The 241,216-nt window shown below is 41.1% G+C and overlaps 1 protein-coding gene across 1 annotated transcript; it reads right to left on the bottom strand.

The window, feature by feature from the left end:
- Positions 1-28,932: 28,932 nt before the first annotated feature.
- On the bottom strand, positions 28,933-181,923 carry LOC132823209 (short transient receptor potential channel 7-like). Its single transcript, XM_060836814.1, has 12 exons — positions 181,840-181,923; positions 141,063-141,840; positions 78,375-78,557; positions 72,672-72,836; positions 71,268-71,484; positions 57,194-57,427; positions 54,854-55,118; positions 45,889-46,084; positions 42,526-42,741; positions 42,121-42,204; positions 31,975-32,050; positions 28,933-29,107 (listed from the first exon to the last, which is right to left on the bottom strand). The coding sequence occupies exons 2-12, from the start codon at positions 141,813-141,815 to the stop codon at positions 28,971-28,973; spliced, it is 2,526 nt and encodes an 841-aa protein (XP_060692797.1). The 5' UTR covers positions 141,816-141,840; positions 181,840-181,923; the 3' UTR covers positions 28,933-28,970.
- Positions 181,924-241,216: the final 59,293 nt, after the last annotated feature.

Genomic DNA, 241,216 nt, shown 5'->3' with positions numbered 1-241,216 from the left:
CCAACTTGCATTATGAAGAAGCAGTACTTATTTACTTTGCCTGTATCATTCATTATTAGCCATTTTTTCAATGAAAGATACTAAAGGGGACTGATTTCCAAACTATTGCTTCATTGTAAATCTGTATACTATATTAAAGTATAGGGTTCAGGTGGATGTATTGTAGGCTCTCATTCCTACCTTAGCTGGTCTGATGGGTTTAACCTGGATATTAATAACTCAAGACAATCCCAACATTAGGGTATAGTCAGTTATTCTTTGTTGAAGCAAGTTACGCTACAAAACACTGCAATAAGAGTAATACATCACAATTTATCTGTACAGTGCTTGCAATCTCAAATTATCCAGTTTACGTGGATCAAAACAAATGATCAACCCACTCTGTTCCAACCTCCAAAAGACTACTATTCCCGAGCTAGCTAGCTATCACTCTGAAGCATGTTGTCTTTAACTCCCTTCCATGGATGCAGCTGTGTGATCAATCCAGTCTTAAGTAATTGATTGATCACTGGTAAACATTGCAAGTGTGACTCATCTGCCGTGGTCAGTTGATTGTCCGTTCATTTAGGATGTCTGCATGTTTTCTTTGGAAGAGTCTTTTCATTTTAACATGGGCTCAGGTCAGCATGCTCCTGGTGACTCATGTTAGTTATTTTCTTACAGCTTTTGTGTCGTTCAATCAACTGTATGATATTTACTGAGTGTGACCCTGTGGTCAACCAGACTTTGTTTTGCTGCCGAGTGGTCATTTATTATACCTGATGTCTTGTGCCTGTTTTTAACAGGAGTTAAGCCAGCCACACTGTGTCACCATTTCAGTACATCTCCAACTGAGTTATAATACTAAATTGCTGCAGAAACTTATCAGAAGAAGGGTCATTGGACCCAAAATGGTACCCAGATCTGTCCACAGATGCTTCCAGATCTGAGTTTCTCCAGCAATTTCTGTTTTCCTTCATGATTAGGTCACTATCCAAACAATTGCGCCTTCAATACAGCAGATTTCATATCCGTTTTCTATATTTGGCTGACCCAGCAAATTTAGAGTTGGTCACTAATGATGTAAGGTGGTATTGGAGAGAGAAGATGAACAAGCGGTTACGATGAGGTGGGTGTAGGATTGCAAATGGCCGAGTATTAAGCTAGTGAAGTCAAGGTAATTTGAATATGTTGAAGGTTTGTTAGGTTCAGATATGGTGGGAATGATCAGTTCTGTCTCAGGTACTGGTTGGGATAGGGAGAAGAGATTTTTGGAGCTGAAGGGTATTAATGAAAGAAAGTGGCTTATCAAAAATCCTGCCAGTCAAATAGCATGACAGCATTGAGACATTGGAGGGATTGAGAGTGCCAATGGAGTAATAGTGCCCAGTGGTGTCTGCATAGTTGAATGATGATACCAAGAGATTGTACGTGGACAAAGGAAAAAATTGATTCTTCCTTGGGTGAGAGTCTCCAAGATAAATGGGGAAAGTGGGTTAGGACGGAAAGATAAGTTATAGCATGGAATCCTCAGGTTACCAGATGACTAGTTAATAAACTGTGTAGGCAAATAATTAGTTTAAGATGTCAATGCATTTAGATCTGATAATCCTGTTCAGAATGTGCAAGTTACTGCCACAAACACTACAAGCTCAGAAATGCTCATTCTGTCCAATTTTGTTGATGGATTTAAGGCAAATTTAGATAAGTATACTAAAGGAGAAAAGAATGAAGGTTTGTGAAATGGTTTGATGTGTAAAACTAGGAGGATGAACCAGTCGAATGTAAAAATCAGCACAGACTGGTTGGGGCTAATGGCCTGTTACTGTGCAATATATTCTATGTCATCCTATTTAATATGGTATTGAGACTGGCTCTAATGCAACGAGGGGTACGTCGGCTTCCAAGAGATCAATTGTGTTAGGGGATTCTATAGTCAGAGGTACAGACAGACAGTTCTGTGGCCAGCAGAGAAAAAGCAGAATGGTGTGTTGTTTCCCTGGTGCCAGGATCAAGGATGTCTCAGAGAGGGTGCAGAATGTTCTCACGGGGGAGAGGGGCCAGTAAGAGGTCATTGTCCACATTGGAACCAACGACATTGGAAGGGAAAAGGTTGAGACTCTGAAGGGAGATTACAGAGAGTTAGGCAGAAATTTAAAAAGGAGGTCCTCAGGGGTAGTAATATCTGGATTACTCCCAGTGCTACGAGCTAGTGAGGGCAGGACAGAGCAGATGAATGCATGGCTGAGGAGCTGGTATATGGGAGAAGGATTCACATTTTTGGATCATCGGATTCTCTTTTGGGGTAGAAGTGACCTGTACAAGAAGGATGGATTGCACCTAAATTGGAAGGGGACTAATATACTGGCAGGGAAATTTGCTAGAACTGCTTGGGAAGATTTAAACTAGTAAGGTGGAGGGTGGGACCCAGGGAGATAGTGAGGAAAGAGATCAGTCTGAGACTGGTACAGTTGAGAACAGAAGTGAATCAAACAGGGCAGGCAAGGACAAGGTAGGACTAACAAATTTACTTCAATGCAAGGGACCTAACAGGGAAAGTAGATTAACTCGGGGCATGGTTAGGAACATGGGACATCATAGCAATTACAGAAACATGGCTCAGGGATGGGCAGGACTGGCAGCTTAATGTTCCAGGATACAAATGCTACAGGAAGGATAGAAAAGGAGGCGAGAGAGAAGGGGGAGTGGCATTTTTGATAAGGGATGGCATTGCAGCTGTGCTGAGGGAGGATATTCCCGGAAATATAACCAGGGAAGTTATTTAGGTGGAACTGAGAAATAAAAAAGGAATGATCACCTTATTGGGATTGTATTATAGACCCCCTTATAGTCAGAGGGAAATTGAGAAACAAACTTGTAAGGAGATCTCAGCTATCTGTAAGAATAATAGGGTGGTTATGGTTTTAACTTTCCAAGCATAGACTGGGACTGTTAAGGGCTTAGATGGAGAGGAATTTGTTAAGTGCATACAAGACAATTTTCTGATTCAGTATGTGGATGTACCTATTAAACAAGGTGCAAAACTTGACCTACTCTTGGGAAATAAGGCAGGGCAGGTGACTGAGTTGTCAGTGGGGGAGCACTTTGGGGCAGTGACCATAATTCTATTTGTTTTAAAATCGTGATGGAAAAGGATAGACCAGATCTAAAAGTTGAAGCTCTAAATTGGAGAAAGGCCAATTTTGCCGGTATTAGGCAAGAACTTTCAAAAGCTGATTGGAGGCAGATGTTTGCAGGTAAAGGGACAGCTGGAAAATGGGAAACCTTCAGAAATGAGATAACAAGAATCCAGAGAAAGTATATTCCTGTCAGGATGAAAGGGAAGGCTGGTAGGTATAGGGAATGTTGGATGACTAAAGAAATTGAGGGTTTGGTTAACAAAAAGAAAGAAGCATATGTCAGGTTCAGACAGGATAGACCGAGTGAATGCTTAGAAGAGTTTAAAGAAAGTAGGAGTATACTTAAGAGGGAAATCAGGAGGGCAAAACGGGGACATGAGATAGCTTTGGCAAATAGAATTAAGGAGAATCCAAAGGGTTTTTACAAATATATTAAGGACAAAAGGGTAACTAGGGAGAGAATAGGGCCCCTCAAAGATCAGCAAGGTGGCCTTTGTGTGGACCCACAGAAAATGGGAGAGATACTAAATGAATATTTTGCATCAGTATTTACTGTGGAAAAGGATATGGAAAGTATAGACTGTAGGGAAATAGATGGTGACAGGTGTACCAGAGAACTCTGTGGGAAGCTAGAGAAGTGATTGCTGGGCCTCTTGCTGAGATATTTGTATCATCGATAGTTACAGGTGAAGTGCCGGAAGACTGGAGGTTGGCAAACGCGGTGCCACTCCACTGTTTAAGAAGGGCAGTAAAGACAAGCCAGGGAACTATAGACCAGTGAGCCTGACCTCGGTGGTGAACAAGTTGTTGGAGGGAATCCTGAGGGACAGGATGTACATGTATTTGGAAAGGCAAGGACTGATTAGGGATAGTCAACATGGCTTTGTGCGTGGGAAATCATGTCTCACAAACTTGATTGAGTTTTTTGAAGAAGTAACAAAGAAGATTGATGAGGGCAGAGCGGTAAATGTGATCTATATGGACTTCAGTGAGGCATTCGACCAGGTTCCCCATGGGATACTGATTAGCAAGGTTAGATCCCATGGAATGAAGGGAGAACTATCTATTTGGATACAGAACTGGCTCAAAGGTAGAAGACAAAGGGTGGTGATGGAGGGTTGTTTTTCAGACTGGATGCCTGTGACCAGTGGAGTGCCACAAGGATCGGTGCTGGGTCCTCTACTTTTTGTCATTTACATAAATGATTTGGATGTGAGGATAAGAGGTACAGTTAGTCAGTTTGCAGATGACACCAAAATTGGAGGTGTGGTGGACAGCAAAGAGGGTTACCTCATTACAACAGGATCTGGACCAGATGGGCCAATGGGTTGAGAAGTGGCAGATGGAGTTTAATTCAGATAAATGCGAGGGGCTGTATTTTGGGAAAGCAAATCTCAGCAGGATTTATACACTTAGTGGTAAGGTCCTAGGGAGTGTTGCTGAACAAAGAGACCTTGGAGTGTGGGTTCATAGCTCCTTGAAAGTGGAGTTGCAGGTAAATAGGATAGTGAAGGCGGCATTTGGTATGCTTTCCTTTATTGGTCAGAGTATTGAGTACAGGAGTTGGGAGGTCATGTTGCGGCTATACAGGACATTGGTTAGGCCACTGTTGGAATATTGCGTGCAATTCTGGTCTCCTTCCTGTCGGAAAGATGTTGTGAAACTTGAAAGGGTTCAGAAATTATTTACAAGGATGTTGCTGGGGTTGGAGGATCTGTGCTACAGGGAGAGGTTGAACAGGCTGGGGCTGTTTTTCCTGGAGCGTCGGAGGTCGAGGGGTGACCTTTATAGAGGTTTGCAAAATTATGAGGGGCATGGATAGGATAAATAGACAAAGTCTTTTCCCTGGGGTCAGGGAGTCCAGAACTAGAGGGCATAGGTTTAGAGTGAGAGGGGAAAGATATAAAAGAGACCTAAAGGGCAACCTTTTCGCAGAGGGTGGTATGTGTATGAAATGAGCTGCCAGAGGATGTGGTGGAGGCTGGTACAATTGCAACATTTAAGAGGCATTTGAATGGGTATATGAATAGTAAGCGTTTGGAGGGATATGAGCCGTGTGCTGGCAGTGGGACTAGATTGGGTTGGGATATCTGGTCAGTGTGGACAGGTTGGACCGAAGGGTCTGTTTCCATGCTGTATATCTCTATGACTCTGTCATGTAGGAAGTACTTTTTCAAAGCCATATGCTCCCTTATTTCTATGTTTTAAAAAGAAGAAAGATAATTATGGTAGAGATGGGGGAAAGAAGCCTTTTAATATTAAGCATCATTGAGATCCACAGGATAGAAAAAAGCCCTTTGGCCCATTGTGTCTACGCTGGTCAAAAGCAACCACCTGACTATGCTAAAATGACATTTTCCAGCTCTTGGCCCATAGCCTTTTATGCCTTCGCATTGCAAGTTTACATCTAAATACTTAACTGTTATGAGGGTTTCTGCCTGTTTCTCTCCCCCACCCCGCCACCTTTACTGAGTTCCACCTTCCCACTACTTTCTGGTTGAAAAAGCTCTTGCTCCCTCTCAACTTCCTGCCTCTTACGTATTCACTGATCTCTCTATCAAGAGGAAAAGTTCCTCCTTGTCTGTCCTATTTATGCCCGTCTTAATTTTATATATCTCAACCATGTCCCACCAAGCTCTCCAGATTGAGGAAAAACAACCCTAGGCTGTCCGTTCTGTCTTCATAACTGGAGTTGCCCAGCCTAGACAACATCCTTAAAGATCTCATCTGTAATCTCTCCAGTGCAATCACATTCCTCCAATAATCATTGTAACCAATATTACAGTGTACAATTCTAATATAACCCCCCTGCTACAGAATTCTTATGTTTCAACTCATATAGGCTCGTGCATTAGCTGCCTTAACCACTTTATCCACCTGACCTGATATCTTAAAGGACCGATTTACATACACATGGAGGTCCCATTAATTCACCATTCATCCTGTCTCCCCTGCCCAAGTGCATTACCTTGTGTTTACTTGGATTGAATTCCATTCATTACTGATCAGCCCACCTGTATCCTCTCTGGTCTAAGGATATCTTCACAATTTATCACCCACCAATGTTTACCCCTTCCTGTGGTTAGTTTACACAGTAGAAAATATCAACTTACGTCTGGCAAATTAATATTGTGGTTACTGCAGTATAAATAGAAGTGTATAAAGAATTTCAGATCTCTACCAGTAGTCTACAAAACTAGTTTGATTTCCACACACCTATTATAGCAATTAACTTTGCTCAGTTTCTTTATTGTTCTAGTTGAGGGGGAATGAGTTATACAAGTTTATATAAACAAGTCAACAATTTTTACTTCGAAGTTATCAATTTCTCTTCATGATATCCTGAAAATTTGTGTATATTAACTGTACCTATTTAGCATTTCAAAGTGATATGAATTATGAGACTTCTATTACTTCACTGAGCCACAGAAAAGGATTTGGGTGCAGACAATTAAAGCGGTAAGTATTAAAGGAAAAGAGCCATATGGACTCTGGCATGAATTAACATCTTATGTTTCTGAAAGTATAGTCCAGAATTGGAAAAAAAGTCACTCAAAGTAAACACCTAGATGTAGTTTATGAAAAATTCTTTCATTCCCAAAATGAAAACATTTGATCAGCCCTTCACTGAGTGGTTGTTGCAGGTTCTGGGATTTAGATCTTTAATTTTAGAACAGAAAAGAGGGGGAGGTGTGGCATTGTTTGTCAAGGACAGTATTATGGGGGCAGAAAGAGAATGTTTGAGGACTTGTCTACTGAGATAGTATTGGCTGAGGGTAGAAATCGGAAAGGAGAGGTCACCCTGTTGTGAGTTTTCTATAGGCCTCCAAATACTTCCAGACATATAGAGGAAAGGATAGCAAAGATGATTATGGAAAGGAGCGAGAGTAACACGGTAGTTGTTATGGGGGACTTCAGCTTTCCAAATATTGACAGGCAATACTGTCGTTCAAGTATTTAAGATGGATCAGTTTTTGTCCAATGTGTGCACCAAATAGACAGGCCAACAAGGGGCGACATTGGATTTGGTACTGGGTAATGAACCGAGCCAGGTGTTAGATTTGGAGGTGGGTGCACACTTTGGTGATAGTGACCACAATTCAGTTATGTTTACTTTAGAGATGGAAAGGGATAGGTACATATCACAGGGCAAGAGTAATCGCTGGAGGAAAGGCATTTATGATACAATCAGGCAGGATTTAGGATGCATAAGATGGGTATGGAAACTGCAGGCATGGGCACAATTGAAATGTGGAGCCTGTTCAAGGAATAGCTACTGCGTGTCCTTGATAAGCATGTACCTGTCAGGCAGAAAGATAGTGGTTGGGCGAGGGAGCCGTGGTTTAGTAAAAAGTTGAATCTTTTGTCAAAATGAAGAAGGCTTATGTTAGGATGATACGTGAAGACTCAGTTAAGGTGCTTGAGAGTTACAACATAACAAGGAAAGTCCTAAAGAGAGAGCTTAGAAAAACCAGGGGGCGGGGTGGGAAACATAAGAAGTCATTGGCATATAGGCTCAAGGAAAACCCTCTAGCTTTCTCTCGGTATATCAGGAATAAATAATGACTAGAGAAAGATTAAGGCCAATCAAGGACAGTAGTGGAAAGTTTGTGTGTGGAATCTGAGGAGATAGGAAAAGCGCTAAATAAATATTTTTCGTCAGTATTCACACTGGAAAAATACAATGCTGTCGAGGACAATACTGAGATACATGCTACTAGACTAGACAGGATTGAGGTTCACAAGGAGTTAGCAATTCTAGAAAGCATAAAAATAGATAAGTCCCCTAGGCTGAAAATTGGATTTATTCTAAGATTTTCTGGGAAGCCAGGGAGAAGACTGCAGAGCCTTTGGCTTTGATCTTTGTCGTCATTGTCTACAGAAACAGTGCCAGAAGACAGGAGGATAGCAAATGTCCCCTTGTTCAAGAAGGGGGAGTAGAGACAACCTTGGTAGTTACATACCAGTGAGCCTTACATTGATTGTGGGTGAAGTGTTGGAAAATATTACAAGAGATAGGATTTATAATCATCTGGAAAGAAATAATTTGATTAGGGATAGTCAACATGGTTTTATGAAGCGTAGGTCATGCATCACAAACCTGATTGAGTTATTTGAGAAGATGACCAAACAGGTAGATGAGGGTAAAGTGGTTGGTGTGGTATATATAGATTTCAGTAAGGCATGTGATAGGGTTCCCCACAATTATCTTTTGCACAAAATATGGAGGCATGGGATTGAGGGTGATTTAGCAGTTTGGACCAGAAATTAACGAGCTGAAAGAAGACAGGGTGGTGGTTGATGGGAAATGTTCATCCTGGAGTTCAGTTACTTGTGATGTACCGCAAGGATCTGTTTTGAGTCCACTGGTATTTGTCATTTTTATAAATGACCTGGATGAGGGCATAAAAGGGAAAGTAAATTTGCGGATGAAACTAAGGTTGGTGGATTTCTGGATAGTGCTAAAGAATGTTACAGATTACAGAGGGGCATAGATAAGCTGCACAGCTGAGGTGGCAAATTGAGTTTAATTTGGAAAAATGTGAGGTGATCCATTTTGCAAGGAACAACAGAAATGCAGAATACTTGGCTAATGTTAAGACTCTTAGTAGTGTAAATGAGCAGAGAGATCTTGGTGTCCATGTACATAGAACCCTAAAAGTTGCCACTCAGGTTGATAGGATTGTGAAGGTGACATCAACACACATCTTGTTTGCAAACCTCCTTCCCGTCTTTATACATCCATCTCTTCAATTCCCCTGACACTGTATTCATTATATAAGGAAAGAAAAATAATGCTTATCCACTTCCTCTTTAGACTGCTTTCTAATCATAGCGAGGAATGTGAAGAAGGCATCCGGTGTATTAACTTGTATTGGTAGGGGGATTGAGTTTCAGAGCCATGAGGTCATGCTGCAGCTATACTTGTGCGGCCACACTTGGAATATTGCGTCCAGTTCTGGTCACCGCATTATAGGAAGCTTTGGAAAGGGTTCAGAGGAAATTTACTCGGATGTTTCCTGGTATGGGAGGAAGGTCTTATGAAAAAAGGCTGAGGGACTTGAGGCTGTTTTTGTTAAAGAGACCGTTGAGATGTGGCTTAATTGAGACATATAAGATGGTTAGATAGGGTGGAGTGAGAGCCTTATTCCTCGGCTGGTGATGACTCGCATGAGGGGACATAGCTTTAAATTGAGAGGTGATAGATATACGACAGATTTCGGAGGTAGTTTCTTTACTCAGAGTAGTAGGGACGAAGAATGCACTGCCTGCAACAGTATTAGACTCGTCAACTTTCAGAGCATTTAAATGGTCATTGAATAAACATATAGATGAAATTGGAATAGTGCAGGTTAGATGGGCTTCAGATTGGTTCCACAGGTCAGCGCAACCTCGAGGGCTGAAGGGCCTGTACTGCGCTGTAATGTTCTATGTTTCTACTATGTTCAGGGGCATTCCGATCTTCAATCAGGATTCTAGACACCAGTTATTCATGATCTCAATCAAAGTTTCAAACTATATGAAAATATGACACTAAAACTCAACAAGCTTAAAAAATAAAACTTTTACCCTTTTGGATCAATGTATTAACTCCAAAAATTCCCATCCCCAAAATGACTGATATGTGCCGTTCAGAGTTTAAGGGGCAAGATGTGAATCTTAGGTTTAACTCTTAGAACCTCCTTTCTCTCACTGGCCTTATACACAAATTCTTTGTAAACTGGAATTGTACCCAAGGACTGGAGGGTGGTGAATATTACATGCCTGTTCCAACACAAAAGAGAAACGAGAACAAGCTGCTAACATTTGCTGTCTCACATTGAAAATTGTATAAACACATGCATTAGTTTATCATGTTATCTATGACAACTAGCAGTAACATGGATTAATGATCTTGCTAATCTATGTTCTTTCAGGAAATGTTTGAGTATAAAAGTGAATAAAACGAGCTCTATGATTAGAAAGCAGTCTAAAGAGGAAGTGGACAGTATTATTTTTCTTTCCTTATACAATGAATACGGTCTCAGAGGAGTTGAAGAGGTGGATGGTATAAAGGTGGGAAGGAGATTTGCAAACAAGATGTGTGTTGATGTCACATTAAAGCAAGAAATGAAGAGAACTTGAAAAAAAATCATTGTTGATTCTAAAAGAAAGTGACAGATTCTAGCATAAAGTCAACTGAAAGCAATGTACACTGTGGATACAGTAAAGATGTTACAATATGCAACAACAGAGTAAATGGAAGCAATTTAGCGTATTTTAATCAATTCAACTATGTGGAACTAACCAATGGAGAATATCAAAAGTACTGAAATTTAAAACAGGACTATACAACCCAAAAGTGTTTTTACATAAATACTCAACTTTCTAACATGTCAGCTTGAGTCTTGAAGCACAAATCCACATACTAAACTATAACATCAAGAAATAAATTCTTGATGTGAAACTTGGAGTATTAGGAAACAGGGAAGAAAAATCAACTGTTTCAAAATATGCTGCTTAAACGTTTTTAAAAGTAGGCTGGGTAAAAAGAAACTAATAAAGAAAAAAATGAATGAGGCCGGAATAAAGAAAGAACCCTTGAACAATATCAATGGAAGAAAGAAATGTCATTCTCCCGACATGGAATCCATGCAGAAGAGTGAGATAACCTAAACACCACCAGTACGATTAATGAAGGATAAGTAAGGGGCCAACAGTGAAGAAAGCAACTGAACACTAAACATTGGCTTTACAAGCAATACGGATGTTAAGGTTACCACTGTTGCTGTGAATGTTTGGAAACCCCTAGTCTCTGATGTCACAGAGCGTAGCATTTATAGGATGATAACGGCAAATAGAGGGCTTTTCATTTTGAAAAAAATGACTGTCGAACAAGAACAGTTTTGCATGAATGATAATGCAGATATCATCATTATGTCATTTTTGAGGTTCAGTGTTAAAGGGTTGTGAGCATTGTACGTTTAAGTATCTGAACCTTTTCTAGAAGGAGTCACTAGAAGGTCATTGCAACATCTTCAAAGAAGACCATTTAGGAAGTCACCGTTTGTTTTAAGGCTTTGTTCTGGAATTTTTTTTTGAAATTCAGTTGTGGGTGGGCGAGGTGGGAGTGCAACTTGCTGACCAAGGAGCTATGTTATTCATCCTTTGCCTATCTGAGAAAATCATTTTTGACTGTCCGGTGTTGTAATTGAAACCGTGATCCGTGTGTTCCCCTGAAAACCTGATGAGGAATTATTCTCCATGATTCCCTGCAACCTCTTTTTGAACAAACCACATTTGAAAATCCCAATGAAAACCTCTCACATTTAGTATCCATGAGTGTGCAATGAAAGTCGTTGGTGAGAATATTTCATTTCTTACCCTTTTTCCCTTCAACAGCTGACCAAAGTTTTCCACCCTCCCACCCCAGAAGTTAAATTCTGCAGAGAAACTATTTTTTTGTCTGCAGTGGGTGTGTAAGTAAGGGAAAATGGCAGTGGGGAGGGAAGGGAGTTGATTTCAAAGGGAAAATATTCAGAAAGATAGGGAAGAAATAAAATAGGGTAGTTTTTTGTATATGCAGAGCGTTGCAGAACTGGAGAAAGAGACTTTCAGACTTAAAGGACTCAATCAATTTGGCTAATGCTAAGGAACAAGAAAAGTGTAATTACATTGTTCAGTGTAATCAATAGATCACTAGCTAGTAGGAAGGATATTGAGGAAAAAAATCAGCCAGATGTAAACATTGTATACTGCTATGATGGGGGGACTTTCATTGTATATTGACTAGGACAATGGTAATGTAAGGAGCAGCAATGAGCAAGTGTGTCCAGTAACATTTTCTACAGCAGTATTAAACCTAGAACAACAAAAGACACTGCTAGATCTGGTTGTTAGGAATGAAGTGGGTCAAGTAAATTAAATGACAGTAAGTAACCATTAGGGGACCAGTTATAATAATGTCATAAGATTTAGAATGGCAGTAGGAAATTGTTTGCCAAACAAGAGGAGAAGAATCAACTGGCGGAGAGTAAACATCAGTGGATCAAGACCAGAGATGGACTGGATTGACTGGAACGAAAGGTTGACTGGAAAAGTAGTAGCAGGCCAATGAGCTATCTTCAAAAAGGCAATGGCTTGGGCACAGTTAGGTTTAAAATCCCTCAAAGAGAAAGCTTGGACAATCCCATCCAATGCTCCCTAGATGACAAAGGAAATGCAAAATTAAGAAAAAATATGCTGATGGCAGTATTTTAAAATTCTTTTGTGGGACATTGTCATTGGCTATCCAGCATTATTGCCCTATCCTAGTCGCTCTTGAGAAGGTGGTGGTGAGTTGTTGCCTTGAACTGCTGCAGTTCATGTGCTATAGGGAGATTCAGAATACATTAGGGAGGGGATTGCACGATTTTGACCCAATGACAATGAAGGAACAGCAATACATTTCCAAGTCAGGTTGGTGAGTGATTTGGAGGGGAATTTGCAGATGGTGGTGTTCCCATTTATCTGCTGCTCTTGACCTTCTAGATGGAAATGGTTATATGTTTAGAAGATGCTGGCTAAGGATCTTTGGTGGATTTTTGTAGTGCATCTTATAGGTAATACACACTGCTGCTACTGAGCATCAGTGGTGGATGGAATGGATGCGGTGCCAACCAAATGGCTACTTTGTCCTGGATGGTGTCAAGCTTCTTGAGTGTTGTTGGAGCTGCATTCATCCAGCCAAGTGGAGAGTATTCCATCACACTCCTGACTTGTGCTTTGTAAATGGTGGCCCAAGGTTTGGGGAAGTCAGGAGGTGAGATACATGCTGCAGTTTGCCTAGTCTCTGGCCTGCTTTTGTATTTATTTGATGAGTCCAGTTGAATTTCTGGTCAATAGTAACCCCAAAGCATCTAGATAGTGGGGGATTCAGTGATGGTATTGCCATGGAATGTCAAGGAGTGGTGGTTAGATTGTCTCTTATTGGAGATAGTCTTTGCTTGGAATTTGTTTGGTGCAAATAGTACTTGCCATTTGTTAGCCCAAGCCAGACCATATTGAATGTGGATTGTTTCAGTATCTGAGGATTTATGAATGGTGCTGAAATATACAAATATGAAGATAGGAACAGGAGTAGGCCGTTTGATTCCTCCGCCTTCTCCACCATTGAATATGATCATGGTTTATCATTGAGCTCAATACCCTAATCCTGTCCTCCTCCCATATCCCTTGATCCCTTCAGCCAGAAGAGCTATATCTGCCTCTTTCTTGAAAACATAATGTTTTGGCCTCAACCGCTTTCTATGGTTGTGTACTCCACAGGCTCACCACTCTCTGGTTGAAGAAATCTCTTCTCATCTCAATGCTAAAAGGTTTAACCCTTATCCTTAATCATGATCCCTTGTTCTGCACTCACTTACCAGTAGAAACATCCATCCCTCGTCTAACTTGTCTAGTCCTGTTAAGTTTTTATAGATTTCTTGAAATCCCCCCTCATTCTTCTGAACTCCAGTGAATACCATCCTAACCAACTTAATTTCTCCTCAGGTGTCAGTCCTGCCTTCCCAGAATCAATTTGATAAACATTCACTGCTCTTTCTATAGCAAGAATATCCTTCCTCAGATAAGGAAACCAAACCTGCACTCAAAATTCTACATGTGGCCTCACCTACATAATTTCCACTTTGTCAGCATGAATGCCATTATCTTCCTCTGATACTTCACAATCATTCTGTGCTGTACCAACCTTGCACCAAGTCTCATAGTCTACCTTTTTCACTATTGTCTGCAACATTTTCCCTCACACTGTCACCCACCCCAATCCACAATAACACTAACCTTGACTGCCTTCTGTGCAGCCGAGTCACTCTTTCAGGACACCTTCCCACCTACATCAAAGCTTACAGCTAGCATTTCCATTTTAATTGCCAATTAATAGCTGCCCCACCCTCATTTTTGGAGGAAAACAATCCACAATCAGACAGAAAGACTGAAGATGGATTGTAGGCTGCTCTACATTTAGCTCTTCACCCATTATGTGGAGTCCCTCCTCATTTTGACCGCCCTAAGTGGCTGACTGACCATGATCAAGTAACTGAACAGGTATCAGGAGCTGCCCTTGAATTATTGTGCCAGGATCCCCTGAGCGAAGCTTACGTCTCTTGATGTGGCCGGTAACCACAACAAGTTTGCTGGCTTTGTGTGTGCGCTAAACAGCAAGGCACGGCAGAAATAATGTACGCCTGCTACTGCTAATTGAGTGAAAGCAAGGCAAGACAAGGCAGGGACACTGAGCATCCAGTAAACTCAGAGTGAATGCTATGGCAGTGTGAGAAGAGCCCAGCGATGCAGATTGATCCACTCCACGAGCTGGGTTTATGTCCCTGAGCGCTCAGTATCCTTGAATCACATTGATAGTTACCAGTGCAGCCTGAGATGCAGTATTAACTTACAGAAGCATGGTTGGAGATGTGCCATTAGGTTTCTGAGAGGCAGACACACATCGGATCCTAATGTCCCTGGATATTGGGTGCATGTAACTAGTGCTCTTGGGGCAAGCTCCAAGATGTTGGTGTAAAGGGTCTTTTGGAATGATCAATAGACTGCAGTCATCAGATACTCGCTCTGACTTGCACATTGGGAATTCTCCACATCCAGCTTGCTCAACTTGTTTTGGTAAGCCAAGAAGCTGCCATTAAGAAGGCATTTGACAAGCTATAAATAGCCTTAATTAGTAACTCCCTGCTGCTTACTGAGAAGACCACCTTACCGTAGTCACATTTACCAGTATTTAACTGATATCCCTCTAAACCCTTCCTATTCATATTCCCATCCAGATGTCTTTTAAATGCTGAATTGTACCAGCCTCCACCACTTCCTCTGTCAGCTCATTCCATACATGCATCAGCCTCTGTGTCAAAGTGTTGCCCCTTAGGTCCTTTTTATATCTTTCCCCTCTCACCCTAAACCCATGCCCTCTAGTTCTGGACTCCCTTCCACAGTGAAAAGATGTTGTCCTATCCATGCCCCTCATGATTTTATAAACCTCTCTAAGGTCACTCCTCAGCCTCCGATGCTGCAGGGGAAACAGCACCAGCTGGTTCAGCCTCTCCCGAGAGCTCAAATCCTCCAACCCTGGCAACATCCTTGTAAATCTTTTCTGAACCCTTTCAAGTTTCACAATATCGTTCCGATAGGAAGGAGACCAGAATTGCAAACAATATTCCAAAAGTTGCCTAACCAATGTCTGTACAGTTGCAACATGACTTCCCAACTCCTATACTCAATGCTTTGATCAAGAAAGAAGAACATACCAAATGCCACCTTCACTATCCTATCTACCTGCAACCCTACTTTCAAGGAACTATGAACCTGTACTCCAAGGTCTCTTTGTTCAGCAAAATTCTCCAGGACCTTACCATTAAGTGTATAAGTCCTGCGCTGATTTGCTTTCCGAAAATGCAGCACGTCGCATTTAGCTAAATTAAACTCCATCTGCCATGCCTCAGCCCATTGACCCATCTGATCTAGATCCTGTTGTTCTATGAGGTAACCTTCTTCGCTGTCCACTACACCTCCAATTTTGGTGTCATCAGCAAACTTAATAAATATGCCTCCTATGTTCACATCCAAATCATTTATATAAATGTCGAAAAGTATTGGGCCCAGCACCAATCCTTGTGGCACACCACTGGTCTCAGGCCTCCAGTCTAAAAAGCAACACTCCACCACCATCATCTGTCTTCTCCCATCAAGCCGGTTCTGTATCCAAATAGCTAGTTCTCCCTGTATTGCATGGTATCTAACCTTGCTAACCCAGTCTCCCATGGGGAACCTTGTCGAACGGTTTACTGAAGCCCATATAGATCATGTCCACCGTTCTGCCCTTATCAATCCTTTTTGTTACATAAAAAACTCAGTCAAGTTCGTGAGACATGATTTCTCACACTCAAAGCCTTGCTGACTATCCCTAATCAGTCCTTGCCTTTCCAAATATATGTAAATCCTGTCCCTCAGGATTCCCTCCAACAACTTGCCCACCACTGATGTGAGGCCCACTAGTCTATTGTTCCCTGACTTTTCCTTATCACCTCTCTTAAATAGTGGCACCACATTAGTCAACCTCCAGTCTTCCAGCACTTCACCTGTGACTGTTGATACAAATACCTCAGCAAGGGCCCCAACAATCACTTCTTTAGCTTACCACAGGGTTCTGGGTACACCTGATCAGCTCCTGGGGATTTATCCACTTTTATATGGTTCAAGCCATCCAGAACCACCACCTCTGTAATATGGACATTTTTCAAAATGTCACCATTTATTTCCTCAAGTTCTATATCTTCCCTGTCCTTCTCCACAATAAACACTGATGCAAAATTCTCATTTAGTATCTCCCCATCTCTTGTGGCTCCACATATAAGCTGCCTTGCTGATCATTGTATTACTAAAAGCCTTTTGAATTCTCCTTAATTCTATTTGCCAAAGCTATCTCATGTCCCCTTTTTGCCCTCCTGATTTCCCTCTTAAATATACTCCTCCTGCCTTAATACTCTTCTAAGGATTCACTCAGTCTCCCCTGTCTATATCTGACATATGCTTCCTTCTTTTTCTTAACCAACACCTCTCTGTCTCTGTTCTCCAGCATTCCCTACACCTACTAGCCTTTCCTTCTGCCCTAACAGGAATATACAGTCTCTCGATTCTTATTGTTTCATTTTTTAAAAATATATTTTTATTTAAAAAAGAGATTTTTAAAAATATTACAACAAATACAAAACAATATAATACAAAGAAAGAACACAAACAAGTACAAAAAAACCCACCTGCCCTCATGTACAAATGTATAAATATATAGAAAAATATATAATAAATAAGCCAACTAACTATTTAACTAAATAAATAATAACCAACAACAAGCTAATAGATGGTACTAAACTCAGCCAAACAAGACAATCATCCGTTCGCATTTCCTCCTCCTTGAATATTAGACTCGTAAAACACAATCATTATGGCTATATAAAAGCCCTTATTAGTGTGGCTGATAAATCTGTGTCAAGGTATTTCAAAAAGGGCTGTCATGCCTTATAAAAATTCTTAATTTTGTGGTGTAACATACTTGTGAGAATACCCAAGGGGATATGCTCCATATCAATCTTTCACTAACCCAGCAGGTTTGGAGGGTTTTCGGATACCCAACCTAGCAAGATATTTTTTCTGGTACAGAAAATAAGGATATTGCAAAGAATTTTCTTATGCGCATCTGCAGGGAACGCACTGGGCAGGCTCAGAAGAAGAGACATCTGGTCCTTCTTCACCCTTGCACTCAAAATCCTCTCCATTACACCCGCCACAGCACTCCAGTATGTTTGAAGCCTACCATAAAACCAAAGGCAGTGACTTTGCACGTGGGACGTGTTAAAGATACCCCTGGTTTAAATTTTGACAAACTGTCCAGAGCCAAGTCGACCTTGTGGAGAATCTTCAACTGTAAAGCATAGGACCTATTGCAAATTGAAATCTTGCTTGCGTTTTCCCAAATATCTTCCCATGCCCCTGAGGAATCTTCAACATCGAGCGCTCTCTCTCCCACACCCTGCAGAGTTGATCGAATTCATCTGAGGGGCACCCCCGATATAAAGTGCTGGCAGAAAGTGTACTCTTAGCATTGACCACCCTCCTCTCTTTGTTGGATTTGTAGGGATTAATCAAAAGTAGTCTTTTTTGATTAAAATCCCTAATTTGAAAAAAATGAAAGAGGTCCCTGTTAGATAGCTCATATCTCCGTGCTAACTGATCGAAGGACATTATTTTGTCTTCCTCAAATAAATCCTCCATGTAAGACACACTCTTAGATTCAGGATTCAAATGTTGGTCAGCTATCATCCCCGATTGAAAACACGGCATAACAACTATTGGTGTAAAAGAAGTTGTTTTGCCAATATTGCCTTCTTTCTTCGAATTGCCCTCCATGTTTTAGCAATATTGATAACTATTGCGTTATGCTGAAAATGTGTTGCTGGAAAAGCGCAGCAGGTCAGGCAGCATCCAAGAAACAGGAAATTTGACGTTTCGGGCATAAGCCCTTCATCAGGAATGAGGAAAGTGTGTCCAGCAGGCTAAGATAAAAGGTAGGGAGGAGGGACTTGGGGGAGGGGCGATGGAGATGTGATAGGTGGAAGGAGGTCAAGGTGAGGGTGATAGGCCGGAGTGGGGTGGGGGCGGAGAGGTCAGGAAGAAGATTGCAGGTTAGGAGGGCGGTGCTGAGTTCGAGGGAATCGACTGAGACAAGGTGGGGAGAGGGGAAATGAGGAAACTGGAGAAATCTGAGTTCATCCCTTGTGGTTGGAGGGTTCCCAGGCGGAAGATGAGGTGCTCTTCCTCCAATCGTTGTGTTGTTATGTTCTGGCGATGGAGGAGTCCAAGGACCTGCATGTCCTTGGTGGAGTGGGAGGGGGAGTTAAAGTGTTGAGCCAGGAGGTGGTTGGGTTGGTTGGTCCGGGTGTCCTAAAGGTGTTCTCTGAAACGTTCCGCAAGTAGGCGGCCTGTCTCCCCAATATACAGGAGGCCACATCGGGTGCAGCGGATGCAATAGATGATGTGTGTGGAGGTGCAGGTGAATTTGTGGCCGATATGGAAGAATCCCTTGGGGCCTTGGAGAGAAGTAAAGGTGGAGAGAAGTAAGGGAGGAGGTGTGGGGAGGAGAGAAGTAAGGGGACTATTGCGTTATAGCAATATTCTCTAACTGTCCTCATTTCATCCAGAAACAACAAGCTATTAAGGGGGGAACCTTGCCTGGGAGACTTCGATATCTAACCATATTGAAAGAGGGTCCCCAATCACTCACAGGATAAAAGCAAGCTTAGTGGGTAGCTTTTAATGTCCAGAAGGTCCACTTCACCCAATCTGTGAAGCAATTAGTTTAGCTAATTTAATGAGGGGCCATTATGCTGCCAGGTAAAGGAGCTGAACCAACTGTTCTGTCTCCTGAATGCTTATTGAAAATCAGGAGGAGCATTCCTATTGGGTATAACAAATGGGGCAGGATATTCATCTTGGTAAGCGCTATCCAACCCAACCACGAGACTAAAAGCATGTCCCATCTTTGAATGTCTCGTTTGCTTTTGTCAAATAATTGAACAAAATTGTCTTTGAACAGCCGATTCAGATCTAGAGTAACGAATGTGCCCAAATACACAAAGCAAGATTCGCCCTCAAGACCTAGCACTCACAGACCTAACCTCTGATTTTTCAAGATTAATCTTGTTCTCTAAAAAAGCATCAAACACACAGATGCATTGTATCAGGCAAGGCACCGAAACTGCTGGATTTGACAAAAAAATTAAGACATTGTCCGCATACGATGAAATCTTATGAAATTTTCACCCCACTTCTGGAGCTGATATATTGGGATCCCATGAATGGCTTCCACTAATGGTTCAATTACTAACATGAAAAGCAATGGCAAAAGGGGAAGGTCTTGCCAGCTGCCCCTATAAATGTTAAAATTGCTGGATCACATCCCGTTGGTGATGACCACAGCGAGAGGGTCAGTGTAGAGAACCTTTACCCATCTTATAAAGACTTAGTGCAAGCCAAACTGCTCCAGAGTATAGAAAAGGTACGGCCACTCAACTCGCTCAACTGCCTTCTCTGCATCTAGAGAAATCACCAATCTTTGTATTGACTGTTGTTGACATGTTTGAATTACATTAAGCAGCCTCCTAATATAATTGGAGGATCTGCGGCCCTTTATGAAGCCTCTGGTCCTCTTTAACAATAGAAGGTTACACAGTCTCCAGGCTTAACGCAAGAGTCTTTGAGAGGATTTTAAAGTCCACATTTAAGAGTGAAACGGGTCTTCTGAAGCACAGTCCTCCGAGCCCTTCCCTTTTTTAAGGATAAGTGAAATATTGGCCCGTCTCAGAGATGGTGGGAGACAATCATGGCTGTATGGGTCATTAAACATTTTGAGCATCGGCCTTATGTTTATAAACTCCTTATAAAATTTGCTGGGAATTCCGTCCAGACTGGGTGCCTTTTCACTCTGAAGTTGCCTCATAGCTTCCTGCACTCCTGGCTCTGATAAGGGGCTGTTGAGAAAGGACTGTTATTCAGGGGGCACGCCCGGGAGCTCCAGATCCTCAAAGAATTTCCATTATAGCTCCTCCCTCCTCAAAACCCTCAGATTGGTATAAATTAGAGTAAAATTGCTGGAATGCCACATTAATCATTTTGGAATCACAGGTTAGGTTCCCAGACTCTTCCCTAATCACCATAACGGCTTGAGGGGCACTCCTTTTCCTGGTGAGATATGCTAAGTATTTGCCTGGCCTGTCACCACACTCCTATAACCTTTGCTTTGCAAAAGTAATCTCCACGTTGGTCTGTGTGAACATGCATGGAATTCAATGCAGACCGCAGCGCTGTAATCCTCTGTAGCTTGACCAACGAGGGCCTGTCAAAGTAAGCCTTCTCGACTGCCTTCAACCGTGCTTTGAGGAGATGTTGCTACTCACCCTTCCTACTTGCAGAGTAGGAAAAACTAACCCCCTGGCATAGGCTTTGACAGTTTCCCAAAGGACAGACGGGCTACTAACCGAGCCTGAGTTAATGTCTAGGAATGCCCAAAATTTCCTAGAGAAATATTCCACAAGCTTATTTTCCCTGAGGATAAAGCGATCCATTCACCAGTACCTTGAACCCACTGCAACATCCTTAATCTTAACCAACAGGTACACTGGAGTGTGATCAGAGATGGTAATATTACCAATCATACAAGATACCATCAAGTCCAGGGTTGCCACAGGGGTCAGAAAAAATCAATCCTAGTTTGACATCTGTGTGCATTGGAAAAAAAACTACCCAGCCCAAACTGCCTGTAAGAAGGCATCTAGGCATCCCAGGCAAAAGTGAGGACTGCAGATGCTGGAAATCAGAGTCTAGTTTAGATGTGTCCTAATGAAGGGCTTTTGCCCGAAACATCGATTTTCCTGCTCCACGGATGCTGCCTGACCTGCTGTGCTTTTTCAGCACCACTCTAATCTAGAATCTTGCCATCCCAACCATTTTCCCTCCTCTTAGCTAGAGCCATAATGCAAATACAAACAGAAAAGAAAGTAAACACACCATGGAATAGCAGTATGAATAAAGATTTTATTTAAAGAAAAAAGGGGTAAATACCACACCCATCCTTTGGTATAACTTAACTTAGAAATTAAAAGTGCACATCTCAACCGCCGCCAAACATAGTTTAAATCATGCTGTACATCTCTATGACTCAAGTTCCAACTGGACTTCCTTTTTTTTAAAAAAAAAACGAAGACATATCCAAACAACACTGCTATTTGTAGATACTAAATTGTTCAGATTAGGTTAATTTGTCCATAAAATCTCTTGCCTTCTCTGACCTGTCAAAGAGACGTATGGATCCATCGAAGGTGATTTGAGGCACTGCCAAATACCTCAGAGTACTGGATCCCAAGCTCCCTCAGTCTTCTCTTGACACCATCATAGGATTCAGTTTTCTGGATCACCGCCACTGAGAAATCCTGGAAGAATATGATCTTAGAGCCCTCATAAATTAGGGCCTTCAGATCCTTCACCTGGATTCTGGAAGGTTCCACAATTCCCTCCTTATCTCTATAATGGTGAAACTGCATCAGGAAAGGACGAGGATGTTGACCCAGACCTGATCTCCATGCTGTGACCTGGTGAGCCCTCTCAATCTTCAAGTCTCTCATGTCAGCCTCCAAGTTAAGGAATTTCAGCAACCAGTCCTCAATAAATTCCGCCGGCCGCTCACCTTCCTTACCCTCAGGCAGACCAATGATCCGAATATTTTTCTTCTGCCCCTGTTCTCAAGATCATCCACTTGGTCACACAAACTACGGACCTGCATCTCCAGGGCTTGGATCCTATCTTTGGAGCTCCCACCACTGTGACTCTGTGTTCAACCTCATCCGTCCTCTTTTTCAGGTCTCCCAGCTGCTGCTTATGCTTCTGCAGTATGTTAGAGATTGGGACCAGCTTCTCACCTATCTGCTTACCCAACATCTTGTGAGATTTCGCGAGCTCGTTCATTAGGGCCTAGGAGGTAATCGAGTGCAAGGATCTTGCAAGCTGGGTGGCGGCCTGGCCTCGGACGCTCATCCTCCCTTCTTCGGCATCCCTGGACGGCAAAAAATGCAGGTAAGTTAATTTTTTCACATTTTCCAGGGACTCCGCGATCTTTCCAGAGTCCTAGGATATCACAATGGTCCAGCTTAGCCAGTTAGAGGTTCGTCCCGCTTGTGCTGTGGTGCAGAGCTCTGCAACATGATCCTCCTAGATTGCTGCCATCTTGAATCCCCCATTATTTCATTTTTGAATGTATAAAAGATGCAGTGAGTTGCTCCCAACATTGAGATCGGCATCACCAGACGTCTCACTGGATCATGCCCTATTTCTTGCCATAATCCACTTTGTTCAGGCCTCAGTGAGATTCTGCTATTGCTTTATTCTGCAAGTGATCTGGAATGCATTACATAAATGTGTAATGGAAGCAGATCTACTGGTCATATTCAAAAGAAAGTTGCATAAATATCTGAAGAAAATAGTTGCAGGCCATTTAATAGTGACGTGCAAAACTAAGCCTATTTTTTAAAATAAGATTTTAATCTCTCAGATTATTAATTAATGTTTTATTAAATAATGCTTCATTTCAGTAGAACTGTTCAATCAACTGTTGTTTATCAAGTTAATGAATTAAGCTGCCTTTTATTAAAACTCCACCAAGCAATATTCACAAGGGATTTCTTACAAAGTGCCTGTTGAGTTAAAATGTTTAGTAAAATTACTTGTTTTAATTCCTTTCAGTTTATGGATGACTTCCATCTCATTTACATCAAATTGTTTAATTTTGCTTAGTTTCTTTTGGGAAAAAGAATGATTGTCAAGTGATAAGTGGCTTAGATGCCAACTGGGATATAATTGTAAGGACAGACTGACGGGCAGAGGGGGTGGGGTGGCCATATTGGTAAGGGATGATATTCAGTCCCTTGCGCGAGGGGAACTAGAATCAGGGAATGTAGAGTCAGTATGGATAGAGCTGAGAAATTCTAAGGGTAAAAAGACCCTCTTGGGAGTTATCTACAGGCCCCCAAACAGTAGTCTGGATGTCGGATGTACGTTGAATCAGGAGCTGATATTGGCCTGTCGCAAAGATGTTACTACAGTTGTTATGGAGGATTTCAACATGCAGGTAGACTGGGAGAATCAGGATGGTATTGGACCTCAAGAAAGAGAGTCTGTGGAGTGCTTCCGAGATGGATTCTTAGAACAGCTGATGCTGGAGCCTACCAGGGAGAATGCAATTCTGGATCTGGTATTGTGCAACGAACCAGAATTGGTCAGGGACCTCAATGTGAAGGAGCCATTGGGAAGTAGTGACCATAATACAATAAGCTTCAATCTGCAATTTGAGAGGGAGAGGGTACAATCGGAAGTGACAATATTTCTGTTGAATAAAGGGAACTGTGGAGCTATGAGGGAGGAGCTGGCCAAAGTTCAATGGTGCAATACCTTAGCAGGGATAACAGTGGAGGAACAATGGCAGATATTTCTGTGCATAATGCAGAAGTTGCAGGATCAGTTCATTCCAAAAAGGAAGAAAGATTCTCGGAGGAGGCATGGGCGGCCATGGCTGACGAGGGAAGTTAAGAAACATATAAAGTTAAAAGAGAAAAAGTATAATATAGCAAAGATAAGTGGGAAAACAGAGGACTGGGAAGCTTTCAAAGAACAACAGAGGATTACTAAGAAGGAAATATGCAGAGAAAAAATGAGGTATGAAGGTACACTGGCCAAAAATATAAAGGAGGATAGTAAAAGTTTTTTTAGGTATGTGAAAGGCAAAAAAATGGTTCAGACTAAAATTGGGCCCTTGAAGACAGAAACAGGGGAACATATTATGGGGAACAAAGAAATGGCAGAAGAATTGAATTGGTACTTCAGATCTGTGTTCACTGGGGAAGATACAAGCAATCTCCCTGAGGTAACAGTGGCTGAAGGACCTGAACTTAAGGGAATTTATAATTGCCAGGAATTGGTGTTGGAGAGACTGTTAGGTTTGAAGGTTGATAAGTCCCTGGGGCCTGATGGTCTACATCCCAGGGTACTGAAGGAGGTGGCTTGAGAAATCGTGGGTGCGTTGGTGATTATTTTCCAGAGTTCGATACATTCAGGATCAGTTCCTGTGGATTGGAGGGTGACTAATGTTGTACCACTTTTTAAGAAAGGTGGGAGAGAGAAAGCAGGAAATTATAGACTAGTTAGTCTGACCTCAGTGGTGGGGAAGATCTTGGAGTCTATTATAAAGAATGAAATTATGACACATGTGGATAGTAGTAACAGGATAGATCAGAGTCAGCATGGATTTATGATGGGGAAATCATGCTTGACTTAATCTTCTGGAATTTTTTGAGGATGTAACTCTGAAGATGGACGAGGGAGATCCAGTGGATGTAGTGTACCTGGACTTTCAGAAAGCTTTTGGTAAAGTCCCACATAGGAGGTTTGTGAGCAAAGTTAGAGCGCATGGTATTGGGGGCGAAGTACTAACTTGGATTGAAAGTTGGTTGGCTGACAGGAAACAAAGAGTAGCGATAAACGGCTCCATTTCAGAATGGCAGGCAGTGACCAGTAGGGTACCGCAGGGATCAGTGCTGGGACTGCAGCTTTTTACAACATATATTAATGATATAGAAGATGGTATTAGTAATAACATTAGCAAATTTGCTGATGATACTAAGCTGGGTGAAATGTGATGAGGATGTTAGGAGATTACAGGGTGACCTGGACAGGTTAGGAGAGTGGTCAGATGCATGGCAGATGCCGTTTAATGTGGATAAATGTATGGTTATCCACTTTGGTGGCAAGAACAGGAAGGCAGATTATTACCTAAATGGAATTAGATTTGGTAAAGGGGCAGTACAGAGAGATCTGGGTGTTCTTGTACACCAGTCAATGAAGGTAAGCATGCAAGTACAGCAGGTAGTGAAGAAGGCTAATAGCATGCTGGCCTTCATAACAAGAGGGATTGAGTATAGAAGCAAAGAGGTTTTTCTGCAGCTGTACAGGGCCCTGGTGAGACCACACCTGGAGTATTGTGTGCAGTTTTGGTCTCCAGAGATGAGGAGAAACGTCTTCACCCAGAGAGTGGTGGCTGTGTGGAATGCTCTGCCCCAGAGGGCAGTGGAGGCCCAGTCTCTGGATTCATTTAAGAAAGAGTTGGATAGAGCTCTCAAGGATAGTGGAATCAAGGGTTATGGAGATAAGGCAGGAACAGAATACAGATTAAGGATGGTCAGCCATGATCATGTTGAATAGTGGTGCAGGCCCGAAGTGCAGAATGGCCTACTCCTGCACCTATTGTCTATTGTGAATGACACCTGGGATTTTTACAGTGGATAATGCCTGGCACAATTCTTTCCATCTGTGAATGAACAGAGAGAAAGGGAATCAGACTGAAGATTCTCAATGAAGGAACTTGGAATGAGGGTTCTTGCACAAATGCTTCAGGTGTATATTGGGGTGTAGACTAGAGAATATTTTGAAATGTAATGGGATAAGTCTTTCACAATGAAGGATATAAAGTGTTCTGGCGATCGGAGGATCTGCAAGTTACATGTAAGAGATCCAGCACAGGTAATAAAGACTGAATAGCCTCCCACTGCGGTGTTATTTCTGTCATTTTTGAAAATCTTGCCTTTGCCAAATCCAATCCTAGAGTGTTGTATGTTCATGTTGGTACTGAGCTGATTATAGGATAATGTGAGCAGCATCTGAAACACTGAGCACGCAGCCTTTTCTCCAAACTTGCGTTTTGCTTCAGAACTTAGGGAATGGGAGCTGGAGCCATATTTTGAGTCCATTCTGTCAGTCAACATTCATTCATGGCTGATCAACTTGAATTCCATCATTCCACTTAACTTCACTTGATTACCTTAGTGCACAAAAATCTATTGATGACTGCTTTGAAAATACTTGATGACTGAAGATCCACAGTTCTCTGGGCAGAGATATCCAAGGATTCACAACCCAGAAATGTTTCCCTGCCACAGTCCTAAAAGGCTGATCTGTGCCTCTGAGAATGAGTTCAGGTCAACATGGGCCGTATGATTTTAATGAGTGAAATCCAAGTACAGAACTTAATTAGGTTCCCAGTTCAGATTTGTCACCTCAGTCAGCCTGAGTCCAAGCCACAGTCTAAAGATATCAGATGGGAGTTGCAGCCAAATGGAAAGTGAGATTGCCTGATTAGTTAGCTTGCACCTTGAGCAATCCAGGCGGCTTCTAGCTGTAGTCACAGAGTAAACATCAATGGATTATAGGATTACCACTAATTACAGCTGAGATGTCAGGTATGACAACCATAATTACCATTTACATGCAGTCTGTCAGTGACTTATTATTTAAATGTTAATAATATATTGAATATAACCAGCATTACTTCATGATTAATTTTTGTGTGTTATTATTAAGTATTGATGAAATCAGAGGTTGTGTTTCCTCCCCGCACCAATTCGGTTTTTACTTTGAGAATCCCTGCCCCACCTTTGGCTTGCCTTCTTTTTTCACCTTAGTTTTTCACTATCTACTTGCTGCTGAACTCCTTGTTCTTGGAACTCACTGCACAGCCACCACTGGGGAAAACAAAACACAGATATTTAAGTGAGGAATGTTCTGCAAGGTGTCGTCAACTATCTGTTTTTCTTGTCGTTCAGACATTTATTTGAATCACCATGTAGGAATTATGAATATCCTAACTTATAGAGATAGATGTGGGCTCTTATTCCAATACATGATGCGCATTAAACACTGGGACCTCAACAAGTCGCACTGCCTCCAGTGCAATTTTCAATGTATACTTCAGTATTTCCTCTCACATTCTTTAGTTACACCATAAGCCAGAGGTTTTTGAATGACCATCAAAATACTATGTTAAATTGAAGTGAAAATAAATAGTTTACCAATTATTAGATTCTCATCTTTGCTTTCAAATCCCTTCATGACCTCATTCTTCCCTGTCTAAACTCCTCCAGTTCCGCAACTCAGTGAGATATCTCCACTCTGCAAACTCTGGACACATGAGTACCCTCAAACGTATTTGCTTCACCACTGATGGCTATGTCTCCAGGTGCCAAGACCCTTTCCAACTTAAACTCTGTTAAACTTAAACTCTATTTCCCTCTTCTCACCTTTACAACTTAACATCTTTGACCAAACCTTTGATCATCTGCTCTAATATATGATTAAGTGTCAAATTTTCAGTGCCAATGTATTGCCTTGGGACATTTTATTATATTAATGGTCATACGTCCCATTCCAGGGACTTGAGTTCAGAATCCAGGTTTGCACTGCAGAGCAGTATTGAGAGAGTGCTGCGTTGCTAGAGGTGCCATATTTCAGATTAGAGGGGGGAGGTGTGGGCGCAAGTTTTGCATTTCTTGCAGCTGCAGGGGAAGGTGCCGGGAGTGGAAGTTGGGTTGGTGGGGGTGTGGACCTGACGAGGGAGTTACGGAGGGAATGGTCTTTCTGGAACACTGATAGGGGAGGGGAAGGAAATATATCCTTGTTGTATTGGCTATAAAATGGTTTGGGATGGCCTGAAGCTGTGAAAGATGTTATATAAGTACAAGTCATTTTTAATAAAATGCAGATTTTTTTTGAAGCATCGTAAATATTGACATGTTCAATGACAGTGGTAAAATCACGCCAAAGGCTACTTTTATTTAAGTTAAAAATAATACAGTGTACAAGAGACTTTCAACATTAACCAGTTAACTATTGGTGTACTCAACATATTTTTCAAACTGTGCTGGCTAATTGATACAACTTTTGTATTTATGACTACTATTGAAACAGCTACAAAGTCGATTTCTTAAATAACTGCTGAGACCTCAATGCTTTTCTGTTTAAAATAACTTGAAATTGCTTTTTCTTGACAGCGACACTCTTATCGAATTTATGAATTATTTTAAGAATGTTGATCTGCATCAGATGAACAAAAGGAAGCCCTGTGCGACTGTGAAGCGATTCAATATGAAGCCATAAGTTATGTAAATCACTGTTTAAACAGAGGGAACAATGGGTACATTTTCAGTCCAGTTGGCACCTTTTACAAAATCAACAATAATAACAATGGCTGGGCTTGAGACTAAGTGAAGCTGGGATCATCATCCGTGTTCTAATGTTTACCTTGCTGATGAACATTTGTTCAAAGTCTTAATAAGCTATTATTCATGTCATAATTGACAGATAAAAATGATTAAAATTTTCTATTTTAAAAATCAGAACTTTTGAATTATTTTCAGCATTACAAAATGGGACTGGTGGAAATCAGAAGTTTTGATGACATTTATTGACTTATTTCACATTTTCAGTTAACTCTAGCATGGTAAGTGTTCGTTCATTAGACTTTAAAATAAAATACTATGGATCAGGCTTTGTTGCCAAGTCTCATGTTTTACTGTAAAGGGGACATTCTTGAGCATGACACTAGCAGCTTTTGTTTTGGCAAGGCATACAAATTGTGGGTGTTGATGGCTAATTTATAATCTATTGAATGCAGATCTTAGTTGCATGTATCAGTGATGCGTATTCTATCCTCTTCAGTCTTCACATTTTCTTACCACTGTTGTTAAATTTCAGTCCATTTTTATTCATTCCCTCATTGGCTTATCTTTCAGTATCATCCCATTATGCACAGTGAAATAAACTGCCCGTGTAAAATCCCATTGTACAAAGTAATTCACTGCCTGTCTTATTTCAAACAATTTTTTGCCAAGCATCTAATCTCTTTAAAGTTTACTGAGGTGGTTTGTATTGTTTTATGTCCTATTTTTTCATTTATTTTTTAAAATTTTTGCCAAGTTTGTCACTGAGTTGCTGAATGAGTTCTGCCAACTCCCCTGTTGCTTGTGACTTTTCTTCCAGAAGTTCATAACGAAGACTGGAAATGTCCTGTTTGATTTCCTTAAGTTCCCCTGAAATACCAACAGAAATGTTAGTAAGTGAGGTTTTGGAAAATTCAATTATATCAAAAAAATGCACATACATAGAAATGCATCTCCTTTCAAAATAAGACAATACATTAAATTTGGTTGAAGTGAAATTTCTGTTTCTTTAATGTCGTTTAGGACTAAAAGATGTCATTTTATGGCTGTGTTTGAATCACATTGCAATTGGGCAAAGTTCCCCGTCGGCAGCTCCCAATATGATTGGTTGACTTTGAGATATTTGATTTATATCAAAAACTTCACTCCATTACAAAACTTTAAAACTAGCTCTAGAAGAAACGAGAAGAAATATTTTACATTTGAAGACTTTCAGGTTCTAAGGGATCGTTCTTTGTTGTGTTGACTCTTGTGTCTGTTGCCTATGTCTGCGCAGATGTCAAATGGAGTTTCACAGGCATTTTAATGCTCAACCTATGCATCACGATACGTATATCTATTTAATGTGGGGGTTGGGACCCCACGTTGGGTAGAGAGCTAAAAGTTTATGAACCCTGAGGCATCAGAGTTGTGGAACCCTGGCTGATTAAGAACAGCCACGTTCTTCCAGTAACAGACTCCCAATTTTACTGCTCTCACAACCCCGCCCCCCCATGTGAACCCACCTCGCTCCTGTTGAGAAGCCCAGCAATTTTCAAATCTCAAATGGTGTCAAAATAGACAAAAGTTTGGGAAGCCCCTATCATGTAGAAATTATCCCTTTTGTTCTTTTATTTGGTCATTGGATGTGGGCAACTGTGGCTAGGTCACCCCTCTATCCCTATATCGCCCGTAAAAAGTGGTGGTGAGCAGCATTCTTGAACTGATGCTGTCTTTGGGGTGTAGGAACATATTCATGTGAAGAAAAGATTCTCAGGATATTGACCCAGCGAATGAGAAAGAACAGCAATATATTTCCAAGTCAGGAAAAGAACTTGCAGGTGGTGCTGTTCCCATGCATCTGCTGCCCTTGTCCTTCTAGGTGGTGGAAGTCCCTGTATTGGAAAGTGCTGTCAAAGGATCCTTAGTGAGTTACCGCAGTGCATCTTGTAGATGTACACAGTGCTGCTATTGTGTGTTGGTGGTAAAGGGAGTGAATATTGAATGTTTTGGACACAGTGCCTCTCAAATGGGCTGCTTTGCCCTAGATGGTGTCAAACTTTTTAAAGTGTTAAGTAAAGCTGTATTCATGCAGGCAAATGGAAAGTGATATTAATAGCGAGGGCTGGGGGGTTCAATGATTGTATTGGCATGGATTATTCAGTGGCATTAGTTACATTACATCTTATTGGAAATGGCCATTGCCTAGCACTTGTGTGGAGGGAATGTTATGTGACATTTATCAGTCCAAGCTTGGACACTGTCCATGCCTTGCTGCTTGTAGAGGTGGACTGCTTCAGTATCTGAGGAATTGTGAATTGTGCAATTGTCAGCGAACATCTCTACTTTAATCTTATTATGGAGGGATGGTCATTCATGACATAGATAGGATGATTGGGCCTAGGACACTATGCTGAAAAGCTCTTGCAGAGATGTCCTAGAGCTGGTCTCCATAAACCAGAACTCTCTTCCAATGTGGTAGGTTTGAGTCCAACTAGCACAATGTTCTCCCCCGATTCCTAGAAACACCAGGTTTGCTTGGGTTTCTTGCTGCCATACTCAGTTGAATACTGCCTTGAAGTGAAGGGGTGTCACTCTCATTTCACTATTGGAGTTCAGCTCATTTGTCTATTCACCAAGGCTGTAATGAGGTCAGGAGCTAGATAACAAAACTGAGTGTCAGTGACTAGGTTATGTCTTTGCAAATTTCACTTGGTAGCACTGTTGACAATCCCTTCTATCACTTTTCTGATGATCAAGTACAGACAGATGGTTGGTGATTGACCAGGTTGGATTTGTCCTGCTTTTGTGTGCAAGACACTACTGGCAAAATTTCCACATCATTGGGGAGATGCCTGTGTTAAACTTGCATTGGAATAAGTTGATATGAGTGTGGCTAGTTCTAAAGGGCTTGGGTACAGTTGTCAGGGCTCATAGTCTTTGCAATAACCACTGTCTTCAGTCATTTCTTTATGTTATGTGTAGTGAGTCAAATTGGTTGAAGACTGGTATCTGTGGATGTAGTTGCTTCGGCCTTGTTTTTTGAATGTAAGTGCTGGCTCACCCATCATTGAGGTTGGAGATGTTTGTGTACCCTCCACTTCCTACTAGTAGCTTAATTGTCCAACCCACTGCAGAGCTTAGATCTGATCTATGGCTCAGAGTGGTGCTGGAAAAGCACAGCAGGTCAGGCAGCATCTGAGGAGCAGGAAAATCGACGATTCGGGCAAAAGCCCTTCATCAGGAATAGATCTGATCTGTTAGTTGTAGCTTGACTAACCCTGTCTATTGCATGCTGCTTCTACTCCTAAGTGTGCAAGGTGTCCCATGTTGTAGCTTCATCAGGTTGACAGGTTATTTTTAGGCATGTCTGCTTCTGTCCCTGGCATGCTGCCCTGCACTCTTCATTGATCGAGAGTTGATCTCCCAGCTTGATTATAATGGTCAAGTAAAGGATATTCAGAGACAACATAACAATATGAGGGAGGACATCCTAAATATAAAGAAGGGACTTGGCCTTCACAAGGATTGAGTGATGGTTACTTCTACTGAGTGTGCCCTGGAAAAATGTATTTACATCAGGTCGATTGGTGAGCATGGGGTCAAATAAATTATTCCCTCTTGTTGGTTCCCTCAAATGCACAAGTGTATATATCTACCATAAACTGGCCCAATTTGTTTGATGTTGTTTCAGAAAATGGAAGGCTAAAGCAAGCACCCAGACTATGAAGCATTTTTGTGCATATGGAACTACTTGCCTTCATTGACTTCATCATTTCCTCTGTCTACCTGTGCTTTGAGCACATATCGCTTTATTAATCGTTTCATAATCCTCTGCAAAATATCAAAAAATATTCTTAATGTACATGAGGCAACAGTGCTAGTTCCAACTTCCTAAGAATGTACATCTACAGACCTGTCAATGTTTGGCATGTTAACACTCTTATCAAGGTATGGTTGACAAATACTCGATTATAATTTCTGACAGACTCTGATCTGTATTCTTTATCTACAATGCACAGATGCTTGCCCTAACACTCCTGGAATATCTCAGCTGAGATAATTTATCAATATCTTCATGAAACATTAAAGTCCTTCATAAAGTAAAGATTAAGAAAATCTTGAAAGAATGATGCAGTGGAATAGAACACCTTTTGATTTTGCAATCAAACTGAATCTAGCCAACTTGAAGGATTAAAATGCTGTCCAACAACAAAATCTAAGGGGATCATATCCTAAATGAGAATCAAAATACTGCAGATGCTGGAAATCTGAAATAAAAACACAAAACGCATGAAAAACTCAGCAAACCTGGCAGCATCTGTGGAGAGAAACAGAGTTAGCATTTCAGGTCATGATCTTGATCAGTACTAATGAAGGTTACAACCTGAATTGATAACTGTATTTCATTCTGCAAATGCAACCAGACTTGCTCAGTATAGTTCCAGCATTTTATAACTTTATGCCAAATGAGATATCTCCTGGACTTTGGCATGCAACACAAAACTGACCATTATATAATCACGATTGACCATTTCACAGGGTCGAGTAACAGTGGAAGAAATGGAGAGCTTCCTTTGTGCATAAAGGGATGCTATCTTGAATTTGAGCAGAGTTGATAGAAGCTTCCTTTGTTGCATCTGACTTGAAAGTGTTTTTTGCTTGCATGGACAAAATTGATAAAAGCTTTACATTATCCAGTTTTGATGCCTCAATGAGCATAAATGTTCAAAATAATTTTTTAACAATCATGAAGACTAATTGAAGTGCTCAGACCTCATTATGAGCAAGAGACAGGGCTGTCTATCCAATAGTTGATGCTATGAGAGCACTCTATCATATTATTCGTCATTATTGGTGGAATCTTACAGGGGACTGAGCAACGTAGGCTCTGGCACAGTTTGAGACAAAATTGGATGAAAAGTCCAGAGACCCCCATCTCAATGTTGGGAGCAACTCACTCCATCTTTTATGTTTTTGAAGAACTGTACAGTGAGTTTCTTGCTAGACAGAGTGAGTTGACAGTTAAGGTGGATTATGTCTTATTAAATGACATGTTGATGGCACAACTCACCTCATTAATATTCAGTTTCTATCTTACTAAATTCACCAAAATAGCTGGACATCAAGAAAACTTGTAATGGAAACTAGAACGGGTACCTGGTGGACTTGCCTTGAGGCTTGCTCGAAAGGACTCCATGCTGCACATGACTAAACAGCAGCTCAGGGCATATTCCACAGACATCAGCCATATGTACCCTTTATCCACGGCAGGTGCCAACCCCTATGTCACCTCATCAATACACTGGCAGTCCGCTGAGGAAGCACAAACCTACATTGCAGGATGCACCAACAACTAACTGAAAAGTTGTAGCAGGGAGATTTTACATACAGAGAGAGACACTGGGCTTACAGATTAGACCAGGCTGAATCTCAGGGCTGCTCACATGCTCTCTGAGCACCCTCTCACTTCGCACCTATCTTTGATTTGATTTATTATTGTCACATGTACTGAGATACAGTGAAAAGTACTGCTTTGTGTGCTATCCAGACAAAATTAAAAATTGCACAACACCAGGTTATAGTCCAACAGGTTTAATTGAAAGCACTAGCTTTTGGAGCGCTGCTCCTTCATCAGGTGATGAAGCACCTGATGAAGGGCTAGTGCTTCCAATTAAACCTGTTGGACCATAACCTGGCGTTGTGTGATTTTTAACTTTGTACACCCCAGTCCAAAACCAGCATCTCCAAATCATATCCAGACAAATCATACTTTATGTAAGTACATCAGGGTAATAGAACAGCATGCAGAATATAACGTTACAGTTACATCTGCTTGCCACAGCGCCGCAGTCTTGCATTGCCTTACTGTGCCTATTAACATTTCAGCAGGTTATTAGGACAGCAGTATTGAGGCGCTGTTCAGCACAGACACACAGGGTGCTTTTGATACTGGTCTACAGGGATCTTGATGTAAGGCACACTGAGATGTCAATCTAATACCTAGCACTGTATGTGGCAAACACTGAACATTGTTGAATCAAACACCATTGTTGGTAAGGGCTAGTTCTCTGTCTGGTGAGGGGGGGGGGGGGTACATTAGACGGGGGAGCCTCAGTGCCATCAGTCAGAGGACAGTCTGTGGCTTGGTCACGTTCAGGGGATCTGTCCCAGTACATGGGTGTAGGCAGCAGTCAGTCTTGTGGGGTTACCAAAAGCAGTCATGAAAATGGTATCTTGTCAGTCAGGAAGCTCAGGTATCTGACCAGTCATGACTCGGGGCTGCTTATCAAAGTCAATCAGTCAGAGGAATGGGGTGAATACAGTCCTGGGGTTCCATCGGGTGATTGTTCAGAACCGTGCAGTAGACATATGGGGACAAAGGTGAATTACAACCAAAAGGTGTGGGGAGTCAATGCTGTGGGGGGAAAAGCAGAGGCATTTGCAGAGGTGAGAAACAAGGACAGTGATGAGGGGAAACTCAAAGTGAATGGTGGACAATGTAGAAAAGCATCTGAAGGCATGGTAGGCTCCAGGAAGCAGATGGGTGGCAGTGACCCTTTTGTAGAGGAGCAGAATGGGCATCATTAAGGTGTAATGCTCAGGGTCAGGGGGCAAGGAGCACAGTTTTAGGTGAAGATCAATCGATGAGTCTCTGCATTGGGAGGTGGGTAGGAATGGGCTACTGTGGTAGTGTGAGGTAAAATAGGACTTAGTGGGGAGGCTGAGCTATCTGCTGTCGAGAGTGTGATGCTGGAAAAGCACAGCAGGTCAGGCAGCATCCAAGGAGCAGGAGAGTCGGCGTTTTGGGCAAAAACCCGCTATCAGGTGGGGCCTGATACTGACTGTGCCTACCTCAAGCTGTGATCCCTGCCATCACTTTCTGTTCTGTAGATGCTAAGTACTGTGACAAAATGACTGCACCATGACCAAGGCATGTGGAGTCAGGGTCACTTTAAGTGTAAAAGAGTGGGATTCAAGTCTGCTGGACAAAAGGACATTAGAGGGGGTCGATTCAGAACAGAAATGCGGAGACATTTCTTCAGCCAGAGAGTGGTGGGCCTGTGGAATTCATTGCTGCAGAGTGCAGTGGAGGCCGGGACGCTAAATGTCTTCAAGGCAGAGATCGATAGATTCTTGTTGTCTCGAGGAATTAAGGGCTACGGGGAGAATGCGGGTAAGTGGAGTTGAAATGCCCATCAGCCGTGATTGAATGGCGGAGTGGACTCGATGGGCCGAATGGCCTTACTTCCACTCCTATGTCTTATGGTCGTATGGTCTTATGGAAGCAGCAAATACGCAAAGCAGCCATTTTAATTTGTAATCATTTCATCACCCATTTGTTATGCAGAAAGATTGAAGGTCAGATGCTGGTCAAAGGTGATTTGCAAATGCAACTGATGCTTGCAAATTGAACTTGAACATTCGAATGATTTGAGAAGTTAACAGCAATGTTGCGACAAAAGGCTGAGGCAAACTATCAGCCATGCAACTTCCCAGGGTCCTGTGTGAGCCACATAGTCTCACTTCCCCATCTGTCATGTGAGTGTAATGACAATCTGTACTGAATCAGTGAGAAGTTGAGTGTTTAATGTGAGTTCAGGATGAGTAGGGTGTCGGAGAACTGCAGGCATTCCCTTTCTCGATGACATTGTGCAGTCACTCAGCCAACACGGTACCTTCACCATGTTGCTGTGGATACTGAGTCAAAATGTGGGTGGATGATGGGACAGATCCCTCGTTACCAGCATGTTTGGGGAGCAGTGTGCTCAGCTCTCATTTTCCGGGTTTGCTGCTGAAAACTGCTCTGACATCTCTATTGCTCCTTCTGTGCCCATTGACAGTCATTCCCACTAGAGTCCTGCACCCTGCTGTGTGTGGCATGTTGCTCACTGTAGCTGGCTAAGAAGGTGAAGGAGGACCAGGGCCACCAGCAAGCCTTGGAGAAACAAAAGTCAGCACTGGAAATGAAGAGCACCCATGTCTGAGAGATGTTGTTGGTGCAGAACCCCTCAGGATGCATGGGTTGTGCAGGAGACACAGAGCTTTCCAGCCCTGAATCCTTTTCCTGGAGATGAGCAAGGTGCAATTATTAAAGCAGGCTCTGTATGTCTCAGGACACTCTCATGGAACTGTGCTAGATGCTGAAACAGGAACTAAGGGCTCCAAGAATGGGAGGCCCTGTGCTTGAGAAGGTGACAGACACTCTGAACTTTTAAGCTCCTCCCAGGCAGTGTTGGTAACTTGTGTGGGATCTCAGTTGTGCATCCATAATCCATCAGGACAGTCACTGCTGCCATCTTTGCAAGGATCACTTTGCTTCCCTATGGTGAGGCCAATGCTACAGCATGGACAATCGGATTTAGGAACATGACTGGGTTACCCTAGGTGCAGCCAGGCGAACTACACCATGTGGTACTGAGAAAGCATTACCACAGCTCTGCAGATTTCACCAGCAGGAAGAGATTCCATTCCAATAATGTTCAGGTGATCTGAGATCACTGTTACCACTTTTTGCAGGGGTTGCCCACAATCCTGGCAGCAGCCATGGCTGCTATATCCTGGAGCAATCTCTTTTCACTATTGTGTTTGAGGATCCAAATGCCTGACAAGTCTAGTTCCTAGGGAAAAGGGCTATTCACTGTGACTATGACTGATGACACCATTACACAATCCTCTGAGAACTCTGACAGATGCACAGTGCAGAACACAAAGTTGCCCATATCTCAACCAGGACCATGGTGGAGCAGACGATGTGGCTTCTGAAGGTGTGCTTTCACTGTTTGGACTGGTCTGGGGGATCTGTCCAACGCAGTCCAGACAGAGTGTGCTGCATCAACATGGTGTAATGTGCTCTTCAGTAAGGTGGTGTTCTGGATGCAGAGGAGCTGGGGGGACCAGACCTTGTCTCCTTGTCTTCCAAGGAGGAGGATAAGGACATTGGATAGGAGGAAGCTGTCCTTGTCCCTGACAGAGCTCAGCTGAATCAGGCATTACAAACCAGCGAGAACCACTTTGACACCCATTTCTCCTCAATGAGAGCTGGTGCAGCAGACCATTGTGGGTCGTAAAAGATTTATTGGTCATGATGCACAGATCTGATATGCATTGTTGGGCTGAACTTCAACATCAATTGGTTGTGTTTGCATTCAATTTGCTGCCAGCTTGACATCAATTGTGGGAAACTGATGACAACCATAATAAGGGATAAGATAAAAATACATCAGAGAAAAATAGTTCATACTGGACAGTCAATATAGTGCGATCAAAGGCAGGTCTTGTCTAAAAAATTTAGGGTAGTGCTGTGGATGTTGTATATTTGTACTTTCAGAATGCATTTGATGTGATGTCACATGACAGTTGGTTAGAAAATTCGAAATGTTTGGAATTGATGGGTCTTGGCAGATTGGATTAGAAGTTGACTAAACAATAAGAAACAGGGGGTAGGTATAGATGGGCACTTCTCAAATTGGAGATGAATTGAAAGAGGTGTTCCCCAGGGATCAGTGTTGGGACTCTTGCTTTTTCTGATTTATTTATAGACACATACAAGGCTTGCGTAAAGATTTGTAGCTCAGGTGCTGGCTGCCCTATTAATGGACATGTTCGCCGAGCTGGGAAGTTGATTTGCAGACATTTTGCTCCCTGTCTTGGTGACATCTTCAGTGTTTTGGAGCCTCCTATGAAGCGCTGCAGTGCTGTGTCTTCTGGAATTTATTTGGTTCCATTCCTGCTGCTTCCGGTTACCGGTTCTGGTTGTTTGTTGTAGTGGCTGGTATATTGGGTCTAGGTTTATGTGTTTGTTGATGGAGTCTGTGGATGGTGCCATGCTTCTAGAAATTCTCTGGCTGTCTTCTGTTTAGCTTGTTCTATGATCATTGTGTTGTCCCAGTCAAATATGTGGTCCTTGTCATCTGTGTGTATGGCGAAAGTGGGTACTGCAGATGCTGGAGATTAGATTCAAGGTTAGAATGGTGCTGGAAAAGCACAGCATGTCAGGCAGCATCCGAGGAGCAGGAAAATCAATGTTTGAAATGAAGGGCTTCTGTCTGAAACGTTGATTTTCTTGCTCCTCAGATGGTGCCTGATCATCAGTGTGTATGGCTACTCGGGACACATGGTGTTTAGTGGCTTATTGGTTTCTTGGATGTGGATTGCTCGTTGTGTGCCTGTTTGTCATAGTGTTTTGTGCAGTCTTTGCATGGAATCTTGTAAATTATTTTAGTCTTGCACATGATGGGTCTTTTGTTATGGTGAGTTCTTGTCTGAGCATGGCTGTCGGTTTATGGTTTGTCATGAATCTGAGTGGTCGGAGAAATCTGGCTGTTAGTTCTGAGACATTTTTATGTAACGTAACATGGTGAGTGTGTTGGGTCATGGCATGTCCTCATCACGTTGTTTGTCTGCTAGGCATCTGCGGATGAAATTGTGAGAATATCTCTTCTTGATGAAGACTCTGTAGAGGTATTCTTCTTCTCTTTATAGGTCGGGACTGCTGCAGTATGTTGTAGCTCTTTTGAACAGGGTCCTAATGCAGCTATACTTGCGTGAGTTTGGGTGGTTGCTGTTGTAGTTTCGGATCTGGTCCGTGTGTGGTTTTCTCTGTACACTTTTGTAATGCATTTACCATTCTGTGTTCTTTCCACCATCACATCCAGGAATGGGAGTTGGTTGTTGGTTTCCTCCTCTCTTGTAAATTTGATCCCTGTGAACACTGTGTTGGTAATCCAATGTGTGTTCTTGATCTCTGTTCTCCTAATAATTAGGAATTCCTGTGATGATTGTATGGAGTATTTGGATCCCCTGATAAGACGTTTCAGTTTTTGTTGGAGTTCTTCTGCCAGTTTATGTGATGGAGTTCCTGGAAATGCAACAATGAGTCTAAGCGGGGTGTCAAGTTTGTGTACCTTAGGTAATCCATGAAATCTTGGGGTGTTGTTTCCTTCTGGTTTTTATCCTTTACAGGTCAATCCTGGTTATCGGTCTCCGAATTCCGAGACAACATCAAGAACATAAACATAGACAAGGACAAAACAATGGTTCCATTCAGTGTAACGGCACTGTTCACTTCAATTGACATAACTTTCGTCAACCTCCTGGACAAACAGAAAAGACGACATGACGGGAACCTACCAACAAGGACTGCATACTCAAACTACTAGACCTGTACTTGATGACGCACTTTACATTCAAAAACCAAATATATGAACAGATCGCTCTGGGCTCACTCCCATCTCTGGGCTCATAGCAGAAGCAGTGATGCAAAGACTGAAACAAACAGCCCTTCCACAAATCCGATCTAAACTCTGGATCAGATATATGGACAATACTTTTGTAATAATTAAGGGAACAGAGATTGAGAACATACACCGAATGACCAACACAATGCTCACAGAGATCGAATTTATGAGGGAGGAGGAAACCAACAACCAACTCCTGGATGTGATGGTTAAAAGAACACAAAACAGTGAATGCACTACAAAAGTGTAAAGAAAAGCCACACACACAGACTAGTTCCTTAATTACAACAGCAATCACCCAAATACACATACAAGTATAGCTGCATTAGGATCCTGTTCAAAAGAGCTACAACACACTGCAGCAGTCTCGACCTGCAAAGAGAAAAAGAACACTTTTACAGAGTCTTCACCAAGAATGGATATTCCCGTAACTTCATGCACAAATGCCTGGTAGATAAACAATGTGAATAGGACATGCCATGGCCCGACACACTAGCCATGATACCTTACATAACAGCCAGACTTCACTACCCACTGGGATCCATGACAGCCCATAACCCGACAGCCACACTCAGACAACAACTCACCAGGACAAAACACCAACACCCATCATGTGCAAGACTAACATAATTTACAAGATTCCATACAAAGACTGCATGAAACACTATATAGGACAAACAGGCAGATAAGTAGCAATCTGCATCCACGAACACCAACTAGCCACTAAACGCCATGATCAACTGCCCCTCACAATGCACACAGGTGATGAAGACCACAAATTTGACTGGGATAACACAACAATTATTGGACAAACTAAACAGAGGATAATCACAGAATTTCTGGAAGCATGGCACTCATCCATGGACTCCATCAACAAACACGTAGACCTAGACCCAATATATCAGCCACTATAATGAACCGGAAGCAGCAGGAACGGAACCAAATAAATTCCATAAGACACAGCGCAGCAGCGCTTCACAGGAAGCTCCAAAGCACCAAGGATGTCATTTAGGTAGGGGACAAAATATCTGCAAATCAACTTCCCCCAGCTCGGCGAACATACCCATATATATATATTTATTTAAAGCTTATTTATGGGATGTGGACATCGCAGGCTAAGCCAACCCTTATTTCCTCTCTCTAATTGCTCAGAGGGCCAGTAAGAATCAACCGCATTACTGTGGGTCTGGAATCACATGTAGGCCAGGTAAGGATGGCAGTTTCACTCCTTAAAGGACATTAATGGACCAGATGGATTTTTTCAACAATCAAACAATGGATTCATGGTCATTGTTCAACTCTTGATTTCAAAGTTTACATTGAATTCAAATTCCATCATCTGCCAAGGCAGGATTTGAAGCCAGAAAATGACCTGTGTTTCTGGATTAACAGTTCAGTGATAATACCACTAGGCCATCCCCTTATATACATAATTGGGAGATGGTTGTTAATTATCCCCTTATATATATGATTTGGAGATGGTTGTTAAGGATAAAACCTTTAAATTTGCAGATGATTCTAAGCTAGGGAGAATAGTGAATTGTGAGGATGATGCAGAATGACTTCAGAGGGTCATTGACAAGTTGACCCAAATTAGATTAGATTCCCTACGGTGTAGAAGCAAGCCCTTTGGCTCAACAAGTCCACACCGACCCTCCGAAGAGTAACCCAGCCAGACCCATTTCCTTCTGACTAATGCACCTAACACTATGGGCAATTTAGAATGGCCAATTCACCTGACCTGTGCATCTTTGGACAGTGGGAGGAAACCGGAGTACCCAGAGGAAACCCATGCAGAGAATGTGCAAACTCCACACAGACAGTCATACAAGGCTGGAATCAAACCTGAGACCCTGGTGCTGTGAGGCAGCAGTGCTAGCCCCTGCAAACACCTGGTGCAGGGAAATGTGATGTCATACATTTTGATAGAAGAAACACTGAGAGACAATAGTACAACTTTGAGAGGAATATAGGAGCAGAAAGACCTTGGAGTTCAAGAACATAATTCGCTGAAGGTGGCCAGGCAAGTTCAAACAGTTGCTAAGAAGGCTTACAGGATCCTTGGGTTTATAAATAGGGGCATAGAATATAAAAGCAAGTAAACGATGCTCCACCTGTACAAATCACTGGTCAGAACATATTTGGAGTATTGTGTTGAATTCTGGATAATTTTATTTAAGGAAGAATGTTAAAGCCCTTGAGAGTGTTCAAAGGAAATTTACTAGAGGACATTCTTCAACACTACCAATAACAAATTAACCAGTCATGCATCTAATTACAGTTTGTGGAATTCTATTTTGCAGCTGCATTTGCCAATACAACCACCATTACTTCACTTCAAAGTTACTGAGTGTATCATAAGCGCTTTGAGACTCTGTGGTGTAAGAACGCATTAAACACATGCAAGCAATATTTCTTTTAAAAATGGATGTACTGGTTATGGCAAATCCAAGCAAGACCATCATGATTTATCATTCAATTTATGCACAAAACACAAGAGATTGTGTTTTCAATGTTTTTAATTAGTTCAAAATATTTAGTTTGTATTGTTGTATTTTATACAATGAAATGTGAAATGCAATCTAATATCTCCCTCTGGAGGAAATTATGCACAATGTTACACTGTTGGGTAAATCTACAGTACAACCTGTGTAGGTGACTAACCTGATATCTCGTCGGATTGCTAATAGGCTTTTTCAGACCACAACCTTCTGAACCTCTAGGATTAGATTTATAATGGTGACCTGGCTGGAATGGAATTGAATGTAGATTTATTTTGTAATTATAATACTTTGCTTACAACCAAAGTGTCTATATTTCAAAGAAAAAGAAACAATTAGTTGGTTGTTAAAAACTTTCAGATCCTTAGTTGCATGATAAAGACCACAAAACTATGAATTCTGTGCAATTAGTTTAAAATAGAAAACTGGAAGTAGGTTTGGGATTAACATATTTGGCAATTTGTAAAAATAGCAATAATTTCAATTTGTGAAAAGGAGACTATTTGGAAAGCAAACATTTTCCATTATTTACAAATATTTTCAAATACATAAGATTTGCAAACATTACCTTTGAATTCAGCATGCCCATTTCAAGGTCACCTTCAGATTTTTGCACCTTGGATTTACACAGATTTATAAGGCAGGTTTTTATTTTTGATATTAAGTAGCAAATGGATTTTGGGCTTGGTACAAGGTTGAATGGGGCAGGCAAGGTTCTTCCTTCATCAAAGTAAGACAGCCAAAGCTTAGCTCGAGCAAATTTCCACTCAACATCTGCATCCTCCTGCATGTAAAGAAATGGCAGGTCGATGAGTATTCCATAGCTAAATTGTAGATGAGATGATGAATTGCCTGTATTATTTCTCAACTTTGCTACAAATATGTACATTACACCTCTAGTTTTGACGAATAAATAGTGCAGAATATAATGATCAGCTGTGTAAGTTCATCTTGCTTTTCACACTTTATTTCAAGCCATAGTGCCAGGCTACATTGCTTCGATGTACCACATATAACTCAATGTATAATTCTATCTCAACATGATCATACTTGCAGAAAGCTAAGCTAAAACAATATTTTATCAAGGGAACCATTGAATATGAAGCTAATTTAAAAAAATTGTAGGTGTTTGACTAATTATACAAGATGTTGTAAGGATTCTCTGTATGGAAACAAGTTGTTATATGAAAAACTTGAGTTTTCTTCAGTGGTGTAAGCTAACTCACTCATCTCTTAGCTGAGATATTGACTAAATCATTGTGCACTTAAATGTTTTGACTGTAGTTTGATTGGTTTTCCCATTCAACAAGTGAGGATTTTCAAGTATATTAACCAGCTAATGCTTATCATGAAAATTTATGATAAGACATCTTGAAAAATTTGATTCATGATAATTAACCAAATGATTTGCAATTTTGTTTTTATTTAGAAATAGAGCCCATGTCTTCTCTTAGTATGTTCTGCCTTGTGCCTTAAAATGTGAAAAGTAAATCGAATTATACAGAATTTAATAATTATTAAATTATTGAAACGATACTGACCTCAGTCTATTTCTATATATTAATAATTATCTCCTGCAATCAGCAGATACAATAGTACAAGCTGCTGAACTGAATTGCATCAACTAATTAGTAGGAGAAAAAAATGGTGAACATTTTGAAGTGGTTACACAGTGGAAAGTGTAGGTTGAACATAGGAGCCAAGTAGTGTTGCCGAAGCAAACGCTGCATTGTATATAGAAAGCTTTATTTATAAAGTATCATCGTGGACCCTAATTACAAAAACAGTTTAATGAAAACATGACTATATGAGGACAGGAAAGACAACTTTACAATCTGATTGGCCTAACTTGTGAATGAAAACTCTATTTTCTCACTATATGGCTATATTCAGTAACATTATTTTCAAAAACATACATTCCATTTGTAAAAGATACAAATATGAATTAATTTGTGGTTCAGAGTAATGTAAGTTGAAGGCTTTATCTCAACTAAAATTCTGATGCATTATATCAAGAATATCAAAGTCAGAATTACACAGACAAAGTGATAAATGTTGTGGGCTCAATACCGGGAAACACAGCTTTATAACAAAGAAGTCAGGAGCTTACAGAAAGTAAGGAAGAGCGAACTATTTTCTAGAAATTATACAAATGTCAGTTTTAGAGAGAGGGAGGGGCTGCAGTGTTAAGACAGAGGGGGAGGAGCTGCAGTGCTGGGACTGGAGGGGACGAGCTGCAGAACTGGAATTGGGGGAGAGGGGCTGCAGTGTTGGGACTGGAGGGGAGGAGCTGCAGAATTGGGATTGGGGGAGAGGGGCTGCAGTGCTGGGACAGGTAAGGGGCTGCAGCGCTGGGACTGAAGTGGGTGGGGCTGCAGTGCTGGGTCGGGAGGGAGAGGGACTGCAGTGCTTGGACAGGGGAAGGGCTGCAGTGCTGGGACTGGGGGGAGGGGCTGCAGTGCTGGGACTGGGGAGGAGGGGCTGGAGTGCTGGGTCTGGGGAGCGGCTGTAGTGCTGGGACTGGGGAGGGGCTGCAGTGCTGGGATTGGGGAGGGGCAGCAGTGCTGGGACGGGGAGGAGGGGCAGCAGTGCTGGGACTGGGGAGGGGCTGCAGTGCTGGGACTGGGGAGGAGGGGCAGCAGTGCTAGGAGTGGGAGGAGGGGCAACAGTGCTGGGACTGGGGAGGGGCTGCAGTGCTGGGACTGAGGAGGAGGGGCTGCAGTGCTGGGACGGGGAGGAGGGGCAGCAGTGCTGGGACTGGGGAGGGACTGCAGTGCTGGGACTGGGGAGGAGGGGCAGCAGTGCTGGGAGTGGGGAGGAGGGGCAGCAGTGCTGGGACGGGGAGGAGGGGCAGCAGTGCTGGGACTGGGGAGGAGGGGCAGCAGTGCTGGGACTGGGGAGGGACTGCAGTGCTGGGACTGGGGAGGAGGGGCAGCAGTGCTGGGACTGGGGAGGGACTGCAGTGCTGGGACTGGGGAGGAGGGGCAGCAGTGCTGGGACTGGGGAGGAGGGGCAGCAGTGCTGGGACTGGGGAGGAGGGGCAGCAGTGCTGGGACTGGGGAGGGACTGCAGTGCTGGGACTGGGGAGGAGGGGCAGCAGTGCTGGGACTGGGGAGGAGGGGCAGCAGTGCTGGGACGGGGAGGAGGGGCAGCAGTGCTGGGAGTGGGGAGGAGGGGCAGCAGTGCTGGGACGGGGAGGAGGGGCAGCAGTGCTGGGACTGGGGAGGGACTGCAGTGCTGGGACTGGGGAGGAGGGGCAGCAGTGCTGGGACGGGGAGGAGGGGCAGCAGTGCTGGGACGGGGAGGAGGGGCAGCAGTGCTGGGACGGGGGAGGAGGGGCAGCAGTGCTGGGAGTGGGGAGGAGGGGCAGCAGTGCTGGGACGGGGAGGAGGGGCAGCAGTGCTGGGACGGGGAGGAGGGGCAGTAATGCTAGCATTGAGAGTCAATTGTGTGAAAGAGGTGATGGGCAAGATATTCATAGGTCAGCATTTTACTAATTAAAGTATAAATACTAAGGGCAGCACCCGTACCTGTACCTTTACTGTTACTCCCCGATATAATTCTCTTCACCACAGGCAGGTGAACAAAGTTGGGATGTTTTAATCTGGTTAAACCACATGCTTAACTCAATGACTAACTTGGGTAGGAGGATTTTCCAAAAAGTCTATTGATGGAATCTGTGTTTAGATACTCATCTGGCATGCTGTGTGTGCCATCATTATTTTGTAAAGCACAAGCATAATGCTTATAATAATTTAATGCTTCTGTTGCAGTTTATGTAACCGTTACAGGCTGGGGACCTGTGCATGTGCTGAATTGTGCACTTGGTACTGATTTAAAGTGCATGGATACTGATACTTGAATTAAGTTTTTAAAAATATTCTCCAACTTTGAAACATTATTTTCTAAAGATATATCTCTAAAACCATACCTCGATTTCTTGGTAGGAGCTGTTGATCATGGCAATTAGCATATTTAGCAGCACCACCACCATCGTAACATTGTACACTCCATACAGGATGTACCCTATGTTCTCAATGAACTTGTGATCGTACTTGAGAACAACAGATATCACTTCTGACAAGCCAAATATCGACCAGAATAAGGTTTTGAAACTCTCTTCAACGCTAAAAGAATGGAAGAGATTACTGAACAAATTATGCAATATAGATTTAGATAATTTCAAAGATTGTGTATCGGTTTCATGAAAATGTATCTTCTGCATTTAAGTGCATGGTTGACTGCCTTTTTTTAACAGAAGGACTTGACCCGACAATTTGAAAAGAAAGTATAACCTGTGCTTTTTTGCTGGACATCAAAGTAGTCATTTTGGTGGGTGAGTTATACAATCATGCTAACAAATGGCAATGTGTGACAATGTACAATATTGAAGTAGAGCAGTTAGCAACATCGCTTGAGCATTGCATAGACATTTGAATTAATTTTAAATTTCTGCTTTATTTGAATGTAGATATTTCAGTTCAGTGTACGTACAATCATATCCCCACCTCAGGCTACTGGACCTGACCCTGCTAAAGGTATTAAGGTTGCAGGAGTTCCTTTACTCTTACTACTGGAAGCCCATATCAATCAAAGGCTCATCAAAACGCTGAAGGAGACCGAGAATCCCAGAGCAGTTAATGGACCCTAATTCTCAAGTGGACTATATAGCTTGCATTTCATGAAACTAAGGAGACTCAGGGAAAACCCCAAAATGACAGGAAGGATGTGGATCTGGATTTCCAGACCCTATTTCTGACAGATCCTCTTTTCTTTGGGGAGGGTGAGACTAGAGGAGTGAGTAGTGGGTGGCGGCAGTTGGGGAGAGGGGGCGGCAATGGTAGTGGGTGGGGGCTGTCGGGAGGGAGGCATCCACATGATGAGAAACCCAAACTCAGCAGGGTCATTTGAGCTTTGTCCTGATCAGACTGTATTTTCACAAGAGAAAGGGTTTTATCTTACAGCATTGGAGTTATGATTCTTTAAGAAATTATAAATATTCTTGAAGGGTGAATAAGGTCTGTAGAACCGTCAAATCAGTTGAATGGTCAGTCCTGTACAAATTGGAAAGATAATTCCCTGACTTTAGTCTGTTAAAGTTAAAGAAATCAACATTCAATAACTGTTTGTTATTGCTGTAATTATGGCATTATTAATAATTAGCAGCCATTACCATAGTGACAGGATGGTGTTATAAATTAAGTTTGACTCACAGCTGAAAGAGATTATGAAATGATAAAGGTTTGCATTAGATTACTTACAGTGTGGAAACAGGCCCTTCGGCCCAACAAGTCCACACCGACCCTCCAAATAGCAACCCACCCAGACCAATTCCCCTACATTTACTCCTTCTCCGAACAGTATGGGCAATTTAGCATGGCCAATTCACCTAACCTGCACATTTTTGGAATGTGGGAGGATGCCGGAGCACCTGGAGGAAACCCAGACAGACGAGGGGAGAATGTGCAAACTCCACACAGACAGTTGCCTTGTGGGGTTATGAAAATAAGGGATTGAGCACTTGAGATTTAAATATTTGAATGAGCTTTCATGAATGTGGTTGTTTTATTCAGTGGACTCAGTCACAAATACTTAGAACTGTACCGTAATTTTATTGCATCAAAGCATGGCTTTAGAGGTCTGTCCATATTGAATGTTAAGTGAATTAGCATGAAGTGTGTAGAGGAAACAAATTCCTTGCATGAATTGACACTAACTTGCCATGAACCATAAGGGGCACTTTCCCAAGAGGGCACGGCGAGCAAGGAAGTTTCCAAATCCCGTTACCAGACTTGGGAGCAAAATTCCATGCCAGTGTATATTGTTTGGCCAGAATGCCTGCTTTTCCTCAACTTCTGACTCTGTTGGGGAAACAAGACTTCCACAGGATTTCCATGTCCTGTGTATTTGATCGGAGAGAGGCGTGAACCTTAAAAGGACATTCAGAAACACAGACAGAAAATTGAGATCCAGCTTTTGCCTAATTTGTGGCAAATTATTTATATCCTTGCTGTAGTTCTGGAAGTGCTTTGGATTTTCAGAACTTTTGTGTTCCATATCCACTCTGACTGACGGCCTGAACTATCTCAATCTAACAGTTAATCCTTGTGTCATATGCTAAATTTCAGAAAGAAACAAATTGGCTTGAGATTTTTTGTTTAGCTATGATCCATTAGTTGTTGTACTTGTTTCCAATCCCTAGTCTGCAGTTTCAATTCATTCTTCACTAGCTATTCCCAAAATTTCTCTTCATAGTTACTTTTTTTTTGCAAAGGAAGGCATCTACTAACCAGCAACTGTGAAAGATATAGGCAGTTTGAATTCTGCAATATTAATATGAATAATGGATGCAGTTCTGATATTTATAATAAACACTACTGAAAAACAATTTCCTTTTAATGGTTGAAAATTCAGACTTCTAAAAAAATTCTTTTTATCAAATGATGTACATCATAGCACTTTCCTATTTTGGAATTATATTACACACGGCAATGAATTTAGTTCCCTATTTGGATTAACACAGAAATGTTAGCATGCCTTAAAGACATGGGCCCTTGAAGACAGAAACAGGGGAATATATTATGGGGAACAAAGAAATGGCAGAAGAATTGAATTGGTACTTCAGATCTGTGTTCACTGGGGAAGACACAAGCAGTCTCCCTGAGGTAACAGTGGCTGAAGGACCTGAACTTAAGGGAATTTATATTTGCCAGGAATTGGTATTGGAGAGACTGTTAGGTCTGAAGGTTGATAAGTCCCTGGGGCCTGATGGTCTACATCCCAGGGTACTGAAAGAGGTGGCTCGAGAAATCGTGGATGCGTTGGTGATTATTTTCCAGAGTTCAATAGATTCGCGATTAGTTCCTGTGGATTGGAGGGTGGCTAATGTTGTACCACTTTTTAAGAAAGGTGGGAGGGAGAAAGCAGGAAATTATAGACCAGTTAGTCTGACCTCAGTGGTGGGAAAGATGCTGGAGTCTATTATAAAGGATGAAATTACGACACATGTGGATAGTGTTAACAGGATAGGTCAGAGTCAACATAGATTTATGAAGGGGAAATCATGCTTGACTAATCTTCTGGAATTTTTTGAGGCTGTAACTCTGAAGATGGACGAGGGAGATCCAGTAGATGTAGTGTACCTGGACTTTCAGAAAGCTTTAAGTCCCACATAGGAGGTTAGTGAGCAAACTTAGGGCGCATGGTATTGGGGGCGAAGTACTAACTTGGATTGAAAGTTGGTTGGCTGACAGGAAACAAAGAATAGTGATAAATGGCTCCATTTCAGAATGGCAGGCAGTGACCAGTGGGCTACCGCAGGGATCAGTACTGGGACCGCAGCTTTTTACAATATATGTTAATGATATAGAAGATGGTATTAGTAATAACATTAGCAAATTTGCTGATGATACTAAGCTGGGTGGCAGGGTGAAATATGATGAGGATGTTAGGAGATTACAGGGTGACCTGGGCAAGTTAGGTGAGTGGTCAGATGCATGGCAGATGCAGTTTAATGTGGATAAATGTATAGTTATCCACTTTGGTGGCAAGAACAGGAAGGCAGATTACTACCTAAATGGAATCAATTTAGGTAAAGGGGCAGTACAGAGAGATCTGGGTGTTCTTGTACACTAGTCAATGAAGGTAAGCATGCAGGTACAGCAGGTAGTGAAGAAGGCTAATAGCATGCTGGCCTTCATAACAAGAGGGATTGAGTATAGAAGCAAAGAGGTCCTTCTGCAGCTGTACAGGGCCCTGGTGAGACCACACCTGGAGTATTGTGTGCAGTTCTGGTCTCCAAATTTGAGGAAAGACATTCTGGCTATTGAGGGAGTGCAGCGTAGGTTCACGAGGTCAATTCCTGGAATGGCGGGATTACCTTACACTGAAAGACTGGAGCGACTGGGCTTGTATACCCTTGAGTTTAGAAGTCTGAGAGGGGATCTGATTGAGACATATAAGATTATTAAAGGATTGAACACTTTGGAGGCAGGAAACATGTTTCTGCTGATGGGTGAGTGCCAAACCAGAGGACACAGCTTAAAAATGCGGGATAGACCATTTAGGACAGAGATGAGGAAAAACTTCTTCACCCAGAGAGTGGTGGCTGTGTGGAATGCTCTGCCCCAGAGGGCAGTTGAGGCCCAGTCCTGGGTTCATGTAAGAAAGAGTTGGATAGAGCTCTCAAGGATAGTGGAATCAAAGGTTATGGAGATAAGGCAGGAACAGGATACTGATTAAGGATGGTCAGCCATGACCATATTGAATGGTGGTGCAGGCTCGAAGGGCAGAATGGCCTAATCCTGCACCTATTGTCTATTGTCTAAGCCAATGGCCTACCTTAGCTTGTTACAAAAGCTTAGCTACTCAGGAGAAGTAGAAATGCTATTTATTTGTATTTTTGTTCAAACAAACATTTTCTTTATTTTTAATAATGTCATATTTACAGGGTTATTCAGTAATCCATTACATCTTAATTTTTAATAATCTGACATGGCATAGAATATTTCTAAATGTACACTTGGAATCTTATGAAAATGCAATTGTCATTTGGAAATATTTCAAAGAAGAATGAAACTGCAATTTCAGATCTTGGACACCAAGGGTGAAATTTTCCCATCTCTGGTGTAGTGCAAGCATTGATGAGAGAGGTGTGAAAAAATGGTGAGAATGGACAAACGTTGAGAATTTGTTTCAAAGATAGTGCCTGCATTAGAGAAAATTAAGAATTAGTTGCTTAAGATGGATAAAAGCTTGTGCAAATTATGAATGTGTTAGCATTAGTGGTAATGGGAGTCGGAATTATTGGGCTAGGTTGGTTTCCCTTTGAGGTCTCTCCACTCCCCCCAGTTGTGTTCATCCACAGCCAGCTCCACAATTTTCCCCGTAAGGGAGTGAGAAGCTTTTGTCCACCATCCATTTGTTAGTGTTGGACGTTTTGGCATTTGTGATGATCTGGATGTAGGTTTGCTCGCTGAACTGGAAGGTTCTTTTTCAGACGTTTTGTCACCATACAAGATGAAACGCTGGTGGCATGGCCCGGTTTCTATTTATGTGTTTAGGTTTCCTTGGGTAGGTGATGTCATTTCCTGTAGTACGTCATTTACTGCGGCGATATTATTTACTGTTATTTTTCTCTGGGTGCTGGTAAATGTGATTCAAGTCAATGTGTTTGTTGATAGAGTTCTGGTTGGAATCCCATGCTTCGAGGAATTCTCGTTCATGTCTCTGTTTGGCTTGTCCTAGGATGGATGTGTTGTCCCATTTAAAGTGGTGTCCTTCCTCATCTGTATGTAAGGATACTAGTGAGACTGGGTTATGTCTTTTTGTGGCTAGTTGATATTCATGTAGCCTGGTGGCTAGTTTTCTGCCTGTTTGTCCACAAACAGTGTTTGTTACAGTCTTTGCAAGATATTTTGTAAATGATATTAGTTTTGTTTGTTGTCTGTATAGGGTCTTTCAAGTTCATTAGCTGCTGTTTTAGTGTCATGGTGGGTTTGTGGGCTACTATGATGCCAAGAGATCTGAGTCATCTGGCAGTCACTTTGGAGATGTCTTTGAGGTAGGGGACAGTGGCTAGGGTTTATGAATGTGTTTTGTCTGCTTGTTGGGGCTTGTTGCTGAGAAATCGGCAGACTGTGTTCATTAGGTACCTATTCTTTTTGAATACACCTTATAGTGATATTCCTCTGCTCTGCGTAGTTCCTCTGTGCTGCAGTGTGTGGTGGCTCATAGAAATAATGTTCTAATGCAGCTTCCTTTGTGGGTGTTGGAATGATTGCTTCTGTAGTTCAGTATTTGGTCAGTGTGTAGTGTTAGGAAAACTACACATACTGACCAAATACTGAAGCAATCATCCAAACACCCACAAGGGAAGCTGCATTAGAACATTATTTTAATGAGCCACCACACACTGCAGCACAGAGGAACTACGCAGAGCAGAGGAAAGTCACGTATCCAGTATATTCAAAAAGAGCAGGGACCCAATGAACACAGTCCCCTGATTTCTCAGCAATAAACCTCAACAAGCAGACAAAACACGTCCAGAATCCCTAGCCACTCTCCCCTACATCAAAGGCATCTCGGAAGTGACTGCCAGATGACTCAGACCTCTTGGCATCTGGGTAGGCCACAAACCCACCAACACACTAAAACAGCAGCTAATGAACTTGAAAGACCATATACAGAGAACAAACAAAATAATGTCATTTACAAAATATCTTGCAAGAACTGTAACAAACACTACATTGGACAAACAGGCAGAAAACTAGTCACCAGGATACATGAACATCAACTAGCCACAAAAAGGCATGACTGACTCTCACTAGTATCCTTACATACAGATCAGGAAGGACACCACTTCGACTGGGACAACACAAGCCAAACAGAGACTGCCATGAGAATTCCTGGAAGCATGGGATTCCAACCGGAACTATATCAATAAACACACTGACTTGGATCACATTTACCAGCACCCAGAGAAAAAGAACAGTAAATGACATCACCACAGGAAATGACATCACCTACCCAAGGAAACCTAAACACATAAATAGAAAGCAGGCCATGTCACCAGCGCTTCATCCGGAGGCTCACTGTTACCTAATATGGTGACGAAATGTCTGAAAACAAACTTCCAGCTCAGCGAGCAAACTTACATCCGGAGCCTCAACCTAAGCTCTAAATCTTCTCAAAATTCACTAACTGGTGATGATTCATGTGCAGACGAGGTGGTGGTGTGTCTCCAGTGAGTGAATGGAAGCACAGAGGACAGAAAGAGTTAGTGGGAGAATGAAGTGGGTGAGAGTTGTTGAGTGGACATTATGCATCCAATAATGCAAGCTGCAGTCCATGAGTCTTGGTGAAAGGTGTTTGCAGGAGCAGAGTCTGAGTGAGTGTTGGCTTGCTTCTAGCATGTTTAGCAAAGAGACAGTTGTGGCATTATTTCTTTGTGGAGTGCAGAAGATCGCTGACCTTCTCCTACTTCATGCAGATCAGAGCATTGACCCAGCAATTGGTATCTGGGTTGGTCTGGTCTGATGATATGGTCTGCTGTGGCAGCCAGCAGCAGGAGGAGTGTCCTCCTCTCCACCATACATCCACCATACCTCCATATCCCTGGCTGCGAAGCAAGAGCTAGCTTGCCTTTCCTCTGGCTGAAGGTGAGAATGGTTAAGCAACACAGTGTGAGGGGCAGCTGTGTCTGAAGTAGTGTGCAGCTCAGCTTTAAATATGATGTCAGAGGCAGGAAAGCTGAAAGATTGTGAAAGTGGTAAGCACTTCCAGTTCTCTGGCTGCACAGTTCCCTAAGGAAGGTGCTCATGAGCCTGGCTGCATAACTAATAAGACGAAAAGTGGAAAAAAAAATTCTGCGAATCATGGTGGACTGAGAATCTCACTCAACAAAACATTTGAACTGAAAATGGGAAAGTTCCACCCTATGTGTTGAAAAAAAAGACATTAATTTATGTACTTTCAATGAGAAAATCAAAGATTATTAAAATTTTGTAAATTATATTTTAGATGTCAATCATTTTACATTGACAGTGAGCATCAACTTAAGAGTTAGCTAGAACAACTTTAAATTAAAAGCAATTTTTCACAGAATGATAGTTGTGTGCAATGGATTCCCAGTATAAAGATCTGAATGAATGTTAAGTTCTAAATGTGACTGACTGAGGATTAAAATGTTGGTTGCAGAGGGAGATGGTTAAGTTTTTGTGAAGAAAGTTAATTCTTGTGTTGACCATGATATCCCCTCAGCTGCTAGAACTATGGAAAAGACCAAATAAAAAAGGAAACAAGATGAATGAGATCTAATGATTGTACAAAGTTAGATCAGCATTCTAGAGTTGTGATTCTAGAAAAACTGTGCACAATGTTTTCTTGGAGGATGTCAGAATAAGCTGTTAAAAGCCTTAAGAAGCTGAATTCTTGTTCAATATTTTCCTATTTCTAATTGATATTGTAATAATTAGATTTTTTTTCGCAGGTACATGATTAATAATATGCCCAGCAAAATTTTGAAACATTTTCTCTTCAATGTAATGTTGATGTTTACTAATGTCAGTGGGAGAAAGAGGGATGTGATCTTCCCTATCTTCACACTGAACAAGAGTTATCAGCTGAGGAAGGGTCACTTGACCCAAAATGTTAACTCTGTTTTCTCTCCACAGATGCTGCCAGACCTGCTGAGCTTTGCCAGCAATTTCTATTTTTGTTTCTGATTTACAGCATGAGCAGTTCTTTCAGCTTTTATTTGAGTTATGATCTGTTTGAAACTTTGATTGTTGGTTTTTTTTGTTATGCTTGCTAGTGTGTACAAAATGGGTGGCACGGTGGCACAGTGGTTAGCACTGCTGCCTCACAGCGCCATAGACCCGGGTTCAATTCCCGCCTCATGCAACTGACTGTGTGGAGTTTGCACGTTCTCCCCGTGTCTGCGTGGGTTTCTTCCGGGTGCTCCGGTTTCCTCCCACAGTCACAAAGCTGTGCAGGTCACGTGAATTGGCCATGCTAAATTGCCCGTAGTGTTAGGTAAGGGGTAAATGTAGGGGTATGGGTGGGTTGCGCTTCGGCGGGTCAGTGTGGACTTGTTGGGCCGAAGGGCCTGTTTCCACACTGTAAGTAATCTAATCTAAAAAAAGAAATGGTTATTTATGCAATAAATCATACATACATATGTGGTTTAATGAATACCAGTACAGTATACAATGAACAACATGCTTGAATATTTAAAAAAGACTAGTGGGATTTCATCGTCATTTTATTTGTGGAACAAATTTTGCATTGGAAATTGCTTAAAAAGTTTATGCCAGTGTTTATCAAATCATTGCATAAAATTTACTCTTCTTATATAAAAAAATAATAACTATATTATGATTTATGCATTTACTTACGTTGTAAAGGCTGGATTATACTTTGCTCCAAGATAGTAGGAATAAAGGTTGAACATTCCAATCATGAATGCAACAAACACCATAATGAATATGACCATGAACTTGAAAATATCTTTCACCGTCCTTCCAAGGGAAATCTGCAGTGGACCAAAGCTTTCATTTGCTGGTAGAATGTAAGCAATTCGGGAGAAACTTAACACAATAGCAATAGCATAAAGTCCTTCTGATATAATTTGTGGATCAGATGGAAGCCACTTGTTCCTAGCTGGGAGAAAGTGAGGGAGAAAACACATATCTTCTGAGAAATAAACCTTGAGCTGATCAAGAAATAAAAATGTAGATAAAACAAAAATATGCCACTGTACATAATACTTCCCATTTCCATTTTTCTTACTTTTTTCATGGGATGTGGGGGCAAGGTCAGCATTTTGTTCCACATCCATAATTGCCCTTAAATTGAGTGACTTGCTAGGCCATTTCAGTGGGCAATTAAAAGTCAACCACACTGAGATAGGTCTGGAGCTAATGCAGATCAGAATGGCAAATCCCCTTTCCTAATGGACATTAGTGAACTAGATTGTTTAATGATAATTGTCATGGTCATCTTTACAAAGACTAGATTCATTCAATCCACAAGCTGATCTGGTAGGATTTACATCAGTGTCCCCAGAGCATGGATGTGATTTGATTACTATTTTAGTGACATTCCTTCCGGGCCAATACTAATGTGGAAATCTCCCAATACTAATGTGGAAATGGTTAATATCAATATAAACATGTTTCTGAATACATTTATTTTTATATTAAACCAGTATTGTTTTTCTCTATACTTGTTTATGAAAGAAACCTTCTTAATTTATAAAATATTGATAATGATAATTAATTGAGTTAGAGATAGTCTTTTATTTGTTGAGCTATGTTGTGTACTGCCACTACACTTCACGAAGTTGTGTTTTTGTCTTACTTCAAACACACTAATAAATTTAGTAATTAAATTTTATGAACATAATGGCTGAGCTGCTAAGTGTGTGACTTTGTGGTGAAATGGGCCTTTCCTGTGATTCTCAAATTTTCCAACAGTCTGTGTCCAAGCTGACTGAAAATAATCAGGAAATCGTCTAACAAAGCAGAAGAAGAAAATCTAACAGATTAGTATCTCAGATTGTCTGATCAAGCAACAATAAGTTTTGCAGAATGCACACACTTTTCTCAATTATTATTGTGATTTTCATCACTCTGTTGTGGCATTTTCACTATGAATCATAAGTAGTAAGACATGGCCATTAATTGAAAAGACACAGTTCTTTTCCATTTTACTTTTCCTCTCATTTTCAAATGCAAGGAGCTCGATTCCTTTCTCGTCAAATTTTACAGAATTCGTATTGTTAGATTGGAAAAATGATTTAAACACATTTGAAGCTGCATTCAAAATGTAAATATACTTTATTAATAGCCACTAGATAAGAATGAGGTAATATCTTACAGGTTAGTAAAACAAAGACTGAAACTAGCATTTGAGTTAAGAGGTTAATGCTTGCAATGTGTAAGTGTATAAGTCAATGCTTATAAAAGTGCATAAAATTTGATCCAGTTCTGTTCTTCATCCAACTGGCTTTCCAGATTATAATACTAAGGTTAGCTTTTACTAGTTTGAATCTGTGCACCTTTGTTGTTTGCAAGTAATTTTCCTGGTATACAATTTCTATACTATTTACTTCATAAACCTGGAATTTCAAATGCCTGCAAGATTGGGAACCAGTGCGGATGCTATTTCAAAATCATACTTTATGAGTAATCTGTAAATTCCGATGTCCTTGGGCTATTTTGAAATATTGAAAGGGCTTGTGGGACCAGGAAACTTTCTTGCTTTCAAAAAACAGTCAATGAAGTTCCTTGAAGAGTTTGTTTTAGAGGCTGTCTGTAAAAAATGTAATTTTTAATCTTTACTTAATTGACTCTGAACATTCTGGTGCATTGTAGGAGATCCATTTGCTCTTCTTTGAATTATTTTTAATGAATCTGTTCGGACATTTTATGACAAATCTTCGTAGCAGCTGAAACTTGAATCTGGGCTTTAATGTTACCAAATGGGACCTTGTTAATGAATCTTTGATAGATGCTACCACAAGGTGGCATCCTACACACATGTATGTTCTCTGGAGTCAGATAGAATTTACTTTAAAAATTAATGTGGAGCAAATTAAAATGGAGTTATAGGGAGCATTTTCTTAATCTCATTTTGCTTTCTCAGGGGAATCAAAAATTTTGAAGTAGAGCATTTTACAACACTCCATGCTAATAGAGAACAGCAAGTAAAAATAAACCAGAAATTCAACTTACCGTAAGTGAAGTATTCAACCTCTGGAGGAAGTGATGCCTTGGAGAGATCACTGGCCTTTACATACATATCTACATACTGTTGTGCTTCAGAAGCCTTTAGAAATGCCATAAATCTTGCAGTGAATGAGGCAACAAAGATAGACAACATCCCAAAATCTAGAATGTTCCACAGATGCATGACATATTCTTTGGGGCCTTCTTCCCACAATTCTTTGCATTCTGTCCATATCATACCTGAGAAACAATAAATTACTTTTTATTAAGAGAACTTAGCATAAATTGAGTACCATAGATTACAAAGTATAAGTTGACATGGCATATGGGGAAGGTGATGGCTTGGTGGTATTATCACTGGACTGTTAATTCGGAGACCTGGGTTTGAATCCTGCCACTTTGAACTTAATAACAAATTCAATAGGAATTAAGAGTCTAATGATGACCACAAATCTGTTATCAATTGTCAGGAAAAACCCATCTGGTTCATTAATATCCCTTAGGGAAGCAATAGGAAACTACCATCCTTACCTGGTCTGGCCTACATGTGACTGCAGACTCAGAGCAATATGATTGATTCTTAACTGCCCTCTAGGCAATTAGGGATAGATAATAAATACTGCCTAGCCAGTGATGCCCTTATCCATGAATGATTAAAGACAAAAAAGGCAACCCTGTTCTTCCAGTCCTAAAAATCATATCTTTACATTTAGCATATAAATGATCCAATTTTTAGTTATAATATGTTAAGGTAATTTAACATTTCAAGTTTTCATGCCATAAGTATATATTTTATTGACTAACACATTGCATCCAAATACAATCAGACAACCTGAGGTGTCTTGCGATACTACAAAGCACAGCACATGTGACCAATGTTGAAACAGCATTAGACTTCCGATAAAACTAATGAAGGATGATGCTGGTTCCAAGCTAAAAGTCAAAACATTTGCTCACTCATCAAAATACAACTGTGAATAAAAAGTCCACCGAGGAGCGTGAAAGTGTTTTTGATTGTGGTAAAGATCCATCCGGTTCACTAACATCCTTTAAAGAAGGAAGTCTGCCATCCTATCCTGGTCTGGCCTAATGTGGTTGACTCCTAATTTCCTTTGAAATTGTCTGGTAAGATTATTTGGTGTATCGCATTGCTACAAATTCTCAAAGAAATGAAACAGGATGGAGCACTTGCATTGACTTCGGCACTGGAAATGAGAAAGGCAAACTCAGTCCTGTAAGGTCCTCTTCATAATGTCTGTGGAGTAATGCCAAGATTGGAAGAGGTGAGCATTTACAACAATCTTTAGCTAGAAGTGCAGAGCAGATGATCCACCTTGGCTGCCTCATGAGGTCACAAGCAACGCAGAAAACAGTCTTTAGCCAATTTGATTCATTCCATGTCAACACAAGAAATTACTGGAGTTACTGCAAAGGCAATGGGCCCTGCAAATATTCCAGCAATAGTTCTGAAGATTCATGCTCCAGAACTCGCCATGATCTGAGCAAATGTCCTCCCAGTATAGCTACAACATTGGCATCTACCCAACAATGTGGAAAATAACCCAGGAATGTCTTGTACACAAAAAGCAGGAACTGGACTAGCTATACAAATACTGTGGTTACAGGACCAGGATTCTGCAGCAAGTAACTTGCCTCCTATAAAGCCTGGTCATCATTATCAAGGCCTAAGTGAGGAGAATGATGGAATACTCCCTACTTCCCTGGATGAATGCAATTCCAACAACTCTCAAAAAGCTTGACACCATCCAGGCAAAGCAATCTGCTTGATTGGTACTGTATTCACAAACATTCACTTCCTCCAATTAGGATGTACAGTTTCAGCAGGGTATACTATCTACAAGATGCACTACAGAAATTTGTCAAACATCCTTAGAAGGCATCTTCCAAAGCTTGACCTCTATCAGCCACATGGACAGGGTTGGCAGATGCTTAGGAGTGCAATTATTTGAAAGTTCCCCGCCAAGCTGCTTACCAAACTGGCTGGGAAATATATTGCTGTTTCTTCACTGTCACTGGGTCAAAATCCTGGAACTCCATTTGTAACAGCATTGCAGGTGTGCCTACACCCCTGAGTGCAACATTTTAAGAAGCACACCATCATCTTCTCCAGGACAATTAGGTATGGGCAACAAGTGCTAGCACAGACAACAGTGCCCACATCTAATAGATGAAACAAAGAAACAAATTTGCTTTTGTGAAAGAAAACAATTGTCTGTGCAAGTGTGAGAATGGAAGGAGAAGGAATCTGTCATGAAGAAATGCTAAACACCAAATACAATGTGACAACAGGGATGAATTGCTGGTTTGATTTCAGAATGGTCAGAATGCTTGCAATGTCACTGGAAATTAGATTAGGTTAGATTCCCTACAGTATGGAAACAGGCCCTTCGGTCCAACAAGTCCACATCGACCCTCTAAAAGGTAACCCACCCAGACCTATTCCCTTACCCTATTATTTTATGTTTACCCCTGACCAATGCACCTAACCTACACATCCCTGAACACTATGGGCAATTTAGCACGGCCAATTCACCTAACCTACATATTTTGTGACTGGGGGGGGGGGGGGAACTGGAACACTGGAAGAAACCCACGCAGACACAGGGAGAATATGCAAACTCCACACAGACAGTCACCTGAGGCCGGAATTGAACCCAGGTGCCTGGAGCTATGAGGCAGCAGTGCTAACCACTGAGCACCCAATAAACTCAAATTCCACCATCTATTGTGGCAGGATTCAAGCCCCAGTTTTCAGAATATTAGCTGAGTTTCTGGATTAATAGTCCAGTTATAATACCACTAGGTCATCACCTCTCCCTTGGATGCATATGCAATGCATATTTACACACATAAATGGACCAAATTTAAATCCTGCATCCAGCAAAGATTTCAGAGGAACAAGTTGTTGGTGTAGTCATGTTGCTGAAGACTGAGTTCAAACAGAAGCCATAAGCATCAATTTTCAGTGATTCATTATCAGACAAAAACATATTATGATATTAGCAACATAGAGGAAACACTCAAGAACTTTGTTGTGGCCAGGAACCGAACTCTGAAGTGGACCAAGACATGACTTGTGGTGGCACCATGATGCATGGGCACTGGAACAAAATGAAAGGGTCCAATAATTTCCAGTGTAAAATCATGCCAAAAATCACATACCCTGCAAGAATTTAGTGCACATCCGTGACAATGTTTTCATGGTTGAGGAGTGAAGTTGTGGAATTATTATGTGTAGTATAGGCATTCCAATGGCCAATGTTTACATGGATGTTTGCATGAAGTTGTGGAATTATCATGTGTGATATCGGCATTCTGATGGTCAATGCAAAAAGAACATATTACTTCTGTGGAACATGTTCTGATCTCACATAACCATTGGGACCTAGAAGCACTGGTAAAGAAATAACTCCCACATTGCAGTTATACTAAGGGTCGAAAATCCATGGGTGGGATGTGTGCCTCAACAAGCCATTCAAGAAAATACTTGTGTTACATGGAATAGCTGGATGTTTAACAGAGAGAAAAAAAATCACCATGACTGGATACTGCCCTACTTTTGTTCTGTGTGGTTTTGTTATCAGACTGCGGTCATCAAATTGCTAAAAAATAATGTTGATTATCCAACACAATGAATGGAAGGAAAGGTGATTTATTATGAAGGGATGATTATGAAACCAAAAGTGTAATGTCTGATCCAAAATGGGATATTTATGATGATGCCATATTCAATCATGTCTCAGAATGAATTCAATGAACTCTTGACTAGAATGCTGAAGACAATGAATTTGTTGGGTTTTAAAATGTTTTAATTCTGGTTAAAGGTAACTTTGTAGGAGTAATTCATTTGACACACCAAGTCATCTTAATTTAGTATGAATTACTGTATTTTTCCACACATGTAAATAGTGAGCACCAAATCAGCGATTCACATTTTATATGTACTTTATAAGTTGAATTCCATTTTTGGAAGGATTTTGAGTCTGTAAACATTGTCTTCTACATCAGACTGTAACTAAATCCAAATTAATCATTTAAGTATTGTTATTGAAAATTAGAATTATAGTTTTTCTTGCTTGCATTAAATTTGCAGATCAATGTTCTGCATCTCAAGAACGCCCAGAAAGTGCCAACCCAAAAATGGGTTGGGCCTTTTTTTCTCACACCTACTGGCTGCTGTTTAACACTCCTGTCAGTCTAGAACACACATAAATGAACAATGTAACACCATAACTCCTATTTTACAGGTTCACAGTAAGAGTGTTTATTTTCATCTTCTACAGTTTAACCAGCAACTATGAACCATTCTCAAATTTTAAATTAAAGTAAACATTTCTAAAGGAGAAAGAGAGGACAAGAGAACATGTTGTTAACCCTTCCCTCCCCTCCACCTGGTGACTGCTGCTAGCCTTAATCCTGCCTCTGAGCTTACCCTTTGGCTACTAGAAAGGCAAAAGGCCATACATTTTTAATGTATGGGCAGCCCATACAAAGAAAGTTCTGACAGATCATACACAAAAAAGCTAATTAGCCTGAGATCTTAGGCCTGGATTTTGTAGCAGTTGGAAGGTGGAAGAGCATGAAAAATGGCAGAGAGGGACTCAATTATGGATTTCCCACCCCCATTCATGTTTTCCCAGTTTTGGTCAAACATTCAATGTGAGACCATATTGCAATTACATCAGTTGAAATAAACTGATGATCTTGCTAGACATTTAGATTACCTCCCCACCCCACTCCCAATGACCTCATGATGACTGAGCTCCAAGAATGGACATGCTCATCACCTTGACATGAAAACAAGGTAAATGTGTTGCTGGTCAAAGCACAGCAGGCCAGGCAGCATCTCAGGAATAGAGAATTCGACGTTTCGAGCATAAGCCCTTCATCAGGAATAAGAGAGAGAGCCAAGCAGGCTAAGATAAAAGGTAGGGAGGAGGGACTAGGGGGAGGGGCGATGGAGGTGGGATAGGTGGAAGGAGGTCAAGGTGAGGGTGATAGGCCGGAGTGGGGTGGGGGCGGAGAGGTCAGGAAGAGGATTGCAGGTTAGGAGGGCGGTGCTGAGTTGAGGGAACCGACTGAGACAAGGTGGGGGGAGGGGAAATGAGGAAGCTGGAGAAATCTGAATTCATACCTTGTGGTTGGAGGGTTCTCAGGCGGAAGATGAGGCGCTCCTCCTCCAGCCGTCGTGTAGTTGTGTTCTGCCGGTGGAGGAGTCCAAGGACCTGCATGTCCTCGGTGGAGTGGGAGGGGGAGTTAAAGTGTTGAGCCACGGGGTGATTGGGTTGGTTGGTTCGGGCGGCCCGGAGGTGTTCTCTGAAGCGTTCCGCAAGTTAGCGGCCTGTCTCACCAATATAGAGGAGGCCACATCGGGTGCAGCGGATGCAATAGATGATGTGTGTGGAGGTACAGGTGAACTTGTGGCGGATATGGAAGGATCCCTTGGGGCCTTGGAGGGAAGTGAGTGTGGAGGTGTGGGCGCAAGTTTTACATTTCCTGCGGTTGCAGGGGAAGGTGCCGGGGGTGGAGGTTGGGTTGGTGGGGGGTGTGGATCTGACAAGGGAGTCACGAAGGGAGTGGTCCTTGTGGAACGCTGATAGGGGAGGGGAGGGAAATATATCCTTGGTGGTGGGGTCCGTTTGGAGGTGGCGGAAATGGCAGGAAAGAAGCCATTCCGCAGGCCGCTTACTTGCGGAACGCTTCAGAGAACACCTCCGGGCCGCCCGAACCAACCAACCCAATCACCCCGTGGCTCAACACTTTAACTCCCCCTCCCACTCCACCGAGGACATGCAGGTCCTTGGACTCCTCCACCGGCAGAACACAACTACACGACGGCTGGAGGAGGAGCGCCTCATCTTCCGCCTGGGAACCCTCCAACCACAAGGTATGAATTCAGATTTCTCCAGCTTCCTCATTTCCCCTCCCCCCACCTTGTCTCAGTCGGTTCCCTCAACTCAGCACCGCCCTCCTAACCTGCAATCCTCTTCCTGACCTCTCCGCCCCCACCCCACTCCGGCCTATCACCCTCACCTTGACCTCCTTCCACCTATCCCACCTCCATCGCCCCTCCCCCTAGTCCCTCCTCCCTACCTTTTATCTTAGCCTGCTTGGCTCTCTCTCTTATTCTTGATGAAGGGCTTATGCTCGAAACGTCGAATTCTCTATTCCTGAGATGCTGCCTGGCCTGCTGTGCTTTGACCAGCAACACATTTGCAGCTGTGATCTCCAGCATCTGCAGACCTCATTTTTTACATGAAAACAAGGTAGTTTGGCCTATCTGGAACAGAGACAAGATTGTAAAGTCATGACGTTTTCTGATAAATGCCTCATTGACTGAACTCTGACCCTTAATCTCAAACTGGCCATGATCTCTAATTGGGGATAGAATGTAGAATTTAATCCTTGCCTCCATGTTAGTTGGATAAATTAACTTTTTGGGTGTAGTGGAATTTATCTTTTCCCTAGGATGGGGGAATTCCAAGACTGGGGGCACATTTTTAAGGTGAGAGGAGAAACATTTAAAAAAAGGGACAATTCTTTCACACAGTGATTCACATGTGGAATGAACTTCCTGAGGTAGTCGTAGAAGAGGATACAACTAAAATGTTTAAAAAACATTTAGATAAAGACATGAATAGGAAAGGTTTGGAGGGATATGGGCCAGGAGTGGGCAGGTGGGGTTACTATAGTTTGGGATTATGTTCGGCATGGATTTAATTTTAAAATCGTGATGGAAAAGGAGAGACCAGATCTAAAAGTTGAAGTTATAAATTTGAGGAAGGCTAATTTTGATGGTATTAGGCAAGAACTTTCAAAAGCTGTTTGGGGACAGATGTTTGCTGGTAAAGGGATGGCTAGAAAATGGGAAGCCTTCTAAAAAAATGAGATAATGAGAGTCCAGAGATGGTATATTCTTTTTTGGGCAAAAGGAAAGGCTGGTAGGTGTAGGGAATGCTGGATGACTGTAGAAATTGAGGTTTTAGTCAAGAAAAAGAAGGAAACATATGTCAGCTACAGACAGGAGAGAGTGAGTGAATCCTGAGAAGAGTATAAAGGCAATAGGAATATACTTAAGTGGGAAATCTGGAGAGCAAAAAGGGGACATGAGATAGCTTTGGCAAATAGGGTTAAGGAGATCCATTAAGGACAAAAAGGTAATTAGGGAGCGAATAGGCCCCGAAAGATCAGCAAGGAGAAAGTGAGGACTGCAGACCTGGAGATCAGAGCTGAAAAATGTGTTGCTGGAAAAGCGCAGCAGGTCAGGCAGCATCCAAGGAGCAGGAGAATCGACGTTTCGGGCATAAGCCTTCCTGAAGAAGGGCTTATGCCCGAAACATCGATTCGCCTGCTCCTTGGATGCTACCTGGCCTGCTGCGCTTTTCCAGCAACACATTTTTCAGCTCTGAAAGATCAGCAAGGCAGTCTATGTGTGGAGCTGTAGGTGATGGGGGAGATACTAAGCGAGTACAAAGTATTTTGCATCAGTGTTCACTGTGGAGAAAGACATGGAAGATATAGAATGTGGGGAATTGATTTCCAAATTACAGAGGAGGAGGTGCTGGATGTCTTGAAACACATAAAAGTGGATAAATCCCCTGGACCTGATCAGGAGTATTCAAACTCTAGGGGAAGCTAGGGAAGTGATTCTTGGGCCCCTTGCTGAGATATTTGTATCATTGAAGGTCACAGGTGAGGTGTTGTAAGACTGTAGGTTGGCAAACATGGTGCCACTATTTAAGAAAGCTGGCGATGAAATCCAGGGAAGAATAGACCGGTGAGCCTGACATTGGTCATTGGGTAAGTGACTGGAGGGAATCCTGAGGGACAGGATTTACAGGTATTTGGAAAGCCAAGGACTGATTAGAGATAGTCAGAATGGCTTTGTGCTTGGGAAATCATGTCTCACGAACTGGATTGAGTGTTTTGGAGAAGTAACAAATAGGATTGATGAATTGGAGATGCCGGTGTTGGACTGGGGTGTACACAGTTAAAAATCACACAATGATGAAGGCAGAGTGGTGGACATGAACTATATGAACTTTGGTAAGGCATTCGACAAGGTTCCTCATGGGAGACTGGTTAGCAAGGTTAGACCTCAAGGAATGCAGGGAGAACTAGCCATTTGGATACAGAACTGACTTGAAGGTAGAAGACAGAGGTTGGTGATGGGGAATGGTTGCTTTTCAGACTGAGGCCTGTAACCAGTGGTGTGTCACAAGGATTGGTGCTGGATCCGCTACTTTTCGTCATTTATATGAATGATGTGGACGTGAACATAGGAGGTATAATTTTCTTAGAATCCTTACAGTGTTGAAACAGTCCCTTTGGCCTAACAAGTCCACACCAACCCTCTGACGAGTAACCCATTGAGACCCATTCCCTTACCCTATATTTACCCCTGACTAATGCACCTACATATCCCTGAACACTATTGACAATTTAGCATGGCCAATTCACCTAACCTGCACATCTTTGGATTGTGGGAGGAAACCAGAGCACCCAGAGAAAACCCACGGAGACATTGGGAGTGTGTGCAAACTCCACGCAGACAGTCCACGCAGGCTGAATTCAAACCTGGGTCCCTGGTACTGTGAAGCAGCAGGGCTAACCACTGAACCAACGAGCTGCCACCTTAGTTTTCTGTATTGTAGCTATTTAATTTTTTTTCTCGTTTAAATAACAGTTCCTCTATTTGTCCTGTGAACATGCATTATCTCCCATATTATTTTAATTAGTTTGCCATCTTAGCCTGCCTATATCCTTCAGCAGACTCAGTGAACCTCACCAACTGCCTTTGTATTATTTTTGTATCATCTGCAAACCTGGTTATAGTAGATACACTCCCCTTTCCCAATCCAGTAATATATTGTAAATACATTTTAAAAACTTCTTTGTGGGATATGGATGTTGCTGGCTGGCTAGCATTTATTGCCTGTACCGAGTTGCCCTTGAAAAGGTGGTGGTGAGCTGCAATCCACTGGTGTGGGTTGACTCTCAATGCCCTTAGGGAGGGAATTCCAGGATTTGACCCAGCGACAGTGCAGGAATGGTGATGTATTTCCACGTCCGATGGCAAGTGGCTTGGAGAAGAACTTGAAGGTGCTGGTGTTCCCATATATCTGTTACCCCTATCCTTCTAGATAGAAGTGGGTGTGGGTTCGGAAGGTGCTGTCTGAGGAACTTTGGTGAATTTCTGCATTGCATCTTGCAAATGGTACATACTACTGCTGAGTGTCAGTGTTTGCCCCAGGATGGACCACTATGGCATTCCACTAGTTACAGGTTGCCATCCTGAAATTGCCTACCTTATCTCAACACTGTCTTCCATCAGTTATCCAGTCTTCTATCCAAGAAATATACCATCTCCCAACACCATATTATATATTCTAAATGCCCTGGCATTATTTCATTCACAACAGAGTAACATTTTCACCAAGAACAGACATTGAATAACAGACCTATAACTTTTTTTTGTCACCTTTCTTTTGAAATATCCTATAGATAATTACGCTTCCCAATTTATTTTGGTACCTAATGCAAATTCCTAATGCTGAAGAAAAGTTTAAAGTTGACATTTTAGACACTGACAGGTAGTTTCCCTGATTGGAGCATCTAAAATATGGAGACACACAGTCATAGGATAAAGAGCCAATCATTTAGAACTAAGAAGAGGAAAAATCTCTTCACTCAAGAGGTTTGAGACACTTTGGAATAATCTACTCAGAAGGTAGTATGTGCTGTTTGCATATTCTGAAAATTGAAACTGATTGATTTAGGTCTCCTGATTTTACAATCGGTAGGAAAGTGTAAGCTTGTAGATGACACTAAAATTGGACGTGTAGTGGACAGCGAAGAGGGTTACCTCAGAGTACAATGGGATCTTGATCAGATGGGCTAATGAAGTGAGGAGTGGCAGATGGAGCTTAATTTAGGTAAATGTGAGGTGCTGCATTTGGAAAAGAAAATCAAAGCAAGAATTACATATTTAATGGTACAGTCCTGGGGAGTGTTGCTGAACAAAAAGACGTTGGAGTGCAGGTTTATAGTTCCTGGAAAATAGAGCTGCAGGTAGATAGGATAGTGAAGAAAGCGTTTGCTATGGTCTCCTTATTGGTCAGAGCATTGAGTACAGGAGTTGCGAAGTCATGTTGCGGCTGTACAGGACATTGGTTAGGCCATTTTTGGAATATTGCATGCAATTCTGTTCTCCTTCCTACTGGAAGAATGTGAAACTTGAAAGGGTTCAGAAAAGATTTACAAGGATGTTGCCAGGGTTGGAGGATTTGAGCTATAGGGAGAGGCTGAATAGACTGGGGCTGTTTTCCCTGGAGCATCAGAGGTTGAGAGGTGACCTTATAGAGGTTTATAAAATCATGAGGGGTATGGATAGGATAAATAAACAAGGTTTTTCCCTAGGGTGGGGGAGTGCAGAACTGGAGGGCATAGGTTTAGGGTGAGAGGGGAAAGATATAAAAGGAACATACAGGGCAGCATTTCATGCAGAGGTTTGTGTGTGTATGGAATGACCTGCCAGAGGAAGTGATGGAAGCTGGTACAATTACAGCATTTAAAAGGCATCTGAATGGGTATATGAATAGGAAGGGTTTAGAGGGATATGGGCCAAATGCTTGCAAGTGGAACTAGATTGGTTTAAGATATCTGGTCGGCATGGACAGGTTGGACCAAAGGGTCTGTTTCCATGCTGTACATCTCTATGACTCTATGACTGGTTAGACTGAAGAATCCATTTCTGTGCTGTGTGACTTTTTGACTCTATGACTTTGAATATGATAAGGTTACATGTTTGAGACCTGGCTATCATTCTTTAATAAATGATATGAGTAATCCTATGCACATTACTTCATAATGCATTTAACATTCGTAGTTCGTAGCATATTACAATATATTGCACATATGCCAGTAATTCCTTCATTGAAATATGTAAGGGTTAATATATTTTATATTGGAAATGTAGATACAGAACATTATTCAATAGAATATCGGGACATAGGTATGCAAAGATAGGATTTAGGTGCAAGTCTAGGCCATTCAGCCTTTTGGGGCTGCTCAACTATTTAATAAGATCATAACTGATGTGGTTGGGGTAACTGTGGCATAATGGGATTCCTGTAAAGAACGTAAGATGTAAAACCAGACATAGACCATTCAGCAGATCATGTCTGCTCTGCCATTCAGTGTGCTCATGGCTCAGCTGATGATCCTTAACTCACTTTCCTGCCTTTTCTTCGTAACTCTTGATTCCGTTACTAATTACAAATCTATCTCAGTTTTGAATAAACTTAATAACCCAGCCTCTACAGCCCTTTCAGTATTCCCTTAAGTTTAACATGTGGTTTAATTGGCAGTTAGGAAGGCAAATGCAGTCTTAGCATTCATTGTAAATAGACTAGAATACAAGAGGAGAGATGTACTGCTGAGGCTGCATATGATTCTGGAGAGACTGCATTTGGAATACTGTGAGCAGTTTTGGGCCCCATATCTAAGCAAGGATGTACTAGAATGGGAACGGTTCCAGAGGAGATTTACAAGAATGATCCCAGGATGATGGGCTTGTCATATGAAAAAGACTTAGGTTCATACTCAAGAAGGTTAGAAAGATGGGGTTTGGTGGGGTGGGGGGAGGTGGGAGGGATACGTTTACTAGATCTGATTGAAACTTACAGAATACTGAGCGTCTTGGACAGAATGGGCATGGAGAAGACGTTTCCACTAGTGGGAGAGACTAGGGTCCACGGGCACAGTCTCAGAGTGAAGGAATTACCCTTGAGAACTGAGATGAGGAGGAATTGCTTCAGCCAAAGGGTTGTGAATTTGTGGAACTCATTGCTTCAAATCATTCAATGTATTTGCAACTGAGATAGGTAGGTTCTTGATTAGTAAGGTGTTCAACTGTTATGAGGAGAATGTGGTTAAGAGAAAGATCAACCATGATTGAATGGCAGAGCAGACCTGATGGGCCCAATGGCCTAATTCTGCTCCTACATCAGTTTTGGATTGTGTGCCTTTGACAGAGAACCTCACCCACTGACTTGGAAAATCATTGATGTGGCTGCTAGCTTCCTTACCTTGTCTCTCCATTTAAATTAACATGATATAGCAATGTTTAAAAATAAATTATTAACACATATTATATGTTTCTATTAACATCACACTGAATGGACCATCCATATGAATATTCTAGTCTGACCATTTGATGCATTGAAAGAAGGTCAATATTTGCTTACAATAAGCCTGAAGTGAACAAGATATAATACGGTGACCTTAATGGTGAAGGATAATTTAAACAATTCAACTTTATGTTACTGGAGTTTACAACCTCCTTGGTAGCACCAAAGATTATGAGGGCTAAGTACAAACAAGCAGTTCTCCTGTTATTAAAAAGATCAGTTTCCGAGTTTAATCAATGCAATTTGGCACTGCAATGATAGAAGATGGCAATGGATAAAGGGTTAAACTATTAACCCTGACCATCTGTTATAAAGTATTGTGTTCACAGCACAGATTGTAATTTAATCAAGGGACCAAAATGATGCTGGACTGCATTTGTTAAAGTCTGAACCATCTCGTATGAATGTCACTTAAATAGCAAAATCAAATTACAGCTCTTAACCTGCATCCAGGCATTTGTCAATTTCTATAATTCAACAAAATGCATTCACCATGACCTTAATTTTGTTGCCATTTTACACTGGCTGCCCTTAGTGTCGTCATCATGACTTGATACCAGGCAGCATTCAACAAGATTTTTCTGGCTAATATTGAATTTTAATATTTTTGCTTCAAGTAGGGGAGTAGAGACAACCTGGAAATTATGGACCTGTGATCCTTACTTCAGTTGTGGGTAAAATAATGGAAAGGGTTATAAGAGGTAAGATTTATAGTCATTTAGAGATGAATAAGTTGATTAGGGACAGTCATGGTTTTGTGACCTGGATGAAGACATAAAAGGATGGGTTAGTAAATTTGCAGATGACACTAAGGTCAGTAGAGTTGTGGATAGTGACAAAGGATATTGTAGGTTACAGAGAGACATAGATAAGCTGCAGAGCTGGTCTGAGAGGTAGCAAGTGGAGTTTAATGCAGAAAAGTGTGAGGTGATTCACTTTGGAAGGAGTAATAGGAATGCAGAGTACTGGGCTAATGTTATGATTCTTGGTAGTGTAGATGAGCTGAGAGATCTCGACGTCCAGGTACACAGATCCTTGAAAGTTGCCACCCAGGTTGATAGGGTTGTTCAGAAAGCATACAGTGTGTTAGCTTTTATTGATAGGGGGATTACGTTTTGGAACAATGAGATCATGCTGCAGCTGTACAAAACTCTGGTGCGACCACATTTGAAGTATTGTGTACAGTTCTAGTCACTGCATTATAGGAATGATGAGGGAGCTTTGGAAAGGATTCAGAGGAGAGTTACTAAGATATTGCCTGGTATGGAGAGAAGATCTTACAAGGAAAGCCTGAGGGACTTGAGGCTGTTTTCATTAAAGCGAAGAAGGTTGAGAGGTGACTTAATTGAGACATATAAGATAATCAGAGGGTTAGATAGGTTGGCCAGTGAGATCCTTTTTCCTCGGATGATGATGGCTAGCATGAGGGGACATAGCTTTAAACCGAGGGGTGAGAGATAAAAGACAGATGTCAGAGGTAGGTTCTTTACTCAGAGAGTAGTAGGTGTCGTGGAACACACTGCCTGCAACAGTAGTAGACTTACCAACTTTAAGGACATTTAAATGGTCATTGAATAGGCATATGGACGAGAATGGAATAGTGTAGGTTAGATGGGCTTCAGATTGGTTCCACAGGTCAGCGTAGGAGCCTGTACTGCGCTGTAATGTTCTATGTTCTATGCTTGATATTTTATGCTGTTTTAAACAATATACATCTTAAGCAGTTTTACTACAATATGAGTATGATTGAATGAATGAAGGCACCTGTCCCCTGTACAGTGTATAATCAAGAAACAATTGTAAATGCCATCTTGAAATGTTTTAAACAATGCAGTTTGTATCTTTCATAAATAAGTACAAGTCCTTACCTAGTATCCATTTCATTATTAATAATTCTGTCCACGTAAACTTTGTTGTTTTCAGTCTGAAGATCTGTCTTGGATGATCTGTAGTCGTTTCATTGGGCAGAGTCTTTACACCTTCAAATCTGTCTGATGCATTTAACACCAGTAGTCCTAGAAAGATGGTGAATGAAACTGCATGTGCTACAAACTTCATAAATGGGCTTCTCAAAATTTGTCCCAGCTGGAAAAAAAGAAGCATCAAGAATATAAGATTGTAAGCAACAGAAACCAGAATTCTTCAAAATAACCTGTTTATGTGTCTGTGATTTTGGTAACAGCTGGTATTCAAACTACCTTTCCTCCTCTTCTGACTTTTTCTCAGGTTAAATGGGGTCACTCTAATGCTGGTTGATCAACTTTATATGAACTATTACTTTGTTTAGTTGTTGCTTTTATAGTCTGATGCCCTGTCTGCCATCAAACATTACCATTTATTTGGGCATGGGACTGGCACCAATACACACTAATAATACAGTAAGACACAGGTCTGACAAAACTCAAAATCTTGACACCATGTAGGACAAAGCAGCCCACTTAATTGGAACACACGCATAAACATCCTTCCACCACCAATGTTCATTGTGTACTATCTCCAAGATGCACTGCAGAAACTCATCAAACATCCTTAGCACCTTCCAAACCCATGACCACTTCCATCTGGAAGGACAAGGGCAGGAGGTAGATGGAGACACCAACACCTGTAATTTCCCGTCCAAGTCACTCACCAAACTGACTTTGAAATATATCACCATTCCCTCACTGTCTCTGGATCAAAATCCTGGAATTCCCTCCTTGAGGGCATTGTAGATCAACCTACACCACATGGACTGTAGTGGTTCAAGAAGGCAGCTCACCACCAAAGGCAATTTGGGACGAGCAATAAGTGCTGGTCAGCCAACAACGCCCACATCCCACAAATGAATTTTAAAAAAGCAAAATACTGTGAATATTGAAGACCTAAAATAAAAGCAAATACTGGAAAAATTCAGTAGATCTGGCAGCATCTGTGGAGAGAGACATAGAGTTAACATTTCAAGTCTAGGAATCCATTACCTTAGTTTCCTGGACCCAGGAAATCCAGCAAAGTGACATTAAATTTCAGTTAGTGAAGAGGCACAACGTTTGATGATAATATTTTAAAGCCAAGCTTGGAGCATTAGAGCCAGCAATCCCAGGATTCTAACTTTTAATTAATATTCTGCACCGGACCAAAACCTGCCAATTTGTTTAGAATAAAATTTCCTTGTTGTATGTAACTAACTGGACACACTTTTCAAAAAGAAAGAAGCCCGATTTAAAAATCTACACAGGTATTGCTTACACAACTCACTTTGACAGGTCTTAAACACAGGAAAGAAAAAGTTGTACCTTGCTGTATGGAGCAAACCAGTATCCAATCGCAAGAAATGGAAGGCCAAGGGTGACACCAAACACAGCCAAACACTTCACAGCAATTGACCGCTGGCGTAAGCCTGAGAGATTTTCATACCAAATGGTAAGCAATTGCTGTTGGCAGTTAGGATGAGCAACAAACTGGTAGGAATGAAAGAAATATTTCACAGTCAGCTTCATATTTTCAAACAATTCAGTGGGGAAACAGCATTTCATAGAAAATACTTTGAATACAATCAGTAAATACATTTCAGAAAGCGATCTCGAAGCTGCTTCCGTTCAGTTAAGGTGTAATGGAAGCCCCAGTTTTGTGCATGAAAAAGGGTTCAGAGTCCAGTTCAACTCAAGTTACAATAGTTTCTGGAGTTTTAGAATAATTCAGTGTGGTTTAATAAGATTCATGTAAATCATGTAGTCATGTTACTAATCACATGACACTGACATTAGTGTGAGAGAGGACAACTTCTAGAATGAGCAAGTGAAGAGAGCAGTGTTTGAAACAACACTAGAAAGCTGTATTTGTAAACTACTCTACACAGATGTAAATAAAGAAATGTTGCAGCACATAGGGAGTAAAAGAGATATGTAGCGAGCAGACGCAGGAAATATATGCAGACACCCAAAACCTGAGACATTCGGTCAGGTATCTCGAAGTATAGATAACATAAAGACTTAATACACAAGGTAAAGAATAGTGGCCACTAGGGAAAAAAACTTCCAGAGCCAGGATTTGAAGTTAAGACAGTCCAAGGTTTCCAAGAGAAAATGAGAGGTTTAATGGCATGCCAAAACCTTGGAATATTTTGAGACATAAAGCTGGAAAAAGGAGAAAAACTCTAAAGATGGAAAAAGCCCCTTGGAAGGCTTTGATTACAGGCCTACAGACTGCGAAGACTCTGAAGGGCAGGAGTAAGAATGACAAAAGGTTTCAAAGTGCAGCCACAAATTACCAATACTCTGGAGAGGAAAAGCACAAAATCAGAATACTTTGACACTAAGAAGGAGGGATCCAAGTACTCATCAAGGTTAGTCAGTTGTACTAGTCCATTGGGATGGCAGTTGAAAGGGACTTTCCATATTGATAACTTGGAAAGCCTAAATGGAGGTCAGAATTGGAGTTCTGGAAGTGGCATTTTCAAAGCAATAGGTTAGCTTCAGAATTACATGTGATGGAGCAGCACCAATAAGTCAGCATGTTTTTATATTTTGTAGGTCCAATAGCTAATGATCTTCTGATAAGACAAAATGTGGAAGAAAGCACCATGAATTGTGATGCATTGCTTAAAGCATTTAATGTGCACTTTTGCACCAAAAGCTGGCCCCTTATTGTTTGTGATTTTCATAAATGATGCAAATGAGAATATGGAGAGATGATAACTAAGTTTTGGATGACACAAGGATTGGGCGAATGATTGATAGTGTGGAGGGAGGTATTAGGTTACAGGAAGATATAAATAGATTGGTTAGATGGGCAGATCAGTGGCTGATGGACTTTAACATTGATAAGTGTTTGGTTATGTGCTTTGGAAGAAGAAACAAGATAATGGAAGTCTCAATGAATGGCAGTACACAAGGAAACTCAAACGATCAGAGGGAATTTGGGATGCTTGTTCATGGATCTCTGAAGGTGACAGGATAGGAAAATATGGGAGTTAGGAAGGCATATGGGTTGTTTGCCTTTATCAGTTGTGGCATAGACTATAAGAGCAGGGAGGTCACATTGGAGCTGCACAGAAGTTTGGTTAGGTCTCAGCTGGAGTACAATGCACAGATCTCATCACCACATAATGGGAAGGATATGATTGCAAAGGAGATTGCGGTGAAAACATTAAATATTTTCAAGAAGGATTTAGGTATGGTTTGAGGGTTAAAGGGATTAAAAGGTATGGGGAGAAGGGAAAAACAGGATACTGAGGTGGATGATCATCTATGATCTCATTGAATGGCACAGCAGACCTGAAGACCTGAAGGGCCTACTCCTGCTCCTATTTTTAATGTCTTTATCTTTACTGGTAACTTAAAGGTCCCATGCCTTGTAGCAGCTATTGAGAGACGGTAAGTGCATGAGGGGGTAGTGTGACAGTTGGGCAGGATACAAAGGTGCCAGGTCAGTGAGGGGTAGGATTCAAATGTGTGGGTGTATAGGCTGGAACATATTGGATGGCACAATGTAAGAACATATAAATTAGGAGCAGAAATCGACCATTTGGTCTCTTGATCCTGCTCCTCCATTTAATACTATCATGGCTGAGCTGTTTGTGTTTTGAACTTCATATTCTCAAGTATTTGCGATAAGCCTTGATTACCTTAGGATAGGTCAGGAATGGACTGACCTTGGACTGGTGTGGTTTAATGGCTCTAACTTTTCCTGTCTAACCCTTAATAAGTTGGAACCTTCTGAAGCCTGTGGATTTAACTCAGAGCACCTTTCAGAGCATTCAGATGCCAGATAAAGGGGGCTTTAATGTGTTCACATGCTGGGGAATGCCATATCATCATGCTTCTAATATCACTAACATAAAAGCATTCCATCAAATGTAAGTCATCTGTGATCATCATACCACATCTTAGAAATCTGTGTCAGGTATCCTGGGAGCTGCCATGATTCCTATGTCCATGAGATCTCTCATTCTTTCATTTGTTTCAAGGGTTGGGTACCTTACAAGGATGGCTCTCCATTGTAATTGTGGTTGATGATTCGTCATGCAATCTCCTGACTGAGGCTGAGCTTAGATACAGTGCAGCTCATTCTTCTATTAGGGCCATGGTGAAGCAGATATTAGGCCTCCTGAAGAAGAGATGCTTGGATGAGATTGTGGGATGGGGCCTTGCATTACACTCCTGCCAGAGTCTGCTGCCAAATCCTCGCATTCTATGCTCTGTACAACTGGAGCATGCAGAGAGTATGTATAAACACTGAAGGCACGGGAGAGGGACAACTGTTGTCTGAGGAGAAAGATGAGGTCATTGAGCAGGAGGAGTATCACTTTCAGCATAATAGCACACTGCAGCATCAGGCACAGCAAGCCAGACAGGAATTAATTGACATGCAACAGCAGTATGTGTAAGCCGGGTGCAGGTATCATTCAGTGTCTGTAAATTTGTTGGTGCTTGATGGGCAAGTAGTCCCTCTCTGTTCCCGGAGAGAAATGTAGCATCTGTTTGTTTACTCCTGCCTTCTTCCCTGTTGGTGAATAAAAGTCAATGTTTTGAACTGTAGGAAGGCTTTCCAGGGTATGATGGTCCCACATTGAATAAAGAGAATATGTTGGGCACTGGAGAAAGACTACCACGCCCTTAGATAGGCTTCTAAGATTGGATGACACAAAGCATGTGTAGCCTGTTTCTTAAATAGCAACATATTTACGACAATTCATTGTATTTACAATGAGGTGTCAACTGTGCCACCTATATGTCTTGAGAACCATTTATTTTTGGTTCTGCTCTGACTAAGGACATGGTGAAGGGTAAAATTTCACCTGGTCCATGGCTGGATTTTAAATATGATACCAGGCATCAAGAAACCCAGGAGGTCCTGGCAATAAGTGAGTACTTTCACCTTTGGTGAAAGGGAAGAAAGTACATGTGCAACACTGGAAAGGCACAGTGCACAGGTAATGAGTGAGAAATCTTGCTGGGCTCACAGAGAGAATCCCTCCATGAAACTCATCAAACTTGTTGCTTGGCTGATTGCTGGTAAAATTCAGTCAATTGCTTTAAATGTACAGTTATTTGGTAAGAGTTTAATAAAAGTCTTAACGCTTTATAATTTAGTAAGAAGTGATTTATTTAAAAAAGCAGTTGTATCGATGAATGGAAAGAGACTGTTGTGCTAATGCAGAAGAAATAATAAATGACAGCTGCTAACATTTAATTGCAATAATTAATAAGCCAGCAAATTTTTAAAAATCCATGATATTGAAATTTCTCTATGTTTTTGAGAGGTGACGTGCAGATTAAATGGAAGTAATTGGTTAAGTTGGATGAGAAAGTGACAAAAAGAAATTAAAAATGTTCAACTTAACAATAGATTATTTACATATCATGTCTTCCTTGCGTCTTAATGCTTTTCTCATATTAAAATCTATTAAACATTGCAGTAATTTAGCTGAGATGGAGAATGGAGCAGTGCAGTGGATTAAACCTTTATCCCACCATTGTTTGTGCATTTATGCCCCTTCAAAGTGTAACACAATGATATTCCATTTGTCTGAAACTTTTATCTGAATGACAGATTTCCGTCCAAACTCAATTTCTATGCAGTTGATAGTCTGAAAAATATTCCCTAGTTTTGAAACATTTTATATATTTTGTGATATTTTAAAAACATCCACATTAACTATTCAGGTACTGAGTTGTGAACATAATTTGCAACCTGGCATGTTTTGTTCTCCGTCCCAATTAACTTATCCTCTTTAATAACCTGATTTACATGCCACATTGAGTGAAAAGGTAGCTAACCTACTTGTTTTCAAGTTTCCTCTGTTGCCTTGCACTGTCACTGAGGAAATGACAGTTACTTATGTCTGTATGCTTCTGTGTTCCTTCTAGAGATGTTAGCCAGTTTTCCCATTGGCCAAGGTGTGAGCAGAAACTCACTATTGGATAAAACATCAAAGCAATCTTGTTTTTCACCACTTAATGGGTGCTGGAGGGCTGAGGAGTGGCAGATAGAGTTTAATTTGGATAAATGTGAGGTATCTCATTTGAACCTATTCAATTAATGGTGTGGCCATGGGTAGTCTAGTCAAACAGATCAGGCGTTCTGGAACACAGTTTTTTGAAAGTTGCATCACAGATAGACAAGAAGGCATGGTTAAGACGGCATTTAGTGCACTTGCCTTCATTGCTCAGATCACTGAGTATAGGAGTTAGGATGTCACGTTGAGTGTGTACAGATGTTGGTGAGGCTAATTTTGGAGTATTGTGTACAGTTCTGGTCGCCTTCTTATACAAAGGATATAATTAAATTAAGATAATTCAGAAAAGATTTACCAAGGTTTTACCTGAACTGGATGGTTTGAATTATAAGGTGAGGCTGGATAGGCTGGGACTTTTTTTACTAGAGCGTAGGAAGTTGAGGGCTAACCTTATGGAGGTTTATAAAATCATGAGGGGCATAGATAAGGTGAATAGTAAAGGTGTTTTCCCTAGGGTAAGGGGTTTAAAAATTAGAGGGCATATTTTTAATGTGAAAGGAGAAAGATTTAAAAGGGACCTGAGAGGCAACATTTTCACAGAGCATGGTTCGTATGTGGAATGAACTGCCAGAGGAAGTGGTAAATGCAGGTACAGTAGCAACATTTAAAAGACATTTGGACAGATACATGAATAGGAAAGGTTTAGAGGAATATGGGCCAAATGAAGGCAAATGGGACTAATTTAGTTTGGGAAACTTGATTGGCCTGGACAAGTTGGACTGAAAGGCCAGTATGACTCTATGATTGCATCAGCAGACTGATCAGCTGCACTATAGAGACTTAATTTCACAAAAGAAAACAGTGTACAGTCAATTTGAACAATCTTTATCAGAGTCAAAATGTCAGTGTGTTATACTTAAGAAAATTTGTAATACAAACAAATACCACAAGGTTATATCAATTATGTTTCCAGAGCAGCTTGCAAATATACAGAGATAATTAAAATCCACCAGCATTATAAATTCATTAACATATTTACCTTTTTGACTTCGTACTTAATGGCAAGTTTCACTCTGCTCAGAGATGGCCTATGATGATCACCCTGAGGCTCAGAATCCACATCTCCATTAAGAATGGCTTCCACTTCCTCTGTATCTCGGCACAGGTCAAGCACACCAACAGCAAAATCCTTGCATTGCATAGATAATTTCCTATAATCATTCTAAACAGAAGAAAATGACAGATGCTGAGAATTACTGCAGTCATTCACCCATCTCATCAAAATGCTAGACAGGGAATCAGCTGACAGAAATATAACCATGAAATTGGTAACAGTTTACACAGTCACTCTAGGACGTTTTCATGCAGTTGTAAAAGTGAATAAATCAAATGCATTCTGTAAGTGTTAGATAATCAGATGTTAAGGTTAATCAGAGTTTAATAGTTTAGTTAGGGAACCATGCAGCATGTGGTCAATGAGAACTTAATTGTTATTAGGTTTATAAATTTATTTTCATTCATGTTTAAAGGGTGATCTTAGACATGAGTAAAAAGTGAGGTCTGCAAATGCTGGAGATCAGAGCTGAAAATGTGTTGCTGGTTAAAGCGCAGCAGCTCAGGTAGCATCCAAGGAACAGGAAATTCGATGTTTCGGGCATAAGCCCTTCATCAGGAAACTTATGCCCGAAACATCAAATTTCCTGTTCCTTGGATGCTGCCTGACCTGCTGCGCTTTAACCAGCAACACATTTTCAGGTCTTAGGCATGAGCCAAATGCCAGTTGTATTAATTAAAATTTCTATGCCTGCCCTTGCCTCGGGGAAGGCAATACTGACCTAAGCAATTAGACTAGTCAAACAAAAATACATTGAACTGTGTTAAATGATGATTCAGTTTTCATCATCAAAGATAATTTCTTGTGAAAGAAAGTCTAAATCAGATTCATGCCATTCATGATCCTGGCATGGTCTAAAATACTTTTCAATCAATTTAATACTTTAGAGGTGTAGTTCCTTGTTGTAGTTTAGGAATCACAGCAGTTACTTTGTGCACACTAATAATTCAGAAACAGCAATTGGATAACAATTTTTACTGTTTTAAAAATGTTGTTTCATGAATAAATATTGACCACCAGGAGTAACTCATCTGCTATTCTGTATTGCTGCAAATGTGTTGCTGGTCAAAGCACAGCAGGTTAGGCAGCATCTCAGGAATAGAGAATTCGACGTTTCGAGCATAAGCCCTTCATCAGGAATAAGAGAGAGAGAGCCAAGCCGGCTGAGATAAAAGGTAGGGAGGAGGGACTAGGGGGAGGGGCGATGGAGGTGGGATAGGTGGAAGGAGGTCAAGGTGAGGGTGATAGGCCGGAGTGGGGTGGGGGCGGAGAGGTCAGGAAGAGGATTGCAGGTTAGGCGGGCGGTGCTGAGTTGAGGGAACCGACTGAGACAAGGTGGGGGGAGGGGAAATGAGGAAGCTGGAGAAATCTGAATTCATACCTTGTGGTTGGAGGGTTCCCAGGCGGAAGATGAGGCGCTCCTCCTCCAGCCGTCGTGTAGTTGTGTTCTGCCGGTGGAGGAGTCCAAGGACCTGCATGTCCTCGGTGGAGTGGGAGGGGGAGTTAAAGTGTTGAGCCACGGGGTGATTGGGTTGGTTGGTTCGGGCGGCCCAGAGGTGTTCTCTGAAGCGTTCCGCAAGTAAGCGGCCTGTCTCACCAATATAGAGGAGGCCACATCGGGTGCAGCGGATGCAATAGATGATGTGTGTGGAGGTACAGGTGAACTTGTGGCGGATATGGAAGGATCCCTTGGGGCCTTGGAGGGAAGTGAGTGTGGAGGTGTGGGCGCAAGTTTTACATTTCCTGCGGTTGCAGGGGAAGGTGCCGGGGGTGGAGGTTGGGTTGGTGGGGGGTGTGGATCTGACAAGGGAGTCACGAAGGGAGTGGTCCTTGCGGAACGCTGATAGGGGAGGGGAGGGAAATATATCCTTGGTGGTGGGGTCCGTTTGGAGGTGGCGGAAATGGCGGCGGATAATACGTTGTATGCGCAGGTTGGTGGGGTGGTAGGTGAGAACCAGTGGGGTTCTGTCTTGGTGGCGGTTGGAGGAACGGGGCTCAAGGGCGGAGGAGCGGGAAGTGGAGGAGATGCGGTGGAGGGCATCGTCGATCACGTCTGGGGGGAATCTGCGGTCCTTGAAGAAGGAGGCCATCTGGGTTGTGCGGTGTTGGAATTGGTCCTCCTGGGAGCAGATGCGGCGGAGACGAAGGAATTGGGAATATGGGATGGCGTTTTTACAGGGGGCAGGGTGGGAGGAGGTGTAGTCCAGGTAGCTGTGGGAGTCAGTCGGTTTATAATAGATGTCTGTGTTGAGTCGGTCGCCCGAGATAGAAATGGAAAGGTCTAGGAAGGGGAGGGAGGAGTCTGAGACAGTCCAGGTGAATTTCAGGTCGGGATGGAAGGTGTTAGTAAAGTTGATGAACTGTTCAACCTCCTCGTGGGAGCACGAGGCAGCGCCGATACAGTCATCGATGTAGCGGAGGAAAAGGTGGGGGGTGGTGCCAGTGTAGTTGCGGAAGATGGACTGTTGCCAGTGTAGTTGCGGAAGATGGACTGTTGCCAGTGGTTCTCACCTACCACCCCACCACCCCACTGGTTCTCACCTACCACCCCACCACCCCACTGGTTCTCACCTACCACCCCACCCAGAACCCCACTGGTTCTCACCTACCACCCCACCAACCTGCGCATACAACGTATTATCCGCCGCCATTTCTGCCACCTCCAAACGGACCCCACCACCAAGGATATATTTCCCTCCCCTCCCCTATCAGCGTTCCGCAAGGACCACTCCCTTCGTGACTCCCTTGTCAGATCCACACCCCCCACCAACCCAACCTCCACCCCCGGCACCTTCCCCTGCAACCGCAGGAAATGTAAAACTTGCGCCCACACCTCCACACTCACTTCCCTCCAAGGCCCCAAGGGATCCTTCCATATCCGCCACAAGTTCACCTGTACCTCCACACACATCATCTATTGCATCCGCTGCACCCGATGTGGCCTCCTCTATATTGGTGAGACAGGCCGCTTACTTGCGGAACGCTTCAGAGAACACCTCTGGGCCGCCCGAACCAACCAACCCAATCACCCCGTGGCTCAACACTTTAACTCCCCCTCCCACTCCACCGAGGACATGCAGGTCCTTGGACTCCTCCACCGGCAGAACACAACTACACGACGGCTGGAGGAGGAGCGCCTCATCTTCCGCCTGGGAACCCTCCAACCACAAGGTATGAATTCAGATTTCTCCAGCTTCCTCATTTCCCCTCCCCCCACCTTGTCTCAGTCGGTTCCCTCAACTCAGCACCGCCCTCCTAACCTGCAATCCTCTTCCTGACCTCTCCGCCCCCACCCCACTCCGGCCTATCACCCTCACCTTGACCTCCTTCCACCTATCCCACCTCCATCGCCCCTCCCCCTAGTCCCTCCTCCCTACCTTTTATCTCAGCCGGCTTGGCTCTCTCTCTCTTATTCCTGATGAAGGGCTTATGCTCGAAACGTCGAATTCTCTATTCCTGAGATGCTGCCTAACCTGCTGTGCTTTGACCAGCAACACATTTGCAGCTGTGATCTCCAGCATCTGCAGACCTCATTTTTTACTCTGCTATTCTGTATTGCCAAGGGATCTTGTCATGTCCACCTGAGAGAAGAGTTTAGTCTTCAGTTAAAGGTCTTATCTGAAGGTATCCTTCAGCTATTTTTCTTCCTAATGTTTACCATACTTATATGATAATTTCATGTACTCCATGTATGGGAAATCCCAAGTGTCTCTGAACATTAACATTTACAAGCTTTATGTTTTGTTTGCTTTTATGTTCTAACTACCAAATTGAATAACCTCACACTTATCCACATTATCTTCCAATTGCTGTTTACTTGCAAGACAGTATTCTCTCTCTCTAATGGACAAAGTGTTCAAATTCATTAACCAGCATTAAGAATCAGAAATTAATGTGTCATCTGGACTCTGTGCTGTGATTCTTACATTGATTCAAAGATCAGTCTTTGAAATCACTGAATAAATATTGACTTCTTCAATGAAATATTCTTCTTTTCAGCTATTTAACAATGTCCACCTGTTTAACAATGGTGAATGCTCTACTGTATTAGAGTGTTGGAGAGTTTGTTTATATCATTGCAAAATGGTATCTCATTCGGGACATTTGTTTAATGTTCAGGTCCAGCAGGTTGATTTAGCTCATTGGAGGTTGTTTATATATCTGTGAATTTACACTGTGAGATTGATGTATAGGGCATTTAATAGGATTAAAGTGTTTAAAGAGATTCTTAAATGGGTGAGAATTTATATAGCTGTCTAAGAAGTGAAAATAAATTAGTTTATTTCAATACAAGTTTGACCATGTATTCATATGAGCATATAAGATAAGCTTTTTTTTCAAATATTATTTAGGTGGAAGTTATTGTTCATTTGTTCCGCATTTCAAATACTTCCCAATGTTACGATAATATTCATGAGTTCTATCCAGTCGATATTGAAGATATGAGGATACATAGGGTTGTGGAGATACATAAAAGATATGGAGGGACCATGAAATCCCTAGGGAAAATAGTAAGGGAATGGGGCCACAAAGGAAATATGGGGATTCGTTAAGAGGAGAATACCATTTGTGTGTTCTTTCAGTACTTTGAAAATTACATCACGAAATGGCCTGGCTCACTATTTCATAGGAAAATAGGAACAGGAGTAGGTCATTTAGCCCCTTGAGCCTGTTCTAACATTCAATGAGATTATGGCTGAAATATGGACTAACTGCATATACCTGCCTTTAGCCCAGATCCCTGACGCTTTTGCTTAACAAAAAAGTACCTGCTTTAAATTTAAAATTAACAACCGACTTAGCATCCACTGCCATTTGTGGGAGGAGTTCCAGCTCTCTACCACCCTTTGTATGTGGAAATCCTTCCCAATATCTCTCCTGAATGGTATGTCCTGATATTTAGACTGTGCCCTCTAGTCCTAGAATCCACAACCAGTCGAAATAGTTTACCACTACTCTGTCTTTTCCCGTTGATATCTTGAAGACTTTGATCAGATCACCCCATACCTTCTAAACTCAAGAGAAAACATGCTTAGATTTACAATCTCTCCTTCCTGAGTCTATCAGAAAATCTGGCCTCAGGAATCCTGATCTTGCAGAATAACCATTTGTTTAGTAATTTACAATCCAAATACATTATTTCCAGTGGTTCCCTTTTTGTCTACCCACTAAATACATCCTGTCAACCATAATTTGTCAAATGTGATTTTGCTTTTCTAGAATCATGTTGACGTTCTCTGATCATACGGTTTTTTCAGTACTTTGTTAAGATTTCCTTTTCTGAGAGAGTCAAGTTGTAAATATAAAAAGAACATAATACCATTAATAGCCAATTTAATATTATTAAATTCCTCAAATGCAACAGAAAAAAATGAATTACCTGTAGTAAATATACTGGACGTAAAACATAAAGGTTACAAAGCGAAGCTGTGACTTTATTTAAGATTGTAGCACACTGAATAGCGCAGGGGAACTCTCAATTAATCTGCTTCCATCAATTTTTGTAAGGCTTTAGATTTGGTTCTTCTGAATAAGTCTGTATTTTTTTGTTTGTTCTTCTGATTTGCAGATATCCCTAATTATATTTGTGAGCAGTTAAGTGTCCAACACATTGCTGTTTTAGGGAGTCACGAGTCACCAGACCACGTAAGAATGGCAGATTTGGTTCCTTGGATAAGAAGGTAAGGTTTTACAACAATTGTTGATAGATCAGCAATGATGACCATGAAACTGTCTTTTAATGCTGGAGTTGTTTAATGAAGTTTTAAAAATTAAATAATTAACAGTCTGTGGGGGCGTGGGGGGTGGGGTGGGGGTGGGAGGCACAGCAGCAACCTTTGGGAAATGGAGAGGTCACTGCTTGGTCCACAGTGCAAATAGAAATGGCAGCCGACCTCCCCAAGTGCCACATTAATCAGAGAGCTAGCACTGTTTTGGCAACACCAGAGCGCAGTGATATCTGAGTTCCCTGCAAAGTAAACAAGAGTGCACCATTTTGAGGGATGCTCACAGGGAAAGTAAAAATGTTCCTGTTGTATTGGTGGAACTATGTAAGCCCTGGTGATCGGAGAGAAAGTCTCTCCAGCAGCAGGTCAGGATAATAGGGCAGGTTATTACGTCTGGGTTCCACTTCTTTTGTACATGGAACATTGGACATTTGTGATCCCACCTTTGCTCCTGCCTCCTTGAATCTGGTGGCCTCCCTGTTTGGTGAGAGGACATTCTAGTGACAGCCAAAAGCCTGGAAAAGTGATTCCAAATCAAGGTGTAAATTGGCCACTACCTTTTGCTGATGAGCAATTGAGCAACTAGTGGAATCCAGAAATCCTCCCATTGCCTCCCCACAAGGTTTACCATCCCTCCTCAGTCTCACTGACCCAACTACCTTTAATGATGCCATCTATGTTCTGTAATGTCCTGGCCTACATTTCCACATGACCCCCTTTGGATGCAAGTTAGAACAGGAAGGGAAATAGGTAATCAAAGAGTTTAATTATTGGTGTCTGACCCTGATGACTGGCTGCAATGTTGGAAGAGAGTCAAAATCACCTTGAACTCATCAAGGCTAGTGAATGTATCTTCAAGTGATATTACCAATCCAGCACATCACCGACCTCTCACACTGCATCATTCACCCATTAACATGTGACTTACATTTAAATATCCCACAGTAGTCACATTCAGAAAAAAATAAGATACCACATTTGTAAAATTCAACTTTCAGTGGCAAAAAAGATTGTTGGGCAGTATTTAAGACTTAGCACACTGTTAAAAATGCGCTTACCCCTGAAAATCCTGGTGCTATTCCTCTGGTGTGGCAAATGGGTAACTAATGAGTATGTGCCACAAATTCACACCTTTTGAAGGATTTCAATTCTGTGCCTATTGGTGAGGTACAGGTAAAGTATGACTTGTGGAGGAGTACTGCATATTGTACAACAACATTGGCGTTTCTGTATTTAACTGCACAAATCCAGACTCCTGAAGTTGCTGTCCAGTTTATTCTCTATTATGAGAGCAACATAATAGACTGACATTTACTCTTAATTCAAAAGCTGTTGTGTTTTATCATTTTAACATATAAGGCTGTCCACTCTTTGGGTGGATGACAATCTACATCATCTTCCCAGATGCTGACCAACTTAGGGTATGGTGAGAAATTGGAGCAAATGGTGTCAGAGACCGAGCAAAGCCTTTCTGAATGTTGTGACCAATAAATCACATGTTCCAACTAAGGTCTGGATGTTGAGATAAAAGTTACTTGTGAGTGGCAAGAGTCATATTAATGGGTATTATTGCACGTTATCACACTTGTTATTGCTTGATCTTGCCTTGTTAATATGCACTTTCCTATTCTCCCATCTGCCACATAGAAACTGAACACTGAGAATTTCTGTCATGAGAGTCAGAGCGAATGCCTGGTGACTCTAGCTCGCTGCTCCTCAAGAATCTCCACCTTGGATACCTGGCACCGATATCTTGGGGCATGTTCCAAGGCAGCAGCTACATGTACTCCATATTAATTGATGAAGGCAGCTGACAAGTGCCAGTGTCCCGTCTCATCATGGCACATCTCTGACCCACATACAATACCTTTCTGCACCTCAGTGTTGCTCCTTGGTGTGCAATAACATCTTTTATTGGAATGCTGCTGCTAGGACACGCAGACAGGGCCACAACCCAAGGATTGGACCCATGCTGCGTCTCAGGGCTGCTCCAGTCACCAATCTGGAATGCGGAGGCTACAAGGAGGTTGAACAGGGGAAATTTGGTTGGTGGTTGGTCATTAATGGAAGGTCATTGGATGCTGTGAGACGGGCTGTGGTAATCAGGCAGTCACCTCCACTGTAGTCCCAACAAAGGGGACAGCACCATGGTGGACATGACCAAACTGTAGTGAGCTCAGAGTGTAATGATGAGAGCTGGAGTCACAATTCAAGATGGTGGATGGGAATATGTGGGAGTTTACTGAAGATGGCAGCCCAGAGATTGCGAGGTACAGAGGGATCTGGAGCTTCTGATGACCAGGCTGAGTCTAATGTTCAGGGAGGTCAGTGTGATCTGATCTGCTTTCCGTGATTTGCTGATTGCTAAATGTGACTTGCGGAGTGATATTGGCTGTGACCATAGCCGGAGTGGGTGGATTCGTTGTCTGTTTGCTGTAACAAAAAAAAAAGCAGGTTCCACTTCTGAGCAATGGGAGGCCCATTAAACAGCCGATTCCATCAATCTTACACTTGCAGGATGTGATCATGTATAATCATGTTACTGTGTTTGTGAAATACACACAGTGAGCAACCATGTGGGATACAAATGGCTAGTCACAGACTATGTTAATCACACCACTGGCTCTTGCAAATTGCGGATAGACATCTCTGTGATGCAGATGTCAACGGAGGCAACTTTAAAAGAGACTGCAATGGACCACAACATACATACAATTGATGTGGTAGGGTACACAAGGGCACTGAACTCATTCCCTCTCAAACTGAGCTCTTACATGCAAAGAAACCTTTCATTGGGAAGAGAAGGGCTCAGCTCTCATGTAGCACTTACACCCATCTACCGTCTCTTTGTCACGTGACGTGATGCATAATCATCAAAGAATAAGCTCCAGTGTCAAGGTGCCAAGGTGACTCATTTCATGGCCTTCCTTGTCTGAATGCTCCACATCCCAAAGATAATGTCAAGGAGGACTGTGTAAAGTCATTGTTTGTAAGTGATGTTAATGCTGACTGCTCACATTGATAAGGACCTGTGTGCTTTTTCTGCTTCCCACACAGTGTCATTACAAGTGTGATTGATGGATCCAGCCACAGCAGGAGTTATCATCACTTTTGCTGTGATGAAACAAAGATGCAGAGAAATGGAAGAGGAACAGATGTGCCACCAAGCCAAGGACCAGAAGCAATATCCAATAGATGCTGAACAGCCTCCAAATGAATGCATCACAGCTGACGAAGTACAAGATGTACATGAGAGCCACAGTGTTTCACCCTTATTGTCATGTCCTCTAAATGAGTGAGGCACAATGCCAGCACAGACTGTGATACTGTCACTGATTGAGATCTGCAAACTGAAGGAGTGTGCTGCAATACTAACTCAGTGACCATCAAGATGACAGATGCATTGAACTTTTATGAGACTGACTCCTTCCAATGAGCCACTGGGGACCCAATCATTCACATACAACTTCATCAAGGCTGTGACTGATGCTATTTGCACCAGATCACACCACTCTATTTCTTAGTGGCAATGTCAGCGCTGTAACCTGGCATTAGGCTTTGGCAACGTAGCTGACTTATCCCACTTGTAGGACACAATAGACTGAACACACATTGCATTGACAGGACAATATCATAACATGGATGAAGCTTATCAATAGAATCAGGTTCTGTTCCATTAATGTGCAAGTGATCTGTGATCATTGGTACCGCTTCTTACAAGTTTGTGTACTTATGGCTACCGTGAGTAGGAGATTAGGGCTAGCATCAGCCACAAGGGGCACCCCAGGGACCTGGTGGGGAGTTGATGAGGTTTGGGATGATAGCATGAGAAAAATCATGAGACCTCTTAGAAAGGAACCCACCATGAAACTGTATAAAAATGACACTGTCAAAATATGATAACATTCAGCCCTATGTTACCAAGTAAGTGTGTATAGCCTGATGTCAGCCAGACCATTATATTGCGTGGTATTCTTCCTGCTGATATGATTAAATGCTTCAATTTATGCAAATAATAGCAAATTTCAATGGGATGAGTTTTCATTTTAGTTTTCCAGAAGCAGAGCTTTATGCATTAGAATTGTAGGAACTCTCAGTTAATTCAAGGCACAATTTTTTGTCCATCACAACTAAAAAAAAATTACTCTAGTTTTGTTGTTGAGTTTGAGAGACTCATTGTCTCCTTACACTGAAACTTGTTGAAAGGACAAACATCTTTAGGCTTGTTAAATATCTACAAACTCCCAGATTAAGGGGGCCACATTCTTTTCCCCTCACTCCCCACCACCTAATTCTTTTTATGATACGTCAACAGCCCATTTCCAAATTTGGAAATTTGGCATTTCTGGTGAACAAATCTCATGACCCATGCAGCCATTCAATTTCCAGGTGTTATTCTCTAATAGGGAAAAAAATCAGACATTCAAAAATTGATCTTCTACACAGTTCACTAGAGAACAAATGTGACCTTTTTGCAGCAGAAATTTACACACAGTAGACTTGAAACATGGACTGTAAATAGCATTTAACTAAATAATACCTCTGAAATATTTTAATATATAATTCCCAGACTGAAAATATTAAATATTGTATAATGACAGTATAACATTAAAATATTCAAGAATTTGATTCAGTATTTTGCTTTAGGGTCTAGGCTTTCTAATGACAAGTATCAAATAAGCTTGGGATACTGGTCTAATTATGTTCATACTGATTGTTTCCCTTTCTTTAGAAAGAAAGTTCTCCATTTGATAAACTGCATACAACAAGCAAACCTATTCTTCAGGAGCTACAAGTGCAAGTTTCCTGAAGGCATTGAGTAGGGTGGTATTTAATGTTCCATATGTGCAACCTTGGGGAAAATGCATAACATGAAATTAGATTTCTATTTTTAATGATCAGGTTATCATTGAGTTGTATTAAAGGTAGAAAGGTAGAAACTAGTATTTGTGACAATATTATAAAATGCTTTATTAAAAAAAACTCAGAAAGTCCTAACAAGTATATTATGTCAACATTAGTAAAGTTCAGTTCTACCACATTGTAGTTTTTTGAGTCATAGAAATTTATGGGACAGCCTTCAGTTCTGTTCTGCAGTCCTCACCTTTGCTCAGTTCTGTTCAGTGCAGCCAAGAAAGAGCTATCCAGCATTATCAGGCTCTTCCAATTCTTTACAACACTTTAGGTGTATACCTCCAAAAAAATTCCATTATGATGAATATTTCTGCTTCCCTCAATCCCTCTTATTTTCATTTTTAATAGTTTCTTTAAGTTAATGCTCCAGAGACCTCTCTGCTAGGAAAATAGATCCTCCACATTTAGGCTCTGTTACTCTATACATCATAATTAAATCTTCCCACCACCTCTTCTGCTCCATTAGCCCTGACTGGTCCAACCTTTTCCTGAAACTGGAGGTTTCCATTCATGCAAACAGGTTACTGTAGTGCTTGTAACAAGGTCAGCCAGATGGACTGCATAGAATATGAGTTCCCTGACTGGGGTTGTTAATCTGGTCCCATGAGGGAGCCCTGGCTGACAGATACAAACAGAATTGTCAGAGGTTCAGTTCACTCTGACAGGTGGCTTGGAAAAAGCCAGATCAGTGTCAAGGACTGTCCATGTGTAAATATAGGGTGATTTCGTAATTAGATACTGGCCTCTGTGGAGTTATTTCAGTTAAAGTCCTTGTAAATATTGTCTATGCAACATCTTGTCTGATCACATCCTTCATATGGTGACAGGACTATTCCAATTGTGGCCTATTATTTTATACAGTTCTGGCATAGTCTTCCTGGTCTTATATTCAATGCCTTGTCTAATTACAGAATGACTTTTATATGCCTCTTTTGGGGTGGGTGAATCTGTTTTTCAATGTCCTTCTGCAATTCGACAATGTCAGTATCCTGTCATTGATTGATTGTACTTTTGCCTTGTTTCCTTCACCCTAAATACATGGTCACACTTCTTTTGATGAATTTTCACTTGAACCTTTCTGCCCACCTAAACGGTCCATTGATAAGTCCCTACAGTTTACAGCTTTCTTCCTCACTATCAACCACTCAGCTAATTTTTGTATCCATTGTAAATGTTTCAAATCATGGCCTGTACATTCAAGTCTGAGTCATTAAGTCTACACCATGAAAAGAATGAACATTATAATGAACCTTACAAATCCTGCTGGTCACTGCCTTCCAGTCACAAGAACATTAAAAGGTTGACTATTACTTTTTGCTTTCTGCCAGTGAGATGATTTTGAATCTAAGTTGCCACTCTCCCTTTGATCTCATGGGTTTTTACTTTTCTGACCAGTCTGCCATGTGAGAGCTAATGAGAGTCCTTATTATGATCAATGCAAACTCCCTTAACCACGATGAGTTTTCTTGTTACCTACTCAAATATCTTAAATCAAATTAATCAAATATGATTTTCCCGTAAAATCCATGTCTTTAATAAATCTGCACCTTTCTAAATAATATTGGGTGGCACAGTGGCTTAGTGCTTAGCACTGCTGCCTCAGCAGTGCCAGGGACCTGGGTTTGATTCTAACCTCAGGCAACTGTCTGTGTGGAGTTTACACATTTTCCCCATTTTGCGTGAGTTTCCTCTGGGTGCTGCAGTTTCCTTCCACAGTCCAAAATTGTGCAGGTTAGGAGGATTATATGGTTGCAGGTCCAGGTGGGATGCTCTTTGGAGAATTAGTGTGGACTCATTGGCCAAATGGCCTGCTTCCACATTGTAGGGATTCTATCCATGGGATGTACCCTCAAGGCACATCTCCAGTCCACATACAGGATGTTTTTGCAGTTCAATGCTGCACCTCAGGATAAGAACATAAGAACTAGGAGCAGGAGTAGGCCATCTGGCCTCTTGGGCCTGTTCTGCCATTAAAGAAGATCATGGCTGATCTTTTCATGGACTCAGTTCCACTTACCCACCCACTCACCATAACCTTTAATTCCTTCAAGGTTGTATAGACTGACAATCATCTTTGTAATGCTTCAGCAAGGACACTGGAAGTTTAGGGACAAGCACCCAGCTCATGAATAAGGCTGCGTCACTAGGATCTTCACTAATTGTTGTACTGCTCACTCACTCTGAGCCAACCTGATGCTTGCAGAATCTCTGCCTTGTTTTTGTCTTGCCTTTTTGCATATAGCTCCTCAACCAGAAATGCCTGGCTTATACTACTACTACTCTTTTGCTATGCCACCTGGCATTTGTTAGTTAAGGCAGTCTCTAATACCAATCCGACTGCTCTAGGTGGTCATAGTCAAGACCCTCTGCTCACAAGAGGTGAAGAACTGAATGGCAGGCAGTACAAAACCCGCCTTGATGCCTTCTGCCCTACTGAGGGCTGGTTCACACCTGGAATGAGACAGAGAGGTAGGTGTTACAGCAGTTGAAAATGGATGGCACATTTATTACTGCTGAAGCAGATTGGGAGATTTTTCAAGCAAGTGAGTAGGCAGAGGGCATGCAGGGCTAATGGTGTTGAATTTGGGGTTGGTGAGGGTGTGTGGGGAAGATTCTTAAAGTGCTGGGCATTATCCTAAACCAGTGGTAACCTCAGCATGATCTGGTGTTTTGGCCTCAACTTCTGGTCCTGGGTCCTTCCCATCCAGCAGCAGCTCCTAGACCATGCCCACAAAGTGGGGTGCCCATTTTCCTCAATTTACCACATTCTGGGCTAATGTCAGGACCATGCAGGGCAGCTCCAGACTGACAGTGCCTGGCAGACTTTTAAATATGGCACCAATGCTAGGGATCACTCTGCCAATATTGAGCCAACTTGCACACTGCCAAAATACTGTCAGGTTAAGTCCTCTAAAATAAGGGATGTAATTCTAAAGCTGGAGCAGGAGCAGAGAGAACTGGCTGTATGTATTCATATCTTATCGTAGAAAGCAGGACAGGTTGAATGGGTGGTTAATGAAATATACAATGTCCTGGAATATTAACAGGGGCTTTGAGTACAAGAACAAGGAGGTTATGTTAATTTTTTATAATACTTTAATTTGGCCTCAAATGGAGCATTACGCCCAGTTCTGGGTGTACATTGAAAAAAAAAGATGTGAAGGCACTGGAGAGACTGTGCAGTGTTTAGAGGGATATGGACCAAATGCTGGCAAATTGTTCTAGGTCAGATTGGGATATCTGGTTGGCACGGACAATTTGGACCAAAAGGTCTGTTTCCATGCTGTATGACTTTATGACTCTAAGACATTAGCTTGCATAATTGCAAAGGTGAGGAACTCCACATATGTAGATAGATTGGAAAAGTTGGGACTTTATCTCAGAGATGAGATGTTTGGATGAAAATTTGTTGAACGTATTCAAAATCATGACTGATGTAGATGGGATAGATAAAGGTGAAAATGGGGAATAGATTTTAGGAAATTGGCAAAAGAAGCAATGGAGACATGAGGAGAAGCTTTTTCGAGCAGCAAGAGGTTTATATCTGGAATGTGCTGTCTGAGAATGTACTGGAAGCAGATGCAATTGAATCATTCAAATGTGAGTTGGATTATTATCTAAAAAGGAGGAATGTGCAAGATTATGAAGAGAAGACTGTGGAAATGCACTGGATGCAAAACTCAGTCAGAGAGCTGAGGGTGTAAATGTGGTTTAATAATTCTCTGATTTTGTAGTTTGAAGCTGTTCTGGGCACAGGCATAGCCACTCCCTGATTTCAGAGGTAAGGTGCTATAGAAATGGAGAATTAAAAAGGTGGAGCTTTGTCAAGTCAGAAAATTAGATGTTTTTCAATATCAATGATATGAATATAATTAAACTGATTTCCCAAATTGCTATAATAGGATACTTTTCATAGTTAATTACTCCCCTTATGTTTTCACTGACATTCAAACAGATCAATTTTAAAAAGCACAGCTTGCAAACAATAGAAAGCTCTTATTCTCTGAAATGAAAATTACGTTTATAATATATATATAATGCAGATTCAATTTATTTTTCCATTATGTAGTAAATTGATGACTTTTCAATACATTACTGATGATCGATTTTTCATAACTTAAATCTTGTCAATGTAATTATAACATAACATTATAATAATTGACAATTTTTTGAAAGATGTGTGTGTCAAAAGTTGAGTGTCACAAATAATTTTTTTTTGCGGAATGGCACATTTCCATTTTAATCAAGACTGAACATGATGAATGATTCCAAAGCATACCTAAATTAGATTGTGATGCTTTACTGAGGTTTCCTTTCACTATTAAAAGAAAAATACTATAATTTTGAAAGTAAGGTAAAAATTAAGTGAGATGTTAGAAGAGTAGAAGCATTTATGCTAAATATCATAAAAATTAAAACCAATTCTATTTACAACTCCATCTCTATACAAATAAATACTGATAATAAATTAGTAGTGACATTTTTATAAAAGTGTAAAAATGACTGCATAGATCTCTAAATTTATCTATTAATCTTTATAAATACAAACATTTTATGACTTAATTAGAGTAAATTACACTTGTAAACACCTACTTTACATCTAATTATTTACAAATTGCATGCTCATATAAAATTGCATATGTATGGGGGCATTTAGGTTATCCCTTAAAATGAACTATGGAAGTTAGTTTAGTTGTGATCAGTAAGTTATTGCACTAGCTGAAGGCTTGCATGGATAAATTAAAGTTTTTTTTATCAGTATCCCCACTTTCCCTTCATCTAAGTTATGTAGTACAACTTCTAATAAAGAACAAACAAACAAAATGTACAGCCCAGGAACAGGCCCTTCGGCCCTCCAAGCCTGAGCCAATCCAATCCACTGTGTAAACCTATCACCTAATTCCTAAGCATCTGTATCCCTCTGCTCCCTACCTACTCATGCATCTGTCCAGATGCACCTTAAATGAATCTACCATGCTTGCCTCTACTACCTCTGCTAGCAACATATTCCAGGCACCTACCACCCTCTGTGTAAAGTACTTGCCATGTATATCCCCCTTAAACATTTCACCTCTCACCTTGAATGTGCGACCTCTTATTATTGAATCCCTCACCCTGGGAAAAAAAGTCTATCTCTATCTACATTTCATAGACCTCAATCAGGACCCCCTCAATCTCCTTTTTTCTAATGAAAACAATCCTAACCTACTTAACCTCTCTTCATTGTTAGCCCCTTCCATACCAGGCAACATCCTCGTAAACCTTCTCTGCACCCTCACCAAAGCATTCGCATCTTTTTGGTAATATGGCGACCAAAACTGTACACAGTATTCTAAATGCAGCCGAACCAAAGTCTTGTACAATTTTAACATGACTTGCCAGCTCTTATATTCAATACCCCATCCAATGAAGGCAAGCATACCATATGCCTTTTTGACCACTCTATCCACCTGTGCAGCCAACTTCAGTGTACAATGGACCTGAACTCCCAGATCTCTCTGCTCATCAACTTTTCCCAAGGTTCTTCTGTTTACAGTATAGCTCGCTCTAGAATTAGATTTCCCATATAAAATTAAATGCTGGTGGTACATACACATTTATAATTTGTACCTTTTTTATGTTGTTTGCAGTTTATTTGCAATGGTTATCAGCATTAGCTTTATATGGGCCTGTGGTAATGCTCACTTGTTTTTTGGAAGTCTCATTCCATATGGAACACCACGCCATATGATGTGCTACAGGTTGAAAATGTTAATTTTTCCATCATTTGTCTATTATACTGATAAGTATCTCACATTGGTTAGAGGGGGAATCTATCACGATAGCTGTGCCTTTGTGACATTAAAAGCATTTGCTTTAAAATACACTGAACAGCCTTTATTTGTTTATCCAGATCTTAGTGAATGGGATTGCATTTTTTCATATCTACATGTTTTGGGATTGTGGTGTTGGAGATGTGGGCAGAACCTATGTACTTTTTCTCTTCAACCTGTGACAGTCATGTGTGAGATCTTTCCACATGATAGATCGGCAATTGCATAGTCCAAGGCTATTTCCCTGCTCTTGATTTTAGGTATGGTCACATTCTTCAGCCATAACAGCTTGCTCCTTGTTGGCTGTCACCTCCAAGAAAATGACTGTATCCTATTGTGTTGTCTCCAAGGTGGAACAATTATCTGTGGAGATATGAGGGAAAAAAGAACCATTGAATTCATGGTCATTGTGCATAAACTGAAGGCATTATCACACTGACCTTACAAATTATTTGAACATCAATTATTAATAGTGAATATATAAAAAAGCAAGTGATTATGGACCAAAATTTCTGTTTTTTAAGATGTTGCACATAGTTTATTGCAATGCATTTGTTCAGTGTGTCATATCAAATACGTTGTATAGAAGTAACAGATCATGGTTTCATAAAATAAGTAATATTTAGCATTCAGCAGAATAAGGATTCTGAAGACATATCAGAGAATTATCTGTTATTTTGTATCTCTTATTTTCTTGTGTTTTATGGATGCCTTTCTGTCATTTGTATGTTTTCTATATGATTTTTACCTTGCAATAGATTGTAAGTCAATAAAGCATTGATAGTTATTTGAATTGTTTTCCAAAACTATTTCACACATCTTTATTTACAAATAGCAGAAATAAATACGTGAGGGTTTGTGAAAGTTCTTATAAAAGTGTCAATTAAAATAGAATGGTGCTGCAGTACTTTGAATAGTGCCCTGGTTTCTTTCCTTTAACCCAAACTTCAGTTGACTGTCCTCAATATAATGTGCAGATTTAGATCTAACATTAACCTTTATTTGCAATGAATTGCCAGAATAATCCCATGTTTTATATTTTGATCTAATAAATTATTGCTGCAATTAGAAAAAGATAATTTCTATAATTTGTGCTCCTATTTCCACTGTTTAACTGTTATGTAAAAGGATAGAAAAGAATGTTTGATTGTAAGCCAAAAGACTAGATAAATATTCATTTGATCCTCAGATTGTGCTAACCTGGCTGATTGGGATGTAGGATCTGGGTATGAATAGGTGACCAAAAATTAGCTGTTATCCTCCTCTGGAGCACTATCCATTGGTAGAAAGTGCACAACTGTGTCAGGGTGGAAACATTGGGCTTGGTTTAATGCATTCTATGGCTGAACATTCTGAAGAAATTGCCTGAGTTCAAATGTGAGTCACCTAAAAGAGGTGCTGCTCATCTAGCACTTTGGAGCTGTACCACAACCTCATTCAACTCATTTGGGATAGAATGGAAGAAATCTGGGAAGGGCCGAAGAGCAAAAAAGAAAACATTTTTTTTCTCAATCAAGTGGTTAGTTTTCAGTAGGTGAAAGGATAAATTTCAAAAACATTTACAGATCATTGAAGGCCAACACTTGCTGTTGGCAAATGTCCTACTCTCTCCAGCTGGAATATTTGGAAAAGAAGATTTTCAAGTAATGCTTAGAAAATTGACATCTGGTATTCTCCAAGATATTTTCTGAGAATTAAACACTGGTGGCAGGACTGGTTTGTCCAATCAGTACCATATTCGACATTTCTACCCAAGTTATTGCTATGGAATGTGAGAACCAACAAGGAAACTCCAGCTACTGATCTTGCCTATAATCATCAATCTTTGTGTAAATCTTTGTTATAATTCTTAATTTTATTAATACCCTTTCAGCTATTACTTAATTTTCTTTTGCTGTTTTCTCTGACTTAAAACATAGAATGCTCTCAGCTCTTTGTTCTCTTACTGCCCTGAAATAATTTGCAAGGTTTCAAGAATACAGAACCAATTATTTCTGTCAGTCCTGTTGTGTCCTACAATCTGCATCTTTTTAAACCTAAAACTTGTGTTCACATAACCACTATTTCTTAATTTCTAGAATAAAAGTTTTGGTCACCAGTCAGGAATCTAGACATTAAAAATATATTTCTAATAATTAGAAATAATAACTACAAATGAACTATTTAGAATAAATAACTTATTTTCTACCTGGATGGCAAAAGCCAAAAGAAAATATGGAACATAGGCAAAAGAAAAAAAATTGTTTTTGACTGCAGCATTTAAAAGCTAGATTTTTTGAATAGTGTTATATTATTTTTGATGTAAAAAGAACAGAAATTTATTTGTAGCTCCTGTAACTTAGAAGAAAATTGTGTTTCCAAAGTTGCCTGAAGTGTTTTATTAACTACCAATTGGCTGGTCAAGAATTGTATCAAAAATTTCATCTAGATATATCTCAAAAAGAGAAAAATTGAAATTGGAAAACAAAGTGTTTCTTAATCATCCACCTTGTAAAAAAATGACTTTGCTTGTATTCCCATTATATTATGAAACCATTTAGATTACTTCACTTACAACGTCTCACTGTCATGAGGAAAGGCACAACATACATTGCAATAATATGGAATCCAAATCTTTCAAAGGACAGGGTAATATTTTTGGTCTATTATCAGTTGCTTTGTCATGTTTGACTATTGATGTTCAGTATTTTGCAAAGCTTTGTTGTCATGAAGTCCTTCAGTTTATGTATGAGCAAACATGAATTAAACACAATCCAGTTTTCCTTATGTCTCCACAGATGGATCTTTCATATCTTTCCCAATAAATGAATCAAAATGAAACAATCATGATCCCAGAAGAAAAAAAAATCTCTGGGGAGCAGATGAAGTAAAAGGTGTGTATTTGAAGTCAATGTTGGATTCTTGAGCACAAAGTCAACTATATGGAATTTTCCATCGGGAGACACCAAAGCTTAGAGGAAACTACAAGCCAAAGATTTCAGGTATACTTCTCAAAACATAATCAGAAGGTAAACAGGATGAACATAACATAAGTAGATGCTAGAAGAGGTAATTTGGCCCTTCACCTTTCAACATGATTATTACTAAACACTTACATCAACTCCACCTTCCTGCATTAAACATAATCATTGATTCCTTTGGTACCCAAGAAACTATTTACCTCCATTTTTAAAATAGGCAACACTATATAGTACGCAGGTGCAAAAAGTAATCAGGACAGTTAATAGAATTTTATGTTTTATTGCAAGGGGAATAAAGTCATTGATGCATACAGCATAGAAACAGGCCCTTTAGCCCACCATGTCTATGCTGATCAACAAACACTAAACCATAATAGTCCTCCTTGCCTGAACTTGATGAAAAGCCTGCTATACCCTTACATTTTAAATACTCTTCCAGATGCTTCTTAAATGATATGAAAATATCTGTCTCCACCACCCTCTCAGGCAACTTGTTCCACCCTTTGTGGTAGAAATTCTCAGATCTCTAAACAACTCACTCCACATCTTAAACGTATGCCTTCTGTTCACCATAGTGGGATTTGAAGCAATAGCCAGACAGCATCAATCTGAGCCTCTGCATTAGTAGTTCAGTAACCTTACCACTACACCACCACAACCCAATGAACTGAATGCAAGAATAGTGAGGAAACATTTCAATGAATCAGGGCATTAGTGAGCTCACGTCTGGTGTAATGACTACAGTACTGGTTACCGTAATTACAGGATGATGTTAATGCATTGAAAATTGTTCAGCAAAGGTTTACTAGACTCGTACCTGAAATGAGGGAATTGCTTTATGTTGACAGGATAGATAGGCTAAGTTTGTATCATCTAGAATTTCGAAGAATCAGCGGTGACTTAATTGAAATGTGTAAAATCTTGAGGGGACTTGACTAGGTGGATGTTGAAAGGATGTTTTCTCTTGTGGGAGAATCTAGAACTAGGGGTCATAGTTTAAAAATAAGGGGTCTCACATTGAAGATAGAGATGTGAAAACATTTTTTTCTCTCAGAGGTTTATGAGGTTTAGGAATCCCCCTGTCCAAATGGCAGTGGATGCAGAATCTTTAAATATTTTAAAGGTAGATTATTACTGAAAAACAAAAACCTGTGGATGCTGGAAATCAGAAACAAAAACAGAAATTGTTAAAAAAAAAACTCAGCAGGTCTGGCAAAAGGATAGTCACTGGACCTGAAACATTAACTCTGTTTTCTCTTCACAGATACTGCTAGACCTGCTGAGTTTCCCCAGCATTTTCTGTTTTGGTTGTTGTAGATATGTTATTGATTACCAAGGAGAGGAAAGATCATTGGAGATATGCAGGAATAAAGAGCTGAGGTTAAAATCATATCATCAGCGATCTTATTGAATAGCAGAGACAGCTTGAAAGGCAGGGTAGCCTACAGTTGTTCTTTGTTTGTATGCACTGAGCATCCATAGCTCTCTGGAATAGATTGCTCCAAAAATACATAATCCTTTGGATAAGGGAATTTCTCTTTATCTCAGTCTTAAATGGTTGATCCCATATTCTAAGATTGTCATACAATGTCTGATTTTTCACAACCACTGAATGTCATAGGCAATGGCAAGTCAGTTGGAAAAATTATGACTAGATGGGCAGAATTAGATTCACCGTGTTGAGAAAAAGAACTCTAATTTTCTACCCAAGATTTAAATGATGAGATGAGAACTTTGCGTTTGAGCAGTAGAGGCCTATTTGCATTAATCCCTTATTAGTACTTATTGTCACTTCATTTCTCTACAGTCATTGTGGAGAGAAACTAAACGGTAACAATTCTAGACATGAAAGTTTGAGCAGGTACCAGGCAGCTCCAGCTTGCCTCTTGTTCCTCCAGGCCTCTGCCTTGGCCAGCAATTCCTAACATTTCAGGCTACAAACCATGGACAGTGAAAGCATGCACCCAACTTCATGGAGGTTGGCAATGGACAAGCAGCAACCTCCCTACATCATCATGGGACACGTCTGCCTCACTTTTCTTATGGACTAGGCCAGACCACTTAAAACATTCTTAAGCAGGCAACCATATACCATAACTTTGTAATTTGTTTTCATAATGTACAGTGAAAATTGCCCAGAGTAAGTTAGCTAGGTTGACTACTAGATTTTAAAACAGACAAAAATTTTCACATAATTACACAATAAAACACAAAGAACAGAATAAGGAACCCGTACAGAACTCAACCTATCCAACTAGACTTAATTATGCTGTTCCAAATATACACAACCATCCCAAAAAGCAAACTCCCTTTATAAACCAGTATAAATGGAACACATGCTTACAGGTTGAAGTTTAAGGGCAGAAAGAGAGAGAGTTTCCACACAGCTTCTGGTTGAACTTCCAACCAGTTCAAGACTGAACTAAAATTGCTCAGCTCAGCTAGTGAGATGACCACTCCTCTTTCATTATACAGGTCACTTCTAAAAGATGACCACTTTGGCCTGAAATCTCATTTGTTTACATATAAACAAAAGGCCTCGAAAAAAGTTTTTCATCTCTGTACCAAACCAGACTGATTGAACCCTGGCCCGGTTTATTGCCATTCTGAAAAAAATCAAGGACAGAGTCTCCTTGAGCCAAGGAACCGCTTTTAGAAAAAAACGTGAGTAGCTTTGTGACACTTTAATGTAGCACTTCAGAGCTCACTGCCACCTTTCATTGTCATGTTGATGCCATACTGCTTTGTGCACCCAACTCATGCGCTGGAGCAAGCTGTCCTAAGGCATGTAGCTTGCTCTTATAGCACTCACTCATTTGCATCTACTTGGATGCTGCCAGCAGCTCTGCCTTGCCTTTTTGTGCTCTGCTGTCTCGTTCAGAACTTACATTACAGGCTCATGGTACTTCTGTCTTACTTTGCCCTTTAGTGCAGATGAAAAGTCAGGCTTATCATAGTTGCCAGTAGTGATCAGATTAAGGGTAAATGTGTTAGTCTACCTCATTGTGCTATATCAATGTCACACCAACACCATGTACCAGCAGCTTACATGGCACACACACTGAATGGACTTCAGCCAAACGGCCATATCTCAAAGTCTAAGGGGAGTAATTCTTTGTAAAGTTAAAGGTTTCAGTCATGGGGTACTGGGCTGTAAGTTTAGTCCATTGTCTGAAGTTAGTCCAAGGGTTTGGACAAAGGTATTCAAGCTGCAAATATTTATTTTAGTTACCGAAGTCATAATCACCTTGCATGGTTCCACAGCCTGCAGCAGCTGCTCACTTCACATCGAAAAAATGTCCATGACATTATCCTGGTTGCAGTGCTACTTTTCTTCAGTACTGTGGGGATGGAGTGGGGGATTGTTACATGTTATCTCCTGCTGTGCATGCACTGCCTGATATAAGTCTGATATAAGTCAATGATATGTAAGGTCCGTGTAGAAGCACCCAGTTGTCTTCCCTGTTGGAGCACCCCATTTCTCAGTGTTCTGAGGTCACTGTTCAAATGCTATTTGTATTTACTGTGACAGTTGAATGATCACATGACTGATGAGCTGCTTTGTTTCTGATATTGTCCACATAGACTCATTAGAATCGTCCCCAATAAATCCAGACACAGAAGCTGTGGTTATCCCTTTGGCCATCACAATAAATGCTGCTACATGAATGGACAAGCAACACATACACTTGGAAGCCAGGAATTGCATCAACCTCCAAAGGAAGTGGTGTAGTCTCCTAATAGAGTCATAGTGTCATAGAGATGTACAGCACGGAAACAGACCCTTCAGTCCAACCTGTCCATGCTGACTAGATATTCCATCCCAATCTAGTCCCACCTGCCAGCACCCGACACATATCCCTCCAAACCCTTCCTATTCATATACCCATCCAAATGCCTTTTGAATGTTGCAATTGTACCAGCCTGTACCACTTCCCCTGGCAGCTCATTCCATACACGTACCATCCTCTGCGTGAAAAAGTTGCCCCTTAGGTTTCTTTTATATCTTTCCCCTCTCACCCTAAACACATGCCCTCTAGTTCTGGACTCCCCCACCCCAGGGAAAAGACTTTGCCTATTTATCCTATCCATGCCCCTCATAATTTTGTAAACTTCTATTAGGTAACCGCTCAGCCTCTGATGCTCCAGGGAAAACAGCCCCAGCCTCTTCCTATAGCTCAAATCCTCCAACCCTGGCAATATCCTTGTAAATCTCTTCTGAACCCTTTCAAGTTTCACAACATCTTTCTGATAGGAAGGCAACCAGAATTGCATGCAATATTCCAAAAGTGGCCTAACCGATATCCTGTACAGCTGCAACATGACCTCCCAACTCCTGAACTCAATACTCTGACCAATAAAGGAAAACATACCAAATGCCTTCTCCACTATCCTATCTACCTGCGACTCCACTTCCAAGGAGGTATGAACCTGCACTCCAAGGTCTCTTGGTTCAGCAACACTCCCTCGGACCTTACCATTTAGTGTAGAACTTCTACTAAGATTTGCTTTCCCAAAATGCAGGACCTCACATTATCTGAATTAAACTCCATCTGCCACTTCTCAGCCTATTGGCCCATCTGATCAAGATCCTGTTGTAATCTGAAGTTACCTTCTTCACTGTCCACTACACCTTCAATTTTGGTGTCATCTGCAAATTTACTAACTATATCTCTCATGCTCACATCCAAATCATTTATATAAATGACAAAAAGTAGAGAACCCAGCACCGATCCTTGTGGCACTCCACTGGTCACAGACCTCCAGTCTGAAAGACAACCCTCCACCACCACCCTCTGTTTTCTACCTTTGAGCTAATTCTATATCCAAATAGTTCTCCCTGTATTCCATGAGATCTAACCTTGCGAACCAGTCTCCCATGGGGAATCTTGTCGAACGCCTTACTAAAGTCCATATAGATCACATCTACTGCTCTGCCCTCATCAATCTTCTTTGTTACTTCTTCAAAAAATTCAATCAAGTTCGTGAGACATGATTTCCCATGCACAAAGCTATGTTGACAATTCCTAATCAGTCCTTGTCTTTCCAAATACATGTACATTCTGTCCATCAGGAATTCCTCCAACAACTTGCTCACCACTGAGGTCAGGCTCACTGGTCTATAGTTCCCTGGCTTGTCGTTACCACCCTTCTTAAACAGTGGTACCACGTTTGCCAAACTCCAGCCTTCCAACACCTCACCTGTGACTATCGATGATACAAATACCTCAGCAAGGGGCCTAGCAATCACTTCCTTAGCTTCCCACAGAGTTCTAGGGTACACTTCAGTAAGGTGTTTGACAAGGTTCCCCATGGGAGACTGATTAGCAAGGCTAGATTTCACGGAACCCAGGGAGAACTATTTGGATATAGAACTGGCTCAAAGGTAGAAAACAGAGGGTGGTGGTGGAGGGTTGTCTTTCAGACTGGAGGCCTGTGACCAGTGGAGTACCACAAACATCGGTGCTGGGCCCTCTACTTTTTGTCATTTACATAAATGATTTGGATGTGAGCATGGGAGGTACAGTTAGTAAGTTTGCAGATGACACCAAAATTGGAGGTGTAGTGGACAGCAAAGAGGGTTACCTCAGATTACAACAGGATCTGGACCAGATGGGCCAATGGGCTGAGAAGTGGCAGATGGAGTTTAATTCAAATAAATGCGAGGTGCTGCATTTTGGGAAAGCAAATCTTAGAAGGACTTATATACTTAATGGTAAGGTCCTAGGGAGTGTTGCTGAACAAAGAGACTTTGGAGTGCAGGTTCATAGCTCCTTGAAAGTGGAGTCACAGGCAGATAGGATAGTGAAGAAGACGTTTGATATACTTTCCTTTATTGGTCAGAGTATTGAGTACAGGAGTTGGAAGGTCATGTTGCGGCTGTACAGGACATTGGTTAAGCCACTGTTGGAATATTGCAATTCTGGTCTCCTTTCTATCGGAAAGATGTTGTGAAACTTGAAAGGGTTCAGAAGAGATTTACAATGATTTGCCAGGGTTGGAGGATCTGAGCTACAGGGAGAGGTTGAACGGGCTGGGGCTGTTTTCCCTGGAGCGTCGGAGGCTGAGGGGTGACCTTATAGAAGTTTACAAAACTATGAGGGGCATGGATAGGATAAATAGACAAAGTATTTTCCCTGGGGTCGGGCAGTCCAGAACTAGAGGGCATAGGTTTAGGGTGAGAAGGGAAAGATATAAAAGAGACCTAAGGGGCAACATTTTCATGCAGAGGGTGGTACGTGTATGGATTGAGCTGCCAGAGGATGTGGTGCAGGGTGGTACAATTGCAACAGTTAAGAGGCATTTGGATGGGTATATGAATAGGAAGGGTTTGGAGGGATATGGGCCGGGTGCTGGCAGATGGGACTAGATTGGGTTGGGATATCTGGTCGGCATGGACGGGTTGGACCAAAGGGTCTGTTTCCATGCTGTACATCTATATGACTCTATGACCGATCAGGTCCTGGGGATTTATTCACTTTTATACATTTCAAGACATCCAACACTTCCTGCTCTGTAATATGGATATTTTTCAAGATGTCACCATCTATTTCCCTACATTCTGTATCTTCCACGTCCTTTTCCACAGTAAACACTGATGCAAAATACTCGTTTCGTATCTCCTGCGGCTCCACACAAAGGCCACCTTGCTGATCTTTGAGAGGCCCTATTCTCTCCCTAGTTACCCTTTTGGTCTTAATGTATTTATAAAAACCCTTTGGAATCTTCTTAACTGTATTTGCCAAAGCTATCTCATGTCCCCTTTTTGCCTCCCTGATTTTCATCTCAAGTATATTCCTACTGCCTTTATACTCTTCTAAGGATTCACTCGATCTATCTTGTCTATACTTGACATATGCTTCCTTCTTTTTCTTAACCAAACCCTCAATTTTTTTAGTCATCCAGCATTCCCTATACCTACCAGCCTTTTCTTTCACCCTGACAGGAATGTACTGTCTAGGGACTCTTATTATCTCATTTCTGAAGTGTTCCCATTTTCCAGCCGTCCTTTTACCTGGGAACATCTGCCCCCAATCAGCTTTTGAATGTTCTTGCCTAATACTGTCAAAATTAGCTTTCCGCCAATTTAGAACTTCAACTTTTACATCTGGTCTATCCTTTTCTATCACTACTTTACAACTAATAGAATTATGGTCGCTGGCCCTAAAGTGCTCCCCCACTGACACCTCAGTCAACTGCCCTGCCTTATTTCCCAAGAGTAGGTCATGGTTTGCACCTTCTCTAATAGTTACATCTACATACTGAATCAGAAAATTTTCCTGTACACACTTAACAAATTCCTCTCCATCTAAAAACTTAACACTATGGCAGTCCCAGTCTACGTTTGGAAAGTTAAAATCCTCTACCATAACCACCCTATGACTAGTAGGATAACTACTTGGGCCTTAGCTCATTTTCATCAATATTAATGACTTAAGGACCCAGGGTGATAGTAAGGAAAGAGATCAATCTGAGACTGGTACAGTTGAGAAAATAAGTGAGTCAAACAGTAAGGGCAGGCAGGGACAAAGCAGAGAACAACATAGGACTGAAACCTCCTTTCAAATTTGTTTCTCAATTTCCTTCTGACTATTAGGGGGTCTAGTATACAATCCCAATAAGGTGATCATCCCTTTCTTATTTCTCAGTTCAACCCAAATATCTTCCCTGGATGTATTTCTGGGAATATCCTCCCTAATTAGAGCTGTAATGCTATCCCTTATCCCCAATCCCCTTCCTGTCTTGCCTGCCTTTCTGTCCTTCCTGTTGCAATTGTATCTTGGAATTTTGAGCTGCCAGTCCTGTCCATCGCTGAGCCACTTTTCAGTAATTGCTGTGATATCCCAGTCCCATGTTCCTAACCATGCCCTGAGTTCATCTGTCTTCCCTGTTCGGCCTCTTGCATTGAAATAAATGTAATTTAATTTATCAGTCCTACCTTGTTCTCTACTTTGTCCTTGCCTACCCTGACTGTTTGATTTGCTCCTTTTCTCAACTGTACCAGTCTCAGATTGATCTTTTTCCTTACTATCATCCTGGGTCCTTATGTCATTACTGCTGAAAATGTGTTGCTGGAATTGATGAAAATGAGCTGAGGCCCAAGTAGTTATCCTACTAGTTATAGGTTTCTGAATGAAAGTTGTTCCTCTTATTCCTGCTCTGTTTTCTGACCAGTGGATAATCCTGAATCTGCACTAAGATATTACCTCATGAATCCTAATTTTGTGCAATAACCTTTTGTGATGCAGCTAACTGAATGCCAAATACATGAATGAAAATCCAAAGACATTATACTCACTGACTTCCCCCTTACCCATCCTACTTGTTATATGCTCAAAAGTATTCTGTCAAAGGGGAACGCTATCTTCATATGCCAGACCTCAGACTCATTCAAATTTGAACTGAAAAATGCATAAAAAAACCTGGATATTTTGGTTTTTTTCCAATATTACTCTCTGATTCTCTTAGCAGTACTGCTCAGTTGTTTACATGGCACACATATCAATCTTGAGCATTTTCCTGTAGAGTCAGATGAAAGTAATTTGGTGGGGAACGTGCAGGCCCCATTGATCCTATTGTGGAAGGAAATTAAGATTTTTTTTTAAGCTCCTTAGGTTGTAAAGTCTGAATTCCACTATAAATCAATATAAACAGTTTACTGAAGGGCAATCATGTTGTATTGTTAGTTTTTTATTTCATAGAACTAATGTTGGATAGCTATAGATGCTCTTCACATTTTTAATTTTGAAGTCATTTTTAAAAAAAGTAAACTTCTCTTCCTGGTTTAGAATGAAGGTTTTATATTAATTAGTTTTTCTGCAGTATTCTTGTGCTGTATGGTGTATTTTCTTTATATTTCCGATAAAAATATTTCAGGTGTTGCAAATTTTCATAGCGCTTGACTAATGAATGCTTTCTACAACATTTCTGCCATATTTAAAGTAGTGGATCTCCTACATATTAATTGAAATGATAATGTAATATATAATCTAGCTTATATCAGAATTAGACTTAATGATTTTTCATAGTTACAAATATCCTGTAACTATATATTGTTTCTAAAAATGTAATGATTTTATTGTTTTGATAATATCTAGGCAATTCAAAACCTATATAAAATTCAAAAAACTGTATGGAGTAAATATTTGATTCATCATTTTGAGTATTTGTGTCATTGAAACAATTGGAGGTGACATTATAAAAGCATATAAAATCATGACGGGTATAGGCAGGGTTAATGGTAGATGTCTTTTCCCTCGGATGTTGGTGTTTCAAGGCTAGGGGGCACAGTTTTAAGGTGAGAGGGGAGAGATCTAAAAGGGCAAATTTTTACACAGAGGGTAGTTTGAGTGTGGAATGAATTTCCAGAGGAAGTGGTGGGTGTGGGCACATTTACAACATTTAAAAGACATTTGGATAAGTAAATCTTTAGGCAATGTATGAACCAGGAGCAGGCAGATGAGACTCGTTTAGTTTGCTAATATGTTTGGCGTGCACTCATTAGACTGAAGGACTCTATGGCTCTATGATTCAATGAAGGTAAGAATCAATATTACAAGCACAGATCTACTGTATGTCCATTCTGTGTTGCGTGATAGTCTATAGGCAGTATTAATGTGCTATACTTCTTATAGGCAGTATTAATGTGCTATATTATTGCACGTTGGCTTACATTGATCCAAACTTATTTGTAACGATAATGCATCCTTGCAGAGTAAACTGCATCCTTGATATGTATTTCTTTAAATCCTCTGAAGACTGAGAGACAAATTCTTCATAATATGTTGCGAGGTGTAAGTTAATGACTGTTTTATTTTGACAGTAAACTTTAACATACATACAGAATAAAAATTGAATTCAATCTATAAAAAATTAATACAATGTTTGCCTATATATGTAGGCCAACTTATTTAATGTAAATGAAAGGATTTATAACTGCTTGCCTGCATATTAAACTTGTTTCATCCAGGAAGCATTCACAGCTTTCTTTTTAACATCTTGACTGTTTTTGCAACATTCCCTACACTGTTTATATCTCTACTTTAGATCCATTGCTAGACTGTCAAAAAAGGAATAATCATTTTTCAATGCAATAGGTGAGACATGCTTTTAGAATGCCAGGACAGGCGATCAAGTGGAATGATTACTTGTTATAATCTATGGGGAAACAATGTGTAAGTTTTCACTGGCATTTATGTGCAAATCAGCAACCTGTTTTCAAAAAATAAAAAACTTGCCTGAATATTATTTGTTTTAAAAAGTAACATCAAAATGTATTTCCTTCCAAAAGCTTCTGTTGGAAAATGGTCAAAAGACCATGAACATAACAGTTCCTTTCGTCTGCAGAGGTATCAAAAATGCATGTCACAATGTCTTCAATTGACTTATGAGTTATAAAAGATCAATGATTTGATTAAAATGTCACATTAAGATACATGCTTCTGATTTTAGCACAGGCCAGTGAAACAGCAAATATTCAGCAGAACCACTTGTAGTTAGATGGTATCCCCATTTGTTGAGTAGCCTAAGATCCTAATTCGACTATGAGCTGAAAGTTTAGAGTTTAGTTATGCCAGTTGAAGTCTAGGAATATTGCAATGAAACAATTCTGTACATTTAGTGTAGAGCAGGTATTGCTTTGAGTATCTCGCTCTTATTCTCTCGGATTTTAAATAGCTAGTTTATAAGTAAAGTTTTGACCCTCATGGCTAAAAGTCATTTTGGCATTAGAGAGTAATAAAGAATTTTAATTAGCTCTTTGACATTGTCTTGAATTCTAAGCTGGATTGCCAGGCTGTTAAGGTCTGAGAACATATGGATTTTATCCCTTTTGTTTAAATATGGAGAAATGTTCCATAATACTACACAATAATTCTAGAATCAGGTCACAACTGGAAACATTTATCATATCTGTGTGGAAAATCTGAGGATCACTGTTGCTCAGAGTAAATAAAGATGAAAGAAAGACTTGCATTTGTACAGCACATTTCACTGGACATTCTAAACTGCTTTATGCCAATGAAGTGTAATTATACTGTCATAATGGGTGACTTGAAAGAAAGACTGAGGATAAATACAATAGAGGAAGACTAGAGACTATTCCTGTAGCAGAACATTGAGTTAGCATTCCAGAAAATGTAATTCTGCATCATTCCAATCTTTTGGGGTATTTAATTTACATATACAGTTTTTGCAGGAAACTCTGATTTTGTATCTGTAGAGGAAAAATAAATCACTGATGACAAAATTGCATCCCGCATACTTGCAAAAATGGATTGCACAGTGATATATACAGTTAATTCCACATGTGACAAATCGCTTCTATTTGTGACAGTATCACTAAAGAGTGGCATCTTTAGTGTTCTAACTCTATATTCTCTATATATGCACCATTTGTACAATATGGGAGATTGATAGTTGTCACAGCTATTATTGAGCTTGGTTAAATATTTGATTGTATTTCATTGGTTATGGAATTTGTTTTATCTGTAATGTTGTTATTCTTTTAAATTATCTAAAGTTGCAGCTAAAAACAGTCATCGGTTTAGGGGTATGCACTTTTATGAAGTACTATTTTTCTGTAGATGTAATGATAACTTAAAGAACTCTTGGGGAACTGAAATGTCTGCAAATTCACAAATGCCATCTACATGGGACCTTGACTAGTAATCCTGTGGAAGAATAAGACAATTCCAAGACCCGGTGGACAAAAATGCTACTCGCAGCAACTAGATTTTGCAAAAAAAGCAACACATTGTGTAATTACATCTAGCTAGAGTGACATTTAACTAGTGAATATTTTTGAAATGGAGAACTGTTAGAATTCTGGACAAGTTACTGTTTTAGCCACATTCATTCCATTGTTTTAACTTGAGTTAAAATGCATTCATGTTAATAGGTTAAAAGTTGCCTCTGTGTGCTGGCTACAAGCTTGTTATGTGAAAAATATGAAAGGCATCCCACAGTCCTGAAAGAGATTGTTAAGAAGATTGTAGAGGCATTGGTGGTGAGCTTTCAGGAATCACTGGAGTCAGGGAGGGTCCCAGACGAATGGGAAATGACTAATATAACCCCCTTGCTTAAGAAGGGAGGGAACAGAAGAAGGCAACCATAGGCCAGTTCGCCTGACCTTAGTCATTAATAATATTTTAGAGTCCATTATTAGATTGTGGGAGATCCAAGATGGCAGCGATCTAATTGGTCTGTCCTGCTGAGCTCTGCACCATAACCCAGATAAAGTGGTGCATTTACCCTCCCCTTTTTAGCTATTGTGGCAAAAATCAGCAGTCTTAGGTCCCCAGAATTGTTGTGCATTTGTTTTGTTGACCAGGAAAGATGACTAAGGGAAAAAAAAGCGTGGATTGCAACAAGCAGAGCACTCCCCTGCAGCAACGGACATGCCCTCAGTCACAGCGTCGGCCTCTGCGAACGTCCCTGTGGATTTACCTGCACAGCAGAGCCTAATCTAGGAGTTCATGAAACTCCGAGAGAAGATTGAATCAGTGATAGAGGAGACCCGGACCAGGCTGGAACTGATCGCAGCCATGCTGCAAAAACATGAGAAGAGATCCAGTGTCTCGGGCATTGCGTGGAGACTTGGCTGACTGGCAGAAGGCAAAGAATGGGATAAAGGGATCTTTTTCAGGATGATAGCCGGTGACTAGTGGAGTTCTGCAAGGGTCCATCTTGGATCCCCAACTATTCACATTATCTATTAATGATCTGATGAAGGAGCTAAGGACACTGTTGTTAAGTTTGCAGATGACACAAAGGTAGGTGGCAGTACTGAGGAAGCTGGGAGGATGCAGAAGGACTTGGACAGGCAAGGAGAGTGGGAAAAGAGGTGGCAAATGGAATACAGTGCAGGAAAGTGTGAGGTTATGCACTTTGGTTGGAAAAGTAGAGTCTATTTTTTAAATGGGCAAAAGCTTTGGAAATCTGAAGCACAACGTTAATTGGGAGTTCTAGTTCAGGATTTTCTTAAGGTTAACAAGTAGGTTCAGTTGGCAGTAAGGAAGCCAAATGCAAGTTAAGGCAAATGAATATTAACATTAATTTAGGAGGGCGAGAATGCAAGAGCAGAGATTATATTGCTGAGGATGTATAAAGCTCTGGTCAGACCGCATTTAGAATATGTGAGTAGTTTTGGGCCCCACATTTAAGGAAGGATGTGCTGGCATTGGCAGGGATGCAGAAGAGGTTTACAAGAATGATGCCAGGAATGATGAACTTGTCATATAATGAGCAGTTGAGGACTCTGGGTGTGTACCTGATGAAATTTAGAAGGATGAGTGGGGATCTGATTAAAACTTACAGAATACAGATAGGGTGTACATGGAGAAGATGTTTTCACTAGTAGGCAAGACTAGGACCCGAGGACAGACTCAGAGTGAAGGGATGACTCTTTACAATTGTGATGAGGAGGAATTTCTCTAGCCAGAGGGTGGTGAATCGTTGCTGCAGAGGGCTGTGGGCAAGTCATTGAGTGTACTTAAGACAAAAATAAATGGTTGTGGTTCTGTTCGCCGAGCTGGAAGTTTTTGCTGCAAACATTTCGTTCCCTGGCTAGGGAACATCATCAGTGTTATTGGAGCCTCCTGTGAAGCGCTGCTTTGATGTTTCTTCCGGTATTTATAGTGGTTTGTTCTTGCCGCTTCCGGGTGTCAGTTTCAGCTGTAGTGGTTTGTATGTGGGGTCCAGGTTGATGTGTCTGTTGATGGATGTTCTTGCCGCTTCCGGGTGTCAGTTTCAGCTGTAGTGGTTTGTATATTGGGTCCAGGTCCATGTGTCTGTTAATGGAGTTTGTGGATGAATGCCATGCCTCTAGGAATTCCCTGGCTGTTCTCTGTCTGGCTTGTCCTATGATGGTAGTGTTTTCCCAGTCAAATTCATGTTCCTGGTTGTCTGAGTGTATGGCTACTAGGGATAGCTGGTCGTGTCGTTTTGTGGCTAGCTGATGTTCATGGATGCGGATTGTTAGCTGTCTTCCTGTTTGTCCTATATAGTGTTTTGTGCAGTCCTTGCATGGTATTTTATAAACTACATTAGTTTGGCTCGTGCTGGCTATTGGGTCCTTTGTTCTAGTGAGTTGTTGTCTGAGTGTGGAAGTTGGCTTGTGTGCTGTTATGAGTCCTAAGGGTCGCAGTAGTCTGGCTGTCAGTTCTGAGATGCTCCTGACGTATGGTAGTGTGGCTAGTCCTTTTGGTTGTGGCATGTCCTCGTTCTGTGGTCTATCTCTTAGGCATCTGTTGATAAAGTTGCGTGGTATCCGTTTATGGCGAATACCTTGTATAGGTGTTCCTCTTCCTCTTTTCGCAGTTCTGGTGTACTGCAGTGTGTTGTGGCTCTTTTGAATAGTGTCCTGATGCAGCTTCGTTTGTGTGTGTTGGGGTGGTTACTTTCATAGTTTAGGACTTGGTCTGTGTGTGTTGGTTTCCTGTGTACCCTTGTGGTGAATTCTCCGTTGGGTGTTCTCTCTACTAACACGTCTAGGAATGGGAGTTGGCTATCCTTTTCCTCTTCTCTCGTGAATCGTATTCCTGTGAGTGTGGCGTTGATGATTCGGTGTGTTTTTTCTATTTCTGTGTTTTTGATGATTACAAAGGTGTCATCTACGTATCTGATCCAGAGTTTGGGTTGGATTTGTGGTAGGGCTGTATGTTCTAACCTTTGCATAACTGCCTCTGCTATGAGTCCCGAGATTGGTGATCCCATGGGTGTTCCGTTGATTTGTTCGTATATCTGATTGTTGAATGTAAAGTGTGTGGTGAGGCACAAGTCTAGTAGTTTAAGTATGCCGTCCTTGTTGATAGGTTCGGCCTCCTGTGTTCTGTTATGTATGTCCAGTAGGTTGGCTATTGTTTCTCTGGCTAGGGTTTTGTCAATTGATGTGAACAGTGCCGTCACGTCGAATGATACCATGGTTTCTTCTTTGTCTATGTGTGTGTTCCTGATGATGTCCAAGAATTCCTGTGTTGATTGTATGGAGTGTTTGGATCCGCTGACTAGGTGTTTCAGTTTTTGTTGTAGTTCTTTGGCCAGTTTGTATGCTGGTGTCCCTGGTAGTGATACTATGGGTCTGAGTGGGATGTCTGGTTTGTGTACTTTGGGTAGTCCATAGAATCTGGGGGTGTTGTTGCTTTCAGGTTTCATTCTTTGCTGGTCCGCTTTGGTTATCTGTCCGGACAGATAACCAAAGCGGACCAGCAAAGAATGAAACCTGAAAGTAACAACACCCCCAGATTCTACGGACTACCCAAAGTACACAAACCAGACATCCCACTCAGACCCATAGTATCACTACCAGGGACACCAGCATACAAACTGGCCAAAGAACTACAACAAAAACTGAAACACCTAGTCAGCGGATCCAAACACTCCATACAATCAACACAGGAATTCTTGGACATCATCAGGAACACACACATAGACAAAGAAGAAACCATGGTATCATTCGACGTGACGGCACTGTTCACATCAATTGACAAAACCCTAGCCAGAGAAACAATAGCCAACCTACTGGACATACATAACAGAACACAGGAGGCCGAACCTATCAACAAGGACGGCATACTTAAACTACTAGACTTGTGCCTCACCACACACTTTACATTCAACAATCAGATATACGAACAAATCAACGGAACACCCATGGGATCACCAATCTCGGGACTCATAGCAGAGGCAGTTATGCAAAGGTTAGAACATACAGCCCTACCACAAATCCAACCCAAACTCTGGATCAGATACGTAGATGACACCTTTGTAATCATCAAAAACACAGAAATAGAAAAGACACACCGAATCATCAACGCCACACTCACAGGAATACGATTCACGAGAGAAGAGGAAAAGGATAGCCAACTCCCATTCCTAGACGTGTTAGTAGAGAGAACACCCAACGGAGAATTCACCACAAGGGTACACAGGAAACCAACACACACAGACCAAGTCCTAAACTATGAAAGTAACCACCCCAACACACACAAACGAAGCTGCATCAGGACACTATTCAAAAGAGCCACAACACACTGTAGTACACCAGAACTGCGAAAAGAGGAAGAGGAACACCTATACAAGGTATTCGCCAAAAACGGATACCCACGCAACTTTATCACCAGATGCCTAAGAGATAGACCACGGAACGAGGATATGCCACAACCAAAAGGACTAGCCACACTACCGTACGTCAGGAGCGTCTCAGAACTGACAGCCAGACTACTGCGACCCTTAGGACTCATAACAGCACACAAGCCAACTTGCACACTCAGACAACAACTCACTAGAACAAAGGACCCAATAACCAGCACGAGCCAAACTAATGTAGTTTATAAAATACCATGCAAGGACTGCACAAAACACTATATAGGACAAACAGGAAGACAGCTAACAATCCGCATCCATGAACATCAGCTAGCCACAAAACGACACGACCAGCTATCCCTAGTAGCCATACACTCAGACAACCAGGAACATGAATTTGACTGGGAAAACACTACCATCATAGGACAAGCCAGACAGAGAACAGCCAGGGAATTCCTAGAGGCATGGCATTCATCCACAAACTCCATTAACAGACACATGGACCTGGACCCAATATACAAACCACTACAGCTGAAACTGACACCCGGAAGCGGCAAGAACATCCATCAACAGACACATCAACCTGGACCCCACATACAAACCACTACAGCTGAAACTGACACCCGGAAGCGGCAAGAACAAACCACTATAAATACCGGAAGAAACATCAAAGCAGCGCTTCACAGGAGGCTCCAATAGCACTGATGATGTTCCCTAGCCAGGGAACGAAACGTTTGCAGCAAAAACTTCCAGCTCGGCGAACAGAACCACAACAACGGACACCGGAGCTACAAATCTTCAACCAGACTTTAAAAATAAATGGGTTCTTGATGAGTAAGGGGATAAAGAATTAGGGGAGAAGGTGGGAGAATGACATTGAGAAACATATCCGCCATTTTTGAATGATGGAGCAGATTCAATGGGCTGAATAGCCTCATTCTGCTTTGATTTGTTGTGGTCTTATAACGCAGTTGTATTCCAGGTCAGCGCAGGACAAATCTTCTCAGCTACTCCTAATTGACAGCGCTCTGTGGTAAAGATCCTTTGAGGTAAATGGAAAATATCGCATGGGACAATAGAGCTGTATTTTTGTTTGGGTTTATCACTGATACATTGTTGAAGTATAGTGAAGTAGGTAATTTGTCACTTCAGGGTTAGTATGGTGATTATGGTGGATCTTTGATCTAACTTCATGGTGCTCATTTATGCCCAGAAGCCATAATAATCCTAGGTTCACATAACATCATCAACCTGAGATCGACAATTTGAGGTGATTTTCCTCTCCAACAGTGTTTTTATTTACCTGATGCTGCGTACTTATGATTTCTCTCATACTATAAGAAAATATCTGGGCTACATATAAGCTCCGAAGTTACCCTAAGAAACCTGCTTCTTATAGCATATTATTAGTGATGGCACCGGGGATTTTTATACTTTCAGGTCACTAGCTGCGATGCACTGATGATATCATGAACATGTCTTTTAAAGGTATACTGATGTTCTTACCATGAGATATAACTATAAAATCAAATTACCGTTAAGTGCAATTGCAGAAGTGAGTTAGAACCTACTATCACCCTTTGCATGTAACAATATTTCCAAACTATGTACTTGGTTCTAATCTTTAGGCAATGCCCCGGTCATAAATGCTCTAACCAGAGGAAATAGTTTCTCACTATTTTGCCTATTAGGTTATTTCAATATCTTTTAAAAAATGGTCATCCCTCCCCTTATGTAATCTTTGAGATTCCAGTGTTGCCAATTCTCGTTTAAATAAGCTTTTCTTGTAAGTTACCCTTGGAGTACACGTATCTTTTTGGTAACTCTATGCTGCACTCCCTTGAAGGTATTGTACCCAGTCATTTTGGAAAAGCAAATCTTAGCAGGACTTAACCACTTAATATTAAAATTGTGGGAAGTGTTGCTGAACAAAGAGACCTTGGAGTGCAGGTACATAGTTCCTTGAAAGTGGAGTCTCAGGTCAGTAGGATGGTGAAGAAGGCATTTAGTATGCTTGCTTTTATTGGTCAGAGCTTTGAGTATAGGAATTGGGAGGTCATGTTCCAGCTGTACAGGACATTGGTGAGGCCATTTTTGGAATGCTGCATGAAATTCTGGTCTCCCTGCTATAGGATGTTGTGAAACTTGTAAGGGTTCAGAAAAGATTTACAAGGATGTTGCGAGAGTTGGAGGTTTGAGCTGTAGGGAGAGGCTGAATAGGTTGAGGCTATTTTCCCAGACCGTTGGAAGCTGAGGGGTGACCTTATAGAGTTGTATAAAATCATAAAGGGTATGGTTAGGGTAAATAGACAAGGTATTTTCACGGGTGGGTGAGTCCAAAACTAGAGGGCATAGGTTTAAGGTGAGAGGGGAAAGATTTAAAAGGGACATAAGGGGCAACTTTTACACACGGGGAGTGGTGTATGTATGGAATGAGCTGCTGAAGGAAGTGGTTGAGGCTGGTACAATTACAAGATTTAAAAGGCATCTGGATGGGTACATGAATAGGAAGGGTTTAGATGCAAATAGGCCAAATGTTGGCAAATGGAACTAGATTTACTTAGAATATCTGGTTGACATGGACAAGTTGGACTGATGGGTCGGTTTCCGTACATCACTGTGACTATAAATGAATAGAATCCTCCTGGTGTGATTTAGAGCTTACATTCTAATCACCAAGCCAAAGCCCAGCATTCTTTTTGATTATTTTTGTTTCTTTCAATGATCCATTTTAAATGGCTCCTACAATCTTTTGGACCTCAATTGTTTTTAGTTTCTCACCATATTTGTGGCTTATGTCCTTTTATGGATCTTGGGGATGGATGAGCCCTTTAAGAAACAATTTTCTCTAATATTTGATTTCTGGTTTCAAAAAAGACACAGCAGGCTTCAAGTAAATGATTGTTTGATCAAATTACCTGGGAAATGAACAACATAGAAAAAAGAAGTCAATAACTGGAGCAGTCGATTGTTTGAGCAGATTGGCTTAGTTTTAGAATAAGTGGACTATTGAAAAGGGAACATTTTTCTCAGGTATAAGATTGTACACAGAATTACTTCTTCAGAGTTTTCTGTCATGTGATCTCTTATTTTACTACTGATGCAGGCTGACTACTTACTTATTTCAGAGTTAACCATTTGTTCTACTCATTCCACGTTTCTGACTCTGTACGTCTATTATGATATCCTCTCTCTTCCCTAAAATCTCTATTGCTTTCTGTGGCTTATGAAACACAAACAAAATAGAACAGAATACAGAATAACTGTATTACCTGTCTGAAAAGCCAACAGATTACCCCAACTTAATGATGCTGTTCCAAATAATTGCAACAATCCCCATAAACACCCCTTGGCACAAAAGGTAAAATCAAACACAAGGTCTTACAGGAGCAATGTCAGAGAGAGGGAGGATTGCACGGAGCATGGACCTGCTTCTTTGGATGCAGCAGTTTCACAATGACACTTTGTTAAAACCAAGCCAAATCAGAGAAAAGCTGAACTGGGAGAACTGGCCACTTCCCTTTCATTGTACAAGTTTTTTGTTTAAAATTGAAAGCCTTATACCTGCGGCGGTATCTGTCAGCTATAATCAAATTAGCCCTAAAACCCAATTAAGCCAGACCTTTTAGAATCGCAGCTTTTGCGACCTCTCTGATAAAAAAAAAAGCCAAGGACAGCATCACCTTATTAAAGGAGCAGTATCATCACGTCTCACACTGTCCAGGAGGAACATTCTGTTGTATATCTGCTAAGTATGGTGGACTTTCACTTCAAATGTCTGATCATATGATGTTATGATGACATCATTGGCCATTTTGGATGAGAAACAGCTTAGTCTAACCTTGCTGCTTTGAGAGTGAACACCTTAATAAAGCTCCTGCCATTGTTTGATGCTTCAGTCTCCTTGTTCTTCTTAAACATAACATTCCACCTAACTGAGCTGCCTTGCCATGACTTACTCAAACTTACTTTTTCTCTGCTTACTTCCTCTAGTGTAAATGATATTCATATAAGTGCCAGGGGTCTTAACTGGTGTCTTATACTTTAATACATATTTAACTATAATTACATGCTTAATGTTTAATTATATACTTTAATAGAAACAAACAGCAATATCTACTTTAAAACTGACTGCAGAACTACTCATCTGGTTTTACTTACTCAGGCTGCTGCTTTTGATAAATTTATGTTTTCCCTTTCCCATGTGTCACTCTAGAATATTTTCAAAACTCACTCCTTTCCTGCATGATCATCAGCAGCAAACAGGTGATCATTGGACATACCATTCCAAAAATAATCAACTTTTGTTAACTTAACTGCATTGGGTATTCCACATTTTTTGACAGCAAACTTCATTCTGAATTCATCCCAGGTCTCTACAATCCATTCACATTGTTGTCGATATTGTAACCCTTATATTGCCTCCCTTGGTTTATACCTTCTCCCTAATAAACTAATCATTCCACTTTTTGTAGATTTCCTACAGTGTAGAAACAGGCCATTTAGCCCATCAAGCCTAGACTGACTCTCCAAACAGCATCCCGCTCAGACGCACCACCCTACTCTATCCCTGTATTTCCCATTTAGCCTGCACATCCCTGGGTACTAGTCCTGGCAATTTAGCATGGCCAATCCACCTAACTTGCACATTTTTCGACTGTGGCAGGGAACCAGAGTACGCACAGGCAACCTATGCAGACACAGGAGAATGCGCAAACTCCACACTGGCAGTCATCTGAAGCTGCAATCGAACGCAGCTCCCCGGCGCTGTGAAGCAGCAATGCTAACCACTGAGCTACTGTGTCTTCTATCTTGAAGAGCATTTTGTAGAGAACTATCCACTGGCTGAACAAGGCTACAGATTACCAGGAGTCTATGCGGTATCACATTTTAACAATCTAACTTCATAGCAACCTTAGCAATGAAGTGTGATCTGAACATGTCCAGATGAAAGAACTTTCTTCTTTCTGTAATCCTTCTGGTCAGCAATTCCAAACTTCCTTCCTTCATATTGCTAAGCCAACTCCAACCTTCCATTCGTTACTGTGAACTTGAGTAACTACTTTAGGGAATTACAGTTTTTGTATACTTTTTATCTAGAATAACAGCATTTGCTTGAGGTCTATCCCATCAGACATACTCTTTTCATGGATGGTTGGTTTCACAATCGATGTTTTCTCTCCAACTTTGCTCACCATTTGACTGGCTAGTAATGTGTTTGTGGATTTCCATATCAGAAACCACAGAACATATAACACAAGAGGTTGGGTTATTCCAGAGTCAGATATCTGGATGTTTATTAACAACTAACTATGTAAACTAACATTACATTGCACGTATAGTGTTATTTGCATGCTCAGATTCCTATTACATATCTATTCGACTGAATGACTGACAGATTAGACAGCTGAGAGATGAATGTACAGCAGGATTGAAACCCCTTACAAGAGAAAGTCTCATGTTATAATGCCACCTAGCTGTCTTAAAAGTACAGTGCCTCATTGAAACCTGTGTAATTATACCACAGTTGGCATTTAAAAATTCATGGGCATCTCATCTGTGTTCCCAATTCAGCCGATCCATATCCATTCATTTGTTGATTTTGTTTGATTATGAACTGCTGAAATGCAATAACCCTGCCATCAAGTTCTGCTGGGAGACGCTGAAATCTTGAATATTCTGTCACACAACAAAACTGTTTCTCTTTTTAAACCTTGTACACCATCCAGTGTTGGCATGGTAGTTTGTAATGTCCATTTTTCTTTCTTGTTTCAGAAAAATTGAAGAAAGTATAAATCCATTCTGGTGAATTTTATTGATGTATTTATCAGTGTCATTTTTAAAGTTTGGTCATATGTTTGGCATTCCTCTGGCCATGTTTATTCTGGGGCACTTTCCTAAGCATGTAGAAAACTTCTTTCAATCTCATTTTTTACATCTTTGAATTCTCGACTTGTTGCAGAGTTGTTGGTATTTTCTGTAATCTCAGCAGCTTCAAGTTTGATCTGTCCTTTAATGCTGCTATACCCTCAAGAAAAGCTTATTGTAATTTTAGAGAACTTAGAACAGAGCCAAAAGAGACCATTTGGCCCATCAAGTCTGTACCAACCCTCTGAAGAGCATCACACCCAGACGTAGCCTCCTCACCCTATGCAATAACCCTGCACTTACTATATCTAACCTACCTAGGCTGCACACTCTAGGACACAATGGGGCAATTTAGCATGGTCAATCAAGAAACATTGTGAAAAATACTACAAATATTTACAACACAGATACTAGAACTGCACTGATATAACTGTCAAATAAGACTGAATAAGCTAGAGCTCTTATCTCTAGAAAAGATTGAAAAATGACCTGATCAAGTTTTTAAAAGTTTGGATGTGATTTGTAATTTGCCTTAGAGAAACTGTTTCCACATGTGTGGGAGTCCAAAAGAAATAATCAAAAATCAGTTAGTCACTGATAAATCCAAAAAAAAACTAAGCTAATTTTTTTATTCAGAGTATGGTGTGGTTGGGGGTTAGCAAACATGATCACAAGGAATGATTGAAGTGATTTGATAGGCATTTGAGAATGGAAGGGATAGATGACTCTGTGATTGGGTGATATGAAGTAGCTGTTCAGGAGATTCCCATGGAACATAAACATTGACATAGATGGCCTTCAGCTGTCTGTGCTGAGGTGCTTCTCTTTATATTTGTTTGCAGTATGTGAATGTGCTGGCTAGGCCAGCATTTTCTGCTGATCTTTAATTGTCTTTGTAAATGTGGTGTAAAGAAATCTTCTTAAGCTGCTACAGTCCGATTAGCATTCAGACCACCCACAGAACTATGAGGGATGTAGTTCCAGGAATTTTGACCCAGTAACAGTGAAGGAACAATAATGATAGTTCCAAGTCCAGATGATGCATAGCTTGGTGGGGAACTTATAGATGGTTGCGTTTCCATAAATTTGCAACCCCTGCCCTTCTAGCTGGTAACAGTCAGATATTACAAGGTTTCAGGTGTTACAGATCACTCCAAAGCTCTGAATTGCTTTGGCAACACACACATTTTATATACATGGTGTAATCTGAAATTATGGATAGTGATGACTTCAGCTTTCCATCATATAAACGGCCAAGAATAGCTCTCACTCTTAATCCCCACTATCAGACATGTTGTAAAGGGATTTGCAGTTTAATATTCAAGCTGTTTGGTTGCATAACGATGCACCTTCCTTGACCAACAATTCCTGGGGCAGGACTTGAACCCAAAGCTTGTGACTCAGTAGGGATGCTACCCACTGCATCAGAATACCTCCTTATCTGTGCTATATCATTTTATATAACTATATTATCTTATGCTGATGACATCAAAAGTGGAACACAATTTTCAGGTTTTTTTTTTCTTCCATGATATTTTTGCATACACTGACTTGGTTGGATCTTCAGCATATTGCTCCAGAAAACTATCTTGAATAATTTCTAATAATTCTACCTGCACAGCATTGATGCTCATTAGCTTCAGCCAGTCTAAATGTAGAATGAAGTCACCTGTGATAACTGAATTCCCCTTTTATTTCCTGAGTTATAGCATGACTTACCTTACCACTCGTGATTTGATAGAATGGTGGTCTCTGAACCACTCCTACCAACATTTTGCTGTTTCTTCGCCTTGCCAAAACTAATTCTACATCATGTTCTTCTGATCAGAGATTCTCTCTCACTAATATACTGACTCTGTCTCTTACTATCAGCACTACCCTACCTCCTTTTCCTTTTTGCAATTCCATCCTACATTTCATGTATCTTTTTAAATTTCAGTTCCCAGTCTTCATGATCCTACAGTCACATATCATGAATTTTGAGGGTCCTGCAACATCTGTCAGGTTTTTCCCTTCCCTCCCTGCCTTCCTGGACTTAATCTGCTGTATGACCACTTTGTTAAACATGCTATCTACATAGTGCTTAATTTTGTGGACACATTACAATGAATCCAGCTGCCATTTAATTTTCAAATCAAGGAGATCAAGTTTATGCAACTAGAGACATTTCTTGAAAATGCGTCACAAGAAGGGTTCACAATTTGCCACAGGGTGGACATTCCTTGCAGCCAAATTGTCCTGCCATGTTTTAGGGCTAACTTCAGACTCTTCACTTAAAATGGGGGTGATAAAACAGAAAGTAAAATTACTTATCAATCAGCTCCAATGACCACTGTCTATCTGACTGACTGTCTTGGCCTCCTTTCCTTGCCCACTTTCTACATTCTACTGTTTGCCTGTCTCAGAATTGTCCTCTAGATGCTGCTAATTGCCTGCCTCAGATCCCTGTCTTTCCCTCTCCTGTAGGTGCTACAGATTCTTCATGCAGCTCTTCCATGTGGTACCGCCTATTTCGAGGTCCTTTTCCACACCTGCTCCTCTAAGGAATGCTGACTGACTATCTTGGGAGTCAAGAGTGTGGTGCTGGAAAAGCACAGCAGGTCAGGCAGCATCCAAGGAGAAGGAGAATCGATGTTTTGGGCAAAAGCCCTTCATCAAGAATGAGGCTGACAGCCTTGGGATTGGAAAGATAAATGGGAGAGGGGTGGGGCTGGGGGGTAAGGTAGCTGAGAGTGCAACAGGTGCGTAAAGTGGGGGATAAAGGTAATAGATCGGAGCGGAGGGTGGTGCAGATAGGTGGAAAAGAAGATGGACAGATGGGACAGGTCATGAGGAAGGTGCGGAGCTGGAGGATTGGAACTGGGGTAAGGTGGGGGGAGGGGAAATGAGGAAACTGGTGAAATCCACATTGATGCCATGGGGTTGGAGGGTCCCGAGGCGGAAGATTAGGCGTTCTTCCTCAGGGTAAGGGCTATCTAGGGATCCTTGGCTTTATCTGCTCCCCCTTGGAAATGGTTGCAAAACATCATGATGAACACTAATGTCTGTAGTACTGCAATATCAATCTGAGGAATAAGAGTTTGCCACACAGTCCATTGAGACTGTTCCACTATTCAGTTAGATTATAGCTGCTCATTTGCCACAATGTGGCTTTTCCACATTCATCACATCAAGAAATATGGAGATAAATACTCATCAGAATTTGCAGATGTTTCACAGAAACACTCATCAGATATAATTATTGCAGATGAACATGGGAGCATCTGTGGAAAACCAAGCTCTCTGCACAGCAAGACTGTGCTAGAAGGTTCCTTTTTTAACTATATGGATGATATCTCTGAAAATAAATCACCTTGTTAATAGGGGTGTCTGGAATTTTTGATTACTTTTCTTAAAACTAACTTTAGAGTCATAGAGTCATAGAGATGTACAGCATGGAAACAGACCCTTCGGTCCAACTTGTCCATGCCAACCAGATATCCCAACCCAATCTAGTTCCACCTGCCAGCATCTGGCACATATCCCTACAAACCCGTCCTATTCATATACCCATCCAAATGCCTTTTAAATGTTGCAATTGTACTAGTGTCCACCACTTCCCCTGGCAGCTCATTCCACACATGAACACCTTCTGTGTGAAAATGTTGCCCCCTTAGGTCTCTTTTATATCTTTCCCCTCTTATCCTAAACACATGCCCTCTAGTTCTGGACTCGCCCACCCCAGGGAAGAGCGTTTGTCTATTTACCCTATCCATGCCCCTCATGATTTTATAAACCTCTATAACGTCGCCCCTCAGCCTCTGACACTCCAGGGGGAAAACAACTCCAGCCTATTCAACCCCTCCCTACAGCTCAAATCCTCCAACCCTGGCAACATCCTTGTAAATCATTTTTGAACCTTTTCAAGTTTCACAACATCTTTCCGATAGGAAGACCAGAATTGCACACAATATTCCAACAGTGGCCTAACCGATGTCCTGTACAGCCGCAACATGATCTCCTAACTCCTATACTCAATAATCTGACCAATAAAAGAAAGCATACCAAACACCTTCTTCACTATCCTAGCCACCTGCGACTCCACTTTCAAGGAGCTATGAACCTGCACTCAAAGGTCTCTTTTTTCAGCAATACTCCCTATGACCTTCCCATTAAGTGTATAAGTCCTGCTAAGATTTGCTTTCCTAAAATGCAGCATCTCACATTTATCTAAATTAAACTTCATCTGCCACTTCTCAGCCCATTGGCCCATCTGATCAAGATCCTGTTGTTATTAGAGGTAACCTTTTTTGCTGTCCACTACACCTTCAATTTTGGTGTCATCTGCAAACTTACTAACTATACCTCTTATGCTCACGTCCAAATCACATATAAATGATGAAAAGTAGTGGACCCAGCACTGATCTTTGTGGCACTCCACTGGTCACAGGCCTCCTTGTTAAGCATTATTACATAGTTTTCTGCTCTGTTCATAACTGTTGGTAAAATTCAAATTGTTTTTTAAATGGTCACATTTAAATACAAATCCAGAACTCTGATTGTTTGTTTCTGTTTTCCACTGGAAAAGTAGATTAGAAAAACTTAATTGAACAACACATTAAAAAGATATCTGGTTTGACTGGCTGAGCTATTACAAAATCCAGTGTATTAATCACACTTTCATAGTCTAATTTTGTTTCTGGCATGTGTTCTAGTCACTTGGTCATATTTACAAGTACATCAATTTAGCTGTGGCAGTTTTATGGTGTGCATGATGATGTCCTGTATTTTGATAATTTACTGATCTTTGTGTGCGCTTAAGGGTTTAACAGTCCACAGTACAAGGCAAAGTTAGGGCTTAAAATGATCTGAAGCTCATTCCTGCTATTATGTCACAAGGTATTTTCACAATATTTTGTGTTTTGAATAAAGTAAGAAGATATTATTTTAAATTTGAAGGAACATCTACTCAAAATTATAGGAACAAACCATTTGTCATTAGAGTAACTGCTTTTTAAAGCAGACAGCAATATACCAGTGAGCTTTTATAGTGTGTAATCTCAAATCCTAGTTTGGATATTGAATTAAAGATTAAAATGTCCTCATGTTGCGGCACATGATGAGCTTTCAGAAAATAACATTTGGGCCTTTGGAATTCCGAGCACCAGACAGCCTGGAGTCTGAAGCAAACTAGAAACAAAGATAAAATCACACAACACCAGGTTATAGTCCACCAGGTTTATTTGGAAGCATTAGCTTTCAGAGCACTGCTCCTTGATTAGCTGCTTGTTCTGGAGGAGAACCACCTGATGAAGAAGCACGCTCTGAAAGCTAGTGCTTCCAAATAAACCTGGTGGACTATAACCTGTGTTGTGCGATTTTTAACTTTGTCTTCCACCCAGTCCACATCATAGAAACAAAGAACTGCAGATTCTGGAAGTCAGAACCAAAAAGCAGATATTGTTGGAAAACTTCAGCAGGTCTGGCAGCACATGTGGAGTGAAAGCAGAGTTAAGGTTTCAATTTCAGTGACCCTTCTTAAGAACTCTGAAGAACTCTTGTTTATGGATGGATCATCAACAAAAGAACAATGAACATTAATGTGAAATTCCTGATTTCACAACATAGAGTATAAAATGCTTTTACAGGGAAAATAGATATGCACCTGTGTTGGAAGGAAAAAGAAGGACACATTGGTGAATGAAGTTGGATAAGGCTTATGTAGAACAAAAAAAAGTCATCAACTATTTGGGTTGAATGATTTGTTTCAGTACTGTACACCTGATGTAAAATGCAATATCATATATTGTTAATTTTTAAATTGATTTTGTGTTAAGCAACACAGACTAAAAATTTTACGAACTCAATCCGTGCTGTGACCTCAGTAGACTCAGAAAGGAGAGCTCGCTCCCTACTTCAACAGTTAGTTGGGCATATTGGTTGCCGGAGTCGAAATGTGTGATGCTGGAAAAACACAGCCTGTTAGGCAGCAGCCGAGGAGCAGGAGAGTTGACATTTTGAGCATAAGCTCTTATGAGTTCTTATATCAAAACAGCAACTCTCCTGCTCCTCAGATGCTGCCTGACTGGTCGAGCTTTTCTATCGCCACACTTTTCGACTCTGATCTCCAGCATCTGCAGGCCTCACTTTCTCCGTATTGGTGGGCGGGGCGGCCCTGTTTCATTCCAGTAACCACAAGGGAGGCCAATCCACCAGACGCAGTCAGTCAGCCTACACTGAGGTGCCAGTCTGGGTTAGTGCAGTTACGCAGATGAAATACAAAGCACAGCACTTCGGCTCCAGGACTTGCTGCTCCCCTAGCAAACTCTTCCAATACCATTGGACTGAAGGGTCTGTTTCCATGCAGTCTAACTCTATTGAACTGACAATTTGGAAAATTGCTCACATCTGTACTGTACGCAAAAAGCAGGACAAACCCACCCCAGTCAATTACCACTTATCAGTCCACTTTCCGTCATCGTAAAGTGATGAAAGGTGTCATCATAGTGTAATCAATCAACACCTGCTTAGCGATAACCTGCTCAGTGATGCCTAGTTTGGGTTTTGGCATGGTCACTCAACTTCTGACCTTGTTACAGCCTTGGTTCAAGCATGGACAAAAGAACTGAATTTCAGATGTGAGGTGAGAGTATTGGGCCTTTATATCAAGGCCACATTTGACCAAATGTAGCATCAAGGAACCCTAGCAAAACTGGAATCAATGGGTATCGGGCACGGACGTGTCACTGGTTGGAGTCATAGCTGGCATATAGGAATATGATTGTGGTTGTTGGGTATCAATTATCTCAGCTTCCAGGACAATGATGGTACAACGTTCAGTGCCTTTCTCGACATCTCAAGTACTGAAGCAGTCCATGTTCATATGCAATAAGATCTGGACAACATCCAGGCTTGGGCTAACAAATGGCAACTAACAAATGCTAGGCAATGACCATCTTCAACAAGAATTAATCTAACCATTGCTCCTTTACATTCAATCATTGCCATCACTGAATACCCTACCACCAACATCCTGGCAGAGACCAGTGATCAGGAACTCAAATAGTCCCATCATGTAAACACAGTGGTTACAGAGGCTAGGAATACTGCGGCAAGTAACTCACCTCCTGACTTTCCAAAACCTGTCCACCATCTACAATTCACAATTCAGAGTGTAATGGAATATTTTCCACTTACCTGGATGGGTACAGCTCTAATAATGTTCAAGGAGCTTGACACCATTCATGACAAAGCAGCCTGCTTGATTAGCACCATATCCACAAGCAGCCATTCCCTCGACCACCACCATTCAGCAGCAGCAGTGTATACTATCTACAAAATGCACTGCAGAAATTCATCAAGGATCCTTAGGCAGCACTTTTCAATCTCTCAACCACTTCTATCTAGAAGGACAAAGGCAGCAGATACATTACAGAACTAAGTGAGTTTTTTCTGACAATTGACAATGAATTCACAGTCATCATTAGACTCTTAATTCTCATTTTATTGTCAAACCGAATTCAAATTCCACCTTCTGCCATGGCAGGATTCACACCTGGGTCCCCAGAACATGACCTGATCTCTGGATTAACAGTCCAGTGACAATACCATTAGGCCATCACTTCTCCCATAGAGGTGAGGAATATTGCTGTGAGTAACACACTTCCTGACTTCCCAAAGCTTGGCCACCATCTACACAGCTCAAGTCAGGAGTATATGGGATACTCGACACTACCAGGATGGGTGCAGATCCAACAACAATCAAAAAGCTTGACACCATCCATGACAAAGCAGTCCACTTTATCAGCACCACATCCACAAATATTCAGTCACTTCACAAGCAACCATCTTTGACAGTAATGTATACTACCAACATTATTTTGGACTTAGTGCTATGTAATGAGCCAGACTTTATCAAAGACCTTAAAGCCAGAGAACATTTAGGAAGCAATGATCATAATATGGTAAAGTTCATTCTGCTGTTTGAAAGAGAGAAGGCAAAATCAGATGCAATGATGTTACAGTTAAATAAAGGTATTTACAGGGGCATGAGAGAGGAACTGATGACAATCGACTGGAAGCAGAGCCTAGTGGGGAAGACAGTAGGGCAACAACGGCAGGAGTTTCTGGGTATAATCAAGGACACAGTACAGAGGTTCATTCCAAAGAAAAGAAAGATTACCTGGGAGGGGATTGGACAACCATGGCTGACAAAGTTAAAAATCACACAATACCAGGTTATAGTCCAACAGGTTTAATTGGAAGCACACTAGCTTTCGGAGCGCTTCTCCTTCATCAGGTGATTGTTCTCTGAAAGCTGGTGTGCTTCCAATTAAACTTGTTGGACTATAACCTGGTGTTGTGTGATTTTTAACTTTGTACACCCCAGTCCAACACCGGCACCTCCAAATCATGGCTGACAAAGGAAGTCAAGAAATGTATCATAGAAAAAGAGCCTATTAAGTGGCCAAGAGCACTGGGAAATCAGAAGATTGGGAAGACTACAAAAACAAACAGAGGATAACAATGAGAGAAATAAGGGAGGAGAAGATCAAATATGAAGCTAGCCTGTAATATTAGAAATTATAGTAAAAGTTACTTTCAACACATAAGAAATAAGCGAGAGGCAAAAATAGAGATTGGACCACTCCAAATTGATGCAGGAAGGCTAGTGATGAGAGATAAGGAAATAGCTGTGGAGATAAGAAAATACTTTGTGTCAATCTTCACAATGGAATGCATGAGTAATATCTCAACAATTAAGGAGAGTCAAGGGGCAGAGTTGGGTATGGTGGCCATTACAAAGGAGAAAGTATTCGATAAGCTAAAAGGTCTAAAAATTGATAAATCTCCTGGCCCTGATAGGCTACATCCTAGAGTTCTGACGGGGATGGCTGAAGAAATAGCGGACGCGTTAGTTGTAATTTTTCAAAAATCACTGGAGTCAGGGAAAGTTCCAGATGATTGGAAAATCGCTGTTGTAAACCCCCTTGTTCAAGAAAGGATCAAGACAAAAGATGGGAAATTATAGGTCGATTAGTCTAACCACAGTTATAGATAAAATTCTAGAATTCATCATTAAGGATGAGATTTCTAAATTCTCAGAAGTGCAGGGTTGGATTAGAACAAGTCAGTAAGGGGAGGTCATGCCTGACAAACCTGTCATAATTCTTTGAAGAGGTAACAAGTAGGTTAGACCAGAGAAACCCAGTGGATGTTATCTACTTCGACTTCCAAAATGCCTTTGATAAGGTGCCTCATGGGAGGCTGCTGAGTAAGATGAGGGCCCACGGTGTTTGAGATGAGCTACTGACATAGATTGAGGATTGGCTGTCCGACAGAAGGCAGAGAGTTGTGATAAACGGTTCTTTTTTGGAACGGCAGCTAGTAACAAGTGGTGTCCTGCAGGGTTCAGTGTTGGGGCCGCAGCTGTTCACTTTATATATTAATGATCTGGAAGAAGTGACTGGGGGCATTCTGGTGAGGTTCGCCAATGATACGAAGTTAGGTGGACAGGCAGTTCTGAGGAGGTGGGGAGGCTACAGAAAGATTTAGACAGTTTAGGACAGTGGTCCAAGAAATGGCTGATGAAATTCAGTGTGAGCAAATGCGAGGTCTTGCACTTTGGAAAAAGAACACAGGCATGGACTATTTTCTAAACGGTGAGAAAATTCATAAAGCTAAAGTACAAAGGGCTCTCGGAGTGCTAGTACAGGATTCTCTAAGGTTGACTTGTAGGTTGAGTCCATGATTAAGAAAGCAAATGAAATGTTGTCATTTATCTTAAGAGGGATGGAATGTAAAAGCAGTGATCTGCTACTGAGACTTTATAGAGCTCTGGCTAGGCCTCATTTAGATTACTGTGTCCAGTTTTGGTCCCCACACCTCAGGAAGGACAAACTGGCATTGAAGCATTACAAGTGAAGATTCACATGGATGATTCCTGGAACGGTAGGCCATGATGAATGGCTGAGGATCCTGGGATTGTATTCATTAGAGTTTAGAAGGGGAGGGGAGATTGAGGGGAGGTCTAATAGAAACTTACAAGATAATTCATGGCTTAGAAAGGGTGGATGCTGGAAAATTGTTTCTGTCAGGCAGGGATACTAGAACCAGTGGGCACAGCCTTAGAATTAGAGGGGGTCAATTTAGAATGGAAATGAGGAGACATTTCTTCAGCCAGAGAGTGGTGGGCCTGTGGAATTCATTGCCACGGAGCGCAGTGGAGGCGGGGACGTTAAATGTCTTCAAGGCAGAGATTAATAAATTCTTAATTTTGCAAGGAATTAAGGGATACGGGGAGAGTATGGGTAAGTGATGTTGAAAAGCCCATCAGCTATGATTGAATGGCGGAGTGGACCCAATGGGCCGAATGGCCTTACTTCCACCTCTATTTCTTATGGGTCTTATGGTTTTACAATGCATAACAGAAATTTGCTAAAGACTCTTAGCACTTTCTAAACCCATGATCATTTCATATAGAAGGACAAGGGCAGCAGATATTTGGGAACACAACTATCTGTAGTTCCCCTCCAAGCCACTCACCATACTGACTTTGAAATATATTGTTGATCCTTCACTATTGCTGGGCAAAAATTATGGAACTCCATCCCTAAAGGTCAATATATACTGCAGCGGTTCAAGAAGGCAACTCTCCACCACCTTCTCAAGGGCAATTAGGGATAGGCAATGAATGTTGACCAGCCAAAGATGTCCACATCCCATAAGTGAAAAAAAGACTGAGGAAGAAGGTGAATGCTTTGCTGTGCTCTGCAAGGGTAAGTGTTGATATCTTCTCTCTGCTATCTCCTTTGTCCTACCTCACACTTTTAGGGCCACCACTCACTCAAACTCTCCCACTGCACACAGCTCTCACCAAGGCACAAGGACTACCACTCTAACTTACATCATGCAAACAGCTCTCATCCATTCTATCTTCAAAAAACTATTAACTCTTCCTGCCTTCTGTGCTTCCCACCAACTCTCCAATTCATGATGTGGAAGAGTTGGTGTTGGACTGGGGTGAACAAAGTTAGAAATCACGCAAGAGCAGGTTATAGTCTGCCAGATTTAGTTAGAAGGAGCAGCACTCTGAAAGCTAGTGCTTCCAAATAAACCTGTTGGTCTATAACCTGGTGTTGTGTGATTTCTAACTTTCTCCTGTTCACGTCTCATCATGAATGGTTCTCTCATACACTTCCATTCTCGACAATCCATTCCTTTGACTCATTGCAGGAAAATATTGGCCCAGGATCCTGCTGACAGGGTCAAGACTGGCAGGGCTGAGAATGTCATAAACAAGGCTCTTCATGCCATATGAGGAGAAAATTCTCTGACTGGTTGAAGAAGAGCATAGTCACTCATCGGAGGACAGGCCACTGAACTGCTCTTATATTAACACAAATGTTAATTTATTCTCACACAAAACCATGTTATAGTCCAACAGGTTTAATTGGAAGCACACTAGCTTTCGGAGCAACGCTCCTTCATCAGGTGATGAAGGAGCTCCTTCTATCATCTGATGAAAGAGTGTCGCTCCGAAAGCTAGTGCTTCCAATTAAACCTGTTAGACTATAACCTGGTGTTGTGTGATTTTTAACTTTGTACACCCCAGTCCAACTCCGGCATCTCCAAATCATAATTTATTCTCAACATGCAAAAGCTTTTATCCCTGTTAGACAACTAATTCATGATCTACTCTTACTGGGCAGGCACCCAGTGAACATGTGCCCCCAAAGATGGCAGCATCAGATACCCTCACTCTAAACAGGAAGCCAATGAATGAGGATACGTCAGCAAGACTTTAATCTTGGTAGGAGCATTTTCTAGAATAGAGTCAGAAGCCCAATCTGGTGAGGCCATCATAGACATATTTCCATAGCAGATCAAGAGGAAACATCCCAAAAGGCTGTCAGTGATCAGGTTCCTATTCAGCTCCAGGCAGAAAACAAATCCACGGTCTTAGTCATGAATGACTTGGTCAAAATACAGAGATGCAAAGGTATAGGTTTACCAAAGGCAGTTGATAAACTGGATCAAAGGATGGCGATGTCCCCTAAAATTTTCAGTATTGTACTCACCATTGCATATATGCATCTGGCTACCTCTGTGAACAGGTTGGTTGGCACCATCGAGAATCAGGTCCAAGACACTCAATGGCTCACAGGCTAGCTGCAGAAATCAGGACTGTCTTAAACATAGTGGGAGGAGCAGGAGGAAGAAGAAAATCTGCTGAGGGCATATAGAGGGCATGCGAGATGCGTAATTGCAAATAATCTTACACTTTTGCAAGCTATCTTGACCTGCACTCCTAAAATATCTGATCTTGTGTCTTTGTTGCTGTCAGACCTGGTTAAATCACACCTGTGACACATTAACAGCTTCCAGATATTGCATGGATGAAACTAGGTATAATGGCCAAGTGTTGTTCACCTCTCACAAAAGAACTGCCTCCTTGACTGCAGCTAGCTCAGGGGACATGATGAATTCTTGAACTGTTGATGATTGTTGATGATTGCAGCCAAGGTATTACACTGAGGTTAAATGCAATTTGCAGGGATTGTGCTAAGGTCTGGTCTGCACATATTATTCCATAATAATACCCAAGATGAGAGTACAGCATCTCTGAGAGTACAGCATCTCTGGAGGGAAAGTTTCATTCTATTAAACATGTCTTCAAAGGAATGTATAGCTATTCAAGGCTGGGAGGTGTATAATGGGCAATTCATGTGTACCCCTTTCCTCATAGTGCATTGTCCGCTGAGAAAAGCTGACCAAAGCACTGTCTCACGCAGGTTCAATGCTATCCTATCCAATTCAATGCAGGATATTCAAATATTTCAAACCTTGCAGTCTATACACACTCTGAAACATTGAAGGCTAACAAACATTGTAAGGGTCAAAAGAACATGTCACAGCATTTGTCTCAATCTGTTGCCAATCAAGAAAGACATCATGATAACACAGTGACGTGATATGCGGACTGAAACCTTAAGAGCTACTTTGCTTTACTGAACCCATGTTGTTGGTGTTACTCTATGGCGCAAACCAGCCAACTGGCCAATTGAGCTAACCAACCTCCCATATCAATTTACTGTCTTACTGATTGCTTTTTACTTCTTTATACCTGATGGTCAGTAGGACATGTAAAGCAACATAGAACATAGAACATTTCAGCACAGTATGGGCCCTTTGGCCCTCGATGTTGCGCCGACCTGTAAAACCAATCTGAAGCCTATCCACCATACACTATTCCATTTTCATCTATACGTTTATCCAATGACCATTTAAATGCCCTTAAAGTTGGCAAGTCTACTACTGCTGAAGCCAGTTGGTTTCACACCCCATACTACTCTCTGAATAAAGAACTTACCTCTGACATCAGTCCTATACCTCTCACTTCTCAATTTAAAGCTATGTCCCCCCATGCTAGCCATCACCAGCTGAGGAAAAAGGCTCTCAACCACCCTATCTAACCCTCTGATGATCTTGTATGTCTCAATTAAGTCATCTCTCAACCATCTTCTCTCTAACAAAAACAGCTTCAAGTCCCTTGTCTTTCCTCATAAGACCTTCCTTCCATACCAGGCAACATCCTAGTAAATCTTCTCTGAACTCTTTTGAAAGTTTCCACATCCTTCGTATAATGCAGTGACCAGACTGTACGCAATATTCCAAGTATTGCTGAACCTTGTGGCTCCGAAACTCAATCCTTCTACCAATAAAAGGTAAAACACTGTATGCCTTCTTAACAACCCTATCAACCTGCGTGGCAACTTTCAGAGATCTACGTACATGGACGCCGAGCTCTCTCTCTCTCTCTCTCATCTACACTACCAAGAATCTTACCATTAGCCCAGTACTCTTTATTCCTGTTGCTCCTTCCAAAGTGAATCACCTTACACTATTCTGCATTAAACTCCATTTGCCACCTCTCAGCCCAGCTCTGAAACTTATCTATGTCCCTCAGTAACCTGAAATATCTTGCCGCATGACTCATAATTCCACCAACCTTAGTGTCATCCGCAAATTTATTAACCCATCCTTCTCCAACCTCATCTAGGTCATTTATAAAAATGGCAAACAGCAGTGGCTCCAAAACAGATCCTCGTAACTGAACTCCAGGATGAACATTTTCCATCAACCACCACCCTCTGACTACTTCCAGCTAGCCAACTTCTGATCTGCTAATCCCATGCCTCTGTATTTTGTGCAATAGCCTACTGTGGGGAACCTTACCAAACATCTTGCTGAAATCCATATACACCACATCAACCACTTTACCCTCATCTGAGTTGAGAGTGTGGTGCTGGAAAAGCATAGCACTCAGGCAGCATCTGAGGTGCAGGAGAATCGACATTTCAGGCATAAGCCCTTCATCAGGAATCCTCACTTTTTTCTACTTTACCCTCAGCAACCTGTTTGGTCGCCATCTCAAAGAACTTAGTAAGGTTTGCAAGGCACAACCTACCCTTCACAAAACCGTGTTGACTATCCCTAATCAATTTATTCCTCTCTGGATGATTATTCTATCTCTTATAAACTTTTCCAACACTTTATCCACAACAGAAGTAAGGCACACTGCTCTATAATTACCAGGGTTGTCTCTACTCCCCTTCTTTAACAAGGGGAAAGTGAGGACTGCAGATGCTGGAGATCAGAGCTGAAGAATGTGTTGCTGGAAAAGCGCAGCAGGTCAGGCAGCATCAAAGGAACAGGAGAGTCAACGTTCGAGCATAAGCCCTTCTTCAGGAATGAGGAGGATATGCCAAGCAGGCAAAGATAAAAGGCAGGGAGGAGGGACTTGGGGGAGGGGCATTGGGAATACGATAGATGGAAGAAGGTTAAGGTGAGGGTGATAGGCCGGAGAGGGGGTAGCGGTGGACAGGTCGGGAAGAAGAGTTCCGCCACCTCCAAACAGGCCCCACCACCAAGGATATATTTCCCTCCCCACCCCTATCAGCGTTCCGGAAAGACCACTCCCTCCACGACTCCCTCGTCAGATCCACACCTCCCACCAACCCAACCTCCACTCCCGGCACCTTCCCCTGCAACCGCAAGAAATGCAAAACTTGCGCTCACACCTCCCCCCTCATTTCCCTCCAAGGCCCCAAGGGATCCTTCCATATCCATCAGAAATTCACCTGCACCTCCACACACATCATTTACTGCATCCGCTGCACTCGATGTGGCTTCCTATATATTTGGGAGACAGGCCGCCTACTTGTGGAACGTTTCAGAGAACACGTCTGGGACACCCGCACCAACCAACCCCACCGCCCCGTGGCTGAACACTTTAACTCCCCCTCCCACTCTGCCAAGGACATGGAGGTCCTTGGCCTCCTCCATCGCCAGACCATGGCAACATGACGCCTGGAAGAAGAGCGCCTCATGTTCCGCCTAGGAACCCTCCAACCACAAGGGATGAATGCAGATTTCTCCAGCTTTCTCATTCCCCCTCCCCCCACCTTTTCTCTGTCCTAACCCTCAGACTCAGCACCACCTTCTTGACCTGCAATCTTCTTCCCGACCTCTGCATCCCCACCCCCTCTCTGGCCTATCACCCTCACCTTAACCTCCTTCCACATATCGTATTCCCAACGCCCCTCCTCCAAGTCCCTCCTCCCTACCTTTTATCTTAGCCTGCTTGGCACACCCTCCTCATTCCTGAAGAAGGGCTTATGCCAGAAACGTCGATTCTCCTGTTCCTTTGATGCTGCCTGACCTGCTGCGCTTTTCCAGCAACACCTTTTTAACAAGGGGACAACATTTGCTATCCTACAGTCTTCTGGCACTATTCCTGTAGACAATGAAGACATAAAGATCAAAGCCAAAGGCTCTGCAATCTCCTCCCTGGCTTCCCACAGAATCCTAGGAAAATCTCATCGAGCCCAGCGGAAATATCTATTTTCACACTTTCCTGAATTGCTAACACCTCCTCCTTGTGAACCTCAATTCTGTCTAGGCTAGTAATCTGTATCTCAGTATTGTCCTCGACAATATTGTCTTTTTCCAATGTGAATATTGATGAAACATATTCATTTAGCACTTCCCCTACCTCATCAGACTCCACACACAACTTCCCACTACTACTGTTGATTGGCCCTAATCTTTCTCTCGTTATTATTTTACTTCTGATATACTGAGAGAAAATTAGAGGGTTTTCCCTGATCCTATCTGCCAACAACTTCTCATGTCCCCTCCTGGTTTTTCTTAGCTGTGTCTTTAGGTCTTTCCTGACTAAATTGTAACTCTCATGCGCCCTAACTGAGCCTTCACGTCGCATTCTAACATAAGCCTTCTCCTTCCTCTTGATAAGAGGTTCAACTTGTTTCGTAAACTGACCACTTCCTCCCTGCCTGACAGGTACATACTTATCAAGAACATGCAGTAGCTGTTCCTTGAATAGGCACCACATTTCAATTGTACCCATCCCCTGCAGTTTCCTTCCCCATCCTAAATTTTGCCTAATTGCATCATAATTGCCTTTCCCCAAGTAATAACTCTTGCCCTGCATTATATACCTATCCCTTGCTATTACTAAAGTAAACATAACCAAATTGTGGTCACTTTCACCAAAGTGCTCACCTACCTCCAAATCTAACACCCGGCCAGGTTCATTACCCAGCACCAAATCCAATGTTGCCTCACCCCTTGTTGTCTTATCTACATACTGCATCAGGAAATCACCCTGCACACATTGGACAAAAGCTAACCCATCTAAAGTACTCAAACTATAGTATTTACAGTCAATATTTGGAAAGTTAATGTCCCCAAAACAACTACCCTCTTATTCTCGCTCCTATCTAGAATTATCATTCTATCATATCCTCTACATCTCTGGAACCACTCAGAGGCCTATAGAAAACTCCCAACAGGGTGACCTCTCCTTTCCTGTTTCTAACCTCAGCCCATACTACTTCAGTAGACGAGTCCTCAAACGTCCTTTCTGCCACTGTAATACCGTCCTTGACTAAAAATGCCCCTCTTTCATCATCTTCTCTGTTCTTGCTGAAACATCTAAATCTTGGAATCTGCAATAACCATTCCTGTCCCTGCTCTATCCATGTCTCAGAAATGGCCACAACATCAAAGTCCCAGGTACCAACCCATGCTGCAAGTTCACTCATCTTACTCTGGATGCTCCTGGTGTTGAAGCAGACACAATTCAAACAACCTTCCTGCTTGCGGACCTTGGAACCATATTTCTGACCTCACTACTCTCAACCTCCAGGACACTGGAACTACAATTTAGGTATCCATCCCCCTGCTGAATTAGTTTAAACCCTCCCGAATACCATTAGCAAACTTCCCCCCCCAGGATATTGGTACCCCTCTGGTTCAGGTGTAGACCATCCTGTTTGTAGAGGTCCCATCTACCCTAGAATGAGCCCCAATTATCTAGGTATCCAAAACCCTCCCTCCTGCACCATCCCTGTCGCTAAATGTTAAACTCCTCTCACTCTGTATTCCTTGCCTTGCTAGCAGATGGCATGGACAACAAACCAGCGATAACAAATCCGTTTGTTCTAGCACTAAGCTTCCACCCTAGCTCCCTGAATTTCTGCCTTAAATCCCCATCCCTTTTCCTACCTATGTCATTAGTACCTATGTGAACCACAACTTAGGACTGCTCCCCCTCAACGATCCCGAAAACATAATCCGAGACATTATGAACCCTAGCAATTGGGAGGCAACACACCAACTATTAGTCTGTCTTGTTTCCACAGAACCTTCTATCTGTCCCCCTAACTATGGAGTTCCCAATGACTAATGCTCTGCTCATCTCCCCCCCACCCCTTCTGAACAACATGCCAGAGAACCTGTACTCCATGCCTTATCCTTGGTGACTCGTCGTCCCCAACAGTATCCAAAATGGTATACATGTTATTGAGGGGAACGGCCACAGGCGTTTCCTGCACTGCCTGCCGGTTCCCTTTCTGTCCCCTGACAGTAACCCATCTGCCTTTTTCTTGTACTTGAGATGTGACTACCTTCCTGTAACTCCTCTCAATAATCCCCTCTGCCTCCCGAATGATCCAAAGTTCATCCAGCTCCGGCTCCAGCTCCAGTTCCATAACATGGTTTTCGAGGAGCAATAATGTTTAGATACTTGAAAGTGGAATCACTTAAAGATATCAAATGTACAATCATAATGATGACAAGACATTTATTTAGCAACAGTAATGGCACGGTGGCGCAGTGTTTAGCACTGCTGCCTCACAGCGCCAGAGACCCGGGTTCAATTCCTGCCTCAGGCGACTGTCTGTGTGGAGTTTGCACATTCTCCCTGTGTCTGCGTGGGTTTCCTCCAGGTGCTCCGGTTTCCTCCCATAGTCCAACAACGTGCAGGTTAGGTGAATTGGCCATTCTAAATTGCCCGTAGTGTTAGGTGAAAGGGTAAATATAGGGGAATGGGTCTGGGTGAGTTGCACTCTGGCAGGACGGTGTGGACTTGTTGGGCTGAAGGGCCTGTTTCCACACTGTACGTAATCTAATCTAATCTAACAGCCAGGGACTGAGAAAATAATAATAAGGTCATGTTTGTTCTGCTCCAAGCACAGGTTGTTTTCCATATTATCAATAGTATATTAAACAATTAAACAAAGTCCAAACCCAGCTCATTTATCCTGGAAGCATATTACAAATAGTTTCACTCTGGCTCCTCATGCTGAATGAGACATTCTTCTGTCATGCTTTGTGGAATGGACCTTCCTTGTCAATGGACTGATCCTTATCTACACCCTCATCCTCAAAGGATCACATTCAATTCCCCCCTTTCTTTGCATCTGAGACCATCCCCACCCCATCTCAGGCAGCTCCAGAGAAAAGAGCACCGCATGCTACAGTGATATGGCACATTCTTTCCGGGTTATATTGAAAGACTACACTGGAGAGGTCCATGCATCTAAACCATTCCATTGTGGCCCTGGAGAAACAGTGAGCAGTGTTATATATTTGTTCTGTGTCAGTCTGAGAAATTTGTAATCATGTTTTCAGACATGTTTGAAAGGGGTTACCCATGTCTCTCATTCTTGTATGGTTTAAGAACTACAGAAAGATGCTGGAACCAATGTGTTGTCTCATATGTAAACATTATGGCAGTTCCCAGGAATTCCAGCTCAATCTTCCAAAAAGCGGCATCAGTTGTCACATATAATTTGAGTTTTGAAGGAATGTAAAGCCTTTGATATTGAGAAACTCTAAAAGTTGATTATAGAGGACATTCAAAGCAAGCTGAGTGCATCTATCACACCATGAACCTTGATGTACTTATGGATTAAGGATGGCGGGAAGAGCCAACAGGTACCTAATTGCTTCTTGAAATGAGTCACCAACATAAAAAAAACAGAGTGATTATGACCTTGACAGCCCTTGGGTAGGCATTGATATGCTGTCATTCTGAGCATAAGTCCGGTTCCAGCAGATGACAAATTGTTGGTAATGATCCAGGCCATCATTAGTCAGCACCTGTATTCTTTCTAACAGTTCTAGAAAAGACAGCAAGGCCACAGATGTATTCTCCTCTGCCCCTGTTGGAGATCCATACCTCCTTCTTTAGACTGTACAGCAGCTACTTGTCACGAACGTTAGAAATAAATTGTAGAAATCATGTGACAGGTCAGAAAACATCCAGATGCTACCAATCAGTTTTAAGAAGGACTAGCAACCAACAACTAACCTGCCCTTTGGAGATTAACCTTTTGCACAGCACTCTTAAAACATGACTTGCTAATTGTTACCATCGCATGTTGCTGAGCAAGTTTATCACGTGATGAATTGGGCACTGAGGCAGCCCAGCTATGTATAAGGATCTTACTCTACTGATTTTTTAAGAAGTATTTAAATGAGTGCTTTTAATTATTTTGACATGTTCCCTGGATCCCTATCCAACATGATGAATGGCACATGTGTGATATTAAACACTTTCCAGGCCTCCACTTGCAGAGAAAATTGTAAAAGAACATTTATGAATAAAATATTCCCAACAGATGACACCAGAAAAAAAAACTGATTGCTGTTCTACACTATAGTAAAGAACATTCATTCTTGCCAAATCCTATAACATCAGCCAAAATACAACATAATAATACAAATGACATAACCAGTGGATCAAAATATTTAACACAGCAGACAATTTACTAATAGCCAGTTGTAGATAAGTATTAAAGGAGGGGATACAGAGTATTTCTAAGTGCTATTGAGCTATTAGTACTAAAAGCTAACTTTGAAACCACCATAAGAATGTTACAATTTATACCTAGGACTAACCCAGCAATCACTAGCTAGGTGTGAGAGAACAAACTTCAGAGTGACATCAATATTGGATTTTGGAGAGCTGGGTGGATTTGTCTCTGACTGTCCCAATTCCAAATCTTGGGACAGTAGCATGTTTTGCTCAGGCAGCTGTGTCATTTTTGCAGCTTGGAGCAGGAGGATAGATGGATGGAGCATTGCTACAACATCTCGCCACAATGGCAGTAGGGTCATTGTGCAAAATGAAGATAATAAATTTTAACAAGGTTCTAAATTTAAACTTGCTGCTTTCTGAGAACTCAACTTTGTTAGTTGGACAATTTTCATTGTCAGGATCTAATTCGTACAAGCACATAAACCTACTTCATGTAGGCATACATTTGTGGTAGATGAATGGTCAACCATCCCAATAGGTGGCACCATTCTGGCAGTTATGACTTTGTAATTGAAATCTACAAGAAATGTGGGATTTTTAAAACGTCTTCATTTGTGGTGGAATTTTAAGATGCTAAAAAAAAGAGGGACAGAAACATGTTGTGTTTGGGTCATGGTCTGAATTATTTTCCATCTCAAACAATTAACTTCACCAGTGAATTCTTTGGGATATAGATTTTCAAACTGAGGGTGTATTGCAAATCAAATGTTTTAACACATTCGTTTCCTAAATTAATAGCAAAGCCTATAACTTTCAAGACAGTAAAACAAAAAAAAGCTTATTTATCAATAAATTATAATAAACAATTTTACTTTATGTTATGGAGTTCAACTTATAAAGTATTCACTTTTGAAATGTAATAACAACAAATCTGCGTAGAATACCTTGTTTTAGAGTTTAAACCTTTCGTCCTGGTTATACACCACAGAATATATTACACCAAAGCAGGTTCAAGGTCATATTAGCAATAAATGGAAATTTATATCTAATAAACACATTCCAATGAGCACATTTAATCTTTATATTTGGCAGCAAGATCAGAGATGCAAAGGAGGTTTAAAAGAGGTAAAATGGTTTACCTTAAATTCTGTCTCAATATTGGCTAATTGTGCTAGTTCATTACTGAGTTCCAAAGCCGTAAGGACTGGGTCTTCACTTGATAAAGACAAATGAGCAGCACTTGCTAATCCCTTGTATGCATTCATCCTCGACCTGGAATGACTAAAAGAATCTCGTTTTTGTTTCTCAGCACACTCACTGCATTTGCAAAAATAGTCATGGGGTTTCTCAATCCGTGCACCCTTCAGAAGGAGTATGTGTACAATCTCATATTCCTGGCAATGAGAAGCAAGAATGACTGGAGTAATGTCTTGGGAGAAACGTGTACCGTCCTCATCATAGGCGTAAAAATCATCGTCCCGAAGTTCTTGCTCAAGAGGGCTGATGGCCAAACGATGTCCATGCGCAAAGGCTGAATGATTTAAAATTGCTTCCACTATCCTCACATAACCTTTGCTGATTGCCAGCAGTAGTCCATCACCAATCCGTGCAAGAGTCTCTTTTTTTAAAAGGAGCTCTGTCACTTCCAGATGTTCATTTCCCACTGCAAGTTGTAAAGCGTTCTGCCCCATGTAGTCAACGCAATTGAAGTTCAAGGTCTTTGACTCCTCTAACATCTTGCGCACCACTGGTATATTTCCATATTCCGCTGCATCCAGAAAACGTTCCTCTTCAGGTGTCAAATTTTTGCCCCTCTCATTGAACATGTAGGCTGGACCTCTGATGGCCTGCCTCCTTCCCTTCTCACGAAGGGTGGTGTGCCTCCTGTGCATGGTTTGAATGTTGCTGTTATCCGAACTACAAAAGAAAATAGAAGAATACACAGGTATTGCATTTGCTAATTGCAAAGTAAGTAGATACATTGACAGTTATTGATGTTTCTAAAAAAAATTAAGAAAAGCTAGCAATTAAAAAAAAACAGAAATACTATAATTGACCGGCTGTCGAACTGCTTCACATCAGAAAAGTAGTTTAGGTTGAATATTGATGCAAATCCTGTGGTATAATTCATGAGTCTTCGCAGCCAGTTTCCAAATGTAGCTTTGTGTTTCAGATCCTGCACTGCACTGAACAGCTATCCCATGTGAACACAAGTATTAAATGCTATTTTGAATATTTTAAATTTAAATCCTCTGGTTTTGCCCTAATAAAAAACTTACTTGAATTTCATAAAATGTACTTAGGTGTTTAAAATATTTCCTTGACATTTCCCTAACTTTTTCTCTAACACTGGTCAGACCCAGGAGATTTAGGCTATTATGAATGTAATGAGCATAAACCTAACAGATGATAATTCTGAATGATAGGTTTGGTCAGAGCATTGGTATCATTACCCTGATTGTTTTGCTCTCATTGAACTTCCTTCATCATGTATTCTGCATCATTCACGTACACAGCACCTTGCAACCCTTAGATGTCTATCATCTAAGATGACAAGGGCAGCAGAAGCATGGAAACACCACCACCTGCAAGTTCCCATGCAAACCACACACCCACAGACCCACACACCATTCTTATTCAGAAGTATGTTGCTATTTCTTCTATGACACTGGGACAAAGTCCTAGGGCTCCCTCCCATAACACTATGGCTGCACCCACACCATGTAAACTGATGGCAGCTCACTACTTTCTTCAGGGCAGTTATGAATTGACAATAAATGTTGCCCTGACCAGCGATGAATAAATTAAAAATTAAATAACCTACTGCTTTCATTCAAATGACACAGCTTACTTTAGCCATTAAGTACTGACACTTGCCCATTTGCCTTTCTTTCTCTCCCTCTGCCTGGGCTATCCTGGGTCCTGAGCGCCACCAAATGAAAATACGGAGGACTAATTTCTAAATGCTACCCTGTCTCTTGCTCTGAGACATACAAATACTGTCACAAAAATCTGGATGCTTGGTAGTTGACTGTGTTTGCAGATGCCAGTTTTGGGAGAATCTCTGAGCACAACTGAGCAGGTGCAGAGGAATTAGAAGCAGATTCTAAGGAACTAGCTTTCTGTTGGACAACTTTACATCTTACTGTAGGGAGGGACAAACGAAAACTTGCTACACCAACCCAATAAGGAAAAATTTACAAGAGGTATAAACTGACAACTGTTTGATGCATTGGACTGGCTGCCAGGACGCTTCTGTATAATGTTGTCCTATTTGGAGGAACTGACCTCTCATCTGTGTGTTGTTCTTGTACAATACAATCCAGCAAAATATGGACTATGCTGTTTCTTCTATGCAGACAGCAGAGGGCAGGGGTGGTGCCTCTCAATTACATTTACTGCGGATACTCAGTGTGTTCAGTAAATGCTCAGATTATGAGATCCATTATTTCATGCAGATTGCAAAGTGGTGAGTTTGCATCCAACAGGTTGTTTTATCTGGTGTGGAAACATGTATGTTATCTCTTGTAATGTAAGAAATTGGATCTGGATATTGTGGTATTGAAGAATCCAGAGACATTTATCACAACTAACTACAATGTACACACATTACGTTCCACAGGCACATAAATGTGTGGGCTTAAACTTAAGCTATTAGTTTACTGTAGTGGGAGGATTAAAAATTACACCTTCAAATCAGATCGTTGAGGGTTAATTGTTAAAGGTTAATTGCACATCTCAATGAGCAAATGAAGTAAAGTGGAAAAGTACATGGGAAAGCAGCTTGTTTTGACTGAGGAATAACTATATGATACTCCACTGTTGTGAGAATTGTCCCACTTGACCGTCACATGGAGCCACGTGGAGTTTTTTTTATATAATGGAATGTCCAGGAAAATGCTGCAAGTACCACAGAATGATGATGTGGCATGTCATCTCAGATTCAAAAAAACATTAATATCAGGGACTTTGCCCTATTCAATGGATTTTACCTTGGACTGGGATTGCAAATAGTGTCAGGAACTCTGAGTTCTCCGGACCAGCCATTGTAAGCTGGGTGCCCAAAGGGCAGAAGACAATGAGACCCATTACTGAACGTGTCTATAGTAATTTAGGCAAACAGCTCCACTCATTAGTTTACATATGTTTTGAATATATCTAAAGTAGATTACTGGTTAATGTATATATGCACTGCTATGTATACATACATATTTATCTATTGCTTTGCATATATTTCTGTTTAATATATACTTACCGCTCAATATTTTGATTTACCACGTAATACATTCATCACCACTTAATATATCCATACCCACCAGTAAACTTTTGTTACTTTGAATCACTTTATTCAGAGATTATTTTGTAACATCGAATCTATTCTCGAACTATAAACTTTACACCAGGGAACAAATTTCCAGTAGAGTGTCATAATTCAGGTGATTTGAGGTAAGATGGAGTATGGGACTTCTTATTTTTAAGTCTAATGCAATGATAGGCAGGACTTATACACTTAATGGTAAGGTCCTTGGGAGTGTTGCTGAACAAAGAGACCTTGGAATGCAGGTTCATAGCTCCTTGAAAGTAGAGTCATAGCTAGATAGGACAGTGAAGGCAGCGTTTGGTCAGAGTATTGAGTACAGGAATTGGGAGGTTATGTTGTGGCTGTACAGGACATTGGTTAGGCCACTGTTTGAATATTGCATGCAATTCTGGTCTCCTTCCTATTAGAATGATGTAGTGAAACTTGAAAAAGTTCAGAAAAGATCTACAAGGATATTGCCAGGGTTGGAGGATTTGAGCTATAGGGAAAGGTTGAACAGACTGGGGCTGTTTTCCCTGGATCATCAGAGGCTGAGGGTAATCTTATAGAGGTTTACAAAATCATGACGGGCATGCACAGGATAAACAGACGAAGTCTTTTCCATCTGTGGGAGTCCAGAACTACAGAGAATAGGTTTAGGGTGATAGGGGAAAGATATAAAAGAGATCTGAAAGGCAACTTTTTCACTCAGAGAGTGGTACGTGAATGGAATGAGGTCACAGAGGAAGTGGTGGAGGCTGGTACAATTGCAACATTTAAAGGCATTTGGATGGGTATATGAATAGGAAGGGTTAGGAGGGATATAGGTCAAGTGCTGGCAGATGGGACTAGATTGGGATGGGATATCTGGTTGGCATAGACGGGTTGGACTGAAGGGTCTGTTTCCGTGCTGTACATCTCTATGAATCTATGATAGAATGGCATCATGAGCATGTCTCTTAAAGACATACTGACTGAGACAAAGGACGACATTAAGCTTGACAGAGAAGATGGACAAGAGTTTCCAAGCTATCAAACACTCAACAACTCTCATGCACTCACCATTCATGCTTTGAAATATATCATTGTTCCCTCAATGCTGTTGGGTCAAAATCCTGGAAGACCCTCCTTAACAACATTGTAGGTCTATCTACGAAACACAGATTGCAATGATTCGAGAATGGAGGTCACCACCACGTTCTTAACGACAAGTAGGACTCGGCAGTAAAAGTTGGCCAGCCAGCAACACCCACATTCCCTTGAGCGAATGAAAAGAATATACTGCTATTTTGTTATCATGCATAACAATGTGAGAACCAAGATGCAATAGCACATTTTTGTCTTTTCTGAGGATGACAGAAGATCAGATTCTCCAGCAATGCTTTGAATGATGCCAGAAAGCCATCAATGCCACATTACTCTGACAATCAGCTATTGGTCTATTTTTGATTTCACTCCACATTATGTCCATTTTAAACACCCTCATTAGACACCCATCCGTCTACTGCTTCCAAATTATAGCAAACCTTTTATAATAAATATTAAGGTGCCATCAGTTCTTTTTCCCCCAAATCACTTGCTTCTGAGACCAGTGTAACTTCGGCGTCAGTTTGAATGTAGGTAACATATTTAGACTCATACGTAATAACTTACTGATAATCCTATGCAGTGACTGTCTCAGAACAATAAACAAACCAATTATAAGTTTAAAACAGATTATTTCTTTCAGTTGAAAAAAACATATATCATCATAAAAGTGCTCTTGTGGCATGGTGGTAGTGTCCCCTACCTCTGAGCCCGGAGGTCCAGGTACAAGTCCCATCCTGCTCAGGAGCTATGCAATTAACATTTCTGATATGGTGGATTAGAAAGTATCCATACCTATATGAACCTTTAAAGAAAGGTAGGCACTGCAGGGGGTGGAATGCCTTATTTTCCTCTCCAACTCCATTTTGATTCAATCCCCGTCCACTCTCCCAATCTTTTATTCACCTTTGGTCTTATTACACTGATGAGGTTTGCAGGTAAATTGGGAATCAATTGGAACATGGGTGATTTAGTTGTGGAGGATAAAGGAAAGAAAAATGGCACAGGTGATTTGGTGATGGGTAAAAAATATGTCAAGTGAAAGCACTTCTGGATTAAAACAAAAGAAAAATAAACCCAGCAACTGAATACCATTAAGTGTGAACTTTGGCTATTTCATCGAATATTGCCAATGTTATCTGGATCAAACTTTTTATCCAGCATTTTTTATTTTTTTTATTGAGTTGGTCCATCTACTATAAATGCTCTCATCCTGTTCTCAGCATATGTAATTCTCAAAATAAAGCATAAGACATACTTAGTTTCCAACATGCATTCTTAAGAAACAACATACACCTACATAAAATTTCTTTTCTAATTCAAGGTCTTTTTTAACTACAGGGGTGTAGAACAGGAGAGTTAATGGTAAGAAATCCATTGGCCAATAATAACCTCAAAGAATTTAAGTATGATAATCAAACCATTATGCAAATGTTGTTAATTCAGTGAAAAGTACCTTAGGATGAATATTGATTGAATTCTAGTAATATAAATCACAGGTCTCAAGAGCCATTTAACTATGAACTACATAAAAAGAAATCATAATGAGACCAATCCCATAAGATAACTATAGGTTTTAGATTTATTGTATTAAACTGTTGTCCCATTTGAACTCAATTATAAAATGTTATTTTGAATATTTTAAGGTTTAAATGATTCCCCAATTTCCTCCTCATAAAACATATTTGGAATTTATAACCAGTGAATAGAGCACATGTTCTCATTTGGATGCTATCCCTGTCAATGGCTGAGAAAAATGAAGGAGCCAACAATGTAACTTGACTTTGCTGGCCTCACTTCACACCCTTTGGTTATGGAGTTATGAATACAATTAGTGTGAAAAAATAGAAATCAGCAGAATATATAAAACAACATGAAAATTAGACTATTGTGAAGAAAACTAATTGACAGAAAATCATAATGACAAATCTCAAGAATGGGTTAGAGTGAGACAGTGTAAGTAATTTTGAGTTACACTGAGTTCTAAGAAAATTAAAATCATCAGGAACCCTATGAGAATTATTAATGGTTTCAAAGATAACTACATATTTAATGTGAAACCATTATCATCTCATTAAGTAATCTTGGATTGAAATCCCATCTTCAACAAATCTTTTTGCTTCTCCTAAACTGCAACCTTAATTGTACAAAATGATATGTGTCTACCTGTTTTGGAGTGGCAGAATTTCTTTGAGGGGGTAGAATTAAAATTGAAATTATAATGAAGACAAAATTTGTAATACAAAATACAAGTTTAACTGATTGTCATTGGGTGAGTTCTTAGCTTCACCAGAGAGCCATACACAGTCATCAGTGTAAATCAAAATTACTCATTCTGTAATATTCTAACTTGTAGTTGAGGACTGTATCAACATTTACTTGATATTATTATTTTCTTCATGACAATCCAACTGACATATTTTATACTTGCACATCTGTATTTATTTCATTACTGACTGAAGTCATAGAGTCATTCAGTATGGAAACTGACCCTTCGGTCCAACCAGTCCATGCCAAACATAATCCCAAATTAAACTAGTCCCACCTGCCTGCTCCTGGCCCATATCCCTCCAAACCTTTTCTATTCATGTATTTATCCAAATGACTTTTAAATGTTCTAATTATACCTACATCCACCACTTCCTCAGGAAGTTAATTCCACATGCAAACATTTGCCCCTCCTGTCTTTTTTAAATCTCTCTCCTCTCACCTTAAAAATGTGCTCCCTAATCTTGAAATCTCCCATTCTAGGGAAAAGACAATTGCCACTAACTCTATCTATACCACTCGTTAATTTATAAACTTCTATAAGGTCGCTTCTTAACCTCCTACGCTCCAGTGAAAAATGTCCAAGCTTATCCAACCATTCTTTATAACTTAAACCTTCCAGGTTCCGAACTAACTCGGGACGATAATAAGTAGTAGTGCTAGCACAGTTGTAAAGTTACTGGATGAGTAGTCCAGATTATTGTTCAGGGGACATGGATTTGATTATTGTTCAGGGGACATGAATTTGAATCCCACTGTGTAAATAATGAAATTTAAATTTAATGAACATTTGAAATTAAAAGCTAGTCTAATGGTGTCCGTGTAACCACTGTCAAATGTTGTAAAGTCCAATCTGGCATTAAATAACCTTTAATGAAAGAAATTGGCCACCTTTGTCTGATCTTGTCTACATGTAGCTCCAAATCCATTGCAATTTGGTTTGTGCTTAACTACTATGGGATTTATTCATATCCCATAAGAAAAATAACTATACCTTTGTCAAATTGGCAGAATAAGAATGAATATATTTAAGTCAAGCAGGTTTAAAAGCTTGATGTAAAACTTAGATGCTATTCCACAAACCTTTTAAGTTTAATGTTTTAAATCATAATCTCTGCCTTCATATGTCCAAGTGTTATTGGTGATTACATGCCCATATACTTCTCCTCTAGGAGCAATTTTTAATTCCTTTGGTTATTGTATTACCAAAACCATTTGTCTTTCTCTGTCATTACTTTTCATTTAATCTCTCCTGTATTCCAAGCTGTAACAGACCTTCCTTTTGCACCTTTTGCCTCCCCACCAATTTCTTTGCCCCATAAATACTTACAACCTTTTCGATCTCCAACATTTTAAGTGCTGATGAAAGGTCATTGACCTGAAGTGTTGCCTCTGTTTCTCTAACCACAGTCACTGTCTGACTAGTTGACTATTTTCAGCATTCATAGAATCATACAGAGTTCAAGCACTGAAGTCAATCATTGGCCCACTAAATTCATGATGGCTGTAAGAGTTTATAGTCACCAACAAGAAAAGTAATTGTTAAGATCGAACTTTATTGTTGGATAATAACATCTCACTGTGAAGTTCACAAATCTTTGACATTATTGAACAATCTTCTTAGCTTGATAATAAAGTGGAAAAAGCTTAGGAAGATAGCACTTCACATGGAGATACTGAGATAAGGAAATTCTGGGAATCTGTGTCAAGTTGTTAAACAGCAAAAGGATAAGATCTGGAAACTTTGTGTAGTGATTGGAACCAGGCTGACCTCATTGACTACAAGGTCATTGATTGGGGTTGTTAACCTGGGCAGTCAGGAAAGTGCTGACTGACCAACATAACCAAGAATGGTTTCGTCCGTACCCAGGTGTTCTTAGAGAAGGAGCACTCAGTGTCTACCAACATCCTCGAGGTTTTCAGGGAGAAGTGGGCACCGCAGGGAGTGGAGTGTTTTATTCCCCCCGCCCCCCCAACTCTATTTTGATTTAATCCTTGCCTTCCCCTTCACCTTTTTGATCACACAGCATTGTCCTTTGATGTGAAGGGCACTGCTTGTAACTGGCCACTCAGGTGTTTCCTGCCTTCCTGGTGGTGGAAAATGATTAAAGATTTACACACCTGTTGTCTTTCATTTGTCTCACACCTACACACACATGACATTGGTGTTGGGGAAAAAGGGGAAAAAAAACAAAATATAACCAAGAGATGGTTACATCTATGCCTGAGTGTTCTTAGAGAAGGAGCACGTGGTGTCTACCAACTCCCTCGAGGTTTTCAGGGCAAGGTAGACACCACATGGTGTGGAGTGTTTTATTTCCCCTCAAAACTCTATTTTGGTTAAATCCCTGCCCTTCCCTTCACTGTTTGATCTCGCAGCAATGCCCTCTGTCACAGGCCACCCTGTGTTAGGCAGTAGTGTGGGGAATTGGGAAAAAATAAAAAATATATAAAGAGACGCCGTAGAGGGGGTCGTTATGGCTGATTGCCTGCCCCTCTTCTGGGGTGTAAATAAAGGGTAAGTTGGTGATGGGATACTGGTCTAAACAAAAGAGAAAAACATATAGCCAAGACGTCTGGGCATGGGTGTCCCTGGAGAAGGAGCATGTGATGTCTACCAACACCCACAAAGTTTTTAGGGTGAGGTAGGTACCGCAGGGTGTGGAGTATTATATTTCCCCCTCTGGTTCTAGTTTGATTTAGTCCCTGCCCTCTTCTCACCTTTATTTTGATCATGCAGCTTTGGCCTTTGATGAGAAAGGCACTGCTTATCACTGGCAACTCAGGTGTTTCCTTTCTTTCTGGTGGTGGAATATGAATAAAGATTTATGCACTCGTTCTTCACTGTGTCCTACAACTGCACACTCACGACATGGGTGCTGCGGAATTAATAAGCACGACTGCTGTTTGGCAGTAGTGTGGGGGTTTAATGGGAGAAAAAAATGCCAAGGTATGAGAATCTCCTCAGTTCAGGGGACTAACTCTAGCTGGCTGGTCACAGCCATGTATTGTGTACAATAAATAAAGGGTGACTTGGTTACGGGATACCAGCCTCTGTGCAGTTATTTCAATGGCACTGAGGGAAAACAGGATGTGCCTGAAGAACACTTGTTTTCTCCAGTCATCTTTGAGTTGGGGTAAATATTTCTGGCAGAATGCCTTTATTTGGAAAACGTGACTCATTTGATCCTGCTGTTGAAGACTGGGTCCAGTATGTGGAAAGAATGCGATACTTATTTGTGAACAAGTGACATTGGAACAGATGAAAAGCAACAAATAATCCTTCTGGCTGCTTGCGGATCTGCAGCATTTTTGGTTATAAGAGGCTTAACTTTCCCAGAGCCACCAGACACTAAAACCTTCCAAACGTTGACAGAGTTGTTTAAGGAATATTATGACTCAAACCTTCTCCAAGTCTGAGATGCTATTGATTTCATTCAGCTGTGAGAGAAGCGATAGAATCCATATCAGGATTTTTGACGAGATCGATACAACTGGAAGAGGCATGTGATTTTGTGTTAACTCTGAATGAGATGTTGAGAAACTGTTTGGTATGTAACCATGTAGAAACACCTACTAGCTGAAGCACAAATGGTCTTCAAATAGTCACTGCAACAGTCATTGTCATTAGAATATGTGGCAAGTGGAGCATGGGAGCTACCGGACATCCCAATGGAAGTGGACACCCTCACCTCTCTAACTGAGCTTGGGGAACACTGCATGTGTGTAGGCAATGGCAGAACCTCACATAAGGTATATCCTGAGCAGAGGGACCCTAGGCCAACTCCCAGCAGAACTCCACAACAAAGCTGAGCCTCCGCCAAGAGGTTAAAAATTTCTTCAGGATCTGGGCTACCAAGCCTTTGTAGTTGCAGACTCAAGGCAGCAAAGGAGTCCTACAGGACCTGACTTAAGTAAGAAAACTCAGAGGCCAGGAAAGTGTACACCCTGGAAAGTCCCCTTGCATGTGGATTGGATCAATTAAGTTGATTAGTGGCATCCAAATCAGAACCAATTAAAATAAATGTTTGGTTAAATGGTCACTCAATTCCTATGGAGTTTGATACTGGCACAGCTATCTCAGTGGTTGCAGAATTGGTCTTTAACAAGATTCATGCAGGACTCCAACCTTTAAGCTTGCACACAACCTCAGCCAGATTGAGAACGTACACTGGGGAACCATTGCAGATTAAAGGTATGACTTCAGGTCTCTCATGAAAAGCAACTGGTGCAGTTAACTGTAGTAAAAGGCATAGGCCTAAGCCTAATGGGGTGGAATTGTGGAGGAAGATTCACCTGGATTGGCTCAACATTCTTTGATTACAAAATGGCTGCCAGAGTGAAGTCCAAGTGAAATACCCAAGAGTACCATGATCTTGGCACTATCAAAATGGCCACCGCCACTTTTCATGTTGAACAGGAAGCAATTCTGTGATTTTGCAGGTCCTGCCCAGTGCCATTTGCCTTGAGGGCAAAAGTAGAGATGGAAATTATGAGGCTGGAAAACAAAGGAATCATCAAACCATTTCAGTTTGCAGAATGAGCAGCACTGATTGTACTGATTATGAAACCTGACAACTTGAGTCACCTTTGTGGGGATTTTAAACAAATGGTAAACTGCTTCTCACGGCTAGATAAATACCTAATCCCTCGCGTAGAGGCTTTATACAAAAAGTCGGCCGGTGGAGGGGGGCTTTCCTTTATAAAGCTGGATTTGAGCCACATCTACCTGCAATTGCAATTAGATGAGGAGTCCCAGAAGTACGCTACAATTAGTACGCATAAGGGTTTATACCAATATAGAAGACTGCATTTGGGGAATCATCAGCCTGCGCCCTTTTCCAGTGGACCATGGAGAACATTCTACAACTTGATGAAAGGTTCTGCCCGAAATGTCGACTCCCTACTGTTCTGATGCTGGTTGACCTACTCACTCGTAACAGGGAAGACCAATAAAGAGCACTTGCAGAACTTGGACATTACGCTTCAATGTTTTTCCCTTATGGGTGGATGCTTTGGAAGGCACCCACGAGAGACCTTCTCGGGTCACAGAGTCGACCAAACCAGGTTACATCCAATGGAAGAGAAAACGAGAGTGATCAAAGGGGCCCCAGCTCCCACATTTGTACCAGAGCTTTAGCCTTTCCTTGAGTTAGTGAGTTATTACAGAAAAATCATACAAAACCTAGCCTCCATCTTGGCACTCTTACACCTGCTTTTGAAAAAGGGTCAGACTTGGAAATGGTCATGTAGCCAAGAAGTATCCTTTAGGGAAGTGAAAAAGTCGCTATCATCATCTAAAGTGTTGGCCTACTACGAACTGAAGTGAGAGGTAGTGTCGACATGCGAAGCCTCCCTTCATGGTATCAGGGTAATGTTGGCTCACCAGTGGCCCAACATTGAGGAACACCCAATAGCGTATGCTTCCTGGACTTTGGCTGATGCTGAATGCAAACATACCCAGGTAGAGAAGGAAGGTTTGGCGGTCATCTTTGGTGAGAGGAAGTTCCACCAGTACCTTTATGGACAGGAATTTGGCATAGTAACAGATCACAAAGCCCTGCGAGGGCTATTGAAGGAAGACAAGATGGTACTGCCCATAGCTTCTGGTAGAATTCAGTAGTGGACCCTTATTCTCAGTCCATAAAGGTAGAATACTATCCAAGAAGCCAAGTGGCTAATGTGGATGCCTTGAACCACCTCCCACTGATAGATACTCCATGGGTGGTGCATCCCTTGGAAGAGTCCATTTAGGTTTTGAACTTTCAGTCACTGCTGGCAATATCCAACTGAGGACATAAAGATCCCATCCGAGCAAACTGAAACAGTTGGTGGTAATGGGGGAAACAGAAGGGTCATCGCAACTCGAATTGAAACCTTTCTGGACCCAGCAAGATCAGATCACTGTCGAGGATGGCATATTACAATGGGAGCAAGGGCAATTGTCCCAAGTAAAGTTCACCACCAGATACTGGCTGAATTACACCAGGGTCTTTCAGGTCTTTCCAGGATGAAGATGCTAGCAAGAAGCTATGTCTGGTGGCTAGAGTTGCATGCTAACAAAGCTGCATTGATGGGACAGTGATCAGAATGTCAACAAGGACAAAAATGTGCCACCAGCCACATCCCCACATTCATAGGAATGGCTGGATAAATCCTGGACTCGGTCACACATTGACAATGCGGGTCCTTTCTTGAGCTCAATGTTCCTGCTCATTCAAAGTGGTTGAATGTGCATAAAGTTCATGTGGCAAACTCCGGGTTGACAATTGAAAAGCTGCGAGCATCGTTCCTGATACATCATTTACCAGCGGGGTTTTGGAATATTTCCTAAAGTCCAATGGCGTTCAGCACATACCATTCATTGTCCAGTGGTCTAGCGGAAAGAACAGTCCAAATGTTGAAGGCAGGCTTAAAGATGCAGCCCACAGCGTCAATTGATACCAAACTGTCTCGATTCCTGTTCAATTATAGGACCATGCCACATACAACAAGAGGGACAGCTCCTGCAAAAGACTCCACACCTGGTTAAACCTGATATCCTCAGACCTGGGTGGGGTGGCGGGTTGGGTGAAATGGCACAGCAATGCCGATGCTGGCCACATGCTACCTCTAAGTAAGAGAGACAATTTAATTTGGGTACGAAGTTTGGCGCTGGAACCATGGAAGTGAGCGAACATAAGTTTGACACATAGAGTTTAATGTGGGAAAATGTGAGATCATGTTCTTTGGCAGAAAGAAGAGAGAAGCTGAATACTATTTAAATGGAGAAAGACTGCAGAAAGTTGTAGCACAGAGGGATTTGAAAATCCTTGTGCATGAATTACAAAGTTAGCATCAAGTTCAGTGAGTAATAGGGCAGGCAAATGGAGTGTCAGACTTTACTTCAAAGTAAATGGAGTATAAAAACATGTTTCACTAAAACTATACAATGCACTAGTTAGATGGAATCTGGAATGGTATGAACAGTTTTGGTCGCCTTAATTAAATAAACATATATTGGCATTAGAAGCAGGCCAGAAAATGTCCAATACGTTGATCCTGGTTATGGAAAGATTGTCTTCTAAGAAAAGGTTGAGTAGGTTGGGCATGGACCCTATGGAGTTTAAAAGAATGAGAGGTGACCTTATTGAAGCATACAAGATTCTTAGGGGTACTTGACAAGGTAATGGGGAGAAATTGTTGCCCCTTGTTGGAGAATCTAGGATCAGAGGGCATGATCTCAGTGTGGGGTTGCCCAGATAGAACAGCAATGAGGACGCATTTCTTCTGAGGCTAATTATCTGTGGATTTTTTTTATCGCAGAGAGCTGTCATGACTGAAACATCAAGTATGTTCAAGGCTGAGGTGGACAGATTCTTAATCAGTTAAAGGCAGTTAAGAGTTGTGGAGAAAAGACAGGAAAGTGGAATTGAGGATTATCAGATCAGCCATGATCTCCTTGAATGATGGAGCAGACTTAATGGGCCAAATGGCCTTCTCCTGCATTATGGTCTTGCGATCGAGGGAAAGATCATCCAGAGATAAGAACAAAGGAAGACATGTAACAAGAAAGAGAGGGAGAGGGTCTTGAAGACCAAAAGAAAAGTCTATGGGAGAAACCATTTTATGTCCTCTGCAGTCCATATCTTGATCCAGAACTATATTCTGCATTAAATTGTAAATCACCAACTGGGATTTATTGATGTAATTTATCCAAGAACTGAATAAACGTGTTCTGAATTTTTCTCAATAGAGTTACAATTCACCATTGATCACAATGAAACTTTACTGTCAAGTCTCTTCCTCCATTAAAGAGGGGCAAAGACCCCTTACATGGGTTTCTGTAAGAGCAACTCTGTATCCCTACTTCACTGATCTTTACCCAAAGCACTGAAAATTATTTCCCTTCAAATATTTATCTAACTCCCCTTTCAAAAGATACAATTTTCTATGATTATTTCAATTTTCCAGTATGTTGTACAAAAATGTTTAATCTGTTCTTATACCATATTTTAAATATTATATATTTTAAACCTGCACTTGGAAAATATTTGACCCAGATTTTGTGCTTGAGTTTATCTCCAATATTCATCTGCAACAGAGAGCAACTTCTGTCATTCATATTCACAGTTAAATGCAGAATCTGCAACTTAAGGATGTGCTGCTGGGGCTACATCTTCAGTAATTTTTGCTAAGGTGGTTGTGGGGACTGCTTTGGAAAGGCCAACTGCCCTCAAGCAGTGAATAGCCATCACAACTCATTAAAAGCTGAATGAGTCAAGTTAGATAGGGAACCAGCCCTTCAGACAGGTCAAGAAGACAATTCCCACCCCTTGTTCTCCTCTCGTCTACCCCAACTAGTGCCAGGAGCATCCACAGACCACCAGTAGAGATATACAGGTTCTAAAAGCCACAGTCTAGTTTTGATTTTAAAAAGTTGGAGATTGGATGTCACTATCTTGAGGCAGCTTCTCTCTGACATGCTTTTCATCATAGTCTACTGGTCCTTTTGAGTTGCTAGGCCTCTGATTGGCTCTCCAGCTCTGAGAGCTCACTCATCACCCATATTTGGACATGGAGCTCTCTCTAAGCCAATTGAGTGGGAGTCCTGCTGTAAATCAAATGATTATCTTGTTTCTCTCCCAACAACATCTGGGGAAAATTTCGCACTCAGATGCAGTCTCAACCTCTGTTTGATGGAAGGTAAATCCTATACTTGAAGTGTCTGCAGATGTTAATCAATTTGCAATCGCTGCACTGAAAAGAACCTGCACTTTTATGTTGTGATTCTGGTGTTAATGCCCCAACAAAGGTTATGACTAGCTAAAGAAAGGTAGCTGGATTTTCAGTAGTGTACTTAGTTCTTAAATACTCTTCAACAACCTCCCTGATCCTGAAGATATAATTGTAGAGCATGAAGTATCTCCATTATGATGAAATGGCTTACATATGATAGCTCAGCTTCTATCTTAATTCTTGTGTTTCATGATGACTATTGTTTTAAAATATTAATAAAATACTAAGTACTCTTATCTCCCTGATAAGCTGTCTGTGGAAATCCTTCATTGTGATTAAATGTATGGCATCATTGTTCCTTGGTGCCTGGACACTCCATTGGTGGCCAGATTCAAGTTAATGTAAGGAGAGGTGAAATTCATGCCACAGTAATTGCTAAATCTTGGAGGACAGTTTTATTTAAGATCACTGTGAGTGCTGTGACTTCAGTGCTGACCTTCCATGCTAGCACTTGACATGTTAAATTTTCCCTGTAACTGTGATGATTTTTGCCATGGTTGCACTTTTGACAATGCCCCATTTTTGCTGTCACAGTTTATTGATTTGATTGAAATAAACAATAGTAAATTGAAACTGAAATGCGAGTTAAAAGTGAAAAAAAGTGGTTAGTAAACTGCAGACAGGAAACAATAAAGATATACGAATACAACCAATCATGAATGGCTAATTAGGATGAATTAATAATAAGCAAGGGGCTCAAAATATTTCTTTCATCTCAGGAACTAAACTATCCTCTGCAATAAGAGTTTAAATAAATTAAAGATATGAAAGTTCAGTTTAAAATTAATTGTTTTAAATTTAATAACTTTGAGGAATTTTTAATTCAGGGCCTGCTTTTGAATACAAAACTTTTGACTGCACATGGCATGTACAGTGTGGAAGCAGGCCATTCAGCCCATCAGGTCTACACTGACCCTCCAAAGAGCACCCCACCCAGACCCATCCCTTTTCCTATAACCTTTGTTAGCTTGTAATGGTACATAGCTAACCTCATGAGGGGCAGTCTATGCATGGGGGTGCTTCAAGTAAAATCTCTTAATGGCATTGTGCTTGCAGAATTTCAGGTGCAGTATCTGTTCCTAACAGTTTATGTACAGTGATTTATACCCATATTTCTGTTGTACAGTATTGCACTCCATTACAGAACATATTTTCTCTTAATGATGTGTTTAGCAGCCTCTACATTTGTAGCAATTGTAGGCTCAGCTAAGCATACTGATCGCCAAGAAGATGTGGTTATGCTTGGAATCGGAGCCACCTACCATGACCAGCTGTAGCTCCAGGTTACAGGTATGTGTTGCCACAACAATTTGGACCCTTTGAGAAGAGTGTGGGAGGGGTGGGGTGGGGTAGGTTGGTGGGGAATTGTGGATTGGTATCAACACCCCAGGGTTCAATTCCTTGGCTAGGTTGTTTCAAGACCTACCTCTTTACTGTACCTATGATAGAGGTTGTGGGACTGTTAGTCAGATCTTCCTGAGAAGTGGAAGGAACAAAAATGAAGGCTCTGATAGCTCCTTTTAGGAAACATTTGCAAGTCCTGTGCATTCTGCTGCAAGTGAAGGTTTGCTTCTCCGTTTTCTGTCTTCTTCCTTATTTTCTCTCTGGTGTCCTTGGTCTTGTTCTCAGATACATGGCAAGATTTTACCATGTTCTCCTCTTTAGACAATCGCAAAGATGTAGTTGCAGGTATCCCTTCAGGAATGGAATTCAGGAAGATCATATCCTTTGCAGTTTGGCTGTGTCCTTGAGGAAGGGCTCCGTTTTGAGATAGTAGAGTTGCATTGGTTATGTTGAGTGAGATGATTTCTTTATGACAGGTAAGAGAAGGACTTCTGTTATGGACTTGGCCTAACCTAGTGACTGCTTTTTCATGTCGAATTGGAAATCCTCACATTATGAATTAATGCCTCTCTCTCCAATCCCCATTTGAATAATTTCTGTTCCGACCTTCTCTGTGGCACCAAAACTGCTCTCTCCAAGGTCACCTTTAACATCCTCTGTAATTGTGACCAAGGTGCATTAGCCTGATCATCTGTCCATAGCCTTCATCACAGCTGATGAAGCCATTATTCTCCATCACGTCTCCTCCATTATTGAGTTCTGTAGACATTTCCATTGCTCCACTCATACACAACCAGAGGCCAATACATCATCAAAACTGGCTTTCATTTCCTGGTCATACCCGAAATCACCAAAGATTTATCCTAAGCTTCCTCCTTTTCCCTATCTACATGCCATACCTCAGTGACACTACATGCAGATGAGAAATGAAATTTTAAATGGGTCAAAAGGGGGTGGGCTATGGCTAGAAATGTGACAGAATTGTGTGAGAAGATCAGTGTGGCCTATCTTGAACTCAGGAACAACTCGCTGTACATTTTAATTAGATTTCAAGAGTCAGGGTGAGATTCTCATTTGGCAGCGGAAAGTTACCTATTAAGAGATTATGCGTGTTAACGAGCTTAATAATTTCAGATCACACCTCATAATTATTTAGTTTCCTATCTTACTGCCTGCTGTGAGCAAACTAGATGCTGAAAATTCTCAACAAGGAAGTCAGAGTGGATATGTGATGACGTCAGCTCACTGCTAGCTGCAAAGAGCTTTCAAATTGATCAGCATCAAACTGCAACTCATGGACATGCACCTCATTGCCTATGGACATTGGCATCCAACATATGACGCCTCTAAGCAATGTCATGGTATTTCTGATCAACCTGCAGTACATGTCTTTACTTCAATGCTGCACCTTGGTCTGCATTGGTAATTATCATTGTCATACTACAGCAAGGACACTGTGCACTCAGAGACACCCAGCTCATGAAAAGAGCCAGGCTGCACCTCTGGCTTGTTCACTTGCTATCACTGTGTTCACTCACTCTGAGCCTTCCTGGATGTCCACAACATCCTGCATTGCATTGCCTTGCCTTGCATTTTTGTGCCTTGCTCCTCAGCCAGAGATAATGGGCTCACAGTATAAGGCTGTGTTGTCTTGCATTTAGAACATAGAACATAGAACAGTACAGCACAGAACAGGCCCTTCAGCCCACGATGTTGTGCTGACCATTGATCCTCATGTATGCACCTTCAAATTTCTGTGACCATATGCATGTCCAGCAGTTTCTTAAATGTTCCCAATGACCTTGCTTCCACAACTGCTGCTGGCAACGCATTCCTTGCTCTCACAACTCTCTGTGTAAAGAACCCGTCTCTGACATCCCCGCTGTACTTTCCTCCAACTAACTTAAAACTATGACCCCTCGTGTTAGTCATTTCTGCCCTGGGAAATAGTCTCTGGCTATCTATTCTATCTATGCCTCTCATTATCTTGTATACCTCAATTAGGTCCCATCTCCTCTTTTTCTCCAATGAAAAAAGTCCGAGCTCAGTCAACCTCTCTTCATAAGATAAGCCCTCCAGTCCAGGCAGCATCCTGGTCAACCTGCTCTGAACTCTCTCCAAATCATCCACATCTTTCCTGTAATAGGGCGACCAGAACTGGACGCAGTATTCCAAATGCGGTCTAACCAAAGTTTATAGAGCTGCAACAAGATCTCACGACTCTTAAACTCAATCCCCCTGTTAATGAAAGCCAAAACACCATATGCTTTCTTAACAACCCTGTCCACTTGGGTGGCCATTTTAAGGGATCTATGTACCTGCACACCAAGATCCCTCTATTCCTCCACACTGCCAAGAATCCTATCCTTAATCCTGTACTCACCTTTCAAATTTGACCTTCCAATATGCATCACCTTGCATTTATCCAGGTTGAACTCCATCTGCCACCTCTCAGCACATCTCTGCATCCTGTCAATGTCTCGCTGCAGCCTACAACAGCCCGTTATACTGTCAACAACACCTCCAACCTTTGTGTCATCTGCAAACTTGCTGACCCATCCTTCAATCCCCTCCTCCAAGTCATTAATAAAAATTACAAACAATAGAGGCCCAAGGACAGAGCCCTGTGGAACACCACTCACCACTGACTTCCAGACAGAATATTTTCCTTCTACTACCACTCGCTGACTTCTGTTGGCCAGCCAATTCTGTATCCAGACAGCTAAGTTCCCCTGTATCCCATTTCTCCTGACCTTCTGAATGTGCCTACCATGGGGAACCTTATCAAATGCCTTGCTGAAGTCCATATACACCACATCCACAGCTTGACCCTCATCAACTTTTCTAGTCACATCCTCAAAGAAGTCGATAAGATTCGTGAGGCATGACCTGCCCCTCACAAAGCCGTGTTGACTGCATTTAATCAAGCCATGCTCTTCCAGATGGCCATAAATCCTATCCCTCAGAATCCTTTCTAACACCTTGCAGACGACAGACGTTAGACTTACTGGTCTGTAATTGCCGGGGATTTCCCTATTTCCTTTCTTGAAGAGAGGAATTACATTTGCCTCTCTCCAATCCTCAGGTACGACTCCAGTGGAGAGCGAGGATGCAAAGATCTTCGCAAGTGGTGAAGCAATCGCATTTCTCGCTTCCCAAAGCAGCCGAGGACAAATCTGGTCCGGGCCTGGTGACTTGTCAATCTTAATGTTTGACAAAATATTCAGCACATCAGCTTCCTCTATCTCTATCCATTCCAGCATGCACACCTGCTCTTCAAAGGTTTAATTCACTACAAAGCTCATTTCTTTCGTAAAGACAGATGCAAAAAACTCATTTAGGGCTTCCCCTACCTCCTCAGACTCTATACACAAGTTCCCTATGCTATCCCTGATCGGCCCTACTCTTTCTTTGACCATTCTCTTATTCTTCACATAAGTGTAAAATGCCTTTGTGTTCTCCCTAATCTGTTCTGCCAAGCCTTTCTCCTGGCTCTCCTCAGACCATTTTTGAGCTCTTTCCTCGCCTGCCTGCAATCCTCTAGAGCTGAGCTTGACCCTAGTTTCCTCCACCTTATGTAAGCTACCTTCTTCCTTTTGACGAGAAGCTCCATCGCTGTAGACACAAATCCAAGAAGTTTGTCATAATTGTCAGCAGTCCATTGTCAAGTGTAGGGAAAGAGCCTTTGGTCAGGGGTTATTGGCACAGTAAGTAAAGAACAGCCTCTGATACTAGTTTAGGGGGTTGGATAGAGTCAGTCAGCCCCTGGGGCTGGTCAAAATCAGTTCTACCCAATTGTAGGTTGTTTTCTTCCTGGAATGAAAGAGAGGCAAGTATTAAGAGAGATGAATGCATGTGGCACAGCAGGTTTGGCATCGCTCAGTGAATAGGAAGCAAAGGGGACTCATGGGATTGGGGTTTGAGGGGTGATAGTAAAGTAAGAGAAGATCTATAACACTGCTCCTTCTCTATGTTGCAGCCAGTATGAGTGTGGTAGAGAATGAGCTTTGGTCAGAGATGGGTACGGTAACAGAGATACCATGAGTGTGAAGTATTGGAGAGAAGATAGTTGAACTTACCCTGAGGCATGGAGAAGGTCATTGACCTTCCTTATACAGTGCTGTGCATTCCTTCAGATGACAGAGAGTGCATTAACCTGCATAGCAACTTCTGACTAAACTGACATGATCTGTTGTTGCGGCCTCCACTGCTGGTCCTGGGGGAACAAGATCAATCACCCTGTCCAGCAGTTCTTCCAGGTCCCTGCCTGTAAAGAGAGGTGCCAATTCCTCTGCTTGTGCCATGTCCGGGCCATATGACAGGATCTGGCAGGGCAGGTCCAGACTGATGCTGGTCTTAGTGTCCAACAGTCTTTTAAAATGGCGTTGGCACCTGGATGCTGGTCCATTCTAGGATATTTCAATGGCGGGTAAATTGTTTGAGGCATGGTAGGTTCTAGAACGGGTCTAAAATTGGGAAAAAGAATAACTCTTTGAGAAGAATGTATGCCTAAACAGGGAAGTTAACCAGAGTATCATCATTGAAAGAAACACAATATAAATCTACAAAGATTAGGCTCAATCAGCAGATTGATCAGATCCGAGAAACAGCAAAAAATGACTTTCAAAAATTAGGGTATGTAGAGTACCAGTAGTCTCCACTATCCAAAAGTACAGTGTTCCCAGGAAATCTTCCGTAAGCTGAAACTGGCGTAAATCAAAGGTGCATGATTTCTCTGGGAAAAAGTATCGGTGTTTCTCGTAAAAGTGAAAATCCTCCTCGGATTTGTGAAAACAGGTACTAACGTAGGTCTTTCATAAAAGTAAAATTGTGTAAAGCAGACATTCGAAAGGTGGAGGATACCTGTAGTTAGAAATTGTTTGTTTGTAACATATAAATGTATTGTATGAGTTTTGGTAAGTACTTAATTGGGAAAAAAAATCTAAAATTAGTTTTGGTCCTCCAGAGAGTGACTCAAGCATTTAATAATGGAAAATAAAGAATTAATGTTCAACCAGTATTTTGTGGCTGTCGTCACTGTAGGAGGTTTGGCACACTTTCCAAAGATACTTGAATCTCAAGAGGTGAATGGGAAGGAGGAATATAAGACGATCACCATCACTAAGGAAAAGGTGCTGGGAAAACTATTAGACTGAGAAACTGACAGTCCCAGAACGAGATAGCCTGCATCTTAGGTTCTTAAAAGAAAGGGCTTTTGGATAGTACAGTCACTGTTTATAAACTTTCAAAATATGTTAGATTCCAAAAACAACCTTGGCTTAAAAAATAGCTAAGGCAATACCTTATTCAGGAAAGGAGAGAAACAGAAAGCAAGAAACTATTGGCTTGTTAGTCTAAGATCTGTCATATGGACATTGCTAGAATCATTACCAAGCAGGTTATGTTAGATTATTTAGAAAAGCATAGTGTGATCAGGCAGAGCCAACTTGGTTTTGTCGAAGGGAAAGCAGCTTAACTAATCAATTTTTGAGTAACTAACAAGAAGGTGGATAAAGCGGAGCATGTACATGTGTTATATTTGGATTTCCAAAATATATTTGATAAAATGCCACTCAAGGCTATTACATAGGAGCATGTGATATGGGGGTAACAGAAGGGTAACATATTATCATTGGTAAAGGATTTGTTAGTTAACAAGAAACAGAGGATAGGCAGATAAATTGATTTTTTTTGTGTAGTGAATTGTAATGAGTGAAGGGTTAAAGGGATCAGAGCTGGACTTTCACCTATTTGTAATATGTATTAATTCTTTGAATGAAGTGACTAAATGTATGGTAGCCAGATTTGCCAATGACACTTCGGAAATAAATTGTTAAGAGCGGATAGAGAGTCTGGAAGAGGTTATATACAGGTTAAGTTTGACATCAAAACATTGATAGTTCGAGTTGAATATGAAAAGAATGTGAACTTGTTCACTTTGACTGGAAAAACAGAGACGCAGTATACTAAAATGGAAAGAGGTTGTAGAACTCAACGTTACAGACAGATTTCATAGAGTCATAGACATGTACAGCATGGAAACAGACCCTTCAGTCCAACTCGAACATGCCGACCAGATATCCCAACCCAAACTAGTCCCACTTGCCAGCACCCGGCCCATATCCCTCCAAGTCCTTCCTATTCACATACCCATCCAAATCCTCTTAAATGTTGCAATTGTACCAGCCTCCATCACATCCTCTGGCAGCTCATTCCATATACGTACCACCCTCTGCGTAAAAAAGTTGCCTCTTAGGTCTCTTTTATATCTTTCCCCTCTCACCCTAAACCTATGCCCTCTAGTTCTGGACTCCCCAACCCCAGGGAAAAGACTTTGTCTATTTATCCTATCCATGCCCCTCATAACTTTGTAAACCTCTATAAGGTCACCCCTCAGCCTCCGACGCTCCAGGGAAAACAGCCCCAGCCTGTTCAGCCTCTCCCTACAGCTCAGATCCTCCAACTCTGGCAACATCCTTGTAAATCTTTTCTGAACCCTTTCAAGTTTCACAATATCTTTCTCATATGAAGTAGACCAGAATTGCATGCAATATTCCAACAGTGGCCTAACCAATGTCCTTTACAGCTGCAACATGACCTCCCAACTCCTGTACTCAATACTCTGACCAATAAAGGAAAGCTTTTCAAACACCTTCTTCACTATCCTATCTACCTGCGACTCCACTTTCAAGGAGCTATGAAAGTGCACTCCAAGGTCTCTTTGTTCAGCAACACTCCCTAGGACCTTACCATTAAGTATATAAGTCCTGCTAATATTTGCTTTCCCAAAATGCAGCACCTCGCATTTATCTGAATTAAACTCCATCTGCCACTTCTCAGTCCATTGGCCCATCTGGTCCAGATCCTGTTGTAATCTGAGGTAACCCTCTTCGCTGTCCACTACACCTCTAATTTTGGTGTCATCTGCAAACGTACTAACTGTACCTCTTATGCTCGCATCCAAATCATATATGTAAATGATGAAAAGTAGAGGACCCAGCACCGATCCTTGTGGCACTCCACCGGTCACAGGCTTCCTGTCTGAAAAACAACCCTTCACCACCACCCTCTGTCTTCTACCTTTCAGCCAGATCTGTATCCAAATGGCTAGTTCTCCCTGTATTCCGTGAGATCTAATCTTGCTAATCAGTCTCCCATGGGGAACCTTGTTGAATGCCTTACTGAAGTCCATATAGATCACATCTACTGCTCTGCCCTCATCAATCCTCTTTGTTACTTCTTCAAAGAACTCATGATGTCCTGGTAAATGAATTAAGAAACATTAATGTGCAGGAACAGCAAGTGATTATAAAGGTAAATGGAATGTTGACATTTATTGGAAGTGGAATGGAATGTGGATTGACTCTGTAGAAATTTGAACGTTAGTTCCATTGATTTCTGTAGATCCATCTCCCTTTTCCTCATCAGGGGTGGCAGAACCTTCAAGCTGATTTATTCTACTCTGTATAAATCATACTCCAAAACTTACACTCTCTTTTCAGCCATTATAGAATTATAGAGCTGTTTATTCGGTTCCTTCTCCCAGAGTTTCCTTTCTTGGTTCAGTGCCCATTTCCTTGTATATTTGTAATTTGTGAAGGACCTCATGATACGTCTATATGCTAAAAGCCCTTGAAATGCATGTTATTGTTGTATGGATGATACCAATTGCATCAGATGATGGACAGGATCAATAGTTATTTTCAGGCAGACAAATTTCCTTTCAAGTTCATGGTATCTCTGTTTTAAAATGTGATCTGAATCTCTGTCAGACTTTGCAGATAATGAACAAAGGCCATGTCATGTAGAGGATTGTTTTGGATAGGTTGCAAGAAATAACTCCACAGAAGCTGGGATCCTTTCACCAAGACACCCTTTACTTACACATGGACAGCCCTTGACACTAATCCAGCTCCCTCAGAGCCAGCTCTCAGAGTGAACAGGATGTCTGACACTCCTGTTCTTATCTGTCAGCCAGGGCTCACTGATTCGACCTCAAACAGCCTCAAACAGGTATCTCATTCTAAGAGGCTCAGTTGGCTAACCTTGTTACAATCACTACATTGTATAGCAGGTTAATTCCAGACTTGAATTCCAAGCAGCTGCAACACTAATAGTGATGCCTGAGACTGGGTAGATTGAGTGTTCCATCACATGTAAAGAGCTAGAGCTAATGGAGGCATTCTTCAGGTTATTGACTGCATACGGTGACACATGGAAACATTTGTCAATATCTCAGAACTCCTGTGCCAGGATTGAGTGGTCATATTTGAATTAGAAGAGGCAAATGAGTATATTCATCTTATCTGTCCTGTTGAGCAAAATGCTTCACTTGATATTGGGACAGTAGGTATGGTGGTAGGGATTATTGGTGAACTATTTTCTGCAGAGTTCAGAATTTTTAGCCCTAGTTTTGGAGCATGCTGTTAATCAGCAAAGGGGTTTGACTTGCCAATACATGTGAGATATTCATGAGGGACCTGCTCTCTTAATAAACTGCAGCTAATCAAACTGATATTGTTGGGAGGGTGAGATATTGGAGACTGAGATGGCAGTCTTTATGTAGATTTATAGAGAATGCTGTTGGTGTGCAGTAATATTTTGTGTTTTTGTTCTTCAGGTTAAACTTTGAGGTCATTCTATTACTTGCTGTCAGGGCCACATTGGCAACTACAATGATGAAATCTGATGGAGACATGTGGAGAGAGAATATGGGGAGCTGATGCCTCTGATATATGTGGTGCAGTTGAGATTGGAATTCTTGAATATTTTAGCAAAGACTATTCCCTGGAGTACTGAGAATGAATTCCTACACCAACCCAATTCTCCTTTGTCCTTTGGTGAGTTGTTAATGTTAATGTTAATGTTGTAGCTATTCCAAAACCAGCACATACAACCTGGTGAGACAAATATACACTCTGCTCACTAGATTTTGGTCAATTTATTATAGTGTTGCAGAGTTGTGCAGCACAGCAACAGAACCTTTGGTCCAACTCACCCATGCCAACCAGATATCCTAAACTAATCTAGTACTACTTGCCAGAATTTGACCCATGTCCCTCTAAACCCTTCCTATTTAGGTACCCATTCAAACGCCCTTTAAATGTTGTAATTGTACCTGCAACTACCACTTCTGGCAGCTTGTTCCATATACTCACTACCCTCTGCATGAAAAGGTTGCCCTTCAGGTCACTTTTAAACTTTCAACCTCATCGTAAACCTATGCCCTCTAGCTTCCTACTCCCCTATCCTGGGGAAAATACTTTGGCTATTCACCCTATCTACGCGTCTCATGATTTATTAACCTTTATAAGGTCACCCCTCAGCCTCCGATGCACCAGGGGAGATAGCCCCAGTCTAATCAGCAGTAAAATCGACGTTTCGGGCAAAAGCCCATCATCAGGAATACAGGTAGAGAGCCTGAAGAGTGGAGGAATAAGTGAGAGGAGAGTGGGGGTGGGGAGAAAGTAGCATAGAGTACAATAGGTGAGTGGGGAGGGGATGAAGGTGAAAGGTCGGGGGGGAGGGTGGAGTGGATAGGTGGAAAAGAAGATAGGCAGGTAGGACAGGTCATGGGGACAGTGCTGCGCTGGATGTTTGAAACTGGGATGAGGTGGGGGAAGGGGAAATGAGGAAACTGTTGAAGTCCACATTGATGCCCTGGCGTTGAAGTGTTCCGAGGCAGAAGATGAGGTGTTCTTCCTCCAGGCGTCGGATGGTGAGGGAGTGGCGGTGATGGAGGCCCAGGACCTCCATGTCCTTGGCAGAGTGGGAGGGGGAGTTGAAATGTTGGACCACAGGGCGGTCTGGTTGATTGGTGCGGGTGTCTCGGAGATGTTCCCTAAAGCGCTCTGCTAGGAGGCGTCCAGTCTCCCCAGTGTAGAGGAAACCTGCACATCCACCAATGCCATTTATTGTATCCGTTGCTCCCGATGCGGTCTCCTCTACATTGGGGAGACTGGATGCCTCCTAGCAGAGCGCTTTAGGGAACATCTGCGGGACACCCGCACCAATCAACCACACCGCCATGTGGCCCAACATTTCAACTCCCCCTCCCACTCTGCTGAGAACTTGGAGGTCCTGGGCCTCCTTCACCATCGTTCCCTCGCCACCATACGCCTGGAGGAAGAACGCCTCATCTTCCACCTCGGAACACTTCAACCCCAGGGCATCAATGTAGACTTCAACAGTTTTCTCATTTCCTTTTCCCCCAACTCATCCCAGCTCCAAACTTCCAGCGCAGCACTGTCCCCACGACCTGTCCTACCTGCCTATCTTATTTTCCACCTATCCACTCCACCCTCTTCTGTTCTATGCTTGCTGTCACCAGCTGCATGTTCATTCTTCACCCATGTAACAAACCACATATTTTCTATGTTTGTCTAAACTGATACAGTAGTTGAATTGCTATTGTTGAAATAAGTGAATTTTCCGAGTTATAAAATCAAGTCCTATATAAATCGTTGAATTGTGCAATACGATGTTGCCTTTTGGAAGCAATAGGAGGGACAGTTCGAGAATAAGTGGCACTAAACATTTTTTCAAGTTAAGCGAATTCTGCCTGACAACAGCCCTCTGGTTGGTTGAGCTGCATACAGTTGAAATCTGCACCTCTGTTTCTCTGTCTTACTCTATGTGGGGAAAGGACAGAAAACTCAAGTAAGCTTAAAAGAAAGTACTCCTACAAGAAAGGACCGAAACTCGCTTGTTCAATCATTGAATCAAAGAACAACCATCATTCTACAGACAGCAGTGCAGCATTATTATAGAAATCAAAATGACAGTCAAGAAAAAAACTTTCTACATTATGGTCTTTGGCTCCTTAGAACTTGGATTACCCAGTCTATACTATTTTTTTCCACAGATATTATATGCATTAAATTTGTTTTTTGTCTGCTTCAATCACAATTGAGTGTATATGTTTGTTTGGGGCTTTGAAGGGGTATAGTTTAATTTTTATAATAAATTAATAAAAATAAATTAGAAATCCTTAATTTTCACTGTTCCTATTAGTTGAGTGGGTTGCCATAACTAGTTATTTTTTACTGTTCCGGAAAGATCTGATGTGAATTGGCCCTGAATATCAGTCAGTCAGGCACATTGATGAGTTTGATGATCTCATTGGGATTTCTACATTTATATTTTATGTGATGGCTTGTGAAGCAGTGGGGCATGATTTTTAACACACTTTTCCCAGTTTAGTTGTGACATGCCAACTGTTTGCCCCTTGTGCTTTTAGGCTGTCTTAAAGTAGTAAGCTGTTTTGCTTATATGAGGATTAGATTAGATTACTTTAGATTAGATTACTTACAGTGTGGAAACAGGCCCTTCGGCCCAACAAGTCCACACCGACCCGCTGAAGCGCAACCCACCCATACCCCTACATTTACCCCTTACCTAACACGACGGGCAATTTAGCATGGCCAATTCACCTGACCCGCACATCTTTGGACTGTGGGAGGAAACCGGAGCACCCGGAAGAAACCCACGCAGACACGGGGAGAATGTGCAAACTCCACACAGTCAGTCGCCTGAGTTGGGAATTGAACCCCGGTCTCAGGCGCTGTGAGGCAGCAGTGCTAACCACTGTGCCACCGTGCCGCCCATGATACTATTGGACATGTATTCTTTATATCGGGCTTCAAGCTTTTTAAAAAATTTATTCATGGGATGTGGGCAACACTGGCAGGATTGGCATTTATTACCTGAACTTAGTTGCCCTTGAGAAGCTGGTGGTAAGCTGCCTTCTGAACTGTGACAATTTATGCTCTGTATACAGATCCACAATGCTGTTAGGAAGGGAGTTCCAGGGTTTTGACCCAGTGACAGTGAAAGAACAGTGATATATTTCCAAGTCAGGATGGTGAGTGACTTAGAGAGAAAATCACAGGTGGTGGTATTCCCAAATTTCTGCTGCCCTTGTCCTTTATATGGAAGTGGTCATGTGTTTAGAAGGTGCTGAGAATCTTTGGAAAATTTCTGTTGTGCATCTTGTTGATTATATACATTGCTGCTGTAGATGGTTGCTGGTGAAATGACTGAATGTTTGTGGATGTGGTACCTATAAAGTGGACTGCTTTGTCCATTATCAAGCTTCTTCAGTGTGGCCAGTGTCCCACTATACTCCTCTTTTGTGTCGTCTAGTTGGTGGCCAGGCTTTGGGGATTCAGGAAGTGTTACTCGCAGTGATATTCCTAGCCTCTATGGGAGAAGTGATGGCCTAATGGCATTACCACTGGACTGTTAATCCAGAGACCCAGGTAATGTTCTGGGGACCTGGGCAGATGGTGGAATTTGAATTCACTTTAAAAAAAAACTAGAATTAACTGATGACCATGAATCCATTGTTGATTGTCAGGAAAAAAAAACACTTAGTTCACTAATGTCTTTGAAGGAAGGAAACTGCAATCCTTGCCTAGTCTGGCCTTGATGTGACTCCAGACCCACAGTAATGTGGTTGACTCTTAGCTCTCTATGGACACTTAGGAATGGGCATTAAATGCTGGTCCAGCCAGGGACGCCCTCATGCCATGAATGAATAAAACAAAATGAACTGCTCTTGTAGTCACTGTATTCATGTTTCAGGTCAATAGTCATCCAAAATGTATCCTGTTGAGGTACATACTGCTGCCAGGGTATGTTGGTGGTGGAAATGGTGAATCTTGAAGGTGTAGATGGGGCACCAATTGTGCAGGCTGGAGAGAGTTAAGTTTCTTGTGTGTTATAGAATCCTTACACTGTGGAAGCAAACCATTAGGCCCATTGAGTCCAAACCACCCGTGTGAAGAGCAACCTACCCAGAACCCCCCCACCCCCCATCTATTCCTGTAACCCTGCATTTCCCAAGGCCAATCCACCTAACCTGCACACCTTTAGACTGTGGGAGGAAGCACCTTCAGGAAACCCACAAAGACATGGGGAGAATATGCAAACTCTACACAGCCAGTTGTCCAAGAAAGGGATTGAATCTGCGTTCCTGGTGCTGTGGGGCAGCACTGCTAACCTCTGAGCCACCGTGCCACCCTTGTTGTTGGAGCTGCACTCACCCAGGCAGTAAAGTATATTTCAGCATACTCCTGACTGTTAAAGAACAGATATTAAGGAGATAGAAGAGAGAAATCAAAGGAACTGAAAGCTGTCCTCTGCAGGAGAATACTGGGTCAGTTAGAATATGGATCCTGGTGTTGTTATCATCAGAGGATCCTTGAATTGAGGTGAATCTTACTTAGAGTTGTGGGTTTTTGTTGTAGGTGCTCAATTCTTGACCCACAGATCTTTGGGTGCATGTGGAAGCACGTACCATAATGTGTGCCTCGATGGTTAAAAAGTGTCTCTATTGTCAAGTCCTGCTTTAGCAGTCAAGTAATTAGTTTTACAGGAGCAGACTTTGAAGTTTTTCTCAAAGTGTAGTAGCATTGACATTAATCATTGGGAATTGCATCACGCTTTGTGTTATGCAGTTTTAATCATAAGGCAGAACAGTGGCACAAAAGGAAGGTAAGATTTAATCCATTTTCCTGCACTGTAGATTAAATGTCCGAAAATGTTATATCACTTATTTGTCACATCCTCCTGAGGTCCTGGATTCTGAGTGCACTGAGTTCAGGTTGAAAGGACTCCTGAAGCTGGCTTTCTAGGCCAGGTCCAAATGGGACTACTTGGTTGGAAAGTCTATTATCTTCTTTTCGTTATTGGGAGAGCTCAGTTTGCTATATCCCTTCAGCCTGAACATTCAGCTAAGTGAAATCAAGCGGGGGGCATCTTTCCCAGATCTTCACTCCATTCACATGGATGATAAAGCCTGAAAGAATGGAGTTCTGCTGAGATTTTCTGAAACATCAAACAGAAACTATTCCTCTGATAGCTTGGCTGCTCTAGATCACCCACTTTCCCGAATTGTTCATAGAAGCCGGAGACTATTGTTACACACAGATATTAGCTTAGGCTACAGATAAAGCATTCCAGAACAATCCATAATGAAAATTGAGCATAGTTTTACAAATGACTTCAACATTTAAATATATCACTTACACAATATTTGCTCATTACTGGATGATCTCCATTTTCAGAATCTTAGGTCATTAGCATAATAAAGATAAATGGAATCAGAACTGAGTGACGATAAAATCTTGATGGCATGAGATTTTCTCATTTCATAACATTACAGCTGATTAATAATAAATGTTACAGCTATTCTAAATGATTTTTCAGCTGCTATAGTTTTGGACCAGTGAGGTTTGCTGCAGTAATAATGAATAATTGTCATAACAGAATAGCTTTTTATAGTTGAACATCTTAATTGTTTTTGTTAATGTCTTGTCTTGAAACTGATTAAGCTGCAACATCAAGGCTTAGCTCACCATAAAATGCAATTTTCCAGCAGAAATTGATGCTGTATATTGACTCTGAGTGTTCCAAGTGCACTTCTGCTAAAATTATGCTGAAATTAGTATTATTTTTGGCACCGATCTAGCTGACAGGAATTAATGAAGAATAACTTGGCAGCTCATTTGCTTAGATGCTGTTAAACGTTGATATAAAACTAGCAAAAATTGTTAGGAAATGGACTGTTGTCTTTGCTCCATGAAACTTAAATCTTTATGACACAAGGAACCTCCCATTGGGAAAGTACTGCCAACTAGGGTTAGTCAACTAAATGTGTTGAGTTCACTTTGATCTAATATAGTTTGGGTGCACAAAGACTGAATTTGACGAAGAATAGAACAAAGATTGCTAAGAATTTATTTTTATTCAATGATGACTTGTGAGCATTTTTGGCAAGCTGAGCATTTGTTGGCCTTAAGAGAAAAAAAAATCATGAAGATAATCACAATTATGGATGGCATGGTGGCACAGTGGTTAACACTGCTGCCTCACAGTGCCAGAGACCTGGGTTCAATTCCCACGTCAGGCGACTGTCAGTGTGGAGTTTGCACATTCTCTGTGTGGGTTTCCTCCAGGTGCTCCGGTTTTCTCCCACAGTCCAAAAATGTTCAGGTTAGGCGAATGGGCCATGCTAAATTGCCCGTACTGTTAGGTGTAGGGGAAGGGGTTTGGGTGGGTTGCACTTCGGTGGGTCGGTGTGGATCTGTTGGGCTGAAGGGCCTGTTTCCATACTGTAAGTAATCTAATCTAAACTCCAGAAATACCACATACACCGCTATTTTGTGCTTCAGGGTGTGCTGTTGCTAAATATTTGGGCATAGGTCAACATCAGTACATTATTTATATAAATTTAGGAAATTTGTATGTGCTAGGCTTTTGTATAGGAACGCCAATGTAAATAAAGAGCTCTTGTTGATCATTCTCTGTAGTAGTACAAATGGTAAAAGAAACGTGTGTATTGCAATGCCTTAAAAATAAAAATCAAATAAATCAGTAACTTGTAAGTTTCCGCAAGAAAAGATGACATTATTTCACTTCTACACTGACGTTATAACAAAAGATTTTAGGGAATCCTGGGTCATGGCTTTGTTAAGATGAAATATCAAAGTCGATGTACATTCTAACAATGCTCTTATATGAATATTCAATTGATTTGTTTGAAAACATTCCCCCATGATTTCTGGAGGCGTAGAAATATTTTCAAACAAATATGCTAATGCAACTTCTAAATTAGTGGAGAAAAAAATTCCGAACTGCTTCAGGGACTCTGTTCACTCGTGCTTTCTTTACAGTCAGTAAGGTATTTGACATACAGGGAAATCCATTATCATGCTTGAGTCTCAAAGTTAAACGACTGAAAAAACCCACGTTGGATGATTTTCTGCTTTCACAGTGCATTGCTTGCTCTGGTGCAAACACATCTGCCAATAAGTGATCACTTATAAATATCAATATCAAATATATCACACATACATTTCAGATTTGCATAGACTCAGACTGCATTACCCAATTTACAGAGAAAGGCTTTCTTAGAGGAAGTCAATTGCTGCAAAGAAATTAAGGAAACATGGGGGAAAAGGTACAATAAAGCAAACACGTCATAAAATTTATTTAAAATTCTACTTGATTGTATTATGGCTTGGGCAAGTTTCATTTATCTTGCCTTCGGGGAAAATCTCAGTTTCTTAAACACAGATAATTTGGGTGGAGGTTCACTAGAGTTAAGGCCTATGTGACTTTCATTAATATGCAAGCCATTGCTAAACTTTGCCCTAATATAATTACACAAGTTGCAGCACAGATCTCTTGTAAACTTTCAATTGCTTTTTCAGCTAGGACCAAATCCTGATGTTGGATTGAAGGGATAAATAATCATATCCCTCACGATAGGTTTGCCTTTTCAGAGAACTGAAGACTGATTGGCCAATCATCAATAGCATCCTGGAATACAGTAAATGTAACTTAAACACATGTAAAATGTCCGATTTATCTCATGAAAACTGATCTAATTTTAATTCCCTTTCTCATCTTGGAGCAAATCTGATTATGAAGAGCTTCCATGTATGGCAAACACAACAGTAGTTGCTGATTGATGGTTAGAAAATGGCAAACATTCATCCAAACCCTCACTCAAAAACAAAATAGGAAGCAAGACAATTCACCATAAAAATATGAATGGTCCCCTACCTGCTTACTAAGCACAGAATGCTAACAGAAAATATCCTAATCGAATCAAAATTCCACCAGTTTCATGTATAGAATTGGAACAGCAATTACTTTCTTCTTGGAAACCCAATTCACAGATGAACCAAATCAATAAAAAAAACTTATTTATGTAGCACTTTTCACAACCATTAAACATCTCAAAAGTATTTCTCAAATTACTATTGAGGCACCACAGAAGTACTCTTTAGAAATACCCTGTTAGAATTCTTTGAAGAGGTAACAAGTAAGTTAGACCAGGGAAACCCAGTGGATGTGATCAAAAGGGCTTTGATAAGGTACCTCACGGGAGGCTGATGACTAAGGAGAGGGCCCATGTTGTTTGAGGTGAGCTACTGGCATGGATTGAGGATTGGTTGCCTGACAGAAGGCAGAGAGTTGGGATAAAAGATTTTTTTCAGAATTGCAGCTGGTGAAAAGTAGTGTCTTGCAGGTTTCAGTGTTGGGGCCACAGCTGTTCACTTTATATATAAATGATTTGGATGAAGAGACTGAGGATATTCTGGTGAGGTTCGCTGATGATACAAAGTTAAGTGGATAGGCAGGTAGTTCTGAGGTGGTGGGGAGGCTACCGAAAGATTTAGACAGTTTAGGAGAATGGTTCAAAAAATTGCTGATGTAGTTCAATGTGAGCAAATGTGAGGTCTTGCACTTTGGAAAGAAGAACACAGGCATGGACTATTTTATAATCAGTGAGAAAATTCATAAAGCCAAAGTACAAAGGGAGCTGGGAGTGCTAGTGCAAGTTGAGTCCGTGGTTAAGAAAGCAAATATAATGTTGTTATTTATTTCAAGAAGTTTGGAATGTAAAAGCAGTGAGGTGCTACTAAGACTTTATAAAGCTCTGGTTAGGCCCCATTTAGAATACTGTGTCCAGTTTTGGCCCCACACTCAGGACATACTGGCACCCGAGCGTGTCCAGCGGAGATTCACACGGATGATCCCTGGAATGGTAGGCCTGACTTATGATGAACGGCTGAGGATCCTGAGATTGTATTTGTTAGAGTTCAGAAGATTGAGGGGAGATCTAATAGAAAATTACAAGATAATGCATGGCTTAGAAAGGGTGGACACTGGGAAATTATTTCCATCAGGCAGAGATACTAGGACTCATGGGCACAGCCTTAGAATTATAGGGGGTCGAGTTAAGACGGACATGAGGAGACAATTCTTCAGCCAGAGATTGGTGGGCCTATGGAATTCACTGCCACGGGGCACAGTGGAGGCTGGAACGTTAAGGCACAGATTGAGAAATTCTTAATCTCACAAGGAATTAAGGGATATGGGGAGAGTATGAGTAAGTGGCATTGAAAAGCCCATCAGCCATGATTGAATGGCGGAGTGGACTCGATGGGCTGAATGGCCTTACTTCCACTCCTATTTCTTATGGTCTTATTCTTGAAATTTAGTCACTATTTGAAATGTAAGAACTATAACTTTTTGTATCAATCTCCTACAGCAGTAATTTGATTTTTTTTTGTCAAGTTCATTGAGGGATATTAAATATGGGCTCACACACCAGGGATAATTTCTCTGCACTTTTGTGAAATAGTGTCAAAGGATACTTTGACAGATGAGACTTAGGTTTAATGACTCATCAAAAGGGCAACACCTATAACTCTCTCAGATGCAGTGACATATCAGCCTTCAATTTTTGCAAACATATGTAACTTCTGATCAATGGTACATAGTTGTGTGTTTTGTATAACTGGCCTTCAGAAAATTCCCTTTAGAAACTGTGGTCTAACTTCTGCAAGATGGACATTTGCCTTTAGCATTGAAAAATAGCTTTGATAGACAAGTTGAAAAAGTATCAGTCAACTTAATATTTCAGCTATTTCTAACATCCAACCATAATACTAAATACCTGTCTTGCTCAATTACTGAATCCAGGTTGCATATAAAGGGTTTTAGTTAATTGTGCCATGTGAGGCTAGGTCCTTCTTGAGAGCATGAGTGGTGCTGCGTTCATTGTCATATTTTTACTGAAGGTATTCCCAATTAATACAGTATAAAAACATAACACACATTCTGCCTTCACTTTGTCCTAACCTGGTTTCAAAGTCCATTTTGGGAATGCCATCTGGGTTTGTTCGCTGAACTGTGCCATCTGTCTCACATTGTACCCCTTTAACACCTAGTTATATGATCCACGTACTAGATGTGAGCACTTTTCCAAAGCTGATGGGTTAATGGGTGATAATCTGGTGATTGCTTCCTGTCTGGACTTGCATTCTGATTTATGAGAAAATGAGGACTGCGGATGCTGGACAGCAGGGTTGAAGATTGTGGTGTTGAAAACTTGACAGGATGCCAACTTGTGGATCGTTTCAGAGAACATCTCTGGGACAGCTGCACTAACTAACCCCATTGTCCTGTGGCTGAACACTAATACCCCCTCCGACTTTGCTAAGGACATGTAGGTCCTGGGCCTCCTCCATTGCCAAACCCTAATCACCCAACACCTGCAGGAAGAATGCTTCCACCTTGGGACCCTCTAACCACATGGGATCAATGTGGATTTCAATGGTTTCCTGACTTCACCTCCCCCAACTTATCCCAGTCCCAACTTTCCAATTTGGCACCGCCCTCTCCAACAGTCCTACCTGTCAATCTTTTCTCCCACCTATCTGCTCTACCTACCTCTCTGTCCTCTCACTTTCACCATCACCTTCATCTACCTATCGCATTCCCAGCTACCTTCCCTCCCAGACCCATCCCCCTCCCTTTTATCTTCCAGCATCCTTGGCCCACAAGCCACATTCCTGATGAAGAGCTTATGTCCGAAACATTGATCCTCCTGCTCCTCGAATGCTGCCTGACTGGCTGTGCTTTTCCAGTACCACACTCTTTGCATTCTGATTTAACTTTACATTGATCTGATTGGACAAAAGTTGGTTTTATTTCTTTGATTTCCCAATGAGTTTATCTTCCTATTATGCCCCTGGTGGATTTAGCAGTACTGAATGCTGGGAAGTGAGTTCCTTTTCTTTTGGAAATGAGTTATTTTCTAATCTATTCCATTTTCTCAGGACTATCACTATCATCCAATGGAGGTTCAGCTTCTGTCATACTCCCCTCTTTTACTCAGCTAATTAGATCCCTGTCCTGTCTTCTTCTCTCATCTTTCTTGGCACTTTCTCACCTTCTTTTAAGACTACTGGCCTAATGTTGGCCCTCTTAATTCCTTAATTCTGGTCTGATCTTCTCTGATACTGCTGGTGTATTTTCAGCCCTGTTTAATTCAAGTGACCAACTCTCATGCATTCTACTGCCTTGTGGAGGGTTTCCAAACTTCTTTCAGTTCTTGACATTTTTTACAACTTGTTCTGGCTTTCTCCAGCTCTCCAGTCTCTAAACTGTCCTTTTCTGTTTATGGGTTGGGTTGGGCAGGTATATGTTGGTGTCAACTGAGTCATTGCCTAATAAAATCTCTATCCTTTTTCACAAGTATCAAGTGTCAATAATTTCTTCTTGATCTGTCTAATTGTATAACTACTGTTGAGGGCGAGGGTGGGGGTGGAAGATCTATAAACTACTACTTTTATTGACCTGATTTACTGACCCTTGTTATTCCCCCACACATACTGATCCTACTTTCTGATTTTCTGATCCAAGACCCTTTCTTACTAATGCCTTCAAATGTTTTCTTCATCTATCTGTCCTCCTTTTCCATTCTACCTGTCCTTCCAAAATGTTATGCATCCAGGAATTTTTATTTTTCAACCTCGTTCACCTTGTAAACAGCTGTACTATGCTGTTTTGATCAAAACAGTTCCTTCCTATTTGTGCCACTTATTCATCATCTTATTGTGGATGCTGTATGCATTTAGATTGAGTGACTCATTTTTCCTATTATTTCCTGCTGTTTGATGCATCATTACCATTAAGTACTCTGTCCCTCCCTGCCACATTCTAGTCAATATTACCTAGTTGGTCCCAGAGCAGTTCAGATGAAGAATGTCCTATTATTATAACCTTCTTTCCCTAATACTCGAACTTCCTGATTTTATTTATGCTGTGCTTTTTGTAGTTTTGCCTTATACTTTAACTCTAATCTGCTCATACATGTTTAGCAGAATCATTTTTTTCTTAGTCCCAGCTATGTTGATGTGGATTAAATCATTTCCGTCTCACTCCAAATTCCTCTCCACTTCTGAATAGATCTCTTTAACCCTGACACTGGGTAGGCAGCACAATGTTTTGGCTGCAGAGAACAGCATCTAGCCCCTTAACTATCCTCCTCTGTTAAAACAATATTCCCTTATACTCCATAGTCCCCATCATTTAAATGGTTCCTTGCAACGAGGTGATGTGGTCAGTTTTCTCATGCACCCTGCAGTTCCTGTTCTCTTCCACAGGAGCTGCAAGTACCTCAAAGCAGCTGGACTATTGCAGATACTGTGACTCCTCCCTTCCTGCTATCTGGATCCTCATAAATTACAATCACACCCTCCTGTCTCCAACTGGGAACAAAATCTGAAGTACATAATCCAAGAAATGTAACAAAGTGTACAGGAAATTTTCCTCCCCCTCCAAAGCACTGCAATGTCTTAAGCTCTGACTCCAGCTTATTAATTCAGGACCCAGAGCTCTCTGAGTTTCAGGCACACACTTGATAGATGGAAACGATGGTTTACACTGGTATTTACCAGCTCCCCCCAATATGAGGACTCAACTCCTGGTCTCAGCATGGACATGACTCCAAGCACTCCCAGCCCCAAGGTAAAGCCCTGTATAGTCTGGATTGGGAGGATTCATTTCTCTGTTTTTCTAATTAATTGCTGGACATTTTATTTCTTTATTCTTATAACTTTTCCTCCTCAGAATTTGTATTTAAGAATCGGTACCTAGGGACCTTGGTTCCTCAGATGGTGCAAGTGAGGACTGCAGATGCTGGAGATCAGAGTGGAGAATGTGTTGCTGGAAAGGCACAGCAGGTCAGGCAGCATCCGAGGAGCGGAAGAGTCGATGTTTCAGACAAAAACCCTTCTGACGCAGTAAATGGTGACTTGTAAACTTTTCACTGTACTCATGTGACAATAAAGCTGATAGGTTTTTTTGTGTTGTGCAACAACACATTCCTTGCCCTGCCACCTTTACTGTGTTACATTTAACAACTTAGATTTCAAGATTGGAAATATTGTTCGAACAGTTGAGCAGCTTAACTAATTCTCTGACACACTTTTACTCCCCAGTTTAAACTGTTACCCAACTTTAGAAAGAGACTCTTAAAACTCACCAGCCAGTCCCTTTTTGCTCACCTTTGGGACACCCACCAGGAAGTGACATTAGATTACTTACAGTGTGGAAATAGGCCCTTCGGCCCAACAAGTCCACACCTACCCACCAAAGCGCAACCCACCCATACCCCTACATTTACCCCTTACCTAACTCTATGGGCAATTTAGCATGGCCAATTCACCTGACCCGCACATCTTTGGACTGTGGGAGGAAACCGGAGGGAACCCACGCAGACACGGGGAGAACGTGCAAACTCCACACAGTCAGTCGCCTGAGGCGGGAATTGAACCCGGGTCTCAGGCGCTGTGAGGCAGCAGTGCTAACCACTGTGCTACCGTGCCGCCCACATGTTGCAGCCTTTCACTATTAAAATGTGCACCAGTCCATTGGAGAAACGACGCCTATTTATGTCTAAAAGATCCTTCATCCTTTAACCCCAGTAACTGGAAGAATGTCTTACTTACTGACTGGAGATTACAGTTTGGAGATCAGAGGAGGGAATCTATGTCGCTTGCCACAATCCAAGTGCACCCGGCAACATCTGATCACAGAATGATAGCTAACACGATAAATATTAAATATAATTACAAATGATTCAAATTAGTTTTGGTTCAGCAAGCGCTAGCCAGCTGACGGATGAAGGCTGCGAGTACATAAAGGAGCCAGTGAGAGAAGGAAAAAAAAGGAAAGTAAACATTTGTCACAGAGTCTAATTGAATTCCAACTTCAGCTTGTTCTAGTTCGGGGGCTTTTCATTTCTCTTCAAACGTTGAAATAATTGCCGAGCTGTTGCTGTGGATTTTCTGTGATAGGTGAACGAGAGAAATGGGAACCTCGGGGCAGAACAGTGTTCTCTGTGGTCAGCTTTCGCATGGAGACGTATGGAAAGCTGATCAGATCGGTGCCCGGCTTACCCCCGCACTCCATCTCCTTTTCAGGGGAAGTCACAAAGACAACAAGTGTTATAAATGGAACTGTCAGAGCTGGCGACAGGGGGTTCATTTCGAGTGCGCTGGAAGCTTGAAATTACACATATTTGCTTTCAATCCACGACTATTCCCCGAAGCAACAGTTCCATCATACTGTTGATAATGTTACCCTGTTCAGGCGTATCGTTTAATTAATTTCAAATAAGTGTTCTCACACGCTCCGTATGATACGGCTGTCTTTGCTGTTTCATCTATTGGGATACAGTCTCTACACAGGTCTTGACTTTGATCTAGGCAACTCAGGAGATCTATCTACAGGAACATTTTCTCTCAGACTTGAGAGAACCTTACGTACTCCATCCTTCACACAGCCCAGAAGTGTTATTACCTGCTAGGGTACTTTTTAAAAATGTTCAATCACAAGATGAGGTGTCGCTGGCTCGGCCAGCGTTATTGGCCATTCAACATTGCCTAGGGGCAACCATTGTTGTCGGTTTGGAATCACATATAGGCCAGGTCAGGTCAGGAGTTCCTTCCCTAAAAGGTACTAATGAACCTTGTCAAAGCTTTTTCCTGACCGACTTCCCTTAAATGTAGGTTCATGCATGAATCCCACTATCCTCACTATTTTACAGCAACCGTGATTTGTTCATTATTGTGCGGCCGTGCAAATACTTTCCAAATGCTCAACCTTTTGTATTATACTGGAGGAGACACTGACATTTTATAATTATTTCAATTATCCCAAGCTGCGCGCTCACAGACAGGCTCTCGAACACCGCGAGTCTTTCGTGGGCTGGGATACAGACGGATCGGAAAAAGGAATCTCAAGGTGATGTTACAACCAAATGACAAGACTTGTTACCAGCAGGGGGCAACTGCTTTTCTTTTGTCCGAGTGACTGGGACCTACAGACTCACCTCAGAAAAACCCAGTTGTTACACTTCTGATTAAAATGATAGTCAAGCAATATCCCTGTCAGGGTAAGACATTACCTACGACTGTGGGTGGAATGAGCGCAGGACACAGATTGCTGTACCCTCAGCCGCAGGAACAGATTGGCGATATCAGGCAATTTATTCATACACTGTACTGGGTTAAAATGAAACGGTGTCCTTGGTGCTTATTTGAGGCAGCCCGTATCAAACAAGTTTCCCTGTTTTACCTAGTTTTACCAATTCCCTTATAGAAACAAAAAGCCTCATATGAAAGGTTAGTAGCTCTGCCTGAATTAATGCTGCATGCCTCAATTCGCGGCTTGCAGATGTACCAAAGCAGCATGCAACCGTTAGAACAAACTTTCATGACCGTACACACCCGGTTTGCACAGCCAGTATTCTTAACGCGGACAGTACTTACATCCCCTGCTGTCCCAGACAGTCGCCGTCAGCGCCGTGTTGGTCTAGATCCTGGGACTTGCTGTCTGTGTGCACAGGCGTGTGATGCTCATCGCCGGCTGGCAGACACGCTCCGGACAGGTTGAGGCGGCTCCTCGGGACCACATTGTTCCTTGCGAGCTTTTCTGACATCAGCAGCGCCCGCTGGTTCGTCGCTGCTCATGTCCTGGGCTTGAATTTGCAGCAACTGGCCTGAAGCTGGCTCGGCTCTCTCATTGACGGCGAAAGGTCCCCCTCCTGATTCAAGCCTCGCCTGTCATCTTCAACAAGTTACCAGGAGGGTCCAGGCGAGCTCGTTTACGTCACCAAATGTAACCACTGACACACTCGGAGTTTCTGCTCGCTAACATAAAAGGGAAAACTCAATGGATACAAGTCGAAACCACCAAGGGGACAGAGGAGGGGCTCTGCCCCTCTAGCAGGTGGCTTGAGTCACTAAAAATAGCACTGATTGTCTCTTAAGTCAAACACAACAAGCAAGACGTGAAAGAAGTAACTTGATCGCATTTCTGTGTTAGTTGCAATCATTTTAAGTGGAATCTCACTTTCGCGCCAAAACAATGGGTTTTTGGTCAAACCATTTCGTGGGCACACGCCATTTTGCTTTTATTTTCAATGTTGGAGTGGGCTCCAGGCCGACTGACAGTTAATTCGCCATCTGAGCTCACTCTGTGCCGTGATACAGCAGAAAGTTTCAGTTTGGCGATGGGATTCTTACAGTTCAGGTCAAATGTGGATGAAAGAGAAAACATCTGTCCTTGACTTAAAGGGGCGATGTCAGATTTCTACCCGGTCCAAGGTAAAATGGGATAAAGCACTAACTAAAGGCAAGTGGAAACTATAAACTTGCATTATTAAACATACGTACGGACATGTGCACAAGGCAAATCACTAGTGAACATGTATAACATCCAAACACTGATGGCCGATTGGTGGAAATGGGTGTTTATCGAGTAGATTAAATTCACGTTGAGGGACAGGCAGGAGACACTCGGGGCAACAGTGACCATTCGCGCGACTTATTTGATGATCACTAGTTTTTACAGGGAGGGAGGCAGCAAACAGTTGGACGCGGATCTCTACAAGCTCTGATATTAAGTGCGGGAATAAATTGCATGCGTTCCGACTACGTCCATAGGGCATGCCAGTTCCTTTCCTGCACTTGCAATACATTTCAGATGTGATACACTTTGATATTTTTGCGGACCAAAGGTGCTAAATGTATTAAAACAATTTCTTTGATTTGCCTTGAGTCGGCCCCTGTTTAACCCCGTTATTAATCCATGAAGACAGGCTGCATCTTTCTGTGTGAAACACTCGAGGAGGACTTGACATTAGAAATGAAAAGCAAGTATTTGTATCACAACGGCGGCAATGTGCCAATGTCTGATGAATAAATCCTGATAATCTTTTATGTCGCTTTAATAACTGGTGGGCAGCAAAAGAACTGTAAAGACTGCATACATGGTTTTCATGTTATGAATTTGTCACAAACTGGTCTCAATGTTCATATTTACACTCACTTCTGCTGTAAACATTACCGATTGGTGTTGAGGGACAGGTCAAGTTGAATATCAGAAGGACCCATACCTGTTCCTACATAAAATGTATTGCGACCTATTTCAACTTCACCGTTTTACTATAGTCCTAATTCCTTTTCTTCTCACACTCTGACAACTAACTGTTCATTCACAGAACGTGGAGGTCTAACAGGCTTCTTGTCTCTGCTATTGCACATTAAGGGAAGGGAAGAATGAAATTATAGGTTGATAAGTGGGTGAAACGGCCTCCCTATTTTAAGTGTATCTGCGTAACATTGTGTTAAATTGTATTTAGAATATCGTTATCACTGCGTTCATGACCTGAAAGTGGAAGTTAAGCTTGTGATTTTATTAAATCTATGAGCTATTTCTAGCTGTTTGAACTGAGAGCTGTAAAGCAAAAGAGCCCTTGTCACAAACTGTTGCATGTATTACGCAAATGAAAACTTCTTTAAAAATGTGTTGAGTACTTTACATATATCATAATTATAGTTGAATAGTTGCAGTACATTGTATATATTTGGACAGCCAGCTTATTCATGCTCTCAATCACGAGTTCTCTCTCTCAACACAATTTATTCTTACAATGTGTTAGTTTGTGCACGGCTGCAGTCATCCTGTAGCTAAGGGTCTCATTGTGGTTTCTACAGAATGAGCCAATGATGCAGCTAACAGGTTGGAGTTTGTCTGTGAAATTCGAATTGCTGCAGATCGCACTGAGATTGGTGATGAAGCCCCTCTGAACTAGCGGGTGACCAGAGCTTTGTATTTGCTACTTATTCGACCTGAGAGCAAGGGCAGAATGCGGATTTTCTCAACACATTTAAACCTAAGTTTATAAATAGCTGAAAAGGGCACGTCGATCACCCGAATAATTCTTAATCGTGGGTTTTACACCAACGTGGACTCGTAGAGATAGAAGTACAAAATCAAACTAGCGTGAGACAATCTCTTACTGGGGTTCTTAACGTGTTTTATAGCTTTCTTGGTCTGGATCACTGGGCTCCTGACTCATAGTATCACTTGAAAACAGATGCACACAGACACTTGATTCAGCAAGTGCAAAGCAGGTGGATATTTCAGGTGAAAATGCAAAGGTAAAGTTGCTCCAGTCTTACAAGCTCAGAGGGCTGCTCTTTATGACAGAGGGAAGACTGGTGGTGGTTTAACCTGAACGTCCCAGTGTCTCAAGTGAGGAGAGAGCTTGAGAAGGAGAATCCTTCCGGGTAACCTCAGTTGGTGGAGAAATTGAACCCACGTTGATGGCATTATTGCTGCATTGCAAGCCAGCTATCCAGCCAATTTGGAAACTTTTCCACAGATTTATCACCCTCTGGCTGAAGAAATTCCTCCTCATCTTTAGAAGTGAGATGCGGAGGAATTTCTTCAGCTGGAGAGTGATGAAGTCATTGCTGCAGAAGGTTGTAGAGGCCAAGTCATTCATGTAGGTAAAAGCAATGACTGAGGATGCTGGAAACCAGATTCTGGATCAGTGGTGCTGGAAGAGCACAGCAGTTCAGGCAGCATCCAACGAGCAGCGAAATTGACGTTTCGGGCAAAAGCCCTTCATCAGGAAGGACCGTTCACCATTCCCTCCGTGACTACCTGGTCAGGTTCACGCCCCCCTACGACCCACCCTCCAATCCTGGCACTTTCCCCTGCCACTGCAGAAACCTGTGCCCACACCTCCTCCCTCACCTCTATCCAAGGCCCTAAAGGTGCCTTCCACATCCATTCAAAGTTTTACCTGCACATCCACCAATATCATTTATTGTGTCCGTTGCTCCCGATGCAATCCCCTCTACATTGGGGAGACTGGACGCCCCCTAGCAGAGCGCTTGAAGGAACATCTTCGGGACACCCGCACCAATCAACCACACCGCCCCATGGCCCAACATTTCAACTCCCCCTCCCACTCTGCCGAGGACATGGAGGTCCTGGGCCTCCTTCACCGCCGCTCCCTCACCACATGACGCCTGGAGGAAGAACGCCTCATCTTCCACCTCGGAACACTTCAACCCCAGGGCATCAATGTGGACTTCAACAGTTTCCTCATTTCCCCTTCCCCCACCTCATCCTAGTTTCAAACTTCCAGCTCAGCACTGTCACCATGACTTGTCCGGACCTGTCTGACCTGTCTAGCTCCTTTTCCACCTATCCACTCCACCCTCTTCTCCCTGACCTATCACCTTCATCTCCTCCCCCACTCACCCATTGTACTCTATGCTACTCTCTCCCCACCCCCAACCTCCCCAAGCTTATCTCTCCATGCTTCAGTCTCTCTGCCTTTATTCCTGATGAAGGGCTTTTGCCCGAAACATCGATTTCGCTGCTCGTTGGATGCTGCCTGAACTGCTGTGCTCTTCCAGCACACTGATCCAGAACCAAGTCATTCATGTGTTTATGGCAGATTCTTGATTCATAAGGGGATCAAGGGTTATAGGGGGAAGGCAGGAGAATGGGGTTGAGAAATATATCTGCCATGTTCGAATGGCAGAGCTGATACAATGGGCTGAATGGCATCATTTTGTTCCTATTTCTTGTTTTACGGACTATTTTCTCCAGCAATACCTAAGTCAGTTCTGGAGAATTTCAGCTATTATAAATGTGTATTGTCACAAAGCACACACAGGAAGCAAGCATAAAGAAAGCAGCTCACAATCAAGTGCAACTGGAGATGGTATTTTGAGAATTTGTTAAGTGAAGGAATTGGGAGCAGAGAAGGAGGCCTGCTCTAACCTTTTATATAAAAAAATGAGTGGCACAGGGGTAGTAGCAAGACCTGAGCGCTGCAATCTGTTTGCATTAGACAGGTGAGCAGGTAGGTGAGTGGTTGGTGAATTTTAAGGCTTTTCCTCTCTATGTAAATTGTGACAGTAATTAAACCAGTTTTGGGAAGATATAAGTATTGCATCAGATTTAGAAGTTAATTCATTAAATAACTTCATACAACTAATCATTAAGATAATCATTAATTAATATTTCCAAACCAAATTTCTTAAATAAAACAGAGGAAAATGGCATGTGATATATATAGCAGCTGTAGTTTGTCAGTACTAGTGGACACCTTTGTGATGAGCAGGAACCATATCTGCAGGTCATCTGCACATCTGTAGAACTGATGAGTTGGAGTCTGACATTCAGACATTACAGTACATTACAGAAGGTGAAGATCACCTAGACTACCTCATCAAATACTTTCGGCTTAGTTCTTCTAATTTGGTCCGTGGCCAGGGACAGTTGCATTTGATTGTAACTGAGGCATTTTTTGGGGATTCAAAAGTTAGCAGTTGAATAGACGTGGATCATATCATTGTCAACAGGGTTTCAGCTACTTGAAGCTTATGATGACAAGAGCAGGAACTGCTGGGAAGTTAAACAAATTGATCACGGCACTGTGTGTAGGGGGCCACTCAAATATGAGAGTCATATTATGTAGCTGTAATAGGGGACACTTTTGCTAGGGAGTTAGACACTATTCTCTGAAGCCAAGAATATGAGTCCTGAAGGCTGTGTTGTATTGTGGGTGCTTGTGTGAAGAACCTGCAGGGGAAACTCTATTAGGAGGTAAAGTTCTAATGGTTCATCAATGGGTTAGATAGAACTGAGGAAGCAATCCAGCTCAGGGAGTGTTAGCAGTTAGAGGCTAAATTAGAAAATATATCCACAAAGGTAATAAACTTTAGATTACTATCTGAACAATAAAAACTTTGGCATAGGATAAATACGATCAGAGGATTGAACATATGGCTCAAAGATTGGTTTGGCAGAAATGGGTTTTAATCCATGGGGCACTGGCACCAGTACTGTTGAAATAGGGGGCCGTACTGATATGATGGGCTTCACCTGAACTATTCTGAAAACAGTTTCCTGGTGAATCGTATAACTAGAGTTGTAATAATTGATTTAAACTCAATAGTTGGGAGGAGGGGTTGCAAGGGAGGGTATGGGTTCAAATGAGTGGATAATTTGAACATTCAAAGAGAAAGAACAAGGCATTAGTGCAGGGTAGCAATACGGGTAATACCAACCAGTGTGTGACTGGAAGAAACAAAGCTAACAAATATAAGATTGCAATCGCAAATAAGGATAGAGTGGTCAAAAAAATGGTCAAAAGAAAGAATTAAGGCTACTTTATCTAATTGCTTGCAGCATTTGCAACAGGTGGATAAATGGATAGCATAAATAAAAATAAATAAATATGATAGAATAGTCTTTACAGTAAAATGGTTTCAGAGTGAACAAGTCAGGTATGTAAAAATTGAAAGGCATTTGACATTTTGGAAAAAATAGGAAGAAAAGTAAAGAAGATGGGGTAGCTCGTTTGCTAAAGAATAAAATTAGTACAATACAGAGGAAAGAACTAGGTTTTGAAGATGAAGATGTGAGATGAGCTTGTGTGATAATCTGAAAAAGAAACAAGGCAATAAAGTCATTGTTTGAAGTAGATTTTAGGCCCCTAACACTAACTGCGCATTAGGACAGAATTTACATCAAGAAAAATGGCATTTACAATAAAAGTTCTGTGGTAATTACTGTATATTTTTATCTTCACATTAATTTGACAGATGGAATTGGGTCACAATAGGGTTGACTGATCCAAGTTGGGAGGTGAAGTGCCCAAAGTTCATCATCTCACCAAAGAGAGGGTCCTTGCCTTCGCAGTAGATCACTATGACTGTTCATGTGGTAGTGATGAAACTCCATGCCCCGACAACCAAGTAAGAATCATTGGCAGTTGCTGTGTTGATTTCCCATTATTGTCACTGTAAATATACTCTTGACACACCTAAACTTCTACCCTTACTTGCAGCTCACTTTCTCTTTTGTCTTCTGCAGGCACCAGTGGATTCTACACAGTCTCCACCCTCAGGAGGGTGATCCCACAAGTCTGCTCCTTGTCCACTTCTGAGGAAGAAACCACAAATCCTTCAGAAGAAGGCTGCCTCCTCCACCATCCACTAGCTCAGAAACTGACGCCTCAATGGGGACTTTAGCTAAATTAGAGTTGGGTACACACTGGTGAGCACATTACTGCCACATCACTAAGAAATACCCAGATCACTGGCACTCAGAGGACTGCCAGTGACCATGCATTCACTCAGTCCAGGCAGGAGAAGATCCAATGGGGTGTCAGTCATTGAGGGCTTCATACAAATGAACAAGCAGGCACAGGAGTGATAGGCAGTACCTTTGTACCCTACTGGCTCAGACATGTGAATCTCTGGCTGTATCAGTGGACACACTGGCAGCTGAGCAATGTCCAGTGCACTTGGTGTCTGCAGGATGTATGCACAGATCTGCACTCCATCACTCTAGACATTGGTACTCAGCTCCAAATTCATTTCCCTACTTCACCCACCATGCCCCAGGCATAAGAGGCCACCATACCAGACATAGTCGTGCACTATCCAAGCCAGTGTAGTGCTGACCACACTACCCTATCCATTCCCATGTTCTGTTGTCTCCCTGTCTTATATGTTGTGTTATCCGATTCACAATTCTTGACCACTGTGCATCCCAGCGTGCTACATCCATTACCCATAATTGAGTTCCCCAGCTTCCCTACCACATCTGTGGCTCCTGATGACCACCCTCCTTTCCCTTGGCTTTTAGTGGATAGACACCAGGACTGACTGTGGCCCACCTCTTGACTAATTTGGATGGACAGTCCTGGCAGATCTCAGTGTTGCTCACTAACTGACTTACCATGACTCACTGGATAATTACACTTGGACGTACAAGGTTGAGTGTGACCTATTCTGAGGATGGACCTCCTGACCCTGACTGCCTCAAGAAACCATTTTCAAGACTGTGGAGTGAGATTGGACACTGCCCTTGACTAATTGTGCTGCGGTCCCCTGATTGAAGGCTGTCTCCCTTGACTTAAATTAAGGGAGTATTTAGCACATATTCCTCCAAATCTTCCTATTCATGTAACCATCCAGATGCCTTTCAAATGATGTAATTATACCGGCCTCCACCACTTTCTCTGGCAGTGCATTCCATACACGCACTACCCTCTGCGTAATAAAGTTGCTCCTTAGGTCCCTTTTAAATCTTTCTCCTCTCACCTTAAACCTATGCCCTCTAATTTTAAACACCACCACACTGGGGAAATGATGAGGGGCATGGATAGACTATTCACCCTTTCTATGCCCCTCATCATTTATAAGCCTTTATAAGGTCACCCCTCAGCCTCTGACACTCCAGGGAAAATTGCCCCAGACTCAATTATAGAATCCCTGCAGTGTGGAAACAGGCCCTTCGTCCCAAAGAGTCCCCATCAATCCTCTGGAGAGTATCCTGCCCAAACTTATTCCCCTACCCTATGACTCTACATTTACCCCTAGCTAACACATCCCCAAATACTATGAACAATTTAGCTTGGCCAGATCACCTAACCTGCACATCTTTAGATCATGGGAGCAAACTGGAGTACCTGGAGGAAACCCACGCAAACATGGGGAGAATGTACAAACTCCACTGGAATCGAACCTGGGTCCCTGGTGCTGTGAGGCAGCAGTGTTAACCACTGAGCCACCATACCACCCCACTATTCAGCTTCTCCCGCTAGCTCACAATCTCCAAACCTGGCAACATACTTTCAAATCTTTTCTGAACCCTTTCAAGTTTAACAACACCCTTCCTACAGCAAAGAGACCAGAATTGAATGCAGCATTCCAAAAGTGGCCTAACCAATGCAACATGACCTCCCAACTTCTATTCTCAATGCACTGACCATTAAAGGCAAGCATACCCAATGCCTTCCTCACAATCCTGTCTACCTGTGACTCCACTTTCAAGGAACTATGAACTTGCACTCTAAGGTCTCTTTGTGCAGCAACACTCTCCAGGACCTTACCATTAAGTGTATAAGTCCTGTCTTGATTTGCCCTATCAAACAGTAGTGCCTCACATTTACCTAGATTAAACTCCATCTGCAAATCCTTGGTCCATCAACCCATCTAATCAAGATCCCATTGTACTTTGAGATAACCTTCTCCATTACACAACCAATTTGGTGTAATCTGCAAAGTTACTAACTATACCTTCTATATTCACATTCAAAACATTTATAGAAATGACAAAAAGCAGTGGACCCAGCACTAATCCCTGCATCGCACCACTGGTCACAAGCCTCCAGTCCGAAAACCACCCCTCCTCCATCATGTTCTGTGTCCTACCTTCTAGCTAATTTTGTATCCAAATGGCTAGTTCTCCCTGTACTCCATGTGATCTAACCTGGTTAACCAGTCTACCATGTGGAACTTTGTCGAACACCTTACTGAAAAAAGTCTATACAGACAATGTCCACTGCTCTGCCTTCATTAATTCTCTTCGTCATTTCTGTAAAAGATTCAGTCAAGTTTGTGAGACATAATTTGCCACACACAAAGCCAAGTTGACTATCCCTACAATCATTACCTTTCCAAATACATGTCAATCCTGTCCCTCATAACCGCCTCTAATAACTTGCGCACCATTGATGTCAGGCACACTGGTCTGTAGTTTGCTGACTTTTCCTTACCACTCATCTTAAATAATTGTGGTTTGTTGAGCAAACTGCTGGCACATGGTGTAGATGTGAGATTAATGTACCAAAGTACCATAGCATAGCATACCTAGTCATTTGATTGACAAACATGACAAGCTGCCTAGGTTTATGTCCTAGGCACAAACAACAAGGCACTACAAGCAATATTGTGAACCTGTAAGCTCTGGCTGAGGGAGCTGAGCCCATAAAAGGCAAACAAGGCAAAAATGCTGTGGTCACCCAAGTACTTGTAAAGTGAGTGAGCACCAGGACAGTAAATGATGAAGGGCTTATGCTCGAAACGTCGAATTCTCTATTCCTGAGATGCTGCCTGGCCTGCTGTGCTTTGACCAGCAACACATTTGCAGTTATGAGATTCACCCTGGTTGAATGCACGATCTGAGTATATCTACAGTACATCCTGGTAGCTGTATCAAAAGATGCCCTGCAAAGTAAAGTGCAGAATAGTATTGTAATGTCAGTGGATTGGAGTTGTGCCATGAGGAAGATACTGGTACATGCCTACCAAAATCTATGGATGGATGTTGGGGGAGGGGAGCTGCTGCTGCTCATGAACTGTCCCCTGTGATGTGGATTGCTGTATAGGGTGGAGGTCCGGAGGAGTAATCAGTGAGTGGAGTTACCAGGTGCCCACTCTGACTTTTGTTTTGGCAAGTATTGCCGTCTAGTTTCTAACAGGTGGGTGAATTGGAAACTGCAAATCAATGAGGTAAGATTAGGTAATCATGGTGAGTGGCTTTTCACCACTCACTATTGAGACTCTCATCTTGCCTTTCAAAACTTGGTTGGCAAATCGGACTTTTTTTTTCTCAATGTCAAGAATCTTATTTCTGCCAATCTCATCCTATTTATCCAATTGACTTGTCAATATCCACATCATTCAGGGACTTGGAAGATTTCACCCTAGATGTCTACACTGCTTGTAGTTAATGGCAGTTCAGAAAGGCTTTTTTTTTATTTGGGAGTTCAAACTAAATTAGTTAACAGCATTCAGTGAATGCTGAAAGACTTTAAAACCTATTAGCTCAGAGTAGACTACATTGCCATGGGGATTTATGGAGCTTACGAATGTTTTCTAATTTCAGTTAATCTGGAAATGTGTTTGATGGGAGAACTCAGTAGCAGTTTGGCACTTGGAAAGTGCTGTCAATAGGTTCCAGGCAGTGGGACTCTCGGGAAGCTGATGATAGCTCAGTGCAGTTGAGATTGGGAGTGAAGGAAATCTGCAAAAAATTACTTTTTGGAGAAGTCAAGAAATATTGAAGTTTGGGGAAAGCCCAAGGGTAGAGACAGCTTAGTGAAGCTCGAATTGTGGCTGTGAGTAGATATTGGATGCAAACTCAGGAATTCAGTGGGGAATTCATGGGGAACAAATTGAATTACCAGAATGTAAACAGTCATTGAGGCAGTCTGTGCTAGAGGGCATTTGAAAACACTTCAAGGTTAGACATTTGAGAGTGAAGAATTGGAGCCTCTTGCAAAAGATGCAAATTTAATAGATTTGGTGAGATGATGTCAGGAGTATGTGGGGAATTGCTGAGAAATCCTTGGGGTCTATCTTGACTGCATTTGCTACTCGATATTCTGTATGCTTTGTTTGACCATAGTTGTCTGTGACCCATATTTAGATTAATTCTGGATGTTGGAGTATAAGTTGTATATTTATGTTGCAGATTGTTTAAATTATTCAGACTTTGTTTAGTGAACTTTGTTTTGTTTGTTCAAGATCATTGAATCACGTAGTAAGTAGTTGGGTTCTCCAACTTTGTCTACTATCAACAAAACAGGTTGATGGTCCATAACCAGGCCACAACATAAATTTGGTGCCTCATCAGGGATCATAACAAAGGGTACGCAGACCCAAGTGCTGAAGCTCAATTTGCTGATGACACAAAGATAGGTAGGAAAGCAAGTTGTAAAGAGGGCACAAGGAATCTGCAAAGGGATATAATTAGTCTAAGAGAATGAGCAAAAGATTTGGCAGAAGGATTATCATGTAGGAAAATGTGAGATTGCCTCTTTGGCAGGAAGAATAGAAAAGCAGAATATTATTAAATGGAGAGATACTACAGACATGCTATAGTGCAGACTGTCATTTTACATGCCTCACAAAAAGTTAGCATCTAGATGTAGCAAGTATTTTGGAAGTAAATGAAGTGTTGGCTTTAATTACAATGGGAATTAAGTATAAAAATAAGGAAGACTTGCTATAACTATACAGGGCTGTGTTTAGACTGCACTTACACGTACAGCTTTGGTCACTTTACTTAGGGAGAGTATACATTGGAATCAGTTCAGAGAATATTCATTAGGTTGGTTGCTGGGATGAGGGTTTGTTTATGAAGCAAGTTTGAGTAGTTGGTATACTCATTCAAGTTTAGAAGAGTGAGTTAAATTTAGAGATTTTCACGCAATTTGTGATGTATAAGGCAAACAACACATAACCTTTTACCTGTTTCCATAGCTAGCTTTTCCTGGAACAGGTTCTTAACTTGTCACCAGAGGCTGTAGTTTGATGGGCACCACTCCACACCAAGAATGACTGACCAGAAGGCTCTTCTCCTTTAACCCCTCCCCCTCCATAATTGCAATGGAAGGTCTACAAATCAATAACTAACCTGTATGGCACATTATAAATGCACCTTCCATGGCTATTGAGTCCTGAGGTGGGATTCTAATGTGGGGCTCCTAACTTAGATACAGGGAAGTGACTAAGCGTACTTCAAGGTTGACCTTTGGAGGAATGAGTGTGATTTAATCTGAGAAGATTCTGAGAAGTTTTGACAGGTAGATACTACAAGAATGCATATCCTCTTATGAGGGAATCCAGAACCAGAGTTCACAAGTTCAAAATAAAGGGTCACCCCTTTAAAAGGGAGATACCAATGATTTTATTCTGTTACAGGATCACTAATGTTTGGAATTTTCTTCCCCAATGAGCAATGGAGACTGGTACATTGAATGTATTCAAGGCTCATTTAAAAAGATTTGCAACCACCCAGGGAGTCAAGAGATATAGGAGTAGGAGTGAATGTAGAGTGAAGGCCACAATCAAATCAGCCATGATCACATTGCAAAGTGCCTTATAAACCACCCCTGCTCCTATTTCTAATATTCCAATGTTCTTATGTACCCTATAGGCAATATACCTGTATACTAAAATTGTTTTGTCACATTGCCACTTCACATCACCAGCAGAAATATTTTTCTCTTTTACCAACATTTATATTGATATATATTTGTTGGTAATTAACTGATTATATATTTATTGACTAGAAATTGTTATAGCAGAATTTCTGGTCCTTTAATTTAGCGTCAATATTATTTGCAATGTGGAAGAGTTTCAATGTTTTGGCCTCATTTCAGGATTCACATAACAGACTTTCTCAATTTATGACAATGCATGAGAACTGTTTTGGGATTGCTACTTTATAATCCAAATACTTCTTATCTTCTGCTGATGCCTTTATATTTATTGTGTCAGTTTCATTATGGTTCTGAGCCTTGAGTTCACCTAAGTGAAACTTTGGAGATTTGGTTCAATTTCTCTCCTGATGACTTAATCAATGAAGGAACTGCCTTGTTTGATTGTATCAAATCAAGAGTGCTGCATGTGGATTTTTCCGTCGGTCTATGTTGAGTAAATTGTTTTCAGTGTGGTAAGACAACATTGAATGGCAATTCACTTGCAGATAACAGTCATGTAGAGAATATAAGCAGCCAGGATTCTTTCTTGCTATTAAAGGACATATTGGAACTGTACATATCTGGTCATCAGTTGAGGATAAGGGTTGTGTCAACTGTAATCCATTCACCTCAAGAATTCAACAACCAGCCAGTATTCTCTTTGCTTAACAACATAGGTTATATACAGTGAGCTGCTTCCAACCAGAGCACAATAAAACCACTTGGTTCATCAACAGAAGAGGGAAAAGAATTGGATCAACTGATCATTAACAATAATATTTTGGCTTGATATTAGATTTCTGTGCATGTGTACCTGAAAATCTGTCACTATGCATAATATTAAGGCTGTGTTTGCTTTGGACTAGACTGTGCATTTATAATATGCAGTTACTTTGTTACATATAAACACTTAACCTTTGGACAATTCTTGTGATTTTGGTCTAGATGAAACATTTAAACAAAGTTACATTGAATAGCAAATTTACTCAACACAGACCGAGGGAAAAATCCACATGCAGCACTCTTGATTTGATACAATCACACAAGGCAGTTCCTTCATTGATTAAGTCATCAGGAGAGAAATTGAACCTAATCTCCAAAGTTTCACTTAGGTGAACTGAGGGCTCAGAACCGTAACACAACTGACACAATAAATATAAAGGCATGTGAATATATCTTTCATTTTATATTAATACAAAAATGTGTTTTTAAATTACTGACACTGTTAAATACCAGGGTTAAAAGTATGTAATTTAAAAAGCTTGCCATTCTGCCCTTGTTGCAATGTCAATTTAAATAAGTAACACACGATAATGAGGTGCCAAAACATGGGCTATCAGCTTGTAATTTATGCCATGTTTTGATTACCACTAGTGGATATCATTCTTTGAAACCACTGCAGTGAGTTTGGTGATACCAGGGCTATTACATTGGACTTCTAGAGAAACATTTGGATATATTGATATTACGTGTATTGGATGTTGGTTAGCTCAGTTGGCTGGGCAGCTTGTTTACAATGCAGAGTAACACAAACAGCATGAATTCAATTCTGCACCAGCTGTGGTTACCATGATGCACCCTCCATCTCAACCTCTCCCCTCACTTGAGGTGCGGTGACCATCAGGTTTAACCATATCTAGTCATCTCTGTCTAATGAGAGAGCAACACTATGGTGATTTTACCATTATGTGCTAAACAAAAAGGTAAAATAATTTTTATTTCTCCATGCATCTTGTATTTTATTCTGTTCATTTGTCACTTCAATGTATGTGTAATAGTAGAAAGTGTATTGAAGGATTAATTTTTTGAAATTTTTTTAATCTTGAGCAAGTTGTTTTCACTTAAGCACAACTATTTAGCATAGTTTTACAGTCCTTATTATTCAGTCTGTACTTCACTTTCGCTGCCCACCATGAGGTTGCTTTCCTGTTAATGCTGCATGAAAGATCATCATGATTCATTCTTTAGACATTCATATACCTGAGTTGACCAACATGGCTGTGCCGTTATGCTTGGTATCCTTTTTTAAGAACTTGGTGTCTTGTCATCTGATATTCATGAGTTCTTTCAGGCAGCTATATTGAAAATGATTCAGTTTCTTGATATGATATGCACATGTTGTCCAAGTTACACAGGCAGACAGCTGAGTTGTCCAATAAGCAACCCTGTATGTTTTGGTATTCAGGTTGATGCTTTTCTTATTCCAGAGGTACCAACAGAGTTTGCCAACAGCAAATCTTGCCATGGTAACTTTGCAGGATTCTTCTGTACTGACCTCTTTAGCTAGCGCTACTCAGGTGAGTTATGAGAGATGTGAAATTTCACATCTGCAATTGCAAAGTGGTTTGTAATTCTTTGCTTAATCATCCGTGGCACGATCGACAAGGGCAGTCACTAGCAAATAAGATTCTAAGAGCAAAATCTTTTAGCATGTTCTACAGTTAAAAATTGCTTATCTCTCCCAGGTACAAATTTACCATTGATTTTGAAAATATGGAAAGCTGAGGGAAGCAACAGTAAACAAAAGCAGAACAGAAAACTTTGAACATAAAGTGCATTTGTAGCTGGTTATTATAAGCTGGTTCTCTTTGATATAGAGATTAGATTTAATATGATCAAACTGTTAGTTGTATTATTGGCATAGTGAAGTGACATTGATAGGAGACCAGGGAGTCTTCATTAAATTAGTAATTCATTGGTGCCTGTTGCAATTATAATTTGTGGTCTGTGCAAATACAGGAATTGAGGTGGGATTGACATCAGAAGAGTTGCTAAATGTGAATCACAATGACATGAACTGCAGTCCATTCAGTCATTTGGATGCCTATTTTACCAGACTCATAAATTAGTTTAAGTTCTGTCCTGGGAAGTGGGTATTATTGCCAGTACTTATTGCCCATCCCTAATTTCCTTTGAGAAAGTGGAGAACCATTACCTTGAATCTCTGTTGTCCATCTGGTGTACACACCATTGTACTGTTAGGAATTTCCAGGATTTTGGCCCAGTGACAGCAGATGAAAAGTGATACAGTTTAAAGTCAGGATGGTTTGTGACTTAGCAAGGAAAATTGTGGTGTTGCCATGGATCTAACACCTGTCTTTCTAGGTGGTAGAGTTTGCAGGTTTGCAATGTGCTGTCAAAAGAAATTTTCTGCAGTTTATCTTGGGCATGGTACTCACTGATGTCACTGTGGGGAAGTGAGTAAATTTTTAATGTGGTGAATGTGTTGCCAAGCAAATGGTGCTTTGTTCAGTGTGGCATTGATCTTTTAGGACAGTAGTAATGTTCATGTTAAGGGAGCCAAAGTGTAATTATAATGAATAAAAATGAATACCCTGGAGGTCTGAGTATCCCAGTGCCTATCAGCCTTTCAGAAAGGTGTTAAGAAAAGCAATGTGGGGCTATAGCAAAAATAAGCAGATACTAGAAATCTGAAAATAGAAATTGAAAATGCTGGAATTATTCATCTGACCAGTCAGCATCTTTGGAGAAAGAATAGAGTTAATTTTCCAGGCTGACTACCTTTTATCATCGGAAAAAAGTTAGATATGTAACAGGTTTTAAGCAAATATAAAGGCAGTGAAATGAGTAAGTGGAGGAAAGAATGAAAGGGAAGGTCTTTAATTGGGATGGCAGGAGAGATTTATAAAACAGATGATGATGCCAGTCAAAATACTGTGGTAATAGGACAAATAGTGATGCAAAAACTGGGTTTAGAGGATGAGTAAACACAATTAGTGAAATCACCACAGCAGTTGTTAACTGGGAAAAAAAATGGAAGAGTGGTTATGATATGAAATGGTTGAATTCAATGACCTAAATTTTGCTGTACCAATAATGGCAAGTTTTTTAGTGATGTGTTGTTATTACAGGGTAAAGTTGACTCCAGCATTTGGTATCTGCACATGCTCAGTTAAATATTGAACTGCATAGATGCTGTCAGTGGCATGCTATTCCTGCACATGCTGCACTATTTAAGTCTTTGCTGTTGCAGAAATGTTGGAGAAATCAGTCATGGCATGACCTTCAGTTAAATAATCATTTCCCAGCTCTGAATATAGATTAAAAAGTGGAAAAAGCAGGAGTAATTACATTTTATCACAGTATATTCAATGAAAATAACCAATTAATCTTCCCATTTTTGTTTTTTTTTACAAGTATGGAGTCTCATTCATTCAGAAACTCAATACAGAGATATATTAAACCTTTTTAAAATGTTTTATCCAATATAGTTTCCATCATTCCAACCTAATTCCACAATCTTGGTTTCATTTCCTCAAATGAATTTAAATGTAAAATAGTAGTTTGCTAATACTGAAATTGCACTGCTGAAAAAAAGACATTTCGTTGAAGCATTTCACGCACTCATCAGGACAAAAATCACAAGAATACCAATGGAAAAGGAATACAACATTAAAGCTATATGAGAGGGCAGTGATGATTAGTTGGCTTCGTTGGTCATTTTCCCTTTATGAAGCATTATCAAAATTCATCAGTCAGTTTGTCAAGGGTAACAAGGGCTGAGAAATAAGTGTTGGCCCTGACACTAAAGTCCATATACACTGATTGAAGGAACCGGTTTTGCTGTTCACATAAAACTTGTCTTATACCCAATTATCTTAAGCTGCTTCAATAGCCTCCGGTCCATTATACAGTCAGAAATGCGGATGTTCACTAATGATTGCAGAATGCTATGCATCATTTAAACTCCTCAGATACTGAAACAACCCATGAACAAATGCAACAAAAACACAAGTCGTCAGGTTTGGACTGACAAGTGGCAAGAAACATTTACAACACAAGTGCCAGACAATGACCATCTTCAACAAGAGCAGATAATTATCCCTTAACACTCAATGGCATTACCATCACTGAATCACCTATTGTCAACATCTGAGGTTTACCATTCATCAGAAACTAAAAAGATTCAATACAGTGGCTACAAGAACAGGTCAGAGGCTTGGAATCCTTCAGCAAATAACACCTCTTGACTCCAAAGCCTGACCACCATCAACAATACACACCAGGAGTATAATGAAATACTCCCACTTGCCTAAATGTGTGCATCTCCAACACCACTTGCTTGACACCATCCAGGGCAGAGTAGCTTGCTTAACTGGCACCTCATATCTTCACTCCCTTCACCACTGATGCACAATGGCAGCAGTGTGTACTATCTAAAAGGTACATTGCAAAAACTCACCAAGGCTCCTGAGACAGCAACTTATAAAAAAAACATCTACACCCATCTAGTAGGACAAGGGCAACAAGGTTCATGGATAGACCATCACCTATCACCTGAAATATATTGCCATTCCTTCACTGTCAGTGGGTCAAAATTTTGATACTTTCTCCCTGACTTCCTCCCTATGAATCTACCTACACCAAACGAACTTCAGAAAGAAGGCATCTCACCACCAACATCTCAAGGGAAACTGAAGTTCAGCAATAATGATGGTGCTGCCAGTGAAACCCACATTCTCTGAATGCATGGTGTTTAATTACGTGACCTTCCAATGCCATAGGAATGGTTGATTCATTATTAAATTGCTGTAGCCTCAGGAAAGATGGGTGTCAGTTGGTTCATTAAAATTCAGATGTCAATGACTGTGAATCCCAGCTGATCTTCTTCCCCCCCTTCGACTTAAATTGAGGACATATCCCTGTTGCCTGGACACTGAAGAGGTGGTTCTCTTATGAAGTAATAGACCGTCAGTACCTGTCGTGACAGGCTAAACTGAATCCAAAATTTGTGAGAAGATTCGTAGCTCGGGTGCTCATTGTTGTGGTTCTGTTCGCCGAGCTGGGAATTTGTGTTGCAGATGTTTCGTCCCCTGTCTAGGTGACATCCTCAGTGCTTGGGAGCCTCCTGTGAAGCACTTCTGTGATCTTTCCTCCGGCATTTGTAGTGGTTTGAATCTGCCACTTCCGGTTGTCAGTTCCAGCTGTCCGTTGCAGTGGCCGGTATATTGGGTCCAGGTTGATGTGCTTATTGATTGAATCTGTGGATAAGTGCCATGCCTGTAGGAATTCCCTGGCTGTTCTCTGTTTGGCTTGTCCTATAATAGTAGTATTGTCCCAGTCGAATTCATGTTGCTTGTCATCTGCATGTGTGGCTACTAAGGATAGCTGTTTGTGTCGTTTCGTGGCTAGTTGGTGTTCATGATCACGACACGACATGACGCGACCAGCTATCCTTAGCAGCCACACACACACAGATGACAAGCAACATGATTCGATTGGGACAACACTACTATTAGAGGACAAGCCAAACAGAGAACAGTCAGGGAATTCCTAGAGGCATGGCATTCATCCACAGATTCAATCAATAAGCACATGGAAGGCCACTGCAATGGACAGCTGGAACTGACAACCGGAAGTGGCAGATTCAAACCACTACAAATGGAGGAAACATCACAGAAGCGTTTCACAGGAGGCTCCCAAGCACTGAGGATGTCACCTAGACAGGGGACTAAACGTCTGCAACACAAATTCCCAGCTGGGCGAACAGAACCACAACAACTAAATCCAAAACATTATGCCAGACTTCCCTAGGAATGGCAATCTCACAGAGATGTAGAGCCATATTTCCATTCTGACAATTTGTTTGGCAGTTTGGAATTGTCAGATGAAGGCAAATCCCACCCTCCTTTCACAGTGGTTAGCTGACATATTCTAACGTTTTAAATGCCCAGACAGATGAACGCATGATTTTCACAGAGATTGGAATAAAGGAATTGGCCAGCGGAATCTTCTTTTTTCCAGGAGTCTGCTATGCTCAGGTTTCTGCAGGACCTCCATATGCAACTCCCACCGGCACTGGAAATACCAACTGTTTGGTCAGCAGAAAACCCGGCCTAATTTTTTGAAACGTTGTAACTAGTTTGATGAACACACACTATTCAAAATCCAACTGGATTATAAAACATTGAAACCAACTTAAGAAAATCAGTAAGTTGCTCATAACATTTCACTTCTGTTCAATGGTTAACGACCTTAAATTCTGCATTTTGAAAGATTCCTCTATTTTTGTGAACACACCACATAACGTGCTTTGCCCCGCTGTCTTTAATCTTAAAAGTCTAACACCCCATAATATTTTACTATAGATGGCTGCAGTTTCTCCAGCACCTTCTGTTTTTATTTCAGATTCCCAGCATCGGGAGTACTTTGTTTTAATTGACGATTAAACATTACATTTCATTACATTACATTTCTAGAATCGCTGTAGGAGTTATCCACGTATGAACCAGCTACGCTTTTATAGATTAACATGTCTGATTGATTATCATGTTAGTCAGCTAGCAAGCTGCAGAAGTCTAATAAAAGCTAGTATGAAAAAGTCGAGAGTGTTTAAACACCCTCGGGCACATGAACTGCAGAATTCAATCTTCTCAAATTTTATTGATCACATTGTATACTGTATACCGGCTGACGCAAGTCAGTTGTCCTAACTGGTAATTACACCGGATCGAGAATAAACACATTTCCTTGACCGCCTTACACAGTATTAAGCAGATGGTTCATTTTACCGCTGTGTTGTGGTTAGTACAAATCAGAAAGGAAACTTGACTAAATCACGTTTAAAACCGACCGTCGTCCTGTGTGTATATAAAGTGCTGTCAACATGATGTGATTTCACCGCATTGAACAATATCATGACACATTTTAATTATTAATTGTATTCTGTCTAATTACTAATGTTGGTATAATTCAGCCAGATCAAAATATGAATAAGCTACACCGTGCTTTTGAAAGGGGTTTTGTTGTTTCAGGTTGGGTTCGACCTCTTCTAACCGTATTTTAATGTTCCCCACCCCTCTGAGTGGGTTTGTGTTTGGAAGTTATACGGAACCATACCAATTACTGCTCTTCATTTAAACCTCAAAATGTTTACTTACCATCGAGACACCTTCAACCATTCAAGAGTTGTACTTCTTTTACACTGACCTCTAACAAGAAACGGTACTAAATATTAATCTAATTAACTATTGAACGTGGGGTGGGAGATTTGCAATTACTTCCAGAATACTTAAAACGTCATTAGTTTGTGTTCTGTAACATTGCAACTGTTGAATTTTGATTGAAATTAGAAGAGAACTTTTGTTTGTAAAAGTCTGACACTGCACAATAATTTGGTAACTTTATCATATTGATTGTATATTCTACTTGGTTGATTTCCAAAGTGAAGTCACCCTGAATGTACTGATTCCCCACTGAACAGTATTGGAAAACAATCCTGTTAAAACCACTTATGGTTGTAGGTATCTGGTGCATGGAGTGGACTGCTCATGAACATTAGTCTTTCATAGAGATATACAGCATGGAAACAGGTCCTTCAGTCCAACCAGTCCATGCTGACCATAATCTCAAACTAATCTAGTCCCATTGATTGTTGGTATACTTTGAAATTAAGAAGAGGTGCTGGTAGAAAAGATGGATGTTTTCGGGGGAGATTTTGGCTCAGATGGATGTGCAGATGCATGGGAAGCCTGGGTGGAGAGCTGGGATATATAAGTTGTAGGTTGTTAGATGGGTGGGTAAGCTGTTGAAGAGACATTGAGATGACCGCAAAAATTTTGAACGGAATGCACTGAATGATGGGGGTGGGCGGTAGTTAAGAGAAAGAAATACAGGGATAGCAGGTAAACAAAACATACTACTGAACAGAATACATACAGTGTGATAATTTTGAGGTCATGTAGGATGGTGCTTGGGAAGTTAGTAAGAAGAGCATTACTGAACCTGAATCTGAATATAGCAAAATGATCTGAACAAATTTCAAAAACATTTTATTGTGTAACATATTTTGCATTTGAACCTTCCAGTTTACATTACTTGGCATTTTGGTGGATCAATTTTGTCAGTTTATTTCACCAGATTGCACAATCCAGTTTGCTTATTTTATAAGGAAATCAGCTCCAATTCCATAAACTTTCCTCATAGCATAGTTTTTGGTGGCAAGACATAACTTTGCTCACCTGTATATGCTCCCAACATCATACTTGTTATGAGTAGCTGACCAGAGAACAACTGTCCAAAATGATGTTCTTGAATGAAAGATAATCGGCCAGGAATTTGATTTTGCAAGGACAGCCTGATCGATTTGACAAGTTTTCTTTTAGTCATAGAGTCATAGAGATGTACAGCATGGAAACAGACCCTTCAGTCCAATTCGCCCATGCCTGCCAGATATCCCAAACTAATCTAATCCTATTTGCCAAATGTGGCCCATATCCCTCTAAACTCTTCTTTTTCATATACCCATCCAGATTTCTTAAAATGTCCACCACTTTCTCTGGCAGCACATTCCATGGATGCACCACTCTCTGCGTGAAAACATTGCCCCTTTGGTTCCTTTTAAATTTCCTCCTCTCACCCTAAACCTATGCCCTCTATTTTTGCACTCCCCCCACTCCCCCCAGCCAGGGGAAAAGACCTTGTATATTTTCCCTATCCATACCTTTATAAAGCTCTATGAAGTCACCCCTCAGCCTCTGATGCTACAGGGAAAACAACCCCAGCATATAGAGAGGCCTGCCTATAGCTCAAACCCTCTAGCTCTGACAACATCATTGTAAATCTTTTCTGAACCCTTTCACATTTCACAACATCCTTCTGATAGGAGGGAGACCAAAATTTCACACAATATTCCAAAAGTGGCCTTACCAAAGTCCTGGACAGCTGCAACAAGATCTCCCAACTCCTATTTTATTTGATTGTTTATAGCTCTGTTAAATTAATCAAGTAAATGATTTTAATTTTCTCTTATTTCAGCCAAATGCTCATAAGTGCATCCTGTCTCATCTTTAGATTCCGTTTCTGATCAGCACAAAGCTGATTGGTCTAATTGTAACATTTGATATACAGTGCGTTTTGGTACCTCAATTGTTAATTATTGTATAATTATCGTTACTAGCTAAAGATCTAAATCTTTTTAACTGGGGTTGCATTTTCCTCATGATGTAACTTGTCTCATATTGGATATAATTTGCAAATTTGGGGAATGAACTTCCTTTCATCAATTTTACTCAAAAAGTTAACATATCTATTTGTTTGCTAAAAGGAAAGTTTTATCCCTTGAATTCTGAATCATGTGCATTAAAAGCATCAATGGGTACCAAGACCAATTTTTTTGACTTTCTGCTTAAACTCTTGCCAGTCTAAAATATTCTCATTGCTTACTCCCCTTCTTTACTGTTTAAATCAATTTTCTATCCAGTGCTTTATGTTGTTATTTTTAATATGACAGCTCATCTTAACAAGTTATCATTGATGTGTAAGAAAAAATGGAACAACAGAATGAATTTCATTCATAACAATAGCTTCAGCTAAGAAAACAGCAAGTGCAGGAGAACAGACAGAGCAACATAAATTGGAGGTCAGTAGGAAGGAATAATGGCATCGGCAGGAAGATAATGAGAAGGAGAAAGAACACCACTTTGCTCTGAGGAATGCTCATCAGCAGCAAGTTGAGTAAAGGAGGTCACTGAATGCAAAGTTCACTGTTTAATTAAATCTGAACTGAATCCAAACTTTAAATGAGGGACAATAATAGTTTTATCAGAACATTTCAGTTTTGTTACCAGTTTTCCAAATGGGGCAAAATGAATAGATGAGGAAATCCTTGACTTTAGCAAGTAAAAACAAGGTTGTTGCATTTCCTCATTTCAATTCTGTCCATTGTTATGGACCAGTCCGGAGCCCCTCAAAACATTTCAAGAAAGTGGCCCAAACCTTAACTTTGCTTGTTGTTTTAAGCAGGTGTAAAGTGGATATTCCAGGAGTGGTGCAGCTGGTAAAACCACTTAGTTTTAAACAAACTGAATTTATTTACAAGATTGCTGAATGAATCACAAACAAAAGAGAACAGAATATAGCATAACTTAACATATTCAAAAACTCAACAGATTATCCCAACTTAATGATGCTGTTCCAAATGCTTGCAACAATCCTTATAAACACTCCATGGCAGAAAAGGCAAAGTCAAACACAGGGTCTTACAGGAGAGATGTCAGAGGGAGAGAGAAGGATCAGCCTAGACCTGCTTCTTTGGGTCCAGCAGTTTTTTCAACTGCCTAACTGCTTTCAGTGAATAGCCAGACCAAACAATACTAGAGAAGAACTGACCACCCCCTTTTCATTGTGTAAGTATTTTATTTTACTTGAAAGCCTTTTTTTCTGAGGCAGTATCTGTTAGCTATAATTAAATGTCATCCAAGCCTAGACTTTTTAGAACCTGTGTTTTTATGACGCCCCGAAAAACAAAACCAAGGACAACATAACCTTGTTAAATGAACATCATCATCACACCATACACTAAAATATATTTAAAATGTGCATTTTGTTTCTATTCTTTCATGGGGCATGGGTATTGTTAGCTGGGCCAGTATTTATTGCCTGTCCGTCATTGCCCTTGAGGAGATGGTGATGAGCAATGTTCATAAATGGCTGTGATCCATGTGCTGTAGGTGTGATTGAAGATCTGAAGCACAAGTGTCTATGCAACAAATGAGAGATCTCTTTGGTAGTTCTGTGAAATAATTATTAAACTTGAGGATATATTGAATGCAGCTGATAGATTAAACTGTAAAATACAAATGTCTTTGTGTTTTAATCTAGAGGCCTGAAATCTGGAATTATTTCTAGATGATTTAGAAATCTGACTACATCCTGGAGAGTTTGAAATTCCAAACAGTTTGGTTCATGCACTGATCAGTTTATGATCCTGGAGCACAGACTATTATAGTGCTCACAGCCCCTCTGCGAAATAGCCTAAAGAGCCTTGGACTCGGGCAAAAAGATAAATTGGAGATCTGAAGACAATCAAATTGGCATGTTGTTTGTGGTGGACAAGAAAGCAAACTGCTGCTGACTTCTTAGAAAAACTGAAAAGCAAGTTGGGAGAACATAAGATATGAGAAGGCCAGTTGCATCATGACCACTGATATGAAAAACTTAATTCCTTTCCTGTACCCAGGCACAATGATTGGAATACATGCAATGATTGAGAAATTAGTTAGACGTCATTATTGTTTACCCTGATGCATTACACTGATATGTCATATGTCTTTTATCAAGAACAAAGGTAAAAAAAAATTAACTTCCACTGCCTGCATACTCTCTGATGTATCCCATTCCTGTATTATTCCTATGCTTGCAAAGTTTTATTCGGCTTTAAAGGCACCTCTACATGAATCTCAAAATCCTTCAACCTTTCACATCACAAGGAATCTAAATCCCTATCCATTCTTTTCTTTTATCAGTGGAGCCTCATTCAGCTTCATATTCCAACCTTATAGCGTTCTTTGCTATTTTCACTCTCAGTGAAGTACATTCGAATTTAAACTCTTCAGCCTTTATACTCAGTGCTCTCACTAAACCCCTCGTTATTGATGCCCACACAAAGCGTTCACAAGCTCTATCTCCATTACTTTGCCACAAATCTTTTTTCACCACTGCTTAGTATATGATTATTTCACATCTATACACAGTGAGGCATTTCATTGTGTTAACTTTGTTAACTAAATGAAAATTGTTCTTTTGTTTAAAATTATTCTTCTCTAACCATTGCTTTAAGCTTTGACATGCAATATATGTCTACAGCCAAGAAATAAGACAAAGATGTGGGAGAATTAGTTCCTCAGCCTCTTCAATTAACAACCCATAACCAACAAGTAGGAAATCTGAGACAAATGACAATTTAATTTTATTTATTTGTTTATGACAAGGGCCTGTCCTCTTCTCATATTTTATGCTGAAGATATAATTGAAATCAGTGATCACCAAGATTTAGAGATGTTGTACTTAGGTGGTTTACTTAAATTAAACGGATTAAAACCAAGCTGAGAATTCTACTTAGAGTGGTCTGCTAATTATTTCTTTCATGACATGAGGGTGTTGCTGGCTGTCTCAGCATTTATTTTCCATCCCAAATTCCCCTTGGGAAGATGATAGTTGGCCACCTTCTTGAATCACTACAGTTCGAGATTTAACAATGACGTGATGGGATTTCTAGGATTTTGACCCAGTGACTGTGAAAGAATGGCAATATGGTTCCAGGTTAGGATAGTATGTGGTTTCAAGCAGAACTTGTATGTGGTAATGTTCCCATGCATCTGCTGCTCTTGTTTCCTTGAGTTGGTAGAGGTCTTGGGTTTGGAAACTGCCGTCTAAGGAACCTGTCTGAGTTGCTGCAGTACATCTTGTAGATGCAGCTGATATGTACACAATTCTTTTTAATTAGACCAAACATGGAAGATGTGTTTACATAATGTCAAGGATAATTTTGCAATCATAGAATCGTATAGGACAAAATTCAGTTGGCCTATCATGTCTGTCCCAATTCTTTGAAAGAGTAAAACATTGATACCCACTTCCTGATCTTTTCCCATAGCCCTGCAACTTTCTTCCCTTCACTGTTTATCCAATTGTCTTTAGAAAATTCAGTTGAATCTGCTTTCATACCTATTCATATAGTGTATACCATTTTAAATGATTTACTGTTTAAAAACGTCTAATTTTGCCTCTGCAATGTTTGGTAATTACCTTAAACCGTGCCCTCTAGTTATTAACACTTGTGCCTTTCATATTTCTCCTACTTATTCTATCAACCCAGTTCATGATTTTGAGTGCCTGTATTAAGCTTTCTCTTGACCTTCTCTGCTCTAAGGAGAACTATCCTAGATTCTCTAAGCTCTCCAGTTAATTGGAAATCTCAGGTTTGCTACAAACAGGTATACCCTCTTAGTGATAAGCTGGCTTATTAATTTCTTTCTAGCATTGAGTTTCTGCCAAAAGATGATTCTTGTAGTCAAGGTGAAACATCTGATTTTATTTATAGGTCCACTGGTGAATTATTGAAAAGGGAGCAAGTTAAGAGTGATCTTGGAAAAAAGAAAAAAAATTGTTTTTATACAGTACTTCTCAAATCTTTTGCATTGCTGTCCTTATATTTAAATGCCAGCTTGTTCCAATTCAAATGCTGCCATTTGAATGACGCTGCACAACTGTGTTGTGGGAAAAATTACCCCAGAGAAGGCCGATTAAGGTAAGTTGACACCATGATTTGCTGACCGTGATGTAGAGGTCCCAATGGATGGGATACTAGGGAAGAGGAACATCTTCTTTCTTCAGAACCAGTATAAAAAGAGGCTATGTAACCAGACCCTGCCAGCCTAGTCTGAAGTTGCCACTTCTGTCAGTGCTGTTCCTATAGTCAGGAGCATTTGGGAAAGCTCACCAGCACCAGGTGTACCATGCTGATTCCAGGATGTGTATGTCTGGCTATCTCCATAAAGAGGTTAACGGCTGCCTTGGAGACCCAAGTCTTGCAGAATGCTCATTAGCAGACCTGCATGTCACTCCTGTAGCCGTTGGTCCTCAGCACCAACAGCAAGGTGATGGGGGTGTGAGGGACCTTGAGCTCCTTCCAGATACCCCTTCCTCACAGGGAGATAGGTCAATCAGTAGCTGGAGGAGGAACCACATACAGGTCCCTCAGAAGTCTCCTCTCCGAGCACACCAGAGGTAACAGTCCCTGCACCACCAGCCTGCTGCAGTCCACAGTCCTGTTGGAGTTCAATCCAAGAAGTGTGAGCTTGCATTTGACTAGTACCCTCATGTCCTGTCTGAATTTTCCTCCAGGGTCAGGTGCAGTGTTCACAAACAAGATGAGTTGGAAGAGCTCATTGACACCATCTTTGCTGTGAGTGACTTCATTCTAACCACACCTACAGGAATAAAACTAGAGAGGGTAGCCATCTTTACTGTCAAAACAATGTTCTTAGCCTGTCTGAATGATAGCTATCCTTTCTATTGCTCCCATACCAGGATGAAACGTAGTGATGATGAATGAGAGAGCATCAGATATTGTGAAGACCGCTATTGGATGTAAGTTAATTTTTATGAAACTATAAACAAAATTTAATAGCCCAACCAGTAATCTGTATTTGCACATGAGATTACACAAGGAATGCTGGCCCTTTGCATTGCCAAAACAGTTGCAGTGGATAAAAAATGACTTTACACAACTCAATTCCATTGAAAGTAGTTCAGAAAGATGTCTTGTCTGGGTTGCTCTGTTGCATTGTAGGAGACTGAAGAAGCTGTAATTTCTGAGTTTTCCTACTGTATATTGTTTAGTCCTCATGGATCTTCATTGCCCATCTCATAACTTTGTTGCATCCTCCAGTTTTCCAGAGCATAGCATCCAAGAATTACGTGGCACCCATTGACTGTACTATACTGCAATCCATAAATGTGACCTGCAAAGTAACCCGGTGTGGAGGAAAAGTTTAATGGCTCTTGTTGATGAAGATGCAGATAAATTAGGCATTATGATATGATGCTTTGAGCACCACGTTTAAACAGCAGATAGTGCCATTTCCCCTGTCCCATCTGCACAATCTTCTGAATGATTGTCAGTGTCCTACATTTTCATTGCATCACAGGGCTACCTTTAAGTGGAAACTCATCCACTGGAGATTGATGCTGGTCGTAGGCTTGCAGCAGCTTGTGTTCCTCATCCATTCATGTGGTCGTTATTAGTGTAATCACCACAGAAATGAGAGCAGCCCTATAGTATCATTTACTACACAGGGATAGCAAACCAAATCCAAATCAGCATTACCATCACTGGATTTGCAACATTCAATTACTCTCAAAATTGCGCAATTGTTCCTAACCATACCTTACAAATAACAATTCTTGGACGCCATGTTTACAATTTAAACAAGATTAGCAATTTATTGTTAAGAATTTGAAAGGGTACAGAAAAGATTTACAAGGCTGTTGCCAGGGTTGGAGGATTTGAATTATACGGCGAGGCTGAACAGGCTGGGGCTATTTTCCCTGGAATGTCGGAGGCTGAGGGGTGACCTTGCAGTAAGGTTTATAAAATCATGAAGGCCATGGATAGGATAAATAGACAAAGTCTTTTCCCAAGGGTCAGGGGGTCCAAAACTAGAGGATAGGTTTAAGGTGAGAGGGGAAAGATATAAAAGGGACGTAAGGGGCAACTTTTTCATGCAGAGGGTGGTGCGTGTATAGAATGAACTACCAGAGAAAGTGGTGGAGCTGGTCCAGTTGCAACATTTAAAAGGCATCTGGATGGGTATGTGAATATGAAGGGTTCAGAGGGAAATGGGCCGGGTGCTAGAAATGGGACTAGGTTGGGTTGGGATATCTGGTCGACATGAATGAGTTGGACTGAAGTATCTGTTTCCATGCTGTACATCGCTATGACTCTAATGTGACTGTTCAGCAGTCATAACATCCATAACTTCTTCAAGGGTTTGCAGGCCTGAGAGAGTGTGACTCTGAGCTGTAACAGGGCTGACTGCAGGGAGTGTAGGTCACAGTGCATTGCTGAAAGCTGTAGGTGGTGGTGCCCATTTGAGTTTTTAGTTGCTCTGTGTATGCACCTTGTGGTGTGGTGAAGTTCCATTTCAACACCTGCATGCAAACAAAAGCAAAGTTTGCAGCAATGCAAGCTTTTATTATCCATATATCCAAGAGAAATTTTACAAGTCATGGAAGAGAAAATAAAGGGCTTATACCCAAAATGTCGACTCTCCTGCTCCTCAGATGCTGTCTGACCGGCTGTGCTTTTCCAGCACCACACCTTTCGACAACATCCACAGCTACACTAACACAACTAACAAACATTGGAATATGGAGATTTCTGACAATGTGATACTTCAACATGGACTTTTCACACTGCTGACCTGATTTAGATCTATGCTGCTCAAGCCTTTTGGTCAACATGCAGTAGGAGATTGTAAGCAGAGTAACGTTAGTAAGAACCTCTCTGGCCACCCCAACATCCACTGAGTTTCTCTAGTTATTTCGGCTTTTGTTCAAGAAACCACTTCATGTGTTTCCTGTAAGGTGCTTCATAAAATGGCACAAGTGACATCCTTTGGCTGTGGTTGAAGTTAAATAGGCATGGCAAGGCATAAAAAGGCAAGGCATGGATGGTGTGAACATGCAGGTAGGTGAAAAATGAGTGAGTGGTCAAAAAGCAATTCAGCAACCCAGAGCGGCAGCCTGATCCAATGCTTGAGTTGGGTGTCCGTGTGCACACAAGATGCAGCAGCCTTCTCAGTAGTACATGCTGGTGCATCCTGCAGTGCAGGTCTGTGCCCCATGAATGGCCTGCCAGTAGATTTGAAGAGATGCCATGATGTTCATGATGTGTTGGCAGATTCCAGAAACCAATATCGATTGCCAAAGTGTGTATGTGACTGAGATGATATCCAGTATCTAACATGAATGCTCATTGGAGCACGGGGTGAGATGAATCTGTTAGGTACGTGCTCTGGGTTCGATTTTTGTGAAGCCTAGCTTATTTTGGAATTTTACTGAAGTGAGCTGTAGGAACAATGTGTTTCTCAAAAAATAATGACTGCTAATTGGCATTTCGCCACTGCCTAGTGAGAATCTCACTATGTCACGTGTGAAAAGCATAAAGGATGGAATGAGATGATTTTGTCATTGAGATTGGCCTCACTGCATTTGTCACCCTATTCTGTCACACATCTGGTCTTTGCCCACCTTGCTCAGACCCCTGCAAGATTGTGTCCTATATCACTGAATTTATTGAGCTGTTTAATTCCAGAATGTATCACAATCTGACCAGAGCAGAAAAGGTAAATAATGTCAAAACCCAATTCAGAACTTGGCAATTCAAACATGGATGTAGAAGATGTAAACACACCAGTATTCATTCTAGTTTATGGTTCCTCTTTGTAGTTTTTTATAGTGTTGTATATCTGTTCTGTGTGGTAAAATGTCAGCTGTGAACAAGATTAAGGAATGAGCTTCCTGAAACATTGTAATGGTTTTCCAAATTTAGTTACTTTAAAAATAATTAACTTTGTATGAACATTTTTAAAACAAGGCGAGAAGGTATTAATAGGCTCTTTCTTTTCAACTTCCCCAGTTTGCAGCAACAAAGATTTATATTGTTTTTATCATGTTGGCCATATCTCTATCAAATTAAAATGCAATTAATTAATTTCTACTTTAAGACTATAAGGAGCCAAACACAAAGTTTTCAAATGGAAGAGCAATTTTAGTATTTCCTACTCCTGAGAAAAAAAATGATGCAATGACAAGCATATACACACACAGACACAATGTTGAAAAGGGACCACGTCCAATGCAAAAGTGAAGATAAAAGGAAGGTCGAGTTTAAAGTGTCTTTGAGGTACAAGGATTTAACCTGAGACCATGGCTGTGTATTGATCCATGAATCATCAGAAGTAGCCATAATTTTAGTTATTGTTTTGAGTTCTCTATGCTTTAATGTGTCATTTTGATCAGTATTGTTACCAGGTGCTTTCTTGTTTGAAGGGGAAGATAGAGAGTTTTCCTAATTGATTGTACTTCCAGAGTCCATGAGGTTCCAATCCCAGTTTGCGAAAATTCTCACAAAGGTATAATTCAGTATATGAGGTGAGGGCATTTTAATGCCTGACAGATTTGGCTGGTATCAGTGCTTTTTGAGAAAATATTAATTTGTGTTCTAACTAGTTTAATTTATTCCAGATTAGTAATCCAGTTGGTCAGGTGCTTGCAGTGGCTATTTGAAGTCAACGTTTTTGTCTTTTTAAAAAAAATTCAGTCCATGACAGTCCTAAATATTAAAATCAGATCATGGAAATCAAAAATCAACAATTCATATGCTCTTGTCAGTTCCGTAAAGTGATATAGTCTGGAAGGAAGAATAAGCAGAACAATACAAATTAAATGTTTGAACAGTACCTTAGGAATCATTTATTTAAGTGTTAGCTAGAATAAGGTGTCCAGTTTGAGTCCAAGAGACATTTGTGCCAGACATCGGTCATTTCCAACAAGAGGGAGTCAAACCATCTTCCCTTACCATTGTTGAATTCCCCACCATTGGCACGCTAGGGATAACCATTGATCAAAAATATAAATGGACTAGCCATATAAATACTGTGATTTCAAGACCAGGACAGAAGCTGGCAATTCTGTGCCAAATAACTCACCTCACGATTCTCCACTGCCTGTCCCCCATGAACAAGGCAAAGGTTAAGAATGTAATGCAATACTCTCCACTTAGCGGCTCCGACAAGAGTCAAAACTCTCATCATCATCCGGAGCCTGCAGTCACTCCACTGTTTTCAACATTAATTCCTTCCATTACTGATGCATTGGGTCAACATGTGCCATTCACAATATGTGGAGCAGTTACTTGAGGAACTCCTTGCTACCTAGAAAGATAAGCTTTACTACCTAGAATAGCAAGAACTGCAGGCACATATCTGCAATTCCTCTCCAAGTTACACATTATCCAGACCTGGAACTGTAAGGCTAATCCTTCACTTTTGCAAGGTCAGTAAAGTAGGTGTACCTACACCAGATGGACTGGAGTGGTTCAAGAAGGCATCTCACCACCACCTTCTCAAGGGCAATTTACAAGTGTTGCTCATACCCCGCATAAAAGAAAAGATACAATTGAGAAAGATGTCAAAGCCTTGGAGAGGATGATCAGAAGATTTATTTTTAAGTGAAGGGGAGATTTAATAAAGGACTTCAAAATTATCAGAGTTTTTGATAGAAAAAACTTGTTTCCACTCTCATGACATGGACTTGAAACAATAGCTAAAGAACCATGGGAAATGAGAACATATTTTAAATAGGGAGTTATGAGTACATTATCTGAAAGGTTAGTGAAAGAAAATTTAATTATAACTTTCACAAGGAGCTGGATACATAAATGAAAAGAAATACAGTGATGCGGAAAAGAAGTGCAGTAAAACTAGTAGCTCTTTTGGAGCTGGCAGGAATGATGGGCCAAATGGCCTTTCAATGTACTGTTTGATTCTGTGATTCTCTGCTTTCCCTCCATTGAATGTAATAAATTCAATAGGTAAAGATTGAGAACGTATGCAGAGTCTATTGGGCATGCATACTCTAGCAATACATCAAACTAGATGCGGTGAGTTATAAGTCAATTTTAACAGTTGACTGTGGTCCAGGGATTATACTTTGGAATCTTCTACAGTTTGATTGTGTCTGGAAGGCTAACTTTAATGTGCTTCTTCATCGATCCTCAGCTGCCTAGTAACAAATGTGTCAGTTTCACTTTCTGCTTTTGGCATAGAGAAAAAAATATGTGATTGTAAAACTAATCAAAGTAGCTTAATTTCTCACTAACTAGAAGAGTCGGTATATTGCAAAGGAATTATGGAAGCACTGCAGTAACCTCAACCTGAATTTTTATATTTGAATCTGAATTTTGGAGCTGGAGTGGATTTGTGCCTTCAGAAATGCCTTCAAGCCGAAGGAAATTAAGATCTTCATTAATGGAATGTTATTTTGAGCTTTCTCACCCTGAAAGTGAGGAGAAGAAAATTTTTATTAAGCTGTTCAATTTATAGCACTTTAACATATTTTGTTGAAATGTTTGTTATGCTAAACAATATTCAATGTGATCCAAGAAGAATAGCATGAATCAGACAATAGAGTAGGTATAAAGGCACAATACTGCAAATGCTGAAATCTGAAAAAAATAGACAATGCTGGAGAAACTCAAGAGGTATGGCAGTATGTATGGAGGGAGAAACAGAGTTAATGTTTCGAGTCCAGTATGTCTCTTCATCAGAACTAAAAGGTGTTAGACCTTCATATGTTACTTGAACTTGCGGTGAGTTAGTATTAGCATCATTGCCTTTTCTAAAGGAATTGGAAAGGTAGGAATTAATGCATATACTGAGACACATTATTGTCAAAAATTGATGGACCTTCTTCAACACGTGCTTTTGTAAAAAATGATTGCCAGTAATTGAATTTTGTTCATTATGATGAAAAAATCATGAAGTGCCAGCAATAATTCTTTCAGAAGCTAATGAACCATTTAACTGGTATAAATTATTTGTTCATTCATGATAGAAAACACAATATAGTCGCCTATGACCGAGCAACAATTGAGAAAAGCCTGATGTCCCAGAGGAAATGTATTTGCTCAGGCCTATAGTGGCAGTGCTGACTTTTTCAAAGAATGATTTGAAGTGCAAAATTGATCAAATTCACTTATTGCTTGATTTCTGTCACTCAATTTTATACATACAGCATATAGAATGACAAATCCCTTATGTTTAAAATTTAATCTAATCTCTCCATTGGAGCGCCACTATTGACAAAAACATTATTTTCCAAGGCTATAATTATGTCCTTAAGTAATAAGATCATTCTCCTCCCATTTCCTTCTGTCTACTGAAAAAGGCTATAAACGGTTTCCCAATCCCATTCCAGATAATGACAATTTTCATATTCCTTAAAACCAGCTGGTAGTTGAGGATTGCTTGACTGTGCAAGTGGCAGGATGCCTATAACATGAGGAAGTTTGGGGCCAGAAAAAGCATTTTCTGATGGTGGTGGTGGTGGTGGGGGGTGCATGTGGGTGGGCGTTGGGAGGGGGATGCAGGGTGTTAATGTCTACGTATGTTTTTTTTTTATATCAGCAATTCAAATCCCAGTAATGAATTTTTAATATCATGTGCTGGAAACTTTTTTTGTATTTGAAAGCAATCTAAATTAATTTTGAATTGACACAATTGGTTAACTCTCAATGAAAGGTAACAAATCCCACTTAACAGTTGACATTGTATGTCCTCAAAGATAACAATTCATTTATAAGAAGTTTCCTATCAACTGATGGTGGACAAAAATGTTTGTGATTACATTCTATTATAGTGATAGCCTAAAATGTAATTTCCAATTGCTGTCATGCATTAAAATTAGGTAGGGATCAAGATGTGTGAAAACCACATCAAAGGGATGTAAAAAGTTTTCAAGCTATCATCACATTATTTACAGATATGTTACTGTAAAATTCTAAAAAGAAATTCACACGTACAAAGGTCCCAGGTTGGCTGTCAGTTTCCAGATATGGCAATAGGTCAACAAACACCCACGATGCGTAGGATAACATAAGGAACTGCCTGTGCCTTACCATCAGCAACCAGAACATTTGAAAAATTTGACAAAAGGACCTTGAAGAAGAACAGCTTTATTTGTCTAATTTGTATGCATCTTAAATTATCATTCACCTGTGTAATAAACTCATTAATTCTGTGTTTCTGAAACAAAATTCAGGTCATCATTGAGAGCAGTTCTCTGAGTCAAGAAAGTGGGAAGATTGTTTAACGCCTACTATTGTGGAAAGGATAAAAACCTAAAGAACCATGGATAAAGGAAATCAGAAATGAAAAACAGAAATTGCTGGAAAAGCTCAGCAGGTCTGAGACCACTCTGTTTTCTCTCCTCAGATGCTGCCAGACCTGCTGAGCTTTTCTAGCAATTTCTGTATTTTTTTGCAATGATAGAAAGGAGCCTGGGATTAAAAAAAATCTCAGAGTACTCTTGAGAGCCAGCACTCCTGCTTTTTCTGGCGCTTTGGTTTACAAGGTGGCACAGTGGCTCAGAGAGAGGAATGATGTTGGCTGCAATAGTGAGAGTGGTAGAGCATAATAGAGAGGGAGATTTATGTAGTGATGGAGATAGAGTGAGTATGAAGTAGCAGAGAGAAGATGGTGGCAGAAGATAGGGCAGCATGGTGGCACAGTGGTTAGCACTGCTGTCTCACAGTGCCAGGAATGTGGGTTTGATTCCTGCCTTGGGTGACTGTGTGGAATTTGCACATTCTCCCCTTGTCTGTGTGGGTTTCCTCCCACAGTTCAAAGATATGCAGTTTAGATGGACTGGCTATGCTAAGTTGCCCACAGTGTCCAGGGATGTATAGGTTAGGTGGGTTAGTCATAGGAAATGCAGGGTTGCACTGTTAGGATATGGGGTTGAGGAATTTTTTGAAGATTCAATGGGCTGAAAGGCCTGATTCCAGACTGTAGGGATTCTATGACACTCGTTCTTAAATCGAATTCAGATTAATTAATATATTGGCATGGAAACATAGGGTAAATGATCCATGTCACTCCAGCCATCTTAAATTCATCTTATCAGTTTCTATTGGTGGTGGGATGAGGTGAGGTTTAAAATTTCACCTATGTCGAGTATAGAGCATGGTAATTCTAAAAGATGAGAGACTTAAAAAATAATCCAGGTGCTTTTCAATATATAAATTCAGTTGCATCACACTGTAACCTTTTGCTATAATTTCTGTGTTTTATGATCTCATATTCCACAACCCACCTGATGAAGGAGCAGCGTTCCGAAAGCTGGTGCTTCCACATAAACCTGTTGGACTATAACCTGGTGTTGTGTGATTTTTAAAGAAGGAATCAGTAAGCTTCACACAGTCAGGAAGGAGAGATCACATCCAGATTGAGACACAGCCGAAGTGTGCATATCGTTTGTGGAATTTGGAGGTAATGTAGGAATTTGGTGGAACGGGAAGAAGTGCTTTTTGCTTGCTCTTGTTTTGGCTGATAGTTTGTAAGAATTTTTAATTGGATAAGTTCAAGTCCAGGACCAGGAGCCCGGTATAGAAGATTGACACAAGGGAAAACATTAAGTTGATTGGTTAATGATAGCTACTAATTTGACTATTTATTATATGTTACTTTCAGATTGAAGGTAACTAGGAGAAATATTTGTAGGCTACAAATTAAAAGACTAGTACGAAATTTTAAAAATTCAAATTAAGAAATAAGTAATTAAAATAGAGATGCCAAATCAGGCAGTGTGTTCTAAATGCGTTGTGTGGGAGCCCATTGGACCCCAATGTGAATCATAGTACCAAATCTGTAGTAAGTGTCAGTTGCTTGAGGAACTTTGGCACAGAGTTTCTGAGCCGGGGTCTGATCTTCAAACACTATGACACATCAGGGAAGGGAAGAGGTACCTAGACTCTGTTTCAGGAGGCAGTCACATCCTTTACATTAACTACCTCAAATTTGGTCAGTAGTGGCAAAATGGCAAGACTTGGGAACCTTAGATGACAAGAGAAATTGAGAAATTTTTCAAAAAATAGTCAAATACATAAAGTTTAGGAAACTAAAGACAGACAGAACCTCCAATGAATACAGGAAAGAACTCAAACAAGGAATGAATGGGCTAAAAGGGGCCATGAAATGTGTTTGGCCTATCAGGATTAAGGAAAATCTTGAAGTGTTTTATATCTCTATATATTATAAATATGGAGCAAGGGGGTACCTAGGAAAAGGTAGATCCACTGAAGGACAAAGCAGGGAATTTATGTGCAGAACCTGAGGAAGTGGGTGAGGATCTTACCGAAAATTTTGCATTGGTATTCACTAAGGAGAAGGACATGGGATGGGGAGCTCGGGAGAGGTATGTTGATCTTCTAGGGTACGTCAATACTAAAAAGGAGGCGATGTTGAATGTTTTGAAAAGTGTTAAGGTAGACAAGTCCCACAGACCTGATGGGATCTACCCCAGAATGCTGAGGGAAGTAAGTCAGGAAATTGCTGGGACCTTACATGCAATATTTCTATCCTCTTTAGTCACAGGAGAGGTTCCAGAGAACTAGAGAATGGCCAATGTTTTCCCTTTGTTTAAGAAGAACAACAGAGATAATTCAGGAAACTACAGACTGGTGAGTCTTATGTCAGTGATAAGGAAATTATTGGTGAAGGTTCTTAGGGATAGGATTAACTCACATTTCAAAAAGAATGTGGACTTATTAGGGATAGGCTTTGTGCAGGGAAGGTCATGTCTCAAAAACTTGATTGAATTTTTTGAGAAAGTGATAAAAGTGATAGTGGGCAGGGCAGTAGATGTAAATATAGACTTTAACAAGGCCTTTGACCACGTCCCTCATGGCAGGTCAATACAACAGGTAAAGTCTCATAGAATCCATGGTGAGCTGCTAAGATAGATACAGAACTGGTTTGGTCACAGGAGGCAGAGAGTAGCAGTGGAAGGGTATTTTTCTGCCTGAAGATCTGTGTCCAGTGGTGTTTCTCAGGGATCAGTGCTGGGACCCCTGTTGTTTGCAATATACATAAATGATTTGGAGGAGAATGAAGGTGGCCTAATTAGTATGTTTGCACACAAAGATTGGGGGAGCTGTAGATAGTGAAGTTTGCCACAAGATACAGCAGGATATGGATAGACTGGAGACCTGGGCAGAGAAATGGCAAATGGAGTTTCACTTGGATAAATGTGATGTGGTACTTATTGGAATATCTAATGCAAGAGGGAAGTAATGGCAGAAGCCTTAGTAGCATCCACATACACATAGAGCTAGTTGTATAGGTGAAAAATATGTTGCTGGAAAAGCACTTTTCCAGCAACACATTTTTCAGCTCTGATCTCCAGCATCTGCAGTCATCACTTTCTCCTAGTTGTATAGGTCCACAGTTCCCTAAAAGGGGCAACACAATTGGGTAATGTGGTCAAGAAGACAATTGGCATGTTTACCTTCATCAGTTAAGGCAGAGAGAATAAAAATTGGCAAGTCATGTTGCACCATTTAGAATATTGCATACAGTTCTGGTTACCACAAGGCTTTGATGAGGGCCCAGAACTTGTTTATTAGGATGTTGCCTGGTTCAGAGGGTATTAGCTATGAAAAGAGATTGGATAAATTTGGATTGTTTTCACTTGAATATTGAAGAATGAGGAATGATTGATAGGAGTATACATTATGAGAGACATGTATAGAATAGACAGTCAGAGTCTTTTTCCAGGGCAGAAAATAAATTACAAGGTGACATTGGTTTAAGGTAAGAGTAATAGGACAGAGAGTATGGAAAGGGTCAGGAATCTAAGTTCAGGCACAGCGGGTGTGGGGACACCTCAGAGAAGGGGGACAGTCATTGCAGAATTGAGGGTGTTGTACTTCAATGCATACAGTATACAAAACAAGGTAAATTATTTTGTAGTGTGATAGGTTTAGGTTAGGGTTGAAATTGACAGATATGATGTTCTGGGTATCACAGAGACATGGCTGCAAGGGCATCAGGGCTATACATCCTAGTGAAAGGACAGGTAGATGATATTGAATTGGTTGCAAGACGTGATATTGAATCGTAAGGCATATAATCTGTACAGGTAGCTATGAGGAATTGCAAAGGAGAAAATACCCTAATGGGAACTCTGTACAGGCCTCCAAGCAGTCGTCAGGATGTAGGGAAGGAAATAAAATAGGGGATAGAAAAGGCATGGAAGAAAGGCACTATTACAATAATCATGGGGTCTTCAGTTTGTTGGTTGATTGGTGATCTCAAGAAAAGGAATTCATCAAATGTCTATGAGATTTTTTTTCTGAGCAGCTTGTAGTAGAGCCCACTAGGGGATAGGTAATTCTGGATTTAGTGATGTGTAATGAGGCAGACATGGTAGGGAGCTTATGTGAAGAAAACTTAAGAGGATGATGACCATAATATGATAGAATTCATCCTGCAGTTTGAGAGAGAGGCAATTGAATCAAATGCATTACAATTGAGTAAAATTAAAAGACATGAGGGAGGAGTTGGCAAGAGTTGGTTGGGGGAGCCTAATAAGGAAGTCAGTGGAGTAGCAATGGCAGAGGTTTCAAGAGAGCAGAGCAGAAATTCATCCCAAGGCAAAAGAAGCTTACTGAGGGGAGGATGAGGCAACCATGGCTAATAAGGGAAGCCAATGATAGCATAAAAGCAAAAGAAAAAGGCATACAATGTGATTAGGAATCCTTTATAATCCAGCAGTGGATAAGTAAAAAAGCAATACCAGGGACTATATGAAATATGAGGACAAGCTAACTGGTAATGTAAAAGAAGATTGCAAGAGTTTTTCGATATGTAAAAGGTAAGAGAGGGGCAAAAGTGGACATGGACCACTGGAAATTAAGCTGGAGAAGTAGTAATGGAAACAAAGAAATGGCAGCAGAAGTAAATAGGTACATTGCATCAGTTTTCACAGTGGAAGCCCGTGTCTAAGGAAGGATGTGCTGATCTTGGAGGTGCTCCAGAGGAGGTTTACAAGAATCATTCCAGGGATGAAGGCCTTGTTAAACGAGGAGCAGTTGATGACTCTGGGAGGGGGTGTTAGTCTGAGTGAAACTTACAGAGCACTGAGATGCCTGGATAGGTGTAGATGTGCAAAAGATGTTCCCACCAGTAGGAGAAACTAGGACCGGAGAGCACAGATTCAGAGTGAAGGGATGAGGAGTAATTTCTTCAGCTGGAGCGCATTAATCTGTGGGATTCATTGCCATAGAACGCAGTGGAGGACAAGTCATTGAGTGTATTTAAGACAGAGATAGATAGGTTCTTGCTTGGTAAGGAAATCAAGGGTTATGGGAGGAGGCAGGAAAATGAGGTTAAGGTACATATCACATGACCAAAGAGCAGACTTGATGGGCTGAATGCCCTAATTCTGCTCCAATATCTCATGGTCTTATGGAAAACAATGTCGACAATTTCATTAACAAAGCATTGCTGTACCAGGAACCAAAGAAAGTCAGTGAGCCACAGGGTAATGAATGAATGAGGCTGAAACAAAGGCTAGCATACAGGCAGCCTTTTTTTTAATAAGCTCATATTTATGAAGGATAGAGAAAGGAGGCCAGTCAGAAGAAAATTTAATTAATTTCTGATTCATATTAGGGGAAGATGCTTTGCTGGCTGGGCCAGCATTTATTGCCCATCCCTCGATGCCCTTCAGAAGGTGGTAGTGAGCCGCTTTCTTGAACTGTTGCATCTGTTTGCTGTCATTACAAAATCAATGCTGTTAGGGAGGGAGTTCCAGGATTTTGACTCAGTGATAGTGAAGGAATGGAGATATATTTCCAAGTCAGGATGGTGAGTAGCTTGGAGGGGAACTTGCAGATGGTCGTGTTCCCATGTATCCACTGCTCTTGTCCTCCGAGATGGGAGAGGTTGTAGTTTACAAAGGTGCTGTGTAAAGACCTTTGCACTGCATCTTGTAGATAATATTCACTGCTACTACTGTCCATTGGTGGTGGAGAGAGTAAATGCTCAAGGATGAGCTGCTAATCAATTGGCCTCCTTTGTCATGGATGATGTCGAGCTTCTTGAATGTTGCTGGAGCTGTACTCATCCAGACAAATTAGGAGTACAAGTCATTCTGCTATTACCTGACACTTGTGTTCCTCTGCAGCCTTGCTCTATAGCAAATCGCAGTATGGAAATCCGTGATAGAAAATCGTGCTATGGGAGATCACTAATAGAAAATCATTATACCCGTCCAGTAGAAAGTTTGCGTTATCCAAACAACATCTATAATTCATCAATCGTGTTATAGTCAATTCACGCTGATGAAACATGTGTAACAGCAGAACAACCTATATTCCATCACATTTGTGACTCGTGCCTTCTAGATGTTGGCCAGTACCTGGGGTGACAGGAGGTGAGTTACCTGCCACTGGATTCCTAGCCACTGATCTGCTCTTGTAGCCATTGTATTTAGATGGCTTAGACCAGTTCAGTTTCTGGTCAATAGTAATTTCTGGGATGTAGATAGTGAGGGATTCAGTGATGGTAATGCTATTGAATGACAACATATCAATGATTCAATTCTCCCTTATTGGAGATGGTCATTCTTATGGACCAGGCCAGACCCCTCAAAATATGTTCAGAAGGTAGCCTCGACCCTGACATTTTCCTTATTTTGAAGGCAGATGTGAAGTGGATATTTTAGGTGTTATGCAGCTGGTCAAACCACTCAGCTTTAAGCAAAACAGAATTTATTTAAATACTACAGTTGAAATGCGAACAGAAGAAAATGGAATTTAGAATAACTTAACTATTGAAAAACTTAACATACCTGTTACAGTGACTATTACTAATTAACTGTTCCAATACAGTAAGATCACATAAACACACCCCTTGGCAAAAAGGTAAATTCAAACGTGGATTCTTACAGACAGGAGGGAACAACATCCAAAGAGATTTCAGAAGAAGGTTAGAAGAAGAAGCTTGCAACTCCCCTGGACTCACACATCTTGTGAATCCTATAGCTAAAACAAACGAGAAAAAACCTGAACTGGGAGAACTGATCATTCTCCTTCCATTGTTAAACTGTTAAACCTCCTAGACTCCTCAGTAGCACTGCATTTATGACCTCTCTTCAAAAAAAAACCAAGGATAAAGTAAGTGACAGCATCGTCACAGTCATTGCCTGGCAATAGTGTGACATGAATCTTGCTTGCAACTTGTTAGCCCAAGCTTCGGTATCATTCACGTCATGGCACATTTGAATCTGCACTCCCTCAGTATGTGAGGAGTCATTAATGCTATTGAACATTGTGCAATCAACTGCGAACATCCTTACCTCTGACCTTATGATGGAGAATGGGTCATTGATGAAGCTGCAGAAGATGGTTGGGCCTCGGACAGGTCCTGATTTGCCAGGAGAATTGATGAAGGTAAATGAGAAATCCACCCTACCCCTCAAATGTCTGCCTCCTAGCATTCTACCCACCCTATTACAGTACACCACTCTTAATTTTGCTACGTCCATCCCCACTGGCTTACCTTACAAATTTAGCCCCTGTTTGTAATTTTCAAAGAGGGTATTGGACGTTTGAACCTTTAATGAATGCAGCAGTTTCTGCAGATGGGCAATGGTAGAACTACATGATGTTGCTAGAAGCTTTGAGCTGTGAAACCATTGAGTCTTTCTCCATGACATATAAAGACATGGCACATATAATTACTCATTTGATTTCGAGTTTATACAAAGGAACTAAACAGTGGCTCAGTGGGTGGCACTGCTGCCTCAGAGTGCCAGGGACCCTGGTTTGATTCTATCCTCGGGCACCTGTCTGTGTGGAGTTTGCACATTCTCCCTGTGTCTGCGTGAGTTTCCTCCGGGTGCTCTGGTTTTTTCCCACAGTCCAAAGATGTGTAGGTTAGCAATTGGCCATGCTAAATTGCCCATAGAGTTCAGGGATGTGTAGGTTAGGTGCATTAGTCAGGGCTAAATGTAGAGTAATAGAGTAGGGGAATGGTTCTGGATGGATTACTCTTTGTAGGGTTGATGTAGGTGTGTTGGGCCAAATGGTCTGTTTTGATACTGTTGGGATTCTATGAATTCTATGAAATTATTTTGATCTGTCCCCAGAAAAAATGAAGTATGAAACAAAACTGCCCTTTCCTTTTTGTTAGGCGAAGTTTATACACAGCAATCACTCTCCAGATAAATAAATAAAATTTAAGATATGGAAGCACTACCTTTTGTTTAATTGATGTTAAAGTGTTGATATTCAAATACATTCAATAAAATATCTAAAAATCGAAAGCATCTGATGTACTGAATGGAGGGTTTGCAGCTCCATACCTTTTTGCACATGTTTCAGTATATTCACTGCTCTTTCCTCTCTTCTTCGGTCCCTACCTTCTTACATGATATCATAACAAATTTATTCACTCTGTAAGGAACTTTAATATCCTAATTTGCATTAATATTAAAGAAGCAAAATTTATTTGGAATTTTCAATGCTTAAAATTAACTCAGGAAGATGCAGTTATAAGATGCCTGTCATATCTATGACACCCATTACGATTGCAAAGCATTATTGGTTATTATTGAAAATGTGCATGAAAGAAATCTTACACTATGCAATCAGTCTTCTGAATCATCATGGCTTTATAGAGCCATGAATCTCATAGTTCCAAATTGAAATTAAGGCGATTGTTAGTAATTTAGATTACAACCATTTTATCCATCTTCAAATATTGTGCAAAACTTAATTAGAGAAACAGGGAGCTTCTTACTAATTCGTGTTCTCCAAAAATGGTTCCAATGTAAAATTCTTTTGCAATTTCTTTTATATGATATTTTTGTAATTTAAATTTAACACTTTACAAAGAATGCACATATTTGTACCTTGTTAATTGTTTTTTCAAGGTAAAATGTAATAGTGAGCTTTTAAATGTATGTACAATACACTATTATGATAAGATTCCAAGGAGGATACAGATTGTTGCAGTGCTGTGCTGTATTAAATTTGCAAAGTATTGGAGTTTGAATGTAAAGGCTCAAACTGGAGCTATGCAAATGTGAGTGGAATTTTTATCTGTTGGGATCTATTTGGACTCGTATTCTTCATATATTGAATGTTTATAAAATATTTTAATGAAAAATAAATCCAAAAGTTGGTTCAAATATAAAATTGGATCAAATTTTACAATTAGCCTGCCAGCTTTCCTATTCTATGGTTAAACACTGTTAAGAATGTCAAGTTTTAGGTCTTAATTGGCATAGATTTATTGATTGGAAAATGGTCACTGCAGCAATGTACCGTGAAAAAATGCACATCACAACTTTGTCAAAGTATGACCTGAGATTACCAGGGATGTTTAAACTGCCGATTGGCAATAACCTGGTGTTTCGAATTCTCTGAGAAAATCTCCAACTCTGAGTTAGTATCAGCCACTTCCTGGGGGTTGTGACTCATTTAACTGATTAGTTACCCAAGAAAGGTCGACGCTATTAAAACCTGCTCTAATTCCTGGGTAACTGTAAAACTGACTGCCACTGACATACCAGAGAACCCTAACACCCACACAATCGGACCTGACCTCATCCCTGTCCTCTTTCCAAATTCCACCTCCACCCAATCCTCCAACCATCTGCCACTTTCCTTCCTACCTGCCTGTCATTGTGATCCACTCACATCACTGCCATGTCCATCCTCACTGGCTTACCTTTAAAACTTAACTTCTCTTCATAAGTTTTCAATGAGGCTAGGGGACATTTCAACTCTTAATTGAACACAGTTAGTGTTATAAAAGGTGTACAAGATGGCCTAGTAGTATTATTGCTTAGATTATTAATCCATTTACTCAGGTAATGTTCTAGGGACTTGGGTTTGAATCCTGCTATGGCATTTAAATTCAATAATAATCTGAAAATAAGAGTTTAATGATGACTATTAAATCATTGTTGATTATCAGGGAAAAAATACCCATCCAGTTCACCAATATCATTGAAAGAAGGAAACTGCCAGTTTTTCCTGGTCTGGCCTATATGTGACTCCAGACCCATAATAATGTGATTGATTCTTAACTGCCCCCTGGGCAATTAGAGTTGAGCAATAAATGCTGGTTCAGCCAGTGATATCCACATCCCATGAAAGAACAAAAAAAAGGCATTTTTAAACCTGACTATTCTACACAATGAGAATTTAGCTGGATAGAAGATTGTGCAGCTGGATTGCTGCACATTTACGAGATCTGAACATGGTCCCAGGTGTGTGGAAACCGAACATGGCTAAGAAATTATTTGTGAAACAGCAATCCAATTATGATTTGTGCCATTATATTTTGAGCTGCCTCATTAATCAAACTAAAATGGAGGAATGCTGAAAGTCATGTGATCAACAGGGCTGTCAATACATTTGTGTGACTTGGTTACCATAGGGACAGAGGACCCAAGGCAGACGCTGTTGAAATTTACATGCTGTATGTCATAAATAGAAACAAAGAAAGGAGCAACCTGATTAACCAGATTTTTATCAGAAAGAGAAGATGAAGTCTCAGAGGGTTGCAGCTGATGTGGTCAGCAGAGTGGACAAGGCAGCGAACCTTCTAGGAGCTATTAGGCAAGATATGGGAGACAAGATATCTGAGGCTGAGAGGAGGAATTGCCTGAGTTTATGCTATTAGTCGTCAATTCACAAATTTTCCAAAACCAAGTGAGGTGCCTTTCAGTGTTACTTGATGTCACAATTTGATGAAACAGGACATCATGAATCAACTGGAAGTCTATTTGAAGATTGGGTATGGCTTGGCAGTATTGGTGTTCCCATGCACAAGCTGACCTTCACTGTTTATGTGGTGAAGGATATAAGGCTGGTGGGTTCATCATAAAATTTTCCACTATTTAAATTTTATTTTATCTTTTTTATGGAAATTTAGGGTGGAAACTTAAGGCAGATTTTTATTCTTCCAGTAGCAGTCCCAATGATTGGCCAGAAAGCCAAGAGTGATTCTGCTTTGTTCATTAACAGGATTCTAATTTTACATGGGAGGGCAACTAAATTAGTTGCCATTTGACCTACCATTCTGTAGAGGATGGTCTCAACTCATTAGAGCTGTTAACAAATCACCAGTATAACAGTTTGGCAGAGTCAGTGCTGTAACCAAGAGTGATGGCTATTGCTGGGACTACACCAGGGAGAAGAGTATATCATTGAAGGGTGATGCCTTCACGAACAGGTATGTTGAGTCTAAGAGCATCAGAGCCAGTGCAGCAGCCCATGGTGAGGGATCGAGAGAGCAGGTGGTGCCATATCCACAGATATGGTATTGAGGTACCTCCTGTGAACTCTCACCAAACTGGCAAAACATCATGGTGATAGAAAGACAGTGGACATTCTATGTCTGAATTCCCTCACTATTTTATATAATCTTGTTCACTCCCATCTTCAACCTATCCCCAAAGAGCTGGTAAAAATCAGGAGCTGAGTCCCAGTTTTTGATGTCTTGGAATGTGTGTAACATTTGTCCCATAATCTAATTGCCAATGGCTTGTCTGAAAAATGGTCAGAAGCACAGAATTTGTTGCTGCACAGAAAGAGGCCATTTGGCCCAGAATTTTTGCATTAGCTTTTAGATTAGATTAGATTACTTACAGTGTGGAAACAGGCCCTTCGGCCCAACAAGTCCACACCGACCCGCCGAAGCGCAACCCACCCATACCCCTACATTTACCCCTTACCTAACACTATGGGCAATTTAGCATGGCCAATTCACCTGACCCGCACATCTTTGGACTGTGGGAGGAAACCGGAGCACCCGGAGGAAACCCACGCAGACACAGAGAGAACGTGCAAACTCCACACAGTCAGTCGCCTGAGTCGGGAATTGAACCCAGGTCTCAGGCGCTGTGAGACAGCAGTGCTAACCACTGTGCCACCGTGCTGCAGGAGTTATTTGCTTAGCCGTTCCGCACAGCCCTATAACTTTTATATTGATGGTAATAAACTAATTTTCTCTTAAATACCTCAGTGGAGTCAGTCTCCAGAACAGGTTCAAGCATTGCTTTCCAAATTGCTGATTGAAAACAATTTTCCTCATCTCACCAAAGCTTCTTTGGCTAGAGAACTCTTTTTGATTTTTATCTCAGCTCTTTATTCTGTTTGTTGGCAAGACTTTTCATTGCAGATGCTGATATAATGGTGTTATATTGGCCTATATCTTAATACATGCAAAATTATCCTACAGTAAAACAACGTGCACACAGTCCAATATTAAATTGATCTGTTCACCTCCACTGTGGTGCCATCTTGCCCTGAAGAGAGGTTTCCTCCCACAATCCAAAGATGTGCTAGTCAGAAGATTTAGCAATCCTAAATTGCCCATAGTGTTAGGGGCATAGTCAGGAGTAAATATAGGGTAGGGAATGGGTCTGGGTGGGTTACTCTTCAGAGGGTCAGTGTGGACTTGTTGGGCCAAAGGGCCAGTTTCCATACTGTAGGGAATCTAATCTAATCTATTCTAATCAAAACATTACAGACTAAGAATGATTAATTCCATTGCTCAGGGAGCAGGAGTAAAAAAAAAGTTAAATTGAGTGCCTCGATCACCCCAACTCCTTGGAGATCATCTGTTTTAGGTCAAGTCAACTGACTAATGCTTACAACATAAGATAGGTAAATCTCAAGCAGCATTTTGGGCTTGTTTTAAAAATTATAACCTTTTCTTACCTGAATTTTTGCAGTCTTCAAAGTTTAAGCTGAGAGGCCAGATTATTGAAAAAATTACTTTGCCCATACTTTCTACAACTTGGAGCCCATTTGAAACACTTAGGTGGACAACTAAAAGCCAGTCCTCACCTCTTCTAACATTTTACTAGCGGTAGGATGCCCACCAGGGTGAGGTAAGACAGCTTAGTAAACTGTGGCAGGCTCCCTAAGGGTTTCGAGAAATTTGGATTTTTTGGGGCCTCTTATTGACCTGTAGTGTAGCCTCTTCACTGATAATGGTGCAGAGGTGAGAGTGTGTGCTGGAAAAGCACAGCAAGTCAGGCAGCATCCGAGTAACAGGAGAGTCGACGTTTTGGGCAAAAGCCCTTCATCAGGAATTCAGGGCATAGAGGGAGGGGTAGGGCTGAGGGAAGGGTAGGTGGGATGGTGATAGCTGGCTATAGGTAGGGGGTTATAGGGATTGGTCAGTAGGAAGGGCGGATCGGATAGGTGAGTAGGAAGATGGACAATTCAGGGAGGAGAGCAGGGGAGGTGGGGAAATAGACATGGAATAAGGCTGGGGGAAGAGGGATTTTGAAGTGAGCAAAGTTGCTGTTGAGGTCATTTGGCTGTATGCTTTCCAGGCAAAATATAAAGCGTTGTTTCTCCAGTTTCCATTTGGCCTCACTGTGACAATGGAGGAGGCCAAAGATGGACATGTCGCTGGGGGAGTGACAGGGGCAATTAAAGTGCACAACAAACAGAAGGTCAAATGCGTACAGAGCGCAGACTCTCTGTGAACTGGTCCCTGAGACTACGTTTGGTCTCCTTGGTTTAGAGGAGATCACATTGGAAACAATGGATGCAATAGGTGAGGTAGGATGATGTGCAGGTGAATCTGTGTTGAATCTGGAAAGATTGTTTATGGTCTTGGATGGAGGTGAGAGGGGAGGTGCGGGGACAGGTGTTGCACTTCTCATAGTTGCAGGCCTGCAGATTTGGTCCGTAAATCCTCAGGGTAGATAATCTTCCTTAACAGAGACAACAGCCCTGGAGACAGTTGCTTAATTGGCCGCTGCCTGCAAAACACAGGCCCAGGATAGAAATGCTTGCCCTCCATTTCTAGCCCTAGTGGCAGGACTCTTGCTGCTCCTGTGAAATCCAGCCCAATGTGAATGTTGCACCTTGAAGATTAAAATGACATTTTGGAAACAAGATAATTTTTCAGCTTTCAGCATGCATTAAACTGCAAACAAAGCCTTAGCAAAATGTTGTATTATTCAATATGCAGCATTAGAGACTTAGAAACTCAGTTACATATGTAATGCAACACCTACCAGATATTTCAACTTACAAAGATTTTTTAGTAACCTCTGTTGCCCAGTTTTATCATAGCAACAAAATTTAAGAGAGTTTGAAATAACTGTTGGCGACACTGACGGTAGAAAGGATTTTCCCAAATGGACTCATTAGAAACTCCCTAGAAATGAACATTTTCATGTGGATAAAAGTTTATACACCAAGCTGTTTGATAATGTAAAGGTTTTGATTTGGAACAAAAGGTATGCTAATGTTATTGTCTTGGCTTGAATGCCTTATATTTGCATTTGAATACTTTTTATAATTACAGAAAGACACTAAGTGTTCTTAATTTGGAGGGAATAAACATGCATTCATTACAGATAAATTCTAGAAAATTCAAATGACAAACTTATGTTTTCAGTTGTCTTATGTTGGCTTCAATTAAGATAAGAATTAGCAGGTATAAAGTGTGCTGTTAATTCACCGTGATCCAAATTATGCCATTGCAGGGAAAATCTACCCAATGCTGTTTAATGGATCATAGCAAATTAAATCCTAAATTTAGCTAGTGTGCTCAGAATAAAGAAAAACTAACTAGTGACAGCTCAACCCTGTGCTAATGGAATTAAGAATAGTTCAGAATATTCTTTACCATAAACTTTCCATTAAGTGACTCCTTTGGAAATTAATTGTTATTGTTCTGCCTTTGCTGCCTCCGTTATAATCACTCTCGCTATCAGCTTGTTTAAATGTTATACTTCATATTTTAGTTTTGCTAAATAACTGGTTTTCAGTAGTTGGATCTGCTGTTAGAATCTTACATTCCTAAATATCTGAAAGACGATCATTTCTCATTTCAGAATTGTTTGTGTGTCGTTATTACACTTGAGTGTAGTGTGATGTAGACAAAACATCAGAACATTAGAAGAAAGTTGTATAACTTTCCATTGCTACTCCCAGTTCATAAGCATTGGATTAACCTGAATGGTAGTTTAGATGTTCTCCAGTAACTTAATTACTTTAATTACCACCCACAATTTTTTTTGTCCTTTATTCTGGCAGTTCTAACTAGCAGAACTGGTACCAATGCTGGCCATGGGTTGGAATCTTACCATCTTAGTCGCTGTTGGAATGACGGGACCACTTTCAGGTCTGCAATCCAGTTCTCAGAATGACACATAAACCAATTTCTCTTTACCAGAGCAAACATTTGATATTCCACCTCTGAGTTTACCAAACGACCACTGATGTCAGGTGAGATGATATATCTATTCTGTTAAAGGAAACGTTCTTAACTAAGGAGATCATGATAAGGATATACACAGTGAAACAGCATTGAATCTTTCAGGCTGCCATAACTGTACATTGGAGAAGAGACCTGGGTAAGCTATTCCCTGGGTCTGTGGCTCTTACCTGGAGGTCCTAGTCTAGTATCTGAGGACTTGCAGTTATGAGGTGAGCTCCTCCACAGAACGGAGGAAGTAGATAGAGGCACAGAGTCATAGAGAGTCATAGAGATGTAGAGCATGGAAACAGACCCTTCGGTCCAACCTATCCATGCCGACCAGATATCCCAACCCAATCTAGTCCCACCTGCCAGCACCCGGCCCATATCGCTCCAAACCCTTCCTATTCATATTCACATCCAAATGCCTCTTAAATGTTGCAATTGTACCAGCGTCCACCACTTCCTCTGGCAGCTCTATTCCATACATGTACCACCCTCTGTGTGAAAACGTTGCTCCTTAGGTCTCTTTTATATCTTTCCCCTCTCACCCTAAACCTATGCCCTCTAGTTCTGGACTCCCCGACCCCAGGGAAAAGACTTTGTCTGTTTATCCTATCCATGACCCTCATAATTTTATAAGCCTCGATAAGGTCAGCCCTCAGCCTCCGACGCTCCAGGGAAAACAACCCCAGTCTGTTCAGCCTCTCCCTATAGCTCAAATCCTCCAACCCTGGCAACGTCCTTGTAAATCTTTTCGGAACCCTTTCAAGTTTCACAACATCTTTCCGATAGGAAGGAGACTAGAATTGCACGCAATATTCCAACTGTGGCCTAACCAATGTCCTGTACAGCCACAACATGACCTCCCAACAAGTGTATTCAATACTCTGACCAATAAAGGAAAGCATACCAAACGCCTTCTTCTAACAGCCCTAATGAAGCCTCCAACTTTAGGAATGTGTATCAAGAGGATTTAGGTCTTTGGAGGTAGTATGACAAATGAGTGACATAATACTTTCAGGTGTCTAACCCCAAATGCTAATTTGTCCAGTATTTTCCTGCACAGCAGTTCTCTGATCATGCACCTTGCAGATCCAAACATTGAGTGGAATTCAATGCTCCCGATAGGGAATTTGACTAGGAGGCATATAATGGGTAGAAACGTGCAGAACATCATGGCCTTTCTATCTTTTCATTCCCTCCAAATTAAATCCATATCATGAAAGGAGAGGATGTTTACTGGAGGCCAACTGAAGTCCTTGTGGGTTGTTCTACTGTTAGTGTACAGGATCCAAACCATGTGGAGAGTATACCACAGCCTGGCAGCACAATGGAGAGACTGCCCATGCTGGAAGAACCACCCCTCTCCTGTTTTTTCAAACTGCCCCCTCGTTGGAGTCTGTCTGACTGGCACCAGTGATCATACCACAACTACCTTTCCTTCAGCGCTCCAGCAATAAAATGCTCCTTGCCCTTCCTGCAATACTGGCCATTGTTTCTCTAGTCATGCCAGTACTGGAGAGCTGATAGACTATCAGCTCTTTGTGGTAGGTAAATGCCTGATTGACTGGATAGGTCACTCACTGTATGGTTGGTGGACAGACACCACTGTTGCCTCTGAATTCCATCCGTTCCTTCTCTGTAAACCTCATTGTAACCCCTGTGAAAAGCTAATGTTCATACTTAGCCTCAGCCTGTTTCCCTTTCATATCCACACCTCACAGTTACCTAACTGTTGCCTTTTCCTTTCTCTCTATATGAAGCATTGTGATTACTCATACTTCTTCACTTTGCAAGAGAAGACAGCATGCATGGTGCGAGGCAGACACCTGGAATGGAGGGACTATTGTCCTCTAATGACAGGCAACTTTTGGACCATTGGCAATTCATGCCCACCTTATCTATTGGAATCAGGTCTTGCAAACATACTCATGAAATCCCTGCAGTGTGGAAGCAGGTCATTTAGCCCATCAAGTCACACTGACTCCCTGAAGAGCATCCCACCCAGACCCAACACCCTCAACACTATCCCTGTAACCCTGCATTTCCCATGGCTAATCCACTTAGTCTGCACAACCCTGGACACTGTGGGAAATGTAGCATGGCCAATACACCTAAGCTGCATGTCTCTGGACTTTGGGAGGAAACTAGAACACCTGAAGGAAATCTATGCAGTGATGGAGAGAATGTGCAAACTCTCTCAGTCACCCAAGAGTGGAATCGAACCTGGTTTCTCTGGAGCTGTGGAAGCAGCACTAACCTCTGATAAGATCCTGATTGATCTACTTGTGATTCGAATTCCACATCCCCATCTGCACACATCCTTTCTTAAATAAGGAGACAAAAAACTATATACAGTGGGCCTGAATTTTACAGGGAAACAGCTAAATGCCAATATTGGCACATTTCCTGGAGGGTTTTTCTCTGTGAGTCCCAGTGAGATTTCACACACTGTTTTAAAAACTCGCCTCATTACCTGTGCCACATGTATCTATGACATCATCGCCTCTTCCTTCTTGCCAGAGACAGAAGTACTCACTATTGGCAGAGTCACCCAGTATTCCTAACACAGATGCCATGTTTAAAATGCAGCTGTGCACCAGGATAAGCACTGTCAGTTGGAGGGGCTGGGCATGGCAACTGTCCAAAGACTTGTCTTGGAAATGGCAGAAAGAGTCTGATTTATAGACCGAGACCTGAAGGACTTAATGGAGGGGGTGGTACAGAGAAGGGTGGCTCTCTTGCTTCAGGTGATCACATCACCAGATCCCTGCCAACTTGGTCCACTTTTGCCACATGAGTCAGTGCCTTTTCCATGGTCCAGAGAAATGCTCAGAAATACTGCAAGAGGTAGTAGTGTTCAAGGTTTGTGCGAAGATTTGTAGCTCGGGTGCTCGTTGTTGTGGTTCTGTTCGTCGAGCTGAAAGTTTTTGTTGCAAACATTTCGTCCCCTGGCTAGGCGACATCATCAGTGCTCTGGAGCCTCCTGCGAAGCGCTTCTTTGATGTTTCTTCCAGTATTTATAGTGGTCTGTCCTTGCCGCTTCTGGGTGTCAGTTTCAGCTGTCCGCTGTAGTGGTTGGTATATTGGGTCCAGGTCGATGTGTTTGTTGATGGAGTTTGTGGATGAATGCCATGCCTCTAGGAATTCCCTGGCTGTTCTCTGTGTCTGGCTTGCCCTATGGTAGTAGTGTTTTCCCAGTCGAATTCATGTTGCTTGTTGTCTGAGTGTGTGGCTACTAGGGATAGCTGGTCGTGTCGTTTCGTGGCTAGTTGATGTTCATGTATGCGGATTGTTAGCTGTCTTCCTGTTTGTCCTATATAGTGTTTTGTGCAGTCCTTGCATGGTATTTTGTAAACTACATTAGTTTTGCTCATGTTGGGTATCGGTTCCTTTGTTCTAGTAAGTTGTTGTCTGAGCGTGGCTGTTGGTTTGTGTGCCGTTATGAGTCCTAAGGGTCGCAGTAGTCTGGTTGTCAGTTCTGAAACGCTCCTGATGTATGGTAGTGTGGCTAGTCCTTTTGGTTGTGGCATGTCCTCGTTCCGTGGTCTATCTCTTAGGCATCTGGTGATAAAGTTGCGTGGGTATCCGTTTTTGGCGAATACCTTGTATAGGTGTTCCTCTTCCTCTTTTCGCAGTTCTGGTGTACTGCAGTGTGTTGTGGCTCTTTTGAATAGTGTCCTGATGCAGCTTCGTTTGTGTGTGTTGGGGTGGTTACTTTCATAGTTTAGGACTTGGTCTGTGTGTGTTGTTTTCCTGTGTACCCTTGTGGTGAATTCTCCGTTCGGTGTTCTCTGTACTATCACGTCTAGGAATGGGAGTTGGCTGTCCTTTTCTTCTTCGCTCGTGAATCGGATTCCTGTGAGTGTGGCGTTGATGATCCGGTGTGTTTTTCCTATTTCCGTGTTTTTGATGATTACAAACGTGTCATCGACATATCTGAAAAGGATAGCCAACTCCCATTCCTAGACGTGATAGTACAGAGAACACCGAACGGAGAATTCACCACAAGGGTACACAGGAAAACAACACACACAGACCAAGTCCTAAACTATTAAAGTAACCACCCCAACACACACAAATGAAGCCGTATCAGGACACTATTCAAAAGAGCCACAACACACTGCAGTACACCAGAACTGCGAAAAGAGAAAGAGGAACACCTATACAAGGTATTCGCCAAAAACAGATACCCGCGCAACTTTATCAACAGATGCCTAAGAGATAGACCACGGAACGAGGACATGCCACATCCAAAAGGACTAGCCACACTACCATACATCAGGAGCGTTTCAGAACTGACAGCCAGATTACTGCGACCCTTAGGACTCATAACGGCACACAAACCAACAGCCACGCTCAGACAACAACTTACTAGAACAAAGGAGCCGATACCCAACATGAGCAAAACTAATGTAGTTTACAAAATACCATGCAAGGACTGCACAAAACACTATATAGGACAAACAGGAAGACAGTTAACAATCCGCATACATGAACATCAACTAGCCATGAAACGACACGACCAGCTATCCCTAGTAGCCACACACTCAGACAACAAGCAACATGAATTCGACTGGGAAAACACTACTATCATAGGGCAAGCCAGACAGAGAACAGCCAGGGAATTCCTAGAGGCATGGCATTCATCCACAAACTCCATCAACAAACACATCGACCTGGACCCAATATACCAACCACTACAGCGGACAGCTGAAACTGACACCCGGAAGCGGCAAGGACAGACCACTATAAATACCGGAAGAAACATCAAAGAAGCGCTTCGCAGGAGGCTCCGGAGCACTGATGATGTCGCCTAGCCAGGGGACGAAACGTTTGCAACAAAAAACTTTCAGCTCGGCGAACAGAACCACAACAACAGAGGTAGTAGTAATGTGCTACCACCTAGCAGTAACAGTAATGGTCTTCCATCCTCACTCATGTATATAACATTTTCCCTCACCCAATTTCCCCATATTACTAACCCTGTATGGTCTCTCCACTGCTCATCTGACTCACTCACATGAAACACCTCACCACTTTTCATTCATCTGCATCAGCAGTAACGGCTGTGCCACTTCCATCTCATTCAGTCCCTCCCTTTGTCATATTGCAGGAGTAAAACGCCCACAAGAGGGTGCAACACCAACTCCAAGCTTGACACCATTCAGGACAAAACCCACTTGACTGACATCTCATCCATAAACATCCACACATTCCACCACCAATGCTAAGTAGCAGCAGTGTGTACCATTGACATAGTGCACTGCAGAAATTCACCCAGGCTCCTTAAAAACATACTCCTAACCCATGGCTGGTCCCATCCAGAAGGATAAGGTCAGCAGATACTTGAACACCATCAGTTTCACGCCCTCACCATTCTGATTTGGAATTTTATCAGCATTCAAACTCCCTTTCTAACAGCATTGTGGATGTACCTCCACAAAAGGGATGGCAGCAGGTCAAGAATGCAGTTTGTTACCATGTTCTCAAGGGCAATTAGGTATGGGAAATAAATACTGGCCCAAACAGCAATGCCCATATCAGAAGAGTATTTAAACAAACATTGTGAACAGAATAACATGTTGTATGTTTAACATATTAGAATGTCCCAGGGTACTTCACAGGATCATATACTGAGCCATGAAAGTGTCAAATTATACAGCACAAAAATCAAACTGGTACCTTTCATTGCTGCAATTTCTAAGGCATAATACATCTGAATTGCATGGTTAAATAGGAGAAATATCAAAGTATAAAATAATCAAGACAAATAATTTATAATATGCAATGAAAACACTTGCTATATTTAGTAATCATGATAGGTCTTGCCTATTCTGAAAATTTGAACAAACAGGTGAGAGTTACAGAGCTGCTATTCATGTAACAATAAATATTCAGCATTTGGCATTAGCAAAGATTACTTGTGAAAAATCAATGTGTACATGATAGATAGTTTGAAAAAAAATACAGAACCAAGAGGGCAATTTGAATGGATATGCATTATATTTGGCATTCATATTTTAGTTTTCGGAGTTCAAATAGTGCAGGGTTTTGAAAGGGGAATCAACTATATTATTTATTGTGACAATTTTAACAATAGATAAAGTTACTGTTAACATTCATGTGATATTCCAAGCTGTTTTAATAACTGTTATGATTTTTATTCAGATCTTGGCAGCCTTGTACTGTGATATTGTAACTGAAGTATAGAGGATATTGCCAGGCCTGCTTTAAAAATGTTGATGTTAAAGGGTGTAGAGCAGTGTTTTTTAGATTCTACTGCGCCATATTTACAAATCAAATCAAACTATAGTGTGACCTTTCCATTCACTGTTTGGTTAGGCTGTGCTGGTTGTTCTTTTGAATTTGAGCCTAAAGATTCTCTTCCTTTGAGGCAAACTTTTTTTCACTACTTGAGTGACAAAAGACTGTAAGAATTAACCCTTGTCAAATATACAAAAGAACAGATTATTATCACTTTTTAAAACAGCTGAAACATTTGCATCCATCATTATGTTAGATTACATTAGATTCCCTACAGTGTGGAAACAGGCCCTTTGGCCCAACAAGTCCACACTGACCCTCTGAAGAGTAACCCACCCAGACCCACTTCCCTCTGATTAATGCACCTAACACTATGGGCAATTTAGTATGGCCAATTCACCTAACCTAACCTACACATCTTTGGACTGTGGGAGGAAACCAGAGCACTTGGAGGAAACAAACTCAGTCACAAGGGGAATGTGCAAACTCCACACAGGCACTCGCCCAGGACTGGAATTGAACCCGGGTCCGGAATTGAACCCGGGTCCCTGGCGCTGTGAGGCTGCAGTGCTAACCACTGAGTCACCATGTCGCCACTAATTATTAATTATTAATTCCAGTGACTTTTGCAAGTCATGATCTTTGAAAAGAAAATATTGGAGGACTCCACCTCTATTCATTACTTTATCTTCTTGGCAATTTCTTCTCACTTCCTTTCTTTTGATGATCAAAGAGTGAATTAGATTGCATTTGTTATTTACTGCCATCTGGTATTCTGAATGGCGTCATTTTTCTATTTTACACAGTGTTACCATTCTGACCTGAATTCAGTCATATGCATCACAATATTTTAATTAAAATTTGCTGTTGTCCTGTCATAGACAGAAGTTCAATTTGAAAATTTATATCAATGTTTTATCCCCATAAAGATACATTTCACGTAACTAATTAATAGCACCTGTCTACTGATAGCCATTACGAACCATTGAATAGTCTATTCAGTAATTTAGCATAAAGAAAGAAAAAAAATCCTTTCAAAATTACATGGTGTGCCATAGTGCTGGATCTGGTTTCTTATCTACTAAGTTCCTGGTGTCTTTCATGGGAAAAGGAAAACAGGAAGTCTTGTGTGACTATCACTGAAGCTAGATTCAAAATGTTGGGAAATTTTCACATCCTTGAGGTGAAATCCTCTCAATGACCACCACATAGCTATGATCCATTTCCTTCTAGGGATTATTTGACTATGCATCCTTTGTACACTGATGATCATGTGTATGGAAAATGGTTTAACTTTCATGTTACAGTGATTTCAAAAGATTAACAAATGAGTTAACTTTCATGTTACAGTGATTTCAAAAGATTAGCACCTTTATCTTTAAAAATCTTTCCCTTGTTTAGTTAGTTCTACTATTTATAACAATGAAAGCATACAATTTATTTACATTCCAATCATCAATATTCACTGGAAGAAACATATACAGGCTGACCACACATCAGATAATATTTGAAGAACCAGCACTCCACAAAATGGTGAGTTATGCCAGTTATCATGGATAAAGTTGCTTGCTTAGAAACTGAACCAATACCAATATACATTCGGAGTTTTTATAAACAATATCTATAGAAAGGATTTGTATAGATATGCTTTGAATCCAAGTGGATTCAACAGATTTTTTTTATGCAGCAGGTTATTATAGCGTGTAATGCCCTGACAGAACTAATAGTTCTAGCGGAATGCAAATTGATTTTAAAAGGGAAGTGGATAAATATCTCAAAACGAAAATGATTAAATAGTAGCAAGATCAGCCAGAGAATGGGACTAAATGTATCATTAATTTTGCAAGTTGACAGAAATTAAATGGGCTGATTTCTGCACTGTAAAATACTCCCAAGTACTTGCAGGAGAAGAATCCATGTCAAATCCAATGGATAATTTTGAATACTCCAATAAAAATATAACTTGCTTTAAACCATAACAGCAATGTACTGTGCAGCAGCAGCCAAGTGATTTGAGCTCCCCCCCCCCCCCCCCACCACCACCCTGTCCCCAAGTGGTGTAAGCATGACTGATGGTAACAACAAAGCAGATGGCCAGTTTTCAAGGAGCGGAGTCCCAAGTGGCAAAACTATCATACTGCTGTCTTTTTTTTCTGACAGATGCAAGAGTCAGGTTGGAATGCCTTAGCATGAAGGAATTAAATACTGAGAGCTACACTTTGGTTTCATTTACCATTTCACTATGCTCCCTGCCAACAACCATTGGCACTAGATTTACCATTTCTGCCATTGTTATTTGCCATTTTGCCTGTTTCAAATTGACCGAGGGCTTTATATAGAGTAGCATTAATAATGTTGGAGACAGTGTGTAGCATATTATCTTTCAGCTGGTTCATTAAAATAGCTGGTGAGCATTCAGGCTTGGGCTGACAAGTGACAAGCAACATGCATGCCACACAAGTGCCAGAGAATAAAATGTAGAACATAAAAACAGCAGAGGAACAGGCTCTTCGGCCCACAATGTCTGTGCTGGCTATAATTCCATTCTAAAATAATGTCATCTGCCTCCATATGGTCCATATTCTTTTATTCCCTGTCTGTTCATGTATCTGTCTAAATGGCTCTTAAACATTGCTATCGTATCAGCTTTGACCACCTCCCCTTGCAACATATTCTAGTCACCTACCACCTCTGCATAAAAAAATTTGCATTGTACATCTCTTTTAAACTTTTTCCCTCTCATTTTAAACCTGCCCCCACCCCCAGTATTTGACATTTGAACAAGACTTTGACAATCCACTCTATCCATGCCTCTCATAATTATATATATTTCTATCATGTTGTCCTTCATCCTCTGACACCCTCAGCCTCCAACTCTCTTGCGAAAACATCCAAGTTTGGCCAACTTCTCCTTATATCTAATACTTTCCAATCCAAGCAACATTCTGGTAAACCTCTTTTGCAACCACTCCAGGGCAATCACATCCTTCCTATAGGGTAGTGACCAGAACTGCACACAATGCTCCAAATGTGGTCGAATAAAGTTTTACAAAGCTACGACATGACTTGCCAACTTTATATTCAGTTCCCTGACCAATGAATTCAAGGATGCTGTAAGCCTTCTTTACTATCTTATCGATTTCTGTTCCCAGTTTCAAGATGCTCCAAAGATCCTGCCTTTACTGTGTACCTACCTCTACGTTTGACCTTCAAAAATGCATCACCTCAAACTTGTCCAGATTAATTTCCATTTGTCATTTCTCCACCCAATTTTCCAACTGATATCCTGCTGCATCCATTGACCACCTTCCCTCCTAAACACAACTCCATCAATTTTTGTGTCATCTGCAAACCGTACTAATCAGACCACCTGCATTTTCATCTGAATCATTTATATAACTAACAAACTCGAAGGTCCCAGCACAGAATCTTGCAAAATACCACTGGTCACAGATAGCTAGTCAGAAAAACACCCATCCACCACTACCCTCGGTCAATCATCCAGTCAGATCTATCATAATAGACTTTGTCAAATGTAAAGTCCATGTAGACAACATCCACTGTCCTATCCTCATAAATCATTTCATTTCTCTTCCAAAACAACTCAATCGAATTTGTGAGTCAGGGCCTCCCCTACACAAAGCCATAAGTCCATTTCTTGCCAACTGT

The sequence above is a fragment of the Hemiscyllium ocellatum genome, chromosome 16 (genome assembly GCF_020745735.1).
Source record: "Hemiscyllium ocellatum isolate sHemOce1 chromosome 16, sHemOce1.pat.X.cur, whole genome shotgun sequence".
Taxonomy (NCBI): domain Eukaryota; kingdom Metazoa; phylum Chordata; class Chondrichthyes; order Orectolobiformes; family Hemiscylliidae; genus Hemiscyllium; species Hemiscyllium ocellatum.
This window is presented reverse-complemented; position numbering and strand designations above follow the sequence as displayed.

What these genes read in the sequence shown, in the direction of transcription:
- LOC132823209 (XM_060836814.1), bottom strand. Translation starts at nt 141,815, where the DNA reads ATGCACAGGAGGCACACCACCCTTCGTGAGAAGGGAAGGAGGCAGGCC. An exon ending in TTAAGTACGAAGTCAAAAAG is followed by an intron (nt 72,837 to 78,374) that starts GTAAATATGTTA and finishes CATTCCTACCAG; the next exon opens with TTTGTTGCTCATCCTAACTG. An exon ending in AATAATGAAATGGATACTAG is followed by an intron (nt 57,428 to 71,267) that starts GTAAGGACTTGT and finishes ATTGTTTCTCAG; the next exon opens with GTATGATATGGACAGAATGC.